The sequence below is a fragment of the Tachyglossus aculeatus genome, chromosome 6 (assembly GCF_015852505.1).
Source record: "Tachyglossus aculeatus isolate mTacAcu1 chromosome 6, mTacAcu1.pri, whole genome shotgun sequence".
Taxonomy (NCBI): domain Eukaryota; kingdom Metazoa; phylum Chordata; class Mammalia; order Monotremata; family Tachyglossidae; genus Tachyglossus; species Tachyglossus aculeatus.
Window position 1 is genome coordinate 24,186,191 of NC_052071.1, and position 288,358 is coordinate 24,474,548.

The following is a 288,358-nucleotide window of genomic DNA, read 5'->3' on the forward strand; positions in this document are numbered from 1 at the left end:
TAAAGTGAAGCCTATCCAAAAATCATTCAAATGATACCGGCTAATTAAAAAACTCAAATACATGCACAAATCAAATTTCCCAAGGTGTCAGTCTTAATAACTGCAGAGAACTGGGTCTTTTTCAACTGCCCTCATTCAATGATGAGATTAATTGTTAACAATGAAACATGAAATCTTACTATTTTAATTAATCCTCACTTGTTACAACTCTGCCCTTCTTCCACACAGTAACATGACTTCTCCTCCGTCATCAGCTAACATGCCCATTGCTCCCACGACTTATTTCAGATCATTAACTCCATTCAGACTGGTACTACGCTGATCCAGGCACTTATCCTATTCTGCCTTGACTATTGTATCTGCCTGTTCGCTGACCTTCCTGCCTCTTCTGTCTCCCCAGGTCATTTTCCTAAAAAAAAAAGGGTTCAGTCCACCTCTCCCCACTCAAGAACTTCCACTGGCTGCTCATTTGCCTCTGCATAGAAGAGAAATTCCTAAACATTGGCCTTAAAGAACTCAATCAGCTCACCACCTCCTACTTTACCTCACTAATCTACTACAGTCCAGCCCACACACTACGCTCCTCTAGGGCCGGCTTGTCGCTGTACCTCAGTCTCATCTATCATCATATGTTGCCAATTTGTACTTCCCAAGCACTTAGTACAGTGCTCTGCACACAGTAAGCGCTCAATAAATACGATTGATGATGATGCTCTGGCCTGGAACTCCCTCCCCATCCATATGTGCCAGATGACCAATCTCCTCACCTCCAAAGCCTTATTAAGGTCAAATGTCCTCCTAGAAGTCTTCCCCATTTAAGCCCTCTTTGCCCCAATTCTCTTTCCCTTCTGTATTGCCTATGACCTTGGATCTGCACCCTCTAAGCAACTGATAGTCACCCCACCCTCAGCCCCACAGCACATATACATTTTTGGCATTTCTTCATTTATTTTAATGTCTGTCTCCCTTTCTAGATTGTATGCTCCTTGTGGGCAGGAAATGTCCCCACCACTCTGTTGTACTGTACTACCCCAATCATTAAGTACACAGTAAGTGATCAATAATCAATAAGGGAAGCAGTGTGGCTTAGTGGAAAGAGCCCAGGCTTTGGAGTCAGAGGTCATGGGTTCTAATTCAAACTCTGCCACTTGTCAGCTGTGTGACTTCAGGCAAATCACTTAACTTCTCTGTGCCTCAGTTACCTCATCTGTAAAATGGGGACTAAGACTGTGAGCCCTACATTGGACCACCTGATAACCTTGTATCTACCCCAGGGCTTAGAACAGTGCTTTGCACATAGTAAGTGCTTAAGAAATACCATCATTATGATTATTAAATATCTCTGGTTGATTGATCCAGAAACTCTCAGAATCCCATCTCCACACTTCCTTGCTCCTAATGATCTGCCAACTTCTTTGTTGACAAAATTGAAACCATCAGGTATTAGTCTCCCACACCCCCAAAGTATCCCCATCCCCTCATCCATTCTTTCCAATGCTTACATCTACTTTTTCGTCTTTCTCCGCTGTCTCTAAAAAGATGTCCTGCCTGCTTTTTCACCTTCTAAAAATAATTGGCCTCACTCTTTTCTGACACCCCTCACTCTCTGATGACTCCTATGCCTTCAAAAATGCTCCCAATCTGTCCTACTCTAAAAAAAGTCTTCTCTAGATCTATTACCTCCTCCAGCTATCACCACTTCTCCCTTTTCTCTCTCTTGTCCAAACGTCTCCAACTGGATGTATAAACCTGCTGCCTCCACTCACTCTTCCCAATTCCTTTCTTGATCTCTTCACTCTGGTTTCTGCCCCTTTCCTTGGCTAAGACCACATCCTCTAAGATCACCAATGACCTTCTCCTTGACAAATCTCATGGCCTCTAATCTTTCCTAATCTTCCTTGATCTTATGGCTGCCTCTGACGTGGTGGACCACCCCGTTTATGTCCCCTGAGCTTGACCTTACCGACACAGTTCTCTCTCACCTCTCTACCATCCTTCCTTCTGGCTTTGTGGTAAGAGCACAGATCTAGGAATGAGGGATTTGGATTCTAATCCCCACTCAGCCACATGCCTGCTGTGTGACAACTTCTCTGTGCCTCATTTATCTCATCTGTAAAATGAGGATTCAAAATCTGTTCTCTCTTCTACTTAAACTGTGAGCCCTGTGTGGGACAGGGACTGTGTCTAACCTGATTAACTTCTATTTTCTCCAACGCTTAGAAGCAGTGTAGTTTAGCGGCAAGAAAATGGTCTAGGGAGTCAGGACATGGGTTCTAATCCCATCTCTGCCACTTGTCTGCTGTGTGAGCTTGGGCAAGCCACTTAACTACTCTGTGCCTCAGCTACCACATCTGTAAAATGGGGGTTAAGACTGTGTGCCCCACGCGGGACAATCTGAGTACCTTATATTTACCCCAGTGCTTAGAATAGTGCTTGCACCGAGTAAGCACTTAACAAATACCACAATTATTATTCTTTTACCAGCTTTCCTTCTGCCTCTCATTTCCAAATTACCCATAAAGACTATTTTCTCGGTCCCCTTCTCTTCTCAGTTTATACTCACTCGGGAAGCTCATCTGCTCCCAGCTTTAGCTACCAAGCCCTATGTGGAAGACTCCCAAATTTATCATGCTTGACCTGATCTTCCACTTCTTTATAATCTTGCATTTCCTCTTGCCTCTAGAGCACTTTCTATTGGAGGTCCTGCTGGAAACAATCGCAATATATCTAAACCTGAACTCCTCTTCTACCCTCCCAATCTCTGTCTTTGAAAATTCTCAGTCAGTCTGTTGATAATCTTCTTGTTTTGCTTTTGGGTTCCTCTCAATCCCAAAAGCCAACATCCTGGCCCAGGTACTTGTTATCGGCTGAACAGACTAGAGTGTCAGCTTCCTCGCTCATCTCCGGGCCTCCAGTCAATCCTGCCATCCGCTGTCCAGATCATTTTTCTAAAACATCATTATGTATACATCTCCTAGCTCTTCAAAAACATTCAGCGGTTTAACGTTCCTCTATGTGTCAAGCAGAAACTCCAGACTTTGAGGTAGTCCATCAGCTTTCTCCCTCTAACCTCTCCTCTAGGAGATCTTTCCCAGTTCATTTTTATCCTCTCCTGGTCATATCTTCCCCACTGCCATCCTGGAACATATTCATAGCCATCATGCACTTATGGACATACCGAACGATATACTCCACTCTTTAAGCACTTTCTCTTCCACAAAAGCCACAGTTATCTTCTCTTTTTCTTCCTATCTGTTAATTATTTTAGGTCTGTCTCAAGGGCTGCATTTTAAGCTCCTTGAAGTCAGGGATCTTGTCTTCTTTCTTGTACTCTCCCAGTGCTTAGTTAAATATTCTGCAAACAATAGATTCTCAAAAATTCTACTGATTGATATCAGTTCCCTAATTTATGCAATCTTCATTTCTACTTTCAGTCTTTTCACTTTTTCATTCAGTGACCTAGCTCTAATACACTTCGCATCTTCCTGATCATTTCAGCAAATCCAGATATTTTGACTTAACTAGTCTTTTGCCTCACTGTCATTTAGATTACAAAGCCCCCAGAAGGTCGACTCTCATCTTGATTTACCTGATATTTATAATAGTATTTGTTAAGCACTTACTTTAAGCCTGGCACTGTTCTAACCACCCTGTTAGACACAGAATCTGTCCCACATAGAGCTCACAGTCCTAATGTGTAAATACCTTATTATGATCTATTTTAACTCATAGTAGTCTATAAATTCTCTAGACTGCAAGCTCATTGTGGAAAAGGTACATTTCTACCAACTCTATTGCACTGAACTCTCCCAAGTTCTTAGTACAGTGCCCTGCAAACCATAAACGCTCAATAAATACTACTTATTGACTGTGTGACAGTTGGTTCAACTCTAAGTAGTAGAGGGGAGGTGTTTAGAAAATTTATGTTAATACAGGCCTTTGGGATTTTGTTCCTTATGCCTTCACCAGAGCAGAAAAGATTCAGATTATGAGATCAACATTCTTCAGTTCTAAATTATGTACTTTGATAAAAGCCCATGGAGACATGTTATTGGGCCTTTCAATGCAATAATGTTCTGTGAATAAGCAAGTCACCATATCTGTAACTTTACTACAATAAATGCTCAAAGCAAGCTATTTTGATTGAGTGTTGACAGTGCTATTTAATAAGGTTAAGTGCTTCAGGCAACAAAGTGAAAAAAATAAGAAATTATAAATTATTTATTTATATTGATACCTGTCTCCCCCTCTGGGCTGTAAACTCATTGAGGGCAGGGAATGTCTACCTACTCTGTTGTATTGTGCTCTCCCAGAGACATAGTACAGTGCCATAGTACGTATTTAATAAATGCCATTGATGATTATGATAAAATAAGGGGCATTCACTCCTTTAAAAAAGCATTTCAAACTGTTCTGGGGATTAATAAGTACTTATTGAACATCGATATGGATGACTGCACTGGACCCAGAACTAGTCGATTTAATGTGTGTGAAATTGAAGAAAGAAGTTTTTCAGAGTAGATAGATTTTTCCTGCCTTCTCTTGACCATAAACCAGGCTCCAGGCTCTCTTGGGTGGCACAATTCATTCTGCCCAAAATGTTCCTGCAGAAACATTGAGCAGCAGATAAGTAATGGAAAAATATCTTCAGGGTTCCCCAGTATAAATGGGTTAAATTGATTGCCATCATTCTTTCTAGTAAGAGTTTTCTAATGACTACAGAACTGAAAAATCAAAGGTAACACAGTGTATAATGACATACTGCACTGACTTCAAGGCATTTTAAAAATAGGTGCCTATGAATGAGAACATGATCAGGGACAATTAGGCAAGAACCAATGTGGGTATGCTTTATCTAACAAAGTCAATAAAAACAATGTTATACAAGGAAGTGAATGTCATTTAATCAGAATACATGAAATGCGAATTCGTTTAGGGAAATAGTTTGCAGTTGATGGATTATTACTATACAACTTAAGGATATTTTGTTTTAAAAATATTCAAGCTAAATATTTTCCTAGTTTGAATATTTAATAGCTTTTGATTAAAAGACAACTTTTGACTTGCACCCATCTTTCATAAATACTATCTAATGATAAAATGAACTTGCATCACATTTTGCCTAAATAATCATCAGATGTTACAAATGCTGGTAGGATGGGAAAGGCACATTACTAGATTATGCATCTGGTTAAAAATAATTCTTTAATCAATTCCTTCCTCTATTTTCATTTTTAATTTTCAGTCCCAGAATGTTCCCCCAGTGAGTGATAGGACCTGACTGCGATCGTTTTCAGACTTCATTAAGAGAAGCAGCATGGCTCAGTAGGAAAGAGCCCGGGCTTTGGAGTCAGAGGTCATGGGTTCAAATCCCGCCTCCGCTACTTGTCAGCTGTGTGACTTTGGGCAAGTCACTTAACTTCTCTGTGCCTCAGTTCCCTCATCCGTAAAACGGGGATTGAGACTGTGAGCCCCATGAGGGAGAACCTGATCACTTTGTAACCTCTTCAGTGCTTAGAACAGTGCTTTGCACATCGTAAGCACTTAATAAATGCCATTATTATTATTAAGAGGTGGCTTTGAACTAAAGGGGATGAAGGGAAGAAGAAAGCCTGATGAGAAACCACATTACCCAGAAGACAAAAGGTGGGTGGAGTTTTTTTAAACCTTTCTCTCTGATATCTCCTAGTGTGTGAGTCCCTGCTCTACATAACTGTGTTGGGCAATTCACTTAACCTCTCTGGCTTTCAGTTTCCTCCTCTGTAAAATGGAGATCAAATAGATTGTGAGTGTGATTTCAAAACACTGTTTCTACCCCAGCAGGTAGCAGGTAGTTAGTGCTTAATAAACGCAATAATTACTCTTTACTGCTGCCTAGTTATACATCTGTGCTGATTGGTTTGCTGGAGATCCTGACGTCTTGTTTCTGAATACACCTACTTACATTTTTATACTTTAAGTATATATCAATACTTAAATTATATGAATCTGTGTGACTAGATGTATCTTGGGCTTTGTCATAATTTGGATCCAGCCTAGCATTTCTTTCTTAAGTCCTCTATTTTGAAGTTGTTTCATTGTGTCTGAGCTGGCTATTTAATAATGGTGGTATTTGTTAAGCGCTTACTATGTGCAAGCACTGTTTAAGCGCTGGGGGGATACAAGGTGATCGGATTGTCCCACTTGGGGCTCACAGTCTTAATCCCCATTTTACAGATGAGGTAACTGAGGCACAGAGAAGTTAAGTGGCTTGCCCAAGGTCACACAGCTGACAGGTGGCGGAGCAGGATTTGAACCCATGACCTAGGACTCCCAAGCCCATGGTCTTTCCACTGATCCAATCTATTAGTACCCTGCATTTGTCTCAGATCCTGTCCCCGGGAACGATGACAGATCAGCTACCTCGGAATGCTTTTTGGACAATAACTGCAGTCCCAAAGTTAATTACAATTCTCCAAGACATCTTGAAGGGTTTGGAGTCATTTTTACTACATTTTTTTTTTTGTTACTAGTAACTGATGAGACCAAAGCATGACCAGGCAATCTCTTCCACATCATGTCGGTGACAGAACTTCCCCTTGCTGCATGATTGCATCTGTTACCCATTGTACCTGACTTGGTTGCTGGCTAGTTTTACTATCCAAATAATAAATGGATTGATGCCTTAGTACAGGGCTTTGCACACAGTAAGCGCTCAATAAATACGATTGAATGAATACCATGGTTTTTAAAGAATTTCTTCTAACAAACCTGTTTCTGGTTACCCCATTTCAAGTGATCACAGAACAGTTACCTAAGTAGCTTTCTTTCATATACACATCATCTGCTTTACCTGTGCGAGGAGAATTCCAGAACCTTGATGTTTGTGTGTTAAATACTGAACATTTTTGGCAATGGAGGAACTGCCCTTGTTGTCAATCTATTTCTCAAAATTCATAAAGGAGATTACACATTACCATTTTTCAGTGTACTCAGATTTGGTTTAAATCTTGATGCCACGGTGGCAGCCCTTTGTAGGCAGGGAAGTGTCTACCAACTCCTTTCTGCACACAGTAAGTGTTCAATAAACATGACTGATTGGCACCCAACTTCTGTGGTAAGCTCCTAAAGGCTAAGTGTGTTGCCCAAGTAATAGAATTTGATTCCAGCCCTTGGCTCTCTGTCACCATTAGAGAGCCTGACATGTGCTTTGGGCTTGCTAGGTTTAGACTGGTCCAAAATGTCAGTCATCTTCAGACTAATGGTCAATCTGGAGTGCTTTGCTGATTCTGAGTAGTGATTCATACTTCTATACATTTTGGCACTTCAGGGCACAGTCATCAATTACAGGAGCTCAGCAGAAGTGATTCAAGTGATTTGATGATGCTCATGGTCTGAGTGGCAAGAGCCCCATAGAATTTTAATCTGACATTCAATTTGAGTGCCTCATTATATTCTCATGTCTAGCTGAAAAAGACTAGACCAAATACGTATTGCCATTTTCCCGCCACTGATAATGGAAGTCTCTAATCTTGATGTGGCCAGGCATTGGGGAACCAGCGTGGCTCAGTGGAAAGAGCCCGGGCTCGGGAGTCAGAGGTCATGGGTTCTAATCCCAGCTCTGCCACTTGTCAGCTGTGTGACTTTGGGCAAGTCACAACTTCTCTGTGCCTCAGTTCCCTCGTATGTAAAATGGGGATTAAGACTGTGAGCCCCATGTAGGACAACCGGATCACCTTGTAGCCTCTCCAGCACTTAGAACAGTGCTTTGCACGTAGTAAACTCTTAATAAATGCCATTATTATCATCATTATTATTATTCAGTACCAACCAATAGTATTTATTAATAATAATAATTGTGGAATTTAAAACACTTACTATGTGCCAGGCACTGTACTAAATGCTGGGGTGGATACAAGCAAATTGGGTTGGATGCAGCCCCTGTCCCACTTTGGACTCACAGTCTTAATCCCCATTTTACAGATGAGGGAACTGAGGCATAGAGAAGTGAAGTGACTTGTCCAAGACCACACAGCAGACAAGTGGCAGAGCCTGGATTAGAACGCATGACCTTCTTATTCCCAGGCCTATGGACTATCCACTAAGCCATTCTGCTTCCCCCATTTTGAATTCCTACTGTGTGCATAACACTGTACTAAGCACTTGGGAGAGAATTATAAAAGTTATAGACAGAATTACTTCCTCAAAGATAAAAACTATGGTGATTAATTACATGCTATGCTTCAGGTACTCTGGTAGATAAACGCTAATTAATCCCTGTCCCTTATGAGGCTCACAGTCTAATTAGGAAGGAAAATGGGTACTGAATCCCCATTTTACATATGAGGAAACTGAGGCACAGATCAGTGACTTGTCCAAGGTCACGCAGTAGGTAAATGGCAGAGCTGGGATTAAAACCAGGTCCCCTGACTCCCAAGCCCAAGCTGTTCCACTATACCACACTGCTTTTCTGGAATCTTACAAAATAACAAGGGATCAAATATAAAATAACTTGCAAGTAGCTGAAAAGTATGAATAGATATGTGAAGTCAATCATTCAATCATATTTATTGAGCACTTACTGTGCTCCGAGCACTGTACTAAGCCAATACAACAATAATCAGACACATTCCCTTCCTACAACAAGCTTACAGTCTAGAAGTGTTCAAATAATAGAACCTGTGAATATTTGTGTCAAAAAGTGCTAAGGAAAGCTGTGAAGGCATAAGTGCTCAGGGGTAATTGGGAAGACGTGTCCTTGTGAGAAGCACGTCAATCTGAGAATGTCTTTAGGAGTAAGTGGACTTTCAAGGAGGCTTTGAGAAGAGGAAATTTGAGGTCTGGAAGATTGGAAGTGTTTCTTAAAAGGAGAAAGGATTTGAGCAAGGGGCAGAAAGTGAGACCGAGCCATAGCAGATGGAATGAAAAGCGCACACTGGGGTAGAGAGGGAGAAGAGAGATGATAGAGACAGGCACTGCAGAACTTTACATGCAATGGTAGAGAGTTTCTACTTGATTTGGGGAGAACAGATAACCTGTGGAAATTTCTCAATAGAGAAGCACATACAGAATGGTAATTCAGAAAAATAACCTGGACAGAAGGACAAAGTTTGTCCAAGAAATAATAATAAAATAATCATAATAATTGTGGTACTTGTTAAGCATTTACTATATGCCAGGCGCTGTTCTAAGCGCTGGGTTAGATACAAGGCAATCAGGTATGACACAGTCCTTATTCCACATGGGGCTCGCAGTCAATCCTGAATTTACAGATGAGGTAACAGGCACAGAGAAGTTAAGTGACTTTCCCAAGGTCACATAGCAGAAATGTGGCAGAACTGGAATTAGAACCCACATTCTCTGACTTCCAGAAAGAAGAAAGACTGGAGACAGGGAGACCAGTGAAGATGCTGACATATTAGTATTGCCAAAATTTGACAAGGTATGTGACAAGGGTGGTCACAATTTGGATGGAGAGACTGGGTTAATCTGGGAAATTTGGAGGAAAGTAAAAGTCAATCAATTGCATTTATTGAGCGCTTGCTGTGTGCAGAGCACTGTACTAAGCACTTAATGACAGGATTTAGTGCCAGAATGAATCAGTCAATGGTATTTATTGAGCACTTACTTTGGGCAGAACACTGTACTACATGCTTGGAAAAATACAAGAGTTGGTAGACATGGTCCCTGCCCACACTGAGCTTACATTCTATAGGACTCATTCATTCAATCGTATTTATTGTGCGCTTACTGTGTACAGAGCACTGTACTAAGCACTTGGGAAGTACAAGTTGGCAACATATAGAGACGGTCCCTACCCAACAACGGGCTCACAGTCTAGGGGGAAACAGACAACAAAACAAAACAGGTGGACAGGTGTGAAGTCACCAGAATAAATTAAAATAAAGCCAGATGCACATCATTAACAAAATAAATAGAATAGTAAATATGTACAAGTAAAATAAATAGAGTAATAGATCTGAATAAACATATATACAGGTGCTGTGGAGAGGGGAAGGAAGTAGGGCAGGGGGGATGGGGAGGAGGAGAGGAAAAAGGGGGACCAGTCTGGGAAGGCCCCCTGGAGAAGGTGAGCTCTCAGTAGGGCTTTGAAGGGATGAAGAGAGCTAGCTTGGCGGATGTGAGGAGAGAGGGCATTCCAGGCCAGGGGGAGGATGTGGGTCAGGGGTCGATGGCGGGACAGGCAAGAACAAGGTACAGTGAGGTTGCAAGCATGGAGAGAGAACCAGGATAATGCTAACTCTGTGGGCTTCAGAGAGACAGGAAGGGTGATAGTGTTTCAATTGTGGTGGGAAAATTCGGTTGAGGGAAATGAATTTTAGACATGTTGAACTTGAGATCTCAGCAGGACATCCATGTGGAGATGTCCTAGAGGAAGGAGGAGATGTAGGATCAATCAACGAACCAATCAATTGTATTTATTGAGCACATACTGTGTGCAGAGCACTGTACTAAGTGCTTGGGAAGTACAAGTTGGCAACATATAGAGACAGTCCCTACCCAACAGTGGGCTCACAGTCTAGAAGGGGGAGACAGAGAACAAAACCAAACATACTAACAAAATAAAATAGAATAGATATGTACAAGTAAAATAAATAGAGTAATAAATATGTACAAACATATATACATATATACAGGTGCTGTGGGGAAGGGAAGGAGGTAAGATGGGGGGATGGAGAGGGGGACGAAGGGGAGAGGAAGAAAGGGGCTCAGTCTGGGAAGGCCTCCTGGAGGAGGAGGATAGAAGAGAAGAAAGGTTAGGGTTAGTAAGGTAGATTCAAGAGATACCCAGCATTGGCTACTAGAAAAAGCATAGGTCTCAGAGTCAGAAGACCTGTATCCTACTCTCAGCTCCACTACTTGTCTGCTGTATGACAACTGGATAGGTCACTTAATTTCTCTTGGCCTCAATTGCCTCATCGGTAAAATGGGACATTGGACTGTGAGTCTCATGTGTGACAGGGACTGTTTCCAATTTGATTTACTTGTATCCACCCCAGTGACCAGTACAGTGTCTGCCCCAGGGTAAGTGCTTAACAAATACTGATAATCATACACACATAGGCACACACATAATCTTGAAAGGGAAAGCACAGTAAGGTGGTAAATAGCAGAAGAGGAATTGGTGTTCTTTAGAATATCAAAGTGGGCCCTTTGCTCAGTGAAACCATTATAAGAATCACAGTTAACTTCAGTGCTCAGCAATTAATAAATTACTCACACACAAATGGTGCTGCAACAGAGTTAAACAGTTAGCTAGAAGGTGGTTAATGAAGTACTGGGTAATAGAATATAGCTTTGGTTGGTCTTTTGTTTCTTTAATAAGCCAAGTGCATTTCCACAATGGGCCAAAATTAGGAGATCATTTTCATAGGGTCTAACAACTTGTTAGGGCAATTTTTAGTTTCAGTAAACTGACTCTCCATGTGAACTGTCTTGGTGAGCAGCTTTGCTAAGATATTTTCTAAGTCACTTTGAGTGAACACCCAACATAATCATCTTGGTAGGTTATTGACAAAGGAGTACTTCACCATCATTCCATCTTTGCAGTGTTCTACTGTTTTTAATCTATTTTGAGAGGTCTACCTTAATCAGGATAGAAGGGGATTCTCTTTAAAAACCTGTCAAATTGCAGACTGTGACCCAGTGAGGGGTTTGGATCATACATACTATTATAATCCCTGTTCACATTTTAATTTAATGGTTTCCTCATGTCAAAAAAAATCACATTAGATGTATTATTTAAGGAAAAATGGTATTATTTAAAGGCTTCTTCCCATGTCCAAGGTATACTTAAATTTTGTCCTACATCCACTCTATTATAATATTAAAAATTGTGGGGTATCTATTAAGCACTTACTACCTGCCAAGCACTGTACTATATTAAGTGCTAAAGTAGCAGATAATCAGGTCAGACAGTCTCTGTCACTGATGGGAGGGAAGCAGCGTGGCTCAGTGGAAAGAGCACGGGCTTGGAAGCCAGAGGTCACAGGTTCTAATCCCCACTCTGTCACTTGTCAGCTGTGTGACTTTGGGCAAGTCACTTAACTTCTCTGGGCCTCAGTTACCTCATCTGTAAAATGGGGATTAAGACTGTGAGCCCCATGTGGGACAACCTGATCACCTTGTATCCCCCCAGTGCTTAGAACAGTGCTTTTCACATAGTAAGTGCTTAACAAATGCCATTATTATTATTATTATTATTATTATGGGGCTCATTCATATCTTGATTATGGATTTTTTCCTTTTTTTTTTTTTTAAGTGGTGGAACAAATTTCCTTTTCTTGCCTGGCTTTGAGGATTGAAGAAGACACCAGCTTTAAATTTGGAAAGAATAATTTATACCTAATACCAAAGACCAGGTTTCTTAGACAAATTGATTGTTGTCTTCTTTCCAAAATGTAAGAACCTCTCCCACATAACTTTGTCTACCCCAGAGCTTAGTTCAATGCTTGGCACATAGCAAGCACTTAAATGAGAAATTATTATTATCTTTTCACTAAACTTCCCTCAATTGGCTCTCAATTATTTTCTTTTTCCTACTTCTCACAGGGAGTAGCAGATGTATGATGATTGGTTAGGAGCTCCTAATACAGGCACTAGGGGTCTGATTACTAAAATTTTAACTTTGAATTGATGGAGTAGAAATCCTACACTTTCACCATTTTTTATTACCCTGCTTGATTTTTCTTTTTTTTTTTTCTTTTGGTTGCTTTGAATTTCACAGAAAAAGAGAAACCCGAAGGTCAGACAGTAATTTATACCAGATTTAACGTATGTATAGTCTTGATCTGAGCCCTGTTCAAAGCTTTGTACCTTTGCATCAGTCTGTGTGAGGAAAATTACACAGTAAGTGCCAGATATAACTAGAGGTCGATTGAAACAATTAAAAAGAAGTATTTTTAAAAATAATAACTGTTTTAAGGAATTGCATCCCAGCATCGTGGGCTGTTTCTGCAAAGGACAGCTGTGTCTAGCACTTACATACTCAACTTTTTGGTACATATTTAAAAATGGGCACTGTTAACCTCAACTTTAAACAAGGAAATGCAGATTTGGGATTAGTTTAATTCATGAATAATGGAAATGCACATTTCATGGACCATTTCAAAACAGAATCAAAGTGATTTCCTTTTACTGTTTACCTAGTTGCAATTTAAAGAAAACGCCTAATATGTACAAAAGTTATGTATAAAAATAAGTGTTGAAATTTGTGTTAAAAATGAACTGGCATAACATGAGAAAAAAGGTAGTGTTTTTAATCTGTTGAGACATGGTTCCTATGTTTTATTTCCAATTCAAAAGTGTCTGACACACCCATTTAGCTCCTAGCAGTTATATATCCTTCTCACTGCATGTTTGATATGACTGACTGCGTAATAAGGGCTCATAGCTACAGCACAGAAACTGGAAGTCTAGTTGCCCTGTTGAAATTGATAATGTAATATCTGCTTAAAAGGTAGGATTTAAAAACCTGCTATATATAGCCCATAGAAGGGATAATCTGCTCCTGTAGAACTAAGTGTTCACCATCATTTAATCTCTTTAGGCCTCAGTCCCCACATATAGAAATGACACACATATCCTCTCAGTTTCCCCCAGACTTCCTCTGCAAAAAGTAACATCTAAATAGAAGAGGTCATCTAGTTTGACTTTTTGTCTTTGGGCAGAACTCCCTCCAAGCATGTCAAACAGATGAATAGCTATTTTATTTTTAAAAGATACAGACTTCAGGGGCCATCAACTTACAATTTCCTGAATTTCAATTTCATACCCCAAGAGTCAGCCACTCTGCAGTCCCTTGAGGGACCAGGTCCGTGTCTAATCGCCACCTGTGTACACTTCCCCAGTATAGTGATCTGTGCACTGTAAGCACTTAATAAATACTGTTATTACCACATACAGACCAGGGATAGAGCTATGACAGCTCGAGATTGTAAGCTCATGGTGGGCAGTGAATGTATCTGTTGTATTACGCTCTCCCAAGCATTTAGCATAGTGCTCTGCACACAGTAAGTGCTCAATAAGTGCCATTGATTGATTGAGAATTCAACCCAGTTTATAGCTATCCCATGGTACAACCACCTAGGGAAATAGCCACTATCATTTGATACTTGTTTGCTTTGTGACATTGGGTAAGTTACTTAACTTCTCCTTTCCTCAGTTACCTCATCTGTAAAATGGGGATTTAGGCTGTGAGCCCCACATGGGACAGGGGCTGTGTCCAGTGTGATTTGCCTGTATCCACCCCAGGGCTTAGAGTACCTGGCATATAGCACTTAGAAAATACCATAATTATTGTTATTATTATTATTACCGTACCACTATGATGTCCCCAACCCAGGGACATAGCCTTCAATGTTTGATGTTTTAATCATATGCAAAAGTTTCCTCACTCAAGCCACCCAGCTTGAAGTAAAATGTTCCTCACCTTCTCCCAACCTGAGATGAGATGAAACAATCAACAATTGGATGGGGAGAGATTTGTCACTGTGACAGATTATCAAGGCATAGTAGAGACCCCTGAAACCATGGTCTCTCCATCATATAAATGTTGGGGATTAAGAAGACTTGCATCAGTCTTCAAGGAAATGCATGAATTTACATACACATACATAAATCTATCTATCTATCTATATATTCATATAAATAATTGAATAAGACTCTGATTAAAGAAGAGTTCAATTGGGTGCAGAGGTGTTCAGCTAGAGATAGTCAACTCCCTGGTACTTTATGAAGACAGGAAGAAAGCTTTGCTCCCCCTAAATTGGGTAAATTCTTTACTAATGTGGAAATTGATTGTCAGCACTGCAAGTTTCTATTTCTTAAGCCTCCTATGAAAACTACTACTACTACTAATAATAATAATGGCATTTCTTAAACAGTTACTATGTGCAAAGCACTGTTCTAAGCACTGGGGAGGATACAAGGTGATCAGGTTGTCCCATGTGGGGCTCACAGTCTTAATCCCCATTTTACAGATGTAGTAGCTGAGGCACAGAGAAGTTAAGTGACTTGCCCAAGGTCACACAGCTGACAATTGGTGGAGCTGGGATTTGAACCTGTGACCTCTGACTCCCAAGCCTGTGCTCTTTCCACTAAGCCATGCTGCTTCTCAATAAAACTGCTCACCTAATCGATGATGTGTTGCAATGCTTTTAATGACTTTAACAGATTAAACAAGAGTTTATTGATATTTAACCTAAGTGCAAATAGCACCTCAGGGAATTTTTCATATTTATATCCCAGATGTTATATTTCTGTGTTTTACTGAAAAAAATATTGTTCCTTTCTTATTCACTGGGCCTTTTGATGGCTAGAATGTCATGTTAATCTTTTTGAAACTAAACTTCAAAATTCACTTGTGTAAGTATCCTTAAAGAATTCCAACTAGATATATTGGTATATACTTTGAGAATACAATATTTATGTTTCATCTCTGCATTACATTGCAGTTAATGAAAGTAATTCAAAGGAAACAAGGGATTCCAACATCCAATTATCAACCTGTCCTTATACATATTATTCCCCCTTACTTGCCCAAATTTAAATTTAATGTTGCAATAGATTAAAATGAAAAACCACTATTTGATTAAATTGGACAAAAGGAAATGAAGCAAGACAAAGTACTAGCATTAGTAGTGACTGTGCTCCTGATATTTCCACCAAAGTTAACTAGTATGTAATTAAATAGATTTGCTTTTAAACTTTACAAGGGAATCTTGAAGAAAACATGTCCAATGAGATAAATTTAAAAGGACAGTGGAGATGGCTGTTGTCTTTCCTACCCATATGAACTCAGAAAGAAGGGATGAAGTCACAAATGACTTTCAACTACCCTGGACAAGCCTTAGGCTAATGATGAATACTAACAGACAGTTTAATTTTTTTAGTCATTATAGGGAACAAGGATTCCAATCAGGTTGATCCCTGCAGCAGAACCACTCAAATTATGTTTGACATTTAAATCACTAATAATGGTAGTGATATTTGTTTCAGTGCTTACTATTCAACAAGCACTCTGCTAAACGCTAGGGTAGCAACAACATAGGTTCAACACAGTCCCTGCCCCACATAAGGCTCACAGCCTAATTACAAGAGAGAACAGGTATGGAATCTCCATTTTACAGGTGAGTAAACTGAAGCACAGAGAAGTGAAGTAACTTGCCCAAGATCACTCAGCAGGCATGTGGCAGACCAGCATTAGAACCCAGGTCTTCTGATTCCCAGGCCTGTGCTTTTTTCCACTAGGCCACCAGTCTTCCTTTATGAAGAACTTATCATTGTAGAGCCATTTGCTCTCATTAGAGAAGCAGCATCGCTCAGTGGAAAGAGTCAAAGGTCATGGGTTCATATTCCAACTCCGCCACTTGTCAGCTGCGTGACTTCGGCCAAGTCACTTCACTTCTCTGAGCCTCAGTTACCTCATCTGTAAAATGGGGATTAAGAGTGAGCCCCATGTGGGACAACCTGATCACCTTGTAACCTCCCCAGCGCTTAGAACAGTGCTTTGCACATAGTAAGCACTTAATAAATGCCATTATTACTATTATTACTATTATATTAAGGAAAATCAAACTGGGATTTGTTGTATGAGGGAAAAGTGGTTATAGTGTTTTTGCTTTTGTATTTTAGAAGTTGGTAATTGGAGTAGAATTGAATCTTCAATTCATTAGCGTAGAGTACTGTGTCCTGAGAAGTACAAATAGATACTTCTACAATTCTGCACCTCTGAATTTTTTTATTTTTACAGTTCTCAATATGGCCTTTGAGAAATGTGGCCTTTGCAAATGTTTAACAACAGACTGCAATGAGGGTTTCCTCTGGTGATGAGGGTGTACTCTCCACTTAGATCCCTGCATAGTTGTAAATAACATCTTGTATCACTGTGGCGGTCAATATTTCCAATGATAGCCCTAAAATGTAGGACCATTTTATGTTTAAGAGACTCCCATCTTTGTACTGTTTCATTTTCTTTTGCCACGTGTTCCCTTAGGCTCTAATGGGTGACTACAGCAGATACATTCATTTGAATAGAAAATCAATTAGGTTATAGTTGAGTTATCCATATTAAAAAAAATCTTCAAAATGAAATGATTCTCAAGTGTTTTAGGAAATACACTAGAGCCTGCAAAAGAGACTGAAGAGAATCCGAAGAGACAGAAGGAGAACCGGGAGAGGACACTGTCAGTGAAGCCAAAGTTAGATAAATAATGTTTCCAGAAGAAACCCTGAGAAATAGCATGGCATAGTGGAAGGAGCCCAGGCTTGGGAGTCAGAGGACCTGGGTTCTAACCCTGGCTCTGTCACATGTCTGCTATGTGACCTTGGCCAAGCCACTGAACTTCTCTGTGCCTCAGTTACTTCATCTATAAAATGGAGATTAAGACTGTGAGGCCTATGTGGGCTGTGTCTAAGCTGATTACCTTGCAGCTACTCCCGTCAATCATATTCATTGAGCACTTACTGTGTGCACAGCACTGTACTAAGCTCTTGGGAGAGTACAATATAACAATAAACAGACACATTCCCTGCCCACAAGCCCACAGTCTGAGGGAGATAGACATTATATAAATAAATTACAGAAATGTACACAGCTGCTAGAGGCTGAGGGTAGGGTTGAATAAAGGGAGCAGGTCTGGGCATGCAGAAGGGAGTTGAAGAACAAAAGAAGATTTAGTCAGGGAAGACCTCTTGGAGGAGTTGTGCCTTCACTTACCCTTTGAGTGGGGGAGAGTAATTTTCTGTCAGAAATGAGAAGGGAGGGTGTTCCAGGCCAGAAGCAGAACATGGGCTAGATTTCAGGGCTAGATGAGATTGAGGTACAATGAGAAGGTTAGCATTGGAGGAATAAAGAGTGTGGGCTAGGTGATAGTAGGGGAGTAGGCGAGGTGAGGAAGGAGGGGGCAAGGTGATTGAATGCTTTAAGGTCAATGGTGAGGAGCTTCTCTTTGATGTGGAAGTGGATGGGCAACCACTGGAGATTCTTGAGGAGTGTGGAAACATGGCCTGAGAGTTTTGTAGAAAAATGAACCGGGCAACAGAGTGAAATGTGAACTGGGGTGGAGAGAGACAGGAGGCTGGAAGGTCAGCAAGGAGGTTGATACAGTAATAAATGTGAGATAGGATAAACTATTGGATGAATGTGGTAGCAGTTTGGATGGTGAGGAGGAGGTAGATTTTAGTGATGTTGTGAAGATCAAACCAGTGGGATTTAGTGATGGATTGAGTAAGTGGGTTGAATGAGAGATAAGAGTCAAAGATAATGCTAAGATTACAGGCTTGTGAGACAGGAAGGATGGTGGCAATGAGAAAGTTAGGAGGAGGAGAGGGTTTAGGTGGGAAGATAAGGACTTCTGTTTTAGACCCATTAAATTTGAGGTGAAGGAGGACATCCAAGTAGAGATGTCTTAAAGGCAGGAGGACACGAGAGGAGAGATAAAGAAAAAGAGAAAGAAAGAAAGAAAGACAAAGAGAAAAGGAAAGAAAAGGAAAGAAAAAGGGAAGAAAGGAAGAGAAAGAAAAACAGACCAAGCCTGATGATGTAGATTTAGATGTCATCCATATAGAGGTGGTAGTTGAAGCCATGTGTGAACAGGGCCTGCCACAGAGTAAGTACTTAAATGCCATAAAAAAAATCATAAAGATGAAACCCAGATAGCAAAACAGAAGAAGAGGTTTTATTTAAACATTTCTGTCTTTGGTTTCAAGTTTGGTACTGAAAACTCTTGGTGCTTATATTTGCTCTCAGAATCCCTTTATATATTTTAATTGAACCAATGGAAAACATTACCTGAAGAAAAGGCATTTCTATTATTTTGCATCAATTCCAATTCCCTCTACTTTGATGTTTACTTTGCTTTAATTTTATGCTTAATTCTATGTTAAATGGAGAATCAGTTATCTGTTGGTTTCTAGAATGATTCACACTCCCCATTTGGGTAATATGGGAAAAAAGCAAATATTTCTGAAATTACCTAAAAAGTATGTAACTCTTTGGTTCATTTCAGTTTAGAAAAACTACCTATAATATTTTAAAATGAATAGATTTCCCAAAGTGGAAAACTTTGTTGACTCACTAATGTCTTCTGGTGACTATGTGTGACCCCTGGTTAACTAAATGGGAAATTCAGTTCTTAATTTTCAATTCCCACACCAAATGCTTTCCTGTTCTGTAAAGATAAACACATTTATGACTAACAGAATAAATTAAAAGAAAAAAATAAAATTATATCCTTGCCAGCATGAATAACCAAAAAACAATAAGCCATTTTCCCCTCAAATTACACATTTATCAGCACCTTATATATTATATTAACAATTGGAATGAATGTATCAGAAAAGGAGCTCCAATCCTTTACAAGAACTGTAAATAAACTTCATTCAATGATATAAATGTTAAATCTTCCTGGAGAGGTATTAACTTTTCCTGATCTGTCATAAAGGATTAAATAAACTGGCCAGAAATCATTTAGCATGAAGTATACAATTAAAAGGTCTTGCTTTACCTAAAAGTTACCTAAGAGTCTGAGCTAGAGGTCATGCTATCTCACAATAAGCCTTGATGAGAAGGAAAGTAGATGGATTTTCAATAAGACGACTGTGGCTTCCATACTTCTGTGAAGACCTTTAGAGTTGCCCTGTAGGTGAAATAAAAATGACAGAAGAAAGTAGTATGGCTCGGAAAGAATGTAAGGAGATGACTTCTAATAAATGAGGGTTACCTGCCCTCCTGCTTATCACCAGTGCCAGCTGGATCAATAGAATATAATCTCAGGTTTAAAATGGCAAAACTCAAGAGGCTGGTTATGAGATCACCGGCCATTCAGGAATTTGGAGTGTTTATGATTGACTAAGTAACGGAAACATTTGACTCAGGTTGCTACCTGCTTTTTTGAAGATGAACAAAAATAAAATTGAAAGGGATTTTATAAAATCAGGAGAATAATTTGTTTTATACTGTGGTGATCTGGCTAGTCACTTTGGAGTCTGAATCTCTGAGATAAGAAAGGAAATTATCAGAAACAAAGATGGACTTGAATGCATTATTTTGTCTTCTTTTCTGTTGTGTTGACCTGGCTTGATTTTTGGATGGACATGATTTTAGGGGCCTTTTAACATAACCTGTTGTGATTGATGTAAAATGAACAATTTTTTTTTAATGAAAAACATCCTGTCGGTCATAGAGGCAGTCAATCTTTCATTGATTTTAATAGGGGTGATGTGGGCATCTTCTACTGTGGATTAAGTTTGGACCAATACTTTGAGTTGTATTTTCTGCTTGATTTAAAACAGCTTGCATTACCTTCAAATTACAAGGAGTTTGATTTCAAGATGAGAATATCTTCCATTTTTATAGATCCCCATAAGGGGATGCTTGGGAATCAATTCCTTTCATTGGAGAAACCTACCACTTGGGAATGCTGGAGTTCAAGAACTGAGCTTGAATGTCAGTTTGAAATGTTTGTTTAGACACAGGAGGGAATATATTCAAAAGATATGTTTGGCTCCCAGAATACAAAAAAACCCCAACACAAATAATGAATATTGTTCTCCTGTTGGAACTACAAACAGCATGGAATAAAAGAATACTGATGGGCTGGAGTATTAATAAAGATATGATTGTACTTCAATACTTTTTAGGCTTTTTTACATGTTTAATGCAATTTTTAGGTTACATTGATAATTACCTACATCTTTAAAAATATGTATTAAGAAAAGTAGAGTCTGTTTTCTGGTCCCAAAGGTCTATTTTGAGAGATTTGTGAGTTTTCATCTTGAACTAATGCAAATGCAGTCAGAAGGTATTTGGGTTCTGGCTTTAAGATTATAGGATCTCATGCTCAAGTAGATGGAGATATTTTCTTTTTCAGAAATGAAAGGTGTACTTTTCATGCCTGAAAATATATTGTTATGGAGGGAGCAGAAAGCATTAAATAATAAAGTCAAGCATTGACCTTAAGTGAGTAATTTGAGAAAGCTAGCTCTCAACTGGGAATACCCATAGGTCCATAAGTCAAGTCATTATAATTACATTTGAGCTAAACTGTAGATTTTCACCTCGGGACTAAATGATCTAAGGATCAAAATACTACCATTGTCATTTTATGAACTAAGTAATGAAGAAAGTTTTTGAGGAATGATGCTAATGAATCAAATTTGGAATTTCAAATTATAGAATATTGTAGTTCTACTTCCAATTTCTTAAAAACCATTCAGAAGGCATAATTTTTATAACAGGAACATTGAACATATCAGAGTATTTCTTGAGCTGCTATTATTTGCAGAGCACCAAACTAAGCACTTGGGAGGGTATTAGTGAGGTAGTAGACAAAATTACTGCCCTCAAGGAGCTTACAACTTAACAGGGGAGACGCTAATATAATTTACAGATCGAAAAAGAGAAAAAAAATGAATATGCAGATAAAGTGCTTGAACAGTAGGATAAGTCAATATGTACAGAGTTGCTCTGGGTGGATGTGAGTGTCTAAATGAGTACTTGGCACAGAAATGCTAAGGTCAGAGTTACAGCGATATGACCTAAGGAGAAGCAAAATGAATCAGGATAGGCTTTCGGTTTTCAGAAAGGTTTGAAGACAGGGACGGTGAGGTCTGATAGATTTGAGTGGGTAGGGAGGTTCGGGCCGGAGAAAGGTCCTGAACAAGGGATCCAGATAGGAAAAATGAGACTGAGACAGAGAGTAGGTTAGTGTGAGAGGGGCAAAGGGGGTTAGATTAGGTGGCAGGGCAGTGGGAGAAGACAGTAGATAGGTAGTGGTGTGACTTTGGGCAAGTTACTTAGCTTCTCTGTGCCTCAGTTCCCTCATCTGTAAAATGAGGTTAAGACTGTAAGCCTCATGTGGGACAACCTGATCACCTTGTATCCCCTCAGACCTTAGAACAGTGCTTTGCACATAATAATAATAATAATAATAATAATGGCATTTATTAAACATTTACTATGTGCAAAGCACTGTTCTAAGCGCTGGGGAGGTTACAAGGTGATCAGGTTGTCCCTCAGGGGGCTCACAGTCTTAATCCCCATTTTACAGATGAGGTACTGAGGCACAGAGAAGTGAAGTGACTTGCCCAAAGTCACACAGCTGACAATTGGCAGAGCGGGGTTTGAACCCATGACCTCTGACTCCAAAGCCTGTGCTCTTTCCAGTGAGCCATGCTGCATCTAGTGGCTGCACATAGTAAGCACTTAAATGCCATCATCATCATCATCATCATAGGTAACAGGAAATTGATGGAAGGCCTTGAAGTCAATGATCAGGAGTTTCTACCTGATGCAGATGAGTAATCCACTCCAATGGTTAAAACAATGCTTGCCACATAGAAAGTGCTTAACAAATACCATAACAAAGGGCTGGGAGAATGTGCAATGTAAAGGCACTGGAAAGCTACAGTTTCTCAAACAGAGATCTGTAAGCCCCTTAGGGCTTTAAGTATCTACTGTACTGTACTCTTCCAAGAGCTTAGTATGGTGCCTAGCACTGTACTAAGCACTTGGGAGAGTATAATATTAAAATATAGAAGAGTTGGTAGACACCTTCGCTGCCTACCAACACAAGATGAAGTGGAATGGTACTGAGTGAGCAAAGATTCCAGGAAAAATAATAATACTGAATCTCCTTTATGTTGAGGTCAGATTTTCAGGGCTGCATTAGAGAAGATGGAATATACCAATTGCAGCTGTTTTTTGTTTATATCTTTATTATCCTTTTCAAAGTATGGAAGAAATGAACTCAATCAGATGCCAATCTTCAACACACCCTCAAAACACTCAAAATATACACTTTGCTTTTTTAGAGAAATTTCTTCTCAAATAATGCAGACTTGCACTCTTGAAAGAAAATTTAGGATTATGGTAAAACAAAGAAATGGCATTTTATATGCACTTCAGCAGTAAATCTTCAAACCATTCAACCTATGACACTCTATGTCACCAAATATTTTATCAGGGGTTATGCCTCATGTTTCCCGACTTGGCTTTTTCTTTCCTTCTGAAGAGTTTTAAAGGCTACTTACTTCACTGTTGGGTTAACTGTGCTTGAAGCACTTCTAGCTTTCAAGCTAAAAGCCCAGAACACATTTGTTGATTTATTAAAGTTTTCATTCTGATGTGATATACACAGGGGTATAAACTGAAAGTAGAACATGTGCAAGCAAAGCAACAACAAAAAAAATTAAACCTACTGCTTATGAAAAGAAATCAAGAAGAAACAAAGTTGGAACCCAGTGGCAGAAAAAGAAAAAAAAAAGGTGAAAATGTGTACGAGAACCCAATAACAAGAATTCCAATAATGGGAAAGAGAAAAATGACTATAAAGTGTACTTGCAGCATTCATGAAAGAGAGAACAGCTTTGTAGTTCCATTTAGACATAGAAGAATTATAAGGTGAGGAATTCTAAACTGGGGTAGACTGGGAGAAGAAAATAAGAAGAAACATGATGAAAAATCATCTTTCAAAGGGCTTCAATGAAAACAGCTTCTAAGGTATCAGTAACATAGAAACAGTAATAGTAACCAGTAGGTTAAATACACTGATGTGACATTTTCTCTGCCTTCCAGGAGCTCCAACTCTAGTTTGGGACATAAATGCACAATGCTTAAAGCTACAGCAGACAAAATAATTATATGTACAATAAAGCACAGTATAAAAGTGTTGGTGATAGGTATACTAATAACAATAGGAATATTGACAACTGTGGCATTTAAACCCTTACTTTGTGCCAGGCACTGTACTTACTAAGCACTTGGCTGAATACCAGGAAATCAGGTTGGATACAGTCCCAGTCCAACATGGGGTTCGTAGCCTTAATCCCCATTTTACAGATAAGGGAGCTGAGGAATAGAGAAGTGAAATGACTTGCTCAAGGTCACACTGCAGAGAAGTGACTGAATCCCAGGCCCGTGCTCTATATCCACTAGACGATCGTAAGAACTAGAGACAAGAAGGGTTAGTGGGTGATGCTACAGGGTGAAAATGAGCCAAGAAAGGTTGTTGGAGGGAGTGGGATTCCAGGAGAAAGAGTTAGTTCTGTCAGAGAGAGGGAATTTCATGCAGGGGAAACAGCTCAAGCAAGGGGATGGAAGCTGGAGAATTGAGTGTAAAGTTTAGTAAAAACTTTAGTTTGGGGAAAACAAAGAGCAAATAGGGGCGAAGGACATGAGGAGAGAGTAGGTAAGTAAGGTAGGATGAGTTGGCATGGAACCATGCAATTTACTGTAAGTTGCTTTTGTTGGATGCTGAGGAACATGAGAGACTGTAGAAGTTCAGTGGGCAGTAAGAGATGTGTGCTCAGTAATGCTTCAGGTAGGTGATCTGTACAGTGTCTTGTTGTAAAAATTGGATGAAAGAGAGGCGGGAGGCAGAGACACAAGCCAGGACCGATACAATAGCCCAATCAAAACATTACCAGAGCAGTGGATATTCTGTAGAATGGAAGAGGACGATCAGAGGGTCCTCGTGCAGGAAGAAACACTGTTGCCTAGGGAAAGAGCACTGGCCTGAGTCAGATAATCTGGATTCTAATCATGACTCTGCCAATTGCTTGCTGTGTCACCTTGGGCAAGTTACTTAACTACTTTGTGCCTCAGTTTCCTCAAATATAAAATGTGGATTCAATCATAGTCACGCCTAGAGTGTGAGCCCCATATGGGACAGGGCTGTGTCGAACCTGATAAAACTTGTATGTATCCCAGTAATTTCAACAGTGCTTGACACATAGTAAACACTTAACAAATAACATTAAAATAAGAAAGAGTGGAATTTGACCAGATACTGAGGAGCAGTGTGGCCTGGTGGAAAGAGCATGGGTTTGGGAGTCAGAGATCCTGGGTTCTAATCCTGGTTCTACCACATGGCTGCTGTTTGATCTTGGGCAAGTCACAACTTCTCTGTGCCTCAGTTTGCTCAGGATTCAATGCCTGTTCTCCTTCCTCAGACTGTAAGCCCCGTGTGGGACCTGATTATCTTTAACCTACCCCAATGCTTGGCACATCACATGTACTTAAATAGCACTATTCTTCTTAATATTAAATGGGAATTGAAAGACACTCAGAAGTCAAGGATAACAAGCACCTAGATTGTGGGCTTCTGGGATAGGGAGAATGATGATGTTATCAACTGAAAATGGAAAATATTGAATGCCAATTTAACATCTTTCACCTCTGACCTTGCATATTTACTAAATCACTTTCTGCGGCCATACTGTTAAGCACATATTTCCACTAACTCAGAAGTGCAACAAAGCATATACACTGAGGGTTTCTCCAGCATTTATTCAATACCTATTGTGTGCAGGTCCCTTCTACTATGATTTTGGGGAACAAAGAAACTCAAAGGCTGTGATTCTTGCCCTTGGGTACCCGACAGCCTAATGGAGAAAGTTGAAATCTAATTCAATATTCTCCATCTCACCACATATACCCTTACTGGACTAGGGTAGGAAAAATATTGGGTACATCTTTCCTCTGTTGTAAAAAATGGGCCCATTAGAGTTCATCTAGCTAAAATGGAGATATTTCAAAACTGTGACATGTTTCTCGTTACTGCAATAGACCAGAATCTTCCAATCACTCATTTGTTTTATCGACTGATGGGTGTTTGCAAACATCCTGAATAATTTCATGGAAATGTAGAATCTCTTGCTTTATGCAAAGAGCTTATCAATGCATGTATGGAATAATTGGTAATTTAGAATAAATACAAAATTATTAAACTAAAGTAATACAAAATTATTAAGATAAAATATAAATTACTGAAATTTTTACTTTAAAAGTAACAAAATGATAAATGAATAAAATGTTTAACAATTGTTGTACAATATTTTAGGGTATTAAACTTGTGGTGGGAACACATGGAGATTCGTCTCTTGGTTTATTTATGACCTTCTCTACAGCAATCTCATTAGTGCTGCAGGACAGTGTCTGCGAAAGATATGGATAGAAAATATGTAGGGTAAAAATAGCTTTGAGGCAGTTTTGCTTTAGTTTCAAGTTGACCTCATTAAAATGAGTCTAGTACAAGAATGAAAAGTGAATGATTTCTAATTAATGCAAAGAGACATATCATGATTTGATGCTCAGCTATAGCCAGTGCAGACTAACACTCTTATCTTGTATTTTATTATAATGATAATTATTATTAATTATAATAGTTAATGATAATTGAGGTATTTGTTAAGAGCTTTGTGTCAAGCACTATACTAAGCACTGGGTTCAATACAAGTTAAGAAAGTTGGCCACAGTCTTTTCCCCAAACAGGGCTCACAGCCTAAGGAAGAAGGGGAACACATTTGGGAGTCAGAAGGTAATGGGTTCTAATCCCAGGTCTGCCACTTGTGTGCTATGTGACCTTTGGGAAAGTCACTTCACTTCTCTGTGCCTCAGTTACCTCATCTGTAAAATGGGGATTAAGACTGTGAGCCCCACCTGGGACAACCTAATAACCTTGTATCTCCCGCAGCAATTTAGAACACTGCTTGGCACATAGTAAGCATTTAGCAAGTCCCATTTTTATAATTAACTGCAGGGAGTAGACTGCTGGAGTCAACTGGAATTACTAGAAGCCCCACTGAAATGGAGGAGAAAGGGACCTGTGACCTCATTCTGAAGAATGAATGGAATTTAGAAACCCACTCACTGACTGCTCTAAATGCAACTCTGCTCAGTAGACCAGAAGGAAATTTATAAATGGAAATCTTTTTTAAAGTAACTAAATTTGAATTAGCATAAGAAACTGCCAGAAATCTCTGCCATCTGCTCTAAACCAGTCACAAGAATCTCTTGACAAATGAATGGTATCAGGAGCAATGGACAGATCAAGAAGAAATGATGTAGGGCAAACTTCTGAATCAGCCTGCAGGAGAATGTCACTTCAAACCATCTAAGAGGACAAAATTGTGCCCCCATGACAGGTTAAAATGAAGTTTATAAATCGCATTAAGCCAGAAGGGGCTGCTGTCACACTATTCATAGAACACTTTACCATATGGAAGGATTTTTCATGCTTTTTTTTCTTTGAGGGATATTTTTCAATTGTCTTCTCTCCACTATGAAAAAGAAACTTTTGAGAAATGGTTTTATTTCATTCAAACTGTTCATCTTCAAAAAGACTATTTTGTGGACAAATAATGAAACATGTACACAAATTATTCTAAGAACGTTAGAATCGGTTATACACAAGCCTTTCTGTTCCCCAAACAGGGTTAGAAAAAAACATCCTGAATAGTAAGCTTCCATGAAATCTTCCTCCAGGCATAGCCTGTAAATATTTCTTTGAATGCACTTTTGAAGTGATTGATTAGAAAAAAAATTGCATTTTTGAACACATTAAAAGCACAAATATTAATGTGTGACTTCTAATTGTTGGAATATTCTCATTTACTTTCATTAGAGTGACTTCTATTTTCTCCTTCACTGGTAGACAAATGAAAACAGTAATTAAAATATGAAGAGCTGTGTTTTAACATATTGGAAAAAACTGGAAGAAATTTGTTCTTCTCCAAACTCCTGCCACCACCACCCCCCCAACACACACATACAACCCCCCACTCACAACCAACGCTCAAACTCAGGTTTAAAAATTCACGCAATATGTTCTAACTACAGTTATTACAACTGAGAAATGTTACATGGGCGCTGTAGACAACTTTCAAAAGATTTTAATTGTAGTAAGTTCACACATCCTAATTTAATTATAAAAAGCTTCTCTATACCTTGTTCATGGGCAGAACTGCCTGCTATCTTTCATTTCTGTCAAAGACTTGTCTGAATTTGTCAGGTGGAAAAACCAACAACAATATTCTAAGCCGATAACACAAATCCAACCCTTGAACCTTTTTCTTTTTACTGACAGGCTCATTGTTGTCTAAATAGAATACGTTTTATTAAAGCCATTTAGTTTACTACTTTATTTACTTTCTTGAATGAAGGCAGTAACAACGTTATTGCTTTGCTATTCAATTGTGAAGCTGGGTCCTTAGGAGATGAGTTTCTAGGATCTACAGCGGATATTTTCCCCTTTCAATTTGAACACTGTGCATTTAATTCTGCTATAACATGTCTTTGCAATTTGCCCTATGGCTAGAGAGAAGAGTCAGAAACAAACCCAAAGGCAAAAGGAATGATCTGATGCAGGCTGCATCAACACTGAAATTGCTTTCCAGTGGAGTCATGTAATACTGAAGCTCAATTATGATGCCAGCTGAGGTCATTAATACACCCCCTTGGTCAACTTCTGCTTTCATGTAATCAATTAGCAGTTTTCCCCCTATTTACCCACTCTCCTTACACTACACCCGACTCACACTCTTATTTCCACTCATGCTAAGCCCCTTATTGGGCCCCATTCTCATCTCTCCCGTCACCACCCTTCCTTTTGTCTGAAATCCCTTCTCCATATCCAATGGGTCACAGCTCTCCTCATCTTAAAAAGCCTTGCTGAAATCACAAATCAAGGTGGTCTTCCCTAATTAATCTCTAATCTCTCCATTTTATATCCCCACCTCTTTTGTAAATACTTTCACACCACCGTAGCATTTAAGCACTTGTACTATTTCTGCATATTATATTGTATGTTATATACCGTATCACTTTCTTCTATCTGTAAGTTAATGTACATTTTCCCCACTGGACTGTAAGCTCTTAAAGGATTCCTGTACCATATTGCACATTCTTGCAATCACTCAGTACAAGACAAACAGTAGGTGGTCAGTAAATACTAATGGAGTAATAAGAATTGGGGAATGCTGATCCAACATCATGAACTTTGTGAGCTCAGTCTGTCTTCTTGTTAGAAGAAACTTTTGTGCATATGTGACCATGCATGCAAAATTAGAATGACTGTGAACATCAACAGTTTTTTGCTTTTTTTACTTGAGTTTTTTGCAGAATAGAATCTTGTAATAGAGGAAAGTTGGCTATATTGAGCCTTGGCAAATATATCTCTTCTTGCTCTAGACTGTAAGCTCACTGTGGGCAGGGAATGAGTCTACCAACTTCAACGTACTGTACTCTCCCAAGCAGGGTAAGTGCTCAATAAATACCACTGATTGATTTACAAAATTAAATTAACTCGAGGACCCAGAGAGATCCTTGGAGGGGTGACAGAGAATAACATGCATGTGAGTCCTACAGAAGAATTTCCTTAACAGTATATATGTAACCATAAAGACCATCTTAATTTTTTAGGATTAGTGACTCCATATAGTGAATTAAGCCTTGTATAAATTACTTAGAAAATGAATTAGATCATGTTATCAATGAAAAAATAACTCTACTTTGTTACTTTAGCATAGCATTGGTTATTTTTCTCTTAACGTAATCATATTTTGAGGAAAAAAATTGTACTTCTTTACGAATTGGAAAATAACCCGATTTTCCCCCTCGTACTGCAGAGCAATTTCCTTAAGATACATTGTGTCATCTTCTGTTGATAAGTTCATAGTCTTTGTTGCCCTAGGGTGTTTTGTTGAAGAACACATAAATAAAAAGGCTGCATTTGAGGGATCTGTAATTCATTTTTGTAAATGCTGTGAAATTGCTAAGAAAAACTCAAGTCAAAGTGAGGCAGGGCTGGTTTGTTAACTAAGAAAAAAAGGAATATATCCTAATTTTCCAATTTTAAATGTTTAAAATTGTGTTTTCCTCACCTTTGTCAGGAAGGTTGTGAACGTTGGCCTGCATACATCTGGAAAGACAGCCATTATGGTTTTGTGGATTGGACGATGACTCCCATCCATGGGCGGAAAAGTGCTACGGTCTGAACTGAGGGACCTAATCCAATCCAACCCTTAATTCTGATTTATTTCTTGGAATCTCAGACACAAGGCTAATCCGAACTGTGCAGGGAGCAAAATGACACCTAATGGATAGGGTTCATCTCTACTCTAACAATAAATCAATCATATTTATTGAGCTCTTGCTGTGTGCAGAACACCGTGTCAAGTGCTTGGGAAGATTGTGTGCTCATTTTGGGAAGGGATTGTCACTCTTTATTATTGTATTGCACTTTCCCGAGTGCTTAGTACAGTGCTCTGCACACAGTAAGCATTTAATAAACACTGCTGAATGAAAGAATACAATCTGAGTTGGAAGACATACTCCCTGCCCATGAGGAGAAAGACTGTGAGCTCACTATGTGCAGCGAATGTGTCTTGTTGTTGTATTGTACTCTCTCAAGTGCTCAGTACAGTGCTTTGCACACAGTAAGTGCTCAATAATTTGATTGAATGAAAGAGTTTACAGTCTTGAAGGGATATTAAGGTCTAGAGCCACTGTGGTTTACTGCATCCCGTGGGCTCACAAGACGACACTGTGTTGGTTGAACAATGCCAAAAGATATTTGAGAGGGGGAAAACTGTGAGGCGAGATGAGAGTATGGAGACTCCAGTATATGTGAAAATTTTGAAGGCTTAAACTTTCGGTATTGGAAATAAATTCTTTAGTGAACAATAAATCTGGTCCCATTAGGTTTGGTTTTTTCTTTTTTTCGGTTTATTTTTTTGGGGGGGATTGATTTTTTCTTAATGGCAAGCTGGCATGTAGCTGGGTCACAAGTCACAAGTCTCTGGGTGAGATCAATGTCATTTAAATTGCTCCACTCAGAGGGCTGGTTGAAAGCTAGCAAGGAAATTGCAGGGAAGAAAAGGAGAAAATGATAAAAGCCAAGGGGCTGGTTGACTACATGACTATTTCCCAGCAACCAGTGGGGCTTTGTGGAAGGAGTGTGTTTTCATAGTCAAAGTAGAGGTCCACCCACCCTTGGAGCAGAGCTAAGCCTTTAGAAATTCCCCAAAGCTCTCTTTCTACCTGTGATTTATTACTCAGGCACAGAGGAGCAGGTGGCTCTGGGCATTGTGCTTCCAAAGAGCATGTGGTAAAATCACATCTCCTCCAAGAGGCCTTCCCTGATTAAGCCCTCATTTCTCCTACTCCCTCTCCCTTCTGTGTCACCACTGCATTTAGATTTGTATGGTATAAGCATTTTATATTCACCCTACTCTCCACCCCACAGTACTTACATACCAAGTGGTAATATATTTTCAAGCCTATCTTCCCTTCTACACTGGAAGCTCCTTGCATGTGGGCAAAGTGTCTACCAACTCTGTTATACTGTACTCTCCCACATGCTTAGTACAGTACTCTTCATACAGTAAGCACTCAATAAACACAACTGATTCATTAATTGAAGTAAATTCATTCATTCATTCAATCATAGTTATTGAGCGCTTACTGTGTTCAGATCACTATACTAAAACACTTGGAAAGTACAATTCAGCAAGAAATAGAGACAATCCCTGCCCACAACAGGCTCACATTACAAGGTCCCCCCCTCAAGGAGTTCGTAGTTTATGTTGTACTCTCCATATGATACTGCTTAGTAATTTGACAGAAACTATTTTTTCATTATTCAGATTCAGAGCCTGTTCTCATCTTTGTCATCCTTTTACCTGACTCTGCCCTCCTCTTCCTCCCTCTTCTGCTTTTCCTCACATCTGCTTCCTTCTCTCCTCCTTTTTCTTCTCTTCCCCTTGGCTCATCATTTCCTATTTTCTCAACCAAATCAGATGTCTCTGAATTGAGGCTGTAATTTTGAAGCATGCTTAGAGGCAATTCAGGGATATATATGGACATTTTAACCAACTGTCAATACACTAAATCCAGAATTCTCCTGTCTGATCTAGGATGCATGGTGAAGTTACTTGCCGTATAGAGTATTTCAAGCCAATTTATCTGAGAAGCTTGCCATAGGCTTTCTTCAATCTTTGAAGAAATTCAAAGATTCCTATAAGAACCATTAAGACCACCAACTGGGATTCGGGTAAACACTTGTTTTTAAACTGCCTGAATTACTGTGGCCCGAATAGCTTTGCTAAACAATTACATGATCTACCTCAGGTGATTCATTAACTAGATCACACACACACACACACACACACACGCTGTTAAAAGTTTCTTCTCTGGCTACATGAATTTAGCTGTGCTTTGGACAATACCACTCAGGCTGTCTATTATTCCAACTAAAATATGTACTCTTCCTTTTTCCATCATCTCATATTATCTCCTAGGTGGAAAAATGTTCACCAGTGTCATTAATTCTGAAATCATAAATAAGAAACGGCTAAAAGTACACAAGATGCTTATGTCTAATTTGTGGTAAGTGCATTATACTTTCAGGCCTATCGTGATGCTCTTCCAGAAAAATTATATTTCAGTCTCTTGCTCCTAAGGCAAGAAACTGTTGCTTGCCAGCAGGGAACTTAGCATGAAAATAGCCTTAGGGGTTCGAAATTCATAAAGCATGCTATGAACAAGAAGAGATGACAAATATCCAACCCCAGCTACCTCTATATAAATGAGAAGAGAGCAAAAAAACATGATTTTCACCTTTCTCCAGCTGACCTAAGTTACACAGCCTAGAGGCCGATTACAATTGTCCAGATAATTCAGTTGCCATCAACAGACTGCTGCCAAAGTAGATGAAACTCAATAGATAATTGCTCAATTCGCCATTTGCTCTGTTTCATCTGAACCCAGGATTAGAGCAAGTAGTTCAGTAAAAGTCAGAAAACAGCACTCACAACCTATCTCTCGCTTCAAGTTTCCTCTCCCTTCACTTCTGACAGGACACTGATCCCGATGACTTGAGATCAGAGAAGAAGGATGACCTAATGAGTATAGTACAGCCCGTGGACCTGGGTTCTAATCCCAAATCTGCCACTTGTAAACTCACTTTGAGCAGAGAACTTGCCTGCTAATTCTGTTGGACTCTCCCAAGTTCTTAGTTCAGTGCTCTGCACATAGTAAACACTCAACAAATACCATTTATTGGTTCTGCTATGTGACCTTGGGTAAGTCATTCAATCATTTATTGAGCACTTACTGTGTACAGAGCACTGTACTAAGCGCTTGGGAGAGTACAATCAATCAATCAATCATATTTATTGAGCGCTTACTGTGTGCAGAGCACTGTACTAAGCACTTGGGAAGTACAAGTTGGCAACATATAGAGACGGTCCCTACCCAACAGTGGGCTCACAGTCTAGAAGGGGGAGACAGAGAACAAAACAAAACATATTAACAAAATTAAATAGAATAGATATGTACAAGTAAAATAATAAATCAATAAACAGACACATTCCCTGCCCACAATTATCTTAAATCTCTGTTACCTCATCTGTAAAATGTGGCTTAAGACTGTGAGCTCCACTGTGGGATGTGGACTGTGTCCAACCTGATTATCTTTTATCTACCCCAGAGCTTAGTACAGTGCCTGACACATAGTAAGGACTTCAAGTGCAGTGTTCCGCACACAGTAAGTGCTCAATAAATATGATTGAATGAACTGAAATATTTTAATTAGTTTAATTGGGAATATTTGGAATCTTTCCATCCTCAAAGCCCTTCAGAGGACTTCCCAAAATATATAGCATAATGATAAGTCCTCAGTTCTGTTCCACCTAATCACCTGGGTACTCATACGTACCCCAAAAGCATTTATGTACATATTTTCAGCCACAATGAACCTTGAGAGGACAAGAGAAAGAAGCAGAGTGGCCTAGTGGATAGATCACAGGCGTGGGAGTCAGAAGGTCATCGGTTCTAATCTTGGTTTCACCACTTGTCTGCCATGTGTCTTCTAGACTGTGAGCCCGTAGTTGGGTATGGACCGTCTCGATATGTTGCTTACTTCTACTTCCCAAGCGCTTAGTACAGTGCTCTGCACACAGTAAGTGCTCAGTAAATACGATTGAATGAATGTGACCTTGGGTAAGTCACTTCACTTTTCTGGGCCAGAGTCACCTCATCTGGAAAATGGTGGGGGGATCCCATGCAGGATTAGGACTGTGTCTACCCTCATTTCCTTGTATCTAACCCAGCACTTAATACACTGCCTGATATACACCAAATGCTTAAAAAATGCCACAATTATGGAGAAGCAGCATGGCTTGGTGGATAGAACCCAGGCCTGGGAACCAGAAGGTAGGTCATTTATTCATTTATTCATTCATTCATTCCTTCAATAGTATTTATTGAGCACTTACTTTGTGCAGAGCACTGTTCTAAGCACTTGGAAAGTACTGTTTGGCAACGAATAGAGACAATCCCTACCCAACGGGCTCACAGTCTAGAGGCTACGTCACTTGTGTGCTGTGTGACTTTGGAGAAGTCACTTCACTTCTCTGGGCCTCAGTTGCCTCATCTGTAAAATGGGGGTTGAAACTGTGAACCCCATGCGGACAGGGACTGTCTCATCCCTAATTTGCTTGTATCCACTGCATCACCTAGGACAGTGCCTGGCACACAATAAACACTTAACAAATACCACGCTTATTATGAGAAGCAGCATGGCCTATTGGCAAGAGCCTGGGTTTGTGAGTCAGAGGTCATGAGTTCTAATCCCAACTCAGTCACTTGTCTACTGTGTGACCTCCGATAAGTCACTTGAATTCTCTGTGCCTCAGTGACCTCATCTGTAAAATGGGGATTAAGACTGTGAACTCCATGTGGGACAACCTAATTATCCTGGTATCTATTACAGCACTTAGAACAGTGCTTGGCACACAGTAAGTGCTTAATAAATAGTCATCATTATTATTATTATTAAGAGCATGCTGTGAGAAAGGTAGACCAGAGGGATCTCTAAATGTTCATACCTCTCTAATCATTCTGACTTGTCATAGCCTTAAAATAGAACAATTGAAAAACACTAGCCGTATGGTTTGTTTGTTTTTTTGTTTCAGGTTTTTTTTGTAGGGTGGAATTCTCTAAATATTTATTGCAACTTTATCTCCGGTGTATCAAAAGCATATGTTTATTTTCTTTGTCAATTAACTATAACTGGAGGCACCTGCAAAGTTGATTGAAATTTTACTGCTCTAGGAAAGGATAATTACAAAGACAAACATAGATAAAAGCTCTCTACTGTAAATATTTGACTCCAACATGTTTTGTCTCTGTCTTCAAGAAGAAATGCTGCTAAAAGGCCAGAGCTCCCAAAGCAATAACCTTAGCAAATCACCTTATTTAAAGTGTTTTGCTACTACAGATACATAGTGCAAAAATACTGTTCTAGACCTCACGTAAAAACCTGTATTAGGAACACGGATACTGTGATAGTTAAATACCCTGGGGCTATTATTATAAATTCTGGCTTCAGAAACAACTGGAATAAGGTCTAGAGAACAGTGGAAAAATTAAAAAAAAAACTGTATGAATTTATTTTTATGGTGTTTGTTAAGCAGTTCATTCATTCAATCATATTTACTGAGCATTTACTGTGTGCAGAACACTGTACTAAGCGCTTGGAAAGTACAATTCAGCAACAGAGACGATCCCTAACCAACAATGGGCTCACAATCTAGAACATGGGACAGAGTCTACATATATATATATATACATACATATATGTATATATGTACACATATATACATATATGTATGTGTGTGTATATATATACACTTATACATATATGTGTGTATATATGTATATATGTATATACACACGCACACACACACACATATACACATATATGCACACACATACACATATGTATGTGTGTGCATATATACACATATACATACATGTATACATGTATACATATATACCTATGTGCATGCATGTACATATGTATACACATACATATATGCATGTGTGTATATGTATATATACATATATATGTGTATGTGTGTATATATGTATACACTTGTACATATATGTATATGTGCATATATGTGTATATATATGTATACACACACATATATTTATACACACACACACACACACAGACGGACATGCACAGTCTAAGCAGTTACTATGTGCCACGCATTGTACTAAGCTCTCGGGCAGATACAAGATAATCAGACAATCGAGCATTTTTCCACAGTCTCTGCAGTATATAAGGCTCAGTCTTAATCCCCATTTTACAGATGAGGTAACAGGCACAGAGAAGTTAAGTGACTTGTCCAAGGTCACACAGCAGGCAAGTGGCAGAGCTGGGATTAGAACCCAGGTTCTCTGACTCTCAGGTCTTTATACTAGGACATGCTGCTTCCTTTGGCCTAGTGGAAAGAGCCTAGAATATGGAGTCAACAATCATAAAAGAGAGCGAAGCCTCGATTCATCTACAAAACCCTTAGGAGTGATAAACAGCACAGAGTAACTCTTACTGGTCCTAGAAGTCTATATGGTCTTGAGAAGTCTTGCGGCTCAGTGGAAAGAGCCCGGGCTTTGGAGTCAGAGGTCATGGATTCAAATCCCAGCTCTGCCAACTGTCAGCTGTGTGACTTTGGGCAAGTCACTTAACTTCTCTGTGCCTCAGTTACCTCATCTGTGAAATGGGGATTAAGACTATGAGCCCCATGTGGGACAACCTGATCACCTTGTATCCCTCTAGTGCTTAGAACAGTGCTTGGCACATAGTAAGCACTTAAATGCCATCATTATTATTATGGTCTTGTTTGCACATTCATCTTTGTCATACACCTTCCTCTGGGACAGAGGGGGCAACAAGGGAGCAGGTAACAAAGGATGGAGCACATTGGAACATTTAATGTTCCAATTTTATGAGAAGCAGCATGGCTCAGTGGAAAGAGCCTGGGCTTTAGAGTCAGAGGTCATGTGTTCAAATCTCAGCTCCGCCACTTGTCAGCTCTGTGAATTTGGGCAAGTCAGTTCACTTCTCTGTGCCTCAGTTACCTCATCTGTAAAACGGGGATCAATCAATCGTATTTATTGAGCACTTACTGTGTGCAGAGCACTGTACTAAGTGCTTGGGAAGTACAAGTTGGCAACATATAGAGACAGTCCTTACCCAACAGTGGGCTCACAGTCTAGAAGATTAAGACTGTGAGCTCCCCGTGGGACAACCTGATCATCAGCTTGTAACCATCCCAGCGCTTAGAACAGTGCTTTACAATAGCAAGTGCTTAATAAAAGCCATTATTATTATTATTATTATTATTATTTAATGTACAGAATGCATAGTGTCAAAGACCAGCAGATAGCTGCCAGGGTAGCCATCTTGGTCACTGCTATGGTTTTTCACTCATCATATTAGTCACCTATTTCTAAGACTCCCGCTGAACCTGCCAATCCTATGGAAGTCCCTAAGCGGTTCTTCAGTCATTGGTGACCTAGCCCCAGCAGGTATTGTCCTACCTCTAGCATTTTTTTTTAATTGCACTTGAGCACATATTACGGGCCAGTTTTGCACATAGTAAGCACTTAAATACCATTATTATTATTATTATCATTATACCAGATAAACAAGTCGGACACGGCGGCCTCACGGTCTGTCAGAAAGAGGAGAATTTAACCCCATACTCCTATCTTGTCTCATGCTGTCGAGTCCTTTCTGACCCTTAATGACTCCATGGACACATCTCTCTCAGGATGCCCCACCTCCATCTGTAATCATTCTGGTAGTGTTATTTGTAGAGTTTCCTTGGTAAAAACACCAAAGTGATTTACCATTGCCTTTTTCCACACATTAAACCTGTAACCCCACCCGCAACTCTCTTCCATACCACTGCTGCCCAGCACAGTTGGGTTTTTGACTTGTAGCGGATTGTCTTACACTCACTAGTCACTGCCCAAGGTAGGAATGTAATGGGTATGCCTCTGCTTGGCTCTCCCTCCATAGTCAAGACTGGTAGAGTACTAGACACTCTCCTGGTGCAATCCTGAGAGGGAGATTAATCTCCATATTAGCAATGTCGTAACAGGCACAGATAAATGAATTGGCCGAGATTACATAGCAGAGTCAGGATTAGAACCCATGTCCTCTGATTCCCAGGCCTTGCTCTTCCCAGTAAGCCATACTGCTGCTTCCCCATCATCACCCCCTCTTTTCCTCTCTTCAGTAAAGTGCAAAAGAGTTGTAAAAATAATCAACAATCAACTGTATTTGAGAGCTTACAGTGTGAACTGCACTGTATTAAGCACTTGAGAGAGTACGGTACAACAGAAAAGACCATCAGGAGTACCCCTATTTATGTGAAGTGATTCTACGGATGACATTCTTGCACCCCTGTGACCTAATTATAACTAAGAGATGTCTTCATTAAGGAAAAACACCATGGGAAGGTAGTGTAAGGGAAATTATTTGCAACTAGAATGAGATATAGAAGCATCATTAAGTATTTAATAAGTTGTGGACACAATATTCTGGATCTGAGGAGAGATGTTCTAATAAAGTCTCTAAGCAACTGACTTCTACCGTTTGCTCTCAATGGCTGTAATATAAGAAGGTTGACTAGAAGATGCTTCACTGGGGTATGCCTCCTTACCTCCTGGCCACAAGCAGACTTTCCGTCAATGTTAAAAAAATGCACCTTCATTCATCTAAGATATCAAAATTTGTTTAGTTGTATAATTTTGGCCTATTAAACAATTTACTAATATCTATTATAAATATGCAGTGATCCATGTTTGGTTAGTGAGACTAATCTGGGAATAGAGTTTAACATGTAGGATTTCAAATCCAACTCCTAAGGAAGGCAACTCTATGCCCCATTTCATTTGAAGTGCTGCAGATGGGCATTTCTTCAGACATGCGTGCATGTGTATACGTCTTTATGAGAACTGCTACTGATAAAGTAGCAGAATATAGGACTTAAATTGTATCCACTGCTTGGCTACAGTGATCTAATTCACTTTTGTAAAGCCCCCCAAGCTTCCATCCATATCCCCTCATATTTTTATTTTTATAATAGAAGGGCTAATACCGAATGACTGCTTCATATACTTCATGAGACTGAGTGGATAATTCTTTAAGCAGGTTTAAGCAACCACTTGCAATCCTTGCTAGTAAAAACGGGCATCCACTAGGGTCAACAAGGATGAGTATATGTGATTTGGGTATTTGCATGAACAATCATTACCATCATTGAAGAGCATCCAGTTCTCAGCAAGAGACTACCACTAAGCCAGGAAGAGTTGCCAGTTTATCCGAGAAAAGAGCATTCAACCTCCTCTCCCTCTGATTCTCACAGTTCCCACCCAATGTGGTTAATGGCTTGGCAAAGAAAAGGCAAAATCCTCCCAGAAAGCAGCTGTAGATTCTTCAGCTCACAACCTGGGTACTTTCTTTTGAAATTTCCTAGAGAGTAACATTTAATGAAAATCAGGTTTCCTGTTAAGAGCTGAAGGCAAGTCGGATAAATCAGACTAATAACAATTTGGAATAATTCTGATAAAGAATTCTCTACTACTTCCTGACACTGTGCCACATTACTCTTTTGCATTTGAATAAACCATAGTAGCCAGATTAGTGGAATCTTTATAGGGAACTTGATTAACCATTGAATAAGTCGTTCTTTTTCCACTGGCTTTTTACTGCAATTCTTTTAGGTTTTCCCCAATCTGTAATGAATCATGGGAACAACGAATGTATTATGGACCACCAACTCATGCATGCATTAGAATGCTTGAAGGCTTACCTCAGAACTCATTATGGCAGAGTGAGCAAATAAAAATGCAAATATAGTAAAAGAAAACACTTCAATCAGGTCACCTAAAATATGTATTTCTTAGATTACTGATAAATTTCAAGTGGTCCAAATTTTCCCAGAATATATAAAAATGTATCATTTGTAACAATAATTTCATGTTCATTAATAAGAAATTGTACATTTTCAATTATAGAGTTTACCTCCTTTATCCATAATGCCATATTTTAACTTTATGCAGTTTGCTTTCTTGAATAAAAATGCATTACTGCTAATTAGATTCTAAAATTCTGATTAATTTCATCATAATTCACAAATTTCTATTTTGTGGAGGCCTATTAATACTGCCTCGGTTGATGATTACTGATAGAACTTTTCGTTGTAAATCATTTTACTTGCTAAAAAGTTTGCCCACAGTGAAGTTCACTTTCTGGGAATTTCAGAGTTTTTTAGCGGGCAATTCCTATGAAATTCAATTTCCATTTTTAGAATAAGAGTCCTCAGTTTAGCCAGCTACGATCTGGGATGTTTTCCTCTCAACTTGTCTTCGAGGGAGAAAACTGAAAATAAATATGTAAGATTAAAAACAGCATGGCCTAGTGGATACAGCATGGGGCCTGGGAGCCAATAGGACCTGGGTTCTAATCCACCATTAGTCTGCCTTATGATCTTGGACAAGTCACTTCACTTCCCTGTGTCTCATTTACCTCCTCTGTAAAATAGGGATTAAGACTGAGCCCCTTATACAACACCATGTCCGACCTGATTAGCATGTATCTACTTCAGCACTTAGTACAGTGCTTGGCACATACTAAGCACTTAAATACCATTAAAAATCCCAAAAGATATGAACCAATTACCAAATTATTCCTGAGAAAAGTATACCTGCTTGTGTGTACATGTAACAATCATTCATATTAATCAACTGCTTACTGTGTGCACAGCACTATATTATGCACTTGGGAATACAAAATACAATATATCACATAATATGGGAATAGTGTGCATTGGAAAAAAAGCATAGGTGGGAATTAGACATGGTCACTGTCCCTCAGGGCATATGTATCTAATGTATCAAGAAGCAGCGTGGTTTAGTGGAAAGAGCACAGGCTTTGGAGTCAGAGGTCATGGGTTCAAATCCCAGCTCCTCCAATTGTCAGCTGTGTGACTTTGGGCAAGTCACTTAACTTCTCTGGGCCTCAGTTCCCTCATCTGTAAAATGGAGATGAAGACCATGAGCCCCCCATGGGACAACCGGATAACTTTGTAACCCCCCAAGTGCTTAGAACAGTGCTTTGCACATAGCAAGTGCTTAATATATGCCATTATTATTATTATTATTATTATTATTATTATTATTATTATTGTTAATGGGGAAGTGATTCAATTTTCATTCTGACACTTCCTGTTGGAGAATACTGTGAAACTGGGCTAGGACACCAGGAAATCAGTTATGATTTGGTGCTGAGATTTAACTACCCTCCACCCACCCTAGATATCTGTTGCCAAAATCTGAAATAGTGCTTCACAAGCACGCAGATTTAAGTCTTGATCATTAGTCAGTCAATGATACTAAGCATTACTGTATGCAGAACACTGTGCTAAGCATTTGGAAGGAAATGATGGAGTTGGTATAGATGAACCCTGCCCACAAGGAATTTATGATCTTTCACACCCATTCAAGAGGTAAGAAGGCTATGATAAAAGAAACTCCTCAAGTGCATATAAGGTTGTATTTGGGGAATGAATGAAGGGTCTGCGGTTAAATCTGAAACCAGATGATCAAGTAATCATATTTATTGAGCACTTCATGTGTTCTGAGCACTGCACTAGGTGCTTGGAAAGTACAAGAGTATATCCCAGCCCACAAGGAGAACCAGTGTCACCTCATGGAAAAACCACAGGCCTGAAAGTCAGAAGACTTGGATTTTAATCCTAGCCCCCTTACTTCTCTGGTGTGTGACCTTGGGCAAGTCACTTAATTTCTCCATGCCTTAGTTACCCTATTTGTAAAATGGGGATTACAACTATGAGCCCAGTGTGGGAGAGGGACTGTGGTCTATCCCAAATGTCCTCGTATCTCAGCATTTAGTACAGTGCCTGGTACATAAAGCTTGATGAATACTATTATAAAGGAGCTTGTCCGTTCTGAGTCCTGAAACAAGCAGTCCCCAGTCCCCATAGGAGGGAATTTGGAAAATTGAAAAGATGGAGTTTCTCCCTTCTGCAAAGCCTATTCCTTTTAAATTACTCCCATTGACCAGACCATCTTGAACTATGGAGTTAGAGTCTCAGCAGATTGACATGTGTGATGGGTTTTTTTTCCTTCTACCAGAAGAGAATGCTAGAAGGCAAGCACTAGCATGGACTCGGTGAAGCAAAAATCTGATAAAATTTTAACCAGGACACCTAAGCAATGTTACTGGTAACCAGGGAAAACTTGGGGCCAATTCATAAGGAATTAGAGGGGGAGGACATGGCATAGAAAGCATTTAACAGTGCTGAAAATTCCTTATTTTTCCCTTTCTAAATAAATGTCTTCCTAGTTTATTATGTTCTTGGTAAGGAGGCAAGTTTTAACAAATCTTTCTTTGTACGTATGATATTTTGCCTATCCCTGATTCAATAAGAGATATGACTGTTTTCCCAAATGCAAGTCTCGTGACCCTTCATCTAATTAAATGATGACTGGCCCCCTTAAGGAATTTTGATATTCCAGAATGCTTGTGCATTCTAGAGAAGCAGAGTGGCTCAGTGGAAAGAGCACGGGCTTGGGAGTCGGAGGTCATGGGTTCTAATCCCAGCTCTGCCACTTGTCAGCTGAATGACTTTGGGCAAGTCACTTAACTTCTCTGTGCCTCAGTTACCTCATCTGTCAAGTGGAGATTAAGACTGTGAACCCCACGTGGGACAACCTGATTACCTTGTATCTACCCCAGCGCTTAGAACAGTGCTTGGCACATAGCACTTAAATACCATCATTATTATTCTAGACATACACTAGGTCCATAAAGAATTCATTCATTTAAGAATGAGTGGTACACAAATATTGCTAAATATAGTAGTACATGGGTAAAAATTAACATTCTCTATGCTAAAAAATTATGTAATAAAGCCAAAACTTACTCTACTATATGTTAAGAGAAGAAGCATGGCTCAGTGGAAAGAGCACGGGCTTTGGAGTCAGAAGTCATGGGTTCAAATCCCAGCTCTGCCAACTGTCAGCTGTGTGATTTTGGGCATGTCACTTAACTTCTCTGGGCTTCAGTTCCCTCATCTGTATAGTGGGGATGAAGACCGTGAGCCCCCCTTGGGACAACTGGATCACTTTGTAACCTCCCCAGCACTTAGAACAGTGCTTTGTGCATAGTAAGCAGTTAATAAATACCATTATTATTATTGTTATTATTATTATTGCCACAGATGGGTAGTTTTACCATGTATACAAATGTCTGGCTAGCATAAAGTTAACTTTCTACTGAGTTGATTGGTGACTGAAGAAAATGTCAAATTACTAGTCATCAATTCAGTACAAGAGGAACTTTGAAGAATAATATGTCACCACTTGATTGATTTGGCACTGTAGCCCTTAATGCAGGGAATGAATGGCTGAATGCCAGAAATTGTCCACATTGGCCAACGTTTGTTTCAAGCTAATATTTCTTCTTTTGGTATAGACTGTGAAACTCCTGCTTAGTGAGATTAGAAGTGGGTGGCTTCTCCATGTAAAACTGCATTAGGACCAAAAGTGCCAATCACCCCATGTTCACGGTGAGCCAAAGAAGGAAAGTGATTGAGAAACACCAGGACCCAGCTGAAGTCTTCAACAGTCATGACTAAACAAAGTCATGCACAAACGTGGGATTTAATCAATACTACAACTGGAAAGGATAGAAACAAAATACCAAAACCACGAGATTCAATGCTACTGAGGCTGAAAGCGGGAAGAGGCAAAACTGATGATCTAAACTACCAGAACCGGGACACCAATTAAATCACCACACAGCTACTTGAAGGACTTCTATTTAGGCTCAGGCTAAAAGAAGCTCAAATTAATTCACCCTATCTGCTGTTTTACCCTGGATGTAGCACTGGCAGAGAGGGAGCTCACAGTCTAGAAGGTAAGATAGGTAGTAATGTAAATACATACTATATATGTCCATATCTCTAAATTATGTAAGGGATGTCAGGAGAATATTAAATGCTCAAAGGTCACAGATCCAAGTGCATAAATGACATAAAAAAGAGGAGGGATCCAGGCAAAAGAGGATTTAGTCAGGGAAGACCCCTTGGAGAAGATGGGACCGTGGAGCTTACAGAATATAAACCCTAAGGTGCCAAGGGACTGGTTTTCCCTACACTCCCAGATGCTGTTGGGACACTCTGGGAAGAAAAGTTCCCCTCTGCGAATGGGGGATGCCAAGTTCTCCTCAGAAGAGTAAGAAGTGGAAGTTTGATAATTGGAATTTCCTGTGGTGCTATGTTGAGTTCTTGAGGATCAGTTTCTGTTTGAGACCATAAAGAAAAAAGCTTCCATATGGTAAAGATCTACACATTCTTTAACGTATATTACGTATTTATATAATGTCTGTCTCCCACTCTAGACTATAAGCTCAAGGAGGACAGTGAAAGTGTCTACCAACCCTGTTGCACTGTACTCTCCCAAGTTAACAGTACAGACTATGAATACAATCAATCAATCGAAGTTATTGAGCGCTTACTGTGTGCAGAGCACTGTACTAAGTGCTTGGGAAGTACAAGTTGGCAACATATAGAGACAGTCCCTACCCAACAGTGGGCTAGTAAGCTCTCCATAAATACTATTGTTTTAGTAGGAGACATACATAAGTGCTAAGGAGAGCGTAAATGCATTCAGAAGTCCTAGAGCCAGATGAAGGAATAAGGTTCACATTGCTAGGAAATTCATCTGGGAGAGTATTTTGGAGCAGGTGGGATTTTAAAAGGGATTTACATGGGAGGAAACCAGTAGTCAGTGCTTAGAACAGTGCTTGGCACATAGTAAGTGCTTAACAAACACCACTATTATTATTAGTCTGTTCGACTTGGGGAGGGAGGGAGTTCCAAGCCAGGAGAGCACCATGAGCAAAGAAAGTAGGGAGGGTTTAGAGCCAAGGACAGATAGGTAGGGTGGGGTCAGATGGTGGCTTGCTCTGAAGGTCACCAGTATTTCACTTCTAACTTTCAAATGAGTATCACCAAACCATGGAATAGGGCTCCTGAAGAGAAGTGAAAATAGCACGTTTCCCTTGTAGCTGGCACACACTAAAGCTTGTATATGAAAATAACCAAACACAGGTTGGAAATGGAGATATAAAAAGCAGACAAACAGCAGCTTGATGAGTAAAGACTGCTTAATGGAGAGTTGCTGTGTGTTAGAATAGGGTTTGTACTTCCCTTTGATTTAACACTTTAACACTTGACCAAGTTTTCCTTCTTACCTAAAATATAATAGCTGTACCTGTGATTCATAACCCAACTGAAATTTACCAGTGTCTCATTTTGCTTACAGTACACCTTCTTTTTCTAAATCTTCTACCAACCGTCAGAAAAATTGATTATTTTTTAAATCAATTTCATGCTATTGTATCTTTCTCTGTTTTAATTTCAGTATTTAATATGGTAGAGCACAATACTGTTCTAAAATATGTATAAAAAAGAACCACTTGTGGAGAAAAGCAAATAAAAATTCCAATTACTTTAACTTAAGATAACTTTTTCTTATTATTTAGAACAATTACTTCCTATATTCTTAATCAGCACATAAAAGTACCATTAAACAATTTCCAATACGGGTTATTTTGGGTGCCATAAACTCTTTCTTTGACATTTCTAGTTACATAGTCATCCATAATTATCAATAGAGAACAAAACAAAAAATGCAATCTTCCCTCACTTATTAAACATATATATCAAATGGTTAATATATATTTAATTAGAATGCAATTAGAATCCCATTTAAATATTTAAGTATAACATCATTACAACCCCAAATCATTCATCCAACTGAAGAAATTGTAATTTTTTGTGGTTTCATCTCTATGAATTATAATGATTTCTAAAAGTAATATTGAGAATAGATATTTACAACCCTGTTCAATTTTCAGTGAAGCCTCCACTTAAAATTAATTCTTTAATGATAAAGAATAACTTTGCATAAAGCACCGCATGTGGCAGGCTAGTACGTTATGATGTTTAATTTGGCTTCAGCAACAATGGCAAAAAATCCCCACCTCATTTTAGGCTCTGCAGTTTTGTTTTCTTCATTAAACCATGTAGCTGTAAGGTAAGACGCAAAGCTGAGAATGTGATTTACTGAAGCGCATAGATTTAGCCTTCTTAATTATTCCAGGATTAGTTTATCTATCAAGCCAGTGAGTTAAGTAAAGGTTGGGAGAGACTGAACAAGGAGTGAAATAAGATCAGGGTTTTAATGGTAGGAAGCAATACTGGCAGAATGTCCTCTTTTCCCAAGGAAACTGGAAAATTCGGCCCCGTCACGGGGGGGGGGGGGGGGGGGGGGGGTGGTGTGTGTGTGTGTGTGTGTGTGTGTGTGTGTGTAACAAATACTGTGTGTTCCGCTGTCCCACCCCTTCCCCACCCCCTTCACTCACTGTCAGTTGTATTGGACTCTGAGAATTGACCAAATAGACGAGAGAATTGCAGTAAAGGAGAGGAGACAAGTGTCTCTAGGCCTTCCGGAACCCCATGGGAGATTCCAGGAATTGGATGTGAGACAGAGATCCATAGCCACAGTGTTAGTTGAAACTCTGCAGTGAGCAGACTCTGCTCTGCTTCCTGGGCCAGGGCCACCAGCTACTAGTCTGTCCTGACTGGCACCAGAGCAAAAACCACTTGGCTGGTGGTGGAAGCAGAAGGCAACACAATAATAATAGTAATTATTATTATTATGGTACTTGTTAGCTTACTATGTTCCAAGTGCTGGGGTAGATACAAGTTAATCAGGTTGGATGCAGTCCCTGTCCCACGTGGGACTCACCCTCTTAACCCCCATTATATAAATAAGGTAACTGAGGCCCAGAGAAGTCAATTGACTTGCCCAAGGCCACACAGTAGACAAGTGGTGGAGTCTGAATTAGAACCCAGACCCATGCTCTAGTCACTAAGCCATGCTGCTTCTCATCCACTTTAGAGGAGTTGTTCACCCCCAGGGCATTTAGCAAAACAGCTCCTCTCTGACTTTGAAGAGCCACTACAGAAACTCTGAACCGTTTAAACTCAGTAATTGTAGAAAAAAGGAGGCAGATATAACAAATGTATTAAAGGCCCAATCCCTCTCTAGACCGTGAGCAGGAAATGATTCTGTTATATTGTACTTTCCCGAGTGCTTAGTACTGCATTCTGCACACAGTAAGTGCTCAACAGATAGGATTGATTGACTGACTATCAAACAGAACCACACACAAAAAAGTGCCATAGCAGCTGACAACAGAAGGGAACAACAGCTGAACACAAGTCCTTTCTGACATGAAGAAACCAGCATTAGGATGGAGGTCTTGGAGCGGTATTTTTGGAAGAATTTTGAGACCAAGAAGGAGAAAAGGAAGCAGGGTGTTGTGGAGTGGATAACAAATTAAAGAGTTCAGCAGGGGGCAATTACTTGCACACACTCCACAGGGAGACAGCCGGTCATGAGTTGGTATTCACTGCCATTCACGCTGATGATAACCTGAAGGACAACTGCATTTGAGTTTCCACATCATAATCCACTTGAAGTTGCTCTTGTCTGAGTGTGCAGTAAGAAGAGGAAAGTAGTGAAATTAGCTCTTTCTATATGAAGCTTGTTTATATTTATAGAGGAGCCAGAAGTCAGCAGAGGTTGTTTATTGTACAAGGGGCATTTTAAACAGCCACCTACCAACATTAATCATTTTCTTAGCTTGAAGATTAAATGTAGAACCACTGACTCCTGCACTCTTAGATTCATTACTCCCTTCACAGAGGGACAGAAAAATGTTTTGTCTGGATATAATAATCATGGTATTTACCACAATCTATACACAAACCATCTTATGTAAAGTTATACTGTTTCCAATTAGTTTTCTTGTTTCAGAATTTGCATAAAAACTTAAAACCACTAGTTTTGAAGCAAAAGGTGAGGACTGGATATAAGAAGGATGATGTTTTTGTTCTTTATTTTGAGCAAGAACTCCTTAGCATGCCATCCTTCAAATGGGATCTTTGGTGAGTGATTCAAAGAGAAAGGGAATATAAGCAGAGGCAATAGCCATCAGCCACACAGTGTTCCCTTTTGGTGAGCTTTTTGTTTCTAACACAGAAGATGTCTGGAATATTTACTCAGTGAAAACTCAATTTAAGTCCTACATAACCTTCACAGAATGTGGATTGCTGAATTAGACGAATGTCTATAAATGCACCATCCCCATCTTTTCTTAAATGACATTTGTTAAGCACTTATTATGAGTCAAACACTGTGCTAAGCACTGTGGTAGATACAAGATAAGTTGGACACAGTCCCTGTCTCATGTGGGGTCCCCAGTCTTAATTCTTAAATCTTGAGAAGCAGCATGATTTACAGGAAAGAGCATGGGCTTGAGAGTCAAAGGACATGGGTTCTAAACCCAGCTCTGCCACTTGTCTGTTGTGTGACCTTGGGAAAGCCACTTCACTTCTCTGTGCCTCAGTTACCTCATCTGTAAAATGGGGATTCAGACTGTGAGCCCCACATGGGACAACCTGATTACTTTGTATCTATCCCAATGCTTAGAACAGTGCGTAGCACATTGAAAGCACTTAAATACCAAAATCATTATTATTAATTCCTATTTTACAGATGAGGTAACAGGCACAGAGAAGTTAAGTGACTTTCCTTAAACAGCGTGGCTCAGTGGAAAGAGCACGGGCTTTGGAGTCAGAGGTCATGGGTTAGAATCCCGACTCTGCCACATGTCTGCTGTGCGACCTTGGGCAAGTCACTTAATTTCTCTGAGCCTCAGTTACCTCATCTGTAAAATGGGGATTAAGACTGTGAACCCCACATGGGACAACCTGATCACGTTGTATCCCCCCCAGCGCTTAGAACAGTGCTTTGCACATGGTAAGCGCTTAACAAATGCCAACATTATTATTATTATTGCCCATGATCACATAGCAAAGTGGAAAAGGTGACATTAGAACCCAGGTCCTTTGTCTCCCCAGGCCCGTGCTCTAATCACTGGACAATTTGCTTCTTTTCTTCACTAAGTTCCAGAAAGGTTGAAGGATTAACACCTAAAGAATCAGGGACATGGAATTCCATGAAACAGGGAGGCATGCCCTTCCTGTCAAAGTAGCCGTTATGACTTCAATGATCTGTTAAATTTATTCATGGTATTTGACCTTCAGTACTAGCACATCCTTCATGGTACAGAAGGATAATGTTCCTCCAATAGACCATTTGGGATGCTCTCAGACTTATCTGATTTTCTTAAATTTTGATTATTACCTTGACTTGAGCCTTGATACATTGAGTTAACTCATTAGTTGCACATTGCTTCCTCAGATTCTAACCAGAGTTGAAGACGGATGACGCATTTTTTAAATGGTATTTGTTAAGTGCTTACTATGTGCCAGACACTGAACTAAGTGCTGGGGAAGATAGCACTAATCAGGTTGGACACATTCCCTGTCCCACATGGGGCTCATCATCTCAATCCCCACTTTACAGATGAGGTAACTGAGGCACAGAGAAGTTTAGTGACTTGCCCAAGATCACACAGCAGACAAGTGGTGGAGATGGGGTTAGAACCCCAGGTCCTCTGACTTCCAAGCATGTGCTTTATCAACTAGGACATGCCACTTCTCACTTAACTATTACAAAGGCTAACCTACTTTACTAAAACTGATCTATACATAGATCACCTAACTGCCCTTCACAGGAAGGGATGCTTTTTTCCATACGTAGCCATTATCTCAGGGCTAGACATGAAGATCATTTACTCTGGAAACCATGGCAATATTACTGATAAATCATTTGCATCTGGAAAATTATTTTTGTGTCTAATATTCCATTCTCCACCCCGGCTACCACATTTTTCTTAATTTAATCACATCAGCTTTTTATCGATAATCCTTTAAATGCAATTCATTGTACTAGAAGCTTCAAAATTAGAATGAATTTATTATTATTGAAATAAACCTAAAGTGATAGATCCAGCAATTGTATTTATTGAGTGCTTACTATGTGCAGAGCACTTTACTAAGCACTTGGGAGAATAAAACGGAGTTGGTAGATACGTTCCCTGCCCAAAAAGAACTTAGAGTCTAGAAGGAGAGATAGACATTAATGTAAATGAATGAATTATAGATATGTACTCAAGTGTTGTGGGGCTGAGGGTGGGGTGAATACCAATTGTCCAAAGGATACAGATCTAAATGCAAAGAGGGCTGAATTAGGGAAGAACTCAAGAGGTAGAGTGAAGTATGGATTACAGTAGTCAAGGCAGGATATAGTTGGTGCTCAGAACTGTGTGGTAGCAGTTTGGATGGAGAGGAAAAGGTGGATTCTAGAGATGTTTCCCTCGTAGAACCAACAGGATTTGGTAACAGACTGAATATTTGGGTTGAATGAAAGAGGTGAGTTGAAGATGATGACAAGGATACAGGTTTGTGAAACAGTAGAATGGTGGTGTTACTTACAGTGTTGGGAAGGCATGGATTTGTGAAATGATGACACTAGAGGGACTCAAAAAAACTGTAGACTCTCTGGGTGAACAGGATAGTTTTGTGGGAGTGGGTGCGTTAGAGAGAAAGCAGGTGAGGTGATCGTGGTCGAAGAGTAGAATATGAGGGTTGGTGAGGTTAGAGTGACTATGGTTGATGGGATTGAGTGTGCGTCAGTTGGTGAGTGGGTTAAGTGGGGTGGAGCAGGAGTTGAGACTGTAAACTCATTGTAGGCAGGGATTATGTCTGTTATGTTGTACTCTAAGTGCTTAGTATCCCTCTCAGGGTCACACCTGGAGAGTTTCCAGTACTCTACCAGTCCCGACTATAGAGGTAGAATCAAGCAGAGGAATATCCATTCCATTCCTAGCTTGGGCAGTGGCTAGTGAGCAGATGGCAATCTGCTACAAGTCAAAACTCACCTGTGCCGGGCAGCAGAGGCATGGGAGAGAGACTCGAGTTTGCTACGTGAAAAGAGGCAGTGGTAAACCACTTTCATATTTTTATCAAGAAAACGCTATGGATCCACTACGGGAATGACTGCAGAGGGAGGTGGGTGTTCTGGGAGAGACGTGTCCATGACGTCGCTATGGGTCGGACACGACTCGATAGCATAAGACAACAAGGGCTTAGTACAGTCCTCGCAGTAAGTACTCAAATCTGATTGCATAAATTAATGAAAGGACTGAAAGATAGCAGGCAACAGCCTGCTCATCAGGAACATCCATGTTGATCCTGAAGTCCCCATAGGTGCGGGTAGGGACAGAGAAAGAATGAAGGACTGTGGCACATAGATCAAAATAATAATTACGGTATTTGTTAAGCACTTACTGAGTGTCAAGCACTGTTCTAAGTGCTGGATAGTTCATATAACTGTAGATAGGGCTTGGGGGTATGTGGGAAGTGGTGGATGACAGCAACTAGTAATCCAGATGGAAGGCAGAGGACGATCAGAAGATGTTTGCTGTCATGGGAAGTAGCATGGACTAGTGGATAGAGTACTTGGAAGTCAGAAGGACCTGCGTCCTAAGCTCTTTTCTGCCACTTATCTGCTTGTGACCCTGGGCAAATCACTTAACTTCTCTGTGACTCAGTAACTTCATCTGCAAAAATGGGGATTAATACTGTAAAGCCCCATGTGGGACTTTGTGTCCAACCTGATTAGCCTGTATCTGCCCTAGTGCTCAGTACATTGTCTGGCACATAGAATGCGCTTAAATATTAAAAGGAAAAAATGTTCCCGTACTCAATCCTAGAATCCTTATTCCAGGAGCAAAGCGAAACTCACATTACAACCTGTGGTGGCCAATTGCACATTGGCAAGTCAGTCATTCCAGCAGCAGCAGATTGATAATTAAATAACCCCTGGAGTGGATATGCAAGGAAAAGAAGTAGATTGGATTCATGCAGCCACCTCTCTGACCTCAAAAGGATGCTTTCTGTCTCTACAGTTTATCACTGAGAATAGCTATTCTAGTTAAGTAGTTAACAATCCTGGATTGAGTCAGTTTTCTTTAAGGATTTTGTGGTGAGAGCAGTTGTAGATCAATCAATCAATCAATCGTATTTATTGAGCGCTTACTATGTCCAGAGCACTGTACTAAGAGCTTGGGAAGTACAAATTGGCAACACATAGAGACAGTCCCTACCCAACAGTGGGCTCACAGTCTAAAAGGGGGAGACAGAGAACAGAACCAAACATACTATAACAAAATAAAATAAATAGGATAGATATGTACAAGTAAAATAAATAAATAAATAAATAAATAAATAAATAGAGTAATAAATATGTACAAACATATATCCATATATACAGGTGCTGTGGGGAAGGGAAGGAGGTAAGATGGGGGGATGGAGAGGGGGACGAGGGGGAGAGGAAGGAAGGGGCTCAGTCTGGGAAGGCCTCCTGGAGGAGGTGAGCTCTCAGCAGGGCCTTGAAGGGAGGAAGAGAGCTAGCTTGGTGGATGGGCAGAGGGAGGGCATTCCAGGCCCGGGGGATGACGTGGGCCGGGGGTCGACGGCGGGACAGGCGAGAACGAGGTACAGTGAGGAGATTAGCGGTGGAGGAGCGGAGGTTGCGGGCTGGGCAGTAGAAGGAGAGAAGGGAGGTGAGGTAGGAGGGGGCGAGGTGATGGACAGCCTTGAAGCCCAGGGTGAGGAGTTTCTGCCTGATGCGCAGATTGATTGGTAGCCACTGGAGATTTTTGAGGAGGGGAGTAATATGTCCAGAGCGTTTCTGGACAAAGATAATCCGGGCAGCAGCAGTAGATGTTTAGTATATACATTTATAGAGGGAGGCATATGTTTGAGGAAAATGAGTGACATTTCAGGAGAGCTGTAAAGGGAGAAAAATTGCTACAGAGGGGATTTCATGGGTTAAATTTTTCAACTGATGCAAGGACAAAGGGAGGAGTATGTGGATCAACCCAAAAGTTCCGCTTTCTAATTCTAAGTCAAGCCAGCAGGAGGACTTAACCAAGTCCTAACTGAAAGGATAATTCCACATCACTGGAGCCACTTGATTGCAAGCTCCTCCACTAGACTGGTAGCTTTTTTAGGGAAGGATCATCTCTACAGGTGAAGAAGCGTGGCTCAGTGGAAAGAACACGGGCTTTGGAGTCAGAGGTCATGGGTTCAAATCCCAGCTCCGCCACTTAGCTGTGTGATGTTGGGCAAGTCACTTCACTTCTTTGGGCCTCAGTTCCCTCATCTGTAAAATGGGGATGAAGACTGTGAGCCCCTCGTGGGACAACCTGATTACCTTGTACCTACCCCAGCGCTTAGAACAGTGCTTTGCAGATAGTAAGTGCTTAACAAATACCAACATTATTATTATTATTATTATTTACAGTACATTTGGTGCTCTCCCAAGTGTTTAGTGTAGTGCCCTGCAAGCAGTAATCGCTCGATGAATACCTTGTGCTAAACGGGGGTGATGAGCCTGGCCAGGCCAATTTAGAACCTCCATGCCCTCTGGTCAAATTCTGAACAGACTGGGGAAGACCCTCAGTGGCAAGGCCTTAGAGCCCAGCTCCTGCATTTTTCCACTTTCACATAGACTGCATCCTCCCCAAGTCAGACCCATAATATTCGTTAAGTGCTTACTATGTGCCAAGGTGCCTGTATTAAGTACTGGGGTAGGTAGATCCCACATGGGACTCACAGTCTAAGTAAGAGAGAGAACAGGTATTGAATCCCCATTTTGCAGGCAAAGGAACTGAGGCACAGAGATGATAAATGATTTGCCCAAGGTCACACAGCAGAGGAGTGGCAGAGCTGGGATTAGAACTCAGGTCCTCTGATTCCCAGACCCATGCTCTTTTCACTGGACCACTTTTTTCAATGGGTATGCTATGCTATTTTGTATGGCATTTGTTAAGTGTCAAGCACTGCCCTAGGTGCTGGGGCTAGATACGAGTTTATCAGGACATCTTCATCTGGATGTCTGCCCGCCATCTAAAATTCAATATGTCCAAGGCTGAACTCCTTATCTTCCCTCCCAAACCCTGCCCTCTTCCTGACTTTCCCATCACTGCAGATGGCACTACCATCCTTCCTGTCTCACAAACCCACAACCTTGGTGTCATCCTCGACTCCGCTGTCTCGTTCACCCCTCATATCCAATCCATCACCAAAACCTGCCGGTCTCACCTCCACCATATTGCCAAGATCCGCCCTTTCCTCTCCATCCAAACTGCTACCTTGCTGGTTCAATCTCTCATCCTATCCTGACTGGATTACTGCATCAGCCTCCTCTCTGATCTTCCATCCTCCTGTCTTTCCCCACTTCAGTCTATACTTCACATTGCTGTCCAGATCATCTTTTTGCAGAAACGCTATGGGCATGTTACTCCCCTCCTCAAAAATCTCCAGAAGCTGCCAGTCAACCTATGCATCGAGCAAAAACTCCTCACTCTTGGCTTCAAGGCTGTCCATCACCTCTCCCCCTCCTACCTCATCTCCCTTCTCTCCTTCTACAGCCCAGCCCGCACCCTCCACTCCTCTGCTGCTAACCTCCTCACTGTGCCTCGTTCTCACCTGTCCCACCGTTGACCCCCAGCCCACATCCTCCCCGTGGCCTGGAATGCCCTCCCTCCAAACATCTGCCAAGCTAGCTCTCTTCCTCCCTTCAAAGTCCTACTGAGAGCTCACCTCCTCCAGGAAGTCTTCCCAGACTGAGCCCCCTTTTCCCTCTCCTCCTCATCCCCCCCGCCCTACCTCCTTCCCCTCCTCACAGTACCTATACATATGTTTGTACAGATTTATTACTCTATTTTACTTGTACATATTTACTATTCTATTTATTTTGTTAATGATGTGCATCTAGCTTTAATTCTCTTTGTTCTGTCGACTTGACACCTGTCCACATGTTTTGTTATGTTTTTTGTCTGTCTCCCCCTTCTAGACTGTGAGCCTGTTGTTGGGTAGGGACCATCTCTATATGTTGCCAACTTGTACTCCCCAAGCTCTTAGTACAGTGCTCTGCACACAATAAGCACTGAATAAATACAATTGAATGAATGGATGAACGAATCATGTTGGACACAGTCCGTCTCATATGGGTCTCACAATCTAAGTAGTAGGATTTAATCCCCACTTTCCAGATGAGGAAATGCAGAGAAATGAAGTGACTTACCCAAGGACACACAGCAAACAATTGACAGAGACAGAGTTAGAACCCAGATCCTCTGACTCCTAGGTAAGTGATTTTTCCACTAGGCCATGCTACTCCTCTTCCTCCATAAGTATGCATGGAGAGAAAAAGGAGACCCCAGAATCAAGGGCAATGTCCATCTGGTGAATGTGTAAAATCTGATGACATGTCCAGATAAATTAAGGTTAACTAATTTGAATCTCAGCATCAGCACCTGAAGCCATGCTCCATCAGCTCTGTGCCTCAATATCATATTTTAGGTCAGTTTTTCCATTTCTTTTCACTTAGCTTTTTTCTAGAGGTTCTGATTTTTAGAGTTTCAAGTTGTTAAGTAGCATTAAAAATGTTATCTTCAATAGTCAGTTACACTGTCTGCTCAGGTAATGGAATTTAATGATGAGTGGATTAGTCTTGCCAGGCATCTCCCTTGAGTTCATCATAACCTCTGAAATAATTGTGGAAGGATCAGAGACTATAAAGGGTATAAAAGAAAGTTAGAGAGAATGAAACTGTGGCTAAAACAATAGCAAGGTCACACAAACATGGTTCTGTGATTCAAATAATCCTTGCAAGACCCTGCAGTATTTTTAAATGAAATTACGATTTGGACTTAGATCCAATAGCCACAAAAGGATGACTTGGAAAACCAAAATGAATTATTGTTAGATGACCAGACAGCTGCCATATGGGGAACTGAAATTGGGAAACTGAAATTCAAGCCTCTGGAGAAAATGATTCAAGGATATGACAAAACAAAGCCTCACATAAAGGCTTTCCCAGTTGAAAGGTGAGGAGCCAATTTCTGTAGCTAAAACAGCGTAGTGCACTGTGATCAAGACAGAAAACAGCCGAAGTCCTGTAAGGATCATGAGGCAAGACGACAAAATTAAAAACACTACCAAATTCAAAAAACAAACACAATGCATAACCATGTTTCTGCTGTGAGACTTGGACAAGTCACTTAAATACGATTGAATGAATAAGTGCATGAATCAGCACTGTAGCAGTTTGGATGGAGAGGAAGGGGTGGATTTGATCAATTTTGCAAAGATAGAACTGACAGGTTTCTTCATTGATTAGTGATTCATGCTTGTATATATGTGCGCTTTCTTTTGTTGTTGTTTTTATGGTATTTAAATACTTACTATGTGCCAAGTACTGTTCTAAGTACTGTGGTAAATATAAACTAATCAAGTTGGACACTGCATGTCCCACATGGGACTCAGTCTTAATTAACATTTCATTATTATTATTATCATTTACACATACAATGGTATGTGTAAAGTGCTTAATATGTGCCAAGCATTGTTCTAAGTGCTGGGATAGATACAAGGTAATCAGGTTGTCCCAAGTGGGGCTGACAGTCTTAATTGCCATTTTACAGACAAGGTAACTGAAGCACAGAGAAGTGAAGTGACTTGCCCAAAATCACACAGCTGATAAGTGGCAGAGTTGGGATTAGAACCCACAACCTCTGACTCCCAAACCCATGCTCTTTCCACTAAGGCATGCTGCCTCTCAAAGGGAACCACATGAGGAATTGAGGGTCTGAAAAGTTGAGTCCAATGTCACACAGCAGACAAGTGGCAGAGTCAGGATTAGAACCTAGTACCTACTGACACCCCAGGCCCTTGCTCTATCCACTAAATAGTACTTTTCTACATGGGTGGAGAAGGATAATCCAGATGAAAGATGTCAGGATCTGGAGCACCTAGTACTTGTTAGGGAAATTGGATGAATGTGATATCATAATGGCTTACAGTGTTGGTGCTGGAGTGGGAGTAGAACTCTCAAAGATTTTGTGGACATATTTCTTGCTCAAGACAACCTTTGACATAATTATTAAGTTAATAATAATGGAAAACATTATGGGATAAGGAAGGTACTAAGCATTGGGGTAGATAGAAGATACGCACATGGGACTAGCAGTCTAAAGAAAGGGGGAACTTTCATTCAGTCATATTAATTGAGTGCTTACTGTGTGCAGAGCACTGTACTAAGCACTTGAGAGCTTAGTACAGACACATAAGCAGACATTCCCTGTCCACAATGAGCACTGTACTAAGCACTTGAGAGAGTACCACAATAAGCAAACACATTCCCTGTCCAAAATGAGTTTACAGTCCAAGGGGAAATTCCGATCCACGGTCTTTCCATTGGGATACCGTTTCAGCTGACACTGAAGGTTTGACTGCCCTGATTCAAATATTTATCAAAGATACCCCCCACCATAGTAAGCACTCAATAGGTACCACTGTGATTGATAATAAAAAAAAAGACACTCATGGTGTACCTCACCCTTGGGGAAGATTGTTTTTTGATTATACTTTGAGTCAAACTTCTTTTTCCCCCAGCAACTATAGGAACCCCGTAGGTAGCATTTCTTCAATCAAAGGCTAGTCTAAGTTGTTGCTCTGTAAAGATTCCATTTTTTTCTTGAGGGCACTCTGTTGGGAATTTTAATGTCGGCTGTCCTGAGAGGTCTCCTTGAGAGTCATTCTAACAAAGGAAGAACAATTTTCAATTCAAATGCAAATGAATATACTTTAAATTGGTTTGAAATTAAAGGAGTTTAGATTAGGTCCACTTTTATTATACTGATGGTTTCAAGATTGGTCTTTGTAAGAAAATACATAAAGGGAAAGGTGTTTGGTTTGAACAAGGTCATAATTCATACAATAAACAATGAAAGAATGTTAAATGATGACAAGGACAAGTTAATAATGTTCAAGCTCACTGGACCCAAAAAAGTGTCCAGATGGTGTGAAAGCCACTATGGACACCTGGATCTAGTAGGATTTAGGGTCAAGGTTTTATTAACTAAATTTAGTTTGTTTAATAACCAAAGACACTGGTAATAGCAACAAAATATAATGATGAAATGTCATATCTTTTCCTAATTGAAGATAGAAAAAAAATCAGTATATGCACAAGAGATTAATTTTCAAAACCCGTATAAAAAGCACATTACCTACAGTATATTATTTTCCATTTTTCTGTTTTTCAGTAGGAACCTGAATAGAAGGATCAGTTCTGGAAACTCAGATACAGAGGCTCTGGGCATCACAAACAGTGCTCAGCTACCATAAGAAACACTAGAACAGAAATACACATGCATTTATGGCAATTTATCAATAATGAATAATAATGATCTATAACCACCCAATTCAATATTTATGGAGAGCTGAGCTTTTAAATATAACACACGGATAATTATTATGAAAAACAATGTTTATGTTCAACAACAAATAGAAATAGAACATATTCATTAAAGTTTGAAAAAGAAAAATATCTACTTGTTATCTTTTTGATGAATCCTGACTATTAAGCTGTTTGCAAATTAATGGTTATTGCTGCTCATTTTCCTCTTTAGTTGTCTGACTCTTTTCACTGACAATGAATGGTCATTACTTTTTCCACCAAAAACTTGTATCCAATGATAAGAGACCAACTGGCTGCCGAGGGAGTCAGTCTCTTTTCCTGGCCTTTCTTCCTCCTCTCACCCTTGGGGTTTGGGTGTCCCTCAAGGTTTTGTTTTGGGTCCCCATCTTCTTACTTTGCCATTATTCACTTGGGAAGTTTATCTGCTCCAATGGCTTCAGTTACCACCTCAGTGAGGATAATTCCCAGTCCTACTTTACTAACCCTAATCTCCTTCATTTTCTCTTGCCACCAAGATATCTCCTTATGGATCTTATGCCCAGAAATCAAAAGTATTTTTGAGTATCTTTGTGTTTGGGCAAATACACTCTAATCAGTAGACTGGACTCATTCTCAAAAATCTATGTGTGTTTTTTCACAAGATTAAAAAGTATATTATAAATTATAGTTAAGAGGAAGCATAGAGTAGATAAATCATATTTATTGAGTGTTTACTGTCTGAAGAGTACTACATTAAGTGCTTAGGGGGAGTACAATATGCTAGAGTTGGCAGATAAAATCAAGTAGACAATCATCCAGTAGAGAGATGTTTACATAAATGTTACGGGGGAGCAGAATGTGAAGGGGTGTGTTTAACCAAATTATTATGTGATGCAGAAGTCCTGATGAGGCCATAGGAGGAATAAAAATTGGGGAGATTAGAAATCAACGAGGAAGGCTTCCTGAAGGAGATGTGATTTTAGAAGGGCTTTGAAGATGCAAAGGGGTCTGCTAGATGTGAAGGGAGAGGGAGATGCAGGAAAGAAGGGGAAATAAAAGAGGGTGAAGAGAAAAGAGAGGACAACAGTGAGTAGGTTAGCTTGAAAAGAATGAAGTGACAGAATTGAGAGTAGTGGGAGAAGAGAGAATAAGAGGGAGAGAGAACTGATTGTCATAAAGCTGTTGGTCAGGAGCTTCTGCTTGATGCTGCAAGTAACAGGAAGCAATTATAGATTTTTGAGGACTGGGAGACATGGAAAATTTTGTTTTAGAAAGAGAATCCTGGCAACTGAGTGAAATACAGAGCAGAGCTTGAAGAGGTAAGGGTGGAGGGGGAAAGGTGGGGGAAGGTGACTCATGGGTTAACTGGGACCAATGTGGTGACCCTTTGAGGGAGGGGTAGATCCTGGAAATCCTAGGTGACTAAGTGATTATGGATATTGAAAGAGGGCAGAGTCTTGGATAATTACTGGCTTAAGAGAAAGGGAGGGTGGAGGCTCTGTAACTCTGATGGGAAACAATTTGTGAAGGCAATGAGGTGCTCTCCAGAATTTGGGAAGAGCTAGAAAAGGTGCCTCCCTTGCCAAAAAAAAAAAAAAAATCACAACTAGCTGGTCAAAGAATCCTGCTGGTGAATTTCAATCAAGGTGCAGGATGAGGAAAAAACAGTATATAGACAGAAAATGATGATGATGACAACAGGGAATATCTCAACAACACCTCACAGGCTCTCATCACATTGAAACAAAGACCTTCAAACTGCTTAAGGCATAGAGGTGAAGCTGAGAACTGTGTGCCACCTGTGGGGCTGATTTACAAGCCTGTAATCTTGGCATCATCCTTGATACCACTCTGCCATTCAACCCACATATTCAATCTGTCACTAAATCCTGCCAGTCTCATCTTCACAACGTAACTAAAATCCACAGTTTCCTCTCCATCCAAACTGCTACCACGTGAGCCCATTGTTGGGTAGGGACCATCTCTATATGTTGCCGATTTATACTTCCCAAGCATTTAGTACAGTGCTCTGCACACAGTAAGTGCTCAATAAATATGATTGAACAAATGAATGAATACAATCACTCATCCCATCCTTCCTTGATTACTGCTTCAGCCTCTGTGCTGACCACCCAGTCTCATTTCTCTCCCTACTCCAGTCCATGCTTCACTCTGTTGCAGGATCATTTTTCTACAGAAATGTTCAAGACATGTCACCCAACTCCTCAAAAAACTCCAGTGGTTGCCCATCCACCTCAGCATCAAAACCTCCTCACCATTTGCTTTTAAAGCACTCTGCCACCTTGCCCCCTCCTACCTCACTTCTCTCCTTCTACAATGCAGTCTGCATGCTTTACTCCTCTAGTGCTAATGTTCTCACTGTGCCTCATTCTTGCCTATCTCACCACGGATCCCTAGTCCACATCCTGCCTCTGGCCTGCAACCTGTCTCCATGTTTTGTTTTGTTGTCTGTCTCCCCCTTCTAGACTGTGAGCCCATTGTTAGGTAGGGACTGTATATGTTTCTGGCTTGTTCTTCCCAAGCGCTTAGTACAGTGCTCTGCACACCGTGAGTGCTCAATAAATACGACTGAATGAATGCCCTCCCTCCTCAAATCCAACAATTACTCTTCCCCATTTCAAAGCGCCTTTATGAAAGCACATCTTCTCCAAGAGGCTTTCCCAGACTAAGCCCCTCCTTTCCTCATCTCCCACTCCCTTCTGCATCACCATGCCTTGTTTCCTTTGCTCTTCCCCCTCCAAGCCCCACAGCACTTATGCACATATCTGTAATTTTATGTATTTGTATTGATATCTGTCTCCCTCCCCCATAAACTACCTGTCTCCATGTTTTGTTTTGTTGTCCGTCTCCCCCTTCTAGACTGTGAGCCCACTGTTGGGTAGGGACCATCTCTATATGTTGCCAACTTGTACTTCCCATGCGCTTAGTACAATGCTCTACACACAGTAAGCACTCAATAAATACGATTGAATAAACTCGTTGTGGGCAGGGAATGTGTTTATCGTTGTACTGTACTCTTCCAAGCGCTGAGTACAGTATTATGCAAACACTAAACACTCAAAAAATGAAACTGAATGAATGAATGGTGGGATTCTATTACTGAAGAGAACCAATTATATGTTGGCATCCAAACTAGGAAATTATTTATCCCTGAAAAGGCTTTATCTGTACTGCTAGAGCACAGTTTAGGACTGCAGAAAGAACCCACCATCATAGATAAAATAGAGAACCTCAGAGGGATAACTTGGCTATTTGTTCCCTCATCTCCCACCTTTTCTTCCTCCCTTCTGCATCATCTCTGTACTTGGGTCTGTATACAATAAGCACTTTTATATTCTTTCATTCTTTAACCCACAGCACTTATGTATAAATCCTTATTGTGTCTTCTTCCCTACCTGTTATTTACTCCAAGTGTCTGCCTCCCCTCTAGACTATAAACTCCTTCGGGGCAGGGGTTGTTTCTACCGACTTTATTGCATTGTACTCTCCCAGGCATCTAGTAAAGTCCACTACAGGTCCACTGCACACAATAAGAACCTGAATACCATTGATTGATAGCTATTCACACACTCATGTTCTCATTCCCTTTTTCCTTTTATCTGTACACAATTTTGTGCATGTCTTCCCAATTGGATTATAAATTCTTTTGAAAGAAGGATTGTTGCTTTAACTTAACTTTATTCTCCTGAGCATAGACTCAGCATTTACTGCATGCAGTAAATGCTAAATATTAATTTACGTAATGGCTCAGTAGACAAAAATATTAATCAATAGTCAATTTCTTGTTCTGCCACTACACCTAAAAATTACTGGGAAGGGCTAAAGCTAAAAGAAAAGGTCATTTGGTCAATATTCACCCTTTAGATAAATTTTCAGCTGTCATTTGGAAAATCCAGAAATAACAACATGGGATATGAAAATGTTTCACCTTACAACAGGCCCATAGCCACAATGCAGGCTATTGAAGACTCCATCCACTATCTTTTTCTACATAGGGAAAGCATGCTCTGTGCCTCTAGACTGTAAGCTTATTGTGGGTAGGGAATGTGTGTTCATTTTTGTATTGTACTCCCCCAAGGGCTTAATACAGTGCTCTGCATACAGTACATAATAAATACAAATGAATGAATGAATGGATATCAGAGGTAAATAATAATAATGATGGCATTTGTTAAGCTCTTACTATGTGCCAAGCACTGTTCTAAGCACTAGGGGGAATACAAGGTGATCAGGTTGTCCCACGTGGGGCTCACAGTCTTAATCCCCATTTTACAGATGAGATAGGCTCAGAGAAGTGAAGTGACTTGCCCAAGATCACACAGCAGACATGTGGCAGAGCCGGGATTAGAACCCGTGACTTCCGACTCCCAAGCCTGGGCTCTTTCCACTGAACCATGCTGCTTCTACTTACTGCCTAAACAATTGCATCTTCCTGAAATCAGGCATAACTGACAAAGGCAAATACTTTTAGCCACCTAGAAGTGCAGGACTTGGCATTTCTCTAGAAGAGTAAATCATCAATCAATAATATAATCGTGGGGAGAGTACTAAGCGCTTGAGACAGTACATTGTTGATTGGTAGAGAGGATTCCTATCCACAAGGAGCTTACAATCTATGGGAGAAACAGACATTATAGATACGGGAAAGAAATTATAAGGATATTTGCATAAGTGCAGTGGGACTGGATATAGCCCACCCAGGGAAATCACTGCCTCTATGCAATTGCTTTAGTCACCCCAAATCTCCCCTTATTCTCTCCCAACTTCCCTCTTGACCTGCTACAATCTGTCTCCCATCCCCTTCACTGGACTGGAATTGCATTCTTTACAGTGAAAGTGGCTTCCTACTTGTCAAATGTGATCAATTCTGCCCTGCCCTAATCCTCCTTAGCATCTCAGCTGCCTTTCTTTCTGGGTTATTCTCATACTTTTTTGGCCACTATCTCAGCCTCTTTCATTGGCTTTTCTTACACCCTTTTCTCCCAATTGTGGGAGTTTCCCAAGATTCTGTGGTGGATCACCTGCCCATCCTGTTTTCTTCATGCTTCATGCTAATGGTGAATGACTTGTGGCCATTCATATGGAGATACTGAAAGTATTTGAATTGCATATGACTTCCTTCTACAAAGTGTTCTCACACATCACTTTTCCTCATTAAAAATAATAATAATAATGACTTTTGTTAAGTGCTTACTATGTACCAAGCACTGTTCTAAGCGCTGGGGTAGATACAAGGTAATCAGGTTGTCCCATGTGGGGCTCACAGTCTTAGTCCCCATTTTACAGATGAGGTAACAAGCACCGAAAAGTCAAGTGACTTGCCTAAAATCACACAGCTGGTCAGTGGCGGAAATGGGATTAGAACCCACGACCTCTGACTCCCAACCCCGTGCTCTTTCCACTAAGCCACGCTGTTTCTTAATATCAAATTTAAACCTACACAGGGAGATTATCAAAATGAAAGACATAAAATTCTAAACTATTTAACCCAAGATATTTGGTTCATGCACATATTTTCTGTAGGATTACTTTTGACATAAAATGAAATATCATTGAATTTTTAGCTGCTTTGGAATGTCCCCCTTAGTTGTAAGCCCCGGTCAATGACATTCTTGAAGTTGTAGTAGGCCTAGATAATAATAATAATAATGATTTATTTAGCATTCATTAGGCACTTACTATGTGCAAGGCACTGTTCTATGCACTGAGAAGGTTACAAGGTGATCAGGTTGTCCCATGGGGAGCTAACAGTCTTAATCCCTATTTTTTTTTAACAAATGAGGTAACTGACACACAGAGAAGTTAAGTGACTTGACCAAAGTCACACAGCTGACAATTGGCAGAGCCAGGATTTGAACCCATGACCTCTGACTCCAAAGCCCGTGCTCTTTCCACTGAGCCACACTGCTTCTCAAATAATGATGGCATTTGTTAAGCACTTACTACGTGCAAAGCACTATTCTAAGTGCTGGGAGGATACAAGGTGATCAGGTTGTCCCAAGTGGGGGCTCACAGTCTTAATATCCATTTTACAGATGAGGTAACTGAGGCCCAGTGAAGTTAAGTGACTTGCTGTCCAGGGAGATGGGTTCATTCAGTAATCAGTGGGGGGGGGGGGGGGGAAGAGAGAGAGAGAGAGAGAGAGAGAGAGAGAGAGGGGGGGGGGAAGGGGAGAGGGGAAGGGGAGAGGGGAAGGGGAGAGGGGAAGGGGAGAGAGGGAGAGAGGGATAGAGGGAGACCCCATCCGGAGGCAGAAAGCCTGAGTTTTATGTAAAATGTATTCCACAAGGCGAATTGAATTATGTAATTGTTTAGGCAAAATGGATTGAACTGCCCTTTTGGGAAAAATGTAGTCATTAATATTAGAGCTTTCCTAACGGGAGGAACACACGTATACATTACTCACACGTGGCAGAACCCCCAGGTCCCACCCAGGCATTTGCACTCATGTGCACTTCCCACTCGGGAGGAATCCACTTGAGTCACACACCCATGGGGGAAGCCCCTAGCTCCCACCCATGAGGATTTTCCATTAGGGAGGAATCCGTTCATTTGCTCCATACCTATGGTGAAGCGCCTGGCTTCCAGCCCCATGAGTGTCCAGTGGGATGGGACACTTCCCATCCCAGGGCTCCTCACTTGGTGCAGGCCGGGTGGGCTTCTCACGCTCTGGACAGAGGCACCCTGCAGCCATCTGCTGCATCTCCATCCTCTGCCGGGAAGGCCAGAGGCCACAGGTATTTATCACCTGTGCTCCTAGGCCATTCCAGCTTCCGGCCTCAGTTTACCCAATCTCTGCCCTCCCCCTCCTCTATACCTAATTTGATTGGCACGGGGGTGAGGGACACCTTCTGTATCCCCAGCTTGGGCTGTCAATCTAGCAGTTTTGGTTGTGGGGGTGGTATCCCACCCTCCCTTCCGAGTCTCACCTGCTGGCTCAGGTGGCCATGAGATAGCATTTGACCTTGAGATGGCTGGTACCCAAGGGTCACCTTGGGACACTTGCCCAACGTCACACAGCTGACAGGTGGCGGAGCTGGAATTAGAACCCATGACCTCTGAGTCCCATGCCAATGCTCTTTCAACTGAGCCACACTGCTTCCCATGCATGAATTCCCTATCATCACACAACTATTACAAGAGCATTCAATATTCATATATGTTCTCAAAGCAGCATTCAGTGATTTCTACTATTAAATAAATGGATGACCTCTTGCATTTATTGAAACGATCTCATATCCATGAAAGTACAGTCATTTTAAATTTAAATTACGAGGTATACACAGTGTGCCAATAAAAATTACAGATGGAAGAGTTGTTTCTTTTACATCCTTCTTACCCAGTAAAATAGTGCCAATTATGAAATTTAAGCATCATTTAGACATTTTGAATACTCATCATCAATACTTTAAGGACATTACTTTATGCCCTGCATAATCCTGCCTCCTGAGAAAGCAATGTAAAGCCCTGTTCCCTGTTCCCAAGGGGCTTTCAACAAGTTTGAAGATTCACACAATGTAAATTTTAATTCAGAGAAAAAGCATTGAAAGCAAAAAGCATTAAAAACATCAAGTAACAGATTTTAAAAAAAAATTAGAAATCCAAATCAGACTGCCTGAAAGTGATGAAGCAATCAAAATAGGCTTCACAGGGTCAAGAGAGCTGGTCCCTCTGTTTCATTCATATTTATTGAGCACTTAAGGTGTGCAGAGCACTGTACTAAGAGCTTGGAAAGTACAATTCAACAATAGAGACAATCCCTACCCACACCCGGTTTACAGTCTAGAATGAGACATCAGAACAAGGAAATCTGCATCAAAGCAAATGAACAGGCATTAATACAAATAAATAGAATTATAGATATGTACATATATAAACACAAGTGCTGTGGGGCAGAGAGGGAGGGTAGAGCAACGGGAGTGAGTTGTGGAGATGGGGACAGGAGGGGGAGCTAAGGAAAAGGGGGGGGCAGTCTGGGAAGGCCTCCTGGAGGAGGTGAGCCTTCAGTAATAATAATAATAATAATAATAGCATTTATTAAGTGTTTAGTGTGTGCAAAGCACTGTTCTAAGTGCTGAGGGTTTTGGAGGGAGGAAGTGTGACTGGAAGATTTGAGAAGGGAGGGAGTTTCAGGGCAGAGGTAGGATGTGGGCCAGGGGTCGACAGCGGGACAAGTGAAAACGAGGCACAGTGAGGAGGTTAGCACCAGAGGGGGGGGGTGTGCAGGTTGAGATGTAGAAAGAGAGAAGGGAGGTGAGGTAAGAAACAGCAAGGTGATGGAGAGTTTTGAAACCCCCCTTTTCCTCAACTACCCCTCCCATCTCCCCAACTCACTCCCTTTGCTCTAAAGTGTTGGACTTTACACTCATTAAACTTACTGTGTAAAAACTAAGTCACAAAATAAAATAGAGCCCATTATAATATCTTCCTTAAGTTTGCTAAGCTTGATCTGTGTCAAATAGATTTAGAATTTAACTCAATAGATTTAGGTTTCGACTCAAACACTCAATATGTTTCAAGAACAGTTCTAAAATTTCTTAATCACATTGGCACCATGATTGAGGACTCAATAATAATAATAATTTTGGTATTTGTTAAGCACTTACTATGTGCAATGAACTGTTCTAACTGCTGGGGAAGTTACAAGGCAATCAGGTTGTCCCATGTGGGGCTCACAGTCAATCCCCATTTTACAGATGAGGGAACTGAGGCACAGAGAAGTTAAGTGACTTGCCCAAAGTCACACAGCTGACAAGTGGCAGAGGCAGGATTTGAACCCATGACCTCTAACTCCCAAGCCCAGGCTCTTTCCCCTGAGTCATGCTGCTTCTCTAAGTTAGGGAGCTTATAAAATACCTTCAACCCTGGGATTTTATTTTTTCCTAAATTGCCAATGACTGCTCAAGATCCAAGTGTTCTGTCACAGACATGCATAAACAAGCATTGGACTAAAATGTGATTAGCATGTATGATATTTTGCAAATGTGTGATTGTATTCTCTCAACTCTAGTCCATGACATTCATTCATTCATATTTATTGAGCGCTTACTGTGTGCAGAGCACTGTACTAAGCATTTGGAAAGTACAAGTTTGCAACATATAGAGACGGTCCCTACCCAATAGCAGACTCACAGTCTACAAGGGGGAGACAGACAACAGAACAAAGCATATAAACCAAATAAAATAAATAGAATAGATATGTACAAGTAAAATAGAGTAATAAATATGTACAAACATATATACATAAATACAGGTGCTGTGGGGAGGGGAAGGAGGTAAGGTGGTGGGGATGGGGAGGGGGAGGAGAGGAAGGAGGGGGCTCAGTCTGGGAAGGCCTCCTGGAGGAGGTGAGCTCTCAGTAGGGCCTTGAAGGGAGGAAGAGAGCTAGCTTGGCAGATGGGCAGAGGGAGGGCATTCCAGGCCAGTGGGAGGATGTGGGCCGGGGGTCGATGGCGGGACAGGCAAGAATGAGGCACGGTGAGGAGATTAGCCGCAGAGGAGTGGAGGGTGCGGGCTGGGCTGTAGAATGAGAGAAGGGAGGTGAGGTAGGAGGGGGTGAGGTGATGGACAGCCTTGAAGCCCAGGGTGAGGAGTTTTTGCCTGATGCGTAGGTTGATTGGTAGCCACTGAAGATTTTTGAGGAGGGGAGTAATATGCCCAGAGCGTTTCTGCACAGAGATGATCCGGGCAGCAGAGTGAAGTATAGACTGAAGTGGGGAGAGACAGGAGGATGGGAGATTGGAGAGGAGGCTGATGCAGTAATCCAGTCGGGATAGGATGAGAGATTGAATGAGTAGGGTAGCAGTTTGGATGGAGAGGAAAGGGCGGATCTTGGTGATGTTGCGGAGGTGAGACCAGCAGGATTTGGTGACGAATTGGATGTGAAGGGTGAACGAGAGAGCGGAGTCAAGGATGACACCAAGGTTGCGGGCTTGTGAGACGGGAAGGATGGTAGTGCCGTCAACAGTGATGGGAAAGTCAGGGAGAGGGCAGGGTTTGGGAGGGAAGATAAGGAGTTCAGTCTTGGACATGTTGAGATTTAAATGGCGGGCAGACATCCAGATGGAGATGTCCTGAAAGCAGGAGGAGATACGAGCCTGGTGGAAGGGAGAGAGAGCAGGGGCAGAGATGTAGATTTGGGTGTCATCAACGTAGAGATGATAGTTGAAGCCGTGGGAGTGACGAAGGTTATGTCTGAATTAAACTAGCACAGTTTCTAAAACGTGACACTTTCACTGCTTTTCTTTTACAATGGAATTTTCTGGTTACTAGCCAAAAATGGACTTAATCTTTCAATTGGAAAAAATAAATCTTGGAGGAAGTGAGATATAGGTCAGAATGAAGATATACAATTAGAGACGTTACATCTATTGCTCTCATTAAATGGAACAAAGAAATAGGTGGAATCAAAATGTGTGTGAGTAGGAGGGTCGTTTAATAATCAACCATCACTGAATGGGCAAAGGGGAATCAACTCTAAGAACTGTGTAGGAAATTGTGGGTGGGAATGGCACAAAAGAACAGTGTAATCAAATGATGACTCAAACTTAACTGTCTATCCCCCCCTTTGGATATTTCTCAAAATACAAAACTAATAGGTTTTAAAAAACACACTAATCCATGTGTAGCTGGTCAGCATTAATGGTATCATATCAATTAATCAAGGATAAATAAACCAAATATTTTTCTGTGCAGTTTTTTCCTGATACTTTTGCCTAGAGAAGCAGCATGGCTCAGTGGAAAGAGCCCAGGCTTTGGAGTCGGAGGTCAGGGGTTCATAGCCTAGCTCCGCCAACTGTCAGCTGTGTGACTTTGAGCAAATCACTTAACCTCTCTGTGCCTCAGTTCCCTCATCTGTAAAATGGGGATTAAGACCATGAGCCCCACGTGGGACAACCTGATCACCTTGTATCCCCCCAGTGCTTAGAACAGTGTTTTGCAAATAAGTGCTTAACAAATACCATTATTATTATTACCACCTTCTTGGTAAGTATCAGAGACAGAAATAACTGCCTGGTGAATCTGTCTGCCCCTTGAAATGGTTACCCTCTCCTATATGTTTTGGTCATTTTCCAACTTTGGTTTGTCTAGCCTATAATAATTGTGGTATTTATTAAGTGCTTAGTATGTGCAAGCACTGTACTAAGTGTTAAGGTAGATATAAGATAATCAGGTCACACATGGGGCTTACAATCTAAGAAGGAGGGAGAACAGGTATTGAATCCCCATTGAGGCACAGAGAAGTTAAGCTACTTGCCCATGGTCACACAGCAGATGAGTGACAGAAATAGGATTAGAACTCAGGTCCTCTGCGTTCCAGGCCCCTGTTCTTTCCACTAGGCCAAGCAGCTTCCCATAGGTATATGCCTAGTTATATCTTTGCACATGGTACAAACACAGTAGTTGCTGTTGTTTCTCTGATTTCATTTTTCCCTGGTGTTTGTGAAAGTAGAAGAGAGTCCCACCTCCCCACCTCCTTAAGCGTCTTAAGTAACAGAATAACAGAAGGGAGTAGTAAATAACAGAAATGGTAGACACATTACCTGCCCACAATGAACTTAAAGTCTAGATGTGGAGACAGACCTTAATATAAATTATGGATAGGTACATAAGTGCTGTGGGGTGAATAAAGGGAGCAAATCAGGGTGAAGCAGAATGGAGTCAGAAAAGAGAAAATGGGGTCTTTGTCAAGGAAGTCCTCTTGGAAAAGATGTCCCTTTAATATGGTTTTGAAGGCAGGGAGAATAATTGTCTGTCATATGAAGAGGGAGGGCATTCCAGGCCAGAGGCAAGACATGGGAGAAAGGTCAGTGACGAGATAGACAAGATTGAAGTACAGTTGGCATTAAAAGAGCAAAGTATGAGGGCTGAATTATAGTAGGAGAGCAGGGGTGAGAAAGAGGGGGCAAGGTGCTTGAGAGCTTCAGAGCTGATAGATAATAAGGAGTTTTTGTTTGATGTCGAGTTGGAAGGCAACCAATGGAGGCTCTTGGAAGGTGAGGAAACATGGACGGACCAAACGTCTCTGTACAAAAATGATCCAAGCAACAGAGTAAATGTGGACTGGAGTGGGGAGACACAGTTGGCAAGGAAGTCAGCAATGAGGTTGATATAGTAATCAAAGCAGGATTGCATTTTTATGGGAATAACGGCTAACAACCTCAATTCCGCACTCTGACCCCAAGATACAATCTCGCAGTCAACACTATTACCTTTGAACTGAAGGTCAACTCTACAGATCAATCAGTAGTAATTATTGAGTGCTCACTGTGTGCAGAGCACTGTAAATATGATTGAATTAATACTAAGCCCTTGGAAGAGTACAACAGAGTTGGTAGACCTGATCTCATCCCAAGGCAAATATTTTATCATCAGATTACCAAGTAAATGACCCTCATCAAGACGTTTCAAGTTTCTTCAACTAGACAAAGTAATTACACGAACTGATGTTAACAGTCACTGAAAGAGGCAATTAAATGATCTAGGAAGCCTGGAAATAATGCCAATTTTAAATGAAGAATAACAATCACCCCTACTTCCTGTAATTTCAGAAGTATTAAAAGGATCTAATTGCATTGCCTTCTGAGGGGTTTTACATGAAAGGTAATTAAATCAAAACCTTCAATTGGCAATGATATATCTTTAACACTGTTTGGGAATCGGGAAATATTTTTTACCCCTTGTGCTTCAGATGAGATAAATTTGCGGTTAACCTTCTGGCTCTGAGCTGAAGTCACTCTAAACTATATCACTCCATTTTCTACATTTCCAAAGAAATTCTTAAAATGCATTGTTCTTGATGGCTTGTCAGCCTTTGAGTACAGAACCTTCAGTTCCAGAGACCCCGACTGGCTAGAAGGCAAAAAGAAAATAATAATAATAATAATAATGTTAGCCATGTACCCAGAGGCTGCAGTCCTGACCTAGAACTAAAGCACCGCCAGGGTTAAACATAAAATTGCTGGTTTCCCTGCTGAGAAAGTCAATGAGAAAGCTAATTAGTGAAACATAACTACATCTACTCAGAGCTGTGTTCTTGCCAGGCTTCTGTGGTGCATTTATATTAAGAAAACATGTTTCCTGAAAGTCTGAAAAAAACCAAAGACTAAGTACCATGAATATTAAAATAGAGGCTTGTGTTAAACCAGACATCCAAGAAAAATGGAATATTGAATGCAGATTTTTCTATAATGATCTCTGGTGATTATAAACTTACTCTAAATTTCAATTGATAATTCAGGGGCTGAAACCCTATCCACCCTTAACCGGGGAATTAAGATGAACACCTCACACCAGGGAATCCTCTCTGTCAGGCTGTCTTCAGGACAGCCTCTTTTCATAGGAAAATGTTTATATCATTCCCTAGTATGTGGGAGCATCATTTTGGATTATCTTCCAAGGGAATCCAGGAAAGGTTGAAATACAGTGGTGGCAATTTTTGCAAAGGTCATCTTAACAGCAGTATTTTTTTCCTAAAATTAAGTCTAATGTATATATCCATCCCTTTAACAGCATTAAAATGACTTACCACTGACCCATAACTAATCCAATTCCAATAGATATCTTACAAATTGTTAGCTCGGTTAATGTAGCGTAGGCCGTCATTAAAAATAAAATAGAGTGCACTATAGGTGTTGGAAGTTTTTTATTGCTTCCATTAGAATTAATTAACCATTCTGTTTAGGACATATGAAGATGGAAATGTTGCAGCAGTTTCAAAAGCAAAAATAATTGCCTACTTCCTGATGGGGAATCTTTTTACTTCATTAACTAGTAGTTATGTGAATTATCTGTTTAAGAGTTGACTATCTAGTTCCCTTCTATCCTCTTCTATCCTTTTTGTCCTTCCATCCTCCTTTCTATGCCCCCATTTTTTTCCCTTTGTAGAGTTCTCTGGCCACCTTACCATATTTACTGAGATACCTCAACTTTTTGATGGAGAGATCCAAGAAGGAAACAGAAAAGGAAATTATTCCATCAATTCTCCAAAATCTGGGAAAATCAGAAAGAGCCTTAAGATGAAAGAAAACAAGTAACACAAGCTCACACTTTCACTGAGACTTCAAAGAGTAAGACCACAAAAATATGGAAGTTGGTAGCATACTTGGTACACATGAGGAACAAATGGAGAAGTGAGAAATGAGAGATAACCTTGTAGAAGCACAAAGGGAAAGTCCACTCACTGGGAATGTAGCAACTATGGGTACTGTTAAGAAATAATTAGTATGTAAAAAAAAAAAATCAAAGCAACTTATTTTTACAGAACAGTAGCAGTATAAGTTTGCTGTTTTAGGCATAAAATCTCAAAAGGGAGAAAAGGAAGAGAAATATTAATTTTTGTTCCCTTGATCTAATTCAGAATTGGGAAATGCAGCTGGCTTCCCAAGGACCAACAGTGGCTAGATTTTAACTATAAAAGGTATTTGATCTATTGGTTTCTTGTGTTCCTGAAATTTGCATAATTTATTATTTTACTGTGGGATAGCAGTATCATAATATTTCAACCAAAAACAAATATTGCCTATTACCTGACAATAATAATAATAATAATAATAATAATAATAGTATTTTTTAAGTGCTTACTATGTGCCAAGCACTGTTCTAAGCACTGGGATAGATAAAAAGTAATCAGGATGTGCCATGTGGGGCTCACAATCTTAATCCCCATTTTACAGATGAGGTAACAGGTGCAGAGAAGTTAAGTGGTTTGCCCAAGGTCACACAGCAGGCAAGTGGCAGATCCGGGATTAGAACCCAGTTCTTTCCTGAGCCCATGCTCTGTCCACTAGGCCATGCTGCTTCCAAACAGGAAAAATGTGTATATTATTTCCTTTTACTTTTCTTACTCTTTTTGTCCAGTTCTTGACCACTGCCATGATGACATGCTTCTTGGGCTTTCAAGCCTACCTGAGTATTAATTTCTGTATGTATTTTTCCCTGAAATTGACTACTGTTCCACAACTCTCAAGTTCCCAATTGTCTTGGTGTCTTGATAAACTTACCAAGACACACAGTGCCGGGTAAGCTCTATCCTGAGTATTGGGCAGAGGCAGACTTACTCATCTCCTCCAAGAAGTTTGCCCTGACTCAACTCTCTCTTCCCACAATTGTCCTAAACCTTCTGCATCACTTCGATACCTTGACCTCTTAAGCAATTGATATTCTCCCTACTCATGTATATAGCTGTAATTTATTTACTGTAATTTCTCTCTCCCCTCCCTAGACTGTAACCTCCTTGTAGGCTGGAAACTTGCCTCTCAACTCTGTTATACTGTAATTAATATTTGTAAATACTTTTTGGCCTGCCTCCCCCTTTAGAATGAAATGCTTGTCCTTTAGATTGTAAGCTCCATGTTGTCTACTAACTCTGATGTATTCAATCACATTTACTGAGTCCGTGTGCAGAGCACTGTACTAAGTGTTTGGGAGAGTATGATATAACCTAATTGGTAGACATGTTCCCTTCCCACAATGAACGTACAGACTAGAGGGGAAGACAGCCATTAATATAAATGAATTACTGATATGTACATAGGTGTTGTGGGACAGAGAGGGGTAAATAAAGGGTGCAAATCTAAGTGCAAGGGTAATGCAGAAGGCAGTGGAGAAGAGGAAATGAGGGCTTAGAAAGGGAAGGCTTCTTGGAGGAGATGTGCTTTAAATAAGTTTTTCAAAGTGGGGAGATTGGTCATCTGTTAGGTATGAAGAGGGAGGGCATTCCAGGCTAGAGAGAGGCAAGTTGTGGATGAGAGGTCAGTGGTGAGATAGGTGAAATTGGTGAAATAGGTGAAGTGCAGTGAGTAGATTCACAGAGGAGTGAAGGAGTGTGATACAAGGTGATCAGGTTGTCCCACGTGGGACTCGCAGTCTAAATCCCCATTTTACAGATGAAGTAACTGAGGCTCAGAGAAGTTAAGGGATTTGCTCAATGTCACACAGCAGACATGTGGCAGAGTTGGGATTCGAACCCATGACCTCTGACTCCAAAGCCCATGTTCTTTCCACTGAGTCACGCTGCTCAGGAGGGGAGCAAGGTAACAGTGCCTTAAAACCATTGATAAGGAGATTCTGTTAGATTCAGAGGCAGATGAGCAACAACCGGAGGTTCTTGATGGGTGGAAAATCATGGACTGAACAGTTTTGTAGAAAAATATCCAGGAAGCAAACTGAAGTATGTACTGGAGGGGGAAAGACTAGAAGCTGGACAGTGGTGGTGGGGGGGTCGAGACGGCCGATACAATAATCAAGGGGGGGGATAGGAAAAGTGCTTGGACTAATACATTTAGTACCTTGCTCTCTACACAATGAGTGTTCAGTAAATATCATATTGATGATAGGCAAACAGTGTGCTTGCTTCTGGTTGATAGCTCCCAAATGCTTAGTCCTTAAATCATTCATTCCGGAGCCCCTATAAACTCAAGATTGTACGGTTGCACTTTTGAAGGGCAGGACATATGAAGGGAATCGTAGAAACTCTTTAAAAGCCAGATCAAGCCACAGATTCCTTCAGATCTGGAGGGTAGACACTGGAGAAGCAGTTTTGTTTAGTTTACTGTGCCCTCTAGTAGTATCTTCCAGAAAATGTTGACATATGCAAGGGAAGGAAGCTTAACTAGATTTGTTACGGGAAAAAGTCCTGTATTGGGGGCTTTGTGGCAGCAATAGGAGGGGTGAGGACTTGCCAAGGAGAAGCTGCACAGCTCCACCTCCAGACTTCACTGTTTCTCTGGTCCCCAGCCATAGTCCCTCTCAATCAATCAATAAATGACATTCACATGCCTCCCCTAAGCACTTGGGAGAGTGTAATAAAACAGAGCTAGTAGACAGGCTCCCTACTTACAACAAACACATGGGAGAGACAGACATTGAGGTAAATAATTTACAGATACGTACAGAAGTGCTCCCATTTTACTCTGCCCTGTATGCAGAATGTGCAGGCTGTGTGCCTGGTGTCTTGCGCAGTGACTGATCAACTGGACCAATCTGCAGAAAGATCACTCACTTGCCACCATAGCCACTTTTCCCTGCCAAAGGAAAGTTCCTGACCCCCAGAGCTGTGGAAGTGGCTTTTGGTTAGAAACTTCTTTTGGTTCCCGATCCCCTTTCCCTCCTGATTGACAGTCAGTTTGAATAAAGTTCAGGTTGACAGAGGCACAGTTCTAATAACAAAATCCAGGTTAATCTCAATGTGTTTTATTTGAAAAACATCTAGAGATCTACTGTTATTTTATTTTTTAACTAAATACTAATTTTACTACCCTCAAATATGGACTTCTCTTTGAACTAGATAGAATATGTTTAATTTAGAATATAGAAAAATACAGATTTTCCCCAACTTCTCAGAAGTAATGCCCTAAGTACTTATGTAAATTAACTGTAAAATGTGTATCTCTAAGTCTAACATACTTTTTTACTATTAAAAAACCGACAGTAGCGCATTGAAGCAAACAAAGCTTGCGTGATTTCTTTCAGATTTAATTTTCCTTTCTCAATATTTATCTTGTTCTATTCAATACTGCTACACTTCTTAAAATCAGAAAGAAACATTTGTCCAAAAGATTAAAGAAAATTACCCATTTTAAGTTATTTCAAGTGTCCTTCAACATGCGCTATGAAGATTAGTATGCTCCTGGAGATTTATTCAACACAAAGAATTTATGGGATTCCCAGTAGTAGAGTTAATTTTTATCATCTTTTAAAGTGCTCTGATGTAATTATTTGAAGTACCTTCTATCTGTGAATCAGTTTATTTGATTTTGAAGCCAATGGGAATAAGCCAGTTACAGGGTAGTAAAGATAACCGATATCTAGCCAATTTTATATTTAATGATCAAGCATACCGATTTTACTCTGTCTCCTGTGACTTGAATTTTGCTTTTGTACTTTATTTTAAAGCAAAATCTGTCTTAAGTAACTTGATAATTGTTGTGGGCAAGAAATCTACCAACTTTGTTACATTGTACCCTCCCAAGAGCTTGGTACAGTGTTCTGCATGCAGTAAGCAATTCTATAAATGATTGAAAATACTTCATTTTGGTGTTTCAATAATATAACTCCCTTACAAGCTTCAACTATAGTGCATATGGGCATTTTTTTCAATGCCATTTAACTACAGGACATTTTAATGTCGAGATCTCAGTTTCCTTTAGCACCTGCTATTGGAAGCTTTCATTAACTCTCAGAACTGTTTTTTCATCTTCCCTCTCCCAGTAATCTGACCTGAATCCACAGTGGAGAACACTTAAAAGGCATGGCTATCTGAAACCCTAACAGTAAAGACCAGTCTTTTTATACAACAGGTACCTTCCTTCACAGCAACCCAGACCTCTGTTTACTACTAAACATTCCCCTCTTCCTTCTTACATGCAAGAAGTAAACTCACAATTAAGTCTACATCCTAACTCCCATCTGTTGAGACTGGACCTAATGGTCTTCCACTATATTCTGGCTTCCTCAAGCCCAATTCAAGGACACACATCTACGGTTTGCACTATTACTCTGATTCCTGACTCTATGCCTTTTTCTTATATTGCTCCATGGGCTCAGAAAAAAACAACCCAAAAAACATTTGCTTTCCCTTACCCAACTAATTCAGTTTTTCTTTTGAAATCAACCCTTTGACTTGCAAGAAATAAATTCATGGTTATGTCTTAAGTCCATATTCATTCATTCATTCATAATTGAGCACTTACTGTGTGCAGAGCACTGTACTAAGCACTTGGAAAGTGCAAGTTGGCAACATATAGAGACGGTCCCTACCCAACTATATCCTGGCAGTAATTAGAATCAGTGTAATTTCCAACTCCCTGGTGTTGAATTTGGGTCTGCTTTGTCATGTACCCTTAAAATATGACTAACCTTAGGAACCACCCAACTCACCCACACCAGAATTTCCACCTGCAGCCAATGGATAAAGATACTTAAGGCTTCAGCAGCTAGGACTAAATTACACCTCCAAACAACCAAGATAAAACAGTCATAATTTAATTACTTGAAGCATCGTGGCTTAAAGGAAAAAACCCAGGCTTGGGAGTCAGAGGTAATGGGTTCTAATCCTGCCTCCACCACTTATCTGCTATATGACTTTGGGCAACTTAACTTCTCTGTGCCTCAATTACCTCATCTGTAAAAGGGGGATTAAGACTGTGAGCCCCATGTGGGACAACCTAATTCCCTTGTATCTACCCCAGTGCTTGGCACACAGTAAGTGCTTAACAAGTACCATAATTATCAGAGAAGCAGCATGGCTAAGTGGAAAGAGCACAGATTTGGGAGTCAGATCATGGGCTCTAATCCTGCTCCACCACTTATCAGCTGTGACACTTTGGGCAAGTCACTTAACTCCTCTGTGCCTCAGTTACCTCATCTGGAAAATGGAGATTAAGACTCAGAGCCCCATGTGGGACAACCTGATTACCTTGTATCTCCCCAAGGCTTAGAATAGTGCTTGACACATAGTAAATGCTTAACAAATACCAAAATTATTATTATTATTAGAAACATCAATAAAGAGATTGTAACAATGTACTGAAAGAGAAATAACTATTTACAGCTCTTGAAAGTTTAGAAGGTATCAGAACAAACTCAAAATTATGGTTATTTGGGAAAACCTAAGAGGTAGATTAGAATTAACCAATAGCAATGATCATGACCAAATGAACCCACACTAACCTTTAACAACAACAAAAACACATGGATGTAAGAAATAAAATAACTCACCCTATAGAAAATTTTCTAAGTCTCCAAGAGATAGGAATCAGATCCACTCCATCCATTCTCTTCCAGCTCCCAAAAGAACTAAACTCTCACCCCTCCCCAGAGCTCAATTCCACACCCAGAAGGTGGAGCTTTCCACCTCATTGGCCAAAAGTGTTCCAGAATATTCCAACCCTCCCTGAAGGAGTGGTGATAGAGGTCAGGGGTGTTTGCCCTTCATCAACTTGTGACAAGGCAAACAGCATATTTACTGAGTGCAGAACACTGTACTAAACGCATAGGAGAATACACTATAAAAGAGTTGGTAGGCCCATTCCCAGCCCTCAACAAACTTACAGCAGCCCATAGATTCAATGAATTCATTATGGTAAGGGACTAGTTCTCCAGCCAACTACAGTACTAGAAAGAAATGTTTTAATAGAAATAAAACATGCCAACATTAGCCAAAAATAAAAGCTTTACATGAAATGTGTAAGAATCACATCTAGCTTCTCATTTCTAATCATCCCTTTTGATTTACAATCTCCAAAACATATTTTCTGGGATTTTTCAGGTCTGAAACTACAGAAAAAGTGGATCCTAGAAGTGTGCTTTTGTTCCTAATGCTCTGGTCTTGAATAACCGGTCTGTCTCATTGATTGGTACTCACAGAATTTTCTTCAAGGATCCCCTGAGACACTAAAGGCAGAATGGAACCACCTGTGCAGGGAGTTTGAATGGGAACAGGTGTGGCCTGGCTATGTTTTTTCTATTATGCCCAAATCTGACTGACTGCCAGTGTGAACAATAGGATTGTTTGGTAAGTAGCTTAGAACAACTCTATTGCTGGCAACAGAAAATAATGGTAATTTTTGGCAACTGTGGCTTTCTCCTTCAAGAAGCAACATGGCCTTAATGGAAAGTGGATGGGCCTGAGTTCTAAGCCTATATGGGATCTGTTTATCTTGTAATTACCCCAGCAGTTAGTACAATGCTTGGCACATAGAAAGTACTTAACACATATCACAATTCTTGTTATTAAGATGGTAATGATGGGATCATCTTTAAATCTTGTGGCATTTCTTTGGTATTCCATAATACCTTCTAGAAGATATAGACTCCTTAAGGAAATACTTACACTATATCCTGCTCCTATTTCTCCCCAGTTCCTTAGTCCCACCTCCAAACAGGGCTTGAATATATTAGGTAACTAGATCCCCATTGTTTCTTATTTCTTATTGCCCCACAGTTGCTCTGAGAAAACTTGCAGGACCTAGCAGGAAAAAAAAATATTTTCAATTATTGGCTCTACACTCGAGGTGAGTGAAAAATTCACATTTTCTTTTTGTCAGCATCACTTTTTAGATGAGTGGAACTAATAAAATCTCACAAGTCCAAGCTAAGTCATGGCATATAAACTCTGGGAAACTACTACCAAGTAGCTAAGAGGTATAAATGCAAATGAATGTGGAGATGGGCATTAACAGAAACAGACCAGAAGAACAACTAAAAGCTGACTGGCTCTTTTTGGTTTTTGTTCCTTCATTTGTAAGATCTTAATTAGGTTTCTGTACTTATTTTCACACGTGAGGGAATCACAGGCAATACAAATAATTCATAATAGGGGATTATATTAGATTCTAACAGAATTTTTTATTGGGAAACAATGTGCTGTTGCTAATAAGTCATTTCCATCTTGCTGCTGGGATTTTTCATAAAGAATTATTCAATTCTACAGAGAAGAAAATGTGTATTGCTTACCTTTTCCATTCAATTCAGGATATAGTTCTGCTTAGTCCTTAGTGTTATGATATGCAGTAATAAAGGGCTACTACCATTAGATTCACCAGAGGTTGGCCAGATTGAATCAGTGTTTAATGCATACTAATTATTTGACTAATTTGGATTGCCAAGAATGATTAAGTTCCTATGGACTTGTATGACCCTGCAGGGACTTTTGTGTGAGGCTCTGACCTGTGAAGAGATGTAATGCATTCCTAACTTTGCCAAAGAGTCACTAGCGTAGAATAATTGTGTAAACCAATTATTCCCTTCATAGCTGTGCCTTTGCATTCACAGAATTTGAATACGGCGACCTAACTTGAGATCATCAGGTGTAACATTATGTCAAAGTGCTGCATATTACTACTGGGAGGACTCAGGGCTTGAAAATCGATTTTAGTAAGTTAAAATGTCGTTTGTTTTTTAGCAAGTTTTTTCCCATGGGAAAATGGGCATATTTTGAGACTGAGCTGAATGCATTTTTTCTTCAACTTTTTTACTGATCTCACAAAGGAATTACAGCAATTTAACATAGAAAGAATGTCACCTTCCAGATGTTTCATGAAGAAGCAGTCAGGTACATGTGTTTAAATTATTCAGTCCATCATATTTATTGAGCATTTATTGTATGCAGAGCTCTGTATTAAGTTCCTGGGGGAATACAACGATAAATTCCATTCCCACAACGAGCTTACAGTCTAGAAGGAGATATGTTGCCGGTTAGCCAGTCCTTTCCAGGCTGGAGTTGGGGTTGAAGGGAAAAGGTGTCCTCAGTGGGACTCAGTCTCTATGCCCCCAGAGAGAGCCCCAAAAATGAGGGGCCCCCAATAATCCTCTTTCTCCTTGACCCAGGCCCTATGATTACTAATTGTGTGTGTGTATAAATCATTAGTGGCTGTCTCCAAGCAGTCAAGTATTCATGTACACACACACACGCACACACACTATACACTGAGTAAATACCATTGCTTGCTTGATGTGATTTGTCTCTTTACCTCCCCACTTTTACACAGACATAGACCCACGTATATACTAGTAACCAAGTACCAGCATATCAATAATATTTATTGAAAGCTTATTATAGGCAGAGCACCGTATTATGTGCTTGGGAGAGTACAGTGCAATAGAGTTAACAGACATGCTCCCTGCCCATAAGGGCTTATAGTCTAGAGGATCCAATATATTCCCAAGTTTTGTCTGTATTTTCAGTTTTAATTAATCAGAATCTTTGATTCAATTCTGTGGAGCACAGTAAAAAAAAATGCATGTCGGTGGCCGGCTGCTTGCCCCCACTGGTGCCGGCCAGCGTGGCTCAGTGGAAAGAGCATGGGCTTTGGAGTCAGAGCTCGTGGGTTCAAATCCCAGCTCCGCCAATTGTCATCTGTGTGACCTTGGGCAAGTCACTTCTCTGGGCCTCAGTTCCCTCATCTGTAAAATGGGGATTAATGCGAGCCCCCCGTGGGACAACCTGATCACCTTGTAACCTCCCCAGCGCTTAGAACAGTGTTTGGCACATAATAAGAGCTTAGTAATAATAATAATGGCATTTGTTAAGTGCTTACTATGTGCCAAGCACTGTTCTGAGCGCTGGGGGTTACAAGGTGATGAGATTGTCCCATGGGGGGCTCACAGTTTTAATCCCCATTTTACAGATGAGGTAACTGCGGCACAGAGAAGTTTCTTGCCCAAAGCCACACAGCTGACAAGCGGCAAAACTGGGATTTGAACCCATGATCTCTGACTCCAAAGCCCATGCTCTTTCCACTGAGCCACGCTGCTTGACACCTGTCCACATGTTTTGTTTTGTTGTCTGTCTCCCCCTTCTAGACTGTGAGCCCGTTGTTGGGTAGGGACCGTCTCTATATGGTGGCAACTTGTACTTCCCAAGCGCTTAGTACAGTGGTCTGCACACATTAAGCGCTCAATAAATACGATTGAATGAATGAACCAAAGCTGGTATGGGCTCGGGAAGGTGCCCGGGTGGAGGGGGATTTTCCAGGAGGGACCAAGATGCCCCCCTCACCCTGATGGGGGATGCCGTGTCGGCATAAGAGAAGCAGCGTGGCATAGTGAGCACGGGCCTGGGAGTTGGAAGGATGTGGGTTCTAATCCTGACTCCACTACTTGTCTGCTGCATGACCCTGGACAAGTCACTTCACTTCTCTGTGCTCAGCTACCTCTCATGCAAAACGGGGATTGAAAGGTGAGCCCCACATGGGGCAGGGACTGTCCAACTTCAAACTGCTTGTATCCACCCCAGCGCTTAGTACAGTGCCTTTGGCCGGCCAGCTTTTACTGGCCCCTTCCCGAGTCGCCTCTGCTGGTTGCTGCCCTCAGTGGGATCGGCTGGTATCAAGAGAAGCAGCGTGGCTCAGTGGTGAGAGCCTGGGCTTTGGAGGCAGAGGTCATGGGTTCAAATCCCAACTCTGCCAATCGTCAGCTGTGTGACTTTGGGCAAGTCCCTCGACTTCTCTGGGCCTCAGTTCCCTCATCTGTAAAATGGGGAAAACTGTGAGCCCCCGGGGGACAACCTGATCACCTTATAATCTCCCCAGCGCTTAAAACAGTGCTTTGCACATAGTAAGCGCTTAATAAATGCCATTATCCAGTGCTTAGAACAGTGCTTTGCACACAGTAAGCACTTAAGAAATGCCATCATTATTATCATTATTACTGGTGAGCCCACCGAGGATTTTTCATCAGGGAGGCCACTCTGGCTCCCTTGCTGGCTGGCTGGGGAGGTCTCCTCTCTTCCTCCCTACAAAGCCCCACTGAGAGCTCACCTCCTCCAGGAGGTCTTCTCAGACTGAACCCCCTTTTTCTTCTCCTCCTCCCCATCCCCCCCGCCCTGCCCCCTTCCCCTCCCCACAGCCCTTGAATATGTTTCTACATATTTATTACCCTATTTAGTTTATTTGTACATATTTATTATGTTAATGATGTGTATATTGCTATAATTCTATTTATTCTGATAGCATTGACACCTGTCTACTTGTTTTGTTGTCTGTCTCCCCCTTCTAGACTGTGAGCCCGTTGTTGGGTAGAAACCGTCTCTATATGTTGCTGATTTGTACTTCCCAAGAGCTTAGTACAGTGCTTCGTACATAGTAAGTGCTCAATAAATACAATTGAATGAATGAATGAATTTAAGTACTTACTATGTGCGAAACACTATTTTAAGCACGGGGAGGGATACAAGGTGATCAGATTGTCCCACGTGGGTGTCACAGTCAATGCCCATTTTACAGATAAGGTAACTGAGGCTCAGAGAAGTTAAGTGACTTGCCCAAAGTCACACAACTGACAAGTGGCGGAGCCAGATTTAGAACCAATGACCTCTGACTCCCAAGCCCTTGCTCTTTCCACTGAGCCACGCTACTTCTCAGTATTCAGTACTCATTAATAATAATAATTATAATGATGGCATTTAATCACTTTGTGCAAAGCACTGTTCTAAGCGCTGGGGAGGTTACAAGGTGATCAGGTTGTCCCACCGGGGGTTCTCAATCTCTCATCCTATCCCGACTGGATTACCGCATCAGCCTCCTTTCTGATCTCCCATCCTCCTGGCTCTCACCACTTCAATCTATACTTCACGCTGCTGCCCGGATCATCTTTGTGCAGAAATGCTCTGGGCATGCTACTCCCCTCCTCAAAAATCTCCAGTGGCTACCAATCAACCTACACATCAGGCAAAAACTCCTCACTCTTGGCTTCAAGGCTGTCCATCACCTCGCCCCCTCCTACCTCACCTCCCTTCTCTCTTTCTACAGCCCAGCCTGCACCCTCTGCTCCTCTGCCACTGTTAATCTCCTCACTGGGCCTCGTTCTCGCCTGTCCCGCCATCAACCCCCAGCCCACGTCCTCCCCCTGGCCTGGAATGCCCTCCCTCCACACATCCACCAAGCTAGCTCTCTCCCTCCCTTCAAAGCCCTACTGAGAGCTCACCTCCTCCAGGAGGCCTTCCCACACTGAGCCCCCTCCTTCCTCTCCCCCTTCCCATCCCCTCCGCCCTACCTCCTTCCCCTCCCCACAGCACCTGTATATATGTCTGTACATATTTATTACTCTATTTTACTTGTACATATTTACTATTCTATTTATTTCATTTTGTTAATGTGTTTTGTTGTCTTTCTCCCCCTTCTAGACTGTGAGCCCGCTGTTGGGTAGGGACCGTCTCTATATGTTGCCGATTTGTACTTCCCGAGCACTTAGTACAGTGCTCTGCACACAGTAAGCACTCAATAAATACAATTGAATGAATGAAAGTTCCCTCATCTGTAAAATGGGGATTCAAAGGCATAGAGAAGTTAAGTGACTTGCCCAAAGTCACACAGCTGATAATTGGTGGTCAGGATTTAATCTCAATATTAAATGACTAAATGCATACCATTAGAAAATATAACTTCTGAATATATGTATACATATATATATATATATATATAAGCACAAGGTTAATAAAAAAAGCAATCAGAACACTGATAATAGTGCTTAATTGCAAGATTAGGTAGACACATTCATTAATACACTATGGACTGTTGTAATATCAAAAAATAAATGCTAGGAACCAGGGAAAACACACAATAGCTACTAAAGCAGTAACTTGGAGCTTCCTCAAGGCCCACTGCAGCCCTGTCCACTGCTCTGGCCTAGTAGGTGTTGCCTCTGATTACCAGGGCTCCATGGGAATGACCTGTGGTTGGGATGCAATAATAATAATAATGGCATTTGTTAAGTGCTTACTATTTGCAAAGCGCTGTTCTAAGTTCTGGGAGGGATACAAGGTGATTAGTTTGTCTCACGTGGGGCTCACAGTCTTAATCCCCATTTTACAGATGAGGGAACTGAGGCTCAGAGAAGTTAAGTGACTTGCCCCAGGTCACAGGGCAGTGGTGGAGTCAAGATTAGAACCCGTGACCTCTGACACCCAAGCCCATGCTCTTTCCACTGAGCCAGGAAGCAATGGAGTCACACCACTGAAAGCACCAGCAGGCACTTATCTTCTCTCCCTATTCAGCCCTTTCTACACCTGGCTCCTCTCTCCTTTTCAGCCTCACTTGACAGGCATGTTAACACTTCCTCTGCCTGCCTGTCTGCTAGCTTTAAAGGGACTGACAAATCCAGGAAAACTGAGCCATTTTCACCAGCTCTGAGAGAGGAGCCACTTCTCTGGTCATTTCTCTAAACTATACATTTTTTAGCACCCTTAATCTAACTTTATTCCCCCTCTCTAACTTGTCAGCTCGCTGTGGGCAGGGATTGTCACTCTTTATTGTTGTACTTTCCCAGGTGCTTAGTAAGCACCCAGTAAGTGCTTAATGAATATGATGGAATGAATGGATGAGTTCACAAAACCTACCTATTGGGTACTTAGTCTGCCCTGGGTGGGGTCTATACATTTTAACAACCTCAGAAAAGGTATAAAGCAAAATTCACAGGCATTCTCCAAACTGTAAGTTCCTTTTGGGCAGAGAATGTACCTACCAACTCTAGTATGTTGTATTCTCCCAAGTGCTCAGTAGAGTACACTGAACCCAGTGAATGCTCAATAAATATCATAAATTGAGTGATTCTCAGGTATAATAATCCACACTTTTGCTATGGTCGACCCGTAATGATAATTATGGTGATTATAATGGTATTTAAGCCAAACACTGTACTAAGCATTAGCATAGATTCAAAAGATCTCCTTGCCTATACATCAATTAGAGAAGCAGCATGGCTCAGTGTAAAGAGCCCGGGCTTTGGAGTCAGGGGTCATGGGTTCGAATCCCGCCTCCACCGCTTGGCAGCTGTGTGACTTTGGGCAAGTCGCTTCACTTCTCTGGGCCTCAGTTCCCTCATCTGTAAAATGGGGATGAAGGCTGTGAGCCCCCCTTGGGACAACCTGAACACCTTGTAACCTCCCCAGCACTTAGAACAGTGCTCTGCACATAGTAAGTGCTTAGCAAATGCTATTATTATTATCAATTCATTCACTTAATTATTTGAACTTCTATACAGATTATCATTACCAGCTCTTCCCCTTTCTTCCCACCTTCTTCTCTCCCATATCTCTTATCTCTCCTGCTGATTTTGATTATGTAATCCTTTCTGGTGGCTGAGTTGTCTGAGGGGGGAATTCCCTTTAGTTAAGAAACTTGAGCCAAGGTACCTGAGAAGATTTGAATTGAGCCCTCTAAAGTATTTTCAAATCACAACCCAACTCCCTGGAAACCACATCCAATCAAACTCACCCAAAACCTTCTTTTCTTGTAAAAAAAAAAATGTTTTTAATTGCATCTATCCTTTTAATTTTTTTTTTTTGTAAGTAGGGGTACATCACATCGTACAGCACACTACTGTTCTATATTTTTTTATGCTGTACTTTTAGGATTTTCCTGTCAATTTAATTTCCATTTACACTATCAATACATTAACGTAGCAACATTACTCACCTATAATTTATTGAGCAAATATGGGTAATTTCGGTAGAAATCAATAGATTGTATGCATTGAGTCCTTTCTGTGTGCAGAGAACTGTATCTAGCACTTGGGAGGCAATATAACAGAGTTGGTAGAATTGTTTCCTGACCATAACGCTCTAATAGTCTGAGATAGGATATTTGACTTCCATTCAGAAATCAACCCCTCATTTGTAATTGTTCCTATGGAAAAACTGGTCTGACAAGGTTTGTCACCATTTCAACTGTATTGTAAACCCAAGGACACCTTGCTTAGATGCAGTACAAGCCAGTTATTTAGTTTTCACTTGAATTCAGCTGCTTACATTACTAGTAGAACCAGAGGGAATACTACATTCAAAACTTTAGTCATAATTTTCAACTATGAATAATGGAAATAGAAAAGCTTCAGCTGAAATGTATCATCCTCCTTTGAATTTTTCAGGGGATATCAAATCTGGTTGATCTTATTGATCCTGGATTTTTGTTTAATTGACCCTACATTTACCGTTAAAATGAGGAGACATTAGTCAATGTGTGAATCACAGACTCTCCTCATTTACTGAAGGCTGCCATTGTCTCTTCTATGTGGTCATCTACATTTTGGGAATATGAGATCATGTTAGCAATGAACTCAGGCAAGATAATGCAACAGCATAACTGGGGACTCTTTATTGGGGTCGTAGGTTTTCTTCATTTAGGGAATGATTTCTCCAGGTAATTAAATCACTCTGAATTTCCCTTAGAACGTCCAGTGTTTATTAACCCTTTCAGTGCAGATCAGAGCAGGATGTGAATTCTTGCAGGTGATGAAGTAGAGCCTTGCTCTGGAAGAGAAGAGAATGTCAAGCCTCTCATTGTTATTGCTTTTTCTCTCCATGCATTTTTAGAATAAGTTTATTGAAAAGGATCTTAAGGTCCTTAAGGATAGAAACTGTGTCTTTCATTTCTAGTGTACATTCCCAAGTGCTTAAATTCAGTGTTCTTCACCCAGTAGCTACTCAATATAGAATCAGTAGCTATGATTGTAGCAAGCGAAGCAGCGTGGAAATAGCACGGGCTTTGGAGTCAGAGGTCATGGATTCAGATCCCTTCTCTGCCAATTGTTAGCTGTGTGACTTTGGGCAAGTCATTTAACTTATCTGTGCCTCAGTTACTTCATCTGTAAAATGGAAATTAAGACTGTGAGCCCCATGTGGGACAACCTGATCACCTTGTAACCTCTCCAGGACTTAGAACAGTACTTTGCACATAGTAAGTGCTTAATAAATGCCATTATTATTATTGTGAAACCTGATCACCTTGTAACCTCTCCAGCACTAAGAACAGTACTTTGCACATAGTAAGTGCTTAATAAATGCCATTATTATTATTGTGAAACCTCAAAGGACTTTTGATTCTAGGTTGCGTGCCTTCAGAGAAGACAAAGTTTAGAACATAGGCATGTGAGTGTCTGGATATATTTTCTAGGCCTGCATTCCTATTTTTGAAATAAGAGTAAATGGAAATTCTTTAGAAGGATTTTCATACGAGGGAGTATGATGGTCAGGAGCTAGACCTGAACATAGAAAGGAAGATAAGCCAAGAAATTACCAGAACTCACTTCTCAGAACTCATCTCAGGGGAAAATGTCTGTGTGGGCTATCAGTCACTCACCTGATGACATCAGCTAAAGCATAATCAATCACTGAGGAGGATTTGGTCAAGCTGGAGAAGGCTCTGGAAGTGAGAGGAAACCCCTATGTCATGAGAAGAAGGGAGTCCATTTTAGGCATCCAGAGGGAATGGATTGGGGGAACTAATGTTCCTGCCAGACTTCCAGTGGGGAAGCAAGCATATTCCTGTTTATCACCAGGAAGTGTCAATGAGGAGAACTGTCAGGGGAGAGCCCCAGGACGGCAAGGACACGGAGGAGCTGCTAAGGGAAGTAGAATAGTGGATTTAGTGTGAGACTCAATTGTCTAAAACCTTTTACAAAGTAAATGTTTATTGTAACTAAACATAACTTTAACTTATATATAACATATAACAACATTATATATAAACTAAACATAAAAAACTGTGTACTTATGACTAAATACATATTACCAAAGGGTTTCCAGAGTTATTTATCTGTGAGTGTGGACCAATTCAGAGACTCACAATCAAATGAGGAGTGAGGCATTTGACATTTCTCCAAACCTCAGCAGCTATATCTTGGAGTCCAGGATTGGAAGGATGGACTTCAAATCCCATGGCCTGTTGGGCTCCAAATCAAAGATCCACGGGATAAAGGCATTTAAATACTGGGACAATACTGGGTGCTAAATAACATGGCCTAATGGAAAGACCACAGGCCTAGGAGTCAGAGGACCTGGGTTCTAATCTCCACTCTGCCACTTCCCCGTAGTGTGACTTTGGGCAAGTCACTTAAATTAGTGCTTCAGTTTCCTCATCTGCAAAATGGGAATTCAATACCTGTTCTCCCTCCTACTTGGACTGTGAGCCCCAGTTAAACGATCATCTTCCTTCAATCCCAGTACTCAGTACAGTGCTTGGCACAGTGTAAGTGCTCAATGAAGACCACGATTATTATTATTAAGCACTTAGTATAGTGCTCTGCACATACTAAGTGCTCAATAAATAGCATTGATTGATTGGAGCCCCAAAAGAGCGAAAACCCAATGTTATTCTGTTTCATTTTCTTATGGTATAGTTCTCTGTGGTCAGAAAACATGTCTACCAACCTGGTGATTATATTGTACTCTCCCAAGTGCTTAGTACAGTGGTCTGCATACAGTACATACTCACTAAATAAGACTGTTTGATTGCTTGGTATTTGTTAGACACTTATTATGTTCCAGCAGGCACTGTACTAAGCACTGGGGTAGATTAGCACTTAGTACCGTGCAAGTGCTTTGTACAGTACTCTGCACTCAGTAAACGCTCAATAAATACGACTGAATGAATACAAGCTAATCAGGTTGAACACAGTTCATGTCCCACATGGGGCTTACTGTCTTAATCCCTATTTTGCATAAGGGGAAATTGAGGCACAGATCAGTTAAGTGCTTTGTCCAAGGTCATACAGCAGGCCAGTGGCAAATTTGGGATTAGAACCCAGATTCTCTGAATCCCAGTCCTATTCTCTTTCCACAGAACCCTGCTGCTAACTGTCAAAAGAGTGCTTATTCCAAATCAGATTATAGAAAAATTAATATCCATATTTTTTTCCTTTACATAGGAGTGGTGATCAATGTTGGAGCAAAAACATTTTAAAATGCAAATTTCTTGCAAATTAAATATAAATGTGGAGGATATATGACAGAATGATAAAATCCACTATTTTTTGAGATTTGAAAGTCTATTTTGCACAAGTAAAATCACAAAATAAATTTCCTGGCTTTCTGCATTCAGAAAATATTCTCTCCTGTAGGGTTCCCAATTCTTTTTGGTGGTATTCATCAAGTTTACAGGGACAGTTCACACAGCATTTACATAGGAAAAAAATGTTTATTGCAATTCCTACATGTCTGCAATCTTTCACCACTTCTGCTTTTATTCTCAAGAATAAAACTGTGGATTATGTTTTGGACAAGAATATATCACTTCAAAATAAGGAAAGAATGGAAACCAGAACATGCATAATTACTGAATAGAACAAAATTATGTTCCCTTTGATTGTCCTATAAATTTCTAGATTAGGGCTGTTCCACCAATAAGTGGAACAATTCTTTTTTTAATACAAACAATTCTATTTGGGGATTATTTAAATCCTTTATTTTGAAGAGGTCAAAGATCCTACATTACATCATTTATATCATGTCATTTCTCCTCATTTTTACGTAACTATTTTTACAACCCTCTTTTTCATTATAAAATGACAGTTTTAAAGAAAATCTGAAAAATTCACAGGCTCACACAGAAGATAATGGGTTCTTAGAAATTATTGGGCCATTGTTGAGGTTTTCTGTCTGTATTTTCTAATCATGAATATCTCTCTGGTGCCACTGGGGCCAGAAGACATAGTTCAGTGAAGGGTGAATGTTGCCCACAAAGGAAACTTTGTGTCCAGAGAGAAACTGTGGATTTTATTTAAGCGTATACACTTCTCCAAGCAAACTTCAATTGCAAATACAAATTTAGCAAGATGCAGTAACTCACCTGGAACTTGAAGTAAGGGACTGAACACTATTGTTTTTATCCCGAGCATGGTTATAAACTGGATCAACTTGTACAATTCTTCATTTAGCTTTCAAACATCAGCTAACACATACCATCAGTTCATCCATAACCAGTGTTTTTGCTGCAGAATGTGGAAAGAACGCAATGCAGAATTATGACACATTCTTCCAAGGACATCCTTCTGAATGGACACATCACGATGGAGTGTTGAAAGAAATGGATGTGGCATAGATATAAATGTGACATGAGTTTCCTTTAATGTGAAGTTCAAAACCTGTCATTTATAGAACTGGATGTAGTAATGAATAGGAGTTTGCCAAAATAAGGTCTTATCCCCATGAGTCTTTAGTTCCAAAAGAACTGGCATTTCTCTCGAGGAAGGAATAGAAACTACTGTGGTTGTTAGAGGGACTGGGAGATGAATTGGAGTCAAGAAATAAGAAAAAGGTGGTGATGGGAAGAGATTGTGGGCTGCTAATTATCTGGGAAGTTTGAAGTGGAAAGATAAATTACGAATTTAAAGATGACTTGCCATTAGGTGAATATAGAAATTAGAGAATAATTTTTTAAGCAGGTGTCTGAAATGTATTTAGTTTCCAAAAAATATCTCTTATGGGAAAAAATGATGAATAACTTGCAGATTATCATACTTCACACATAAAGAAAAACAATTTGGGGATAACCTTTTATTTCCTTCTTATCGAACCACTGTTTGTTATTAAAACATGCAAAACTTCAAGTGGGGAACACTAATAAATGTTAAAAGCTGTGTCGTATTGCCAACTTATGTAATAAGGGAAGTAGACAAGTGGATTTTATTAAGTCTGTGAAGATGGTCAGTAATGGAAAGTGTCATATTCTAGGCTTCTTCTGAAAAAGCTGTCTCAAAGGAAGTTAGGGTCATGGTGTTTCTCACTCTTTATTACCCTCAGAATGATATCTGTGATGCATTGAACCTGTTTTCCTGTGGAGTATGAAGCTATGAGATCAGTGATCAGGATATGAGCTGTTCAAATAGTTGAAAAAGACACTTAAATACAAACTCATTAAATGAAACTGACTTTCTGAGTCTCAGAGGACAGCTCCCAGTGGAATACTTTACGATATTTGGTATCTGGGTAAATTGAAACAAAGAGTCTGTGTGTTTGTAGAACTTGTTATATTACCCCCCCAAAAAGCTAATAACAAACTGGTATGATATAGAGAAAAAATTGGAATATATCTACAAGAAAAACTTCATATATTTGATCTGATAATCGTCACTTTGGACATAATTTACCTAAATACATTCATTAATTATATTTGCTAAGCATTTATTTTATGTCACACACTGTTCTAAGGGCTGGGTTAAATACAAATTAATCAGGTTGAAAACATTCCCTTTAGCACACGGGGCTTACAGTCTATTTAGGAGGGTGAACAGGTTTTTGAATCCCCATTTTACAGATCAGGAAACTCAGCCACAGGTAAGTGATTTGCCCAAGATCACAGCAGACAAATGGTAGTGTTAGAATTAGAACCCAAGTCCTCTGACTCCCAGCCTGCTTCCTGTTGGCAATCAAGCATGTGTATTAAAACGTACTGTGTCCAGAGTCCTATATTAACATGATGGCATTTGTTAAGCGCTTACTATGTGCAAAGCACTGTTCTAAGCGCTGGGGGGGGGAATACAGTGGGATCAAGTTGTCCCATGTGGGGCTCACAGTCTTCATCCCCATTTTTACAGATGAGGTAACTGAGGCTCAGAGTAGTTAAGTGACTCGCCCAAGGTCACACGGCAGAATTGTGGTGGAGCAGGGATTCAAACCCATGACCTCTGACTCCAAAGCCCGTGCTCTTTCCACTGAGCCATGGATTAATTATTATTATTAATAATAATATCCATAATAATAATAATAATAATAACGGCCTTTATTAAGCGCTTACCATGTGCAAATAGGGGAGTACAGTGCAAGAGAAGTAGCATACTGTAGCTTGGCACATAATCTACAAAAAGGAGCATTGCCAGAGGCAGGGCTGACTTGAGTGGGTTTCCCTAGCCTGTAAGCCCCAAGTGAGACAGGGATTCAGTCTGACTTGACTATCGTGTATCTAACCCAGCACTTAGAACAGTCCTAGTCAGGTAGTAAACACTTAATAAATTTAATTATTATCATTATAATAAGCAAAGTAACTGCACCACATCACAAGCCCAAGTCAGAGAGAGTTTGGGTACTAATTCTTTCATTCATTCAATCGTATTTATTACTAATCATCATCACTCGTATTTATTGAGTGCTTACTGTGTGCAGAGCACTGTACTAAGCGCTTGGGAAGTACAAGCTGGCAACATATAGAGACAGTTCCTACCCAACAGTGGGCTCACAGTCTAAAAGGAGGAGCCATTGATTTTCAAGCAGTGGGGATGGAGCAGGTGACCAGAGGAGAAATACTGTAGTTTTGGGGCTTCACTCATTCAGTCACTCATGCGATCATATTTATTGAGTGTTTACTATGTGCAGAGCACTCTATTAAGCACTTGGGGAAGTACAATGCAACAGTTAACAGATATATTCCCTGCCCTCAACAACCTTATAGTCTAGAGGGGTCATTGGAGCTTTTGTGTGATACACTGTGGTAAGTTGTAGCATAAACATGTTCCTGAATATCATATACACAGCACAACCTGTGAGAACTGTATATGATCATGCAGGTAATGGGATGATAGCCAACAGAATGGGAGGAACTGGCAAAGGTTTCCCTAGAGGTCCACAGTGTAGCTCAGTGGAAAGAGCACGGGCTTTGGAGTCAGAGCTCATGGGTTCGAATCCCGGCTCTGCCAGTTGTCGGCTGTGTGACCTTGGGCAAGTCACTTAACTTCTCTGGGCCTCAGTTACCTCATCTGGAAAATGGGGATGAAGACTGAGCCCCACGTGGAACAACCTGATCACCTCCCTAGTGCTTTTAACAGTGCTTTGCACATAGTAAGCGCTTAATAAATGCTATTATTATTATTATTATTATTATTACATCAGGGTGACTAGTGTTTGGAGCCATGCCTGCTCAGAAACGGTGAATGCAGAGTTTTGTCAGTCTCCGAAGCCTCTGTATTTTATTCACATACACAGTGAATGTGTATTTATATGCCTATATGTGAATATTTTTATCGTCATCATCATCATCATCAATCGTATTTATTGAGCGCTTACTATGTGCACAGCACTGTACTAAGCGCTTGGGAAGTACAAATTGGCAACACATAGAGACAGTTCCTACCCAACAGTGGGCTCACAGTCTAAAAGGGGGAGACAGAGAACAAAACCAAACATACCAACAAAATAAAATAAATAGGATAGATATGTACAAGTAAAATAAATAAATAAACAGAGTAATAACTATGTACAACCATATATACATATATACAGGTGCTGTGGGGAAGGGAAGGAGGTAAGATGGGGGGATGGAGAAGGGGACGAGGGGGAGAGGAAGGAAGGGGCTGAGTCTGGGAAGGCCTCCTGGAGGAGGTGAGCTCTCAGCAGGGCCTTGAAGGGAGGAAGAGAGCTAGCTTGGCGGATGGGCAGAGGGAGGGCATTCCAGGCCTGGGGGATGACGTGGGCCGGGGGTCGATGGCGGGACAGGCGAGAACGAGGTACGGTGAGGAGATTAGCGGCGGAGGAGCAGAGGGTGCGGGCTGGGCTGTAGATGGGGAGAAAGGAGGTGAGGTAGGAGAGGGCGAGGTGATGGAGAGCCTTGAAGCCCAGGGTGAGGAGTTTCTGCCTGATGCGCAGATTGATGGGTAGCCATTGGAGGTTTTTGAGGAGGGGAGTAATATGCCCAGAGCGTTTCTGGACAAAGATAATCTGGGCAGCAGCATGAAGTATGGATTGAAGTGGAGAGAGACACGAGGATGGGAGATCAGAGAGAAGGCTGGTGCAGTAGTCCAGACGGGATAGGATGAGAGCTTGAATGAGCAGGGTAGCAGTTTGGATGGAGAGGAAAGGGCGGATCTTGGCAATGTTGCGGAGCTGAGACCGGCAGGTTTTGGTGACGGCTTGGATGTGAGGGGTGAACGAGACAGCGGAGTCGAGGATGACACCAAGGTTGCGGGCTTGTGAGACGGGAAGGATGGTAGTGCCGTCAACAGAGATGGGAAAGTCAGGGAGAGGACAAGGTTTGGGAGGGAAGACAAGGAGTTCAGTCTTCGACATGTTGAGCTTTAGGTGGCGGGCAGACATCCAGATGGAGATGTCCTGAAGGCAGGAGGAGATTCAAGCCCAAGCCCAGTCCCTACCCAACAGTGGGCTCACAGTCTAAAAGGGGGAGACATGTGCATTTGATGTGCATTTACCTTTAATTCTATTTGTTCTGATGACTTGACACCTGTCCACATGTTTTGCTTTGTTGTCTTTCTCCCCCTTCTAGACTGTGAGCCCGTCGTTGGGTAGGGACCGTTTCTATAAATTGCCAACTTGTACTTCCCAAGTGCTTAGTACAGTGCTCTGCACACAGTAAGTGCTCAATAAATACGATTGAATGAATGAACTGAGAGGGGATGAGATGAGTCCCATGCTCTATCCACTAGACCACCCTGCTTCTCTTCCTTACTAAGCTAATTTTTAGCTTGGATTTATTAAACTTTGGGACATTCTTCAGTGGGAGACAAGTTCCAGTGAACTCATTCAGTTTCTGCTGTTGCCCTTTTGGAATATTTCACTGTAATTCATTATACCAGGGCATAAACTAACTAACCTCCCTACATAACCCCCCCCCCCCTGCACAATCCATAAATATATTTCTTTTCAAAATTAATCTTTTCTCAATTCTATAATAATAGTACTTAATGTAAAATGGACAGACCTGAAGGACTTTCTTAAATTTTATTACTGGGAGAGTCTAAAATTATGCTTCACATAATGAAGTATGAAATGAATGCGGAAAAAATTACTGTATAAGTTACCAGCCCACTGCCTGAAAATATTTTTGTTTGCAAATTGGAATTGTTGCCACCAGTTCTTCTTTCTTTAATAATAATCCTGGGTCCACCACTTGTCAGCTATGTGACTTTGGGCAAGTCACTTAACTTCTCTGTGCCTCAGTTCCCTCATCTGTAAAAAGGGGATTAAGACTGTGAGCCCCCCATAGGACAACCTGATCACCTTATAACCCCCCAGCACTTAGAACAGTGCTTTGCACATAGTAAGTGCTTAATAAATGCTATTATTATTATTATTAAGCAAGCACCTATTCAGGAAAAAAAAGACCCTGAAAATAATACAATGGAAAGCTAATAATTACTCACATTTGTTAGCCACTTAATATGTGCCAGACACTGTACTAAGCACTGGTATCATAATAATAATAATAATAATGGCATTTGTTAAGCAGTTACTATGTGCCAAGCACTGTTTTAAGTGCTGGGGGGTACACAAGGTAATCAGGTTGTCCCACCTGGGGCTCACAGTCTTAATCCCCTCTTTACAGATGAGGTAACTGAGGCCCAGAGAAGATAAGTGACTTGCCCAAAGTCATACAGCTGACAAGTGGGGGAGCTGGGATTAGAACCCATGACTTCTGGCTCCCAAGCCTGTGCTCTTTCCACTGAGCCACACTGCTTCACATGCATCCCGTGATGCTTCTCTTCATCATCATCATCATCAAACGCCATCGAGTCATTTCTGATTCTCAGTGACTTTATGGACTTTTATCCATAGAGTTTTCTTGGTAAAAAATATGGAAGTGGCCTACCATCGCCTTCTTCCATGCAGTAAAAACTGAAGTCTCTTCCTTGTCTTTGATCAGGATTTGATCAGTTAATCATCCAACTTTGTCTGATGCTTTGGCTTAGACCTTTCCATTATGAGTAAGCCTGGTGAAAGAACATCTCTCAATGGCACAGCTCTAGGTTTTATAGGCATATGCAAACTCTCCTGTCATGGCAAGGGGTTGATTTATAGGAGAGAAGCACTAGGGTAGATACAACATAAACAGGTTGGACAAATTCTCTGTCCCACATAGGGGTCATACTCTTAATCCTCATTTTACAATTTCACACTATTTTATTGTACTCTCCCAAGTGCTTATTTCGGTGCTCTGCACATAGTAAACAATAAATATGATTCACTGATGAGGTAACAGGCATGGAGAAGTCAAGTGACTCGCCCAAGGTTACACAGCAGACAAGTGGTGGAGCTGAAATTAGAACTCAGATCCTCCAACTCCCAAGCCCATGCTCTTTCCACTAAGCCATACTGCTTCTCATTAACCCATATTCTTTTGCAAAAACTGTATCAAAGTTAAAATGTTTTTTGCCCCCATGAAATAATTTTAAAAGTCACGTATCTATAACAAGGCATGGATTAGACAGAAATCTTAGTCCTCCTTTGAACTTTACAAATAGTAATGTCATATGTGCTGGATGATTTTCCGTGGTCATTTATTTTATGGTAGGTTGAATGATCATGGAGATTTAAAACTGATCTTCATCTAATATTTGATGGCTCTGTCAGTAGCCTAGGAAAGCAACTCAAAACGTTCCAGTTGATAATACACCCTTGAGCTGGTATTTACAACTTTTAGCATGTGTTAAAACCACATACTTCTTTCCCACAAAACAAAACGGTTTCAGAATTGTCAGTATCCAGTTTTCAGATTGGGTGTTTATAAAAGAGGAAGACTGAGCAGATTTTCACACAAACACACAAAATCACACCCTCAATTTGTCTCTTCTAGCCTAGTTTTTTTTTGCTCGTTGTGCCCCATTCCTTGTCTTTTCTGTTATGTGCTTAGAGCGTAGGTTTACGTGTACCAAGGGAAATTATTTACCAGAAAATCCTCTCGTGAGCTGAATCTCCACATGACAAATTTAATGCTCATTGCCAAACTTAACACCTAAGTAGACGAGTTCTGTGCCCAGAATAATATCTCTGAAGCCCCGTGCTGCCCGAGAACTCATTCTAATTGACACCCCCACACCCTCAAAGCCTTATTAAAATCACATCTTCTCCTAGAGGCCCTCTCCAACTAAACCCTTATTTCCCCAATTCCCTCTACCCTTACATTTAGATTTATACCCTGCTTTCACCCACCCTCAGCCCCACAGCATTTAAGTACAAATGGCATAATGGGTAGAACATGGGCCTGGGATTCAGAAGGACCTGGGTTCTAATCCCAGCTCTGCCACTTGTCTGCTGTGTCACTTGGGCAAGTCACTTCCTGGGTTCTAATCCCAACCCTGCCACTTGTCACTTTTGTGACTTTGGGCAAGTCACTTAACTTCTCTGTGCCTCAGTTACCTCATCTGTAAAATGGGGATGAAGTCTGTGAGCCCCACGTGGGACAACCTGATTACCTTGTGTCTACCCAGAGCTTAGAACGGTGCTTGACATATAGTAAGTGCTTAACAAATACTATTATTATTATTATTATTATTATTATTACTTCACTTCTCTGGGCCTCAGTTACCTCATCTGTAAAATGGGGGTTGAGACTGTGAGCCCCATGTGGGACAGGGATTGAGTTCAACCTGATTTGCTTGTATCCACCCCAGTGGTCAGTACAGTGTCTGATACATAGAAAATGCTTAACAAATACTATAATTATTATTATTATTATTATTATCTGTAATTTATTTATTTATATTAATGTCTGTCTCCTCCTCCAGATTGTAAGCTCATGGTGGGCAGGGGAGCAGGGGATGTGTCTACCAATTCTTTTATATTGTACCTTCCCAAGAGTTTAATACAGTGCACTGCACACAGTAAGCACTCAATAAATACAATTGACTGATTGGCACACTGGAGGATATTATCATATAATAATAATGATGGCATTTTTTTAAGTACTTACTATGTGCAAAGCACTGTTCTAAGTGCTGGAGCAGATACAATGTGATGAGCCTGTCCCACGTGAGGCTCACAGTCTTAATCCCCATTTTGCAGATGAGGTAACTGAGGCACAGAGAAGCTAAGTGACTTATTTGCCCAATGTCACACAGCTGACAGTTGGTGGAGCTGGGATTAGAACCCATGACCTCTGACTCGAAAGCCCGTGCTCTTTCCACTGAGCCACACTGCTTCTCTCCTATCTTTCACAGAATTTCAGACCAGTTCTGAAGTATAAAGCAGAGTTTACCCTTTTCCAGTCTTTGTTTTTGCTTTTAGTGAAAGGGAATTCAACCGAGTTACACAATTAACAGATAGGTACATAGTGTTGCCTTTGTTCTGGTTGCCGCAGTCAAATTATGTTCACCACCTTCTGCATCTCCTGGATCCTGAGCATTTCTGGAAAGAAAAAAAAAATCATGAAATCCAGGCGATACCTAGATAGTTCAAAGGACATAGAGATATTAAAATACATTATTAATGCTGCTAAATTAAGAACTAAAATACATCTGATCATGGAATTTAAAACAATTTAACAAACTCTCCTTCATTCATTTGTGTTTCTGCTGCCTTTAAAGGGATCAGTTTGGATTTATAGGGCTACATGGTTTATAGCTTCTTCTATACTTGCAATAGTCCTTAAAATTATACTTTAGTTTTAATGATTGAAATATTCCATGCCAATGAATTGTCGCGTCCAGACTGAGTTGAATTTTTCAAGCCCAAAGCTCATTTCTCAACTCCAGTTAGCACAATCTTCATTCATTCATTCAATCGTATTCATTGAGCGCTTACTGTGTGCAGAGCACTGTACAAAGCACTTGGGAAGTACAAGTTGGCAACATATAGAGACAGTCCCTATGTAACAGTGGGCTCACAGTCTAAAAGAGTGGGCTCACAGTGTAAAAGACTAAGCACTTGGAAAGTACAAATCGGCAGAATATAGAGACGGTCCCTACCCAACAACGTGTTACCAGTCTAGAAAAGGGAGACAGACAACAAAACAAAACAAGTTCCTCCCAAACACCCCATTTTCAAAGGGCCGGGGACCCAGGGTCCCATCCACTCTCCATGCCCAGAGCACATCTGAGCCTGGAAAAAAAAAGTCACCACCCTGCCAGGGGCTTTACCTCTCAACACTCTTGGAGAAAGTGGGCATCGGATGCCCTCCTGGACATTCATCTTGTGGTCAGAGACGGATCATCCCCACACCCTTGGCTCTCCCTTCTCCATCCCTGACTCTCCCCCAGTGACCCAGCATGGACCATCCCACACTCCTGACTCTTCCACAGGGACCCAATGCAGACTATTCCCTTACTCTGACTCTCGCTTCTTCATCCCTGACTCTCCCCCACTTACCCATCATGGGCTGTTCGACACCCCTGACACTCCTCTCTCTATCCCTGACTCTCCCCCGCCACCGCAGTGACCCAACATGGACCATCCAACATCCTTGACTCTCCTTTCTCCATCCCTGACTCTCTCCAGTGACCCAGTGCAGGCTCCTCATCCATGGATGTGATAATAATAATAATAATATTAATTGTATTTAAGTGCTTATTATGTGCCAGGCACAATTCTAAGTGCTGAGGTGGATACAAGCAAATAGGGTTGGACACAATCCCTGTCCCGCATGGGGGTCAAAATCTTAATTGCCATTTTACAGATGAGGTGCAGAGAAGTGAAACAACTTGCCCAAGGTAACACAGCAGATCTGGATTAGAACCCTGATCCTTCTATCTCCCAGGTCCGGGCTCTACCTACTAGACATACTTGCATCTCCAACTTCTTTCTCGGTCATGGAGAGAGGCTAGATTGGGGCTAGAGTGAAGGGCAGGAGCTTGTCTGGGGGCAGAGGCTTTGTTGGGGTAGGGGCTGGGCTAGTGGAAAGGCTGGATGGAGGCAGGGGCTGGGACAGGGGTCTTTGCCAATCGTTGTTGCTGCAAAGTGGATCAATCAAATCAATCAATCAATCAATCAATCAATCAATCTGCAGCGTGAAGCCACTGTGCCCTTTCCCTCAACCCAGCCTCGGGGGGCTCCCCGGCCCTCTCCCAGCTCTGCCTGGCATCTGCACCACCAGCTTCCTCCCTGCCACTCCTATTCCCACTCAGTGTGGGACAGGGACTGTGTCCAACCTGACCACCTTCTATCTATCCCAGCGCTTGGTACAGTGCTTGGCACATGTAAGCACTTAACAAATACCATTTGAAAAAACCAATGAAACCAAAAAAAAACCTTCCCTGCCCCACTCGGAGCCAATGTACTGTCTCGGGCCAAAGTTGTCATTGCCAAGATCCGCCCTTTCCTCTCCATCCAAACCGCTACCCTGCTCGTTCAAGCTCTCATCCTATCCCGTCTGGACTACTGTATCAGCCTCCTCTCTGATCTCCCATCCTCTTGTTTCTCCCCACTTCAATCCATACTTCACGCTGCTGCCCGGATTGTCATTGTCCAGAAATGCTCTGGGCAAGTTACTCCCCTCCTCAAAAATCTCCAGTGGCTACCAATCAACCTACGCATCAGGCAGAAACTCTTCACCCTCATCTTCAAGGCTGTTCGTCACCTCGCCCACTCGTACCACACCTCCCTTCTCTCCTTCTCCAGCCCAGCCCGCACCCTCCGCTCTTCTGCCGCTAATCTCCTCATCGTGCCTCGTTCTTGCCTGTCCCGCCGTCAACCCCTGGCCCACATCGTCCCCCTGACCTGGAATGCCCTCCCTCTGCCCATCTGCCAAGCTAGCTTTCTTCCTCCCTTCAAGGCCCTACTGAGAGCTCACCTCCTCCAGGAGGCCTTCCCAGACTGAGCCCACTCCTTCCTCTCCCCGTTCTCCCCCTCTCCATCCCCCCCGCCTTACCTCCTTCCCTTCCCCACAGCATCTGTATATATGTTTATATGTTTGTACATATTTATTACTCTATGTATTTTACATGTACATATCTATTCTATTTATTTTATTTTGTTAATATGTTTTGTTCTCTGCCTCCCCCTTCTAGACTGTGAGCCCACTGTTGGGTAGGGACTGTCTCTATATGTTGCCAACTTGTACCTTCCAAGCGCTTAGTACAGTGCTCTGCACACAGTAAGTGCTCAATAAATATGATTGATTGATTGATTGATTGATTGATTGTCTGCCTTGTGCCCCTGCCTGGTCTGCGCTCCACCCGCGCCTTGTGAGCCACCCAGGGGCACCGGAATAGCCACCTCCAGCTCATCCCCACCTGTCCCACTGTCCAAGAACATCAGAGTAGGCAACACCCATTGCTTGACTTGGGTGACACAAATGGGCAGTGGGTAAATCACAAGGCAAAGGCTACTCATTCCTGAGCTCCTGGGACTCCTACAGACTCCTTATAACAATAAATGGTATTTGTTAAGCACTGTACTAAGCGCTGGGGTGGATACAAGCAAATCAGGTTGGACACAGTCCCTGTCCCAAGTGGGGCTCAGTCTCAATCTCCATTTTACGGATGAGGTAACTGAGGCACGGAGAAGTGCAGTGACTTGCCCAAGGTCACACACCAGACATGACTTTCTGCCAGGCCTGGGATCTACCTACTAGGCCATGCTGCTTCTCATTCTGCTCCTGGGACTCAAAGGAGGAGGGGTCCTCATCTACAAAATGGGGCTTGAAACTGTGAGCACCAGGTGGGACAGGGACTGTGTCCAACCTGATTTGTCTGTATTCATTCATTCATTCATTCAATCGTATTTATTGAGCGCTTACTGTGTACAGAGCACTGTACTAAGCGCTTGGGAAGTACAAGTCGGCAACATATAGAGACGGTCCCTACCCAACAACGGGCTCACAGACAACAAAACAAAACATGGAGACAGGTGTCTACAGGGTGGACCTGACCCTCTCTATTATCGTGCCAGGAATAGTCTAACAGATTTTAAAAACTTAAAATTATTTTAGTGATCTCTCATACATTGATGCCTAAGTGTTGTGGGGCTTGGGGTGGGTGAATTCAAGTGCCACAAGGGTACAGATCGGTTTTGCATAGGCAATACAGAAGGGATAGGGAGTAGGGGAAATGAGTAATAAATTTCGGAAGGCCTCTTGGAGGAGATCAACCTCTCCATGAGTGGTATTTATTGAGGGATTATGATGTGCAAAGCACTGTACTAAGTGCTCAGGAGAGTACAATACCACAAAAATGTGATTTGAATCACATTTGGGAAAAGTGGTGAGCCCAAATTTTCCTTTCTAACCTGTTTCAATAAGGAATCAAATACATAAATTCAAATATCAAAACCAAATTAATGAGGCTCTTCCAAAAGAAATATGGACGATTCTAGTTCAGGTCCACAGGCTATGAAGATTAATCTGGGCCCGAGCAGAGTATTCTTGGCCAGCTCTTTCCAGGATTGCCAGCTCTGTGGAATGGCAGTATAGAGACTAAGGAAAAGGCCACATCCCCATAGCTGTCCATCCTACTCTCCAACCAAAGGCTAGTGATCTTGGATTGTCTTCCATAGAACCCCAAAGTATGACCAGAGAATGCTGTTGGTAAATCACCTATCAAACAAATTGGTTGCATCCATCAATTGATCTGTCAAATTTATTGAGCCCTTACTGTGTGCAGAGCACTGTAGTAAACCCTTGGGAAAGTACAAAGTATTTGGGAAAGTACAATATAATAAGGTTGGAAGATACACTCCCTGCCAACAAGGAGTTGGCAGTCCAAGGGGTTACATGGTCCTGAATACCCGTTATCTACAATAATAAGAACATCTAGAGGCATTTTAAGCATCTAAAACACCTTTGATGTTGAAGCTTTTGTAATTGGTTGGTAGCATATTAAATGCATAGTTCACTGCCATCCTGCAGAGAATAATGTAAACATTGCTTTCTGTATGTAAAGAAAGGGAAAAGAATCACACACTCCCACTGTGCTACTTAATGTGCCCTATGCTACGAACTACCACATTCACATTTATGAGCACAAAGTGTGATTATCAGGGGAAAAGTGCATGTTAGCAGTGAACTACACTGCCTTGATAATGTAAATGAGACTACTGCTTGTTCTGCAGTTATGGAATATTTTCTCTGTAGCTATGCCTCAGAAGCAGTGAAAAAGAGCATGCGCCTGAGAGTCAGAGAAGCTGAGTTCTAATCCCAGTAACACCACTTGTGGTGGTCACACAGCAGATATTTGATGAAGCCAGGATTTGAACCCATGACCTCTGACTCTAAAGCCCGTGCTCTTTTCCACTGAGCTGCTTAGCACTGACTCAATCATGTGATTTCAATAAATCTTATTCTCCCATGTGAAATAAGATGGCTGCCCTCATAGAAATTTGGAAAGGCTACTGGAGAGAGGAATGTCTCCTTCATTTTCCTCACTCCCCAACTTCTTACATGTTTTGCTGTACTGAGAGCCACAGCATTAATTATTTTTTTCCAGTTGCCAACGCAAAGGGTTCAGGGACTAGAAAGCATGCTTACACGGGATTCTGTAGAACTTATTCTTTGGCTACCTGCTTCACCAACTCCACGCCCCACCACAAATAAACCAATCCAAATATCAAATATTCCCCCATAGTTCTGAGTCATTGATACTAAGGAATTGGAAAATTCTGTAGAAATAGTCCCAGAATTAGCCTTCAAATGGCTCAGATTTTGTCTCCCTGACGTTACCTAAGTGCTTTTATCCCAGTAATGCCTAGAACTCCAATATCTTATAATAATGACTACGGTATTTGTTAAGAACTTACTATGTGTCAAAAACCGTAAAGAGTGCTGAAGTAGTAACAAGATAATCAGGTCAGAATGACTATCCCACTTGAATTTCCTGGTCTAAGAGGGAGGGAAAACAGTTATTTAATCACTTCTTTACAGAGGAGGAAATTGAGGCACTGCTAATTGGCTTGCCCAAGATCATACAGCAGGCATGTAGTAGAGACAGAATTAGAACCCAGGCCCCTGACGCCCAGAACCATGCTCTTTCATGTTTAATCATCCACGAAGTTTTGATAAAATGTCCTCATGCGCATCATTCTAGGATGAGTGTCTCAAACAAAGCTAGTCAAAGCATGTTCCTGTCTACTAAAAACATTCCCATTTAAATGTGAACCCATTATTTTTAAATTTTATTTTCCTGCACTAGTATTATTTTGTTATTCCTGAAGGCTTGGGGAAGAAAGCTGGGATTAGCAGAAACCGAGTTGCATTCTCAATTTTACCACTGACTTGTGTATAACCTTGGAAAAATCATATATTCCTATGCATGCCTCTCAGTCTCTCCATCTGTAAATCAGAGATCATAATAATAATGACATTTATTAAGCGCTTACTATGTGCAGAGCACTGTTCTAAGCACTGGGGAGATTACAAGGCAATCAGGTTGTCCCATAGAGGGCTCACAGTCTTCATCCCCATTTTACAGATGAGGGAACTGAGGCCCATGAGCTGGCAATCTGGATTCATTCAGTGGTATTTACTGAGCACTTACTTTGGGTAGGGACCGTCTCTATAGGTTGCCAACTTGTACTTTCCACCTCCTTCCCAGAAACTTTGTGAATATTAATGAGACAAATAATATTCATAAAACACCTTGACCTCTTTGGAAGAGAGATGCTTTATAAATATAGAGGATGGCCATTACATGTTCAAGTCAACATAAAGCAAAGTTTCCATTTGCCTCTGGTGGGGAAAACACATTTTCAAATTGCAAGTTGAGAGAAGTAATAGGTGGCCCAGTGACGCCTCCACCTCTACATACCAAAAGATGGCCAGATCGAAAATGAATAGAAAGAAGGAATTGTACATTCACACTTTTGAAAGTTTGTATTGGATGCTTACCCACACATTTCAAAAGCATTCTGTGTGCGTTTAGCCATACAAATCCTCTCCACAGCAAGGGGGGGTTACATTCATCTTAGAAAATTTCAGGGGTGGGGAGTTATTCAGCTTTAACAACCACTTTCATGAACAGTTGTCTGCTTCCCAACGCTAGTAAATCTTCTTGATGAATTATGCCGTTTTTATTTTCCATACAAGCGATAGCAAGGTCAAACACAGTTAAGGCTGTAGTGTTAGAAGCTTTTATAAACCACAAAAATGGGTACTTTATTTATATGGTTGTTTTTTCCAGATAGAAACTGTCAGTATTTTTAAGCATAACGTTATCAATATAAGAGAGTTTTTGGATTCAAGAATGTACACTCTTTAAAATGTTAATGCTGTTCCTCTTCCAGACAGAGCATTCTATTTAGAAATAAACTACTTCATCACCTGGAGCCTTTGCTACTCAATTCACTTTTTCCAAACAAGCAAAAGATTCACAAAAGAGCTTACATACAAAAGAGAAATGAGGGTTCAACCCAAGTTTAGTTTCTTAAGGATTCTATGTCAATCAATGGTATTGATCAAACACCTACTGTTCTAAATGCTTGGGAGAGTACAATACAACCAAGACGAAAGACGTATTCCTGGACTACAGTGAGTTTATAATAATAATAATAATAGCATTTATTAAGTGCTTACTACATGCAAAGCACTGTTCTAAGTGCTGGGGAAGTTACAAGGTGATCAGGTTGTCCCATTGGGGGGGCTCACAATCTTAATCCTCATTTTACAGATGAGGTAACTGAGGCACAGAGAAGTTAAGTGACTTGCCCAAAGTCACACAGCTGACAATTGGCAGAGCTGAGATTTTAACCCATGACCTCTGACTCCAAAGCCTGTGCTCTTTCCACTGAGCCACGCTGCCTCTCATTTATTCTAGCATTATTTCCCTTCCTTTTATAGTAGACTGTACTAACTCATCTTCACAATTATCAGTGAAAGCCGAGCTCTTCACTAAGTTCTTGGGAGAATACAGAAGGGGCAGGCACGTTCCCTGCCCAAAACAAGTTACTTACTATACTACGGTACCCTCCTATAGTATTATTCAATATATTACACCAAGGGGTTGCTTCTACTGACTCTATTGACTCTACTTTATCATACTTTCCCAGCATTTATTACAGTGCTCTGCATACAGTAAAAGCTCAATAAATATCATTGATTGATTGTGGTATATAATCTAACAGTACCCAACTTTATTTTTTTTTAAATTTTATATTCTCAGAGGTTCATCCAGTAGTATTTATTAAGTTCTTACTGGATGCAAAACACTATTACTTATTTAGAACTAGAGGTCTCAAAAGTCAGAACTCATAACTCCTACCCCATTCATATCTTTGCTCTTCATATATGCATACACATATGTGTGAATATCTATATATATATAAACTTCTCTGGAGGTTATCTTGGTGTATTCTTGTTACACAATTAGGAAAATAGTTATAATAATTTCTCTAACTATACACGCTTAAGAATTGAGGAAAGGTAAGGGAGGAGTTGGGTGTAGAACTTGGGTCACCTGATTCCCACTGCCTTTACAACTAGGTCTCCTTCCCCCCTAGGAGGAGTTTGTTCAGTGATAGACATATTCTGGGGGAGCCTTTTAAACACCTCCTCCAAGAGGTCTTCCCTAACTAACTCCTCATTTCCCAACCATTAGCCCTCCCTTCTTTATGCCTATGCACTTGGATCTGTTACTCCCTAAGCAGTTGGTTTTCCCAACCCCAGCCCAACATCACTCAATCAATCAATCAATCAGTAATTGATATTTACTGTGTGCAGATCACTGTACTAAGTACTTAGGAAAGCACAATACAGTAGAGTCGATAGTCGAGAGTCCAAACAGCACCAATGTACATAACTTTCATTTATTTTAATGTCTGTCATATGGTCCTTGGGAGCAGGAATCATGTCTACCAACTCCGTGCCAATGCAGCTCAAACCTTTGGCCAAACTTAAAATTTTCAGAGCCAAATGGAGCTGGACCACCTAATTCTGGGAATGGGCCACATGTCACATCCAGTGTTATAAGCATCACCTACATGCCCTATTCAATATCCAGACAAACGAAGCCCACCTTGCATGGGACACAGTCAATCTAATAGAACTGAAGTTATTTACACCTCAACACTGCTTGGCAGGGTGGAATGAGAGAGTTGAGTATATTGTAAGTTCCTGTAGATTATAAGATCCTTGTTGTATTTCCCCAAGAGTTTAGTACAGTGCTCTGCACACAGTATGCACTAAATAAAAATCACTGCTCTATTGGATGCCAAAATTTTAACAGTTGCAGTAGGGTGCACTGCAGTAGGGAAAAAGTATAAGAAGAAATTTTCAATGCAGGGCAATTCGGTGAGACAATGGGACCTCAGATTGAATTTGGGGGACACCTCTGCCAGAAGACTACTCAATCATGCTGCAATCAAAATCATATTGCAATCAAGAAACAACAGGCCCTTTTTCTGATAGAAGCTTCAAGAAGATTGGGATGTTGGAAACATTTCAGTAGGAAGGGAAATGATCTCTGTAGGAGCATTGAGCAGTCGGGTTCTCAGCATTACATTAGCTTCCCCAGATAATTTTATACCCACAGGTAAATTCTGCCAACCTGGCATTATCCTCTAAGATGAAAAATGATTATAAGCAGCTTGGGAGGGGATGAAAGAAGGAGAGCTGAGCAGTATAATAAGGTAAACTGTCTTCCCACTCAAGATCAGATATTGAATCGATTTTCCAAGGCTACAGGTGTCTTGTGCCCTGTCTGATACTGCTAGTAAAAGTAATGGTGCCAGGGATATTCAAATGAGTGAACAAGAGGGCCTAAGGAGGCATAATTATACTTCTCTTTGTGTCCCTATTTCCTTGGGCAAGGGGACTACCCTTTCTCAAAACTCAGTCTCCTGGAGTCAGGATGCCCAACTCCATCTTAACCCACCTCATCTGAGAAGCAGCATGGCCTAGTAGGTAAAGCACAGGCCTAGAACTCAGAAGGACCTGGGTTTTAATAGCGGCCCTGCCACGTGTCTGCTGTGTGACCTTGGGCAAGTCACTTCACTTCTCTGGACCTCAGTTACCTCATCCGTAAAATGGGATTAAGAGTGTGAGTCCCATGTGGGACAGGGACTGTGCCCACCCTGCTTAACTGCTTAACTGTAAGTCCCTAGACTTCTCTGTGCCTCAGTTAAGTCATCTGTAAAATGGAGATTAAGACTGTTAGCCCTCTGTGGTTCGGGGACTATTTCCAACCCAATTTACTTATATCCAGCTGCTTGGAGAAGCAGCTTGGCTCACTGGAAAGAGAACTCTGACTCCAAATCCCAGGCTCTTTCCACTGAGCCACGCTGCTTCTCTAAGTACAGCACATAGTTAAGTGCTTAACAAACACCATCATCATTATTATTATTATACAAGCTAATGAGGTTGGACACAGTTCCTGTCCCACATGGTCTTAGTCCCTATTTTACAGGTGAGGTAACTGAGGCACAGAGAAGTTAAGTGACTGGCCCAAGGTCATACAGCAGACAAATGGCAGAGCTGGGGTTAGAACCCAGGTCTTTCTTGTAAATTGATTTGAGCTTGGCTGTGGGCCTTTAAATAGTGAAAACTGACCCAGAACTGCATTGTCAGTCAAGTGGCAGAGACCTGGTAATCACATACCATTCCTTTAGGACGAGCTGTCAATCATGCAAGGCCAATCAATAGTCATGTGGAATACCCTTTCTCACAGCAAAAACAAAACAAAACAAACCCAAAATACCCCCTCTGCCTCTACACCCATATCCAGGCAATTTCAGCTGATCCACATAAAATGGGATGGAAACTACCATGACAAATGCCTCATTGGTTCTGTCCCAAAAGTCACCACAAATGTTTCCACCGTTGAGAAACAACCAGATTCTGAAGATTTTCCTCAAACAGATGTTCATGTTTTTCCAAGCAGACACAACCACTGAAGCAAGAACAGTGACAAAATTCTATAACTCACTGTCATATAGACATGGTTGATGCCTAATTATCAGCCATACACAACTGACAAAATCTCAACACATTAATAATAATAATAGTGGTATTTGTTAAGTGATTACTATGTGCAAAACACTGTTCTAGGCTCTGGGGGGATACAAGGTGATCAGGTTGTCCCACATGGGGCACACAGTTTTAATCCCCATTTTACAGACGAGGGAACTGCAGCACAGAGAAGTTAAGTGCCTTGCCCAAAGTCACACAGCTGACAATTGGCAGAGCCTGGATTTGAACCCATGACCTCTGACTCCAAAGCCCGGGCTCTTTCCACTGAGCCACGCTGCTTCTCAAATAATGGCATTTGTTAAGCGCTTACTATGTGCAAAGCACTGTTCTAAGAGCTGGGAAGGATACAAGGTGATCTGGTTGTCCCACGTGGGGCTCACACTCTTACTCTTAATCACAGAAAAGCAGCATGGCTCAATGGAAAGAGCATGGGCTTTGGAGTCAGAGGTCATGGGTTCAAATCCCGGCTCTGCCACTTGTCAGCTGTGTGACTTTGGGCAAGTCACTTAATTTTTCTTTGCCGCAGTTCCCTCATTTGTAAAATGGAGATTAAGACTGTGAGCCCAATGTGGGACAACCTGATCACCTTGTACCCCTCCCCCCCCACCACTTAGAACAGTGCTTTGCACATAGTAAATGCTTAATAAATGTCATCATTATTATTATTAATCCCCATTTTACAGATGAGGGAACTGAGGCTCACAGAAGTGACTTGACCAAAGTCACACAGCTGACAAGTGGCAGAGCTGGGATTTGAACCCATGACCTGTAACTCCCAAGCCTGTGGTCTTTCCACTGAGCCACGCTGCTTCTCTGCAATCTTCAAGTCCAAAGGAACAATGCATATCCTAAAAAATTTTGAAAAGGTTTTAACACGTCACTTTTATTACCTTATAATTGGATGGTTTTAGCTGAATACCTACTGAACAGCTTCCTCCTCTGAGAATTGGGATTATGTTTACATTAGATTTTCCCATGAACAGCAGAAAGATGTGATTTGATTGTCTTATATTATTCTTTTTACATATCAAATCATTTGTCAATATGTCAACATTAAAATGATTAATGTTGCTTATTGGAACATAAGGAGTATTAATAGTCCTATTAGAATGAAGTGGATTATAAAATTCTCTGAGCTGATCGATGTGGCACATCATTATGAAAAGGAACCCAGCTGACTGAAAAGGGAACAAATACGCTTTCAATGTGCTGAAATGCTGTGGCTAATGACAGTCAGAAAGTTGGAACACTTTATTTCAAATTCACAAAGTAAATGTGTTCATTAGAAAAAATTTCCATAGAGTGAAAAGCTAAAATATATCATATTCCATAGACCAGTGGCTTGAATTTCACCTTCTTATCAAATAGCATCACATCACAACATGGCCCTCTGGATTTACCAGAGTAATTCAAAAGGTGTCTGAAGACTAGGGATGATAAGATTAGCCCGAATGAAAAATCTGACTTCCACAATGAATTCTCCCTCTACTTTCTTTTTAGGGTATTTGTTAAGTACTTACTGTACCAAGAGCTGGGGTAGATACAAGCTAATCAGGTTGGACACAGTCCATGTTCCATGTGAGACTCACAGTCTTAATCCCCATTTTACAGATGATGCAAAAGGCACAGAGAAGTTAAGTGACTTGCCCAAGGTCACACAGCAGACAAATTATGCCACCTTAACTTGTCAGAAAAAGGCAGACATGAACAGAGCAGTGGATAAATGAGAAAGCCTGACTACCCTTGAAGTGACAGCAAATGATTAGCATTTGGGGTTAGTATAACCCCAACGTATTCAAATATTTTATTTTCCCCCAAGGTTAGTTTTATATAAAGTGAAAAATGTTTGGCCAAATTTACCCCAACACATATAAGTATAACCCCAACATATTCAAATATTTTATTTTTCCCCAAGGTTAGTTTTATATAAAGTGAAAAATGTTTGGCCGAATTTACCTGATCACCCCATAATTCAGAAAACAAAAAAAATCCATCTATTATCAATTATATGATAATTATATAATCTGTGAGCACTTATGTGCAGAGCACTGTAGCTAAGCACTTCGGAGAGTACAGCAGAATTAACAGACACGTTCCCTGCTAGGCACCATACTCTTCATACAGGTTAATCAGATTGTCTGTCTCCCCCTCCAGACTGTAAACTCATTGTGGATATTGTGGAAGAAAATTTCAAGGACTCTGTATTGATAAGCCGGTAAGGAATCTTGATTCGGCTTCATTCTGTCTCAAGACCTTAGCATACCAAATTTTCTGATGAGAACAACAAAATGAAACAATGGAGAAAGGAAGTTCTACGATGAGATAGCTTCAAGTAAATGGTGGCTTGGCCAGACGAAATGGAGTTCGGCCCATCATGTTTCTTCTCTTGGTATTCCACCACTCCTAGGGACTTTAGTCAATGTAGTTACTCTTGTTCACTTCAACAAGGTGGTTAGGACACAGTCAAACAGACCTAAAAACCAAATACCACAGAGGGGACAGTTGGATGAGGACGGACAAATGCAAAGCCTGGACCAATGTGCTTCCACAGCAGGGAACGTGTCTGCCTTCTTTGTTGAGTTGTACTCTCCCAACCGCTTAGTACAGGGCCATGCACACAGTAGGTGCTCAGCAATTGCCACTTATGATTGATGATGGTAACCCAACTTCATACTAAAGAGCAGCCCAGTTTCAAAGATTTATGCCTCAGAATAAAGATTCAAAGCTACAATATTATATAATAAATAATAATAATAATAATGGCATTTGTTAAGCCCTTACTATGAGCAAAACACTGTTCTAAATTCTTTTAAAGGGGGATGTTTTATTAAAGTGAAAAGTCAGGGGAAAAAATGAACTCTTAGAAACACAATCCAAATCTTTACCAGGGATAAAATCAGTATTCCAACTAATGAGACAAAATACCTACCGGATACTTTGCTATAAGATCAATGGAAGGTACTTCAATAAGAGCAATTCTGGAGGTAGAGATTGAGAATATTGATGTTTGTCTTTCTCTGTGGAAAGAAGATGATGAACTGTTCACATATCTTTAAGATATGGATATATTTCAAATCTCTTCTGAAATTTTCAGTATTGAGCATAATTTTTTTTGATGGAATGTGCTAATAATACGTGCCCTATTTCCACATGCTGATTAAAAACAAAACCTTGTTCAGAAACCTATTAAAATTTCTGATTTGCAAGAACAATGATATAGGTGGATTAGAAAATTTTCCAGCCAACTCTTATCCAGCTTTTCAGTGTTCTCTATCTTGCTTCAATTTCCCCCTTTATGACTAGGTTTGGTGCTAGTGATGTACTCTCGTCTGGTTACCCATGCAGATCAATAGCCACCCTACTCCCAATTACTTCAAAGTTATGCATTCTTATGAAGTGAGAAGCAGTGCTTTGTGAACTCCCTGACTTCACCCCTTCCTAATCCTTACCTTGAAGGGGTTACAGGACACAAGTCCAATAACCTGAAAAGACATCGTAAATAATAATAATAGTAATTGTGGTATTTGTTAAGTGATTTCTGTATGCCAGGTAGTGTACTAAGCACTGGTATAGATGAAAAACAATTGGGTTGGACAATGTCCCTGTCCCACAGAAGCCTCACAGCCTCAATTTCCATTTTACTGATGAGGTGACTGAGGCACAGAGAAGTAAAATGACTTGCCCAAGGTCACAGAGACTCTCAACAGAGAGTCCATAAAATCCTGAAATGCACTGGACAACAGGTTAGAAAGAAAAACAAAACTAACATGAACAAAACAGCTGATGAATAAGAAATCCCCATTATTCTTGACAGCAAATAATTAGCAGATTGTGTAAACCCAACGTTACAATAAAAGTGGGGAACCCCTGGGTCTTATTTCTGACTCAGCTTAGAAGTCCAATTTACTGAACCAGAGTCCTGCATCTTAAAATGGGTCCCAATGGTTCTTCCGACTCACCAGTACCTTCAGATTCAGAAAAAAAAAGGCAGAAAAATTGTCCACCCTCTTACCCCATTCTGTTAGGTCCAGAGACACTGATGATTTGGAAGATCCCTAGGTACCATTTCTAAATGAGTGCTTTGGTTGAGGGAATGCTTTGGTTGATCTTTCTAAAAGAAGATCAAGGTACGTCATGATTCACGTCCCAAATATTATTCAGAGTGTGGGGCCAGGTTAAAAATAACTTCTCTTTCCATCCTCTTTCCCCTCCTCTCACCCTCTCAACTCCTTCCCTTTTTGTTCCTGTTCTGAGTCTTATTGGAAGTTCAATGAGAATTTTCACCAACAGAATAGGCCACCAAGGAAGTCCCCCAAATCAGGAGTCCCCAATGGAATTGTGACATGCAAGTATTTAAATTACAAAAAGAATGTAAATCAAAATTACATTGTTTTAAGTAGAAATAAAGAATGTTTTCCAATATCTAGTGTGTTTTTTTGGCAGTAATATGTAAAATGATTACACCATTGGCATGTGCATAAGAATTATTTCTCAAACAGAAATAGTTTCTTGTGATTATGTTTCTTTTTGGATTTCTGGAACACATTTATATGCTCTATTGGCTGGTGAAATTTTGGCTTAGTCAATGAATGCCAGTTAAATACGTTTTTCTTATTCAATCAAGATAGGAAGCCACTAAATATTTTGGATACCAAAGTTGCATTCCGAGACCTTCTTTTTCTCATTTTCTGTTTAATTCAAATAGCAATTTTAGGAAATCATTGATAAAAATCTAATTACGATTGTTACAGCAACAATTTGGAACAATGATTCTCATACTTGTTACAGTGGTGTTTCTCAGGCTGTAATTCAAACATTTTTGTATAAACTGTATTCTAGTTACTTTGAAGAAACATCCTATACTCTTATTTAGTTAAAATTACAACATTGATAATAATGATCATGGTATTTGCTAAACTCTTACCGTGTGTCAAGGACTGAAAGCAGCATGACCTATTGGGTAGAGCATGGAGCTGGGAGTCAGAAGGACCTGGGTTTTAATCATGGTTTTCTTCCTTGTCTTCTGTGTGACCTTAGGCAAGTCACTTCTCTGTACTTCAGTTAACTCATCTCTAAAATGGAGATTAAGACTGTGAGCTCCATGTGGGACATGGACTGTGTCCAACTGGATTATCTTGTATCTACCCCAGTGCTTAGTACAGTACCTGGCACATAGTAAGTCTATTCATTCATTCATCCAATCGTATTTATTGAGTGCTTACTGTGTGCAGAAGCACTGTACCAAGCTCTTGGAAAGTAAAATTCAGCAACAAAAGGTTCTCAACAAAAACCATAAAATGCGATCTGACACAGTCCTGTCCCATAAAGGGCTCACAGTCTAAAGGGGAGAATTTCCTCAATTCGTGAATCATGTGAATTCCCTTAGTTGATCTTTATTCATACCATTAAAATAATTAGTGGGTGACAAGTTCAGGTTTTATTTTATTTACCATGTGCTCCAGTACTGCAGTTCTGTACCAGTTTATAAATAGGAAACGAAAATTGAATTTGAAATGAGAAAATTTTTCTCATTTTCTGCTTAATTCAAATGGCAGTTTTAGAAATCAGTGATCAAAGTCTAATTACAATTGTCACTGCAACAATTTGCAACGATGATTCTGGGTACAGAGAACTGAAAATATACCTGTTTTCGAGCCAGAGGTCCAGTGTTTTACCAGAAAGACGGTTTTCGGCTAGCTAGTTCCTTTACAGTACTGGATGCTTTAATTGCTGTATCATTCAATAGTATTCATTGAGCCTCAACAGTGCACAGCACTGTAATAAGCACTTCAAAATGTTCAAGAATATAATAGAGTTAGTAGACATGGTCCCTATCCTCAAGGAGCTTACATTTCATGTTTTGATGTGTTGTTTTGTGACTAATTTCCCTCTGCCGAGTTCCATGAATATGACCTGGGATGTCGTAAGTTTTTGAGGGTCTAGTTTTGGGGAGTTCTGGTGCTGGCCATCTTAATTGAAAACCAGAGAGATGGGGAGGAAGAGGATCAGTGATATCATAAACAGTTGTAGGCTCCCTCTTTTGACATGTTGGTGTTCTCTGCCACCAAATTGCTAGAGAGCAGTGCTAATGGTGATAAAAATTGACAAACTCTAGGACCTACTGAATCTATCAATGGTTCTTCTTGAGCACTCACTATTTACTACATACTTGTACTATGTACTTGCTTACTGTGTTAGAGTACAATACAACAGAGTTGGTGGACACATTCCTTGCCCAGGACGAGTTTACAGTCCAGAGGGTAACTGAGCACTTTTTGCACTTGAAAAAAATATGCCAGGACGTCTGGGCTCAGTGAAACACAATAAAAACAAATTGAGAAACTGACCCTGGGAAAGGCCTTCAAGGGATTTCCTTTATAAGAAAATTGCTTTGCAAAGTCTATAAGTACAGTTTTCCCAACTTCTTCTACATTAAGAGCAGCCCAGAGACTTCCCTGTGCTGAGACCTCCTACCCTGCTAGCCAAGATTTTCCAATCTTCGGGCAGTAAGGACTTTGGCTACATACAGCATCCAAGATCACCTGTGACCTCCGCCACACCATATAATCCTCTATCCTAGTCCTCCATCTCTGCTCTCTTCTCCTGGAAATGCGATCCAACTTTGATTAACTATACAATATTTCTCTGACCTCTCCTTTTCAGGCTACTGAATTCAGTTTACTCTCCCTGAAGGCTCTGTCTTGGCGCCTTTCTTTTTTATTTTTTTAATAGTATTTGTTAAGTGCTTACTGTGCCTTAGAACTGTACTTAGCAATGGTATAGATACAAGCTAGTCAGGTTGGACACAGTCCATGTCCATATAAGGCTCACAGTCTTAATCCCCATTTTGCAGATGAGGGAACTGAGGCACAGAGAAGTTAAGTGGCTTTCCCAAGGTCTCACAGCAAATAGCAGAGCTGAATTAGAATTCATGTCCTCCTGAATCCCAGGGCTATGCTGTTTCTCCTCTCATCCTTCAAACCCACCTTACTCTTGCATTTTCTCTTGCCTCCAGGACTTCTCCAAATGGATGTCTTGCCAACACCTTGAATTCGAAATGTCAAAACTGAACTTTCCAAATGCTCTCTCCACTTATCTTTCCAATAATAATAATTAACAACAATAATAACTGTAGCATTTTTTAAGTGCTTATTGTGTGCCAAGCACTGCACTGAGTACTAGGGTAGATACAAGATAATCAGCTCCCAAATGGGCTCATAGTTTAAGTAGGAGGGAGAACAGGTATTGAGTCCTCATTTTCCAAATGAAGAAACTGAGGCACAGAGCAGTTATTTGACTTGCCCAAGGACACACGAGGTATGTGGAGAAGCCAGGATTAGAACACGGATCCTCTAGCTCACAGGTCCATGCTTTTCCACTAGGACACACTGCTTCCCATCACACTAAACACCACCTCCACCACCTTCTCTGACTCTAAAGCCTACAACTTTTGTATTTTCCTTTATTCCCCTCTGTTTTTTAATCTGACCACAACAGCATACCTGGATAGAATACCACTCTGAGAAACATCGTCCTTGACACTGAAGAGTAGGCATGCATATATTTGGGATATGTTAATATTGAACAGAAAATATATGATTAGATGGAAAAATCCAATACATATTCACAGAGTGGTTAAGTTACTTGGTGGAAGTTTTAAAGGGAGACCTGAAGTGTTCTGTTAGTCAAACAGTGGGTTATCTGGTTTTGTACAATCATCTTAGAAGCAGGGTTTGTTGAGGTATGAACCAAAAATACTGATGTTGCTTGACTGGCCAAATCCCTGCTATTAGCTGGATCTTCCAAAATCAAATATTTCTACAAAAAAAAAAAGAATGTTAAAAAGAACCACACTTGTTTGATGCCTAGTCCTTAAATATTTTGTACATTTCAAGGATTCCAGTATCTGATGGAAAATAACAAGATTGGATAAATATGAATATATTTGGAAAAATAATACTGCACTGAAATAAATATATATAATAATCAATGGTATTCCCTGAGTGCTTACTGTGAGCAGAGTACTGTATTAAGATCCTGATAATAATGAAGCCCCAGTGCAATCATGCAGTTTCACATCTAGAATTAAGGATTATTACAGTCAGTTATTGCATTATTAATTTGTATTGCATGCCAAGTTAAATCTCATAAGAAAAAAATTAGACTGCTAAGAAACTAGATCAGTTAACTTGCAACCCATCTCAAGTCCACTGAGGAAAAAATGAGCCTAAGATCAGCTAAATTATGTTCATCCCTTCGCTTCAATTTTCTATACTCAATGCCCCCTCAATAATGTAATAGATTGTGACAATCATTTAAGAAGTAATAATTTGCTGATATACATTAAAAGATAGGGTCTTCGTTCCATTTGCCTATCCTTGCTCAATACATATTTCTCTGCCAATGTATCACTATGCAAATGATATTCTGTAGATTTTAAGAGGTAAAGTTAGCTTTATCAGTCCACCATACGTTTTCCAAAAATAACTCTGTATTCTTACTGGTTTGTATCAAACTATGAGAAAAATATGCAAATCAAGTTGGACTAGCAAGCACTTCTACTACAGTTTCCTTCTGTCCTAATAACTGAATTATGAATATTTAAAAATAACTCTGAAATATGTGAATAATTTCATATCCAGTTCTTTGAATTCCATAGTGTGGGCTTATGAAGAAAAAGGGCTGGGCCTGTATATTTCTATATTGAACCTAATAACAAAATCATAAAATGATTAGGCCTAGGATTATGATTATTTGGTTGGTATAATTCAACCCATTTCTCAACAAAATAGTAGTTTGCATAATAGAGCACTTGACAACACTTCATGGTGCTAAATAGGCTAATGAATTTTTAGGGCAAAATATTATTATAGAACAAATTTTCTACTTCAGTCAAGCATTTATTTAAAATTTTCATTCCTCAGAAGCCTAGTTTAGTTGTTTTAATGTAAGCACTTGTGGGTTCTTTCTTCTTTTCTTTGCCTCTTCCTTTATTTTTAGCCCCTTCAAAACTGCTGATATTAGATATCATGTGGTCCATGCTATAAATAAAAAAGATATCATTCAAATGAATACTAAGATAACTTTTTGTGATTAGTTTTCATTATCACAACAGGATTTATGGCATTAGCTGCTGCTTTAAGTGGTTATAATAATTAAGAGAACTAATGATAGTACTTGGTAAGCACTTTGTGTCTAGCATTATTGTAAGGGCTGGGGTAGATACAAATCCCACAGTTACTAGACTCATAGATAGTGACTCACCACTAGTATGATCCTGAATATATTCTTGTTTCTGAGAATCATGGGTTAAATTATCTTTCTATCTTTCAAATGTCAATGGAAATGCAGAGAGAAGGATTATTATTGAAATAAAGATAATGTTATGAAATACTAAGGCTAAGTGTGAAGCAGCATGGCCTAGTGAAAAGCACACAGGCCTGAGAGTCAGAGGATCTGGGTTCTAATCTCAGCTCTGCCACTTGCCTGCTGTGTGACCTTGGCAAAGTCAGTTAATAATAATGATGGCGTTTGTTAAGTGCTTACTATATGCGAAACACTGTTATAAGCCCTGGGGGGATACAAGGTGATCAGGTTGTCCCAGGTGGGGCTCACAGTCTTAATCCCCATTTTACAGATGAGGTAACTGAGGCTCAGAGAAGTTAAGTGACTTGCCCAAGGTCACATAGCAGACAAGTGGCGGAGCTGGGATTAGAACCCATGACCTCTGACTCCTAAGCCCGGGCTCTTTCCACTGAGCCACACTGCTTCTCTAAGTTATGTTTTCTGTGCCTCAGTTACCTCATTTGTGAAGTGGGGGGTAAGACTGTGAGCACCATGTTGGACACAGATTGTGTCCAGCCTGATCATCATGTAATGACCTGAGTGCTTAGTACAGAGTCTGGCACATAGAAACATGTAATAAATAGCATTAACATGACTACACAATGTGTCTCCCAACTCTGATATATTATATTCTCCCAAGTACTTAGTACAGCACTCTGCAAACTGTGTGCATGCAATAACATAACTGATTAATCATTTAAAAAATGAGCATAACATATAAATGGAAAAGTTTCATCACTTTATCTTCAGTTAAACGCTTTTCTTCATTCTTGTCATAATTAATAATGTTTACATGCATACCTACTGACACAGATTGCATTAGAAAAGTGTTTTGCACATAGTAAGCACTTAATAAATGCCATTAAAAAAATACAAGCATTGGTATCTACATAATATTTGGGAAACTGGCTGAAAGCCGGCCATGAAAGACTGAAGTAATGCTAGTTGACATAGCAACCAGATGGAGGAATGACCTTAGTCATTAGGGTCAAAATATTTTTACCAACTGCGTTTTCAAAATTCCACTGCGCTATTCCTACATTCTAAGGAAGATTCTGAGTGGTCCTAGAAGCTATGATCTCTTTTGGCATTTCCGGAAGAGAAGACTTCAGTGATCCCAGCGTGGTTACGTGGATTGACGTCTTGCATAGCAGTTAGTGTAGAATCTTGTGACCTGTCCCTTAACTCTGATAGAACTGGGTAATCTCAAATCCCCGGGATTCAGCTTTATTCTTGATTAGGCAATTGTTAGAAAAATTTAAAATGATTCCTAACTACTGGATGTCAATTCATAAAATACTAAAAAGAAGTAGTGGTAGTAGTAATAGTAGTCATTGACTCCTCACTGTGTTGAACGGTTGGGTGGTACAGATCAGGTACATTCCTCTAGACTGTAAGCTCCTTGTGGGCAGAGAAAGTGTCTACCAACTCTGTTGTATTGTACTCCCTTTAGCACCTAGTACAGTGCTCTGTCCCCTCTCAGGGTTGCACCTGGAGAGTTTTCAGTACTCTACCTATCTCGGCTACAGGAGGGAGAGTTGAGCCAAAGCCTAAATATTCCATTCCTAGCTTGGGCAGAGACTAGAGAGTGGAAGACAATCTGTTAAAAGTCAAAACTCACCCATGCTGGGCAGCAGTGGCACGGGAGAGAGTCGAGGACGGAGACTCGATTTTACCTTATTTTTTAAGTTTACTTCCATATTTTTACCAAGAAAACTCTGTGGATACAGTACCAGAACTATTGCAGATGGAGAACGGTGTGTTCTGGGAGAGATATGTCCGTAGTGTCACTGTGGCCGGAAATCAATCAATCAGTCAATCAATCAATCAATCATATTTATTGAGTGCTTACTGTGTGCAGAGCACTGTACTAAGCTCTCGGGAAGTACAAGTTGGCAACATATAGAGACAGTCCCTACCCAACAGTGGGCTCACAGTCTAAAAGGGGGAGACAGAGAACAAAACCAAACATACTAACAAAATAAAATAAATAGAATAGATATGTACAAGTAAAATAAATAAATAGAGTAATAAATATGTACAAACATATATACTTATATACAGGTGCTGTGGGGAAGGGAAGGAGGTAAGATGGGGGGGATGGCTAGGGGGACGAGGGGGAGAGGAAGGAAGGGGCTCAGTCTGGGAAGGCCTCCTGGAGGAGGAAATGACTTGAAGGCCTAAGACAAGACAAGACTGTGCTCTGCCCACAGTAAGGGCTCAGTAAATATGACTGATTTTATAATATAGTGTAGTATGGGGGCTCTGAGGCTGGGAGGCCAGGGAGAAGGCTAATGCAAACTTCTAATGATGGCAAATCCAGAGCTGTGCCAGAGAAGCATCATGGCCTGGTGGAAAGACCATGGGCTTGGAAGTCAGAGGACCTGGGTTCTGATCCCAGCCCTGCTACTGTCTGCTGCGTGACTTTGCAAAAGTCACTGCACTTTTCTGTGCCTCAGTTTCTCACCTGTAAAATGGAAATTGAATCCTACTCCCTCCTACTTATACAGTGAACCTCATGTGGAACATGGACTGGGTCCAATCTGATTAACTAGTATCTACTCCAGCAGTTAGTACAGTGCTTGGCATATACTAAGCACTTAACAAGACCTGCAATTATTGTCGTCATTGTTATTATTATTATGAAAGTGGTAGCAGTTTGGGTGGAGGGATTAAGGTAGATTCAGGAGATCCTGTAATATCAAAACAGTCAGGATTTGGCAGTAGATGGGATGTGAGAGTTGAAAGATAAAGACAGCCCCTCTCCTACCTCACCGCTTTTCTCTCCTTCTACAACCCAGTCCTCACACTTTGTTCCTCTGGTGCTAACCGTCTCACTGTACCACGATCTCTCCTGTCTCGCCACGGATCTCTGGCCCTCATCTGACCTCTGGCTTGGAATGCCCTCCCTCCTCAAATCCGCCAGACAATTACTCCCCCTCCACCCTTGAAAGCCTTATTGAAGGCACATCTCCTCCAAGAGGCCTTCCCAGACTGAGCCCACTTTTCCTCATCTCCCTTCCCTTCTGCATCTCCTCTTTGCTCTTCCCCCTTCTCCCCGCTCTACAGCACTTATGTAATCTGTATGTAATGTAATACATTACATTATGTACTTATGTAATGTATCTGTAATTTCATTTATTTATATTGATGTCTGTTAATTTGTATTGATGTCCATCTCCCCTCAGCCTCCTAGACTGTGAGCTCATTGTGGGAAGGGATTGTCACTCTTTATGGCTACATTATACTTTCCCAAGCACTTACTACAGTGTTCTGCACACAGTAAGCGCTCAATAAATACGAATGATTGAATGAATGAAAGGAAGAATTTGATGATCACACAGAGACCAGGCAATTTGAGGGTAGGGAGGATGATGTGGCGTCAACCTCAGGGAAAGTTAAGGTGGAAGAGAAGATGTGGGAGGGAAAATGAGGGATTCATTTCTGAACATGTTGAAATTAAGGTGCTAGTGGGACAACCTAAGTGGAGATGTTTTGGAGGCATGAGGCAACAAACAGAGCAAACAGACTTTAATCATCGATTTTGCACTTCAATTTTAATTTTGATTTCTGTGTTTCTGCTTAAGATTTTTCCTAGATAGGTGGGAAAAGTAACCATTAAGTTTCAAGCAAGAGAGACTTTTCTTCCTACTATTTTTCATAGGTAAATATTTCCAAATTATATATGTTTTATTCTTTGGAATATAGACTTGGTAAAATGACAAAAAGGACATTACCTGCATCATTTTACCCTTTGTTAAAAGATCTATTTTATGGCTGTAAAAAAGTGGGGATAAAAGACTTTACACCCCATACATTTTTCCTACAACAGCAGTTGGAGTTGAAGGTCACCGAGAAGGTATGTAGCACCTTTATCATACAGAAATAGACTGGATCTATTACAGCTAAAATGTCGGGCATGTTCACCAAAGATTCTGCTCAGTTAGGAGTTATTAGGGCTTGTGACACAGATAGCTACCCGGGGTACTTTTAACTGAGAGGTCGGTGTCTCGAGTCACAACTCCAGGAGGAATAATGTTCTTTAAGAAACCTTCTAGATATTTTGAAGCATAGGTGAAGACACCTTCAAAGCCTTATTAAAATCACAACTCCTCCAAGAAGTCTTCCCTGACAAAGGAAGAGTTTGTCATTTCCTCATTTCCTCTTTTTCTGTGGTATTTGTTAAACCCTTACTATGTGCCAGGCACTGTACTAAGCACTGGAGTAGTTACAAACTAATCACGTTGGACAGTCAATGTCCCATATGGGGCTCACAGTCTTAATCTCACTGTTTTAGGAAGCAGCATGGCCTAGTGGCAAGACCACGGGTTTAGGATTCAGAGGACATGATGATGATGGTGGTATTTGCTAAGCACTTACCTTGTGTCAAGCACTGTTCTAAGCACTGGGGTAGATACAAACTAATCAGGTTTTCCCACGTGGTGCTCGCAGTCTTAATCCCCATTTTACAGGCAAAGTAACTGAAGTGAAGTGACTTGCCCAAAGTCACACAGCTGACAAGTGACAGAGCTGGGATTAAATAATAATAATAATAATAATAACAATGGTATTTGTAAAGCCTTACTATGTGTGAAGCACTGTTCTAAGCGCTGGGGGGATACAAGGTGACCAGGTTGTCCCAAGTGGGGCACACAGTCTTAATCCCTATTTTACAGATGAGGTAACTGAGGCACAGAGAGGTTAAATGACTTGCCCAAAGTCACACAGCTGACAGGTGGCAGTCAGGATTAGAACCCATGACCTCTGACTCCCAAGCCCGGACTCTTTCCACTGAACCATGCTGTTTCTCTAAACTATTAAAACCTATGACCTCTCTCAGGCTCAGGTACTCCCAGGCCTGGGCTCTTGCCACTGGGCCATGTTGTTTAGGACATGAGTTTTAATCCTGGCTCTTCCACTTGTCTGCTGAATGACCTTGGGCAAGTCACTTCACTCATCTGTGCCTCAGTTACCTCAACTATAAAATGGGGACTAAGACTGTAAGCCCCATGTGGGACATGGACTGTGTCCAACTTGATTTCCTTCTATCTACCCCAGAGCTTAGAAAAGTGCTTGGCACATAGTAAGTGCTTAACAAATACGATAATAATGATAATAATTAATCACCATTTTACATATGAGATAAATGACGCACAGAGAAGTTAAGTGCCTTGCTGGAGGTCACACAGGAGACAAGTGGTGGATCCAGGATTAGAACCCAGAACAGGTCTAGTAAGTGTTTATCAGATACCATTAAAAAAGGACATCAGCACTGAGAGATGACAGGTCTCATTCATACTCCCTCCCCAGTCACACATCCTTCTGGAACTCTCTTCCATTCCACTAAATCAAGGGGGTTTTTTGAGCACGTAATTTTTTTGATGGTATTTGTAAAGTGCTTACTATGTTCCAGGCACTGTTCTAAATGCTGATGTAGATACAAGCAAGTCAGACTGAAAACTGGAGTGCACAGTCTTAATCCCCATTTACAGTTGAGGATGTGTGCAGAGCACTGTACTAAGCATTTAGGAGAATACAATACAATAGAGCTCCCTGCCCACACTCCCCACCAATCAATTAGATAACTCTTTCAGTGGATGAAAGAAGCTTTCATCTAAAGGATATTAAAGAGGAAAATATTTTTAAGTAAATAATAGGAAAAACCCAAATTAGACCACATGGTTCCCCTCTTCACAAGACTTACTTCCCTAGACAATCCACTTGCATCTTGCAGATCCTACAAAGTAGCTTCTTTGCTCTGTCTTTCAATCAGTCAGTCAATCACTTGTATTTACTGAGCATTTAAAGTGTGCAGAGCTCTGTACTAAGTATTTGGAATAGTACAATGTAACGGAGTTGGTGGACACATTTTCTGCCCACAATGAGTTTACAGTCTAGGGAGGGAGACAGATATTAGTGTAAATAAATGAATTATGGATATTTACATACGTGTTGTAGGGCTGAGGGAGAGGTGAATAAATAGAATAAATCCAAGTGTAACTAGGGTAAGAGGACCTTTAGTCATCTATCCACAGCCCACTGGAAGATTTCTGTCTTAACTTTTGTAGCTCCCTCAATACACACACACTTTTTTTCCTCTGATTCTCGTGCTTCCTAATTACCTAGGCGGGGTTCAATGAAGAAATAATTAGCCTACACTGATAAAAGGAGGTCTGAGGCCCTTAGATAAATGATTTCTTCTAAATAAACTTTCCCCAACCCAAGTACACTATCCCTGAGATGGGGACTTCCTTAAACCAAAACAAACCAACTCTTCCTTCTCTATATTATTACATGAATTAGTGTGTTATGGGAAGGTAGTAGTGAAGGTAACTCCTCCCTTTCCCTTTATCCAGTTGGAATGGAGCTTCCTGAATAAGTAACTGCACCAGGCTCTTAAATCTCAAGCACTTTTAAGACTTTCATTCTTCTCCCATCTCCTCCTCTGAATGTATCAGGACATTTTAGTAAAGACAACAATATTACAGCATAATGCAAATTCTTATTTTAAATTCCATGTCCTGGAAACTTCTATCCTAGGTAAACATTCTTCTCTCATTACTTCCCATTAGAATAAATAGACAGAATTTATCTTTTTTTAGAGTAGAGAAAATAAAACAAGTTATTCTAATGGTTAGAAGAAGCCTATTTCTTTGAAGCTTCAGAGTGCTCTAAATTTACCTAAAAATGCCAAGTACCTCTATGTCAAGTACATTCATATCTAGTGGCTTCTCTTCATTATGTAGCATATAAAGTTCCCTAAATGAAAGAAGTTATAGCTGAGGCCACCTTACACCCCCCACCCTTATCTATTTTCCAGTGCAGGCACACCTTGTGCTGAAGATTTGCTGTCCCCTGGGATCCAAAATCAGGAAAAGTGCCCAATCATAATGATTTGTAGTGGCAGATGGTTTTGCTTTAACAGACCTATAGCAGAATCTTAATGATATTTTGAAAGGGGAAGAGTGATACTTTGAAAATGGGTTTCCTTGTCTCCTTTTATATAGGGACTTTTTCCCCCTTTTTTTTTTCCTTCGCTGGAGAGATCATTAAGAGCCGCAACAATGCAATCATTACAACTTCCTTGATTTCTTCTATTAAAAGATATTCTCCTATTTAGTTTTGATTTGTTGTTTCTAGGATTTGGGATTGCGAAGCTGTCTCAGATTCTCTTAACACTGCTATTGCAGTCAGTCTTTAGGTAAGAGTTGTGAGATTTCAAAGCATCTGAAACTTGGCAAGGGAATTGTAGGGACAGAAAAGAGAAAACATTTCCAGCGGAGCCAAAGGGGTGGTACTTCTAAGTCCTAACAGTCACTGGAGCTAGGAAGAAAAAAGAAAGCTGCAGAGGAAGGGCAAAAAAGGAACACAATGTCTTCATGACTATATTCAGGAACATCAAGAGACCAAAACATAAAATTGGAAAACTGAAACTAAATGAGAATCAGGCCATTTCACTAAAGAGTAGTGTAAAGAAATAGAATCAAAGAACTGGGGTTCTGGAAGCAGCATAGCTTAGTGGAAAGCTAAGCTGACTGAGCCCCCTCCTTCCTCTCCCCTTCCCCATCCCTCCCACCCTACCTCCTTCTCCTCCCCACAGCAACTGTATATATATGTTTGTGCATATTTATTACTCTATTTTACTCGTACATATTTACTATTCAATTTATTTTATTTTGTTAATATGTTTTGTTGTCTGTCTCCCCGTTCTAGACTGTGAGCCCACTGTTGGGTAGGGACCGTCTCTATATGTTGCCAACTTGTACTTCCCAAGTGCTTAGTACAGTGCTCTGCACACAGTAAGCACTCAATAAATACGATTGAATGAATGAATGAATGAAAGATCATGCGTCCGGGAGTCAGGGGACCTGGGTTCTAACACTGGCACTGCCACTTGCTCACTGTGTGACCTTGGGCAGGTCGCTTAACTTCTCTGTGCTTCAGTTTCTCTATCTGTAAAATGGGGATTAAATAGCTGTTCTCCCTGCCTCAAATGATGGTATTTGTTAATAATAACGATAATAATGATGGCATTTGTTAAGCGCTTACTATGTGCCAGGCACTGTTCTAAGCACTGGGGTAGATTGAAGCAAATCAGGTTGGATACCGTCCCTGTGACCCATGGGGCTCTCAGTCTGAATCCCCATTTTACAGATGAGGGAACTGAAGCACAGAGAAGTGAAGTAGCTTGCCCAAGGTCACACAGCATACAAGTGGCAGAGCCAGGATGAGAACCCAGGTTCTTCTTACTCCAGACCCGTGCTCTATCCATTAGAACAGTCCTTGGCACATAGTAAGTGCTTTACAAGTAGCATGATTATTATTATTAGGCCACACTGCCCCCTTTGAATCCCAGATACTGTAATTATTATCAGTGCTATTGAAAGCTGTCTCCTGTTGAGTGGAGCTGTGAATCAGTAGAAGATCCTTTCTACTACTGATGCATCGCGACCTTACTAGAAGTGTTTTATCAATTTCTTCCTTATGTACAACTAAAATCTCCAAGCAACATGGCTCAGTGGGAAGAGCCCGGGCTTGGGAGTCAGAGGTCATGGGTTCTAATCCTGCCTCCACCACTTGTCTGCTGTGTGACCTTGGGCAAACCACTTAACTTCTCTGTGCCTCTTTTCCCTCATCTGTCAAATGGGGATGAAGACTGTGAGCCCCACGTGGGACAACCCGATTACCTTGTATCACCCCCAGCACTTAGAACAGTGCTTGGCACATAGTAAGCACTTAACAAATACAAACATTACCGATATTATTATTTTCATATTTTCTTGTTCAGTCTTCAGCGAGTCAGCATCTTTACAATAAGAATCCTTCATAGATTCTAAAGTCATCCCTTCATAGGTGACAGACCACCCATCTCCCCACTGTCAAAACCCAGTCAAAACACTGTCAAAAACGAGAAGCAGCATGGCTCAGTGGATAGAGCACAGGCTTTGAAGTTAGAAGTCATGGGTTCAAATCCTGGCTCCGCTGTCAGCTGTGTCACTTAACTTCTCTGTGCCTCAGTGACCTCATCTGTAAAATGGGAATTAAGACTGTGAGCCCCCTATGGGACAACCTGATCACCTTGTAACCTCCCAAGCACTTAGAACAGTGCTTTGCACATAGTAAGTGCTTAATAAATGCCATTAAAAAACCCTCAATAAACTCACATCTCCTGCAAGAAGCCTTACCTGATTAAACCCTCATTTCCCCTGCTTTCCCTCCTTCCTGTGATACCTATGCACTTGGGTCTATACCCCTTAATTAAATCAAGCATATTTATTGAGCACTTACTATGTGCAGAACATTGTTCTAAGTGCTTGGGAGAGTACAATATAACAGAGTTATATGCCCACAAGGAGCTTACAGTCTAAATGAATTTGATATTCACTCTACCCTCAGCCTCACAGCACTTATGTGCATATACTTATTCTTTGTAATTTCCCATAGCTTTGTAATTCTTTGTAATTTCCCATTTTAACATCCAAATTCCACTGAAAACTAAAGTCCTTGTGGGCAGGGGATGTGTCGACCAGCTCTATTATATTGTTCTCTCCCAAGCACTTAGTACAGGCTCTGAACACTGTAAGAGCTCAATAAATACCACTGAGTGATTTTCAGGTAATGAAAGCAAAGAATGGCAGAGGTTAAAGAAGTAAGCTGCCATAGAATCACCCCTAGAATGCGAAGAGTGATTGTGAAAGATACTTAAAAGATATGGAAATGGGGGCCTCAATAAAATCAGGTGTCATTTAAACAAGGATCAGTTTGGTTGGGCATGAGGTATGATGATGATGATGATGGTATTTGTTAAGCGCTTACTATGCGCCAAGCACTGTTCTAACACCTTGATGATCTGGACTCAATATCACTGGAACAGGTCACAGAATAGAGGAAAAGTAATTGTCATTTCTAGAAGATCACTCGTGATGATGGGGCATAACACACTTGTTTGTTTGTGCTCTGGAAACTATTTTAAGAGCATACACGTGGGGAGTGGAAATTATTTATCATTTCTGCCTTCTTCCCCACTTACTCATCCTATCGTGTTCATGTTAACACACACTAAAGTAGCATTATTTTATGTCTATGACTCATGTAATCCAAAACTGTCAAAAAATGTGAGTAAACAAGACAAGCTCTTCTATTCCAAATGGATTCTTAGAACGAAATAGTAGCCCATGAGATTCTTTGAATAGCTTCTGTTTCCTACCAAAGATAGGGTAAAAGGAAAGATGAAAATATTGTGGGTATTGAGCTGTATTCTAGTTGGGAAATCACAACATGCCCAAGGAGCGGCTAGGTCATTTTATATCAGTAGACCACTAAGGTTATTTCTGGGGACCAATGAACAGTTAAAGTTCTAAAATATTTGGTCCTATGTATCTCCCAAGGATTAAAAATAGTTCTGCCAGTGGCCATAATTCCAAGCATTGCATTTCACATTCCTTATCTTTGTACCCAACTTTCACTGAGTTCCATGGTTATAAACAGCCCCAAAATAAAAAATGTAAAATAGCTAACAATCATTGTCTCAAACTCTTATAAGACTATAAATAAGCAAATAATTAGTGCTTAATATGTTCCATCATTATTAAATAATAATAAATAATTTAAAAATAATGGAACTTACTAAGCACTTATTTGCTAAGCCCTGAGGTTAATATAGGATAATCAGAGAAGACACTGTCACTAATTCACATGGAGCTCACAATGAGAGAGGAAGAGTATGCATCTTATACTAATTTTATATATGAAGAAACTGAGGCACAGAGACATTTGATGAGTTACCCAAGGTCACCCAGCAGGCCAGTGAATGAGTTGGTTTAAGGTCATGTGCCTCCTGTCTCCCAGATGTGTCCACTTTCCACTAGGAAATTCCATTTGTTGTGCATTTAGTGTCTTTTCCTGTCCTCTTATCTTTCTCTTTCTTCTCCCCTTTCCATGAACCCCAGCCCCACCTGATTTCTTCCTTACCTACCCTTCAGGTATCTCTGCTTATCTTCATTCATTTTGGATATACATTTTCTCTTCTACCTCTTTTCTCATTCATTTATTTGCTTATTCAACTATATTGGGTGTTCATATACTGTGTGCAAGTACTGTACTATAGACTGTGACTTTTATAGACTTTTGAAAAGCTTTGAAAAGCTTTTTTATAGACTTTTAGACTGTGAGTCCACTGTTGGGTAGGGACTGTCTCTATATGTTGCCAATTTGTACTTCCCAAGTGCTTAGTACAGTTTTCTGCACATAGTAAGCGCTCAATAAATACGATTGATGATGATGATGTACTACAGACTGTAAACTCCTTCAGTGATCAGATGGAATCTTGTGGGCAGGGATTGTGTCTACCAACTCTGTTGTACTATACTCTCCCAAGTGCTTTGTACAGTGCTCTGCACACCGTAAATTCTCATTAAATCCCATTGATTGATTGCTTGAACTCTGGGGAAAGATATTAAGCTGATGATCATTCAGATATGGTTCCTAATCCACAGGGGTCTCACAGTCAGGCTTCTTGCTGTTTAGATAGGGTCATCCAGAGTCCAGCCTACACAACAGATAGTCTTCCCAATGTATAAACCTCAAACACAGTATTTCCACAACTGATCTTGTCATCGTCCTTCCTAATCCTTCCCCTCTACGACTATCTCAAGTCGATACATAGCTGCACTTAGGCTTTGAACCGCACATGGGGCAGGGACTTTGTCAACCAATCAATTAATCAATCATATGTACTGAGTGCTTACTGTGTTCAAAGCACTGTACTAAGAGCTTGGGAAAGTACACAACAACAGAATTGGTAGACACATTGCCTGCCTGCAATGAATTCATTCTGAAATTCAATCATATTAATCACATATTGTGTGCACAGCATTCATTCATTCATTCAATCGTATTTTTTGAGTGCTTACTGTGTGCAGAGCACTGTACTAAGCGCTTGGGAAGTACAAGTTGGCAACATATAGAGACGGTCCCTACCCAACAGCGGGCTCACAGTCTAGAAGGGGGAGATAGACAACAAAACAAAACTTATTAACAAAATAAAATAAATAGAATAAATACGTATAAAGTAAATAAATAGAGTAATAAATACATACAAACATGTATACATATTTACAGGTGATGTGGGGAGGAGAAGGTGGTAAGGCGGGGTAAGCACTTGGGAAAGTACAACACAATGAAAAAGAGTGATAATCCCTGCCCACAATGAGCTCACAGTCTATAATAAGTGCTAAACAATGATAATAATGACAGGGATGATGATGATAACAACAACAATAATAATAATATTGATTAAGCTGGTAACTCTGGTATTAGTTAAGCACTTATTATGTGTCAAGCACCATACTAAGCACTTGGTTAGATACAAGATAATTGGGTTCACATGGAGCTCACAGTCTAAGTAGGAGGTAGGACAGATATTAAACCCCCATTATGCAGGTGAGGGAAGTGATGGACAGAGAAGTTAAGTTACTTGCCCAAGGTCACACAGCAAACAAGCATCAGAGCTGGGATTAGAACCCAGGTCCTCTGACTCTCAGGTCACTCAGCTTATCACTATTACTAATTAATACAATTATTACCATTATTATAACAATTACTATAATTATGGTAGTCATCTTCTTGACAATTCACTCGGACATGTCTCTGGTCTTTGCAAATCCTCCACTGTTTGCCCACCCCCTACTTTGTATTAAGTAAGGCTCCTTACTGTTGGTTTATTAAGGTTACCCACACACCTTTTTCCCCTGCTTTCACTCTTTGTTCCTCCCACGCTCTGTACCTGCATCTCATCACCAACAATGTTGCTCAAATCATTCATTCATTCATTCAATCGTATTTATTAAGTGCTTACTGAGTGCAGAGCACTGTATTAAATGCTCAGAAAGGACAATAGAGCAATAGAGACAGTCCCTGCTCCAAAAGGGCTTACAGTCTAAAGCGGGGGAGACAGACATCAAAACAAGTAAACAGGCATCAATATAAATAAGTAGAATTATAGCGGGGGTGTGGGGAAGCAGAGGGAGCGATGTGAGGTGACACGGGAATGAGGGGCACATCGTGTCCCGGGACCTAGAATTCCCTTCTCCCACATATCCACTAGACATCAGTCTTCTGCAAGTCCTCCTAAAATCCCGAGTCTTGCAGGACAGTCGGCACCTCGATTTTTAACAATCATCCAGCAACCTTTTACTTTTAGGTCTTGGGTATTCTTGTGTATAGTCACAGTCAATACTGCTATGTCAGTTTCTTCAGAGAGTAAGGGTTGTTTTTTTATTTTGGCAGGGAGAGTGTTTTGTGCGTTCTGTCGAGTTTCCCAAAAACTGTCAGTAGGTGTTCCGTAAGAGGTCTTATTTATCATTAGTGATCTCTATTGAGCCCTTACTGTGTGCAGCACAATTAAGCTTTTGGGAGAGTACAAACAACTGAGTTGGTAGAAATGTTCCCTGCCTACAGTAAGCTTACAATAGAGGGGGAGACACACAAAACAAATAATTTATCATATATAATTTATACAGCATAGGCAGCACAGAGGAAGAGGGAGACAGGGAAAACAGGGCTTAATCAGGGGAGGCATTTGGGGAAGAGATGTGACTTTAATAAGGTTATGAAGATGGGGAGAATGGTGGTCTGGCATACATACTACATTTATACCTGGTTAAATGCTTAACAAATACTATCACTATTATATGGAAGGGGAATTATTATTACCACTACTTCTAAAACCTTGTGTGCTGCACCTCCTCCTTTTTGTTCTGCTACAGTGAGACAGGATAACATATTTTTAATGGTATTTGGTAATTGTTTACTATTTGCCAGGCACTGTACAAAGCACTGGGGTAGATATAAACTAGTCAGACTGGATACAGTCCATGTCCTACATGGAGCTCACAGTCTTAATCCTCTTTTACAGATGAGATACCTGAGGCACAGGGAAGTGAAGTCACTTACCCAATGTCACCCAGAAGACAAATGGCAGAGCCTGGATTAGAACCAAGTCCTTCTGACTCCTGGGCCCGTGCTCTTTCCACTATGCCAAGCTGCTTCTCTTTCACTTATTTAATGTTCATCCCTCTCTTCAACCTGCCTCCAAACCCTGTCACTTCAATCTTCACAACACCTCTAAAATATGACCTTTTCTCTCCATCTCAACTACTAGAATGCTGATTTAAGCACTTTTCTTGTCCTGCCTTACTTATTGCACCAGTCTTTTGCTGATGTCCCTGCTTCCTGTTTCTCCCCACTCCAATCCATTTTTCACTCTGCTGCCCAGATGATTTTCCTACAGAACCATTCAGTCCATGCTTCCCTACTTTTCAAGAACCTCCAGTGGTTATCCATTCACCTCCACATCAAACAGAAACTGCTTGTCTTGTTTTATGCTGTAGAGCTTTCTCTGCCCCATAGTGACTCCATGGATCCATCTCTCCAAGAATGCCTCACCTCCCTCTGCATTCATTCTGGTAGGGTATCCATAGAGTTTTCCTGGTAAAAATATGGAAAAGGTTTACCATTGCCTTCTTCCACATAGTAAACCTGAGTCTCTGCCCTTGACTCTCTCCCAAGTCGCTTCTGCCCAGAATAGGTTAATTTTGACCTGTAGTAGGTTGCCTTCCATTTCCTAGCCACTGCCCAAGCTAGGAATGGAATGGTAATGCCCCTGCTTAACTCTCCCTCCCATAGCAGAGACTGGTAGAGTACTAGAAACTCTCCAGGTGTGATCCTGAGAGGGGGAGAGACGCCTTACCTCCAAATCAGTGATGCCATCGTCTTGCCTCCCTTGATCTTACCTTGCCGATTTCCAACTACAACCCAGCCTGCATACTTCACCCCTCTAATGCCACACTGCTCACTGTACCTTGATCTCGTCTATCTCCCTGCAGACCTCTCGCCAGAGAAACAGCGTGGCTCAGTGGAAAGGGCACGGGCTTTGGAGTCAGAGGTCATGGGTTCGAATCCCGGCTCCACCAATTGTCAGCTGTGTGACTTTGGGCAAGTCACTTAACTTCTCTGTGCCTCAGTTACCTCATCTGTAAAATGGGGATTAAGACTGTGAGCCCCACGTAGGACACCTGATCACCTTGTAACCTCCTCAGTGCTTAGAACAGTGCTTTGCACATAGTAAGTACTTAATAAATGCCATAATTATTATTATTATTATCCTGACTCTGCCCTGGAACTTCCTTCCCCTTCATATCTGATCTGATGATCACTCTCCCCACCTTCAAAGCCTTATTAAAATCACATCTCCTCCAAGAGGCCTCCCTTTACTAAGTCCTTATTTCCTCTACTCCCTCTCATGTCTGTGTCACCCTTGCACTTAGATTTTCACTCTTTGTCATCTCACCCTCACAACACTGTGTACATATGTGTAATTTATCTATTTATATTCATGTCTGTCTCCCTCCCAAGACTGAAGACTCCTTGTGAGCAGGGAACGTATCTATCAACTCTGATACTGTACTCACCGAAATGCTTTGTACAGTGCTCTACACAGAGTAAGCATTCAATAAAGAGTATAACGGCCAACTGATTTGTTGGAAAAATTGCAACCTTCAGGCTTATCCTCCTCCTGCCCCTCATCTACTTTCTCATCCTTCTTGGCCAGCTATTATAAAAGAGATCTCCCTCGTGTCTTCAAAATCTACTTGTCCCATCTGTCACCATCTTAGTTTCCAAGAGGATGGAAAATCTGAATTCCGTTTCTAGTCTGGGAAGCATCCAGCTGTAAGGTTGGAAATGGAAAAGCATGTCTCTGGAGCTACAGTCTCTGGGAGGGAGAGGATTTATTTTTAGGCCACTTAATCTCGGATCCTGTGGCTTTCAAGACACTCAGGGGTGCAGTCTTGGGGAGAAATAGAAAGGACACAAGGACTCTACATATAGAAAATTTCTTGTATAAACCACTTCCTCCAATCCATGTGTTCTGTCTATCCAAGTGGACCCATGGAAGGGGCAGAGAAGCAGTGCAGCCTAAGGGAAAGAGTATGGGTTTGGGAGTTAAAGGACTGGGGTTCTACTCCCAGCTCCTCCACTTGTCTGTCATGTGACTTTGTGCAAGTCATTTGATTTCTCTGTACCTCAGTTACCTCACATTTAAAATGGGGATTCAGGCTGTGAGCCATATTCATTCGTTCATTCAATCACATTTATTGAGCGCCTACTGTGTGCAGAGCACTGTACTAAGCGCTTGGGAAGTACAAATTGGCAACATCTAGAGACGGTCCCTACCCAACAGCAGGCTCACAGTCTAGAAGGGGGAGACAGAGAACAAAACAAAACATATTAACAAAATAAAATAAATAGAATATGTACAAGTAAAATAGAGTAATAAATGTGTACAAACATATATACAGGTGCTGTGGGGAGGGGAAGGACGTAAGGCGGGGGGGATGGGGAGGGGGAGAGGAAGGAGAGGGCTCAGTCTGGGAAGGCCTCCTGGAGGAGGTGAGCTCTCAGTAGGGCTTTGAAGGGAGGAAGAGAGCTAGCTTGGCGGATGTGCGGATAGAGACTGTTCTCAACAAAATTATCTGTTATCTATCCCAGTGCTTAGCATATAGTAAAGCCTTAACAAATACCATTAAAAAATAAAATAAAAAGCCACACTTCACACTCATCCACACATAAGTATCAAGACGGTACTATAACATTCTGAGGGGACACGGGGATACCAAGATTATTTAAGTGCTTAGTACAGTGCTCGGCACACTGTAAGAGCTCAATAAATATGATTGAATGAATTTCACTTAAGTCCCAGAATGAGGAATACCAGAGCCCTCGATATGTGGAAATAATTAAATTTTAGTGATTGCTTTAAAGTGTGTGAGTTCTGAGATATCTTGATGGCAAAATAACACTGGAAACTCCAATCTTCAAAGTCAAATAAGATTTCTGATGGTGTCCAAAGCATGTGAACTATTCATTCATGGACCTCACTGATGTTAACCCTAAAAGAAATTATGCGTGTCCTCTATTTTTATATCCAACCGAACTGAAATGCATTGCATCACATGATGACTCAACAGTCAACTCAAGACATGAGCCATTTCCCTAATAAGGGGACAAGACTATATTTAAATAAAATTTAGTTTTGTTCTTGTCAAACCAAATCAAAGCTGAACCGTCACGACTATTTGATTAAAATTTAGATCTTCTGGCTATTCAGCGAAGTATTTCTTATCCTCAGATAAAAGTTTTGCAATTAAAAAAACCCTTGGGTAGAAGAAATTGATGAAATACATCAGAAGGGGCAATTTTAAACAGGCCATTTCAGTACTATTTATAGGCTTAGATTCTGTCCTATTACTCCTTAAATTCTGTTTAAGAATTTAAATCTGACTTTATTTGTGTTGCACTTGCGGTTGAATTTCTGCTATTTACTGTGAAAACAGAGAGTTAAGTACAGTTAGAAGGTGAGTTTAAGAGAAATGAAGCAGGCATGCAGAGAATCAGCATGGGCTGGTGGAAACAGCACAGTTCCAGGAGTCAGAGGACCTTTGTTCTCATCCCAGCTCTGCCACATACCTGCTGTGTGACCTTGGGCAAGTCACCTCTTTTCTCTATGCCTCAACTTCCTCATCTGTAAAATGGTGATTAAGTCCTACTGTGAATCCTAAGTGGGACAGGGGCTGGATCCAACCTATCTGGTATTTAACCCAGCACTTAGTACACTGAGCCACGCTGCTTCTCTATGAATGAATGATCATTATTAATAAGATAAATAGAATAATAAGAAGCATCGTGGCTCATTAGGAAGAGCACGGGCTTTGGAGTCAGAGGTCACGGGTTCAAATCCCGGCTCCGCTAATTGTCAGCTGTGTGACTTTGGGCAAGTCACTTCACTTCTTTGGGCCTCAGTTCCCTAGTCTGTAAAATGGGGATGAAGACTGTGAGCCCCATGTAGGACAACCTGATCACCTTGTAACCTCCCCAGCGCTTAGAACAGTGCTTTGCACATAGTAAGCACTTAATAAATGTCATTATTATTATTATTATTATTAAATTTGTACAAATATGCACAAGTGCCATCGGGAGGGGAAGTGGGGGAGAGCAGAGGGAAGGAGTAGGGGCTACGGGGGGGAGGAGCAGAGGAAAAGGGGGGGCTCAGTCCAGGAAGGCCTCCTGGAGGAGGTGAGCTCTCAGTAGCGCTTTGAAGGGGAAAGAGAGCTAGCTTGGTGGATAATAATAATAATAATAGCAATAATGGTATTTGTTAAGTGTTTACTATGTGCAAAGCACTGTTCTAAGCACTGGGGGGATACAGGTTGTCCCACGTGGGACTCACAGTTTTAATCCCCATTTTACAGATGAGGGAACTGAGTTCCAGAGAAGTCAAGTGACTTGCCCAAAGTCACACAGCTTACAATTGGCGGAGCCGGGATTTGATCCCATGACTCCAAAGCCCGTGCTCTTTCCACTGAACCATGCTGGGAGGGCATTCAAGGCTATATTATAAATTAGTAAGACTATCATTAAAGCATTTTACTTCGTGTAGAAATTTTGCAATCTAACATGTTAACCCTGACCTAATCTTTAAAATTACTGCACAGCAACACAGGTCTGAACTGGCCATGGTGAATTGATGGGATAAAATACTAAGCAACATTTTCATGGAATTAGATGTCTAATGGAGAAGCAGCATGGCTCACTGGAAAGAGCACGGGCTTTGGAGTCAGGGTTCAAGGGTTCAAATCCCGGCTCTGCCAATTGTCAGCTACGTGACTGCCCAGCTAGCTCTCTTCCTCCCTTCAAGGTCCTACTGAGAGCTCACCTCCTCCAGGAGGCTTTCCCAGACTGAGCCCCCTCCTTCCTCTCCCCCTCGTCCCCCTCTCCACCCCCCCACCTTACCTCCTTCCCTTCCCCACAGCACCTGTATATACGTATATATGTTTGTACATATTTATTATTCTATTTATTTTACTTGTACATATCTATTCTATTTATTTTATTTTGTTAATATGTTTTGTTTTGTTCTCTGTCTCCCCCTTCTAGACTGTGAGCCCACTGTTGGGTAGGGACCGTCTCTAGATGTTGCCAACTTGTACTTCCCAAGCGCTTAGTACAGTGCTCTGCACACAGTAAGCGCTCAATAAATACGATTGATTGATCGATTGATTGACTTTGGGTAAGTCACAACTTCTCTGTGCCTCAGTGACCTCATCTGTAAAATGGGGATGAAGACTGTGAGCCCTCCTGTGGGACAACCTGATCACCATGTAACCTCCCCAGCGCTTAGAATAGTGCTTTGCACATAGTAAGTGCTTAACAAATGCCATTATTATTATTATTAGAGGTAGGATGGGGGCCGGGGGTCAATCAATCAATCAATCAATCGTATTTATTGAGCGCTTACTGTGTGCAGAGCACTGTACTAAGCGCTTGCACTGTACTAAGTGCTTAGGACGGCAGGACAGTAGAGAATGAGGCCCAGTGAGGAGGTGAGGGGTGGCAGAGGAGTGGACTATGCGGGCTGGGCTGGGCTCTCACCCCCAGATTGACCTTGAGGAAATCAACGGGGAGTTTAAAGAGCAGAACGAGCTGAGCCTGCGGGATGTCACGGAAGATGGAATCGATTGCCATGGCGATGGCCCCGCATCGCCAGCAGCCATCACCGAGCTCGCCGGGTACCAACCTGCCCGGCCAGCGCTCCTGGAGGAGACGCTAACCGGAGCAGCATGGCTTAGTGGAAAAAACCCGGGCTTGGGTATCAGAAGGTCATCGGTTCCAATCCCGACTCCACCACTTGTCCGCTGCGTGACCCTGGGCAAGTCAATCCACTTCTCTGGGCCTCAGTTCCCTCATCTGCAAAATGGGGACTGAGACCGGGAGCCCCACGTGGGACGGTGACTGGGTCCTACCCAATTTGCTTGTACCCACCCCAGCACTCAGTACAGTGCCCGGCCCATAGCAAGCACTTAAATGCCATCGTCATTATTATTATTATTACCACTGTGTACAGCGGCCGGCACATAGCAAGCACTTAACAAATGCCATCATTATTAGTATTATCACCACCGTATACAGCAGAACACTTTATCCCATGCTTAGCCTAATTAAAAGGAGGGGTAGATGCGTGTATACACACACACACACACACACACACACACACACACAATTACGATCCAAAATAGCTTCCAATCCGACTGGCTACCCCAAGTTTCCTGAAGATAGTCCCATGTCACACGAGTTTCAAGGAGTTTGGACCCCGCAGCATGCCATCCTGGTTCAGGTCTTAGATGCTTTGGACTATGATATGATATGATATATAATAATAATAATAATAATGATGGCATTTGTTAAGCGTTTACTATGTGCAAAGCACTGTTCTAAGCGCTGGACACTGTTCTAAGTGCTGGGACTGTATATGATATACGATATGATAAGATGATATGATAGTTGTTTGGTAAAGGGAAGCAGCGTGGCTCAGTGGAAAGAGCCTGGGCTTTTGAATCAGAGGTCATGGGTTCAAATTCCGGCTCCGCAATTGTCAGCTGTGTGACTTTGGGCAAGTCACAACTTCTCTGTGCCTCAGTTCCCTCATCTGTAAAATGGGGATTAAGACTGTGAGCCCCCTGTGGGACAACCTGATCACCTTGTTACCTCCCCAGTGCTTAGAACAGTGCTTTGCACATAGTAAGTGCTTAATAAAGAGCGTCATTATTATTATTATTATTATTATTATTAGAGAGGAAGGCGTGGCTATAGGAAAAATTATGGACGAACCACCAAGATTTAACGGTTGACTGTGTGAGAGATAAAAGACAGTGAGGAGTCAAGGATGAAACTATAATTTTGGGCTTTTGGGACAGAAAAGATGTGGTGAGCCCATTATTGGATAGGTATTGTCTCTATCCATTCCTGAATTGTACTTTCCAAGTGCTTAGTACAGTGCTCTGCACACAGTAAGCGCTCAATAAATACGACAATGAATGTGGTGTCACTGATCTAGGTCAAAAATCTAAGAGGAGAAGGGGTTCAGGACGAAAGATAAAATGTTCAGTTCCAGGAACTGTGTCCTGGAGGGAAGAATAAATGTAGGATTATAGATTAAGTGAGGGGTCAGGATCAGTGAGATGATATCCCAAGCATTTAGTACAGTGCTGTGCACACAGTAAGCACTCAATAAATAGGATAGGATACGGTAATTTCATTCAATCATATTTATTGAGTGCTTACTATGTGCAGAGCACTGTACTAAGCACTTGAGATGATCCCAGCTAAAATCTGAAATCAAATGCCCCAAGTAGATCAGCATGTCCCACAGCTATCAGGAAAGGAACAACTATCAAGCTACCAAGAAAGGAGAGAAGCAGTGCTCTGCACATAGTAAGCGCTCAATAAATACGATTGATGATGATAAATCCCAGGCCTGGGACTCAAGAGAACCTGGATTCTAATTCCAGCTCCTCCACATGTCTGCCACATAACCTTGAGAAAATCACGTTACTTCTCGGTGCCTTAGTTGCCTCATCTAATATATAGGGATTAATACTGTGACCCCCATTTGGGTCAGGGACTGTGTTCTACCTGATCATTTCATATCTACTACAGCATTTAGTCCAGTGTCTGGCACAGATTAAGCACTTAATAATTACCGTAAAAAGGAGTAGCTTTGTTCATGTTGAAGCACTGTAACAAGGGTGAGATGAGGCAGAAAGGAAAGAAAAACATTTGTGGTATTTATTGAGTAATTACTGTGTGCAGAGCACTGTACTAAGTGCTTGGGAAAGTACAATATAATAGAGTTGGTAACCTGGTACTACAGACCTGGGTTGGTTGCTGTGATACCATCACTGACTGAGAAGTCTGAAATTCCGCCCCTTTAGCCACAGTGCCCTAGAGAGCCTCATTTTTGCTTTTAAATAGTCTTAGTATTTTGTTTTAGCTCTCCTTATGTGTCCGTTCCCAAGATTCCTCTCCCGCTTTTTATTATCAAGAACAGAGATTCTAATTCCCAGAGCGCAGCAAGTGGGCAATAGCCTGAGATAGGATGTTTGAGTCCAGATGTTTGAGTGAGGGATGAGAAACAGATATGCAGGAGGAGGAATTCTGGTGACATAGGAGGTCAGAAGTTAGGGTGAGAGAGTGGTTAACAAGCCATTCACCAGTAGTTGAAGGAGAACAGCAGGAGTTGATAAGGAGATAAGTGTAAGTAAATGCAAGATGCAAAGAGAGAGGCAGGGTGGCCTGACAGATAGAGCAAAGGCTTGGGAATCAATAGGATCTGTTTTCTAATCCCAACTCTGACACTTTTACACTGTGTGATCCTGGCCAAGTCACTTAGTTCTGAGCTGTGACCTCATCTGTAAAATGGGGATTTAAGACTGTGAGTGTCATGTGGGGCGTGGACTGTGTCCAACCTGATTAGCGTGTATCTACTCCAATGCTTAGTACAGTACCTGGCAAATAGTAAGCTCCTAACAGATGCCATAAAAGATGCAGATGTGCTAGTGCAGGAGAGTAAATAATGCAACCTGGGATGGGGGAGTTCACTCTGAAAATGTCTTCTGGATGAGGTGAGGTTTCAGCAGGTCTATGATCCTATGTATAAAGGTAAAGGGAATTCTGGGCAGGAAGGCCAGGAGGAGCAAATGTTTAGAGGCAGGAGACCTGACAATGAGGCAAAGCAAGAAGGTTAGCTTGGCAGAATAAGAGGATTTGATGCAAGAAGAATGCTAATAAGGGGGAATGAGCTATTAAAGTGTCTTAAAGCCAATAGTAAACGGGAGTTTCTTCACTTTGCAGAGAAAAACAGGTAACAATTGGACGGTTTAGATGAGTGGAAACTTGCAGGCAGAATAGTGTTTTAGAAAAATGACAGAATTACAGTGGACAGAATGACAGTGGACAGAATTATGGACTGATGATAGAGAGACTGGAGCCAGGGAGAGCCCTGGGGAGGTTAAATAATAATGATAATAATTGTAATATTTGTAAAGCCCTAACTATAGTCAAGTCAGGAGATAATAAGCTCCTGGAGCAATGTGATGGTCATGTAGATGGAAAGGCAAATATCTGAAGAAAGAACTGGTAAGATTTCCACATTAAATGTGAGAAATGAAAGGCATTAATATCAGGGGTGTAGACTGCTTGGGTGAGTAGTATTCTGCTTTTGCCAACTGTGAAGGGAAATCTAAGAGGAGCGGGTTTGGGAAAGAAGATGAGGAATTCAATTTCAGATATAATTGAACCACGAGGTGCCAGAGAACATCAATTTGGAGATGTCCTGGAGGAAGGAGGACACTGACATAGCAACGGAGGTGAGAAATTGGCAAGGGCAAGATGGCTTTGGAATACAATTTCAGAGTGGTGAAAAGCAGCATGACCTAGTGGAAAAGAATGTGGGCTTGGGAGTCAGACCTAGGTTCTAATCCCTGCTCTGCCAATTGTCTGCTGTGTGAACTTGGACAAGTCACTTTACTTCTCTGAGCCTAAGTTTCCTCAAATGTAAAATGGGGAATTAAATACCTGTTCTCCCTCCTATTTTGACTCAGCCACAATCAGAACAAGAACTGTGTTCAACCTAATTAACTAGTACCTACCTTAATGCCTTAGAACAGTGTTTGACACTTAATAAGAGCTTAACAAACACCACTGAAAAAATAAGTGAAGCCATGTAAGGAGGTAATGTCCTTGAGCAAGTGACTGCTAAATGACAAGAGGATAGGATAGAGCCTTAAAGATACCTAGAGTTAGGAGATGGGAAGTGGAAGAGGAGCTAAGGAATTAAGGGGAGAAAAAGGCATTGGCAAGGTGGGAAGAGACGTTGGTGTGCATCATTTGCTTGCAGAAGAACAGGGGACTAAAGGAACAATATTCCCGCATGCCGTCCTTGTTACGGATAATAAGTGAATAATCTGAAAGAATAATATTGCTAAAATTGATGCTAGATCAGAATGCCATTGAAAGTCTCTTATCTCAGAAATTTATTCAGAGAGCTGTGAGATGAGTACGCCTCCACTGCATAGACAGGAGCACTTGAGAAACAAAGCTTCAAGCGACTCTTTTCAGATCACCCACATCTGCGGTAAGGTTACAAATATCGTCAAAGGCACTAAGTCTGGTGAACTGCGTTATTCCCCATTTTACCCTGACAATTGAACATTTCTAATCTATTTCTAAGCAATTCATGTTTCTTTTAGCTCAATGATTGCAGTTTTGAGTTTATTTTAATTGGACCCAACTTTCAATTTTCATTTGAATTTCTCAGTTAACCTTGGCATTGCTTTCTCCAATGAGCACTGTCTTGTGCTAATCAGGAGGAGGCACAGAGGCAGGAGGTGTGGGAAGGGCTTCCTTTATCTTATGATTCCTTGTACCCGGGGCCTTGTTATACGGTCGATATTCCCTCCCAGTGTGCTGCTCCGTAATTACCATCTCTAAACACAGTTGCTACTAGACTCTAGTATCTCTTCAGAATATAAATGTACTTCACTCAATTGCACTTCAAGTTCTCAGAATTGCTTTGGACAGTTAGAGTTCTAAATGTATTCTGAATTTCTGGAATATTATGAAATCGGCTCTCTATTCAGGTCTGATTGAATTGACTGGACAAAGTCTTGAGGCCGGGTGTTAAGCTCTTTCACTACTTTCACTTTAAACTGAGTTCATTCTAAAGAAAAGTGGAAGTGCATATTCCATATCTATGTTAGTGTTTAGAGGTGTCAATCAGAACATTCGTTAGTTTAAGGAAATTCACAAAGCTTTTGGAAATTTTACTACTGTGCCAGGATAAGAGAAGCAGTGTGGCTCAGTGGAAAGAGCACGGGCTTTGGAGTCTGAGGTCAGGGGTTCAAATCTCTTCTCTGCTAATTCCCAGCTGTGTGACTTGGGGCAAGTCACTTCACTTCTCTGGGCCTCAGGTCCCTCATCTGTAAAATGGAGATGAAGACTGTGAGCCCCCGGTGGGACAACCTGATCACCTTGTAACCTCCCCAGTGCTTGGAACGATGCTTTGCACACAGTAAGCACTTAATAAATACTATTATTATTATTATTATTATAAGTTCTGTGTTGTTTGTGAGAGGCAGCATAGCTTAGTGGAAAATGCCCAGACCTGTAAATCTGCCACTTGCCTGCTGTGCGACCTTGGGCAAGTCTCTAAACTTCTCTGTGCTGCAGTTTCCTCATCTGTAAAATGGAAATTAAATACCTGGCCTCCTTTCCCCTTTAGACTGTGAGCCCTTTGTGGAACGAAGACTCTGTCTGATCTGATTGCTTTTATCTACGCCAGTGCTTAGCACAGTTCTTGGCACATACAGCGCTTAAATTATTATTTGGGGTCAATCAATCAATGGCACTTATTAAGAGCTTACTGCATGCAGAGCACTGTCCTAAGCACTTGTACTAAGGTTATTGAGTGCTTTAAAGCCAATGGTAAGGAGTTTCTGTTTGATGCTGAGGTAGATTGGCAAATTAACTGGTAATTCCAAACGTATTTACTTTTGACCTAGTGCTGGACCCAAAAAGTAGCCTTCAGGAACCCCGAGGCATATAACTCTGTTATATTGTACCCACCCAAGCATGTGGCACAGTGGTCTCCATAGAGTAAATACTCAAATCCACTGACTGATTAACTTATGATTTTGTCATATGGCCCTATGATCCTAGCATAATAGGGATGTGTGCCTTCACTCCCTCCTAGACCAACTGGCTTGCTCCTTTCAATGGATAGTGTTTTCTCAATGGGAGTTTCTGAATGAAGGTGAAAATGGTCTTGGAGAAACTTCAATGGAAAACAGTTTTAGATGAATCCCGTAGAGAAAAGAAATTCTAGATACCTAATTAGCAGAATTGTTGAAAATATCCCAAGTAATGAGTCAGGTTAGGCCAGCCTTTTATTCATTGTGTTGCAACAAAAGGTCAGTGGCTGTTTGATAGCCAAAGACAAGGAACTAAGGATGAGCCCATCCGTATATTTCATTCATTCAATCGTGTTTATTGAGGGCTGTGTGCTGAGCACTGTACTGAAAGCTTGGGAAGTACAAATCAGCAACGCTTCCTTGGGTGACACAACACCAAGTCCCTCAAGTCCTATTTGTTCATGCACTGGATTAGCACATCACGTGCCACTCTGCCCTTGTTCGTTGTTGTCTTCATTAGCCTCTCATTATACACCAAGCTCCTTCATTATCAGCTTTAGCTGAAGAAGTCTTCAGTGAGAAGTCTTCAGCAAGCTCAGGCATTGGGTTTCAAGGCTAAGGGCTGAGGCCAGTCATTTATTGCTGTTAGGGTTTGCTGACAACCTGGGGTCTCAGGGCTGAGGGCTACAGCCAGCAATTTATTGCTGTTAGGGTTTGCTGATAATTTTGGGCCCCAGGACCATCGGTGGCAGTCAATGATTGGTTGTTGCTAAGGTAGATCATGGCCTTGCCAGTCAGTTTTCCTGGGTGGAACTCAAGCCCGTTGTTGGGTAGGGACCATCTCGATATGTTGCCGACTTGTACTTCCCAAGTGCTTAGTATAGTGCTCTGCACACAGGAAGTGCTCAATAAATACGATTGAATACAATTGAATGAACTAATCAGTATGCATATTCAGTGACAGTACTACTACTACTACCAATAATAATGATGATATTTGCTAAGCACTTATGTACACGATCAGGGTTAAGACTTGACCACAGAATCATAAACCCTACCAAGGCCTTTCAAGACAGAATGAAGCAATAAAGAGATATTAAGTATTTTAAGAGAGATATTAAGAGATATTAAGTATCTCAATAAGTTAATTAATCTCTTAATAAGTCTTAATTATCTTATTAAGAGACATTAAGAGATATTAAGGGACCAAGTAAAGAGTCCACAAGACTTTAGTGGAGTCTGAATTTCTATGACTGTGAGACCAGACCCTTCTAAAGATACATCAAGCTCTGGGAAAAGTTTCATCACCTTCACCTCAACCCTGAGCCCTTCTGAACATCAAATGATGTATTAGGATTAACAGCAGTAAAATTCTGGAACAAATCAGCTCCCAACAGCAAAGCCGTGCTTAGAGCAGCACGCTAGGTGGAATGTATGAGAAGAATGGATGACAAAAGATTGCCTTAACAATTGCTATAGGGGGAATGTAAGCTCAGAGGGCAGAAAAAATGGCAAGGCTATGAGCAGTCTCAAAAAATATTATATGGCAGTGAGCTGGTGGGAAACCACTGCAGCAGGCAAATCACAGAAACCAGAAAGGGAATTGCTCTCCTTGAACAAAGTTTTTGTGGATGTGTGGTGGACTGTTGGGAAAACACTGAAGGAAAGACACCAGCCTAGTAGATAGGAGAAAGAAGGGTTGCTCTCACTGTGCCCCGTGGCTGGCTTAAAAGTCATCAGTACATCATGGATTTGTTTCTATCTAGACAGTTTGCCTACTGTACGTGGCATATTTTCAGCTTACACATATAACAAAATTTTCATTCATTCATTCATTCAATCGTATTTATTGAGCACTTACTGTGTGCAGAGCACTGTACTAAGTGCTTGGGAAGTACAAGTTGGCAACATATAGAGATGGTCCCTACCCAACAGCGGGCTCACAGTCTAGAAGGGGGAGACAGACAACAAAACAAAACATATTAACAAAATAAAATAGAATAAATATGTACAAGTAAAATAAATAGAGTAATAAATATGTACAAACATATATACATATATACAGGTGCTGTGGGGAGGGGAAGGAGGTAAGGCGGGGGAGGAGGGGGAGAGGAAGGAGAGGGCTCAGTCTGGGAAGGCCTCCTGGAGGAGGTGAGCTCTCAGTAGGGCTTTGAAGGGCAGAAGAGAGCTAGCTTGGCAGATGTGCGGAGGGAGGGCATTCCAGGCCAGGGGGATGACGTGGGCCGGGGGTCGATGGTGGGACAGGTGAGAGCAAGGCACAGTGAGGAGATTAGCGGCAGAGGAGTGGAGGGTGCGGGCTGGGCTCTTTAGCTAGCCAAATTGAAATGGAAATCAGCACAGACTAGAGAATAGAGCATCATCCAGAAGACCTGAGTTGCAAACACTGTTCTGCCACTTACCTGCTGTGTGACCTTGGGCAAGTCACTTAACTTCTCTGTGCCTGTTTCCTCATCTGTAAAATAAGGATTCAATACCTATTCTACCACCTGCCCCATTGTGGGACAGAGACTGTCTCCCACCTGATGAACTTCTATCTACCTCGGTGCTTAGAACACATAGTAAATGCTTAACAAATACCATTTGAAAAATGTGTATGATTGCAATCCTGCTATAGAGAAAGAAGAATTAGCAATCATTAGATTTTAAACTTCCAGAGGATAAGGACCATGATTTTCATGCTTTGGGTACACTCTCCCAAGGCATTAGTGCTGTGTTATCATGGCATGGTGGGTGATTTATAAATGCCATCGATTGAATAACTCAGTCTGTCAACTGATCCTGTTTGCTAAGGCAAATGAAATGCTCAATGCACCAAATGAGTTAATATAAATTTCAAAAAGACTTACTTATTACCCAAGTAGATTGGGCATATAGTGAATTATTAAATGCATGAAGCTCTCACATTTAAAAATTATGTTCAATCTATACCCATGAGTTTGGTTCACTTTGAAAATAAATGAATGTGAAAGTTAAATACCTTGTCACTCTCAGGTGCAATTGTAGAATTTATGATCTTATCTTCCTGTGTTCTGGAGAACAATATTCTCTCGATTATTAAGTTTGTGTAAAATTATTTTATAACCAATGAGAAAGTAAGAGTGAGAAGGGTTTGGAGTAAATGTAGCCCAGCAGTTGTATCAATTAAATGCCAAGTTTTGAATCTTTATTATTGTAAACTTTTATACATTATCAAAGTAGTGAGATGAAATACAGAAGAGCACAGTTGTTCATGGAAATTCAATCAATGATATTTAGTGAGCTCTTATTCTTTGCAGTGTATTGTACTAAGCACTTGAGAGTACAATTCAACAGAGCTGGTAGACACATTTCCTGATCACAAGGAGTTTACAGTCTAAAAGGGGAAAAACACATCAATATAAATACACTGTCGACACGTATGTAAGTGCTGTGGGGCTGAGGGTAGGGTGGATTCCAGGTGCTCAAAGGGTACAGAACCAAATGCTGTTCTTAACTGAGGACTTTACAAGTTTTGACAAATGACACTTTGGTTGTTTCTAAAGTAACACTGTTTTGTCTTTGTGATATTGGGCCCAACTTTATATCACTCATTTTAATGAAACTGTCATTATTATTATTATTATTATTATTATTATAAATCAATGGTATTTATTGAGCACTTACTATGTGCAGAGCACTGTACTAAAATTAGTACTAAGAATGTAGCAGAATTAGCAGACAGTTTCCCTGCCTGTGAGCCCACTGTTGGGTAGGGACCATCTGTACATGTTGCCAACTTGTACTTCCCAAGCGCTTAGTACAGTGCTGTGAACACAGTAAGCGCTCAATAAATACGATTGAATGAATGAATGCATTTTACAGTCTAGATGCAAGCTTAGCCATAAACAGTCTTATGATGCTTGTTTTGCGCTTACTAAGCACTGGGGTGGATACAAGATAATCTGGTTGAACACAGTTCCACATGGAGCTCACAGTCTAAGTAGAACTGAGTAGGATTTCACTCCCATTTTACTAGATGAGGAAACTGAGGCTCAGAGAAGTTTTGTGACTCGTTCAAGGTCACACAACAGACAAGCAGCAGAGAATCCAAATTCTCCTACCTACAGACCTGTGCTCTTTCCACCAGAGCACACTGCTTCCGTAGTGCATTGCTTCATTGAGGTCCTTGTGGGTCAGGGACTGCGTTCACCTGATTAGCTTGTATCTACCCCAGTGCTTAGAACAGTGCTTAACAAATATCAGTATTATCGGTACTATAAGATAGATGTGTCAAACTTTCCTTGGAAACTCCTCGGAAAAATACAAGTCATTCCCTCCCTCTGGTCTTCCTTCGTCTACTCTGCCCCATCTTCCCACCCTTCTCACCTTTAAACTTTTCCCCCAAAATGCCTGTCTAAATCTCAGAGTTCCCATGTGCCCCATCTCTATTTCTCATTCCCCTAAATCCCAAACCCTCTTACTATGATTATTCTTTTTTTAAAAAAATAATGACAAGCCAGGTCCTATCTCGGCAGATCCTTCTCCCTAGAGCACAGGCCTGGGAGTCGGAAGTCATGGGTTCTAATCATGACTCTACCACTTGTCTGCTGTGTGACCTTGGGCAACTCACTTAACTTCTCTGGGCCCAGTTACTTCATTTGTAAAACGGTGATCGAGACTGTGAACCCTATGTGAGACATGGACCGGGTCCAACCTGATTTGCTTGCATCCACCCCAGCGCTAAGTACAGTACCTGGCACTAGTAAGTGCTTAACAAAAGCCATGATTATTATCATTTTTATCATTATTGTTAGCCCCATCAGAACGAGGGGGACTGGGCTTGACCCTCTGGGGGAGGCAAGAAAGCCAGAGTTTTCCACTAATATTATCTCCTGATCCGTCTAGGCCCAGAGAGCAATGCTGGTCCTGAAGGAAGGGTAATGTTGGTCACTTTTTCAGACCTCCTTTCTTCCCTGGCTGGTCCAACCAGGCCCACTCAGCAAAAGTAATCTTGGCATTGATAGCTAGGGAATTGGTTGACTGGATCATGAAGGCAACTGAATCTCAAGCTTTTGTTTGGAAAAAAAAATCTTAAAGAACAAGGAAAGCTGAACAAGTAAACTTCCTATTAGGTCCCTGACTTCATGCAATACCACAGTAAATTACTCCCAGCTCTGTGTTAGGTTCATAAAATGCATTAGCTCTTGGTGACATTTTGACTTTTTTTCAATTATTACATTAGCACATTACAGGGGTTAATTAGTTCCTGCTGTTGCTGGAAGTCAGCAGGACTTGTTAGAGTTCCAGCACCTTAAAACAATATCCTCCTTATTACTTGCTACTTAACACATTTTATTCACAACAACCTATAGAGGTAGAGAAGGAGAGGTGTGTGATTATCACTACTTTGCAAATCAGCACCCTGAGGCATGCACAGATTGAGAATACAGACCTCATCCAAAACTGTGGGGTTGGGTTCAGGGATGAAAATATTAACTAAGAGTAAGAAAAATTATTTACAAACCAGTAAGGATCCATGTAAATTCTGGTTAGAAATAGAGGATTTTCTGTCGCTCTCCACCATACAGGGTGGGAGAAGATTGACAAATGATTGACAGTGTCAGTTTTCACTTCCATGGCACCTCTCTTGGCACCAATTCAGCCCAAGCTCCCTCTTGTTCTCTCTGAGAGGCAGTGGAAATGATGGTGACCACCAAATCAACAAACAGGACATCCTGGACCAACCAAAATGTACTCTGATTCCATTCATTTTATCCTATCCGCTCATCCTATCCCATCTGGACTACTGCACCAGCCTTCTCTCTGATCTCCCATCCTCGTGTCTCTCTCCACTTCAATCCATACTTCATGCTGCTGCCCGGATTATCTTTGTCCAGAAACGCTCTGGGCATATTACTCCCCTCCTCAAAAATCTCCAGTGGCTACCAATCAATCTGCGCATCAGGCAGAAACTCCTCACCCTGGGCTTCAAGGCTGTCCATCCCCTCGCCCCATCCTACCTCACCTCCCTTCTCTCCTTCTACTGCCCAGCCCGCAACCTCCGCTCCTCCACCGCTAATCTCCTCACCGTACCTCGTTCTCGCCTGTCCCGCCATCAACCCCTGGCCCACATCATCCCCCGGGCCTGGAATGCCCTCCCTCTGCCCCTCCGCCAAGCTAGCTCTCTTCCTCCCTTCAAGGCCCTGCTGAGAGCTCACCTCCTCCAGGAGGCCTTCCCAGACTGAGCCCCTTCCTTCCTCTCCCCCTCGTCCCCCTCTCCATCCCCCCATCTTACCTCCTTCCCTTCCCCACAGCACCTGTATATATGTATATATGGTTGTACATATTTATTACTCTATTTATTTATTTATTTTACTTATACATTTCTATCCTATTTATTTTATTTTGTTGGTATGTTTGGTTCTGTTCTCTGTCTCCCCCTTTTAGACTGTGAGCCCACTGTTGGGTAGGGACTGTCTCTATGTGTTGCCAATTTGTACTTCCCAAGCACTTAGTACAGTGCTCTGCACATAGTAAGCACTCAATAAATACGATTGATTGATTGATTGATTGATTTTACTAACCACGTCCCTGCCTAAAAGAGAGCAGGTTGTAAAGAGAATTGTATTAATTGGATATTTTTCATACTTCGAGGCTGCATTGATCCTTTCAGGCTACAAGACCGACATGTCATTGTACCAAGATAGAATTCCTCTTTACAGCCAAGAGATTCCTATTAATCTAAATAAATGTAACAAGCTCTCAATTCTTTATTTTGGATAAAAGAAACAGATGAAAACATAGGATCAGCCTCTGTTTCCAAATCATTTCTGGATTCTTTGAAGACTGGAGTCAATATGACATGATTTATCTGTCTAGACATATGGTCTCAGACCCAGTGATTAAAAAGAATAAAGTATTTATTCCCAGTAATAACATTAGCAGTAATGATAACATTCTTGTTTGTCGAACACTTACTATATGACAAGTGGTGGAGTAGAAACAATATAAGCGGATCAAACTCAGTCCCTGTCCCACATGGGGCTGGCAATCTAAATAGGAGAGGGAAAAGGTAGCTTAACTTAAGTTCAAACATGAGGAAACTGAGGCACAGAGAAGTTAAGTAACTTGCCCAAGGTCACACTGCAGGCAAGCGGCAGAACTGGGAGTAGAATTTAAGTTTCCTGGCTTTCAGGCCTGTGCTATATCCACTAGACTATACTGTTTCATTGCTCTCAATCCATTCCACCCTATGTTTCACCAATCTAGCTGGATCATCTTTAGTTTGAGAATCAACTGTTTAATCTCTTCAAAGAAATCAATAACCAAAATATTCATATATGAATAAAACCCATCTACCTTCATTGTTTAAATACAATTTTAGCAAAAAGCATTGAGATTTTTTTAATGTCCTGTGATCAATTAATCCATTAATGGAATTCATAGAGCACTTACAGAGTGCAGAGCACTGGTGCTTGGGAGAGAATAATATCAGAGATTGGGTAGACATGATCCCTGCCCTCAAGGAGTTTACAGTCAAGTGGGTAAATCAGAGATTAAAATAAATATTATAAATCCTAAACCCACACTTCCCTTTCTTTCATCCTCTCCTCTCTCTTCAATACCACCCCCTTCTCCTTTCCTCATCCTGTTCCTAACAAGCACCTGTCTCCCAAGGAACCTTTGTGACAGTAAAATGCTATTTGCAAATTATCAGTAATAATGCAAGTTGCTCTTTTTCAATATTGCATACCTGTTTTATGTTACCTCAGGTATTTTATTTCGTTGACAAGATCAGATTGTAACATTTTGAATCATTTTTTTTAATTCAATATCACTACTAGGGATATCTAAAAGGCGTTGTAATAGTCGTTCAAATGTGATGCTGTGAGAATAAACTACATTGTCAAAGATGCTGATCTTTGTGAATTCTGATTTGTCAGTAACTAATTACATTTAATACCCCAGTGTTTTGATTTCAACAGAGATTTCTAAACTTTGAAAGTAGGAAAAATAAAAGGAGATGAAACAGAGCAATTTCACATCTTGCTGTAGTGAAGGCTTTGGAAAGAGGTTGCATCTATTGATTCAAATGAGGTTCTGGAATTATCTGTGGACTTCAATTATCCAAGCCTATCTCTGTTCCTCATTAGCACAGATAATTGCAAGTTGGCAGAACAGAACTATTAAACAAAAAAAAAGCGAAAAAGGAAAGCACAATTCTTTCCTAAAAACCAACATAATTTGTTTCTTCCCCTTAGTAAATGGCTATTTGTAAGACTTATCTAAATGCAGTAAGCTCCAGCTTTAATGTGACACTTGAAATATTCAGAAACAGTAGATGGGAAAGTGAGGTCCCGCAATACAGCCATCTTATTGTTAAAAGGTTAATTATTTAACAGCTACAAAATGTAAGCTCTGGGGTTTATCTCCAAGTCTAGATTTGATTCCATAAAGCAAAAATCTCAACCAGTATGCAATGTAAATAGCCTCATTACAAATACAACATTAAGGAGGCATACATTGTTGGAATGTAAGTAAGTGAGAGGTGGAATTTTTCAATGCTTTTCATATTTCCAGGCCATACACAGACATCTACATGGGGCTAGTTAAATAGTTAGCACCCATTAAGGGGAACGAAAGAGTTTTGGTAGAAAGTCTGGATGCTATTCTTGCAAGAAATTGATTGACACTGACAATGTCAGTGTTGCTGAGGCCAACAGTCTGACAAATGAAGATGAGAGAAAACAATCAGCCCTCTATCCCTTCTTTTATTTATTCATTGCTACCAAATCCTAATTAAAATGCCCAGTGGAATGCAGGCCTATGGTTCATTCCTCCCATGAAAACAATGGAACAAGAATTAGGCTCCCAAACAAGTGGAAAGCTTTTAGCAGGATAGTTGACTGGAAAAAAAAAAAAATGGTTACAGGAAAAGAAGAGAATTTAAAGAATTTAGAAGAAACCACATGATCGAAAGGAGAGAACCCAAGCTTGGGATTCAGAGAACCTGAGTTCTAATCCTGGCTATGCCATTTGCCTGCTGCTGTGTGAGAAACCTTGGTTAAGTCATTTAACTTCTCTGGGCCTCAGTTTCCTTATCTGTAAAATGGGGATTTAATGCCCATTCTTCCTCCTACTTAGACTGTGAGCCACATGTGAGTCAGGGACCACGTCGGGTCAGTATATACAGTAACTACCACAGTCCTCGGTACAATGACAGACGCATAGTAAGCGTCTATCAGATGTCATAATTATTCACTTAAGATTTGACTGGAGAGACCATGGCTAGTTCATTCTCGTGGATGAGACACAAATGCAGATTCAATATTTCAATGGGGATGACACCTTTTAAGAGATGTAAAAAACCCAATGCATGCTTCGAACATTGTTAGAAACCTAATGCGTTGTTAGCAGATAGATCAAAAAATTAAATTACTGGACTATGCTTAATAATTTCTTACTGTAGTGTTGGTGTGAAAGGCTTCCACTGGGATAAGAACAGTGGTCCAAAGCTATCAAGCAGAAATAACAGCAGGAAATCAAGAGAAAATGAGAAGTGCTTAAAGAGACAAACAGAATGCTAGACAGACAGAGGCACATTGAGGAAGTAGAGACAAAAGTGTGAAGTGAAAAAGACTCAAAATGTGAGAGTAGTTCTCATGTTGGCAAACATTCATTCATTCAATTGTATTTATTGAGGGCTTGCTGTGTGCAGAGCACTGTACTAAGCACTTGGGAAGTACAAGTTGGCAACATATAGAGACGGTCCTTACCCAACAACGGGCTCACATGGAGTATGCCTGATTCATTCATTCAATCATATTTATTGAGTGCTTACTGTGTACAGAGCACTGTACTAAGCTCTTGGGAAGTACAAGTTGGCAACATATAGAGACAATCCCTACCCAACAACGGGCTTACAGTCTAGAAGGGGGAGACAGACAAAAAAACAAAATATATTAACAAAATAAAATAAATAGAATAGTAAATATGTACAAGAATAGTAAATATGTACAAGATCTGTTCCAGATCTTATTTTCTTACATCCGAAGTGTTTCTCTACTGCAAGAGTATTGATACTTGCCTGGAATGTTTCTGGCAACTCCGTTGTATTGTACTCACCCAAGTGCTTAGTACAGTGCTCTGCGTACAGTAAGCACTCAATAGATACCATTGATGATAGCATTTTGCCAAAATACCAATTTGCTGTTTGCTATAATACTCATATTTGTGATTCTTTGGACCCAGAAAAGTTCTGAAATTGTTTCAGAGCAGCTTGCTGATGTCTTCATTATCCTTGGATGATTTTAATGATCCTTTTGCTTCTCTGGTTCTATTGTTGTGGTGTTTATTAAGTGCCTACTATGAGTCAGGCACTGATAATCAGGTCGGACGCAGTCCCTGTCCCACATTGGGTTCACAGTCTTAATCCTCGTTTTACAGATGAGGTAACTGAGGCACAGAGAAGTTAAGTGACCTGCCCAAGTTTACCCAATAGGCAAGTGGAAGGGCCAGAATTAGAACTCAGGTCCTTCCTTTTTTCGTGTTTCACTTAGATAACATTGCAATTAGAAATCATGGAATAAAACACTAAAATTTAAAATGTGATATTCCCATAAAGCTACTGCACCATCACTCAGAATCTGGTGGTATGTGTGACAACTTTACAGGGCAAATTAACTTTATTTTTAAATTATATTCAATGCTTATCAGTTCTCGAATTGAAATATAATGAATTTTGTAGGGAAAAACAATTTTACTTACAGTATATTAGAACAGCCGTTTCTCCTAGTTTTGATGCATTCATTATTTTTGTTTTGCAATCTTGCTTATTGGCTTCTGACTGCATATTTAAATATTTGGAAGTTAAACAAAAATGATTAGGCCATAGTTCCTAGGAAAACTGAATTTTCATAGGACAAAGAAATTGATTCGGTAAAACACTGTAGATGGACAATAACTAACTCATTTCAGAAAATTGTTTTGAATAAGAATCCCTTAAGCACTATTGCACTTAAAAGTCAATTGTCTCATAGATAGTTGCATCGTTAATTTAAAAGCATAAATCTATGGGAATGTAAAATGTAAATGAAATGTACAATATTCCTCACTCTGACATTATTTTGAAATGTTGTTTTTAAAGAGAGCTTTTTATTCCATAGTGCTGGGTCTAAAAGCTCAAAAAACTGAGCACAGAAACTAGGTCAAATTTGGAAAGTAAATTGCAAGAGTTTGATTGTAGAATTGGAGGAAAAATATATAAAAAATTGTTAACTGAGTGGACTTGTTCTTACCAATAAATGCAATACTTAAAGAGAAAGACTACGTACTATATGAATTACTTACTGTGGTGAGGTAAAGAAACCCAGAGTACCTGGATGATTAGTTCATCAATTGCATGAAAGCCATTTTTTAAAATTTCCAAATATTCACAAATTTTCTGTCATCCAATCGCTAAACCCCATATATTTTGTGGGTGAGCCTTTCACATATAAACAACATTGTTCTAGTTCAATTATCATGCTGAAAAGTCAGTATTCCCTTTAGAGATATGAACCAGATAAAAATAGAGATAAAGAGAATATAGAAAAGGAGAGTGGTCTAGTAGAAAGAGTACAGGCTTGGTGGGACTCAGGGGATCTGGATTCAAATCCCAACTCCTCCATATACCTGCTGCATGATCTTTGGCAAGTTACTTAACTTCTTACTTAGACTGGGAGCCCCATCTTGTATCTACCCCATCACAGCAGCAGAAACAGCATGACTCAGTGGAAAGAGCTCAGGCTTTGAAGTCAGAGGTCATGGGTTCAAATCCCTGCTCCACCGATTGTCAGCTGTGTGACTTAGGGCAAATCACTTCACCTCTCTGTGCCTCAGTTCCCTTGTCTGTAAAATGGGGATTAAGACTGTGAGCCCCTCGTGGGACAACCTGATCACCTTGTAACCTCCCCAGCACTTAGAACAGTGCTTTGCACATAGTAAGCGCTTAATAAATGCCATTAAAATAAAAAAATCACACAAAAAGTGCTTAGCAAATACCCCATTCATTATTACTTTGAGTCATATTAGACTATCCAGTGTTTTGATATAAATTTCTTGTCAAAATATTGTCAAAATAAATTTTGATTCTCTCTACTAACCTAACTATAAACCCAAAATGAAAGGACTCACAACCCAACAAGAAGTTTTCCACATTACTTTTGAAGTTAATTGCATACAAAGTTAGTTATTTTTTTTCTGTATGCTACAATCTAAAATATTGCTGAATCAACAGCACTAACTAGGAAGTCCAACACAAACATATCACTTACTGCCCAAGAGAATGAATAGCTTTATTAGCATTGTCTCATTAGTCATTAGTCAAATTTGGGAGTGCTGCATAACCTCAGAAATATCTGTAGCTATTAATAACTTTTCAAAAGAAAACATGGAAATTTGCCTGTATAGATAAAGTACTATGAATAAAAGAAATAAAAAAAGAAATTTTCAGTCTGTATAGCGCATTCGGTTGTTAATATATAACTATTTCAGAGTGATGCCAAGATAAACTGTTTGGGAGGAAGAAGAAAGGGAAAGCTAAAATCAAACAATGCTTATTTTAGTCAGGAAGTTGCTCTTAATTTCAGTATTACACATAAACTCCCCACCTTGTGCCATGCCCCAGGCCTAGAAGAATAATTGTTATGAACATCACCTCTGGACCAGTAGAAAAAACCCAGAACTAAAAGTTAATAAACTCAGGTTCTAGTCTCAGCTCTATCACTTTCTCACTTTCCTGTTGTGTGAACTTGATCAAATCACCTAACCACTCTGCCTTTGGTTTCCTCACCTTTAAACTGGGGACAAAATTCCAGTTCTTCCATCCTGCTCTTAGGAAATAAATCCTAAATATGATAGGGACTGTGTTTAATTTGATGATCTCGTAGCTGCCCTAGTACTTAGCACTCAATAATACCATCATTTTATCATCGGCAATCAAAATATAATAATATATTCAGTGAGGAGGCTGATGCAGTAGTCAAGCTTGACCATTAAGGTGGCTTTTTGGACGGTGAGGAATGGGCTCTTTGGATAGAGGGAAAATTGGATAGGAAGAAAAAGTGACAATTTGGTGACAGAATGAATGTGAGACTTGAAAGAGTGTAATGAGTCCAAATAATGATAATAATAATAATAATAATGTGCATATTTGTTAAGCGCTTACTATGTGCCAAGCACTGTTCTAAGCACTCAGGGGGATGCAAGGTAATCAAGGTTGTCCCACATGGGGCTCACAGTCTTAATCTCCATTTTATAGATGAGGGAACTGAGGCACAGAGAAGTTATGTGACTTGGGCAAATGGCTGACAAGTGGTGGAGCCGGGATTAGAACCCATGACCTCTTACTCCCAAATCTGACCTCTTTCCACTGAGCCATGGTGCAAATGCCAAGGCTGCAGGCTTCAGAGGCAGGGAGGATGATGGTGTTGTCACCTCGGAGGGGAAACCGAACTGGAGGAGAGGATTTGGGAAGAAGGAGGAGATCAGTTTAATACAAATTAAGTTTAAGGTGCCATAGGACCATCCATGAGCAGATATCCCAGAGAAAAGAGGATACGTGAGATGATAGAGGTGAGAGATTCAGACTAACCATGTAGATTCAGGAGTCACCACTTAGAGGAGGTAGGTGAAGCAAAAGGAGCAGTTTAAATCCCTGAATGAGTGTCAAGTGAGAAGAGCAAGGGACTCATAAAACAGTGCTGAGGGACACTCATCATTAGGGGATGAGAGGCAGACAAAGGGCTAGCACAAGGGACTGAGGAGGAGAAAAACCAACAGAGAACTGGAGGAGTAAAACTGAGATTGGCTAGCATTTCCAGGAAGTACTGATCCATAATAATAATAATAATGATGATGATGATATTTGTTAAGTGCTTACTATGTGCAAAGCACAGTTCTAAGCACTGGGGAGGTTACAAGGTGATCAAGTTGTCCCACTGGGGGCTCACAGTTTTGATTTCCATTTTACAGATGAGGTAACTGGGGCACAGAGAAGTTAAGTGACTTGCCCAAACTCACACAGCTGACAGTTGGCTGAGCCGGGATTTGAATCCATGACCTCTTACTCAATTGTATTTATTGAGCGCTTACTGTGTGCAGAGCACTGTACGAAGCGCTTGAGCCCGTGCTCTTTCCACTGAGCCACGCTTCTTCCATAGTGCTCAAGGTAGCCAAGACGTGGCGGGGGATTAAAATGGAGTGAATTTCATGAGGTTTGGGGAAGAGGTCACTGATGATCTTGGAGTCTTAGTGGAGTGAAGGGGGCAGAAATCAGATTGTAGAGGAATGAGACAGGGAATGGAAGAAAGAGAGTGGATTTTGTGTGTGTGTACGCGCATCAAGATTATTCAGCATGATCAAAATGATATCAGATGTTTTGTAAAATTTCTCAAGGACACAAAGGACAGGGAAAATCTCAGTATATAGGCCAGTATTCCCTAATATAACCCTGACATGACTATCAACTAGGACCCCCAAAAGTTTCCCCTTTGGAAAAGTGCTTCTAACATTATGGCGTCTGCCATGAAGGAAATAGTTCTTCTCTGTAGTTCAGCTCAGTAGTGAGCTGGCCCATAGAACCCACTTCATTCTCAGTTGAACAGGACACTAACTCTCACATATCTTTGAATTTGAGGGGTCAGAGATCTAGTCAGTATCTTGAAATAAGTTGACATTATTAATAAAGTATCAGAGGTGATAGAGCTCAAGATTGGGAATCAGGATACTGGAGTTTCCTGGCACCAAAATAAATGATCTAGTAGCAAGTCCCCACACTTCTGTGAGTCTGTTTCCTAATCCACAAAGTGATCAGAAATAGCTAAAAGAGGATGCAAGGGGATGTTAAGAGGATAACAACTGCTAATGAGCATCACCTAAGGAACAACATGGCCTAGTGAAAACAGCACGGCCTGGAAGTCAGAAGATCTGCGTTCTAATCCAGGCTCTGCCGGTTGCCTGCTTTGTGACCTTGCTAAATCACTCCTACATGACCCAGTTTCCTCTTGGTATTTGTTAAGCACTTACTAAGTGTCAAGCACTGTTCTAAGCACTGGGTAGATATAAGTTTATCAGCATGTGCAGTGCCTATTCTCTCTACTACTTAGACTGTGAGCTCCATTTGGGACAGGGATTGTGTCCAACCTGATATATTTGCATCTATCCCACTGTTTAGAACAGTGCTAGACACATAGTAAGTGCTTAACAAATATAATGCTCCTTTATTATTAATAATAATAATGCCACCACTTTGGGGATAGTCTACTTGCATTCACCAAATTCCAGTCATAAAGACTTAGGCGAAACTGAAAAGCAACTAGAAAAATACCTGCTCCAGTGCCAGTACTGTGGAGTTGCTATCCTAAATGATTTTTAAGAAAAAAAAGACTGTAACCTACGGGAAAAATGTAAGAACATTAATATATAAAGTGGAATGAACAATTTGGAAATTTAAACAGTACATGTGAGTATTAAAAATGGTTTAAGACAGGAGAGATTTGACAATTGAAGAAGGCTAAGAAATGAAGAAAAAAATTAAAAATTTATCAGCAGTGACCTCAGCCTAGAGAACAATCAATTCATCAATGGTACATACAGATATGTACATAAGTGCTGTGGGGCTGAGGGAGGGGTGAATTAGAGGAGCAAACCTGAGTGCAAGAGTGACACAGAATAATAATAATAATAATGGTGGTATTAAGCACTTACTATGTGTCAAGCACTGTTCTAAGTGCTGGGATAGATACAAGGTCATCAGGTTGTCCTTTGTGGGGCTCACAGTCTTAATCCTCATTTTACAGAAGAGGGAACTGAGGCCCAGAGAAGTGAAGTGACTTGCCCAAGGTCACCCAGCAGACAAGTGGCTGAGTCAGGATTAGAACCCACAACCTCTGACTCGCAAGCCTGGGCTCTTGCCACTGAGCCATGCTAGAAGGGAGTGGAAGAAGAGGAAATGAGGATTTAGGAAGACCTCTTAGAGGAGATGGGCCTTCAATAAGGCTTATGGGAATAAGTCCTGCTCATAACAGTCTCCTCCCTCCTATCTGACTTTGGATATTGATATTGGAGAGGTTAGAGCAGAGTGGAATCCAGGTTAGCCAGGAATAGGTTGGGCTACCCCCAAGGACTGCCTGGATTCCAATCTTTTCCCTTAAACTTTTCCCAAAATTTTCCCAGCCCTAACTTTTACTAATCCACTCGAGTATTAGACACAACGATAACTTACCAAATGAGTGAAGTTTCAGTGATATCAGCTGCTATGTTGAGGTCTCTGAAACCGTCGGTTTATGACCGGAAACTAATAATAATGGCATTTGGTAAGTGCTTACTATGTGCCAGACACTATACTAAGTGCTGGGTGACTACAAACAAATCCAGTTAGACACAGTCCCCTGTCCCACATGGGGCTCACAATCCCAATCCCCATTTTACATTCATTCAATCATATTTATTGAGTGCTTACTGTGTGCAGAGCACTGTACTAAGCACTTGGGAAGTACAAGTTGGCAACATATAGAGACAGTCCCTACCCAACAGTGGGCTCACAGTCTAAAAGGGGGAGACAGAGAACAAAACATATTAACAAAATGGAATATGTACAAATAAAATAGAGTAATAAATACATACGGACATATATACAGGTGCTGTGGGGAGGGGAAGGAGGTAAGGCAGGGAGGATGGAGAAGGGGGTAAGGGGGAGAGGAAGGAGGGGGTTCAGTCTGGGAAGGCCTCCTGGAGGAGGTGAGTGCTCAGTAGGACCTTGAAGGGAGGAAGAGAGCTAGCTTGGCGAATGTGCAGAGGGAGGGCATTCCAGGCCAGGAGGACGACGTGGGCGGGGGGTTGATGGTGGGACAGGCGAGAATGAGGCAGAGATGAGTGAAGGGTACCAGCTGGGCTGTGGAAGGAGAGAAGGGAGGTAAGGTAGGAGGGGGCGAGGTGATGGACAGCCTTGAAGCCGAGGGTGAGGAGCACTCACTGAGCCACAGAAAAGTCACACAGTGGACAAATGGCAGAGCCTGGTCAGAACCTATGACCTTCTAAGTCCTAGGCCCATGCTTTATCTATTACACCATGCTGCTTCCCACTACTTGCTGACTACTACTTACTTCAGTGCTTAGAACAGTGCTTTGCACATAGTAAGTGCTTAATAAATGCCATTATTATTATTGTTATTAGCCACGTTGCAATGTGTGCTGCTTGTCAAAAGGAGATCAGGTGGGAGAGTATGGCTGGCTCAGCACAATCTATCACCACTATGGCAAAAACAAGCCAACGACTCTTACTGGAAGAAGGATTTATGTTTCTTTACATTGCTCACCCAAATAGCAAGTGGTCAGAAGAGGTTCACTGCAGGATTTTTATGGACAAAGTCTGTAAGAAATTCTCAAAACCAAACTGATGGATGCAATTTCATCAACAGCAGCATCTTCAAGCTGGACAGCACTACTTTGCCCTTAATTTTGATTCTTAGTGTGTTTTAAATGTTCCCAATGTGAGTAATTAGTATCATCTTATTCTGGGAATGTTTCTAAAATTAGTTAGCCAGGTTTCTCTCTGGGGTTGGAGTGCAGTTCTTTCTAAAGGCAAGGGAATGGATTTGATGACTCCTATATGTTCTGCCCAGTCATATTATTCTAAAAATAAGATTATCGCTAAAAAGATCAATATTGAACCAGTTATCCTTTTCACTTTGAAGAGAGACAATTGCTGCCATCAGGACCTGAAAATATTTCTGGCTCTCTTGTTTGTTTCACGATCACCCTGACAGCTAAACTTAAATCTAATTTCCATCTTCCTGACACCTTATAGTTATTGCTTCCAGTCAAATTTTAGTAAATCTTGGGAAAAATGTCTGTTGTCTTTACTTTTCTCACTTCAGCTCTCTAAGCAGTAGTACCCCTGGAGCTCTTTAGTAATTCACTGCTCATTTCCAGTCCTGTGAATCAGAGGCCCCAGGTCTTTAGTAACTGTGATTTAATCTCAATAACAATAATAATAGTAATAATAATGGGTGGTATCTATTAAGCACCTACTATAGGCTAAATACTGTACTCAGAACTGGGGTAGATGCAGATCAGGGAACAGTCTAAGAAGGGAGGATGAGAGTTATTTATTGAAGCTCCATTTTACTGGTGAGGAAATGGAACAATCAGTCAATCATATTTATTGAGCACTTACTCTGTGCAGAGCACTGTACTAAGCTATTGGGAGAGTACAACACAACAGTATGATAGATGCATTCCCTGCCCACAGTGAACTTACTAGTCTAGAGGGAGAGACAACATTAATATGAATTACAGATATGTTCATAAGTGCTGTGGGGCTTGGGGCAGTGGTGAGAGTAATTGACTGCAGAATATGAAAAGGAAGAGTGTTTCAGACCAGAGGCAGGATATGGCCTCTCGATCAGTGGCGAGATAGCTAAGATTGAGGTATAGTGAGCAGGCTGGCATTGGAGGAGCAAAGTGTGCAGGCTGGGTTACAGTAATAATAATAATAATGGCATTTATTAAGTGCTTACTATGTGCAAAGCACTGTTCTAAGGGCTGAGGAGGTTACAAGGTGATAAGGTTGTCCCATGGGAGGCTCACGTGCCTCAGTGGAAAGAACCTGGGCTTTGGAGTCAGAATTCATCAGTTCAAATCCCGGCTCCACCACTTGTCAGCTATGTGACTTTGGGTAAGTCACTTCACTTCTCTGGGCCTCAGTTACCTCAACTGTAAAATGGAGATTAAGACTGTGAGCCCCACGTGGGACAACCTAATCACCTTGTAAACTCCCCAGTGCTTAGAACAGTGCTTTGCACATAGTAAGTGCTTAATAAATGCCATCATTATTAATTAATCCCCATTTTACAGATGAGGTAACTGAGGCACAGAGAAGTTAAGTGACTTGCCCAAAGTTACACAGCTGACAAATGGCGGAGCAGGGATTTGAACCCATGACCTCTGACTCCAAAGCCCATGCTCTTTCCACTGAGCCATGCTGCTTCTCTAAGTAGGAGAGTAGCAAGGGTAGGTAGGAGAGGGCAAGGTAATTGAGTGCTTTGAAGCCAAAACTAAGGAATTTCTCTTTGATGCAGAGGTGTATAGGCAACCACTGGAGGTCCTTGAGGAGTGGGGAAACATGTACTGAGCAGTTTTGTAGAAAAATGATTCAAGCATTCATTCATTCAATTGTATTTATTGAGCGCTTACTGTGTGCAGAGCACTGTAGTAAGCATTTGGGAAGTATAAGTCGGCAACATATAAAGACGGTCCCTACCCAACAACGTGCTCACAGTCTAGAAGGGAGAGACAGACAAAACAGAACATGTAGATATGTGTCAATACCATCAGAATAAATAGAATTATAGCCATACGCATATCATTAATGAAATAAATAGTGTAGTAAATATGTACAAGTAAAATAAATAAAGTAATAAATCTGTACAAATATATACCAGTGCTGTGGAGAGGAGAAGGAGGTAGGGGGGGAGGGCGATGGGGAGGAGGAGAGGAAAAAGGGGGCTCAGTCTGAGAAGGCCTCCTGGAGGAGGTGAGCTCTCAGTAGGGCTTTGAAGGGAGGAAGAGAGCTAATTTGGTGGATGTGGGGAGGGAGGGAATTCCAGGACAGGGAAGGACGTGGGCCCAGGGTCGACGGCGGGACAGGTGGAGAATGAGGCACAGTGAGGAGGTTAGCGGCAGAGGAGCAGAGGATGTGGGCTGGGCTGTAGAAGGAGAGAAGGGACATGAGGTAGAAGAGAGTGAGGTGATGGAGAGCCTTGAAGCCAAGTTACAAGCAAGCAGTAGAGTGACAGAAGAAGGGAGAGAGAGGAGGCAGGGAGGTCAGCAAGGAAGCTGATACAGTAATCAAGGTGGGATAACAAGTGTCTGGATTAACATGGTAACAATTTAGATAGTGGGAAGCAGCATGGCATAGTGGATAGAGCACAGGCCTTGGAGTCAGAAGATCAAGGGTTCTAATTCCAACTCTGTCACATGTCTATTGTGTGGCAAGTCACTTCACTTCTGTTACCTCATTTAATAATAATAATGATGGCATTTATTAAGCACTTACTATGTGCAAAGCACTGTTCTAAGCGCTGGGGAGGTAACAAGGTGATCAGGTTGTCCCACGGCAGGCTTACAGTCTTAATCCCCATTTTACAGATGAGGTAACTGAGGCACAGAGAAGTTAAGCGACTTGCCCAAAGTCACACAGCTGACAATTGGTGGAGCTGGGATTTGAACTCATGACCTCTGACTACAAAGCCTGTGCTCCTTCCACTGAGCCACGCTGCCTCTCATTTGTAAAATGGGGATTGAGAATGTGAGCTCCATGTGGGACAGGGACTGCGTCCAACACAATTTGCTTGTACCTCACCCCCCCGCCCCCCCCCCCCCCCCCCCCCCCCAGCATTTAGTGCAGTGCCTGGCACATAGTAAGTGCTTAAATGCTATTATTATTATTATTATTATTATTATTAAAGAGAGGATAGTACAGATTTTAATGGTGTTGTGAAGGTTGAATCAAAAGTATTTAGTGATAGTTTTAATGTGTGGTTGAATGAGAGAGAGGACTCAAGGATAACACCAAGGTTATGAGCTTGTGAGACAGGAAGGATGGCAATGCTGTCTACAGTGGTGGGAAAGTCAGGGGAAGATAAGTTTTGGGTGGGAAGATAAGGAGTTTTATTTTGGACATGTTAAGCTTGAGGTGATGACAGGATATCCAAATAGAGATATCTTGAAGGCAGAAGGAAATACGAGACTGCCGTGATGGAAAGAGATCTGTTTTGGAGATACAGGTTTGGGAATCATCTGCGTAGAAGTGGTTGTTGAAGCCTTGGAACCAAATGAGTTCTCCAAGGGAGTGGGTGTAGATGGAGAATAGAAGGGGATCCAGAGCTAAATCTTGAGGCCCTCCACAGTTAGGGTATGGAAGGCAGAGGAGGAGCCCATGGAAGAGACTGAGAATGAGGAGCAAAGAGCTAGGAGGAGGACCAGAAGACGACAATATCACTGAAGCCTTATTCGGATCGTTTTCCAGGAGAGGAGGTGGTCAACAGTGTCAAAGGCACCTGAGAGGTTGAGGAGAATTAGGAAGGAACAGAGGCCACTGGATTCAGTAAGAAGGAAAGAGATATAGAGAAGTTAAGTGATTTTCAAGTTTATATATTGATCCTGACAATTAAAAAGGTCTAAAGTTGAATGTGGAATGGATTGCATGCCATTTCATCATGGACTTTTACTTCTGTTTAGTATATAATGCAAAATATGCAATTCAATGTGGCCCAAGGGCCCGGTGAGGAATAGGGAGCTTATTATGTTGGCAACCAACACTGACACTAACTTCACCAAGTGTTTGCTTATCTTCATCTCTTAAATTCACTCTATTCCCGTTCTGTTTTACTCTTCGATACGTAGCACTCATGTCATTTGATAGATAATTTTTGCACTATCACTAGGAAGCACCACTACCTTAGGTACACAGGTGAAGCATTGATTCTATTAATTCAGACGAACGAAACGTGGAAAATCTTAAAATGGCTAAGCCCCTATTGCTTATAGAGTTTCTTCCACCATTTGACATACTAGGCTTTGCAAACACTTTCTCCTTATTAATACTACTACTATCAGTATTTCAACAATGAAGACTGAAGTCTTAAACTATACACAAGATGAGCAGACCTTGAACAACTGAAGTGAACTATTCTTTTATCTTTATGACACTGTTCAGGAAAGCAAGGACCTTGGCTGTAGTTAAAGCTCCTGCCATGCCCTAGTTTCTTGGGAAAATGTCTCTAGAGTTTCTCCACGTTTCAAATCTGTAGAATTCTTGGTCTCCAAAACTCTATACTGGAAGCTCTTTGTGGGCAGGGGAACATGTCTATCAACTCTGTTATGTTATTCTACCCCAAGGAAGTACTGTGTTGTACATATAGTAAGGGCACAATAAAAAATAGTTGATTGATGGCAAGGCTATTATGAAGGCATTCCCAGCACCTTCACATATGCAGGATAGGAAGGATCATTTACAGCTGTTGTGTCATTTCACCAGAAAATGAAGTAACATTTGAGCTCATTTCTATCAAAACCACATCTCCTTGAAAAAGTCTTGCTATCTGAAATGAAGAATATGTTCTTGTAAGTCACTATGGAGCTAGCTATTCATCCTTCTTACCTAGAAACATTTCTGGAGAAAGAAAGAAGATGGCCTTTATGATATTACATTTAAGAGTAATTCTTGGATATTATATTTCACATTGAGTAGAAGGAACATGTTGAATGATTCCTTTTGTAGTTCTGAATGAAAAAAGTCAGCTAAAGACATTTATAAAATTATATTTTAGTTCAAAGCAGCAAAGCCTTATCTCTGTTTTCTTTCATTATTTCCTGGGAGTTTGAGTTTTTGTTCGATATCTACTGAATCACATTTCTCCAATCAGCCTGTTGATAGAATGACAGTTGACAGAATGAACAAACTTTATCTGTTGAGTACAAAATAGACACATAAAGGCCCTTGTTAACCTGTTGGTATTTTGGATGACTTGACATTAGAAAACTAACCAAATAAACCCCAAAACCCCAGGAAACAAACACCTTATTGTCTCAGATGCAGTGAAATGTAACTTAAAAGGATCCACAGTTTTATAGCATCTTATCTGGACATAACTCTCATCTGCGCTGAACATATTTTTAATACAGCTAACTTATTGCATATGAAATGTTCCCCCCTAAAATGTAGATTATTTTAAAAGCCACTGGAGATATATCCTGTTTCAGTTTAACTTAAATCAAAAGGTTGCCGTTCAATTTTTTTCAGTCTCTCTCAGCCCCTTGCTCATTCTGTGATATAAGCTAGGTTCTTCAAATGTCGAGGCTTGTAGAAGAACTCTAGAAGAAGAATTCTGTCGGCAGTGAGTTACTGGAGCCAAGGGTGAAGTGGAGGTATGTGCTCTGGGAGAATTACTTGGGAGGTGCTATCTCCAGGATCACCCTTGATGTATGGAGCATTGCCTGTGGGCTAGTCACTTGGGGCACGCAAAAAAGTAGCATAATATTCTTGCCCTTGAAGAGTATCCATTAGTCAAGCCATAATGATGTGTGTTTTAATGGGTAAAGTATTAAGTATTGAGTGCAGTGAAGAATACATGAAATAGAATTAGCCTCTGCCCCTGGCCCAGGTGGGAAGCACAATTTAAAAGGAGAATGGGCAGACAAATAGGATAAGATAGCAGTCAAAATCAAATGGAAACAAAAATTTGGGAAGGCAGACTTGTTTCCTACAATGATGAGCAGGAGCAGAATGTACAATCTAATGTATTTTTTTTCTTAAATAAAAGGGAGGTGAAGAAAAGCCATGAAAGGCTTTTTAAGAAAAAACAAGAACGTCTATAAGTTATCCTTGTATTGTTTTTAAAAATGAGCCATTTTACCATTCCCTGTCTCTTTACGAGCACAAATAGCATTTAAGTATAAAGACAGTTCAGTGCTAAAGACAGTTTTGTCCTCCTCCACTAAAGAAATAGCAAATAACCAAATGAAGTGTCAGTTCTTTGCGTCATTCAATATATGAGGCTTTATTACATTACTCATTTGTTCCCTCTCCGTGCTGAAACAAATCAAGCTAAATCATTTCCCCTCTATCATTTTTAATTACAGTAATTGCAAAAATTCATCCCATTCCAAGCTCGTTTTGTACATGCAGTTTATGAATGTGACTGTTGTAACAAAAAAAGGACCTTATTAAAAGAGATTCTATGCTATGATTAAAATATTCATTAGAATTTTTTCCAAAGTTGCACTCAAAGTTTAAGGCTATTCATTGAAATTTGGGAGATATATTTAATATTCTCAGTGTCATTAAATTATGAAATATTTTCCTGAGAGTCTGATTGTCAGCAAAGGTGTTCAAGAATGGGTTTTGGAGGAGACATCTTTAAGGGATGGGACAAGTGGAGCTATAGCTGTGGCAGGAAGGACAGCAAGAAAGGAGCTGTATTGTACTCTATTAAGTGTTTAGTACAGAGCTCTTCACACAGTAAGCAGTGGACAGAACAGAAAGGAGCATTGTCTAGTGGGTAGAGCACAGGCCTGGGAGTTAGAAGACCTGGGTTCTTACCACAGCTCCACTGCCACTTGTCTGCTGTGTGACATTGGGCAAGTCACTTGATTTTTCAGGGCCTTATCGCAAAATGGGGATTTAATAACCATTCTCCCTCCTACATAGAAAATGAGCCCCATGTGGGACCTGATTATCTTGTACTACCCCAGCGCTTAGAACACTACTTGACACATAGGAAGTGCTAAAATACCATGATTATTAGTAAGCGCTCAATAAATACAACTGATTGAGTCCCTGGGGGAGGTGTGAGGAAAAGAGGATGGTGAGAGATCCAATAGGGTATGTCTTGTATTCCGGCTGACATGGCCCACAGAGTCCTCCACAGAAATGTCTGGAAAAACCTGGAAGTGACACTGAACAAAGCTGTTCAACAGGGGAAAAACCATTGGCAACCCACTTGGAAAATACATGTACGCGCATACACACACACACACACTGATGTGTATTTATTACTCTATTTATTTCTTTATTTTACTTGTACATATCTATTCTATTTATTTTATTTTGTTAGTATGTTTGGTTTTGTTCTCTGTCTCCCCTTTTAGACTGTGAGCCCACTGTTGGGTAGGGACTATCTCTATACATTGCCAATTTGTACTTCCCAAGGGCTTAGTACAGTGCTCTGCACATAGTAAGCGCTCAAAAAATACGATTGATGATGATGATGATGTGATGATAAACCACTTAGCTCAAAACAACTTAAGTCAACTGGCTGCAAAGTAGTCACAGCTTATCAAAGTCATTTATGGAACAATCAAAATAGGAAGTTGGGAACAGCTGCTGTTGCATTGATTCAGTATTTTGAACGGCTTTATGCCAGCATCTTGAATTTAAAAATTGTTTTTGGGTGCAATTGTCTGCAACTACTTTAATAATGTTTTTAGTAAGCGCTTTCTGTGTGCCAGACACTATGCGAAGTGCTGGGGTACACAATCAGATAGACAATCAGGATAAACGCATCAGATAGAGTGCCCATCCAACCCAGGGCTCAAAATCTAAGAGAGGCAGGGAAGGCATTTTTATCCCCATTTTAAAGATGAGAGAGTTGAAGCACAGGTAGGTTAAGTGACTAGCCCAAAGTAGCAAAGTGTAGACCTGGATCTGGTTCCAACTTTCAGACATCAGACTCTTTTCCTGAGGCCATTCTGCTGTTGAGTTGCTTCTTCACATGTTGGGGAAATTTGTACTGAGTGCCCAGCGACAGCATCACTGGCTGAGGCATGATATCAAGACTGTAATCTCCTTTTCTTTCCTTACTGCTTGTGTCACTCCTTTCTTCCCTATTCTGGCTTCCAGTTACATAAACACCCCACCCAAACCCCCTCTTTCTCACTCCAGATTCACACCAAATTCAACCCTATTGACTGTGAACACCTAATCATCTTTATTCCTTCTTAGTTATGCCCTCTTTTCTGATTTATTCCTCTTGGTTTCCCGCTTTTTTCCCTTAGGCATTCCTTGTTGCTAAGAGTTATGAGGGGTTGGGAAGAGATGTGCTAATTGAGCTGTGTGTGAACAATACTGTCAAAAAACAGTTTCAAAGTTATTTTAACTTGCAGATGTAGTGCTGATGCAAGAGTTGGAGGAAAAATTTCCAAATTCCACTAAAACTTCTCCAGCTGAGGAACTACAAAGAACTGTAACTATTATTCAGAAGGTCCCATTCTTTTTTTTTTTTTTTGGTTAACCTTTCTAAATGCTTTTTATTTGTTAGGCTCTGTCATTGCGTATTTCTTGCACAATAGGGAAAAACATTGAACTAATGAATGCTTTAACTCATTTGTCACAATTTGACTCACTAGTATGAAATACTTTAAATCTACAATGTAATTTTGGAAATTCACCCATACCTTCCTATTTGAGGATCCAAACGCTGTTCCTTCCATCCCATTTTAATATGCTGAACATCACACATATTTTGAATATATGCATTTCTGTATAATTTATCATTCATTTTGAAGATTTGTAGTTACAAGCATAGCTATGGTTCCCAACAACTATAATTCATATAGAAGCAGCGTGGCTCAGTGGAAAGAGCGCAGACTTTGGATCAGAGGCCATGGGTGCAAATTCCTGCTCTGCCAATTGTTGGCTATGTGACTTTGGGCAAGTCACTTTACTTCTCTGTGCCTCAGTTTCCTCATCTGTAAAATGAGGATTAAGACTGTGAGCGCCCCGTGGGACAACCTGATTACCTTGTAACCTCCCCAGTGCTTAGAATAGTGCTTTGCACATAGTAAGCGCTTAATAAATGCCATTATTATTATATGATATGGAGACTTGTCAAACTCTCAACACTGATTGCTGATGAAGGTCCTCACCTGTAAAAGCAGAGCTCTGCATTCATTGCTAGAAAAAAACTGATTCCCACCTTGCCTCTTACTCCCCTTACTCTTTTTTTTTTTTTTTTGCTCTTCCCTATCCTGAGGAGTTTGTTCTCTAGTCTCCAAAAGGCCTCCCTTACCCAGCACTGTACATTTGGTTTTTTGTTTTGTTTTTTTTTTAAAGTACAAGCAACAACGCTTCTTACACCATGCCAGTAACATTTCACATTTTCAAGGAATATATTACGTGCACATCTTGGAGTACGCCTAATCAGTCAGTGGTTTTCAGTGTTTTACTATGAGCAGAAAACAGTACTAACCTCTGGGAGCATATAATCCCCAGCCCCAAAGCATTTATGTACTAATGCTTTAGCTGCCTATTTTCCCCTCTATAATTCATTTTAATGTCAGTCTCCCATTCTAGATTGTAAATTGCTTGTGGTCAAATCTATGGACTTTGCTGAACACACCAGTTTTTTTTTTTTGTTTAAGTATTCAGGCTTACAGCTGCAATTTTCATTTTTTCAAATGTTAAAAGGGTGGTTTTCTTGGCAGAGGTGACTCCAAACAGGCTAGATGGGTAGGGTTCACTGGTGTCACTGCTAGCTTTGGTTTTAGCATCCCTGGCACTGCAGCCTCACTCAGGTGGTTTGACAGCAAGCAGAATCTGGGGAGCCAGGTGTTGCCTGGGGAAGATCGGGTGCTGTACCCCACCCATTTTTTTGTTTTGTTTCTAAGGTATTTGTAAAGCTCTTTCTATGTGCTGGACATCGTTCTAAGTCCTAGGATAGAGCAAGTGCTTAAATACCAACAATATTACTAACAAATACTAACAAATATTATACAAGATAATTAGGTTGGACATACTCTATATTCCATATGGGCTCACAGCTTTTATCCCCATTTTACAGATGAGAAGGACAGAGAAATCAAGTGACTTGCCCAAGGTCACCCAGGAGACAAGTGGTGCAGTCAGAATTAGAACACAGGTCCTCTGACTCCCTAGTGATTTTTCCACTATCATCATCATCATCAATCGTATTTATTGAGCGCTTACTGTGTGCAGAGCACTGTACTAAGCACTTGGGAAGTACAAGTTGGTAACATATAGAGACAGTCCCTACCCAACAGTGGGCTCACAGTCTAAAAGGGGGAGACAGAGAACAAAACCAAACATACTAACAAAAAAAAAATGAATAGAATAGATGTGTACAAGTAAAATAAAATAAATAAATAGCACACTAGCACACTGTGCTCCTGCCATGCCTCCAAAATGTTCATCAAATGGGTCCCCCTTTTGGGGGATGAATTATTAAGGAGGTATAAGTGCAAAATGGACTTATTCTCTTCTCCCCCATCAAGTCTCCCTAGGTCTATCTATATACAGGTGGTTGAATATATTACAATTTACATACGGCATAGAAATTTACCCCTTCCCCCCCAAAGAATGAAGGGAAATTAAACCTGAACCTTTTACAAAATTTGTCTGTCTTCATATATTTCTTTCTTAAATGAATAAATCACATACTTTGGAAGGCAATAACAAGGGCACACTAAAAATACAACGCAGTTGCTGCCCTAACAACAGGTCTACAACATTTTCTTTCTTAGTAGCTGTGTTGGTGTTGCAATATTTTCCTCCTGCATTTTTCTGGAACAACAATGACAGCCAGTGGCCAGTTCGGTTAATCACAGCTGTCTATTCCCTATTCTCATCTTATTAGTTTACTGGGCATATCACAACTCAGAAAGCCCTCACCGTCAGGATTGCACTATTTGGACAGTCAAGTCAGGTTGCACAATTCAACCTCCTCAACATCATGATCCTGACCTTAGCTTTGAAAGGAGTGAGAATTAATGCTGGTGGAGAGGGTAAAACTGGATACAACTTTTTTTTTGAAGTTACATAAAGAGTTTCTTTTATTACTAATTAGTTCTTTGAATGAGGTTATTCTTTCTCCTATTTGTCTTACTGTATTATGATAATTTATATTTAGTCTGAACTGACTAGGAAAAAAGCAGCATTAGTCCTATTTCTAAAGACTACATCATTAAAAATGATTTTGGTATCCTCCAACTGTATTTCACAAAAATCACTGTTGACATGGAATGTAATATTGTTTTTTATGGAATGGAATAGATGGATTGTATTCCAATTGTATAAATGATTTGATAACCAAATGCTCATACTGTCAAAGCTTCATTTTTCTATTTCCTTATTCTTTTTTTGTATTTCTTAATCCCTTACTATGTGCCAGGCACTTTCTAAACGCTGGGATAGTTACAAGCTAATTGGGTTGACACAGTCCATCTCCTACATGGGGCTCACAGGCTTAATCCCCATTTTATAGATGAGGTAACAGGCACAGAGAAGTTAAGAGACTTGCTCAAGATCACACAGCAGACAAGTGCTGGGACTGGGATTAGAACCCAGGTCCTTAATGTTCCCAGGCCCACGCTCTTATCAGTAGGCTACCCTGCTTGTCATGCATCAAGCACAAGAGAAGCATCATGGCTCAGTGGAAAGAGCCTGGGTTTGGGAGTTAGAGGTCATGGGTCCTCCACAATTTGTCAGCTGTATGACTTTGGGCAAGTCACTTAACTTCTCTGTGCCTCAGTTACCTCATCTGTAAAATGGGGATTAAGGCTGTGAGCTCCAAGTGGGGCAACCTGATTACCCTGTAACCCCCCCAGCACTTAGAATAGTGCTTGGCACACAGTAAGCGCTTAACAAATGCCATCATTAAATTAAGCCCAAATATTGCTGTCCCTATCTGTAATTATGTTACATGGACAAGATGAAAGGAACAGTGATGGCAGAAGTCTGGATAATTCAGTACAAAATTTACTTTTGAAGAAAAGGGTGGTTTGGAGATTGACTATCCAGAATGGTTATTAATACTGATTGAATCTTTTGGTAAATTGCTCAATTTTCCACATAATTTTATCAATGAAGATACAATTTAAAAAATAGGATTCTTTGTAAAGTATCAATTAAATTAATTCTAATGGTTGAACATGGCTTGGCCTTTATAGAGGTTGAGACTAAGACTTCTTAAATAGGTGATAGGAGTCTTATAAGAATTCATAAGTGAGTGTGAATGTGTGTGTGCTAATGCACGTGTTGTGTTGAAGGACAATGGGAATATTACAGCACAAACACAAAAGGGACCATTTAATTTAGCCAGAATTAGGTCACTGGCAATCTAGTTGAAAACCGTTCCTGTAGAGTGATGGGGAAAAACCCAAGAGCACAAAACTGGGAGCCCAAAGAGCTGTGTTTAAATCCCAGATACTGCACCATTTGCTTCCAGTGTGACCTTGGACCAGTCACATAACTTCTCTGTGCCTCAGATTTTTCATCTGTAAAATGGGACTATGATCTCTGCACTTGTACATATACACACACACACACACACACACACACACTCACTCACTCTCTCTCTCCCCACTTAGAATGTGAGCACCATGTGGGACAGTGACTGTTCTGATACCATTTATCCTGTATCTGCCCTAGTGCTTAGGCACATTGTATGTGCTGAGCAAATACCCTGACTAATTAGAAATAGATTGTAGGACAACAAGAAAGAAGGTAGCAGAGAGAAAAGAAGACCAAGAATATAGATAGCACTTAAAAAGAGTTTAGGCATGAAAAGGACAAGGGAAGGCAATAGAAGAATTGTGATTCACTTTGGATCAGGGAGCCTGGGAAGGCCTTTTCAGAATTACCTGCATCCAAGAGGAAGGTCATTCCTGTTTTGGGGAACCTCCCAATTTACATCTCCTCCTATCTGCCAGTTTGATACTTTAAGTTTACTCAATCCCCATGGACACTTGTGTACATTTTATATACTCTTATTATCTAAGCTGTAACTCACATACATATCTCCTTTCCCTCTTTTTTTTAATCATTTGCTAGATTATGCCTTGCTAGATTGTAAACTCCTTAAGGCCTGGTATCTCTATTTCTCTAGTATTCTCCCACTTTCTTAGTACAGAGCTCTACTGAGAATAGTCACTCAGTAAGTGCCATCTCTAGACTGTAAGCTTCATGTGGGGCAGGGAATGTGTCTGTTTATTGCTATACTGTACTCTCCCAAAAGCTTAGTACAGTGCTTTGCACACAAATGCACAATACAACTGAATGAATAATTGAATGTTTGATTGAGGGGTCCACAAGTTCAAACATGTGTGGGTTCCAGAAGTGGCCCTTCCTAGCCCTTGGAAAAAAATCAATTCAATCAGTCCTGCATGTTTGAAGACTTATTCTGTGCAGACTCCTGGAGTTAAATACTTGGGAGAGTTCAATACAGTTGGCTGGCCTCAAGGAACATAAAATTTAGTGGGGAAGATAGATGTTAAAATCAATTTCAGACAGGGGGAAAGAATAGAGTTTGAAGATATGTAACTAAATGCTACCAGGCTCGGTTGTCATGGGGGAGGTTGAGTTGGAAGGGATATATGAGGGGGTAGTAAGTACTCCAGTGCTTGGGTGACAGAACTGCTAAAAACAGCACAGAGAAATAAAGTGAGGAGATGAGGGATTAATCATTGAAAGCCTCTGGAGGAGATTTGATTGTAAAAAGCCTTTGAAGATGGAGAGAGTAAGTCTGCAGCATTTGAAGAGGGAGGGAGAGGAGGAAATGAGCAAGAAATTGGCAGTGAAAGACATGAGAATGAGACTCAGTGAGCAGGTTGACTTGAGGGGAGTGAAGCCAGCAAGCAGGGGTGTAGTGAAGATAAGAAGGGCAGAGAGAGCTGATAGAGTGGCTTTAAACTAAAGTCTAGGAGTTTCTGCTTGATATGGGAAGGAACAGGCAACCATGGGGAAGTTTTTGAGGACCAGGGAGATGTCTACCTGGGAAGCAAAGTAAAGCCAAGAAAGACCAAGTCCAGGGCTTTTAAGTGACTAAGCCCACAAAGCCATAAAGGGAGAGAGACAGAAGGGAGAGGGGACAAAACCTGAAGAAAGTTCAATAGATCCACAAATGTTAAACATAAATGCACACACACACACACACACGCACACACACTACTCACGAAGATAATAATGCCGGAAGTGGCAAGTGGCAGATACTGTTCTGGCTGGGATAATAATAATAATGATAGTCTCTGTTAAGTGCTTACTATGTGCAAAGCACTGTTCTAAGCACTGGGGAGGTTACAAGGTGATCAGGTTGTCTCACAGGGGGCTCACAGTTTTAATCCTCATTTTACAGATAAGGTAACTGAGGCCCAGAGAAGTTAAGTGACTTGCCCAAAGTCACACAGCTGACAAGTGGCAGAGCTGGGATTTGAACCCATGATGTCTTACACCAAAGCCCATGCTCTTTCCACTGAGCCACGCTGCTTCTCAATCTGCTTCTCCACGCTGCTTCTCCCATCCCTTTGCTCGGATCCTGCCCTGAGCTGGCTCTTGGCTGCCAGAGGGCAGAGCAGCAGCTGCAGCACAGACCAGCACAAAACCTGCTGGGTGGGAAACCACAGTCACTAGGATGAAGTCCATCAGTCAATCGTAGAAGCAACGTGGCTCAGTGGAAAGAGCCCGGGCTTCGGAGTCAGAGGTCATGGGTTCAAATCCCAACTTCGCCACACGTTTGCTGTGTGACCTTGGGCAAGTCACTTAACTTCTCTGAGCCTCAGTTACCTCATCTGTAAAATGGGGACTAAGACTGTGAGCCCCACGTGGGACAACTTGATCACCTTGTATCCCCCCCCCCAGCGCTTAGAACAGTGCTCTGCACATAGTAAGCACTTAACAAATGCCATCATTATTATTATTAGTAGTAGTAGTAGAAAGAGTACAGCCCTGGGAGTCAGAGGTCCTGGGTTCTAATCCCTGCTGTGTGACCTTGGACAAGTCACCTAACTTCTCAGTGCCCCAGTTACCTCACCTGTAAAATGGGAATTAAGACTAGGAGCCCCCTGTGGGACAGGGACTGTGTCCAGCCTGATTACTTTGTATCTACCCCAGCGCTTAGAACAGTGCTTGCCACATAGAAAGTGCTCAACAAGTCCCATAATTATTATCATTATTATTATTGAGCACTTAACTATGTGCAGAGCACTGTATTAAGAACTGGGGAGAGGACAATATAACACTATAACAGAAACATTCCCTGACCACAATGACTTTACAGTCTAGAGTTTAGAGAAGCAACGTGACTCAGTGGAAAGAGCACGGGCTTTGGAGTCAGAGGTCATGGGTTCGAATCCCAGCTCCACCACAGGTCTGCTGTGTGACCTTGAGCAAGTCACAACTTCTCTGAGCCTCAGTTACCTCATCTGTAAAAATGGGGATTAAGACTGTGAGCCCCACGTGGGACAACTTGATCACATAGTATCCCCCCAGCGCTTAGAACAGTGCTTTGCACATAGTAAGTGCTTAACAAATGCCATTATTATTATTATTATTATTATTATTATTATTATGGAGGGGAGGTATGAGGTATATTGTCCAGGTTTGGGGGCTGGGTTGGCTCTCAAAAATTGTACCTGACCTAAACTGTGGGACACCTGGTGATTTTAATTTGAGGAAACCCATCCATCAGGTTTTCCATTCGTATTTATTGAGCGCTTACTATGTGCAGAGCACTGTACTAAGGGCTTGGGAAGTACAAATTGGCATCACATAGAGACAGTCCCTACCCAACAGTGGGCTCACAGTCTAAAAGGGGGAGACAGAGAACAGAACCAAACATACCAACAAAATAAAATAAGTAGGATAGAAATGTACAAGTAAAATAAATAAATAAATAAATAGAGTAATAAATATGTACAACCATATATACACATATACAGGTGCTGTGAGGAAGGGAAGGAGGTAAGACGGGGGGATGGAGAGGGGGACGAGGGGGAGAGGAATATTAATATTATTAATTAATATTAATAATATTAATATTAGTGCACATCATTTAGGTAACACCCCCTTTTCTTCTACAAGACCTATTGCTTCCTTATTGCTTAATTATTACTATTGCTTACTTATTTCAATATTGTTTCAATATTGAAAAGCAGCATGACTCAGTGGAAAAAGCACAGGCTTTGAGTCAGGGGTCATGGGTTCAAATCCCGGCTCTACCGATTGTCAGCTGTGTGACTTTGGGCAAGGCATTTCACTTCTCTAGGCCTCAGCTACCTCATCTGTAAAATGTGGTTTGAGACTGTGAGCCCCACCGTGGGACAACCTGATCACTTTGTAACCTCCGCAGCACTTAGAACAGTGCTTTGCACATACTAAGCACTTAATAAATGCCAGTATTATTATTATTATTATCTTACTGTATTACAAGCATAATACAGGGATAAGTCCTGGATTAGTCCCATTGCCACATAGGGCTTAGGGTTTAAGAAAGGAGAAGAGTATCAAATCCCACTTTTGTAAATGAGGTACAGAGAAGTTGAACAGCTTGGCCTAGTGGAAAGAGCACAGGCCTGTGAGTCAGAGGACCTGGGTTCTAATCCCAGCTCCACTGCTGGTCTGTGTCACTTTGGCAAATCACTTCACTTCTCTGTGCTTCAATTACCTCATCTGTAAAATGAAGATTAAGACTGAGCACCACGTAGCACAGGGACTATGTCCAACTTGATTACCTTGAATCTACCCCACTGCTTGACAAATAGTAAGTGCTTAAAAAATACCATTATCATTATTATTATCAGTCTCATTAAGTGACTTATCCAAGGTCACACAGCAAGCAAGAGAAGCAGCATGGCTCAGTGGAAAGAGCACGGCTTTGGAGTCAGTGGTCGTGGGTTCAAATCCCGGCTCTGCCAATTGTCAGCTGTGTGACCTTGGGCAAGTCACTTAACTTCTCTGGACCTCAGTTCCCTCATCTGTAAAATGGGGGTTGACTGTGAGCCCCCCGTGGGACAACCTGATCACCTTGTAACCCCCCAGCGCTTAGAACAGTGCTTTGCACATAGTAAGCGCTTAATAAATGCCATAAAAAAAAGCAACTGGCAAATCTGGAATTAGAATCCAGGCCTTCTGACTCCAGGACCCATGCTCTTTCCACTAGGCTATACTCTTTCTTGCATAATATTTTTAAGAATTAAATCACATTCAAAAAATGGGGCGAAATTCTGGGTAGATATCGGTATGCAGCCTTTCCACTGAAAGATTAGATTCCAGGAAAAACTGAAAAGCTGTCTTTTAACTGTTCTTAAAGGACACGTAGCCATTGCTTACTGATTTCTTGGGGTTTAAGCCTTAATTATGATAAATTTGAGCCTGTTGTTGGGTGGGGACCATCTCTATATGTTGTCGATTTGTACTTCCTAAGTGCTTAGTACAGTGCTCGGCACACAGTAAGCGCTCAATAAATACAACTGAATGAATGAATTTGCCAGTGAAGCATATTTGTTTTCCTTCTTGCCGATTTGTACTTCCTAAGTGCTTGGTACAGCGCTCGGCACACAGTAAGCACTCAATAAATACAGTTGAATGAATGAATTTGCCAGTGAAGCATATTTGTTTTCCTTCTTGGTATGCATATACCAAGTGGTAAGTTGTCAGTTTTCCTTTACATTATAGTTAGTCAAACTGGGGTTCCGTTTTCTTAATTACAATTGAAGAGGTATAAAACGGCACCCAAACCTGGAAGTATTCTAGTGGTTCTGTGTCAAAGAAGCCAAGAGAACAAATACATTTAAAGGGTATGAGGGAAAGGAGGAGGGGGCAAGTCACAAGCTTCCCCAGGACTGATTTTGACACACACAAGTGCATCATGCATCTTATGGGAGCCTCATATGAAGTAGGTTATGAGGCAGAAAAGCAGTGTTGTCTAGTGGATAGAGCACGGACCTGAAAGTCAGAAGGACCTAGGTTCCTCTAGTATGCTGTGTGACCGTGGGAAAGTCACTCAACTTCTCTGTGCCTTAATTCTCTCGTCTGTAAAATGGTGATTAAGACCCTGAAGCCCATGCGGGACATTGGGCTGTATCCAACCTGATTACCTTGTATTTATCCCAGCGTTTAGAACAGTGCTCAACTCTAAGTGCTTAACAAACACCACCATGATTATTATTATTATGAGCTAGCTAGAAAATAATGGAAGCAAGGGAAAAGAGAGTTTTGTCTTCTCTCAAAAGTTCTGAACTACAGTAAACAAACTGGAGAGGTGAAATGATTGAAGAAAACAGAGAAACATGATGCCAGTAAAATAAATGATAATATATTCTTAGATTTAGATGCAATTTAAATGGGCCTGATCTTTTAAATGAACACAAATGTCAACTGCTCATGAGTTTCTTACCAAAAGACAATTTCTTGTTCTTAGGAAAAAATCAGCTTTTTTCACCCCCATCATAAAATAGGCCAAACATCCCCTTGATTATGAAACAGCTCTTCCAAAACAACATTTTAATGAATTAAGTATAAAAGAATTAGAGATGTAAAAACCTGCCTCTCATCCTCTACAATTTTATGCACCGCGTTTCCTTTGAAGTCAATGAGAATGCTAAATGAAAAGAGATAGGAGAGCTTTCTGAGTGGGTGAGAGTTGGACTGAAATGAATTAATTCTGTCCTGAAATGAACACAGGATGAAAAAGCAAATGCTAAAGTAAAGGCATTTTGGAGAATAGTACAATAGATGAAAATGGACTAGAGTACTGTCATGCTGGAAACGACGTTGAGTTTACCACTCTTCATTCTAAAATTACTTTAAAAAAAAAAAAAAATCAAAGCAATGCTCAATGTTCCCTTGGAAAGAGCACAAGAGTAGAGAAGCAGTGTGGCTCAGTGGAAAGATCCCGGGCTTGGGAGTCAGAGGTCATGGGTTCAAATCCTGGCTCTGCCACTTATCAGCTGTGTGACTTTGGGCAAGCACTTAACTTCTCTGTGCCTCAGTTACCTCATCTGTAAAATGGGGATTGAGATTGTGAGCCCCACGTGGGACAACCTGGTTACCTTGTAATAATAATAATGGTATTTATTAAGCGCTTACTATGTGCGAAGCACTGTTCTAAGCCCTGAATCCCCCAGTGCTTAGAACAGTGCTTTGCACATAGTAAGCACTTAAATACCATTAAAATACAATGTAAACCAAGTGGTAATATCTTTCCCATATTAATATAGCCACATTAGATGGGTCTTATTCCACATGTTGAGCAACTATTTCTACCTGAACTCAGTGGCATTTGTGTGCTTAATTTGTGCAGAGCACTATACGAAGCACTCGTGAGAGTACATTAGAGTTGGTAGTTACAATCCCTGCCTACAAGGAATTTTCAATCTAGCCAGATTATCTGTACACACTGTTTAAGGTACTGTATGATAATGTGACTCTCCATTGGGATTTAACTGTGAAGGCATGTTTATAACATAATGAAAAAGTAAGAGTAAAAGGTTTTGAGCTGGAAGAATAGAGGTAGGTATTGTACACGCTCTAGATAGTGTAAACTTGTCCTCTAGACCTTAAACTCACCCTCTACACTGTAAACTCACTGTGGGCCGGGATTATGTCTGGTCATTGTTATTTTGTATTCTTCCAAGTGCTTAGTACAGTACTCTGCACACAGTAAGCGCTCAATAAATACAATCAACTGGCTGACTCAGAGTGGGGGGTCCTGGGAGAAATGGATAGGGTGGAGGGGAATAAAGGAAAGAGTACAAGAAATTTAAGGTGAAATGGAAAGTTGTTTCTGAGGGCTTGTGAGACAGTGCAGGTGACATATACTGGTATTGCGTTGGAGACTGGGGTGCGAATGCACAAGGCAAAAAGTTATTCTAGGTAAAAAAAATATGATTTATGGACCATACCTCCTCAATGCTATCTTAATTTAAGCAATGACAGGAGGATTTACCATTAAGGCTTTCATCTGAAAATTCAGCTAGAAACTCATAGACATTTTGTGGGTATTTTGGAATGGTATTTGTTAAGTACTTGCTGTATGCTGGGTATTTTAGAGAAGCAGCGTGGCTCAGTGGAAAGAGCACGGGCTTTGGAGTTAGAGATCATGGGTTCAAATCCCAGCTCCACCACTTGTCAGCTGTGTGACTTTGGGCAAGTCACTTCACTTCCTCTCCTCCTCTTCCCCCCTCCATCCCCCCCGTCTTACCTCCTTCCCTTCCCCACAGCACCTGTATATATGTATATATGTTTGTACATATTTATTACTGTATTTATTTATTTTACTTGTACATATCTATTCATTTTATTTTGTTGATATGTTTGGTTTTGTTCTCTGTCTCTGTTGGGTAGGGACTGTCTCTATATGTTGCCAACTTGTACTTCCCAAGGGCTTAGTACAGTGCTCTGCACACAGTAAGCACTCAATAAATACGATTGATTGATTGATTCTCTGGGCCTCAGTTCCCACATCTGTAAAATGGGGAATAAGACTGTAAACCCCCTGTGGGACAACCTCATCGCCTTGTAACCTCCTCAGCACTTAGAACAGTGCTTTGCACATAGTAAGTGCTTAATAAATGCTATCATTTTTATTATTTTACTAATCACTGGGGGTAGGTAAAACCTAATCTGACTGGACATAGGCCATTTCCCACATGGAGTTCACAGTCTTCATCCCCTTTTAACAATGAAGTAACAGACACAGATTAGTGACTTGCCGAAAGTCACACAGTAGATAAGTGGCAGGACTGGAATTACAACTGAGGTCCTCTGGCTCTCCGGTCCAGACTCTTTCATGGTCCAGTGGATAGAGCACGGGTGTAGGAGTCAGAAGGTCCTGGGTTCTAATCCCAGCTCTGCCGTTTGTCTGCTGTGTGACCTTGGGCAAGTTGCTTAAATTCTCTGTGCCTCAGTTGCTTCCTCTGTAAAATAGGGATTAAGACTCTGAGCCCCGTGTGGGACAGGAGTTGTGTCCAGTTTGATGAGCTTGTATCTACCCCAACCCTTAGAACGGTGCTTGACACATAGTAAGCCCTCCTCCCCCTCTCCATCCCCCCCGCCTTACCTCCTTCCCTTCCCCACAGCACCTGTATGCATGTATATATGTTTGTACTTATTTATTACTCTATTTATTTTACTTGTACATATTTATTCTATTTTATTCTGTTAATATGTTTTGTTCTCTGTATCCCCCTTCTAGACTGAGAGCCCACTGTTGGGTAGGGACCATCTCTATATGTTGCCAAACTGTACTTTCCAAGCGTTTAGTACAGTGCTCTGCACACAGTAAGCGCTCAATAAATATGATTGAATGAATGAAAATGTTTTGTTTTACTGTCTGTCTCCCCCTTCTAGACTGTGAGCCCGTTGTTGGGTAGGGACTGTTTCTAAATGTTGCCAACTTGTACTTCCCAAGCACACAGAGTAAGTGCTCAATAAATACGATTGAATGAATGAACATGTACCACCATTATTATAATTCCCCTGTACATTTTACAGAGTGGTACCTTCATGATAGGGATGGTCCTTGAACATTCCTTTTGACTGGCCCAAGATTCAGTCCAGTTCACAATTATTATCTATGGATAGCTTAGCATACTTCCCCTCCCCCTTTAAGAGCCCCCTTGTTTTCTGAACTACCTAGAGGTTCCTTGGAGTGACAATGGGATGGGTGGACCAGGATAGAGAGGTTGGTGGAGAAAGGTGAACAAAATGTTGTCTGTCAGTCAGACCCTCATGCTGTTGCTGGGCTTTCTGACCTCAGGCTCAGTTTGTGCAGTGGTCATGAAGTGAGAGCTTCTGGAACTAAGCCTAGTTATGAATACATCCATCAATTGTATTTGTTGAGCACTTACTATTTGCAGAGCACTGAACTAAGTGCTTGGAAGAGTATAATATAATAGAGTTGTTAGATATGCTTCCTGTCCACAGCGAGCTTATTGTCTGGGGGAGACAGACATTAACGTAAATAAATTATGGATATGTACCTAAGTGTTGGGGGGATGTTATAAATAACAGTAGGGGTAGGCTAAGATTTCTTCATGTTTACCATGAAGATGATGGGCTCTGATCTATTTTTCTTTAAAAACTTTCTCCTTCTGCTTAATCTCTCTGTGGCCTAGATATCTAGTTATAGCTAGTAGTAGGATTTGACATCTGTCTACCTGTTTTGTTCTGTTGTCTGTCTCCCCCTTCTAGACTGTGAGCCCATTGTTGGGTAGGGACCGTCTCTATATGTTGCCAACTTGTACTTTCTGAGCACTTAGTACAGTGCTCTGTACACAGTAAGCACTCAATAAATATGAGTGAATGAATGAATCTACTCTCCTGAATCTTTTGCTTTGTTTTTGTCTTTTAACCTTTCATATGAGCTTTCCTAGGTATTTCTGCTAAAAAGCAGAAGCACTGTGGCCTAACAACAAGAGCACAGGCTGACGAGTCAGAGGGCCCTTGGTTCTAATCCCATTTCTCTCACTTATCTGCTGTGCGACCTTGAACTAGTCACTAAACTCGTCCGTGCCTCAGTTACCTCATCTATAAAATATGGACTAAGACTGAGTCTGTCAATCAATCAGTGGTATTTATTGGGCTCTTACTACATACTTGGGAGAGTACAGTACAAGAGAAATTAGCAGACATGTGGGTCAGTAACTGTGTCCAACCTGATTATCTTTTATCTTCTCCAACCCTGAGAATAGTGCCCGGCACATAGTAAGCACTTAATTCCATTTAGAAAAAGACCCAGGACTTAATGGGTGGGTCTAGGTTTGCATACACACTTATGAATGGGATGTATGGGTCTATTTGTCCATGTGCACTTGTCAAACTATGTCAATTTCCATCATAATCTCAATTATTAAAAGGATCCCCTGTGCCTACCGACTCTATTGTATTGTACTTCTGCAAACACTTAATGCAATGTTCTGCAGACAGTAACCACTCAATACCATGATTGAAGTCTGCAAAGTCATACTCTCATATCAACACAAATACACATTCACAGAGACCCTCAACAAATGCACAAACGAACATACACAGATATGTGACTTTCCAAAGGGCTGTGAAGTCTTTGGAAACAATAGGGTATCTGGAGAGTTAGAGCGATGTGAGTGAAGGTCAATGATAGATGGCATCAGCAATTTCACTCTGCAGCACTAAAATGAAGAGATAAATAGTAACAATCTCTAAGTACCGGGAGTCACTGAAAACAGTTCAGCAAAGTATTCATGATGTCTCCCAAACTATAAGTAACCATTATTTTTTCATTAAAATGCATGAAATTTTCCGAATCCGAAGTTTAGACCAACATATCTCTTCCCAATTAACCTAACCAAACAAAAGTGAGAATCCGTGATGCATGAGGTAATATCAGATGCTAATTTATATTTATTTTTATTCATTTGTGCAACATAGTGAGCAAAAACTGTAATTGCAAAGAGATTAGTTGCCAATTTAGATGTTAATAAGCAATTAATTAAAATTCAACTGGTCCTTGAATGGAATGTACAATTAAGCCAAATCGTGAGTTTTATTTTACATAGAGAAAATATTTGGAAAATCAGATCAAGGGAAGCAGCTCGGACAGATGGAAAGAGCACAGGCCTGGGTATCGGAGGACCTGGGTTCTAATCTCAGCTCTCCCACTTGGGCAAATCACTTATCTTCTCTGTGCCTCAGTTTCCTCATCTGTAAAATGGGGATTAAATCCTTTACCTTCCTACATAGACTGTGAGTCTCATGTGGGACAGGGACTGCCCAAGTTAATTTTCTTGTATCTACCTCACTGTTTAGTACAGTGTTTGGCACAAAGTAAGCACTTGAGTACAATTTTAAAAAAATCCAGTAGTCTTAACACTACCAATATCCTCCCCCACCACCAACAGCCACTTGAAATATGGGATTTATCACATTAATAATAATAATGGTGTTTGTTAAGTGCTTACTGTGTGTGAAGCACTGTTCTAAGCGCTGGGGGATAAAAGGTGATCAGGTTGTCCTATGTGGGGCTCACGGTCTTAATCCCCATTTTACAGATGAAGTAACTGAGGCACAGAGAGGTTAAGTGACTTGCCCAGTGTCACACAGCTGACAAGTGGTGGAGCTGGGATTAGAACCCATGACCTCTGACTCCCAAACCCATGATCTTTCCACTGCATTAGTTATAAGAAGATTTATGTAAAAAAATACTGAGGCTTGACTTTCCTAAGAGCATTCATCATTTAGTACCTTTTAATAACCACTAATTTAGATATTTTAAATTAGTCTTTAAGCATACAATAAGAAAAATTACAGTGTTAAAAAAAACTAAGCAAAGCATCAAATTATTTTGGGTGAGAATACGGCGTTCAAAGATTAGCAAATATGGTCCCAGTTTTCTATAGTGTAGCACAGAACTTCCTTTGGTAAACCCAAAACCTGGTGTTGAAAAAGGTTAGGAGCAGGGAGAGGACAAGTCCTACGCTAAAGGTTGTGTTACACAACCAGTTAGATTTCCAAATATTTTATGTTAGGTCAGCCACAACTTGTGTTATTCAAGTTTTATGGACACTAGAAAATTTATGCACCTCACATTTATTAAAACAAAAAAAAAGAACTTTCTGTAATACTCATTAATAGTTCCTTTTAATAGAGTCATGAAGTAGCTGATTTGTATAATCATTGACTAATTTTAGTTTTAAGGAATTTTTAAATAATCTGTGACAATAGATCTTTAGAGAACAGGAGAAAGACATTGCTTGTACATCAGTGATGGAACTCTGATATAGATTGGCTAATTCACATAGACAGGAAACAAAATTAATCACTTATGGATCTGAAACTGAATCCAGATTTACTAAATGCTGACGCACTTTTATCATTAGGGCACAGATATCCTCAATACTAAGCTTTGGTTTGTTTGTTTTTCTACTCTGAAACTGCTTCAACATTTGAATGGCTTTCATCATTTGAAACAGATGTCCATTAGAAAAAAAAGTAGCCTATTAAAATAAACCTATACCCACTCAATGAATATGAATTTGTTTGAGCTCAAGAAGAGTAAATAATCTTTCCCTTGACTTTTTTTTTAGTGTTTTAAGTGTGGTTCTCAGGCTATTGGGGTAAATGCAATCAACCCTTTTTAGGAAGAAATTCAGATCCAAACCAAAACTTTCAAATAATGAATTTTTGTTTGGCTACTGTTCAGATACCCTAGAGTGAACCATATATCTTAATCATGAGAATGTAGTTGTAAACAATGCCTCAGCTCTTCAAGGGTGATGATGACAAATCTCTAGAATAAAGCTGATCACTTCTTTGAACACTAAATGAAACCTGTTAGACTAATTCCAATATAGCCAGTAGCAAGGGGGAAAAAAAAGTGAAAGAGTAGAAATTTCAATCCATTACATAAAATCAAAAAAGGAAAATCGGAAACCTCAATTACCTGTGAGAACAGCTTTCCCCTTCTCATTTCTCTATATTGTATTGACTAGCAAACGCTTGGGTAGCTATATAAATCATAAGCATTTGGACCGTCATTTTCTTTTGGAAACAAATTATGCTGAAGATAAAGTATTTCTCCTAACCAGTTTAATCAATCAATCATATTTATTGAGCACTTACTGTGTGCAGAGCACTGTACTAAGCGCTTAGGAAGTACAAGTTGGCAACATATAGAGACAATCCCTACCCAACAGTGGGCTCACAGTCTAGAAGATAATAATAATAATAATGATAACAGTATTTGTTGAGTGCTTACTATGTGCAAAGCACTGTTCTAAGCACTTGGGAGGTTACAAGGTGATCAGGTTGTCCCACGGGGGCTCATAATTTTAATCCTCATTTTACAGATGAGGTAACAGTCACAGAGAAGTTAAGTGACTTGCCCAAAGTCACACAGCTGACAATTGGCAGAGCTGGGATTTGAACCCATGATGTCTTACTCCAAAGCCTGTGCTCTTTCCACTGAGCCATGCTGCTTCTCAAAAAAAGATAGTATAGGGCAAAACATAAGGTGGAGTAGTTTTAAGGTGAAGGTATGATGTCAGGGCAATAGCTTTACTTTTGAAGTCAGGATAAAAAGAATCAGATGCAAGTACCTGAAACTTTCATCCCCATCACAAACTGAGTGACTAATTTTCTGGGCAACAATGGAAATTCGCATTGATTCTAGATACAAGTTAAATAAATAAGAGAAACTTAATAAACTAATCAACTTGATTTAATGGAGCTATGTGGAGCAAAGGTGCTGACAATTGAAGTGTAGTGATGATTTCCATAAGTTTCTATCACCTTTGCAACATAACTGTATTTTCAAGCTGTTACTATGTGCCAAGCACTGAACTAAGTGCTGTGGTGAACACAAGCAAATTGGGTTGGACACCCATTTTACTTGTGAGGTAAATGAGGCACAGAGAAGTCAAGTGACTTGCCCAAGGTAACACTGCAGACAAGTGGCAGATCTGAGATTAGAAGCCAGATCCTTCTGACTCACAGACCAATGCTCTATTCTGGTCAGAGAAGCAGCGTGGCTAAATGGAAAGAGCTCGGGCTTGGGAGTCAGAGGCCATGGGTTCAAATCCCCACTCTGCCAATTGTCAGCTGTGTGACTTTGGGCAAGTCACTTGACTTCTCTGTGCCTCAGTTACCTCATCTGAAAAACGGGGATTAAGACAGTGAGCCTCACTTGGGACAACCTGATCACCTTGTATCCTCCCCAGCACCTAGAACAGTGCTTTGCACTTAGTAAGCACTTAACAAATGCCATTATTATTATTATGAATGAATAGCATTTATTAAGCGCTTACTATGTGCAAAGCACTGTTCTAAGCTCTGTGCAACATGTTAAATGTTACGCTCAGTGTTTCAAAATGGTAGACTTGTTAGAGTTTTTAAAGGAAGATGGTTTAGGAAATTATGCCAATGATTACTGGGTATAGATATTACTATAAAATATTGATACAAGGGCAATTCAGGAGGATTACTGCTGATTTAAACTATTGTTGTTACCCAGAAGTGCATTTGGGTCCTGGGGTTATCCTGTTTAAGAGCTGTGCTGGACCTGAGACTTTGAAAAGGAATTCTGCAGGAATTTCTAGACTGTGAGCCCATTGTTGGGTAGGGACCATCTCTATATGTTGCCAACTTGTACTTCCCAAGCACTTAGTACAGTGCTCTGCACACAGTAAGTGCTCAATAAATATTATTGATTGATTGCAGCTGTGATGACCAGCAGACTGCCATGTTTAGGGATTAAGGGATTAAGCAATAGGAATAAACCAGATGATTGGGAAGCCCTGATGCTACTAATGTTCAAGTTTCCATTGGAAGTGATGTTAAGGTCAAGGCACTGAGGGGAAGTAGGAAACCTACTTGGGAATCACATTTCCCAGAAGGCAAAGAGCTTCAATTTCCAGAATTATCTGGGAATCCATTAATTGTACAAATCAATTGTATTTATTGAGTGCTTAAGAAGCAGCATGGCTCAATGGAAAGAGCCCAGGCTGGAGAGTCAGAGGTCATGGGTTCAAATCCTGGCTCCTCCAATTGTCAGCTGTGTGACTTTGTGCAAGTCACTTCACTTATCTGGGCCTCAGTTACCTCATCTGTAAAAATGGGGATGAAGACTGTGGGACAATCTGATCACCTTATATCCTCCCTAGCACTTAGAATAGTGCTTTGTACATAGTAAGCACTTATCAAATGCCATCATTATTATTGTTATTATTAATGTCTGCAGAGCACTATACTAAGTGCTTGAGAGAGTACAATATAACAGAGTTGATAGAAATATTTCGTGCCCACAGTAAACTTAGAGTCTAGAGGGGGAAATCAGAAATATTAGAGCTGAACACAGTTATTTTAAGTGAGCAAGGGAAGACTTTTTTCTTTGCCTGCTCTTGATGGGGAAGTGGGTTAATCATTTTATGGAAGATTCTTCTGTGCGTTGTTGGTGAGTATATCTAATTTAGAATTTTGTTTAAGGAATACTATGTGTTTAGGAGCTTGCTTATCACAGGTTATATCGTGATCTGGCTTATGTCTTATGTTTTCATTGGTTCTTGTGTGTTAAATTAAACTTTGGTGTTTACTTGAGACATTTCAGAATATCCAGAAATGTATTACCTTTCTCTTAAGCCTTTTTCTTACTAATCCTGTTTGACTAGCTCATACTGAAGCAGTATGTCTCAGTGGTCAGAGCACAGGCTTTGGAGTCAGAGGTCAAGTGTTCAAATCCCAGCTTTGCCAATTGTCAGCTGTGTGACTTTGGGCAAGTTACTTAACTTGCGTGTCTCAGTTACCTCATCTGTAAAATGGGGATTAAAACTGTGAGCTCTGCGTGGGACAAGCTGATCACCTTGTAACCTCCCCAGCGCTTAGAACAGTACTTTGCACATAGTAAGTACTTAATAAATACTATTATAATAAATGGCATTATAATTCAACTGGAACTAGTGCACCCATACCGTAACTGAGGCAGGTGGGTCATCCTGTCCTCTCCGCCCAAACCCAAGACAGCCCTCTGCCCACAAAGACACTACACCTGCAACCATCTGCCCATGCCCTGACTCAGGCTCAACAACACAAACTCCCACAGAGCCAAAGCCCCTACCCACAGAGAGCAGTGAAAAAGTCAAAATAAACCCCCAACCCTCACTCACCATGACCCATGAACACAAAGAGGAGAGCAAGCACTGGGAAAGTACTGAAGAGGCAGCAGCTAAAAAAAGGCCCACCCTCCTGGAGCCTTATATAAAGTAAGGAGGGGTGGGGCTCAACCATCCGGCAATCCCTTGATTGGGAGCAGCTGAGCAGTGGAGAACCATTAGAGTGGACTATGCCCAGGAGCTGCTCATCTTTTGCAGAAGAAACACCTTGCCTGCTTGGCAGAGTGCAGGGGAGCACATAGTAAGTGCTTAATAAATGTCATCATTATTATACTGAAGGCCTGTAAAGATAATCACTGCAGTTCTATGGGTCATTCATTCTCAGTCTCTTTTGCAGGCTCCTCTTCCCCTTCCCATCCCCTTACTGTGAGGGTTCCTCAAGGTTCAGTTCTTGGTCCCCTTCTGTTCTTGATCTACACTCACTCCCTTGGTGACCTCATTCGCTCCCACGGTTTCAACTATCATCTCTATGCTGATGACACCCAAATCTACACCTCTGCCCCTGCTCTCTCCCCCTCCCTCCAGGCTCGCATCTTCTCCTGCCTTCAGGACATCTCCATCTGGATGTCTGCCCGCCACCTAAAACTCAACATGTCCAAGACTGAACTCCTTGTCTTCCCTCCCAAACCCTGCCCTTCCCTGATTTTCCCATCACTGTTGACGACCCTACCATCCTTTCCATCTCACAAGCCCGCAACCGAGAAGCAGCATGGCTCAGTAGAAAGAGCACGGACTTTGGAGTCAGAGGTCATGGGTTCGAATCCTGGCTCCGCCACATGTCTGCTGTGTGACCTTGGGCAAGTCACTTAACTTCTCTGAGCCTCCGTTACCTCATCTGTAAAATGGGGATTAAGACTGTGAGCCCCACGTGGGACAACCTGATCACTTTGTATCCCCCCAAGCGCATAGAACAGTGCTTTGCACATAGTAAGCACTTAACAAATGCCAACATTATTATTATTATTATTATCCTCGACTCTGATCTCTCGTTCACCCCTCACATCCAAGCCGTCACCAAAACCTGCAGGTCTCAGCTCCGCAACATTGCCAAGATCCGCCCTTTCCTCTCCATCCAAACCGCTACCCTGCTTGTTCAAGCTCTCATCCTATCCCATCTGGACTACTGTATCAGCCTCCTCTCCGATCTCCCATCCTCTTGTCTTTCCCCACTTCAATCCATACTTCATGCCGCTGCCTGAATTGTCTTTGTTCAGAAACGCTCTGGGCATGTTACTCCCCTCCTCAAAAATCTCCAGTGGCTACCAATCAACCTGTGCATCAGGCAGAAACTCCTCACCCTGGGCTTCAAGGCTGTCCATCACCTCGCCCCCTCCTACCTCACCTCCCTTCTCTCCTTCTCCAGCCCAGCCCGCACCCTCCGCTCCTCTGCCCCTAATCTCCTCACTGTGCCTCGTTCTCGCCTGTCCCGGTGTCGACCCCCGGCCCACGTCGTCCCCCGGGCCTGGAATGCCCTCCCTCTGCACATCCGCCAAGCTAGCTCCCTTCCTCCCTTCAAGGCCCAACTGAGAGCTCACCTCCTCCAGGAGGCCTTCCCAGACTGAGCCCCCTCATTCCTCTCCCTCTCCTCCCCCTCTCCACCCCCCCGCCTTACCTCCTTCCCTTCCCCACAGCACCTGTATATATGTATATATGTTTGTACGTATTTATTACTCTGTTTATTTTACTTGTACATATCTATTCTATTGATTTTATTTTGTTAATATGTTTTGTTTTGTTCTCTGTCTCCCCCATCTAGACTGTGAGCCCACTGTTGGGTAGGAACCATCTCTACATGTTGCCAACTTGTACTTCCCAAGCGCTTAGTACAGTGCTCTGCACACAGTAAGCACTCAATAAATACGATTGATTGCTTGATTGATAGTAATTCATTCAATTTTATTTATTGAGTATTTACTGTGCACAGAGCACTGTACTAAGCGCTTGTTATCTTACTCTGAAGTGTTATAAAGGGTGTGGAGTCACAGTGAGCAATAACTTCTGTGATTGAGACCAGTTGAGAGGCGTACCAATGAGGGTGAGGGTCAGAGGAGTATGGGAACAGAGGAGGAAAAGTGGATGAAATAACATAACCAAGCTAGTGAGCCAATAAGTGCCAGGCAAAAGTTCATAACTCTTTGGTAGGCTATATTCACTTTCTATCAGTCCCCCTCACCTTAACCATGTGATGACTCTTTCACCCAGCCTGACTTCTTCAATAAAAAATAATAATTTTTGAGCATTTACTATGTTCCAAGCACTGTATTAAGCACTGAGGTAGATACAAGATAATCAGGCCCCACGTGGAGCCCATTGTCAAAGTAGGAGGTATTGCAATCCCATTTTGCAGATGAGGGAACTGAGGCACAGATAAATTAAGTGACTTGCCCAAAGTCACACAGCAGACAAGTGGTGGATCTGGGATTAGAACTGAGGTCCTCTGATTCTCAGGCCCGTGCTCTTTTCATTAACCCATGGTGCTCCCAAATTCTGAACCTGTAATCTCAAGGTTTAACGTGGCATGGTAGGCTTGTGTATCATTGTATCATTGTATCCCCACTTCAATCCATACTTCATGCTGCTGCCCGGATTGTCTTTGTCCAGAAACGCTCTGGGCATGTTACTCCCCTCCTCAACAATCTCCAGTGGCTACCAATCAATCTGCGCATCAGGCAGAAACTCCTCACCCTGGGCTTCAAGGCTGTCCATCACCTCGCCCCCTCCTACCTCAATTCCCTTCTCTCCTTCTACAGCCCAGCCCGCACCCTCCGCTCCTCTGCCGCTAACCTCCTCACTGGGCCTCGTTCTCAGCTGTCCCGCCGTCGACCCCCGGCCCATGTCCTTCCCCTGGCCTGGAATGCCCTCCATCCGCACGTCTGCCAAGCTAGCTCTCTTCCTTCCTTCAAGGCCCTACTGAGAGCTCACCTCCTCCAGGAAGCCTTCCCAGACTGAGCCCCCTCCTTCCTCTTCCCCTCACCCCACCCTCCATCCCCCTGTCTTACCTCCTTGCCTTCCCCACAGCACCTGTATATATATTTGTACAAATTTATTACTCTATTTTACTTGTATATATCTATTCTATTTATTTTATTTTGTCAATATGTTTGGTTTTGTTCTCTGTCTCCCACTTCTAGACTGTGAGCCCACTGTTGGGTAGGGACTGTCTCTATATGTTGCCAACTTGTACTTCCCAAGCGCTTAGTACAGTGCTCTGCACACAGTAAGTACTCAATAAATACGATTGATTGATTGATTGTGAAAGAACATCTAAACTTCTCTCTAACTTCAAAATAACCACTGGTTTGATTTCATGGCATTGGAAAAATAATCTCATTTGACATAACCTTGTAAAACTGATTTTAGATCACCTATACCTACAATCCCCTTCTCAGGGTCACCCCGGAGAGTTTCCAGCATTCTACCAGTCTCAACAATGGGAGGGAGAGTCAAGCAGAGGCATATCATCATCATCAATCGTATTTATTGAGTGCTTATCCGTTCCATTCCTAGCTTGGGCAGTAGCTAGTGAGTGGAAGGTAATCTGCTACAAGTCAGAACTCTCCTGTGCTGGGCAGCAGCAGCCCTGGAGAGAATTGAGGGCAGAGACAAATGTTGACTGCGTGGAAGGAGGCAATGGTAAACCACTGCTGTATTTTTACCAAGAAAACTCTCTGGATACACTACCAGAACGATTGAAGATGGAGAGTGGAGCGTTCTGGGAGAGATGTGTCACTGGCATCGCTATGGGTAGGAGACGACTTGACGTCATGAGACAAGACATACCTACAATAATCAATGAGTGGTATTTGAGAGCTATGTGCAGAGCACTGTGCTAAGCGCTTGGGAGAGTACACTACAACAGAGTTGGCAGGCATATTCCCTGTCCACAGTGAGCTTACAGGAGTGAACCAGTCTTAGTAAAAAGAATATGGGACTTCTAGTCTAGAAATACAGGTTCTGGGCTGAGCTCTTCCATGAACTCGCTGCATGACTTGGAGAGAGTCATTTAGTTTCCTGTGCCTCAATCACTACATCTGTAAAAATTGAGATAAAGTACTGTTCTTCCTCAATCCCTCTGTGAGCCTGGGAGTTGGAATTTGACTCTCAAATCTATCCCAATGCTTGCCCTTACAGCGTGGCTCAGTGGAAGGAGCCCAGGCTTGGGAGTCAGAGATCGCGGGTTCAAATCCCGACTCTGTCAATTGTCAGCTGTGTGACTTCGGGCAAATCACTTCACTTCTCTGTGCCTCAGTTCCCTCATCTGTAAAATCGGGGTGAAGACTGCGAGCGCCATGTGGGACAACCTGATTACCTTGTATCCTCCCCAGTGCTTAAAACTGTGCTTTGCACATAGTAAGCACTTAACAAATGCCACCATTATTATTAGTAGTAAATACTATCATTATTATAATAATTATTAAAACTTTAATGAAGAACAATTCTATACTTGCACAGAGTACTAGACTCCAGACTGTAAGCTCTCTGTGGGAAGAGAATGTGTCAGTTTATTATCTTGTACTCTACCAAGTGCTTAGTACAGTGTGGCTCAGTGGAAAGAGCACGGGCTTTGGAGTCAGAGGTCAGGGGTTCAAATCCCGGCTCAGCCAATTGTCAGCTGTGTGACTTTGGGCAAGTCACAACTTCTTGGTGCCTCAGTTACCTCATCTGTAAAATGAGGATAAAGACTGTGAGCCCCCCGTGGGATAACCTGATCACCTTGTAACCTCCCCAGTGCTTAGAACAGTGCTTTGCACATAGTAAGAGCTTAATAAATGCCATTATTATTATTATTATTACAGTGCTCTGCACGCAGGAAGTGTTCAATAAATGCAATTGATTGATAGTACAGGCCAACTTCTAAGTCATGTCTAAGTACGGTTGAACTGTAGCTCACAAAAACTATCAAGCTGATTGGGAAGATTTAAGTGAATAACAGTCTAGGATTTGCCAAAGTGAATCTAGAGGCAGCCAAGATCTAATGTAGATATGAGCAACAGAATGCGTGACTGAATTCAGGAACTGGGAAGTTGTGAGTGGGCTAACAGTAAGAGCTGCAGAGGGTGTTCCAGGAATATAGAGGCTGATATAAGGCAGAGGAAAGAGGAAGCCTGAGGGTACTTTTAATATTTAAACATTTGTTATGGGGATAAACAGGCATTAAAGAATGAAGCAGGAGGGTGTTATTGTCAGATGCTGAGTCCTTAAGAGAGCAATGGTTGCAAATCAAGAGTTATCTTTTCTCTCAACCACAAGTCAAATGAGTGTAAATGACTTATGGTCACCTGCTGTGTCAAGCCAGGGGGTAGTAAGGGCAAATTTGTGACTATATACAAAGGCTATCATGAAGTTCCTAGAGCTTTCAGTTATAGTTTTCCTTTTTGACCGAAGGGCCTTGGATATCTGTTACAGGTTTTTTTTTTTTTTTTCCTGATTCCTTGGAGTTGAGGACTGTGAATTAAGGAAAAATAACAGAGCTTGGATTTGCTCTTATTGAATAATTAGATTACCTACAAGAGGAAAACTAATTCCAATCCGCCTTTCACTGTATCTTTTCATTCTCCTATCCACTGTGCCACAGGGAACCCATTTTCAGAGCCAATCCCTGGCCTTCCTCTTCACACCCAGAAACTAAAAAGGGTAATTATCCCCCAGGAGCGTCTTAATTCTTCCAATTAACCTGACCATTTTTTGCAATCAAATCTAAGTAGAAGAAGAGATTTAAAATGATCAGATACCATTCCAATGGCCGCACTGTTGTTTATTTGCATATTCAATGAAATTAGAGCTGCTGGATTGGCATATGATGTAAAATGAACATTGAGACCTTCCCACTGCAGTGACTTCCAAATCAAACGGCATTTTAGCAAGTTTTCATTATAGCCAACTTCAAATAATACACTGTATTAAACCTCTCTTTTATTGAACTTATAAACTTGTGGTGTTACCCCTCCAACCCCAAAATAAAGCAGAGGATTGAGGAAAGGCATTGGGGGATTTGTTAAGCACTTACTATGACCCAGGCACTGTTTAAACTGGGGTAGATAAAAGATAATAGTGTTGGTCATAGTCCCTGTCCTACATAGGACCCCCAGTCTTAATCTCCATTTTCCCGATGAGGGACCTGAGACACAGAGAAGTGAGTCATTTGCCCAAGGTCACACAGCAGATGTTGCAGAGTTGGCATTAGAACCTAGGTCCTTCCGATTCCCAGGCCCATGCTCTAACCAATGACCACACTGCTTCTCAGTCGTTTTAAAGGTGTTTTAAGCTTAAGCAAATCACCCTTAATTGGAGGCAGACAAGCTTGCCTTTCATGTGGACATATCCCTGAACATAAATGTGGAAAAACTTAACCTCATTGCACACTTCGATCTTTGTGGCCTAGTGAAAAAGCACAGGAGACATGGGTCCTAATCCCAGCCCTATCATGTGTCTGCTGTGAGACCTTGGGCAGGTCATCTAAATTATGTGCCTCAGTCTCCTCATCTGTAAATGATGGAGTGATGTTGTTCTCCACCCTCTTTGGCTTAGAGCAGAGATTGGTCTCCATCCAATCAGCTACAACTGTGATCCAAGCAATTAACAAAACCCACTTTGAGTACTGCATCATCTTTTTCACTGACTTTCCTGCCTCTGGTCTCTCCCACTCTAGTCCACACTTCATTCTGCTGCCTGTGTTAGTTTTTGGAAAAATACTTCAGTCCCTATCTTCCACACACCTCAAAAATATCCCATGGCTGCCCATCCATCTCCAAATCCATCTCAAAATTGGGTAGTCAACTCTACCCAACTCCTAAAAAGTCAGGGTGAGGCATGTATGACGGGCTGGGGTGCAGTGTAAAAATGCTTATTACCGTTCTTGAATCAGAAGTAGGTTGCCATGATATTTGGAACCCAAAACAATGACTGGTCAGAACTGAATCTGTGCCAGAATTGAGTTCCCACAATTATTGACAAAACCATTAATAATAATAATGGCATTTGTTAAGCACTTACTATGTGCAAAGCACTGTTCTAAGCGCTGGGGGGATACAAGGTGTACAAGGGATACAGGTTGTCCCACATGGGGCTCACAGTCATCATCCCCATTTTACAGATGAGGTAACTGAGACTCCGAGAAGTTAAGTGACTTGCCCAAGGTCACACAGCAGACATGTGGCGGAGCACCTCTCTGGAGCACCATTGCACCTCTATTTCATTCCTGAACCAGTGAGATTGTAATAATAATTGTGGTGTTTGTTAAGCACTTACTACATGCCAAACACTTACTAAGTGCTAGGTAGATATGAGATTATCTGGTCCCATATGGGCTCACGGTCTAAGTAGAAAGGAGGACAGATCTTGAATCCCCATTTTGCAGATGAGAGAACTGAGGCACAGAGAAGTTAAATGACTTGCCCTAGGGCATACAGCAAAGAAGTGACAGAGCTAGGATTAGAACCCAGGTTCTCTGACTCACAGGACCATGCTCTTTCCACTAGGCCACGCTGCTTCTCTGAAGAATAAATGCCAAGGTTCATATTTTCCAGTGCCTTCTGGTCTCAAATTCCACCCTATATCCACCCGTTCAGGACAATAGTAATGATACTGGGACTTAGAACTCTGGCTCCTCTCCTGAACCAAATGAGGCACTGGATCTTGGAGTGTCATTGCCCCCTGGGAATTTTTTGCAGACATACACAAGCGCACATCTTCTGGTAAGAATAAAGTCTCTGAAAAATGCTGCCTCAGTCCTTGCTGTCGGCGATTCAATAGCTAGGACCAAAAAGAAAACTCTTGTTACCAGATTATAGAAACAAGCAGAACAAATAGATGTAAGACTTTTTTTATTCTGCATTTCCACATCTGAAAGATGAACCTTTGCCTGTCACATAACATATTACTATAGATGTTATAAGATTATATTCCTTTTCTAGCAATTTGAGTGATAACAGATGGTTGATTTGTTTTTCCAAATGAGGAATGGAGTGAGGAAAGAGAGAACAACACATAAGCCTTAATTTCTTCAGAAGCCTTTCAGCAAAGCACACAGGATGTCTCTTCTCTCAAAGACCTGCATCAATCCACTTGACATGTATTCATTATGCTAAAAGAAACATTAGAGATCTTGCTAATATTTAAATTCATTATTTAGAGGAAAGTTTGTTTCTGAAATTAAACTGTCTTTGGATAGGGGATCGTTCATTTTTATAAGCTGTTCCTCCCTTTGCGTTTGACTTGTTTTTCAGTTCTTTTTGTCCTCAAAATACAGAATGCATGTTACTGTGGAGAAGCAGCATGGTGTAGTGGATAGAACACGGGCCTGGGAATCAGAAGATCATGGATTCTAATCCCGGCTCTATTATCTGTCTGTTGTGTGACCTTGGGAAATCACTTCACTTCTCTGTGCCTCAATTACCTCATCTGTAAAATGGGGCTTAGACTGTGAGCCCCACATGGATTATTTACTGTGGCCAACTCTATTTGCTTGTATCCACCCCAGCTCCTAGCCCAGTGCCTGGCACATAGTAAAAGCTTAAATACTATTATTATTATCATTATTAATGTTGTATTTTAAACTTATAGTCCGCGACTGACTCAGCGAGGAGAAAAAAACCCAGGAGTCTCTTCCAATCTGGATGTGTAAAGCAGCCAAGTTGCAACAAATTGAGGAATCATTCAACAACTTTGGCAAGCAAAGGGCCCCCTCACCTACTGCCCACTAAATAGAGGCCTTCTGAGCAATCAATCATATTTATTGAGCAACTACCATGTGAAAAGGTCTAAAGAAAGCAGGTAGTGAACAGACTAATCTATGTGTTCCAGGAGTTGTCAGTTAGACTGTAGTTGGAATAAATCACTATAAAATAATAATAATAATAATAATAATGGCATTTATTAAGCACTTACTATGTGCAAAGCACTGCTCTAAGTGCTGGGGTGGTTACAAGGTGATCTGGTTGTCCCTGGGGGGGGCTCACAGTCTTAATTCCCATTTTACAGATGAGGTAACTGAGGCCCAGAGAAGTTAAGTGACTTGCCCAAAGTCACACAGCTGACAGTTGGTAGAGCTGGGACTTGAACTCATGACCTCTGACTCCAAAGCCCGTGCTCTTCCACTGAGCCACGGTTTTGCTGGCAGTGGAGTTATGGGGAAATTTAAAAGGTTTGCAGTCTTTGTTCAGTAAACAAAATTACCCATATAAATTAACAGTAAATTATATTTTGCAGTTGTCTCTTGCTAGTTGACAGAGTTGGTGATTTTTTTTTCTTAAAAAGGATCTCAGGAAAGGATCTTATTTTCCACTCAACTGAAAAATCTAAGTGTGAGAACAAGGTAGTTCAACTGCATATGTCCATTGTTCAGATAGTCATAAATGAAGTTGGAGAAGGAATATTGCTTCTTAAAAGTCAATGAACCACAAACATCACATGTGGAATTGTGAAGAGTCGAAACTTCAGCAAAAAGGATGCAAACAGCTGACTTTTTGAGGAGAATTCAGTCAAATCCTGAAGAGAGCATACATTAATTTACACACTGTGCTTTGAGTGCTTGGGAAATTGCTTTGCTATTGTCCTTTCCTCTTTTTGACCAATTCATTTCCATATGCGGCTGCAGAATCTCGCCAAAAGCAAATAGACTTGGGGGTGGGGAATGCGTATGTCTTAGAAAACTAGAACAAAATAAAAACCAACTAGAAGTTAATCAGTGTTACCATAATTAATAAAAGCCAAAGAAGTTCAGAATTGCTTTCTGGGTTTTTTGCCTTTTGACCGAGAGGCCAGTTTCCTCCATGAGTATTTTAAATGACTTGGTGGTACTGGAGAGCCCAATGAGCTTGTTTTGTAACATTCATTCACTCAGTCAGTCATTTATTAAGCACTTACTTTGTGCAGAGCACTATACTAAGCGCTTGGGAAAATACAATGCAACAATAAAGAGTGACAATTGCTGCCCACAACTAGCTCACATTTCAGAGCTGGGGAGACAGGCATCAATACAAATAAGCACTATCTTCATAGACACTTGTGAAACATCAGGTAGCCCTGGAGAAAGGAAAATAAGCATTTAGATTTATAGAGAAAACACAAAATAGGCTGGGTTTTTAAGGGGTCTTGGCAAGTTTCCAGCCATTCTGAAATGGAGTAAACTACTTTAGGTATCAGTCATGGCAGGTACATTTTAAGAGCATGTTTCTTTTATGACCCATATTTTGCTCCGCCCTGTATTTTTTATCTTCACTCTTAGGATAGCAGTGCCCATAAATGCTGTGATCTTCAAACTCTCTAGAATCAAACTGGTATTTGAGTGCTTACTGTGTGCAGAGCATTGTATTAAGCACTTCATTAAATCTACAAGGATAATTTAAAATAGAGGGAAAATTTCAGCCCTTTGGCTATTTTACATAAAATACATTTTTTAAAAGTTATAGTTAGGCACTTACTTTATCCCAGGCACTGTAGTAAGTGTTGGGGTAGAAACAAACTAATTAGGCTGGACACATTCCATGTCCCAAATAATAATAATAATAATAATAATAATGGCATTTATTAAGAGCTTACTATGTGCCAAGCACTGTTCTAAGCACTGGGGTAGATACAAGGTAATCAGGTTGTCCCACATGGGACTCACAGACTTAATCCCCACTTTCCAGATAAGGTAACTGAGGCACAGAGAAGTGAAATGACTTTCCCAGAGTCACACAGCAGACAAGTGATGGAACCGGGATTTGAACCCATGACCTCTGACTCCAAAGTCTATGCTCTTTCCACTGAGCCATGCTGTTTCAATCTTAATTCCCACTTTACAGGTGAGGTAACTGAATCACATAGAAATGAAGTGACTTACCCATGGTTACACAGCAGACAAGAGGCAGAGCCTGGATTAGAACCCAGGCCCACGCTCTATCCACTAGGCCATGCTGCTTCTCGGTTAAGTCTTCAGATTTCATCTGAAGAGAATGAGAATTAATGACTACCAACTTACTTTATTGTAATGCTACTGTATATTTTTTCCTCTAAAACCATGTCTACCATTTTGTAGTGTAGACTTTAGTGTATTTTGGTTCCTTAGGTGTGTTCTGATCTCATGCTTTTTCATACCCTCAGTTTTAAGATATGTGTCTACTTTGGGGGCTGTGAAATATTTACACAGTGCTCATTTTAATAAAATGATCTCACAGGAACTTTTTCCCTCTTTTGTCAGAGAGTCACTTTCAATTTAAGGCTTCTGAATATTAAATCAAAAGTTTGAGCTGTCTAAATTCAAGTCACTAATTAAAATATTAATGAACAGTAAATACAGGTAGGTTTCTGAAAGCTATCTGAAATTTTATGGGATCGATTACAGATATTGTTTCAGATTGAATGTTTCCCTTTTAACAAAGGTGATGATGTTGTCTAGGAAACTCACTTGGTGAAAACTCATAACTTTAGGCTAAAAGAACAATTTAATCATTTTGTTACTACTCATTGGTCATTGGAGAAGCAGCGTGGCTCAGTGGAAAGAGCATGGGCTTTGGAGTCAGAGATCATGGGTTCAAATACCGGCTCTGCCTACTGTCAGCTGTGTGACTTTGGGCAAGTCACTTCACTTCTCTGTGCCTCAGTTACCTCATCTGTGAAATGGGGATTAAAACTGTGAGCCACCTGTGGGACAACTTGATCACCTTGTAACCTCCCCCAGCGCTTAGAACAGTGCTTTCCACATAGTAAGCGCTTAACAAATGCCATCATCATCATTTATATAGAGTCCTTAAGAACTAGTACAGCAATCCTACTGTGTGATTTAATTTTATAATGTATCAATCAACTGTTAGGCTATTATTACTCTTAAACAACTTTTATCTGCAAACACTGGAGCTTCTAGTATCAGAAGATCAGTGTTCAGCAGAAGAGAGCTTTCTTTGTTAAGAATTTCAAGGAACGCTTAATTGATGCTTCATAAATTTCTCATTCATTTGGGTTACGAAATCAATGGAATCAGACTATAAACACTAGGAAACGGGGTCAGGATTATTAGTGGAAGAATAGATAGAAAGATGAAACTGTCCATTGTTAAATACGAAACTGACAATGTAGATCATATCATGCTTCTCTTAATTATGTGCCTACAGTTGGATTTTTTTTGTTTTTGTTTTTGCTGTAGTGTTGTTTCTCCCCTCTTCTTTATCAGTTCGATCTATGAACTTATGGCTCACTTCACTTCACTGTTGCCTTTTTTCCCCACTTCCGATTATGTCAAATTTGAAATGAAATAAAGAGTAAGACTCGTCACATAGCATGTAAAAACCCAAATTACATTCATTAAAGCATAGTTCAATTATAGAATGTAATGCCCTGATGATTTAAAACCAAAATTCTGTTTACAATTAAGTAGGTGGAATATCCAATAAACATTCTAGCAAAGGAAATTGAGATGTAGAATGTCAAAGGTTAATTACACTTCTGTGAAAAGAAACTGAATTCACATTGTTCTGGATCAGGTCAGTGATTATTCACTAATATACAGCGGAATGATCCTTTTGGCTTAAGATTAAAGTTTTATCAGTGTTTCAATACAGTTTAGAAATAGGTTAAATCTGCTGCACAGTGTAATGTATTTCCAAACACATGGTGTACCATTTAAAATCCCACAGTAGATAATAACGTGGTGTCTTTAAATATTCACCTTTTTGTTTTAGTTGTCATGATTGATTTCTTTATGTCCTTTTTCTGAATCCAATTTACATTCCTGATCTTCTCAAATTTTTTTGCTATCTGAAAAATCTGGAACTGTATCTAAGTATGCAGCTGGCAAAGTACCTACTTAATCACTCAAAGGTATTTACTGAACACTTACTGTGTGCAGAGTACTTTGCTCAGCATAAATCTCTCCCCAAGATTTTTCCAGACCCACCATAGTTGAACTCTGACAAGTTAAAATAAAAGAGATCATTAATTCCGCATTCTAGAGTTGAACTCGATTTAACCTTTCGGGAAATTACATAATGATCCACCATCGTAATACAGAACATACAAATTTTTAAATCATTTTGAAATAATCTAGAATTAATTTACTTTGTTCCAAAACCCTTATTATTATTGCTACTACTCCTACTCCTACTAATAAAAATAATAATTAATCACTTATACGTCAACCATAGTTCAAAGCACTAGGCTAGCTAAATGATAATCAGGTTGGATATAGTCCCTGTCCCACAAGGGCTCTCGGTGTAAGTATGAGGTAATAGGATTTAATCAAATTTTACAGATGAGGAAACTGAGGCACAGAGAAGTAAAGTGACTTTCATTCATTCAATTGTATTTATTGAGAGCTTACTGTGTGCAGAGCACTGTACTAAGCACTTGGGAAGTACAAATTGGCAACATATGGAGACGGTCCCTACCCAACAATGGGCTCACAGTCTAGAAGGGGGAGACAGACAACAACACAAAACAAGATTTGCCCAAGTTCATACCGCAGACAAGGGGTGGAGGCAACAGTAGGTCTGCTGACTCCCGAGCCTATGCACTTCCCGTTAAGCCACACTACTTCACTAGATTTCATGAGATACGTAGGATCTCTTGCTTCATTTTACAGAAGGAGATACAAAATTAATTGAATAATTCTTATAATATATTCTTATTATATTCTTATAATAATAATGAATAATTCTTATTAACTTATCACTGGAACTGTATAGCCTTACATTTTCTTTCACAGTAACACCACTTTTGCATTGAGTGAAATCATGTAGCAGTGCTGGATTCTTACTGGTGGTCCTATTGTTTTAGTGCTTGGATCACTTGATCATTTTGGATATTGCCATAACCATGGATTACTAATATCCTGACTAGTTGGTTCTTCGGTACCGTTAAGATTTATTTACTAAAGTCTAATTTCTTTTCCCCCTTTAAATACTGAAGCTTTCTCAAACTCTCCTGTGTTCTGATCACACTTAACCAGATTCACAGGGCCACAACTGAATGAAAAGCAGTGTGGTACAATGGAAGCAGCACAGGCCTGGGGTTCTAATCCTGCCTCCGCTATTTGTTTGTCATGTGACCTTGGGCAAGTCACTTCACTTTTTGGTGCTTGTTTCCTCATCTGTATAAATGAGGATGAAGACTGTGAGCCTCATGTGGGACATGGACTGTGTCCAGTCTAATAGCTTGTATCTACCCCAATGCTCAGTATAGTGCCTAGAACGTAGTAAGTGCTTAACAAATACCATTTTTTAAAGCTGCTTTGAAGTGAACTCCACCGACATTATACAAGAAAATACTCCCTTTTGTGAATTGATGGAACTCTAAATATCTTAAATCTGTCACTTTAAATTCAAGTACTCAGGTATTAGAATCAATCATATTTGAGTGTTTACTGTGTAAACAGTACTACATGATTGGGAAAGTACAATATAATGTTGCCTGTTATTTGGGAAAATCCTCTTTCTTTTTTTTTTTCCTCTGTGAGGACTTTGTTTCCTGATCATTGAACCTCATGAAAAACCATCACAGTTGTGGTGCCACTAATAATAATAATAATAATAGTGATGGCATTTATTGAGTGCTTACTATGTGGAAAGCACTGTTCTAAGCACTGGGGAGGTTACAAGGTGATCAGGTTGTCCCACGTGGGGCTCACAGTCTTAATCCCCATTTTACAGATGAGGTAACTGAGGCACAAAGAAATGATGTGACTCGCCCAAAGTCACACAACTGACAAGTGGTAGAGCTGGGATTTGAACCCATGACCTCTGACTCCAACGCCTGGGCTCTTTCCATTGAGCCACGCTGCTTCTCATAATAATAATAATAATAATAATAATAATAATAATAATAGCATTTATTACGCACTTACTATGTGCAAAGCACTGTTCTAAGCACTGGGGAGGTTACAAGGCCATCAGGTCACCCTACAGGGGGCTCACAGTCTTAATCCCCATTTTACAGATGAGGTAACAGAAGCGCAGAGAAGTTAAATGACTTGTCCAAAGTCACACAGCTGACAATTGGCAGAGCTGGGATTTTAACCCATGACCTCTGACTCCAAAGCCCGTACTCCTTCCACTGAGCCATGCTTCTTCAATCAGCCTCAGTTTTTCTTACTGTATTGGGTAACTTTATGGATTTTATGCATATTCTTAGATAAATTAATGACAAAAAACCACCATGGTGCCACGCTTTACACCAAAAGGAGTTTTTCCTGAAATTGAGCTTGCTCTAAAGCATAATGCTTGTATTGTGCGTAGAATTTTGGAACTGCAGTTTTTAGTAAAAGGTAATTTCTGGGGTAAATCTTGTAGGTTTTTTGTTGTTTTTTTTAAAGAAACTTCTACTAGACCAGATAATTGAAGTATCCTTAACATTCAGATGAGTATTTTCTGAAAAAGTTTAGAACTTGTCATGACACTGCATCTATGAAGTTAACATAATCTTACTGCATTTATTACTCCAAACATTAGTTTGGAGAATTTGCCTAATGCTGTCTCTTAAGGATTACTAGTGCATCAATATTTCAATTAGTTCAAACTTTTCAGAATCAGCATTTCTAGTTGTGATAAGAAAAGTAAACTGCAGGTTCCATGGGAAGCAAAGAGACAGTAAAATGATTTAGTTGTTGTGCATGACAAAAAAGTATTTAAATTTGTCTTAATCTTTAGGTCAAGAACCAAAGTGAGTTTGACAGAATTCATTTGATTATTTCAGTTAAAGGAGTTGAGGTGACGAATCTGTCTGTCTGGGGTGACATGATACATTCAAATAAAGGAGGGTGAATTTGCTGGTCTTCATGCTCAACTTGAATAGCTTTATGCAGTCGATAAGGATTCCCTAGGACTAAAGGCTCATTCAAAGCTTTCAGGTCATCTCTGAATATAGCAGGGAAGAGATTTCAGTGCAAAACAGGTATGACCTTCTTCAATTTCTGTAGTTCTACTTTCAACGCCCAACTCTTGTCTAGGTGATTTGTAATCTGCTCACTAGACTAACTGAAACCTTAGTGAATACCAAATTCAGGGCAGAGAAAGAAAAATTGTTGCTGGAATATTTTTCATCAGTGAGACACCTTTCGCTACTTGCTTATCCAGTGTCTCCACATGTGTCTAAAGAGATCCTTAAAGGAAAGATAATTATAAGGTATCATAAATAAATGTTAGACATTTTTAAAGGCAATTGATAGCTCCATGTGTACTTTTAAAACCGCTTTTCCAATAGCACTTTTTCTAATGCATAACCCAGTGATTTACAAACTTTGGCCCCAGTTCTTTCAGGAAAGAGGATAATATGCATTTCTGGAGTAAAATAATTATTTTAATATACTACATGACCTGAAAGAACTATTGTTTATCCAAAAGGTGAGGGTTTTTTTCTGTTTTATTAGCATAAATTCAGCTGTTAATCATCAGAAGTATTTATTTAGCATCCTTATGCAGTGATCTGATATTCTTTCTGGGATTTTCTCAAACATCTCTGGTTAGAAAGTGGGAAGGATAATAAGTTTTTAGTTAGGAAATTGATCAATACACTTTAATACAAAAAGTTAATAGTATCAGACATGTCATTCTTGATTGAGTATAATAGTAGTATACTGTGTTCAACATGCTTATTGTGCATTTACTTCAGTGCTCGCCACACTGTTTTGTACTTAATAAATTCCATTATTACATTATCATTATTCTGATAGTTCACTCCCTGGAATTCTATACTCTCACTATCACTCAATAGAAATTACTAGCTTTTTTAAGCATTACTTTTATTCATGTTTTTTATTTTGTCAAGGCTAGAAGTGAAGAAAAATGTGTCTGTGTGTGTACTTCCAACTTATTCCCTTAAACGATTTGCTTCTTTCTCCAAAGGCACAAATTCAATCTGTAAAAAGTTCTGCCTCATATTAAGCTGTGACTGTTCTAATAAAAAGACACTGAATGAGACTATGTTCATAAGACTAAACATTTGACAGCTAAGAAATAAGGATGTGAATGGAAATATAGGTTTGTTTGGGCTTAGGTTTGAATTTAGAATTTAGTACATAATTCTCTTTTTTGAAAGCTGGGCCTTCTAGCAAAATAATCAACAGTGCATATGCTAAAATGAAGGCAAAGGGTTCACTAGCATGGAGTGAAGCTGGAAGGTTGGGGTGAGGTTTTTAGTAGCTGCTGCTGATCGCACACTATTGGGGGTTCAAAATTCCTATCAATTGTTATCAGATCTTTAGTTTAAAAATCCCTTCAGGTCATTTAGACAACACTGTCTGAGAGCAAGGGCTTTAAGAAGACCATGACACCAAGAGGAAGAAGTGAAAATAATCAGGCATAATGGATAGCCAAAGCACAGTGCCTCAGAGGATGAGCTTTACATGCCCACAGCATGGGAGGAATTGCTAATCTCACATGTTGGTTTTATCAACCATATTGAACAATAAAAATCTCACTGTGAGTTGCATCATCTTTGCTCCAAAGAACAGCTTTCTACATACTTTTAAAGAGCACTGTTGGGCTCAAGTTGCTGCTGAATGAATGAGGGACATTGCACGAGTGAAATATAACACATTCAAAAAAACTCCAAACAAAAACAGGAGAAGAATATTTTATTTCTTTTAGGGAAGATTTGAGATTTGGTACTCATACTTTCTCCCTCTTTGCTTGTATTTCCTGATAAGTGGGCAGTTGCAAATGAAAGTAATTCTGAGTTTCTAGAAAATAAAACTTGAAAGCAAATGATATGCTAAGAGTTAGAAATTGTCATTAAACGAGTCTGATCGCACCTAAACTTGGGAAAAATTCCTTTCTTTGGTCCAACAAATATAAATTATTTACATTGGATGATATTTTCTTGAGGTTGTCACTACGCATTCAAAAAAGGTAGGGATAATTAACAGTCGTTCACGTACAGTGAGTACTCCTTGTACTCCAGGGTTTGAAAAGAAAAACACTTTGAATCCCTCACCTTAATTTTAAATGCTTCAATGAATCTCTGTTGATGTAAACCATAGGCTTAAATTGTAAACAAAACAAGAACCTAAAACTCTGGCACATTCTTTGAAGACCTTCCTTGCTGTTTGTGAGTAACTGGGTTTCTTTCAGGATAAGCAATTCTGTGTGCTCTGGATTAAACAGAACCCGCCTGCACCTTGGCAGATAGGGCATGTAAAGAGTAAAAGCTGTCTCAATAGTCCAATGTTATGCTTTAAGCAAGCTTTTGAAAACAAGTCTCTTGTTTTATTACTTTCCCTGCTAATGATCGCCGCAGATTTCTTTCAGTTGGTCTCGTATCTCTTTTGAGCAGACTAAAGAAAAGAGGGATTCACCATATTCAAGTTGAAATCCTTCTGCTTAACAAATGAAAATAATTTGCTTTCATGGTTTTGTGTAGTTACATGTACCATTTCATCTCACATTCAGTTGTAAGTTTTATTATTTCCCCCTTAAACGAACACAAGATTGAAAAAAGTACAACTGAACGGTGAGGGCAATATATCCTATCTATTTCCCTGAGTATGTTAAGCATTTTGTAACAAATGCAATAGAAAGGCAATCAACTTTAATTCAGTATTTCTATTTGCATAAGCTATATATCCTCTTTTGCTACATTGCTTTGTTACACATGTTCTTTTGAAATTCAAAAGCAATAATGTAAAGGTAGTAAAAGTTACAAATGGTTAGTGAATTATATAAATCCTGTGTGCTTATTTTCATTAATACAGTAAAAACAAGAAAATATTGGTGCATTCCTAACTCTGCATAGCATGAATAAACATGCCAGTGAGGGAGGGAGGAAGAGGAGAGGGTGGAGAAAATGGTCCTTGAAAGCCCAGGTAACAAATGAGAAGTGGTAAACCAACAGTGGTGGTATTCCTAAAAGCACTAATCGATTCAGCCTCCAGTAGATTTCTATATTGACAGGTAAGAACAGATTATTTGTGTTGTTGAGAGTATGTCCTTCCCAGGGCCTGTCTTTTTTTCCAACTCTGTCGCCTTGTGTTCTGATATTCATGATATTCAATCAATCTTCTTTATTGAACACTTACTATGTGCACACTACTGTACTAAGCTCTTTGATGAGTGCAATGTAACCACTAGTATACGTGTTTCCTGCCTACAGAGAGCTTACAGTCTAGACATTAATATCAAAACAAAAATTACTGATATGAATGTAAGTGCTGTGGAGATAAGGGTGGGGTGAATTAGTAACAAATCTAAGTGCAAGGGTGACACAGATGGTGTTGGGTAGGGATCGTTTCTATAGGTTGCTGATTTGTACTTCCCAAGTGCTCGGTACAGTGCTCTGCAAACAGTAAGCACTAAATAAATATGATTGAATGCATGAACAAATATAATAATAATTATTCCTACTATTAAATGCCATTAAATGGATCTTGGCAGCAGGGACCATCTGACATCTTTATATCTTCTCTAATGTATAGCACAGAGCTTGATACATTAATACTGTCCTAAAAATTATGTTGCTGTTGATGTAATCATGCAATACTATATCCCTGGTAAAGGTAATAGAGTTTTTTTTTTTAACTTTTGCTCCTATGGCTTTCTGTCAACAATAACATGGTAAACATGGTGTTTATTCCCATATCTCAGTAGGAATTAGGTTGGGATGGATTGAAAGTAGCAGTCAAGGAAGAGAGGTAAAGGAAAGCAGAGCAATGATATATAACAATAATAATAACAGTATTTGTTAAGCACTTACTATGTGCCAAGCACTGTTCTAAGAGCTGGGGTTGTTACAAGGTAATTAGAGGTTGTCCTATGTGGGGCTCACCGTCTTAACCCCCATTTTACAGATGAGGTAACTGAGGAACAGAGAAGTTAAGTGACTTGCCCAAAGTCACACAGTTGATAAGTGACAGAGCCAGGATTAGAACCCACAACCTCTGACTCCCAAGCCCATGCTTTTTCCACTAATCCACACTGCTTCTCTACTTACATAAAACATGACTGAATATCAAAGGAAAGACTTTGTATTTTCCCTTTTTTTTTCAAATTCACTTTTTTACTATTAGCAGATGGCCTAGGAAAATTTCAGGTTTAGAAATGGGAAAGTTAACTTTTAGAGAGTGGGAGAAAATAATTGATAATTATGGTATTAAATGTTTACTGTGTGCCAGCAAGGTGAAGAACAAAGAATCACATGAGGGTAGAAAAGTGTTTTTTTATTATTGTTTTTGTTTTTCATTTTTTTTATCTGACCACTGCTCCATCTACTTTGAGATTTTTGGTTTTATTACGTTCAGATTCTGTATTGATCCTTTGGGATATGCAGGTTGGTCGTAATCCTTTCTTTATAAATGGGATTTTGTGCATATTGATTAATTACAAAGATATTTCACTGCCTTAAGGATCTGAAAGTGTATAAAATCATGCACTCACCTCAAACTTTGAACTCCAATATATTTGTCTCTTTTACATTCACTACTGAGTTTCCTAAATACCAACAGAGAGGAGCACAACTGCTGATTTTCCCGAACACTTTTTCAAAGAGGAGAAAAATTTGAACAACTTTGCCGTTTGTTACAAGCAATCTATTCCAAGTTTCTTTTGAATAATAAATAATGTGTTTCATTAAGCAGGTACTGATCTGGAAATCAATATTGAATTTTTCTGTGGTGTTGCTGATTTGAATGTTTTTGTGTGTTTTCATTCAGCCAAATAAAAGATGTCTATTGGAATTGAGCAGTTTTACCCAGAAATGGCAAAAGAAGTGAAATTAGGATTGGCATAGTAGTGGAATTCAAAAAGGTTTTAATTATTTTGGTTTTAGAAGAGTAGTTAAATCTTATTTTTGAGTAGCTAAATCTTTTTTTTTCCATATTGCCTTAGAAAATAACTGTATCCACTTGATCTAGGTGGCTTACTGAGTTTTTATTCCAAGTCTCATGCATCTCATTTAAAACATTTGGTGGTGTTGTGTATCATAACTTTGTGAGCTGAAAGCACTTTCCTTATTTTCAAGTGAGGCTTTAGATTAGTTCCACATTTAGAATGGACAAACGCTAACTTACTGAAATGCCTTCTAACTTCTCATCAGCGAAACCCTTTGTAGAAATAAGAAACAGTAAAACTAAGTTATTCCTAGGTAGTTTCAGAGCTCTATAGGCTACCATTCATTCATTCAATCGCATTTATTGAGCACTTACTGTGTGCAGAGCACTGTACTAAGCGCTTGGGAAGTACTAGTTGGCAGCATATACAGACGGTCCCTACCCAACAATGGGCTCACAGTCTAGAAGACTGTCCAGTTAACAGTACACCTTCCCTAGAGTCTATCAACAAGTACCCTAGAATCAGCATGTTTCCTAGAGGAGCAGCATTGCCTAGTGAAAAGAGCCTGGGCCTGGGAATCGGAGGACCTGTGTTCTAATCCCTGCTCTGCTTTATACTTGCTGTGTGACTCTGGGCAAATCTCTTAACTTCTCTGTGCCTCAATTCCCTCATCTGCAAGATGAAGGTTCAATACCTGTGAACCCCAAGTGGGACCTGATTATCTCGTAAGTACTCCAGTGCTTAGTACACTGCTTGGTACAAAGGAAGCACTTAACAAATACAACTATTATCACCCCAGCACTCAATATAGTGCTTGGTGTATAATAAGCACTTAACGAATACCACTACCATTATTATTATTTTTACTCATGATTAAAGCTAATGCTCACTTGGTTCTCGCAAACACCTCTCAGGATGCATAGTAGTTGTGTTATTTGGAGGTGGAGGAGAGGTCTGGAAGAGATTGTGGAGGTGGACAGAGCCTCTCCAGCAGAGACCCGGGGGCTGAGTGCACCAGTAGGTGGATGCCAGGCTGTGTTAGACTGTCCTGTGTCTGGAAGATGCCAATCATAGGAGTCACTGCCCCATGTTTGGTTGTACTTCAAGCCCTTCTACTAGGGATTGGGTGTTGTGATGATGCCCAGAGACACTTTCATTCAATCGTATTTACTGAGTGCTTACTGTGTGCAGAGCACTGTACTAAGCACCTGTGAAGTACAAGTTGGCACTTGTCATCCAATTAACACCTCTTTTTCAGATTACACCCCTGTCTTGTTGTGGCAGAGCCAGAATAGAACCAAAGACCTTCTAACTCCCAGGCCTGGGCTCTATCCACTTCACCATGCTGCTTCTATGTGTCAATTCCTGCGCTAATTTCTAGTGAAGATGCAAGGTAACCTGATTGGAAAGGGACTATCTCCAAGCAGGCTTTGCCATCAAGAAAGTAGGAGGGTGGGCAGGTATTTTTATCCTCATATAACTGTCACAGAAACACTGAAGGACTTGGTCAAATGGCAGGTGAGTGGCAAAGTCAGGAGTGGGACTCCTGTCTCCTGATTCCCAGCTCTGTGACCTTTGCAGTATGACTTTCCCACTGAAATTAATTATCCTCCCATTTATTAACTGAGCAATATTGATCTACCCTCTCCAATTTCTCAAGGGTCACCCAGCCACCTACCATATTTTCTGGTGAGAGGTCATTCCCTGGGAAGAGATGGGCCAGGCCTCCAGTCTTAATACCCCTCACTCTGCTTCATGTTATTTTTCCCAGCACTTTAAGAAAACATCTTAAAAGTATTTAAGCAAGTCAGCATAGACATCCACTTATGAAAATATATCCACCTGTGTGGTCCCACTGTACGTTCTGCCTGTAAAATCCTTGTAGCCTTGTTTTACTCTGTCATAAGGGCCCTCTCTCAATTGTTTTTGAGATTGTTTACTTTTTTAAAATTTTATGGTATTTTTAAGCACTTACTATGTGCCAGACAATATACTAGGTGGTACTACAGATACAAGTTATTCAGGTTGGACTCGATCTCTCTTCCACATAATGATCACAGTCTAAACCCCCATTTTACAGATGAGATAACTGAGGCACATTGAAGTGAACTGACTTGCCCAGGGTCACATAGCAGACAAGTGACTGAGCTGGGTTTAGAACCGTGGTCCTCCTGATTCCCAGGCCTGTGCTCTATCCAGTGGCCAAACTGAAGCATGTCCTATGTGCCAGGCACTGTAGTAAGCACTGGGATAAATAGAGAATAGAGATAAATAGAGATAGAGAAGCAGCATGGCTCAATGGAAAGAGCACAGGCTTGGGAGTCAGAGATCATGGGTTCAAATCCCTGCTCCACCAACTGTCAGCTGTGTGACCTTGAGCATGTCATTTCACTTCTCTGTGTCTTAGTTACCTCATCTGTAAAATGGGGATTAAGACTGTAAGCCCCCCCGTGGGACAACCTGATGACCTTGTATCCTCCCCAGTGCTTAGAACAGTGCTTTGCACATAGTAAGCACTTAACAAATGCCATCATTATTATTATTATAAATACAAGTTAATCAGGTTGGAGACAGTCCATGTCCTGTCCCACATGGGGCTCAAAGTCTTAATCTCCACTTTACAGCTGAGGTAACTGAGGCACAGAGAAGTACCCCAGGTCAAACAGCAACTGGTGGTGGAGCCAGCAACTCAGTCTTTCGTACGTGTCAGGCACTGTACTAATCACGGGGGTGGATATGAGTTAATTGGGATGGATGCAGTGCCTGTCTCATGTAGGGCTCACAATCTAAGTAATAATAACTGTGGTATTTATTAAGCATTTACTATGTGTGGAGCACCGTATTAAGTGCTGGAGTGGATGCAAATTAATCAGGTCAGACGCAGTCCCTGTCCCACATGGGGCTCACAGTCTACATAGAAAGGAAAGGAGGTATTGAACCCCCATCTTACAGTTGAAGAAAGTGAGACACAGAGATGTGAAGTGATTTGCTGAGGTTCACACAGCAGGCAAGTGGTGGAATTTGGATTAGAACCTGGGATATCTGCCTTCCAGGATCATGTTCTATTGCAGCAAAGGAAGGGAAAGATTCCCCCAGTCCCTCGAAAGAGGCATGGAGAACTGTCTCCATGGTAATAATAATAATAATAATGTTGGTATTTGTTAAGCGCTTACTATGTGCCAAGCACTGTTCCAAGTGCTGGGGGAGGTACAAGGTAATCAGGTTGTCCCACGTAGGGCTCACAGTCTTCATCCCCATTTTATAGATGAGGGAACTGAGACTCAGAGAAATTAAGTGACTTGCCCAAGGTCACACAGCTGACAGGTGGTGGAGCCGGGATTAGAACTCATGACCTCTGACTCCCAAAGCCGGCATCTTTCCACTGAGCCACACTGCACTCTGTACTCATGGTGTAGTATTGATTTGTTACACTGGGAAATGAAAAACTGGAGGCTAACTCCTTTAATATTCATTATGAAGAATTTCTAGATGGCATGTGATGCTTTATCTGAAGTTAGAGAATCGATGCATACATTTTTTTTTCCAATTATTTGGAAATTCATTTCTCCCTTTCTGGAACACTCTGTTCTGTCATAATGTATGTTTTCACTGCACACTGTCTAGAATGTTGTTAGAGAATGTGGTAACATCTGCCGGATAAGTTTAAACCTTGTTTAGACATGGCTTGCTGTGGTGTTGGAAGAAATTATCTGTGCACATGCTTTTACTGTGCAGGTGTACAGTGTGGGAAGGGGTGAGGGCTATAGCCAGAGTTTTCCTTAATGAAGGGTTTCACTCCAATACAACCAATTCAACACAATCAATTCAAGTTTAATGACAGCTGGGTGAAATCTTAATTGTTTTTTAATACTGAAGTTTCCCTTTTCACAATACCAACATCTGAGTTATTCAGAACACATTGGGAAGGTCTAAAGTGGGTTCTTGTGTTGCACAGCTTATGGAGCTGGTAAATTAACCAAATTAGGATTCGTTTTGGTCAAAAAGAGTCACATTTTGAAAATTGACACAAAATTGCAGTCCACTGGGTAATGGTCAGATTGGAGAAAGGTAAACAGGAAATCCAGGCATCTCTTTTGTATTAGAAGTATGATGGTCTCAAATTCTACTTCCTTTTCATCTTGAGTGAAATTGAATATATTTTTGGTCTGGCACAGAGCTTGTGGCCTAACATAAAAGCACAAAATGTCCCTGGGGCATTGAGGGCTCAACTTCAATCAGTCAGTGGTATTTCTTGAAATATTACTCTGTGCAGAATATTTTACTAAGCACTTGGGAGAGTACAATATAGTAGAGTTGGTAGACACTCTATTATAGAAGCAGCATGACCTAGTGGATAAGAGCACAGGCACGGGAGTCAGAAGGATGTGGGTTCTAATCCTGGCTCTGCCACTTGTCTGCTGCATGACCTTTGTCAAGTTACTTAATTTTTCTGTGCCTCAGTTACTTCCTCTGTAAAATGGGCATTAAGACTGTGAACCCCATGTAGAAGAGGGGCTTTGTCCAACTTGATGATCTTGTATCTTTCCCAGTGCTTAGAACAGTGCTTGACACGTAGTAAGTGCTTAACAAATACCATCATCAACATTATTATTATTAGACCGGACCCCTACCCACGGGGAGCTTACAGACTAGAAGAGGAAGAAGACATTAAGTTAAATTATGAATAGGGGAAATGATGGACTATAAAGACATGTAAATAAGTGCTTTGGGGCTGGAATAAAAATCAAAGTTCCCAAGGGATACACAGCCAAGTACATAGGTGATACAGGTGGGACGGCAGAAAGAAGAAAATGGACTTTGTCAGGAAAGTCTTCTTGCAAGAGATGTGATTTTTTTTTAAAGAAGGGTTTTAAAATGGTGGACTCTTGGCTATTATAGGGGAATGAGTTCCAGACCAGAGGAAGATCGTGGGCAATGCGTTGTCGGTGAGATAGGTGATATAGAAGTTCAATGAGTCAGTTGGCATTAGAGGAGCTGAGTGTGTGGGTTGGGTAGTAATAGGACTCCCTGACGACCAGCCCAGCTATTTCTGTGACTCTCCCAATCACTACCTATTCATCCCACCTCCCTCCTTTCCCTCCAACTTTTTGTTCAATTTTCTACTTTTCATTCTGTCCAATTTAGTATTTCATGCATGCCTTGTAACATGATCTGCCATGGAAAATATGGATCATTTTCAATAAAGATAGATATGGGCATAAACCTGAAGTACTCTCATTACGGTGCACTTGGCATTGTAGTATATCATTCCCTAGAACCAAGATTATTTCGAAAGGCCTTTTTTGTATAATAGAATATGTTTTGAGGGTGTTCTGCCTGTGTCTTGTACAGCAACAGTAGCATCTGTTTAAGTTGGCTTTGTGACTCCATGTATAACATCTTTTCCTAATATTCCTATGGTGATATAAAATAAACTGGCAACAAATTTGCTTGACTGTACAGGATACAGAAGCAGTGAGAAATGTAAGAAATGCTGTATTAGGCCAGATTGATGATCCACCCCTCCCAGTATTTCACCTCTGATCATTGCAGCAAAAGATTTGGGAAGAAGAGTGAGATGATTGATTGCCTCCCTTATCATCTATTCTTGTAGTTGTAGATATTCCATCTCACATCTCAAACTTTCCCTCTGATAAACCAATAGTGGCCTTTCCTTCATGAATTTATCCAAAGCTTTTTCTGAAACTTTTGCTATTTCTGTCTATTCAGCTTCCCTTGAAAACAGATTCCATATGCTTATCACCTGCTAAGTGAAAATCATTTTCCTTCTGCTTGGTTTGATAGTCTATGCGTTGTATTCTGGTTCTAATATAATTATGTTCCATAGAGAATAATTGAAATTATTTTGACTGTTTCTCTTGCGTATGTTGAAATACATTTACTCCAGAGTCAGTTGCTGCCAATAGCCTGGCAGGGTACATTGCAATTTGGAAAGGAGTGGCTCTCTTCAAGTAGAAGCTCTAAAATGGCCTGGAAACAAGAAAGCAAATTCGTAAAGAGCTCTAAGTACTATGAGCAACAAATATAACAGTACAATAAGGTCAGTCTTTGTGTGCACGGAATACGGCTTTGTCTGTGGAATCCGCAAGGATCTTTCCAGGCTCACACATGGCTTCTTGGGTGAATTTGACTCTGTGTGTGTGTGTGTGTGTGTGTGTGTGTGTGTGTGTGAGAGTGTGTACCTGTACATACATGTGGGCACCCGCTCCTCCTTCCCCACCCCTAAGAAGCAGGATGGCCTACTGGATAGAGCACCGGGCTTGGAGTCAGAAGGACCTGGGTTCTAATCCCAGCTCCACCACTTGTCCGCTGTGTGATCTTGGGCAAGTCACTTCACTTCTCTGCACCTTAGTTATCTCACCCGTAAAATGGGGATTAAGACTGTGGACCCAATCTGGGACAAGGACTGTGTTCAACCTGATCAGCTTGTATCTAACCCAGCACTTAGGACAGTGCTTGACATATGGTAAGCACTCTAACAACTACCATTATTATTATTATTACATATCTCTTTATATATCCATAGAGATAATTTCATGTATCAGGCCTTCGTATTTAAATATGGGAGCAGAAGGAAGCGTTCTGCTTTTAGCACCATTGACTTGCTCAGAAACTGACATTTACCTTTGGATATATGCAATTAAACCTGGAATTCATGATTTTTGGCTTATAATGATGCATCACGGGAAAGTTGTCCCTGGCAGAGAAAAAGAATAAATATGTGGAAGAATGACATTAAATAGAATCAACAACCAAGTCATTTTCAGTCTGGCATTCTTTATTTGTCAAATGGCACCATTAATAGTGTTAGAATATTTTCCAAATGCCAGGATTCTGACTCAGATGTTGGATATCAGCATCATGATCAAATACTTCTAGTTGTGTATTGTTTGCTACTTTGAAGTCCACAGAAAATGTTACTCTCTGAAATTCCCTTGGGTGTTTCTGGAAGTGGTGGGCTCCGAGCAGTACTGAAATAAAAGATTTCTTAGGTGTATTATCTCCCTCTGGCACAACTGTCTTTCTTGCACCACTGACTATTTCCATTGGGAATGGAAAAAATCAGAAGTAGAAAACTTTCTAGGCAGATTGGTATGGAGGCTGAATGAGAGTTTCTCTCAGCTATGTTTATTTGGGAGAATTGGAGAATATTCCACTGGGCAGCAAGCTTCAAGTTCCATTAACCTTTCCTTTGTTCCTAACTGGTTACCCTATCCTGCATATAATAATAATGGTATTTGTTAAGCACTTACTATGTGCCAAGCACACTGTTCTTAGCGCTGGGGTAGATATAAGGCCATAAGGTTGACCCACATGGGGTTCACACAGTCTTAATCCCCAGTTTATACATGAGGTAGCTGAGGCACAGAGAAGTTAACTGACTTGCCCAGAGTCACACAGCTGATAAGTGGCAGAGCTGGGATTAGAACTCATAACCTCTGACTCCCAAGCCTGCACTCTTTCCAGTAAGCCATGCTGTTTCTCTTTTCAGGCCAGAAGCTCTGCTCCAGCAATTAGTTTCTTGGCCCAGTTGCTCTGAGCCAAAAATATCTTTTCAGGTTCAAGGAGAGGGACTAAATCTAGAACATATGGGGCATGTGTATGTCCAGATAGGTAATGAACTTTGACTGGAAGCTGCTCTGGATTTTTACTGGTCCACACTACTTATACACAATTTTAGAATCAAGAACTGCAAAAACAGAAGCTGAATGAATTTCACTGATAGTGATGCTTTCATGGTTGTTACCCTCTACATTTCTGAAAGTATTTACTTCTAGATTGTGAAGCAGGTGCTCCTTTAAAACAAACAAAAAAAAGGTGGCAAGATCAATCGTAGAAAATACTCTTTTCTGACTTTAGAAAGGTTTGTATTATCAACTTTCGAAGACTGATTCCTTACATACAGTATAGATTTGGAAACGTTATTTACCAATTATTCTAGACTGTGATCCTGTTGTTTCATAGGAACCGTCTCTATATGTTTCCGATTTGTACTTCCCAAGCGCTTAGTACAGTGCTCTGCACACAGTAAGCGCTCAATAAATACGATTGAATGAATGAATGAATTATGCATTAGTACTGCACTGGAGCTGAAAAGGGCTATGAGGGAGCTTTCAGTAGGACTTTGAAGACGTAGAGAACTCTGGTCCAACCAAGTGAAATAGGGAAGAAGTGAATTTCTGAGTCCTTATGAATTGCCCAGTTCTTATAGAAATGAGGTTTGTGTTTCCCTTCTTTTAAAGTAGTTATTTCAATTGAGTGTCAGTTAAAGGCACTACTCAAAGGTCAGGCAACAACCAAGTAGACATTTAAAAAGCAGAATCAATGCACATCTGTCAATCAATCAGATTTATTGAGCACTTTCTGTGTGCAGAGCACTGTATCAAATGCTTGGGGAGAGTACAATATAACAGACGATAGACATAATTCTGTTTGGCCTTCATTGCTTGAGTAGATTTATTACGCTATTTTACTTGTACATGCTTACTATTCTGTTTATTTTGTTAATGATGTGCAAATAGCTTTAATTCTATTTGTTCTGATGATTTTGACACGTGTCTACATGTTTTGTTGTCTGTATCCCCCTTCTAGACTGTGATCCCTAGGTAGGGTATAGACCGACTCTATATGTTACCGACTTGTACTTCCCAAGCGCTTAGTACAGTTCTCTGCACAGAATAAGCACTCAAGAAATACGATTGAATGAATGAATGAGAGGCTATTATGTGGACTGCATGACCTCGGTCAGCTGACCTCTTGGATCTGAGAAAGATCTTTCTAGAGAGACCAAGTGTTTTCTAACCACTTTCCTCTTAGGTATTGAGGCTTGAAAAGACAAAACCACACATTAAAGCAAGGAGAGTCTAGGTTGGAAATGTTGATGACCTTTCAAGCTTCCAGACTGTTGAAAACCTGGAATGAACTATCAAGTTGGATTGCGGTATTGCCATCTCTGGAGATTTTTAAGACGGGAATAGACATGTACTTACCTTGACTGGTTTGGTTATTTACATGCCTGAAAGCAGGGAACAGGTTTAGATTATCCGCTATGTAAATGAACTTCCAAATCTATTTTTTAAAATTATATTTAAGGTCTGTCAGACAATGTGTCAGACACTGTACTAAGCACTGGGGGTAGATCAACCAATCATATTTACTGGGTGCAGAACACTGCACTTAACGCTTGGGCAAATACAATATAACAGAGTTGGTAAACACATTCCCTGCTCATGATAATCAGGTTGGACTGTCCCACATGGGGCTCACAGTCTTAACTCCCATTTAACAGATGAAGCAACTGAGATGCAGAGAAGGGAAGTGACTTGACCAAGGTCACCCAGCAGAGAAGTGATGGAATTGGGATTAGAACCCATGTCCTTCTCACTCCCAGGCCCGTGCTCTATCCACTAGACCATGGTGCTAATGATACTTGCTAAACATTCTACTATGGGCTTCTAAGACTCGAAATCTCATATGGAACAAAATTTCCTATTTATATGCAAGTGGTGATTTTTAGTTCATAAAAAAGGGACTATATTTAGGCAAGGGATCTAGGTTATTGATTTTCCATTTGTGTTCACATATACAAGGTATCTGGAAAATTAAAACCGAGAAATATACAATTATCTGTTTCAGGTCAGAGTATGTTGGAGTCTAAAATTCCCAGCTAATCTACACCAATATGCATTTTTTAGGCTTTAATTGTCCAAATTATTTTTAGGTATTGACAGTCTAAGAGTCTAAATGTATTTCCCCATGCTTGGTTAATTCAGCAGCACACTAGATGCTCAGTTAGCTAATTGTGTTTTTAATTTCTTCACAGAGATTAGGAGCTCTTTAAGGTGGCTAATGGTCACTGGTAGAAATGAGGATGAATTAAAATATGCCTAGGATTTGGCAGTTGTGCATGTTGGTGATAACAGGGCACATGTTGTCAACCAGTAGAAAGCAAAATAATATTGTGTGGGAGATGCTTTTCTTATTTTTAAAAGCAACAGTAGCTAAAAATAAAAACAAAAACTCAGAAAACAAAACTAAGAAGGGATTTAAATATACAGTATTTTCTATGAATTGTATCTGAGTACATAGTGGATGTTTTTACACTCACTATGATATCATCATGTAAACTATTATTATAAGACATATTTGGATAACTTGAGAATGCACAAAGAAACATATTAACTTCGACCACAAAAACCCAGAACATTCCAAGCTGATAGCTTGTCCCTAATACTTTCTACTATGCCTAAGTACTGAAGGACATGTGTTCCTTCTGAATCATGCTGAATTTCATGATGTTTTTCTCCTTGAAATACCAGAGCTAACTTTTTGCAGATTTTTTCCTTCTCAGGAAACATACTAGTACTTATCAGTACCATTTCAGTACCCGTACTTAACATCACTAGAGTCTGCCCTTTCCTCTCCATCCAAAGTGCTACCATGTTAATACAATCACTCATCCTATTCCACCTAGATTACTGCATTAGCCTCCTTTATGACTTTCCAACCTCCTGCCTCTTCCCACTCCAGGCCATACTTCACTCTGCTGCCCGGATCATCTTTCTATAGAAATGCTCAGGACACGCCACCCCTCTCCTCAAAAATCTCTAGTGGTTGCCTATCCACCTCTTTATCAAACAAAAACTCTTCACTGTTGGCTCTAAAGTACCCCATGACCCCTTGCCCCCTCCTACCTCACCTTGCCTCTCTCCTTCTATGACCCAGCCTGCACATTTAGCTCTTCTGGTGCTAACGTTCTCACTGTGCCTCAGTCTCTCCTGTCTCACTACTGACCCTTGGCCCACATCCTACCTCTGGCCTGGAAAGCCCTCCCTCTTCAAATCCTCTGGACAATTACTCTCCCAGCTTCAAAGCCTCTCTGAGGGCACATCTCCTCCAAGAAGACTTCCCAGACTAAGCCTCACATTTCTTCATCTCCCATTCCCTTCTGAGTGGTCCTGACCTGCTCCTTTGCTCTTCCCATCTCTCCCTGACACACAGCACTTATGTATTTATCAGTAATTTTATTTATTTATTTTGATGTCTATTTATGTGTATTGATGTTTGCCTCACCCTCTCTAGACTGTGAGCTCAATGTGGGCAGGGATTGTCACTTTTTATTGCTGTATTATCCTTCCCAAGTGCTTAGTACGGTGATCTTTACACAGTAAGCGCTTAATAAACAGGATTGAATGAATGAATTATCACAAAATGCGTGGTATTTATTTCAATTCTTGCATTTCTGAATTTTTCAAGTTTTTTAGAATGATCCCAGAAGATGCAATAAAATAATATTTTTTGTGAACTTAGTTTCATTCAGTCATTCCACAATATATAATTATGATGAAAATAAAGGCTAAGAAATTACCAAAATTGTTTCTACTATTTTTCTAGTGTAGATTAGAACATTAAATACCTTCCCTAAAGTCCTTGATAGAATGATAAACTTCCAATATATCTTGATTCTGAGGCGCTTCAAAGGACAAATGATGCTTCTTGTTAATTTGCAGCAAATATAGTAATATAGTATATATATGTATGTATATATATACATATATATATATATAATTCTTATATATTTATTCTTGGTGATGCCACTTATCTTGATAGCTACAAGATGGGCAGGTTTTGAGAGAGATATCAATGATACTTGTTCCTAGGATTCCTTGTTGAGGTGAGTGTGCGCAAGAATTATGTTGTCACAGAATTCCTCTCAATCAAAAATATTTATTGAGCACCCACTGTGTGAAGAGCACTACACTAAGTGCTTTCAGAGTACAAAAGAATTAGAAGACTTGATTCGTGACCTCAGAGATCTTAGAATGTAATGAAGTCAAATGAGAATAAATTACGGAAGGGAGGAAGAAAGATAAAAAAAAATAAGTGCCTAAACTGGTGCTCAAGTAATATGATACATTCTCCAGGACTATGGGAGGTTGTGGATTCTTGGTGCGAAGATGGTTGAGTGCTCAGTGGCAGTTGGTGGACCTGAGCTGTGAGTAGAAATTCATACGGAAAGACCTGAGGAAGATTTGGTTTCATTAGGGCTTTGAAGATGTAGAGAACTCTGGTCCAACCAAGTGGAATAGGGAAGAAGTTCCAGGTAGGGAGAGGGTGTGAACAAAAGTTTGGAGGTAGGAGAGAAGAGCGTTGATGATAATGGTATCTGTTAAGCACTTACCATGTGTCAAGATAAACAAGTTACAGATACTGTCCCACAAGGAGCTTACAGTGTAAGTGAGAGGGAGAACAGGTATTGAACCCCCATTTTGCAGATGAGGAAATTGAGGGCCAGAGAAGTTAGTTAAGTGACTTTCCCAAGATCACACAGCAGAGAAGTGGCAGAGCTGGGATTAGAACTCAGCTCCTCTGTCTCCCAGACCCGGACTCTTTCTGCTAGGCCATGCAGCTAGTCTGAGGGATGAACTGTAATGGTTGCCTGCTGGGAAAGGTGAGTTGGGCCCAGTTCAAACTAACTAGAGATTAAACCCAGGAAGTCATCAGATCCAGGAGATCCTTGACACACACACACAGCATCATATGGATGTGTGTAGCTTGCTTCCTTCCGAACAAGAATGAGGTTCCACAAATAGGATAGTTGAAGAGGAATAATGAGTGTGAGCTGGAGTACAGTGGGGCAAGAGAGTGGGCTGATAGAAGGGAGGGAGCCGATTGAGTTGTCTTCTTCAGTCTTCAGGGTCTTGAGCTCCCTTTTTGTTTGGATGCTTCTCTTTGGGTGCATTGGTTGTATTGCTAACACACACACAGGGAGAATCTGAAGATAGTCTCACATTATCTTCATTCTCACATTAGGAAGCTTGCCTCGCTGCAGGGATGTTTCCAACTTTCACATCTTCCTCTCAGAGCATACCGGTCTGAAGCTAAACTGTCACTCTGTTTTGCTGGCAATGATGAACTCAAGAAAAGAATGTAAAAGGAAGTGGAGAGGATTTTTTGCTTCCTCTGATCTCAAACAGTAAAGCTGGTTTATGGTTGAACATGATTATTTAACTAGATGAAATGTAATAGTGAAAAAGTTTTCAAAAATGATTTCTTGGAAATGAGAGAACTGAGAGAGAAGCAACCTGGATTCATGATCTTTATCTATTTATAGTTACTGAGTATGCACCACTCATTTATTAGGAAAGGAGCATGACATAGAGGAAAGAGCATTGGCCTGGGAGACAGAGAACCCGAGTCCTAATCTAGGCCTTGCCACTTGCCCTGTTGTGTGACCTTGGGTAAGTCACTTAACTTCTTTGGGCTTCAGTCTCTTCAGAGAAATTGTAAAATGGGGAGTAGTTCCTACTTCCCCCTGATTAAATGGTAAGACCCATGTGGGAGAGGTACTGTGTCCAACCTGATTATCTTATATCTACCACAGGGCTTAGTACAGTGCTTGGCACACAGGACTTAACAAGTATCCTACTCATTATTCCCTTCCTGCTTGGCAGCATCAACCTTAGTTTCAATCCTGGCTCTCATTATGCCTCCCGAAGGAGTTCCTGGTCTGGTGGGTAACTTTTTCATCTCAATGATCTGGAACCTCTCAGGAATGGCTTGATCAGAAGAACACAGTTGCCAATCAACCAATCAGTGGTAGCTGAGTGCTTACTATAATAATAATAATGATTGTATTTGTTAAGCGCTTACTATGTGCAAAGTACTCTTCTAAGCACGTGGGGGAGGGGGAATACAAAGTGATCAAGTTGTCCCATGTGGGGCTCACAGTCTTAATCCCCACTTTACATATGAGGGAACTGAGGCACAGAGAAGTGAAGTGACTTGCCCAAAGTCACACAGCTAAGTGGTGGAGCGGAATTAGAACCCATGACCTCTGACTCCCAAGCCCATGCTCTTTCCATTGAGCCACGCTGCTTCTAGCATATACAGACTACTTTTCTAAGCGCTTGGGAAAGTACAATACAACTAAATTTGCAGACCCGTTCCCTGGTCCTTAATGAGCTTACAGTATAGAGGCACCAATATTTTTTCTCCTCCTGCCTGAAGGGAGTGGTAACAGTCACCAATTTCTCCAACTCCAGCTCAACTGGCTCTTTCTGGCTAATACTTAACATTTTATTGGTGGAAGAACTAGCTTTTTAGAGATCTATGCCATTGCTGGTGGCAGTGGAGGACGGAGTAAGTGGCTGAGGGAAAAGCTCAGGATGGTAGCGGTGGCAGTAGACTAGAAAAGTAGATAATAATAATGATGGTGATGGTATTTTTAAGCACTTACTATGTGCCAAGCACTGTTCTAAGCTCTGGAGGAGATATGAGGTAATCAGGTTGTTCCACGTGGAGCTCACAGTCTTCATCCCCATTTTACAGATGAGGTAACTGAGGCACCGGGAAGTTAAGTGACTGGCCCACAGTCACACAGCTGACAAGTGGCAGAGCCAGGATTAGAACCCATGACCTCTGACTCCAAAGCCTGTGCTCTTTCCACGAAGCCACGCTGCTTCTCCGTTTAGTACTCCGATTAGGTCAGTGGGCGTACTTTAACTCGATATTTCCTTCCTGACCTTTAGGCTTCTTTGCCTTTCTGTTTCTGGCCCTCTCTATCTGAATTAATCTATCAATGGAATTTATTGGTAGGTGCAGAGCACTGTACTAAGCACCTAGGAGAGTATGATACAACAGAATTAGCAGATATATTCACTGCCTATAATCAGCTTATCTCTGCTTAATCTATCTACTCCCCTGTCCTCCTTAACTCCTCCAGTTCTCCCAACTTATTTCATCTCGTCTCTGTGCTTTGTGGTTTTTGATCTGTCTCCAAGAATCTGGTTATTTTAGTTCAATGGCTCCATATCCAATGAGATATCTATAACCGTCTGCTGGATCAGAACCTACTGCCTGCTTGAGACTTCTCCTTGCTTTCACTTCTCTGTGGTCTGTTGCGGAAGCTGGGAAAAAAAGCTGTGCTGGGAAAAGCAGAGGGAGTTGGGCCAGTGTAGCTAGGGAATCAATCAGTCGTATTTACTGAGTGCTTACTATGTTCAGAGCACTGTACAAAGAGCTTGTGAGAGTACAGTACAACAGAATTATCAGACATGTGCCCTGCCTATAACGAGCTTGCAGTCTAGAGAAGGAATTGTACTCCTGGAGAATGGGAAGAGCAGTTATTCTTGGGGCCTCAGCTGCTCCAGGAGAGGGGGTTAGACTGGAACAAAGGACAAGAAGAAAAGATTCTCCAGCAGCAATGAGATTTAAGAAACTGATTAAAACTCTGTCCTTAGCGCTCAATAAATATCATTGATCAGTGGCCGCTGGCCTGGTTTATTACTGGCTCAGCTGTCCTAGCTCTCACTCAATCTTCCTTGGGACTGTGGTTATCATAACCAACCCCCTCCTACCAGCCCACTTCCCCACTTCTGTCACTGACAGGGCTGTTCTGAGGCAAAAAAAAAAAAAAATGGAAGTCCTCCAGTACACTATGATTGGTTCTAAATATTGTCACTTTTTTCCCTATCCTCTTGCTCCCATATAGATCTTGCTGTTCATTTCTCCAGTGCTCACTGTATTTCAAGGTCTTACCAGTAGTTTGAATTTATCAAGAGTAGATTAGCTGTCAGAAAATTTTTTCTACTCATATAGTAGGTGTCAACAATGCAATTGTAACACCACTTGGGCAGGCTTGGATCATTAAGTCAAAAGAAGAAATGCCTTATAAAACTATTTGGTTCTTGACCTGAACCAAGTCTGATTCATGAGAATAGTGATGTGTCAGTGGCTTCTAGTCTGGTAGTTCTTTGTTCAGGAGCAGGTGATCTTTCAGAGGAAAGGTTTAAAGTTTCTGCTACCTATCTCTAGCTTTGATAGAACCAGGTTGCTCCTTCCACCAGTGAGTTCTAGGTACAGAGGGCTTAGGTAACACCGTATCTTCTCCATCTCCCTTGAAAAGTGTATTGCCATTTACAACAACCCCTTAGATTCCTCCTGCCAATGCCTGCCCACTCCTCTTGTTTCTCCCACACTAAACCGTGACTTACTTGGTTTCTTTCAAGCCAACTTTAAAAAACATATATATTAAGTGCTTACTATGTCCAGGCACAATACTAAGCTCTGGGGTAGATACAAGCTAATCAGTTGTGCACGGTCCATTTCTCACAAAGAGCTCACAATCTCAATCCCCATTTTACAGCTGAGGTAATTGAGATGAGGAGAAGTTAAGTGACTTGCCCAAGGTCACACAGCAGACAGGTAACAGGCCCAGGATTAGAACCCAGGGCCTTCTGACACCCAGGCCCATGCTCTTTGCCCCATGCTGCTTCTCAATAATGATGGTATTAAAGTGCAAACTTCTGCCAAGCACTGTACTAAGCATTGGGGTAGATAGAAGATAGTCAGGTGGGACCCAGTCCCTCTTCACATGGGGCTCAGGGTCTAAATAGGATTTATTTCCCATTTTACAGATGAAGAAACTGAGTCACAGAGATGTTAAGTTAATTGTCCAAGGTCACACAGCAGACAAATGGTGGATTTGGGATTGGAACCCAGGTCCTCCGACCCCCAGGTCTGTACTCTTTCCACTAGGCCACATTCCTCCTCAACTTATTCACTGTGCCTCGTCCTTGCGACTCTTGCCCCCAAACAGTTGCAACTTCCCTCCTATCTGGAAATTCCTCCCCCTTCACATCTGGAGCACCACGCTGTCTCATATTCACAGTTTTTCTGAAATCCCATCTTTCCCTTCTGTTTGCTCCCCTAAAACCAATTCAACACTTCTATATTACCAAACTCTCCCACCAACCCCAGTAGCACTTTTAAACTCTGTGGCTTCTCCCTACCTATAATGTAGTTTAATGTCTGTCTTCCCCACTAGATGATCAGCTCCTTGAGAGTGGGGATCAAGTCTACTAGCTCTACTGTACCATCCTAGGTGCTCAATAAAGTCCTTGGCACAGAAGAAGCACTCGTTAAATACTTTTGATTGACTGACAGCTTATGAAGTGAATCTACACCCTTGAACTATTGTCAGTAGTTCATATTCTATGGAGCAGTGTGGAGATTCTGTTGAAGATCCAGGCTGGTATCCTGCTGCCACCGTCTTTTTCTCACAAACTTCCCATTAAACCAGAGTTTGCATGCAAGATGGTTTAGGGAGGGAAGGCTACTGAATAAGTAATAACAATAATAATAATAATGATGGCATTTATTGAATGCTTACTATGTGCAAAGGACTGTTCAAAGTGCTGGAAGCAGCATCTAGGAACCTCCTCTGCAATGTGCTGGTACCCCTGGCATTTGCTCTCCGCTTCACCTCTCCTTTTCTTTGTCCCACTTCAAGGCATCCTAGAAAAGAATATTTAAAAAAAAAAAATTCCACACAACTAGAAATTTCCTCATATGACACCGATTGCATATTGCCCACTTCACAGCAATTTCATTGCATGCAATTTGACTTTAAATGGAATTGTTAGAGATGAGCCACCTTAAAACATCAATTGCATGTGCTGCAGTGAATCGATTTCCTATTACTTTGTATTCTGTACAGCTCTTTTGACATACCGGATTAATAAAGATAAGTGGAATGAGAGAACTTATTTGACATTTAATAATGACATGACAATACTATATTTCAAATGCTTCTAAATGGCACCTCTAATGGAAGGCTTTATATACTTGAAATTGCACTGCCTCTAGTGGACTTGCAATTTGAAAAAAGCAATTAGGAATTGGAGAAGAGAAACAAGAGAGATGTGGATTACCCAACAGTGTTCCAAATTTGAGGTCCTGATTTGGGGTTTTATGGGTTTTTATAATTGTAGCAAATGGGGCCAATTATTCATTTTTGATTTGGGAATAAATGAGGGGAGAGTGGGTAGGCTTTCCAAATAGGAAGAACTCCAGAAGGGAGGCAAAAATACAGTAGGAGAGAGCCCAAAAGAGGGTGAAGTGGGAGAGAAAGACAGTAGAACATAAGGAAAGAGAAGGGAGTGTCTAACAAATATTTGTAATCAGATTAATTGTGATAATAATCATAATCATGATGATGATCAGATCCCCCTCCTACCTCACCTCCCTTCTCTCCTTCTACAGCCCAGCCCGTACACTCCGCTCCTCTGCCGCTAACCTCCTCACTGTACCTCGTTCTCACCTGTCCTGCTGTCGACCCCTGGCCCACATCCAACCTCTGGCCCGGAATGCCCTCCCTCTACACATCGACCAAGCTAGCTCTCTTCCTCCCTTCAAAGCCCTACTGAGAGCTCACCTCCTCCAGGAGGCCTTCCCAGACTGAACCCCCTTTTTCCTCTCCTCCTCCCCATCCCCATCACCCCCACTCCCTCCCTCTGCCCTACCCTCTTCTCCTCCCCACAGTACTTGTGTATATTTGTACATAAATATTACTTTATTTATTTTATTAATGATGTGTATGTAACTGTAATTCTGTTTATTCTGATGGTATTGACATCTGTCTACTTGTTCTGCTTTACTGTCTGTCTTCCCCTTCTAGACTGGGAGCCCATTGTTGGGTAGGGACTGTCTCTATATGTTCCCGAATTGTACTTTCCAAGCCCTTAGTACAGTGCTCTGCACACAGTAAGCTCTCAATAAATATGATTGAATGAATGAATGAATGAATGAATGAATGAAAAGGAAGATCAGTGATGCAAATACTAACTTTCTTTTTAATGGTATTTGTTAAGCACTTGCTTCCTTCCAGGCACTGTAGTAAGCACAGTGATAGAGATAAGAAAACTGGATCAGGCACAATCCATGTTCCGTATCAGGCACACAATCTTAATCCCCATTTTACAGAGGAGATAACTGAGGCACAGAGAAGTGAAGTTATTTCCCCAAGGTCACACAGCAGACATGAAGAAGAGTGGAGATTAGAACCCAGGTCCTTTAACGCCCAGGCTTTTTCCATGAGGCCATGCTGCTTCCCGTTGAGGCTTTTATCCTTAATCTCTGACTTCTCTCCTCTTTCCACCTCAACAGTCAGTCGCAAGTCAGGTTGGGTCTTTGTCTATATCATTAATCATCATCTTTCACCCCTTCCTCTCCATCCAAACTGCCACCATGCTGTGCCAAATGCCTGCCATAGCCCGGTTGGTTAAACATCAGCTTCCTTTCATACTCCTCTGACACCTGTCTCTTCTCTCGTTCAGTCCATACTTCATTCTCCCACCCAAAACATTTTTCTAAAAAAGTACTTGGTAAACATCTCCCTATGCCTCCAAAATCTTCCAATTACTGCCCATTCCTCCATACATTAAGCAGATGCTTCCGACTGATTTAAGGCAGTCGATCAACCCTTCTCCTTCCTACTTACTTTGGCTCCTCTCCCACTACAACCCAGCTCACATGCTTCAGCTCTTTCCAAACCAGCTTACTCATGGAACCTTGCTCTCATCTCTCTAGCCAGTGGTCTCATGCTAAGCACTCCCTTCTGGCTGGAACAGCCTCCCCCTTCACAACTGACAGGACACTGTTCTCCTCATTTTTTAGGCCCTTCTGAAATCACTTTTCCAGTAAGTCTTCCCTGATGAACAGTTCATTTTCCCACCAGATTTCTCCCCCATGACCATTTCAGTGATACCTAAGCACCTAGGCACTCATTCTGCTACTTCAGAAGGACTTAGGTATATATCTTTAACTTTGTCGTATTCCCCTACCTATAAGGTATTACAGTGTCTCTCTCCAACTAGATTATATGCTTCTTGAAGTTAGGGATCATGTCTTCTAACTGTTATACTCTTCCAAGCACTAAGTTTGGTACTATGCTGAGAGGAAACTCTCAGTACATATTTTTCATTGACAACCTTTACTGCAGTCATGGAAGATTTGCCACTCCTTTTCATAGTCTATGAGTTAATCCTAGGAGTGTGAAATCCACCCATCAGTGTCTTTGCTTATAGCCAGTTATCTTTATGACTAGAATTTACTAGGAAGGAGGAATTTCAAGGAGATAAAAAGATTATAAAGAAAGAGAAACATTTTTGTTGTAATCACTTTGGAGATCTAAACTGTACCAAGGATGAGCTATAAGGACAGATAAGTAAAACATTTTAACTGTTGATGGAAATGTGTATGTATTTGAAAAATACGTTGACTGGCCTAAAATCAGCAACTCAACAAATCACCTAAGGCTGTTCGCATTCTATTAATATTTTCCTTCTATTAGATCTTGCTTGGATGTGATGGGATGCCTTGTGACAGTTTCACTTTGGTGTGATATTCACTTCCACGATCCTTTGATATTTGAGGCTACTTTTGGTGAAGAATGTAAAAGCTGTAGCTGTGATGAACAATAGATGAAAAGCGTGAATTATGGCTACTTCTCCCATCTGTTGTCACATTTGGACACTTGTGATTAATTTAAGAAGTTATGTTCTGAAAGCAAACCTTAAAGGGCTACTACTTGACTGAGCAAGCATGTGAAATGCTGGACCTAAGGATTTATCTAATTACTTGCGTATGTTTGGTTCATACAATTGCATATTTAGTTTGCAAAGCTGTTTGATCTCCAAAAACTTTTTCTATAATTATTACTGGAAAAAAAGTATTGAACAGTCCTCTTGTTGTTTTGTTATGTTTTTTATTCGTGAAATTTTTGGAAAAGTTCCCAGTAGAAAAATAGCACTTTTAGTTGTGTGGGTCATACTGCAGTTTTCCTTATTGCCGACCTTTAAGTGTTTTCAAGATAGGAGATTGGACAAAGCACTGTAGAAACAATCATTTTGGAGGACTGTAAATTGTATGAGAAGACATTTGGAGTCTTAACTTTTTGTATTTCAGGTTTGTAGAGTGAATTTGAAATTAAATCTACTATAAGGTTTTTAAAAATTTATTTTAGAGTATTTTTCCTCTTGTATTACAAGTTTTGTAATACTGCGCAATAGAAGGCTTTATGTCCTGTGCTGTGAACGGATTTTGTTGACCTTCATTTTCCTGAGCTTTTAGTCTTGAGTTTCTTCTACCTTTAAGATATAGCAGAGTTGTTGATTAGCCAGAGAAGCTGCCAAAGGTAGGGCATGTATTATTAAAGTAGTTCAGTTTCTGATCAACAGTTTTCATCCTGTTAGGATAATGAGTTGGCCTTGTAAGGAATTATTTATGGAACTTCTGGCATTTTGCTGCTTGTGCTGCAGGAGGTTAAATCATTGGGTGCATATAAACTGACCTACACTTGCCTTACAGAATCACAGGATTGAATTGTTTGAAGTGTACACGTGTCTCTACTCTTAACTCCTTCACACAGTGTTCTCTTAAATGACTGTAAGCTGCTATCAAATCTCCTGTGTAATGTCATTAGACTCTCATCACTATTTAGATCCTGTGCACTGACATTCTGAGTACAGTTTGGTTCTTTTCTCCGAGTCACTCGAACAGCCCTCTCCTCTCTACCCAGTGATTAGAACAGTGCTCCAGTGCTTAGAACAGAGCTTGGCACAGAGTAAGCACCTAACAAATGCCATTATTATTACTTATCTACTCTCTCTTCTCCTCTGCCTCTCTGCCCTTAACTGTGGAAATTCCTTAGGCTGAGTTCTGGTTCCCTTCTATTTTCCACCTATACCCACTCCCTTGGAGAACTCATTCACTACCATCTCTACACAGGTGATTCCCAATCTGTTTCTCTACCTTGAGCCCTCTCATTCTCTGCCGTTTTGCGTTTCCTCCTGCCTTCAGGACATTTCTACTTGGATGTTCTGCCAGCTCCTCAAACTTAACATGTCCAGAACAGAACTCCTCATCTTCTCACTCAAACCCTGTCTTCTCCCTCAGTTTCTCTTCAATAGAAACAGCACCACCATCTTCCCAGTCTCACAAACCTATAATTTTGGACTCTTCCTTGATTCATCGCTCTCATTTGAGCCACACATTTAATCTGTTACCAAATCTTGTTGGTTTGACTTTGATCACCTCTGTAGAATTGGCACTTCCCTTTCCATCCAGACTGCCACCACACTGATCCGGGCACTTATCTTCCCTCAGTTATTGCATCGACCTACTTGCTCAACTTCCTGCCTTCTCTCCCTCCCCTCTCCAGTCCATGCTTCACGCTGCTGCCAGATTCATTTTTACTAAAAGTCTGTTCAGTCCACATCTCCCGCTCTTCAAAAATATCCATCATTTCCTACCTTGAACTTTCTGATATCCTACTACAACTCAGCCCAAACACTTGGCTGCTTGAGTTTAGGGTTTGGAAGCACAGATTGGGGTACATGGATGAGATAGCTGTTAAACAGATTTCAAAGAGCCTTGAGAATTGTCAGGCAGTTGTGGGTGGGGAATGAAGAGGGATTAAAGACCGTATGTTCCTTAAATCAATCAGTCAGTTGTATTTATTGAACACTTAGTGTACACTGTACTATACTAAACACTTGGGAGAGTACAATATAACAGCTGGAAGACAAGAACAGGAATTATCTACTCTATTGTAATTTCCCAAGCACTCTGTACAGTGTCAGTATAGAGGAGGTACTCAATAAAATATTGATCAGCTGATGATCCAAGGAGGGTTGAGTAGGACTTGACAGATGTGTGGGAGTTGGAAGAGATAATAGAATAGGCTAAAATGTGGAAAAAAATTGCATATACTTCATCAGAAAAAGAAATACACCTTGCTTATGTGTAACTTCATTTTGTGTACATTCTTCAAACTGCTTGGATATCTTTAGTGGATATCTTGGATAGGCTTGGTTGCCTTCAGTGACAATCACTCAAGACATTTTTGTCTCAAAACCCTCCCTCATTAAGGCACAACAGAGACAAAAACAAGTTAAATAAATGGTCGAGCCAGTTCTCCAGTAGCCCATGACTCTAATGCTGTTTACAGATGGATTTCCTTTCACTCTGTGGGTTGTTTAGCAGATGCAGCAGAATCTTGGTTTGGGATAAGTAGAAATCATCAGTGGTAGGGAATGTATGCTATTTCTTTTCTTCTGAATGTTTTTTTTTATGCCATTGAAGTTATCCTTTGTTTTATGATATAAACCACAACATTTACTGTAGACATGCTTTTGTCTACACGGTTGAAGTGGGATTGAAGCATTGAACAATATTCTGTTTCTTGTGAATTCTTGAGAGGTGAGTGAAAAATACCTCAGTGGCCAGTCAAGTAATAATAATAATAATAATAATAATAATAATAATAATGGCATTTGTTAAGTACTTACTATGTGCGAAGCACTTTTCTAAGCACTGGAGGGATATAAGGTGATCAGGTTGTCCTACGTGGGATTCACAGTCTTAATCCCTATTTTACAGATGAGGTAACTGAGGCCCAGAAGAGTTGTGACTTGCCCAAAGTCACACAGCTGACAAGCAGCGGAGCAGGAATTAGAACCCATGACCTCTGGCTCCCAAGCCCATGCTCTTTCCACTGAGCCATGCTGCTTCATGATGTTGGGTATGCTCATGAGTTAAAATATGGGTATTAATAAGACTGGTTGCTTCATGAGTTAAAAATGCACCATTTAGTTTCTGTCCAGAGGAATCTGCTTCTGTCACTGAAAAAACAAATATGTAGGTGCCTTTTGTCTTGGAATTGCATTTTGAGAGTCTGCCCTTGAAATGCCTGAACTGAAAATCTCTGGAACACATTATGAATCAGAGAGGTTGTGTGCATCTAAGGAAAAAAATGTTTTTCTGAAAACCTCTCCATCTTGACAAGAGGCCCATTAATCTCATTCCTTTGATTCTTATCCTGATCGCACTTTTCTGCTCTGACAGAATATTCACTCCATCCCATGATTACTCATTTTTAAAGTCTTTGCTGTGAAACCTTGGCAATGGCCTCTATTGGTTCCCGTCTCCCTCTTGCTTTAGACTCTTCAGCGACTCAGGCAAATGAGTAAGATGTGATTGCTCCTTAAAAAACCCACCCTGTCTGCACACAGATTTAGCTCACTGATTATAAACTTGAAGAGACTGTAGTCATTTTCCAGTTGGAAGGGAGAATCATCAACCTTGAGGTTTTCAGAATCCCTTTGGGATCCCTTATGGACAGGAGTTACATTGGTGATCCATGAGTTTATTCTAACAATGGACATCTGCTTTGATGGGTTAGACATTTTTTTTTTTTCTGTGGTGGGGGTGGCCCAAATTCCTTAATTTGCCTTTGGCTTTCCTTAATAAGTGTCAAATGGTTGCTGTCTGATCATTTATTTTATTAATCTGTTCATCAAGCATTCCTGTTCAGAGCACTATACCAAGATCTTGGGAGCATACAAGAGATGCCTGACCTCAAGGAATTTACAATCTAGCAGGGAGGGCAGACATGTAGAATTTCAGGTAGGGAAAGCAACAGAATATAAGGATATGTACATAAATGTGGTAGGGGTGGGATCAAAGTGCTTAAGGGGTAAAAAATTTGAGTGTATAGGTGATGCAGAGGGGAGAGAGTTGGGAGGGTGATGCTGAGTGGTTCTCATATAACTTATCCAGAGGTAAAAAGAAAACAGAAATAATCTGGGATGCAGGTCTAGTAAAATAGTAAGTACAGAGACAACTGCCCTGGTAGGAATTATTTCAGAGTGGACAAGTGTTTTGTTTCCTTTGACACCATAGCTCAGGTGTCTGTTCCAAGAGATTCTGTATGAAGGACTCTGTAGCAGCACAGGGGTGAGACCTTGGGATAAGGAAGCCCCTCCTGCCCCCCCCGCCACCCCCCAAAAAAAAACATAGGAGAGGGGAGGCAGCTTCTTTTGGCAAGTAGAAGATGAGGTGGGATGGGGTTGGGCCCTGTTGTCCCTTCCCAGCCCAGGCCCAAGGGGCTTGGGGGGAGGACAGGGACAATCAATCAATCATATTTATTGAGTGCTTACTGTGTGCAGAGCACTGTACTAAGCGCTTGGGAAGTCCAAGTTGGCAACATATAGAGACGGTCCCTACCCAACAGTGGGCTCACAGTCTAGAAGGGGGAGACAGAGAACAAAACAAAACATATTAACAAAATAAAATAAATAGACTAGATATGTAAAGGTAAAATAAATAAATAAATAAATAGAGTAATAAATATGTACAAACATATATACATATATACAGGTGCTGTGGGGAAGGGAAGGAGGTAAGGTGGGGGGGATGAAGGGGGCAGAGGGGGAGGGACAATGCTCCTCACTTATAGTGGAAGAGCAATGTCTTACGGACCAAGGGCCGGTTTTCACCCCACATCTACCCTGGCTTCTCCCTTGCTCCATCCGGAGCCAAACGCTAGATTGATCTGAGGGACAGACAGTACTGCTGCAGGCTAACTGCCTGGCAAACATCAGCCACCATATCCTATACCCTGGCCAGGGGGAATCCAAATGGGGACTCCACACTTGGCTCTCTGCTGGCAGGATGTGACCCTCAGACTGGGAACTTGTGAAGTTTCCATGATCCTTAGCAGATTGGATGGCAAGCTGGAGCAAACCTCACACTTCCTCCCCCCAACCCAATGCAGGCCCCTGTGACTTAAGTCAGTGATATATTACCCTCACTCTTTGGTGGCCTAGCCGATGGAGCATTGGCCTGGGCGTCAGAGGACCTGAGTTCTAGTTCTGGCTCCACCACTTGTCGGCTGCGGGCAAGTCACTTAACTTCTCTGTGCCTCAGTTACCTCATCTGTAAAGTGGAGATTATGACTTCTCATACGTTGCATAGCTAGCTTCCTGCTAATTTTTTAAAATAACTTCCAAAAATTATTGATACCCTTGCACGGTTCTTGCTAAATATCTCTTTGACCATCCTTATTTCCTGTTGGCACCAAAATGTTTTATCATTATGCTTCTTAGGTGGATGAGTCTTCTGTTTTGTAAAGGATGACTTTGTTCTCCTAACGATGTTTTAGCTTGTTAGTGACAGTGCAATTCTGTTTCATCAATCAATCAATCGTATTTATTGAGCACTTACTGTGTGCAGAGCACTGTACTAAGCGCTTGGGAAGTACAAGATGGCAACATATAGAGACAGTCCCTACCCAACAGTGGGCTCACAGTCTAGAAGGGGGAGAGATCCTCCCCCGCTTCATGATCTGGTTTTTGTTTGTTTTTGTTTGGTTTTGCTTTTTGGTTCTGCGGTACACATTTTTGCGGGTACTTTAGTGTTTTTATCAGCCTTCAGGTTTCTAGTAAAACACTGAGGGGTTTTTTTTGTTGTTAGTTGCTCCTTTAAAGCTTTCTCTTAACTAAGATCCAAACGTTTTTGTAGCTTCCTTTCCAAGAAGCAGCATGGCTCAGTGGAAGGAGCCTGGGCTTGGGAGTCAGAGGTCATGGGTTCAAATCCCAGCTCTGTCAGTTGTCTACTGTGTGACCTTGGGCAAGTCACTTAACTTCTCTGGGCCTCAGTTACCTCATCTGTAAAGTGGGGATGAAGACCGAGCCCCACGTGGGACAGTCTGATCACCTTGTATCCTCCCAGCATTTAGAACAGTGCTTTGCACATAGTAAGCACTTAACAAATATTATTGTTATTTTATTATTATTATTATTATTCTGTTGGTTTATCTTGAGCTCCGCAGGACCAGTCTCTCCTTGGAAGCCAGAACTTAAAATTGTCTATTGTATTATACTCTCCTAAACGCTTAGCACAGTGCCCCACCCATAGTAAACACCCAACAAATGCCATTGCTTTGGAATTTATTGCAGAATGGCTCTATAAAACTTCTTTCATCTTTCCTTTTGGTCTGTATATCATCTTTCCTTTTGATCTGTAAGACCAACTATTTTAGGCAACAGTTATTTATTCTTTTCAAAAGCTTCACTTGTCTTCCTGATGTACCGAGATCGAAATTTCCTAGTATTACTAACTCCTCTAGTTTTAGCAGTTTCTCCAGTAGCATCTGGTATTGCCTGATTGGCTTTTTCATCCTTCATAGTATATAGAACATTACATTTAGAATGTTTTGGTTAAATTTGGAATTTCTAGCCCAAAAGAATGCTAAGGTTCTTCTTTGATAATAATATCACTGATCACTGATTTTTTTTGCTTCCCCTCCACTAAGTCTGAGAGGCCAGTTTTGTTACAGTGCTAACTGGACATCAAGTGTTTCTTCTTGTTTTGAAATGTCGTCTAGTAGTTTCTGATTCATATTGACTCTTATGGTGCTTTTCCCATAGAGTTTTCTTGGTAAAAAATACAGAAGTGGTTTACCATTTTCTTCTGTGCAGTAGAAACTCTGCTGTTGTCTTTGCTCAATATTTTGATCACTTGATCATCCACCTTGGACTCTTTCCCCTTGCTGTTGCTGCCCAGCACAGGTGAATCAACTTTGTCTGATGCTTCGGCTTTGTCCTTTCCATTATGAGTAACCCTGATGAGAGAATATCTCTAAATGACACAGCTCTAAGCTTCATTAGTGTATACCAACTGTCCCGTCATGTTAAGGTGTTGATTCACGGGAGAGTGTTTACATTAATCCATTTGAGAAGCAACGTGGCGTACTGGAAAAACCATGGGCCTGGGATTCGGAAGACCCGAATTCAAATCCCAGCTCTGACACTTGCCTGCTGTAGATCCTTGGGAAAGTAATTGACTTCTTTATGTCTTAGTCATCTCATCTATAAAATGGGGATTCAAAACCTGCTCACCCTCCTACTTAGACTGTGAGCCTTATGTGGGACCAAATGGTTTGGTATTTACCCCAATGCTTAGAACAATGCTTGACACATAGTAACTACTTAATAAATGTCATTATTATTAGGATTATTTTAGGGTTCTAGCTTTGAAGGAGACAGGGATTGTGTGTCTCAACTCTTGTTCTCTGCATACAGGACAAATACCATTGACTGTTAGCTCATCGCTAGACTTGTAAGCTTGTCTCGTTCAGGAAACGTACCTGCTAATTCTGTAATGTTGTACTCTCCCGAGTGCTTAGTACAGTGCTCAGCACAAAGTGAGCACTGAAATGCATACTGTTAATTGACTGACTGAGAAACTTAAACTCTCCTAGTTCGTTCCTATTCAAACTTGTTCTCCACTTGCTATCAGATCTGAACTTCTCTTGGTCCTGAAATTCAGCTCCAATGTTGTACTCAGAACCAAGATGCCTAACTATCCGGGTTAAGAAAAGAAAAAAAAAATGTATATAATGTGCAGTTACAGCTGATTGCTTCTGCAATAATATGGGGCTAGGTAATTTGTGATGGAAGGTAAAAAACAACATGTAAATACAGAGAAATGTGAATGTTTTGTCTTAATTAATGATGTTTTTACTAAGAAAATAGAGAACAATATGGTAATGTCCGTTCATAGCCATTGCACTCAATAGCAGGACATAACTAAATTTACTCCTGAGTTGGAATGTTATTAAATTGCAAACTTTCCCTTCTAGATAGATGATCTGATTCTACATTATAAAGGATTTAAGTTGCTCAAATATATACTAGTTTAAGTCCATTTTTTAGCGCTTTTACTTTGATTTAAAAAATTAAGAAGTCTGAAAGCTTCAGTGGTTTGTGCAGGGTCTTGGCACTCACTGATCCCTGCACAAACCACTGAAGTTTTCAGACTTCTTAATTTTTTTAATCAAAGTAAAAGCTAAAAAATGAACTTAAACTAGTTTATATTTGAGCAACTTAAATCCTTTATTTATCCTGTGTTTTGGGTCACAGAATGCAGCAAGCAAGGAGGCAGACAAGGGTGCAGGACATCATGAGGGGTATGTGAACGCTTTCATGCGCATATCCCATTTGCAACTGAAGTGACCCCAGCATAGTCTGATGCTGTGCCATGGGACTGGCAGTGACTGCATTTTTGCCACCTATATTAGCCCACTGTTTCTGAATTTCTACCAGATCTGTCCCTCTTGTGAGATACCCTAGGCATCAAAAACCCTCTTGGGTCAAAAACCTTTACATCATGGAATAATCTGAGAATTTAGAACCAGACTGTATCCTGCTCCCTAGACCAGTGAGTGCTTTCCAATTGGACCAACAGCAGGACTGGAAATTAAATACTAACTGGAAGCAGCATGGCTCGGTGGAAAGGAACACGGGCTTTGGAGTCAGAGGCCATGGGTTCAAAACCCGGCACTGCCAATTGTCAGCTGTGTGACTTTGGGCAAGTCACTTAACTTCTCTGTGCCTCAGTTCCCTCATCTGTAAAATGGGGATTAAAACTGTGAGGCCCCCGTGGGACAACCTGATCACCCTGTACCCTCCCCAGCACTTAGAACAGTGCTTTGCACATAGTAAGTGCTTAATAAATGCCATTATTATTATTATTATTATTATTTCAGAGTAACTAGCATGATACACAAATACATGATATATAACCTCATTGATTCACCCCAGCCTATGCATGTTCATATAATCATATTGCAGAAAGGAAATTCTGTATTAACAGGAATGTTATATAATGTTATCCAAACCAAATTCAAGGGAAGACTCTGGAGATGAAGTCCCTTTTCAGGATCAGTAGAGTTGATTTTGCCGTTCTCAATGATGTCTGTTGAAGTACAGAGAAGTAGTGTGGCCTACTGGAAAGTGTGTGGGCCTGGGAGTGGAAGGATCTGAGTTTTAATCCCTTCTCCACTGTGTATATGCTGTGTGACCTTGGACAAGTCACTTAACTTCCTTATATCTCAGTCTCCTCAACTGTAAAATGGGGATTCAATAATTGGTCTCCCTTCTACTCAGAATGTGAGCCCCATGTGAGACTTGATTACTTGTACTTACCCCAGCACTTAGTAAGTACTGACATTTAATAAGCACTTCACAAACACTACAATTTTTTGAGAAAAGACCTCATATTTTATCAGCTTTCAAATCTAAATGTCCTGTGTAATCAGGCTGGCATCTTAAGTTTGCAAAATGAGTGAGTTTTAGAGAAGGAATGTGGTCTAGTGGAGACAACGTGGGCCTGGTAGTAAAAAGGACCTGGGTTCTAATCCTGCCTTTGCAAATTGCTTGCTGTGTGACCTTGGGTGAGTCACTTCATTTCTCTTTGCTTCAGTTTCCTCAGCTATAAAATGGGAATTAAAACTGTGAGTCCCATGGGTAATGAACTATGTCCAGCTTAATTAGTTTGTATCTACCCTAGCACTTAGAACAATGTTTGTTGTGTAGTAAGTGCTTAACAAATACTATTTAGAAAAAACAACAAAAAAATTTCTTAAGCCACAAATGGTGGTGTACAACTGCCATTTCTGAAGACAAAGAAAAGATGAATATTGACATTTAATGACATTTGGTGTTTCCAAGTCTTGGGAAATACGTTCAGGAAAATTGAATAAGAAATATACAGCATAGTTCATAACTTTATTGCTGAGAATAAAGTTTGATGAGCTGGAGTATGGGCTGTTAAAAATCCCGGCTCCGCCAATTGTCAGCTGTGTGACTTTGGGCAAGTCACTTAAGTTCTCTGTGCCTCAGTTACCTCATCTGTAAAATGGGGATTAAGACTGTGAGCCCCCAGTGGGACAACCTGACCCAGTAACCTCCCCAGTGCTTAGAGCGGTGCTTTGCACATAGTAAGCGCTTAATAAATGCCATTATTATTATTATTATTATTATTAAAAGAACCCATGAATGGGGTCAATGATGTCATGCTACTGAAGCCAATTACTTTAGGTAGAATTATATGCTATTCAAATAGCTGTAAGTCTGGATTTCACAAAAGCTTCTTTCAAAAATTACTAAGTGGGAGGTGGGTGATGACAAATACAGAAAATGTCAATGATTGTGAAACGGGAGGCAGAGAACACACCTGCAGCTGTTGCATGTTGATATGGCATCTATTGCAGAGGAAGATGGCCATGATCATAAAGTGTTCTTTTTGAGCATGAGAAAAAGAAGGAAAGATTTCACCATCACAAGAAAACTTAGTCATTATTTAGCTCCTATATCTGAAATGTGTGAACAGTGTTCTAGAATTTTTAAAAAATCCATTTGCTGGAAGAATGCTTTATTTATCTCCAGAGAGCAGGGAACATTTCTACAAATCTGTTATATTGTAATAATAATAATGATGATGGCATTTAGTAAGTGCTTACTATGTGCAAAGCACTGTTCTAAGCGCTGGGGAGGTTACAAGGTGATCAGGTTGTCCTACGGGAGGCTCACAGTCTTCATCCCCATTTTACAGATGAGGTAACTGAGGCACAGAGAAGTCACGTGACTTGCCCAAAGTCACACAGCCAACAATTGGCGGAGCCGGGATTTGAACCCATGACCTCTGACTCCAAAGCCCGTGCTCTTTCCATTGAGAGACGCTGCTTCTCCCAAGCATTTAGTAGAGTGCTTTGCACATACTGTGTTCAATAAATACAAATGATTAATATTCACTGCGTCCACCAATGACTATTGTAGCATCTTTTCTTTTTTAAACTTTTCTGTAATACTTTGCTATACTGTGCAAGCTCAACATCAGGAATCCAATAGGTCTAAATTCAGGAAGTACAGGATGTGCAATTTGGAAAAATCAGTCGATCAGTCGTAATTATTCATGTATTTTTAGGGTACTAAGTGCTTACTATGGAACAGATGCTGAACTGAGCACCGGAGTACAGACAGTCTGGACATAGTCCAAGTCCCACATAGTAATGATTACAATGGTATTTAATTGCTTACTATCTGCCAGACACTGTACTAAGCACTGGAGCTCATAGACCTAATCCCCATTTTACAGATGAGGCAACTGAACTGGAAATCAGGTCCTTCTGACCATTCACTTAGACCACACTTCTTCTCTGAGCACTCACTGTATGCAGAACATTGTAGTAACCATTTAGGAGAGCACAATATAATAGTTGGTAGACAAATTCCCTGTGCACGATGAGCCTTTGAGAGTTTGGAAAATATAAAGAACTTTAGTAAGGATTTCTTAATCCTGATCATATCAAAGTGTTTTAAAGAAGTAGTAGTAGCAATAAAGCAGTGATATTTATTGACTGTTCATGGGGTGCAACACTCTGTACTAAACATTTAGGAAATACCAAAGTGGCTAAGTCCTTGCTCACAAAGCCCTTAAAATGGGGGAGAGGAACACAAAAATATTTTTATGTACATTTATATTGCTGTGTTTTGCAACTTGAAATTATTTTTCATTTCCAAGTCACTAGCATCTGTACTGTTCAACAATTACATCTATCCCTTGCTAACTACTTGAAAAGATTTTCAAAGACCAGACTGTTTTACCTTCTTCTTTGTTTAAACTAGCTGCTTCATTTTCATTACTATTTAACCCAAATCTTGTCTTTGAACATAGAGTAGCATTAAAGAACAGAGAAATAATGTCATTTATTCACCAATTATGAGCTTTTTTTGGACTCTTGTAAATATAGAGATTTTCAAAAGAATTCTATATACATATCAACCTCTTCTATTTAGTTTTTCAATATATTCACTCATAGTCTATAAAATACTTAACTTATTCATGCGTTTGATGACCTTTTAATTTAGAAGCGAAGGTTTTCCTGATCCTTGGCAGATCAGAAGAAGGATTATTTAGTTTTCTGCATCAGACCCTAGAGTTTTATATTTAAATTAGTTCAGGTATCGGAAACCATTAGGGATTAGGGATATCCAGTGATTGCCCATCCACCTCTGCATCAAACAGAAAATCCTTACCATCGGCTTAAAATCATTCAATCACCGTGCCCCCTCATACCTAACCTTGCTGCTCTCCTGTTAAAACCCAGCCCGAACATTTGGTTTTTCGAATACCAACCTACTCATTCTACCTTGATCTCATCTGTCTCACCAATGACCTCTTGTCCATGTCCTGCCTCTGGACTGGAATACCCTCCCTCTTCATATCCAGACAATTACTCTCCCCATCTTCAAAGCCTTACTAATGGCACATCTCCTCAAAGAAGCCTTCCCTGACTAGGCCGTCCTTTCCTCTTTTCCCTTCTGCGTCACCCTGATTTGCTCCCTTTATTCACTCCCCCGCAGCCCCACAGCACTTGTGTCGATATGTGTAATTTATTTATTTATATTATTGTCTGTCTTCCCCTCTAGACTGTGAGCTCACTGTGGGCAGGGAATGTAATATTGTACTCTCCCAAGTGCTTAGTACAAAGCTCTGCACACAGTAAGCACTCAATAAATACGATTGATTAACATCTCTGTTTGGAAAAATCAGGGGAGAAAGAAATTTGAGTGGTCATCTGGCCTTTGGCAAGCGAAATGTCCCTTTGAAATAGATGGAGAATTAGCTTATTTTAAAAATAATTATTTTAAAATAGGGAGACTCATTATCTACTGTTAACAAATTCTTGCAAAGAAAGTATTTTGAAAATGATTTGTTGATCGAACATTTCTTACTAGACTGCCCCTAAAATCCCCAAGAATCTAAGCTATATATAAAAAAAAAAATAATGGAAGAGGTTGGTATTGGAATGGGTTAGGCTATCACCTGGACCATGAGAATGGCTAGAATATATAAGCATTCTCTGAACAGCCATAAAATTAAGGATTTTTGGGCTGTCAATCAGTGGTATTTGAGGAATTACTGTGTTCAGAGCACTGTACTAAGTGCTTGGGAAAGTACAGTGGAAAGAGCATGGGCTTTGGAGTCAGAGGTCATGGGTTCTAATCCCGCCTCCACCGCTCATCAGCTGTGTGACTTTGGGCCAGTCACTTCACTTCTCTGATCCTCAGTTCCCTCATCTGTAAAATGGGATGAAGACTGTGAGCCCCACTTGGGACAAGCTGATCACCTTGTAACCTCCCCAGTGCTTAGAACAATGCTTTGCACATAGTAAGTGCTTAATAAATGCCATTATTATTATTATTATCATTATTATCTGGATGGAGGTATGAAGAGAAGCATCATGGCTCAGTGAGAAGAGCATGGGCCTGGGACTCAGAGATCATGGGTTCTAATCCCGGCTCCGCCACTTGCCTGCTGTGTGACTTTGGGCAAGTCACTTAGCTTCTCTGTGCCTCAATTACCTCATCTGTAAAATGGGGATTAAAACTGTGAGCCCCACATGGGACAACTTGACTACCTTGTACCCCCATAGCACTTAGAACAGTGCTGGGCACATAGTAAGCACTTAATAAATTCTATTATTATTATTATTATTATTATTATTAAAAACAAATGATCCTGTTTTTTAAATCTTTGTTTAAAATAAGCTAAGGTGTATCATAAAATGTAATGTCTGAGTGCCAATAGATGAAACGCTTTTGTGATTCTGCATTTTATTTGGCAATAGCCTACCAGATTTTAAATGCCCTATTTGCCTTTGAATGACACTGCCTATAGTTCACAAATAATTTTAAAACTCAAGCTGTGTTCACACGGGAAAGTGAAGAATTGAAGTAATTATCTGGGTGTTTCAGGCCAAAAAACTCTGCTCTGGAGGAAATAGTTGCATAGCTTTGGTCCAAGTAATAATTTTTTATTTTCATCAGACAATATTTAGTCTGTGCCACTGCGTATAGAATATTACTGTTCATCAAACTTGTTCTCCATCTGTTGGAAGGCTATTGAAATTCACCAGCTAATTCCCCAACCCCACTTCAATTTGCCTTTTTATAGAAAGTCTTAGTTGCTACTTATCCACACTTTAAGCTTTACAAAAATATATAATGATTAAGGATATATTTCCATATGTTTAATGTGAGCATCCTCAATTCAGTGTGCAAATTAGAAGTAACGAAGTGAAGTTCAAAAAGATTTAATTGCTTGGCTTTACACTAAAACATGGAAAACTGTTTACTACATTAAGTCTCAACTGAAGGAAATTTATATTTCAAAAAAAATGAAAACATTTGAAACCAGATTAATTGTAGAATAATTCCAGACTTCAAGACAGAGATCTGGATTTCATTTTAATTTTTTAAAACCTGCTTAAATTAAAGTTAGAGCTTTGAACAGATCTTTTCAGGAGGCAGAACCATAGCCTTTCCTCTTGTCAATAGCAAGAAAAGTTCAGAGGTTTAAGCCGATTTTGTATTCCCATTCATCTAGATGCAACTCTTCAATTAAATCTTGTTTCTTTTATTTTAGGGAACTTTATTGATAATTCCCAGTTAGTTGTTCAAGCCCATTAAATCAGTAAGGTAGTTAGGGAAAAAAGAATGGATTCCAAAGTCCTTGGAAAGAAAGTAGAAGAAGTTTTACATCCTAGTTTAAAAAATTGATTACTGATAAAACACTACACCCAGAAAAGTATACCATGGCCCTGGGGGAAGGAAATTTTATTAGCACTTCAGTTAAAGTTAAGGGCTTAAAATACCATAATAAAATAAAAATAAAATACCATTTTATTTCCTTACTCTTTGCTTTCTGTAAAAGGATAGACCAAAGCCACGATATGACTTTCTCAAACTTCATACCTAAATATTTTTACTTAGTAGAATGAAGGCCACTCTATTTTATGTGGGAGAGGTATTGAATGTGTCCCTAAATATACTTGAAAATAAAATTTCAAGCCAGGTTTCAAGGCAGCTTCTATTGTGAAAAAAACAAATTCACCAAAAAGAAGTTCTGAGGACTAAGGCAGCTGGGAAGAGTATTTATTTTTTCCAGAGCTCCACAGTGGGGAAGACTGTTCACCTGGGAGGATCTTTAATGTTTCCTTCTGTTCTCTTTTGACCTTTTCCATAGGCCATGGAGGGAGATAGGTGAGACAGAACCAAGATGAAACTCTAGGAAGGTATGTTACATTGGGATAAATAGGACAACCTGGGCTATGTTCTTCATAGAGACTAGGAATAATAATAACTGTGGTATTTGTTGGACACTGCCTTTGTCCCATATGAAGCTCACAGTTGAAGGGGGAGAGAGAGCAGGTATTTTCCATTTTAGGGAAGCATCATGGTGTAGTCTATTGAACCCAGGCCTGGGAGTTAGGAGGACCTGGGTTCTGCCACTTGTATGCTTTGTGATCTTGGGCAAGTCACTTCTCTGTGCCTCAGTTGCCTCTTCTGGAAAATGGGGATTGAGGCTGTTAGTCCCATATGGAATATGGATCATGTCCAACCTGATTAGCTTGTAACTACCCCAGCACGTAGAACAGTGCTTGATACATAGTAAGCGCTTAACAAATACCATCATTATTATTAGAGATGATGAAACTGAGGCCCAGAGTCATGAATTGAATTGCCCAAGGTCATACAGGAGGAAAATGGTGGAGCCAGAATGAGAATTCAAATCTCTAATCTTTTATTATGGTATTAAGAGTTTGCTTTGCAACAAGTATTGAATTAATAATAATGATTGTGATAATAATTGTGATATTAAAAGCTACGGAAGATAAAAGATGATCTTTTAGACTGTGAGCCCACTGTTGGGTAGGGACTGTCTCTATATGTTGCCAATTTGTACTTCCCAAGCGCTTAGTACAGTGCTCTGCACACAGTAAGCGCTCAATAAATACTACTGATGATGATCAAGCTGGAAATGGGGCCCATGGTCTTTCCACCCTGCAATGCTGCTTCTCCACAGACTATGGACCAAATCCAAGCACCCAAATGCGTTGGGTTCAGCAGGGTGACACTCCTACCTCCCATAGCGGCTGGAAGCTTGGTCACAATATTCTCATTCCTGCTGCTACAAGATATTAAATGGAAAGGGTGAGATGAGGTGGTGGATTCAGAAATCTACATAATAGAAAACAGTCTGTGGGAAGAGCAAGTTGACAGGGTTGGGAATTGTGCTTGAAAACAGAAACGACCTGGTCCCAGTCTATGTGTTATTTGGAAACAGACTGGCATTTTTTGTCTTGAGTGATGACTTATCCATGTCTGCCCACAAGGACGTGGATGAATAGTGATGCACATAGAAATTAAGGTAAAGAGAGAGAGAAATGGGGGGCTTTGTGTGGACAAAGACCAATGTCTGTTCTAGTTGATATCCATTAGTCAGTGCACAATTTAAGTGTATAATCAATGTTATTGATTACTGACTGTAGCTGAGTAAAAGTCACTCAGTTTTGCGTCTCAATAATTTGTTTTGGAAGGTTTGCCTAACTAGGAATGTTTCTACCCACAAATGGCTACCTCTAATCAACCAGAAGTACCTGGTTTCTAGTTAGTCATCAATGTCTTTTGCAGCCAGATTGGAATCACCTAGAAAGCCTGACCACTTTCACACAGTATCACAGAATGTGGAAGTTTGGTTTTTTTTCTGTAGGATAAACCATGACAGAAAGTGGCTTTCAATAACATACTCAGAGTCTCCTACTGTCCATGAGGTAAGCAACAAACCTTAAGAGGACGGCAGTTCTTGTACCACATTATAATTGTGGTATTTGTTACTAATTATTATATTTGTTAAGCACCTAACACGTGCCTGACACTAAACTAAGTGCTGGGGTGGATATAAACAATCCATAAATTACAAAATGAAGCATTTTCTCCCTTTAGCAGGTTAGCTATAAAATGCCATCAGGCAGTCAGTAAAAAAGAGACCATAGAAAGGCATGAATTGGTGTGCTTTTTTATACTGTAGAGTGTGCGCTGCTTGAACACTATTTTAATTTCCTAGAATAGCTCTCCCGGCTCCTGCTAAAGTTAATCAAGCCTGATCCTCGTCAGAATTTTTTTTTTCCATTTCTCTCTTTCAGGAAAACATAAGAAGAAAGATGCTTATAGCCTCAGGCAGTTCTCTCTTCAAAGTAAGAGCTGCCTTAAAAGAACCACTGAGGTCACAAAACCAAAATCCAAAATGGGCTAGGAGATTGATTTCTATAGTTAGAATAAGCACTCTCTTAGGCCTAGGGAAGATGAATAAGTTTTTTGTTTTCTTTCATTAATGGCATTTTTTAAGCTTTTTACTATGTGTCAAGCAGTGTTCTAAGTGCTGCGGCGGATAAAGGTTTTGGGGTTTTCTTTTTTCTTTTTTTAAAGTATTCGTTAAGAACTTACTATGCACCAGGCACTGTACTAACTGCTGGGTAGATACAAGATAATCATTCATTCATTCAATCAATCGTATTTACTGAGCACTTACTGTGTGCAGAGCACTGTACTAAGTGCTTGGGAAGTCCAAGTTGGCAACATATAGAGACGGTCCCCACGCAACAACGAGCTCACAGTCTAGAAGGGGGAGACAAACAAAACAAAACATGTAGACAGGTGTCAAAATCATCAGAACTTTGAACACAGTCCATCACCCAAACAGGGCTCATAGTATTAATCCCATCTTCACAGATGAGTTAACTGAGGCAAAGAGAAGTTATCTGACTTGTCAAGTTCACACAGCAGATAAGTGCTAGAATCTGGATTAGAATGAAAGTCCTTTTGACTCTTAGGCTCACGCTTTATACACTAGGCCACACTGCTTCTCACAGAGTTTATCATGGTGGACAAGTTTTTCAAGTTGGACATAGTCCCTGTCCCACAAGGAGCTGACAGTCTGAATTGGAGGGAGGAAGATTTAATCCTCATTATCCAGATGAGGTAACTGAGGTACAGAGAAGTTAAGTGATGCGCCCAAGCTCACATAGCAAGAATTTGGCAGAGCTGGGACTAGAACCCAGGTCCTCTGACTTCCAGGTATGTTCTCTTTCCATTAAGCCATGCTGCTTCTCTAACTTCTATGGGGTGCTTAAATCCATAGCTTCAGTAGTGTTCTTCCTAAATTCCTGAAGAATAAGCAGTATACAGTAAGAACGGAAAAAAAATCTAAACAGATGCTAATGACCAGAACAACGTGAAGTAACCTCTAGACTGTAAGCTCCCCTTCTAGAAGCTAAGCTCCTTGTGGACAGGGAGCGTGTCTACCAATTCTGTTATAACGTACTCTTCCAAGTGATTAGAACAGTGTTCTGAGCACAGTAAGCCCTCAATAAATTCAGTTGCTAATTCGACTACATAATAATAATAATAATAATGATGGCATTTTTAAGCGCTTACTATGTGCCAAGCACTGTTCTAAGCGCTGGGGAGGGTAGAAGGTGATCAGGTTGTCCCTCGGGGGGCTCACAGACTTCATCCCCATTTTACAGATGAGGGAACTAAGGCACAGAGAAGTGAAGTGACTGGCCCAAAGTCACACAGCTGACAAGTGGCAGAGCCGGAATTTGAACCCATGACCTATGACTCCCAAGCCTGTGATCTTTCCATAAAATCTTTACATAAATTCGACTCAGCATCTACTGAACAGAGATACATTACAGAGAACCAATACTAAGTGAGAATTGGGAAAAATCAATGGAGTTCATTTTTGAAAGCTACTTGATCCACCGAAAATGCAGAAACATGAAACGGTGGCTCGAAGCCGTTTTGGAGTACAGTCAGTTGAATGAGAGTGTGCCTTTCTTCAGTTGTGGCTCTTGAACAGTACTGTCTGGTTGTTTTGCATTTTTTAAATAGTCATGGTATGTACTAAACATTTAGTAAATCACTCTTCCAAGAGTCCATGTTTCACAAAGTTAAGGTATAACTGTATAAGGTTTGGGAACTACAAACTCATTCTATACCGGAGTAGAAGTAATGCCTTAGTAATAATAGTAGGTTTAACATGACTTTATGTTTCTGTGATTTACAAGGGAAAACGTGCTGCTGCTTTACAAACTGCGTCCTCTGGTCATCGGAACCTGAATCACTTGGCAACAATTAAAGTGTTCATCCAGCAGCACAAGCATGCTCCTTTTTGCCCAAAGATTTGAAGCTGAAAAGAAATTATAGTTGGGGGACAAAATGAATCATAATAAGGAGTAAATCCTTCTTCATTCTCCAGATATTTTGACCTCAGCAAAGCTTCAAAACTGACCTTTATAACAATAACCTTAGGTCTGAATGGCACTCTGCTTCCCTGAGTATATTAAAATGCGGAGCCTGTTAAATTCCTAGAATTGTATGCCCATTTTTAGTGAAAGAGTAACTTGTTTACCTTTTACTTTTATGTTCTCCTTTGAGGTTACTCTGGGAAAAAATGCAGTATATAGCTTTTCATGTATAAATACTAGTCTGAATAAATAAAACCTAATCCCTTCAAGGAAATGTTCGAGTTACTTTATTAAGTTTATTCTGAAATATTCCCATTAAAATACTTCATTTGTATTTTCACAAATTAACCTGATAGTTTATTTCTACCCAGGATATTCAAACAGAAGTTGATCAATTATTTAATGCGTTTTAGAAGACCAATCAGAATATTATGTGTGTGTCCCTAAATTTTGAGCCTGGTTTGTCTGGGTGAACTCTCTACACACCCCTGATGCACTGGAAAATACCTTTAGTACCCTTCAACTGGGTATTAGAATTCCTGTCTATAAACAAGGGTCAGGGAGTAGGGCAGGAATTTCTGGGGAAGGAGGAATTGGTGTCCAGAGCAGGGGTGATAGTTTCCAAATGATAATAATTTAAAAAAAATGGCTAACTTTCTCCCTAGTTAATATTTGCTTTAAACAAAACTGATCTGTATACTAATTGGGAGTTTCCAGCTGAAATATTTTTTTAGTGGTTCCTCAAACCACCAAAAGGATGGTTCAAACTTTGACTCAACTCTAGAACTCCCCACACCTTGAGCCCAAAACTCAGCATCCTCAGCCAAGCACCATTTAATACAAAGCAGCACTTAATTGAGTAGTGTTGTGGCCTAGAGAAAAAAACACAGGTCTGGGCGTCAGAGGACTTGGGTTCTAATTTTAGCTCTGCCACTTTTCATTCATTCATTCCATCGTATTTATGGAGCGCTTACTGTGTCCAGAGCACTGTACTAAGCGCTTGGAAGTTCAAGTCGGCAACATATAGAGACGGCCCCTACCCAACAACGGGCTCACAGTCTAGAAGGGGAGACAGACAACAAAACAAAACATGGAGACAGGTGTCAGTACCATCAGAATAAATAGAATTATAGCTATGTGCACATCATTAATAAAATAAATAGAGTAATAAATATGTACAAATAGACACAAGTGCTGGGGGGGAGGGGATGGGGGTAGGGTAGAGGGAGGGAGGGGGGATGATGGGGAGGGGATGAGAATATTATTACTGACACATAGTAAGTACTGAACGAATACCATAATTTACCATAATTATTACCATCGTGTTGGTTTTGAAACCAGTACCAGGTATCGCAGTTGGGAAGAGAAGTGAATTGTGGCTTGGGCCTGGGAGTCAAGAGACTTGGGTTCGAAACCCAGCACTACCACTAGTTTGCTGTGTGAATTTGAGCAAGGTTGCTTATCCTCTGTTTGCTTTGTTTCCCCATCTGTAAAATGGAGATAGTGTCCCGGCTCTCCCGCCATCTTAGGTAATAATAATAATGATGATAATAATAATAATAATAAACACTTGTTTGCTGTGTACCCTTGGGCAAGTCACTTAACTTCTCTGTGCCTCAGTTACCTCATCAACAGGTAACCAAATTTCCATCAGCAGCCTCTCCCCAGTCCTACTCTTCCATGGGAAAATGAAGCTCGTTAACATGGACTACAGTTTCACATTTCCTCCTGCCATCAAGACAGCTCTATTTGATGTCCCGCCATCACCTCAGAAGTAACATGTCCAAAACAAAACTCCTTATCTTCCCTCCCAAACTCTGTCCTCCCCTTGACTTTCCCATCAAAGTAGACAGCACCAGCAGCCTTCCCATCTCACAAGCCCATAACCTTGGCATTATCTTTAACTCATCTATCTCATTCAACCCATAAATTCAATCAATCACTAAATCCTGGCAGTTCAACCATCATTCATTCTTTCATTCATTCAATCATACTTACTGAGGGCTTACTGTATGCTAAGCACTGTACATAGCACTTTGGGGAGTACAATATAACAACGCAACAATAAACAGACATGTTCCCTGCCCACAACAAGCTTACAGTCTAGAGGAGGGGGAAACAGAAAATACTCAAATACACCCTTTTCTCTCCATACAAAGTGCTTCCATGTTAATACAAGAACTTAACCTATCCCACCTTAATTCCTGTATCAGCCTCCTTGCGGACCTTCCTGCAGCCTGATTCTTCCCACTCCAGTCCATACTTTATTCTGGTCTCCAGATCGTTTTTCTACAAAACAGTTCAGGCCATGTTTCTCCACTTTTCATGAAACTCCAGTGGTTACTCATTCACCTCTGAATCAAAGAGAAACTCTTTACCAACGGTTTTAAAGTACTCAATCACCTTGCCCCCTCTACCTCACCTCGCTACTTTCCTTCTACAACCCAGCCCACACACTTTGCTTCCTCCAATGCCAACTTACTCACTGTCTTTTAGACTGTGAGCCCACTGTTGGGTAGAGACTGTCTCTATATGCTGCCAACTTGTACTTCCCAAGTGCTTAGTACAGTGCTCTGCACACAGTAAGTGCTCAATAAATACGATTGATTGATTGATTGATTGTACCTCAGTTTCATCTATCTTTTATTCAATCATTCATTCAATTGTATTTATTGAGCTCTTACTGTGTGCAGAGCACTACTATGTGCTTGGGAGATTAAAATACAACAGTAAACATACACATTCCCTTTCCACAACAAGCTTACAGTCTGAACAAGGGGAGAAAGATATTAATATAAATAAAGAAATTACAGATATGTACAAAAGCGCTTTAGGGCTGGGAAATAGGATGTTTAAAGGGAGTAAGTCAGGGTAATGCAGAAGGAAGTGTGAGAAGAGGAAAGAAGGGGTTAGTCAGGAAAACGTTATCCAGAAATGCTCTAGGCATGCCACTCCCCTCCTCTAATATCTCCAGTGGTTGCTGTCACTATATGAATCAAGCAAAGACACCTCACTCTCAACTTCAAGGCTGTCCATCACCTCACCCGCTCCTATCTCACCTCCCTTGTCTCCTTCTACAGCCCATCCCGCACCCTCCGCTCCTCTGCCGCTAACCTCCTCACTGTACATATGATGTTTGTACAGATTTATTACTCTATTTTACTTGTACATATTTACTATTCTATTTATTTTATTTTGTTAATATATTTTGTTTTGTTGTCTGTCTCCCCCTTCTAGACTGTGAGCCCGTTTTTGGGTAGGGACCGTCTCTATATGTTGCCAACTTGTACTTCCCAAGTGCTTAGTACAGTGCTCTGCACACAGTAAGCGCTCAATAAATACGATTGAATGAATGAATGAATGAATGTGCCTCGTTCTCGCCTGTTCCACTGTCGACCCCTGGCCCATGTCCTTCCCCTGGCCTGGAATGCCCTCCCTCCACACATTTGCCAAACTATCTCTCCTCTTCCTTTCAAAGCCCTACTAAGAGCTCACCTCCTCCAGGAGGCCTTCCCAGACTGAGCCTCCTTTTTTCTCTCCTCCTCCTCATCCCCCTGCCCTACCTCCTTCCCCTCCCCACAGTACTTGTATATATATTTGTACAGATTTAGTACTCTATTTATTTTACTTGTTCATATTTACTATTCTATTTATTTGGTTAATTATGTGCATATAGCTTTAATTCTATTTGTTCTGATTATTTTGACACCTGTCTACATGTTTTGTTTTGTTGTCTGTCTCCCCCTTCTAAACTGTGAGACGTTTGTTGGACAGTGACCATCTCTATATGTTGCCGACTTGTACTTCCCAAGTGCTTAGTACAGTGCTCTGCACACAGTAAGTGCTCAATAAATATGATTGAATGAATGAATGAATGAAAAGCCTCTTATAGGAGATGTGCCTTCAATAAGGCTTTGAAGGAGGAAAGGGTAATTGTTTGATTTGAGAAGGGAAGGCATTCCAGGCTGGAGGCAGGATATGGGCAAGAGGTCCATGGTGAGATAGATGAAATTGAAGTTCAATAAGAAAGTGAGCATTATCTCACCACCTCATGTCCTGTCTCTAGCCTGGAATGCTGTCCCTGTCCATACCCAAGACAATTGCTGTCCCCACCTTCGAAGCCTAATTGAAGGCACATAAATAATAATAATAATAATGGTTTTTGTTAAGTGCTTACTATGTGCAAAGTGCTGAGGGGATACAAGGTGATCAGGTTGTCACACGTGGGGCTCACAGTCTTACTTCCCATTTTACAGATGAGGTAACTGAGGCACAGAGAAGTTAAGTGACTTGCCCAAAATCACACAGCCGATAAGTGGTGAAGCCAGGATTAGAACCCATGACCTCTGACTCCCAAGCCCGTGCTTTTTCCACTGAGCCACACTGCTTCTCTCCACATCTCCTCCAATAGGCCTTCTCTGCCTAAGCCCATATTTCCTCTTCTCCCACTCTCTTCTATATCACCCTGATTTGCTCTCTTTATTCACCCCAATTCTCAATCTCACAACACTTATGCACATATTCATAACATTGATATTAATGTCTGTCTCCCCCTCTAGACTTAAAGTGCATTGTGGGCAGGAAATGTGTCTAACAGCTCTGGTGCATTTTACAATGTACTCTCCAAAGCACTTAGTACAGTGCTCTGCACACAATACATATGACTGATTAATTCAAAGAATACTCCATTTTTCTCCATAATTGTTTTTCAAATAGCTGGAACAGTTACTTTTTCTGTTGATTGTTTTTTGTGCATTAGAAAGTCAATAATCTCTCCTGATAGGTAATCAACTAAATCTTCTTCTGTGTGATTTGGAGCTAGAATAAACGTCATTCCCCTATAAAGTTTATGGTTTTTGGGATATTCAAGTAGTCAGTAGAGAAGTCGTTCTGTACCTATTTTTCTATCGAAAACCATAGCAACAGCTCTTTCTTTGGAACTAAAATAAGTTTGATATGAGATTCTCAATGTTAGTTTTGACAGGTAAGTAAGAAAATCAAATTGATGAGTACATTACACCCACTGTCCTACAAAATAATCTTTTTTTATAAAATCATTCCATTTTTACTTACTCAAATCAGTATTTAAGAAATGTTTGCATTGTATACTCTGCCTTAGTCAACTAAATGAAAAAAATCTGTAATGAGCAATGCAACTTAATGATTGTAAGTGGCCTTCACACATGAAGTGACATGCAAATGCAGAGTAATACAAATCAATCAATCAATCAATCAATCGTATTTATTGAGCGCTTACTATGTGCAGAGCACAGAAACAGAGCACAGAAACAGACAGGAACCCTTTGTATATAAAATATGACACTGCTCACTCATTCATTTAGTTCCAACTAGATGAGGAATAACTAGGCAAATCCAGGAAAGATAACCAGGAGCCACAAACTGGATAAAAATGTTTTCAGTTAAAGGAATACTGTGACTACCTGACAGGAAACATCCTGACAGAATTATGAATCTGTGGAAGAGAACTTGTGCTAAAGTATAGTTCTTTGATGAATTTAAAAGACATCCATTGTAGCGAAAATGGAGTGAGAAGGCCGATTTCCATTTCTAATTCAGATTTCTAATTTAATAGGAGTAAGTTATAAATTTAACATGTTCATTACTAATATCTTTGCTCCTCAATAAGATCACTAATTTTCATCCATGTCAATTGCTATTCCTATCTGCTTTCAACAACTGTTTCATTTTTTATTCAAAATATGTGAGTTTGTGTTTTTTCAGTTCAGAATTCAGTAAGCACATATCTCTATTATGAAATCTATTACTCCAGCTGGTTTAAATGGATGGTGCTCTCCATAGAGAAGACAGATAATGAATCTGTAATTTATTTTATTATCTGCCTCCCCCACTAAATTGTAAACTCCTCCAGGACAGGAATAGAGACTAACACTATTATAATCTCCCAAGGATTCATACAGTGTTCTGCACACAGTAGAAGCTCGATAAGATACCATTGATTGGTTGAATGAGACAGAATCTAAATTTTTTCTTACCCCTTAGAAATGATCTCTTCTCACCTTAGACCTAATGTGGTAACACGTGGGTATGTCTGAATTACTCTTGTTCAGAATTGAGGATCCTTGTTTTCAAGTTATTACTTTCTATAAACACGAACTTGAAATTGTGTTTCAGAGAAAAGGACCTTTAATCACAGGCACTGGACATCACATTTAGGAAAGAACTTAAGCTATTACAAAGAGTAATAATATTTGTTAAGAACTTACTATGTGCCGAGCCACAGAACTAAGCACTGGGGTAGAGCCAAGATAATAGGTTCCTGTCCCACATGAGGTGAACAGTCTATGATAGAGGGAGAACAGGCATTTAACCCCCATTTTACTGATAAAGAAACTGAGTCACAGAAAAACTAAATGATTTGATCAAGATCACAACAGGAAAGTGGCAGAGTCAGGATTAGAACCCAGGTCCTCTGGCTCCCGGACCTGTGTTCTTTCCACTAGGCCATGCTGTTGTACTACTGCAGCTACATCCTTAAGCAAATAAATGGATCCCATTCTGTCTTATGCTTATTGCAGCCATCAGAAACTGTTGATTTTGTTAAGGAAGACTGAGAAAGTGGGACAAAAACAAAAATTGTCCCAGACAATGTAGCTAGCAAAGCAATAGTGCAACAAGGGAAAATGTTTGCACATTCACAGAGTGGAAAGGATTGTGGTTACACTTCAGCCTTATTAGTCACTGTTGTACATATTGATAAAATCCAATTGCTTGTAATAGCTCCTGTGAGTCTGAAAGATAGTGCTATCTCTCTTCTCTATTCTTCTGGCCCAGCCTCTCCTTAAATATCAAGAAACCACTTTTAGAGTGATTCTTTTTAAATACAAATCAAAATGAAATCTCTGCCTTTCTTGTCCCCGTGATCATGTCTGCGGGTTTGGGGCTGGAAAGTAAGGGCTGCTAATTACTGCAGCTTCAAACAACGCAACTTTGTTCAGAATTCTCACTGAAATCCTGTCAGTGTAGCTGGATAAACTACATGGCAGCTAAATGTAGCTTTCTTCTCTCCCGCACTCAACCAACACCATAAGAAGATCAAAGGATCAAAGCCAATTCACGATAAGACTGGGTGCTTTTTCTCTAGAAAATTAGTTGTCAAAAAAATTAGCAAGGGAGCTTCACTTTCACTGGATGTTAACATAAAGCAAAATACACAGTTGTTCTGCATTCTAGCTTTTGACTGAATTCATTTGGTGGTATAATTTCAAAATGCATAACGTAAAGGGCAATGGATGCTGGAAAATCATTATTTTTGACGTGGATGATTTCAGATGGGCTTCGAAGCATCATCATCATCATCAATCGTATTTATTGAGCTCTTACTATGTGCAGAGCACTGTACTAAGCACTTGGGAAGTACAAATTGGCAACATATAGAGACAGTCCCTACCCAACAGTGGGCTCACAGTCTAGAAGCACTCAATCACCTTGTCCCCTCCTAACTTACCTCTCTATTTTCTTACTACAACTAGCCTACACACCTCTGTTCCTCTAATGTCAATCTACTCATTCATTCATTCATTCAATCGTATTTATTGAGCGCTTACTATGTGCAGAGCACTGTACTAAGCACTTGGGAGGTACAAGGTGGCAACATATGGAGACGGTCCCTACCCAAAAATGGGCTCACAGTCTTCCAGGAGAAGTGGGGGGTCCACAATGTTGAATGCAGCTGAGGGACTGAGTAGGATTAGGTTGGAGTAAAGGCCATTGGATGTGGTGAGAAGGAAATCATTGATGATCTTTGAGAGGGTGGTTTTTGTGGAGTGAAGGGGATTCACACAGTAAGCGCTCAATAAATATGATTGATGATGCTCAATGTACCTCAGTCTCATCTGGCTCTTCATCGACCACTACCCATGTCCTGTTCCTGGTCTTTAGCTTCATATACAACAGACAACCACTTTCCCCACCTTCAAAGCCTTATTAAAATTACATCATCTCCAAGAGGCCTTCCGTGACTAAGTCCTCACTTCCCCTACTACCTCTCCCTTCTGCTTCGCCCTTGCCCTTGGGTCTGTAGCCCTTAAGCGCTTAATATTCACCCCACCCAGATATGTACTTGTGTACTTATCTGTAATTATTTTGTATTGCATCTGTTACTATATCTGTAATTTATTTTGTCTGTCTCCCCATCTAGACTGTAAACCTCCGGTAGACGGGGAATATGTCTTCCAACTCTGCTGTATTGTACACTCACAAACACTCAATACAGTGTTCTGCACATGGTAAATGCTCAATATATACCATTGATTGATTGACTGCATCCTAACTCTTATGATGGATCTTGAAACCATTAGAAGGCATATGTTGATGAGTATCAAATATTACAAAATAGTGATGACAATTATTGTAAAACATCCTGAACATGATTAAATTTGACTTAGAAAATATTTTAGAAATGACTTTCCTGAAAGCTGTGAAATGAAATGTTATGAAGCTATCAAAAAATTGAATATTTTAGTAGGCAAAGAATGTGTAAATAATATGAAGAATGTTGTGGGGTTTTTTTTCTTTTCTCTATGCCTTTCATTTTAGGGCTTATTTCAGGAGGTAAAGTTTGAGAAATAGCTCAAACTTGAAGTTTAATACTTTTTATCATCAATGTTTTCAGATTTCAAGCTGGTTTTTTTTATTTTGAACTGAGGTACAAATTGGTTTTTAGTTCTTGTGGTTCCCTAGGCCATGCCAATACAACAATTGAAATTGAAGTAGAGACGAAAGAGGTGAGAGGATAACTGGAATATCTCAAATGTATCTCCTGTTTTTGCCAGAGCCAGAAATGAGTACCACATGCCACTGAAATCTGAACTTTACTATTCTATATAATCCCTGGATATCTCCCATAAGGTTAACATTAAAAGCTCCCTTCAAAAATGTAAGGCAATGCCTCTTTTGGAACTCGTTTTGAAGTAATTTCACAGTTCCACTTAGAATAATGATATTTCAGATACTAAGTACTCCACTTATTGTAAAAAGCTAAGCATCCGCTAATGAGTTTTTTTAAATAAAGTTAAAAATTTTCAATTGAATTTTTATCAACATCTTTGTTTTTCCTAAACACAAACAACTCAGTACTGTGCAATGGTAAGCTCTAATCCTAAAAATAAACTTTACCAAGGTTATTATCAAAGCATACCTGCTGTAATTTTAACACATAGGTGCTATTTCTCTGAATCCACTTCAGCATTCGGTCATAGTAGACTGATGAATTCTGCTTTGCAGAAACTTACACGTCATTTTTCTAAGCAATACCTGCAAGACTGGGGAGTTTATCAGAGTTTGTACATCAATATGATTGCTGTCAAAATGAATTTCTTGATTCCAGAAATTATTAGGAAACCATTTCAATCAATGGATTCATGGGGACCCATCAGTATAAGAGGATTAAAAAGTCACAGTGGGCAAACCTAGAAAGTTGAAACAGAGAGGTCACAGTTATTTAGCACTAACAATCAATGGATTAAAACTGAGTTACTGTAGAAGAAAATAAAATCAGAATGTTGGATGTTTTATCAAATGACAGTCATTGATTTGGGTTACTTTTATGATTCTTTTAGAAATAAAGAGAGAGTTGGCGTATTTACAGCTGGTTTACCCTTAATTGTTTCAAGGAGGCAGTTACATTTAGCAATTGTGTGTCCTCCCTTGACCACCCGCTGCTCCACTGTTTCATGCTGGGTTCGTTGCTGAACATCGTGTCTGACAGGGAGGCTTTTGCAGATTCCTCAGGCTTTCATTTGGTAGGTGAGATCAAGTGGCCAAAGTTACAGAAGGAGCGTGCCCCAGTGGAAAGACCAATGCCCTGGGAATTAGAGGGCCTGGGTTCTAATTCCAATGTTGCCCCTTGCCTGCTAAGTGACCTTGGGGAAATCACTTAGCTTTTCTCTCCCTCAGTTCCTTTATCTATAAAAAAAGAATTTAAGGCCTGCTCCCCTTCCAGCTTAGACTGCAAGTCCCATCTGGGACTGAGACTATATGATGATGATGATGATGGCATTTGTTAAGCGCTTACTATGTGCAAAGACTATATCGGATCTGATTACCTTGTGTCCACCCCAGCACTTAATGCAGGGTTTGGCACATGGTAAGTGCTTTACAAATACCACCATTATTATGACTTCCCCACCCACTAGAGACTTAGATTAATTTAAAAGCTATTCTACTGTGGACACAGAAGGAAAGACCAAAAACTAATTAAATCCTTACAAAATATGTGGATTGATAAAGCCAACAAATGACTTGCAGGGCAAATTCTCTTGTGAATATCATGTCACAAATGATTCATTGCTCATTCTTTGGGAAAGGAAAGTGTGTAGAGGTTAGTTATAAATTTATATTTGATATGCATGTAAAAGGTCAGAATAAATGATTGGAGAAAAGACTTTTGGTTTTTAAACATAGAAATGTCTTCCAACATTGTCATCATCAGTGGTATTTACTGAGCACTTACTGTTTGCTTACACTGTACTTAGCGCTTGGGAGAGTACAATACAGCAGAGTTGGTAGAAACGCTCCACGTCCACAACAAGCATAACGTCTTGAGGGTGATACAGTCATTAATATAAATATTTTATAGTTTAAAGCTAAAAGATATGATTCATCTCAGGAATATAGAAATAATTGTGTTTTAAAATTTATTTATTAGGCAGAACATTTCACTTTAGGTCATAGAGAAGCAGCGTTGCTTAGTGGAAAAAGCCTGGGCTTGGAAGTCAGGGGATGTGGGTTCTAACCCCAGCTCCACCACTTAACTGCTGTGTGACCTCAGGCAAGCCACTTATCTTCTCTGTGCCTCAGTCACCTTATCTGTAAAATGGGGATTGAGACTGTGAGCCCCATGAGGGACAAACTGATTACCTTGTATCTACCCCAGCGCTTAGAACACTTGGCACATAGTAGGCACATAACAAATACCATCATCAATATTATTATTATTATTTTGTGTCAAGTAATTGACATTTTAAAGGCTAATTACTCAATTTCACATTTTTAAATCTATTTTTTTAGTTAAGGTGATTTAAAATCCTTTAAATCAGCAACATCTAATCTACAAAGCACTGTAGCTCAGTGGAAAGAGCCCAGGCTTGGGAGTCAGAGGTCAGAGGTTCTAATCCCAGCTTCGCCACTTGTCTGCTGTGTGACCTTGGGCAAGTCATTTAACCTCCCTGAGCCTCAGTTACCTCATCTGTAAAATGGGGATTAAGACTGAGCCCCACGTGGGACAACGTGATCTCCTTGTATCCCCCCAGCACTTAGAACAGTGCTTTACACATAGTAAGAATTTAACAAATGCCATCATTATTATCATTATTATTCTAAATGTCTTTTTCATCAATTTCAACCAGTAAATCGGTAGTGTTTATTGAGCACCTACCATGTGCACAGCACTTCATGAAGTGCTTGGAGAGTACACCCAAAGCCAAAGGCTGTCCTCACAGAGAATATAGTCCAGTGACACTGCATCAGCAGTATTTTGTTTTTCTTTCTGGCTTTCATGGGGCTTAGTTCTTGCCAGTCATTTTTCAGAAATGAAAAGTCAACACATAATGAGGGAGGAGATTGCAGCTCCAGGGGGTAAAATTAGATGGAGACTCCTAGAGGAAAGGAGACAAAGAGAAAGAGGCAGAGATTAGCTAATATCTTTTATCTGCCCCAGCACTTAGTATTGTGCTTAATACATGGTCAGCGCTTTAATTCTACAATTATTATCATTGTAATTAAAGACACATTCATATAAAGAGAAGGAAAGCAATGGAGACAGAGAAAGACAAACGGGCAGAGTGAGAAATAGAGGGGAGGAAGAGTGATAGATACATCAAAACAGAAGCACACAGTGCTCACCAAGCTGCTTATGCTTTATCTGTCATCTCTCCTGTCAACAGGGAATGGCTGCAGCTGCCATTAACACATGTGATGTGGCTGCTTATGCCAAAACTCCAGCTCTCAAAGTCTATTTTGGTTTTTCTCTGCCTAAACAAAGTTCCACTCCAACTAGAAACCTCCGGGAAATCATAATAATAACGATGATGGTATTTGTTAAGCACTTACTATGTGCAAAGCACTGTTCTCAGCGCTGGGGGGGATACAAGGTGATCACGTTGTCCCACGTGGGGCTCAGTCTTAATCCCCATTTTACAGATGAGGTAACTGAGGCTCAGGGAGGTTAAATGACTTGCCCAAGGTCACACAGCAGACAAGTGGCGAAGCTGGGATTAGAAACTTTGACCTCTGACTCCCAAGCCCGTGCTCTTTCCACTGAGCTACACTGCTATGTAGATTAGATGTTGCTGATTTAAAGGATTTTAAATCACCTTAACTAAAAAAATAGATTTAAAAATATGAAATCGAGTAATTAGCCTTTAAAATGTCAATTACTTGACACAAAATAATAACAATAATATTGACGATGGTATTTGTTATGTGCCTAAAATGGGGCATCTCCATTTTACAGATGAGGTAACCGAGTGACAGAGAAGTTAAATGACTTGCCCAAAGTCACATAGCTGACAAGTGAAGGAGCTGGGATTTGAACCCATGACCTTGGACTCCAAAGCCCGGGCTCTTTCCACTGAGCCACGCTGCTTCTCTTGGAAGCAGGAAATGGTACAAGAAGCAGTCAAGAAATAAATCACAGTGGCAGCACCTGAAGTGGCAGGTGAGAGAGTCTCAGCTCATGGTTTCTTCTGTAATTTAGATTGAAAGCAGGATTCTAGCCAGTCCCCTGGACGTTGTGTGAGGGCAGATTTGGACTCCAATAATTGATGACTATCCTGATAATGAAAAACAAGCACAGATCCTCCAATATTCATTGTTTTTTTTTTGTTGTTTCTCCGTAAAAATATGCTTAATAAAGTTTATGATTATAATAATGATAGTGACTGATGGTGATGATGTGCTGGCTCTCATTCTCATTCAAAATATTTTATGTACTTTAAAATCATTATTCTCTTGAGTGAGTCTTTTTTAGGTAATTAATCCCAGCCCTTACATGTTTTTTCAACATATAATCTTTGGTTCTGGAGGAGAGATTATTCTGTTCATGGTTACTGAATGAAAAATATTTTAAAAAATGGTAGTCCGAATCCATCAAGATTTTAAAGTATTTACACATTAACTACATTTAATATTGAACTACAAAAACGGAATGTGATTTGTGGAGCTAATCCTATGAATTTGACAACATAAGATATCCAAAGGGAAATGCAGTTGCAAATGCAAATTGAGCTATTTCATTCCAGAAACCTTTTCATTTTGAGGACACCAAACTCTTCTCAGTTTTCAGTTCTCTGTTTCAATGTCTTCTTCAGTACCTTCAGTAAATGATTTCATTCCGAGTTTATTTGTGATTCCCAAGACCCAGCATGAAACCAAGAGATGTAGTTCAGAAGTAAAGGTGTTGGCTTTTTTTAGGGGGAATTGGAACATTCAACAATTATAATGAATCAGAGTTTATTTCATTTTTATCCAATCACCATAGTAACCCTACTACAGCTACATTTAGCTTAGAAAATACATAGAAAAGTTATTCATTAGAAGGGGCGTTTAATACATTGTTGATTTATTAATATTTCTTTATAAAATATGTATTGGGCACTATTTCACTATATTTATCACAGACTTTATCTCTACAGAGAAGTAGCGTGGCTTAGTGGAAAGAGCCCTGTCTTTGGGGTCAGAGGTCATGGGTTCAAATTCCAGCTCTGCCAATTGTCAGCTGTGTGACTTTGGGCAAGTCACTTAACTTCTCTGGGCCTCAGTTACCTCATCTGTAAAATGGGGATTAAGACTGTGAGCCCCACGTGGGACAACCTGATCACCTTGCAACCTGAACAGTGCTTTGCACATAGTAAGCGCTTAATAAATGCCATTATTATTATTATTATTATTATTTGGAGTCAGAGGTCATGGGTTCAAATCCAAGCTCCGCCAGCTGTCAGCTGTGTGACTTTGGGCAAGTCACTTAATTTATCTGAGCCTCAGTTACCTCATCTGGAAAATGGGGATTAAAACTGTGAGCCCCCCATGGGACAACCTGATCACCTTGTAACCTCCCCAGTGCTTAGAACAGTGCTTTGCACATAATAAGCACTTAACAAATACCATTACTGCTATTATTATTGTCACTTATTGACTCGATTTGGTAAAAAATAATTACAGGCAAAGAAGTTAAATTCAGATTACTTTGGGGATTTTTGCTACTTTTCAATGTTTAATAGAATGAAATATCTGTTGACATTTTTTCTTCTTAGTGAGATTTAAAGCACCTTTAGAGACAATATACATATGCACATGAATATCACGTATTTACCAATCTGAAAATTTCAGGGGCTTTATAAAATCTCCTTTTTTTACATTTAACATCAATTTAGGGAAGAAGAACTTATAGTCCATTGTGAAAATAAAATAATGTATTATTAGATCTTTGAGAAACTGTATGACAAACATAGGTGATATATCCCTGTGTTTCCCTATAAAATGTAAAATCTTAAATGACACAGTATAGTAGAAAATGGCACAGTTCCAGTTGGTAGAATTGATTCTGATTAACTGATTTATTCTGTGTGGTAAAACCGATTTTGATTAACTGATTTATTGCTTCTTGATGATTTTCGAGGGGCAAATACAATTAGGTGGAAAGCCATTTTTCTGATGGGCACAATATCAATTTTGCTATCCCTGAATCTTTCCTCTCCAAATAAAAGTGAACTTGAGCAAGCGCCATGACCCTTATTTGTTCCCTTTTTTTAGTTGAGAGAAAAATAGCAATCCAAAAAAGTAGAATGGATTTTAATCCTTGAATTCTTCCCTAGGTTTTACACAAATTATACTATAGGGTTAAGGTAAAAAGATTTAACTCAGTACTTGACATTCCACCTAGAAAACTTTCCAACAGCAGGAATAAATGATGAGACAATTGAATTTTACTATGGGGCACTGAAATATAAATGCACTTTATATGCACATCTCAATGGATGTGTGTGTGTGTGTGTGTGTGTAAATATATCACACAAATATATTTACATATGTTCGTCATATATGATATATATTATAAGAATGCTTTTGATAGCTCAGTTTGCAATTACAATTGCATTCCAATTAGTCACCTTATATTGCTGAAAAGCATTTAGGTTTATGTGTGTACATATATATGTACATGAGCCCATTGTTGGGAAGGGACCGTCTTTATATGTTGCCGACTTTTACTTCCCAAGTGGTTAGTACAGTGTTCTGCACACAGTAAGCACTCAATAAATACGATTGAATGAATATATATGTATTCGATGAGAAGCAGCATAGCTCAGTGGAAAGAGCATGGGCTTGGGAGTCAGAGGTCCTGGGTTCTAATCCCGGCTCCGCCACTTGTCAGCTGTGTGACTTTCAGCAAGTCACTTCACTTCTCTGTGCCTCAGTTACCTCATCTGTAAAATGGGGATTAAGACTGTGAGCCTAATGTCAGACAACCTGATTACCTTGTATCTCCCCCAGCGCTTAGAATAGTGGTTGGCACATTGTAAGTGCTTAACAAATGCCATTATTATTATTATCATTATTATCATTGTGTTTATATATGAGTATACGTATGAGTTTGTAAATAAATACACACAATCACTCACACACACTTTTTCTTAGATGATGATACTGACAGAGCCTATCCTTCAGTGTGAATATGGCTTAAAAATCCAATATAGGATTAAGCATCCCCCACTTCCTGCTCTTATTACAAGTAAGAATAAATAGCATTATTATTATTATTATTATTATTATTATTATTATTGTTGCACTAATGGCTTCAGTCTACATCACGCCACTCTCAATATTTGACCCTAAATGACACTAGGAGATTTTGATGCCCAACTTTACAACAAGTGCTTCACTGTTTTTACTCAGAGTATATATTATAATGACATGTTAATATTCTAGAAGTACTAAATAATAATAATAAGAAGAAGAAGAATGGCATTTATTAAGTGCTTTCTATGTGCAAATCACTGTTCTAGGCACTGGGAAAGTTACAAGGTGATCAGGTTGTCCTAAGGGGGGCTCACAGTCTTAATACCCATTTTACAGATGAGGTAACTGAGGCACAGAGAAGTTAAGTGACTTGCCCAAAGTCACACAGCGGAGAATTGGCGGAGCCGGGATTTAAACCCGTGACCTCTGACTCCAAAGCTTGGGCTCTTTCCACTGAGCCACACTGCTTCTCTAGTCAATTACAAGCTAGTTCTTCAATAGCGGATTTGAGTTGCACTATAGGAGGTAATCATTACCCATCAAAACTTCACATTAAGGAAAACTTGTGCTGTAGCACTCACTCATCCTTATCGACCCCGAGAATATGCACCCTACCAGTTTATTTTAATCATGTACTTCCCTGGAGCCCAAACATGCTAATTTCCTACTAGACCTCTAGCACAAATGCCTAGTGAAAACATCTAATATGACAGTACTGACTATATATACACCATTATCATTATCATTATCATCATTATTATTATCACCAGATTTGTCAAGCACTTACTGTGTGCCAAGCCCTTAAGTGTGGGGTGACTATATATATATTTTATACTATATTATATGTATATATATAATGGCATATATATACCATTATCATTATTATTATCATCATTATTATTGTCATTAGATTTGTTAAGCACTTACTATGTGCCAAGGGGTGGAGGTAAGATAAGCAGTTCAGACACAGTCCCTGTCCCACATGGAGCTCACAGTCTAAGTAGAAGGGACAAGAAGTATTGAATTCTCATTTTGCAGATGAAGAAATTTAGGCAGAGAGAAGTTCATTCAATCATTCAGTAGTATTTACTGAGTGCTTCCTGTGTGCAGAGCACTGTACTAAGCACTTGGGAGAGTACAATACAACAACCAACAGACACATTCCCTGCCCACAATGAACTTACAGTGTAGAGAATGAGCTTACTGCCCAAGGTCACACAGTAGGCAAGTAGCAGAGTGAGGATTAGAACCCAGATCCTCTAATTCCCAGGTATTCATTCATTCATCCAATCCTATTTATTGAGCGCTTACTGTGCACAGAGCACTATATTAAGCACTTGGTAGGTACAAGTCGGCAACATATAGAGACAGTCCCTACCCAACAACGGGCTCACGGTCTAGAAGGGGGAGACAGGCAATAAAACAAAACATGTAGACAGGTGTCAAAATCGTCAGAACAAACAGAATTACATTCATATGCACATCATTAACAAAATAGAATAGTAAATATGTACTAGTAAAATAAATAGAGTAATAAACCTGTACAAATATATACAAGTGCTGTGGGGAGGGAAAGGATGTAGGACAGAGGGGGGATGGAGAGGAGGAGAGGATAAAGGTGGCTCAGTCTGGAAAGGCCTCCTGGAGGAGGTGAGCTCTCAGTAGGGCTTTCAAGGGAGGAAAAGAGCTAGTAGGTGCTTTTTTTACTAGGCCACACTGCTACTTAAAATGAGATCTAATAAACTATGAGAAGTGAACACTTAGTCCATCAATCCACGGTATTTATTATTTACTGTATACAGAGGACTGTACCAAGAGCTTAGGGGAGTCGATACAATAGAGTTGGTAAACACATTCCCTGCTCACAAGGAGCTTACTTTTTAGAGGGGGAAATGGAAATTAAAATCAATTATGGAAATGTACATAATTGCTGCGGCACTGAAGGAAGGGTGAATATCAAGTGCTTAAAAGGTACAGATCCAATTGCATATGGGATGCAGAAGGGAGAAGAAATAGGGAAAAATTCTAAGCTAAAATAGTGGTGATAATGCAGACGGAACATAACAACCTGTTCATCGACTACATATAAAAAACCTCTACCATACTTTCCACTTTTCCAGCTGCTCTTTGAAATACTGTAAAATGATTAAAAGAAACAATGTATATTTAATCTATGCTGGGTCTATCTCTAATAATACTTTCTAATCTACCTTGCCCTTTACTTTGAGATTCTCAAGTAGCTTTAAACCCAACATCATTATTTCCATTCACAGGTGAAATGTGAAATCGAGGGAGGCTGGGTGATATTATCCAAGATACAAAATGATGAAAAATAATAAAAATACATCATCAAAATTATAATACAATTTCTGGAAACAGGAACAGAAATTAAATGCATGATGGAAATTATCTACGGTCTTCATAATCCTCTTCTAGGAAGGATACCTTAATCCATTTTGTGTTATGATTTGTTTATGAAGGGGCAGATGTGATCTGCATGGAACATGAAGCACAAATTGCAAATTATAAGCTAATTAATAGTTCATTAAAGCAACACAGTATGCTATTTCTGCTGTGCATAACACTGTGACCAAATTTTGCAGAACTGTACAAACTCTTAATTGTCCCCAGTAACAGTCAAGGTGGAGGCAAGTTTTAATTTGTACCTGATTTATTTATTGACGCTTCCACTCTGGCTTTCCTATGATCATTCTCCTAAGAGTTGCTACTTGGAGGTAGTTTTAGAACACCTCGATGTGCTAGTATGTACTGTGAAGTTATTAAAAGCAAATGTATTCTTCCTGAAGTAGATAGATTCATTCATTCATTCATTCAATCACATTTATTGAGCACTTACTGTGTGCAGAGCACTGTACTAAGCGCTTGGGAAGTACAAGTTGGCAACATATAGAGACATTCCCTACCCAACAACGGGCTCACAGTCTAGAAGGAGGAGACAGACAACCAAACAAAACATGTGGACAGGTGTCAAGTCATCAGAATAAATAGAAATAAAGCTAGATGCACATCATAAACAAAATAAATAGAATAGTAAATATGTACAAGTAAAATAGAGTAATGAATCTGTACAAACATATATACAGGTGCTGTGGGGAGGGGAAGGAGGTAGGGCAGGGGAGATGGGAGGAGGAGAGGAAAAAGGGGGCTCAGTGTGGGAAGACCTCTTGGAGGAGGTGAGCTCTCAGTAGGGCTTTGAAGGGAGGAAGAGAGCTAGCTTGATGGATGTGCAGAGGGAGGGCATTCCAGGCCCGGGGGAGGACATGGGCCAGGGCTCGACAGAGGGACAGGCGAGAACGAGGTACAGTGAGGAGGTTAGTGGCAGAGGAGTGGAGGTTGCAGGCTGGGCTGTAGAAGGAGAGAAGGGAGGTGAGGTAGGAGGGGACGAGGTGTTGGAGAGCCTTGAAGCTGAATGTTCATGAATGTTCACCAAACAGGTTTTATAAATGAACATAAGTAAGAGAGACAGCAGAACCAGAGATGATTTGTGCTACATAAATACACTCCACATTTCCCTACTTGGTGGCAGGTTAGGCTATTTTATATCGAAGATTATTACTACATCAAAAGAAGAATTAGAATATCTTCTAGACAGTAAGCTCTTTGTGGAAAGGGAATGTGTCTACCAACTCTGCTATTATTGTAGTCTCCCAAGGGCTAAGTACAGTGCTCTGCACACAGTAAGCACCCTCCGCCCCTCCGCTCCTCCGCCGCTAATCTCCTCACCGTACCTCGCTCTTGCCTGTCCCACCATCGACCCCCGGCCCACGTCATCCCCCGGGCCTGGAATGCCCTCCCTCTGCCCATCCGCCAAGCTAGCTCTCTTCCTCCCTTCAAGGCCCTGCTGAGAGCTCACCTCTTCCAGGAGGCCTTCCCAGACTGAGCCCCTTCCTTCCTCTCCCCCTCATCCCTCTCTCCATCCCCCCCATCTTACCTCCTTCCCTTCCCCACAGCACCTGTATATATGTATATATGTTTGTACATATTTATTACTCTATTTATTTATTTATTTATTTATTTATTTATTTTATTTGTACATATCTATTCTATTTATTTTATTTTGTTAGTATGTTTGGTTTTGTTCTCTGTCTCCCCCTTTTAGACTGTGAGCCCACTGCTGGGTAGGGACTGTCTCTATATGTTGCCAATTTGTACTTCCCAAGTGCTTAGTACAGTGCTCTGCACATAGTAAGCGCTCAATAAATACGATTGATGATGATGATGAGTAAGCCCTCCACGAATACCACTGATATCAATTCATAGACATTTTGAAACAACCACTAGTAATTATTCACTGCTTACCATGTGTGTAAAGCTCTGTAGTAAGCACTTGTGGGGGTAGACTTGAGGTAATATTTTTTTTTAGTGGTATCTGTTAAGTGCTTACTTTGCATCAGGTACTGTACAAAGCTCTGTGTAGATACAAGCAAATCAAGCTGGACATGGTCCATGTCCCATATGGGACTCACAGTCATAATCCCCATTTTACAGATGAGGCAACTGAGGCCCGGAGAAGTGAATTGATTTTCCCAAGCTCACACAGCAGAGAAGTGGCGGAGCCAGGTTTTGGAACCCAGCTCCTTCTGACTCCAAGTCCTGTGCTCTCTCCACTAGGCCATGCTGCTTCCTGCCTAAGTTAATTTAACTTTGAACAATTTCATAAATAATCCAATTACCCACAACTATACTTGCTGGAATTTTTCTGAATAATTCCTGGCTAAGCAACTGTGATTAAATATCTCTATAGGAAAGAAGGAGTTAAAAAGCTAACATGAGCTATAATCCCCCCAAACAGCAGTGACAAACTGATCAATGGCTCTTTTCAGTATCCTCCAACAGGGCAGTAAACAGACCTTGGCTTGGCTCCCAGATCACAGACTTCTAACCTTTCGAGCAATAAACATCCAAAGTCCCATGACCTTTCCCATGAAAGTAATGTACTTCAACTTGCAGAAAACGCTTCACTGTCGTACAGGTCAAATTGGTAATTTTTTTTGTGTGGTTTCCTTTTCTTTCACTTTCTTACAAGATCAGTTTGCGTTCTTGACATAGGCTGTAGATGAAGTCGCAGTAAGGAAAGCTAATTTTCCACAATGCTTGGCGGAATGCAGGCAGTGAGGATTCAGGGATCACTACTTCAAGGGCATTGGGGCATAGAAATGACATTACATCATACAAACGACCCACTTTCGAACAAGCAGCCCATTTTACAGACACCTTTCATTCTTTCCTGGGTGAATGCTATGAGTTTAAAAGACTACTGCTCCCTTGTCTGCCACCACACCATTTCCCATGCTCCTTCCCCTAAAACTGATTAGCCAGTTCAGTCGGCTAAACGAAAGACACTACACTACAATAGCATGCTGTGATTTTTGAATGGCCTATATCTGTGTTTAATACAATGAACTTGTTCTCTAGAGTTTAAAGAGTCTTTCTGTGTTCCATCCAATTTTGTAGAGTCCTGTTTTCTGATGAATTCAAGGCAGGTTCATAAGAAGATTGGTGGAAGGGAGGAGAGAAGCTCGGAGACATTTCGCTCTGATTCTTTGACATCTTAAAAGAATCCAGAACACTGTGTTTTCAATTATTCTTGTTAAATAATTAACAAACGAGCCTTTGATTGGGCCTGGCCAGCATACATTTACGCGGATTATACATTGATGCGGCTTATTTTGCAATTGGCCCAGACGATGCAAGCTAAATGAAAATATTTTGAAATAGTAGTTAACAGCCATTAATGAGTTTCTTGCTTGTTACTAAACAAGGCAAATGTGTGAGCTGATAACAGAAGGTGGAAAAGTATATAATACTGTCTCCAGGGAGATTTTGATTGGTTTATGTTTAATTCTGAGAATTAAAATTCCATGTTAGGAAGTTTATTTAGTAGATAATAGAATAAAGCACATATTCTGGCTACAAAAACAGTAAAATACTGCCTCCAGTGCTTTGGATCAACAAGAAAAAATTAGGCTTTAAATTAAACAGTTGTGAGTTCTTTATGAACAAGCAATGGGGTCTCGCAGTGGTGGCTGCCAAGGAGGTATTAGCAAATTGAAATAAACCTGTCATGCCAGAGATTGCCACACCCAGAATCCCTTCACTTCCTATTCTGTCCCAAGCTTTCCTCCCATCAAGATAACTGAAATTCTGGTTGGAAAACAGGGTAACTACGTAATCAATCAATCAATCAATGCCATTTGTTGAATGCTTATTTTTTTAGAGCACTGAACGAACAGCTTGAGAGAGTACAATACAACGGAGTTGATATACTCCCTGCCCACAAGGAACTTAAACTCGAAAGGAAGAGTATAATGTCTATTTTAGAAATCAAAATAGTCCCTTGTAGTAGTCAAAATAGTTGTCAAAATCATTGGTGGCCTGGACTACATTTTGCAATGTAGAGATGTGCAAGGGAGGTGTTTTAAGGAACCCCATCCCCATCGGGTTTATGGTATGTGTGTATGCAGTATTACAGGACCCCATCCAACAGAGGAGACTGTCAAGGTTCCACATGTTAAATAAAGTTTGTAAAACCATTGGAACAGGCCACCACCTCCCAGTTTTTAGGCATCAGCAGGTAAACCACCAGATCCAGGAAGTTTTGCCATTCTTTAAGGCTCAGGAAAATGGTTTGAACTCAGGCACAGAAATGTTGCCTACCAGTTTGGTTTACGGGATAGAACATGGGCCTAAGAGTCAGAAGGATGCGGGTTCTAATCCCACCTCTACCACAACTCTGCTGCATGACCTTGGTCAAGTCACTTCACTTCTCTGGGCCTCTGTTACCTCATCTGTAAAATGGGGATTAAGACTGTGAGCCTCGTGTGGCACAGAGACCTGATTAACTTGTATCTATCCCAGTACTTAGTACAGTGCTTGGACTTAGTATGTGCTTAACAAGTACCATTATTACTATTAATATTATTATTATGCACTCTGAATAGTAGAGAAAATACAGGAGCACACAGAAGAACGGGCTGACATCTGCCCCATGAGCCCATTACAGTAAAGCTTTAGCAGAATATGTGACCAGGCTCAGTGATTTCCTGTCTGGTGTCTTTTCAAGCATGCATTTGCACTTATGCCTGGCGGTCAATACGTAATAGCTCATAAATGGGAATTTGGGGGAAAAAACATTTTTTGGCCTCATGCAACCTTCTTAATAAGGTGAACTTCTGGAGGGCATCGACTCTATCCTTTTAGTTTGAATTGTGCTGTCCTGTTTGAAGCAGCATCTATTTGAAGGAGCTTGATAAATACAATAAAACGTTATTTGATGTAGAATAAGAAGAACAATTATCATTACCTTATTTTACAGGCAGAGAATCTGATGTACAAATGTGTTAAATAACTTGCCCTGTCACATTTTCCGTTACTGGTAAAAGCATGAATGAACCAAGAGTTGTTGATTCCCTGCAATCGCTTTATATTAAGCCTTGTTTCCTCTAATCATTGACAATATCGGGCAATCTCTGACATTTTATAAATTACTAAATTGAGTCGGTCATTAAAACAATCAAGTACTCTAAAAATGCTCAATGGGAATTCATGAACAATGGATTTAATGACACTCAGTGATTCGTTTTTATTTAATCCCAGCCTACTTTTTCCCTTTGCTAGTCTCATTCCATTTGCCTCTTTTACAAAATCATTTAGCTACAACAGAGGAAAGGAAGCAGGCTTTTAGAAGGGACAGTCAGTGGAAATTAATTTCACTATACTACTTGTCAGACCCTACTGCAGCTATTCATTTAATACATTAGTAGATATCATGTAGAACATTGCCAAATTAAGGACTGCACAGTTGTTTATACCTACAATACTCCAGACATTAAATTAAGAATGTGAGTTACGATGTAACTCAAATATCAATGATTCTGAGGGAACATTTCTAGACTGTGAGCCCACTATTGGGTAGGGACTGTCTCTATATGTTGCCAACTTGTACTTCCCAAGCGCTTAGTACAGTGCTCTGCACACAGTAAGCGCTCAATAAATACGATTGAATGAATGAATGAATGAACATTTACCATAGGTTATCAGTTCAGTTATTGAATTAACTCTATCCTTTTTTAATGGTATTTGTTAAGTGCTTACTGTGTGCCAGGCATTGTACTAAGCACTGGGTGATGGGGGGTAGATGCAAGATAAGAGGGTTGGACACTGTATCTGTCCCAGATAGGACTACAACAATCTCAATCCCCATTTTACAGATGAAGTAAGTGAGACATAGAGAAGTTAAGTGATTTGCCCAAGGTCATGGAGTGGCAAAGAAGTGGAGCTGGGATTAAAACCATGGTCCTTCTGACTCCCAAGCTGTGCTCTGTCCACTAGACCATGCTGCTATCTTGGTTGGTCATTCAAGGAAAGCACAACTTTTCATGCATGAAACTATTTAGATATGTGAATTTGGGAATGGTACTAAAACCTTTTAATAGATTTTGGGGCATTTGGAATGAAACAGCTGCAGGAATACAAATTATAACTTTAACCAAAAGGGAGGATAGAACAGATCATGACTCAGGGAGCAGGAGACTCTCTTTTGTTATTCACTTTAGGTCAAAAACTGTAGTGGCCAAAGCTTGGCTTTTTGTTGGTATTTTTCCATGATTCAAAGTTTTTCCTCAAGGCTCAACTCCAAGTACAAAGCTGTCTAGAACTAAATTCACTCCCCTTTCAGGGAATCAATCCCTGGTATTTATTGAGCACTTACTGTACTAAGTGCTTGGGAGGGTACAATAACACAGAGTTTGAAAACATATTCCCTGCCCACAGGGAGTTAACAGTTTAGAGGTTGAGACAGACAATAAAATAAATTACAAGTATGAACACAAATTCTGTGGGGCTGAGGGTGGAGTGAATAAGGGGTACAAATCCAAATGCTAGGGCAGTGTAGAAGGGAGAGGGAATAGGGGAAATGAGAGCTCAGTAGGGCAAGGTCTCTTGAAGGAAATATGATTTTAATAAGGTGTCAAAGATGGGGAGAGTGGTGGTCATTAGGATATGAAAGGGAAGGGAGTTACAAGCAGAGGTATGACATGTGCAAGGGGTTGGCAGCAAGATGAACGAGATTGAAGTACATTGATTAGGTAGGTATTAGAGAAGCGAAGTAAATGTCCTGAGTTGTAGTTAGAAATCAGTAAAATAGTAGGAAATCAGCGAGGAAAGACAGAGTGTTAGTGTACTTCTTGGACAAGAAAATGTTAGGAATTGCCTGCCATCTTGAAGGCTCCCAGTGTATCTTGTAGTTTGTATGGGATTTTATGTCTAGCCAGAAGGCATATGGAAAGATCGCTGCCAGCAGTAGTTGCAGCTTTCTCCAAATCACTCCAGAATGGTATTTGAACATGCCCAGGGCAGCGCATATTCACAGATGCGTATTTGCTATAGATCCTGAAAACTAGGATTTGGGGTTTTTTTGTGTGATTCACTCCACTGTGAATTTGTCTGTGGTAATTGAACCATTGGGCCTGCATGAAAATTCACCAGTTGAAAGTTAAACAAAATTGTTTAAATAGAGATTTAATTGACAAGATAATGTAAATAATGGAAACTACCTATATAAAAGCCAATGCTGTATTCATATATTTGAATTCACACTAGGCATCCTGGCCTGGCCAGGTTCTATGTGCTAAGCAGGCAGCAGGCAGAGGAGGGAGGAAAAGTGAGCCTGAAGATTATTTAAGTTTGGAGGGGAGATGACCACTGATGGGAGGGGGTTAAGGGGGAACAAGGGAATAGCAGCTTCCCAGACTGATCTGGAACCCCTTGGGTTCTGCCGCCTTCTGCAGTCCTACTGGCACCACCTTTCCTGTAGCATTTTTGCACTGCAGAGACCAGTAAAGGGGGCTTTACATGGCTGGCATGGAGGAGGAAGAGGCATGGCTGGCATGGAGGAGGAAGAGGAGGGCAATTGTATTTGGAAGAAAAGCTGTTAGGTGAAACATGGAAACGGAGAAGGAAGGGACGACCCAATTGGGTCATAAACTTTGTTAGAAACTCAGTATGCCCAAGACTGAACTCCTTGTCTTCCCTCCCAAACCCTGCCCTCTCCCTGACTTTCCCATCAGTGTTGATGGCACTACCATCCTCCCCATCTCACAAGCCCGCAACCTTGGTGTCATCCTTGACTCTGTTCTCTTGCTCACCCCTCACATCCAATCCGTCACCAAAACCTGCCGGTCTCACCTCTACCACAATGCCAAGATCCGCCCTTTCCTCTCCATCCAAGCTGCTACCCTGCTGGTTCAATCTCTCATCCTATCCTGACTGGATTACTGCACCAGCCTCCTCTCTGCTCTCCCATCTTCCTGTCTCTCCCCACTTCAATCTATACTTCACGCTACTCTCCAAATCATCTCTGTGCAGAAACGTTCTGGGCATATTACTGCCCTCCTCAAAAATCTCCAGTGGCTACCAATCAACCTACGCATCAGGCAAAAACTCCTCATTCTCAGCTTCAAGGCTCTCCATCACCTCACCCCCCTCCTACCTCACCTCCCTTCTTTCCTTCTACAACCCAGCCTGCACCCTCCACTCCTCTGCTACTAATCTCCTCACTGTGCCTCGTTCTCGCCTGTCCCGCCGTCGACCCCCGGCCCACGTCCTCCCCCTGGCCTGTAATGCCCTCCCTCCGCACATCCGCCAAGCTGGCTCTCTTCCTCCCTTCAAGGCCCTACTGAGAGCTCACCTCTTCCAGGAGGCCTTCCCAGTCTGAGCCCCCTCCTTCCTCTCCCCGTCCTCTCCCTCTCCATCCCCACATCCTTCCCCTTCACACAGCACCTGTATATATGGTTGTGCATATTTATTGCTCTATTTATTTTACTTGTACATATTTACTATTCTATTCATTTTATTCTGTTAATATGTTTTGTTTTGTTGTTGTCTCCCCCTTTTAGACTGTGAGTCCGCTGTTCGGTAGGGACCATCTCTATATGTTGCTGACTTGTACTTCCCAAGCACTTAGTACAGTGCTCTGCACACAGTAAGTGCTCAATCAATATGATTGAATGAGTGAATATGCTACTGACATCATGTGAAGCACTGTGTTTGTGTGTGTGTGTGTGTGTGTGTGTGTGTGTGTATGACAGGAAGTGATGATGGCATATGAAACACTGTGGGACTGACTTTTTGCCTTCCATATCAGGGCAACTAGATGAGTTCTGGAAGCTCTGGGGAAACTGGTCAGATGTGGTTTGAGAGTAAAATTCAAATGATACTTCTTCAGAAACACCTACATAATCAACCTTTAATGAACTGCAGAATTCTAAACTCCTCTCATTTCCACCAGGTATTTTAATCTCATACAGCCATGCTATTTTAAGAAACAGGGAGAAAAAAAATACAAACTCCTTCATACCAATTATAAAGAGAATAGCTCAGTGCTATTTTACTACAGTAAGTTTTTCTTTCCTGACACTCTAAATGCCTATAATTTTAGTCACCAAGATCATGTGCAAAGTTTTATCAACAGAGAGCCGAAAAACCTTATTTCCTTTGCCATTTATAGGCTCTAGTTTTGGGGCTTTAAGTTTTTTTGTTGTTTTTTAAAGCAAACTCATTGGCTACAAAGTGAAAAGACTTCATTTAAACTGGAGCTGAACTGACAGCCCTGAGTCAACAAGAGCCGTATAAAATATCTGGGATGAAAGACTATTGGCAAGAGAAAAGAAATAATAAAAGCAAAAACAAAATTTTTATGGAAAGCCAAGAAGAGTGGTTGAGGTCAGTTGCCTTTCTGGTTCTTGGGTATTGTATTAGAGAGCTAATGACTGGTTAACATGTTTCACCATCTTATGAGATATAGGATATTGTTTATTGGAAAGTCAGAAATAATATATCTAATGTTAAGGTCTGAGTGGAACAATGATTCAATTTCAGGGAGGCAGTTTGGCTGGTGGAAAGAGCCTGGGAATGAGGGTTAGGAAACCCAATCAATCAATCAATCAATCATATTTATTGAGCGCTTACTGTGTGCAGAGCGCTTACTGTACTAAGTGCTTGGGAAGTACAGGTTGACAACATATAGAGACGGTCCCTACCCAACAATGGGCTCACAGTCTAGAAGAAACCCAAGTGCTCTGGACTGTGTCCACCCCACTGTTTAGTACAATTCTTGGTATGTAGGAAGAGCTTAATAAAGTACTACAATTAACAATTAGATTATAATTTAGTTGAGGCTCATATCTTATATCCACCAAGGTATTGGAAGTTGGTTGGTCAACTGTGAGCTTGGCAAGGAATATGACTCAAGCCAAAACTGTTAATCAAGTGTAGTCATATCTTTGATTATTTTGAAGTGTGCCGTGGGCCTGTTATAAAAAATATCTTGTCATTTTGTATCACAACCCCCAGTACTCAATTTAAAAAACTCCAGGAATCGTTTTCCTTCTATGGAGTGCCCAAACAATGACAGTGGGCTTGTTTTAATTTATTAAATAAGCTATCTTCTTCATTTGCTTGACTCCAGGTCAGAAGCAGATTGAAGACTTCATGGACAGAATAAGGTCAGGCAACAGCAAAGCTGCCTAGTGCTAAAAGTTAAAATGGTCCTAAGTGATGATAGAGGAACAGAGACAAACAAATAATAATAATGATGGTATTTGTTAAGCGCTTACTATGTGCAAAGCACTGTTCTAAGCACTGGGGTGGATACAAGGTGATGAGGTTGTCCCATGTGGGACTCACAGTCTTAATCCCCATTTTACAGATGAGGTAACTGAGGCTCAGAGAAGTTAAGTGACTTGCCCAAGGTCACACAGCAGACATGTGGTGGACCCGGGATTCGAACCCATGACCTCTGACTCCAAAGCCCGGGCTCTTTCCACTGAGCCACGCTGCTTCCCTGATGTATTTTAAAAAAAAATTGAGGTGAGGTTGGGAAAAAAAAGCTTTGTGGAAAAGATCTGTATGTTTAAAAATCATATTTTTCCTCCTAAGTGTACTTTTTTTCAGTATTCAGTGGTCCCATTTGGCCAGATGGTTTGGAAACTTCTTATACCTCCTGCTACTTGGTAAGTGGTAACTGATCTTTCAGAGGCAACATATCCCGTCTATAACTTCTGGCAGCTTGTTTCCATTTCTTTCTTTTACCCAACGCTATAATTTTCTCCAAGTTTTCAGGCTTGCAGAGTTGTTCGCCTCTTCTTCCCCCCTCCCAACATTTTCTCAAGTTTCCCTATTTTAGCTTTCTTTTGGTATTCCAGTCTTTCCTTTCCATTTTGAGGTGGCCCATGTAAAACATGGCAATATGCGGTGCATTTATCTCCAGCTGCTTCATCATCTAAGAAATATAAAAGGAAAAAAGGCATGCTATAATAGCCTGATCTTTCAGTAAACCAGATATTTTCCAGAAGAGTAATCCAGTAGAATTGCCATGTTAGAGTAATCCTCTTTTTCAATGTCTTAACTTCTGAATTAACCTGAATTTAGTAAATCATCAAGTATTTATATTGAGCCCTGACAGGATACCAAACGCTTTCTCTACTCAGATACTATAGAAATATTCAATTATGGGTAGAGGACTACTGGTTAGGAAGGAGAAGGCAATCCCACTCGCTAATTTTTTCAGGGCTCCATTTCTGACTTGGGGTGTGCAGGAAGGGCAAGGGAGGATTTAGGAGCAGAACTAATCTTAAACGTCCCTAGCTCGGACTTCTTACATTTAAAACTCACACCCAGGATTTTCTCAGGATCAACTGCTCAGCTGGTCAAAGTGGAACCACGCTACACCATGGTGAAATTGAAATATCTGTCCCCTGCTGCACTAGCCCTGTACGGACAAGAAATTAAGGTGGGAGATAGCACAGTCAAGGAAGTCATATTCAACAATTGATATTTTAGTCTGTATTTTACAGTGTCTCTACACAAATGCATATATTGTTCATGATTTAATGTATGTATAATTAATGAAACATATCCCCTCAGTTTAAACCATTACCTGTAAGATATTTAATTGCTTTTTCAAATCTTTCTGGATAAAGAGCCATATATTTATTATAGCTTTAGAATGGTGTCCTTGTGGCCTGAAATAAATTCAGGCTCTAAGGAATGCCTTATTAACTTCTACATCTCTCTTAGCAAGTGCCTGAAAAACCTTTTAACTTTTCTCTTTCTTGGCATTGTATTCATCTGACCAGTGACAGAGAACGTAATGATTCATAGTTCGTGATTTTAATGTCACCACTAATTGAATGTCATACAAACAGAAGTAGTTCAGTGCATTGTGCTCCACAAAAGATAATGGATCATGTCACCACCAAAACCTGCAGTATCATCATCAGATCAATGATCAATGTTTTTAGATAGAAGGATCAGAGGACAGGATGGTTATGCAGTCACAAATTTCAAAAGTTATTCTGTGTAAAGTGTTTGGGAAGCTTGTCAAATAAGAATAATTAACTGACAACATCTCAGCCTAATAGAAAAGGCAGGTACAAGAAACAAATTTGATACAGACCAAAAAGCCTCTACCACCACACCTCTACACTTATGGACTTAAAAAACCCCACCCATAATACCCTGTTATTTAAGCACTTTATCATCTTTATAGTCATTCATTCATTCATTCAATCCTATTTATTGAGCACTTATTGTGTGCAGAGCGCTGTACTAAATGCTTGGGAAGTACAAGTTGGCAATATATAGAGATGGTCCCTACCCAACAATGGGCTCACAGTCTAGAAGGGGGAGACAGACAACAAAACAAAACATGTGGACAGGTGTCAAGTCATCAGAACAAATAGAATTAAAGCTAAATGCACATCATTAACATAATAAATAGAATAATAAATATGTACAAGTAAAAGAGTAATAAATCTGTACAAACATATATACAGGTGCTGTGGAGAGGGGATAGAGGTAGGGAGGGGGGATGGGGAGGAGGAGAGGAAAAAGGGGGCTCAGTCTGGGAAGGCCTCTTGAAGGAGGGGAGCTCTCAGTAGGGCTTTGAAGGGAGGAAGAGAGCCAGCTTGGCGGATGTGTGGAGGGAGGGCATTCCAGGTCAGGGGGAGGATGTGGGCCGGAGGTAGATGGTAGGAAAGGTGAGAACAAGGTACAGTGAGGAGGTTAGTGGCAGAGGAGTGGAGGGTGTGGGCTGGGCTGTAGAAGGAGAGAAAAGAAGTGAGGTAGGAGGGGGCGAGGTGATGGAGAACCTTGAAGCCGAGAGTGAGGAGTTTTTGCTTGATGCATGGGCTGACAGGCAGCCACTGGAGATTTTTGAGGAGGGGAGTAACATGCCCAGAGCGTTTCTGCATAAAGATGATACAGGCAGCAGCGTGAAGTATGGACTGAAGTGGGGAGAGTCAGGAGGATGGGAGATCAGAGAGGAGGCTGATGCAGTAATCCAGTCGGGATAGGATGAAAGGTTGCACCAGCAAGGTAGTGGTTTGGATGGAGAGGAAAGGGCAGATCTTGGCGATGCTGTGGAGGTGAGACCAGCAGGTTTTGGCGACAGATTGGTTGTGAGGGGTGAACGAGAGAGCGGAGTCATCTCTCCATTCTTTTTCTTCCTCTCTGTAAATTATTTTGTGTCAGTCTTCCCTGTTAGACTGTAAGCTCTTTGAGGGCAAAGATCATGTCTTCTAATTCTATGACACCCTCTGAGGATTTAGTAAAGTTATGTAGCGATAATAGTAATGTTGGTAAGAAGTGTTTACTGTATGCTGAGCCTTATGCCTTGTGCTGAGGCAGATGCAGCATAATGAGGTCGGACACAATCCCTTTCCCGCACGGACTCAGTGTCTAAGAGAGAAAGATAAAAAGTGTGTTACCCCCACTTTACAAATGATGAAACTGAGGCCCGGAGAAGTTAATGAAAGACTTGCCCATTGTCACGCTAAAGGTGAGTGGGACTACAGCTCAGGTCTCCGGATACCCCAGCTCACCATACAGCAGAAATGTTCAATGAAGTCCACTGACTCATATACCGACTGATGGGTTTTACATGGATTTTCTTTCAGGATTTCTACTGTTCTCAGTCCTACATTCAGCTCTCCGGTTTAAGATTGTTTGCCTCACAGAACTTAGTAAATACCAAGTTAGTGTTAGGGAAATTTGTCTCCATGGTAGCATGATTGGTATCATAAAATGTACTTTAAACTCTCTCCTCCTTATGGCTATATCATTTTCAAGCATTCACTTTAATATTTTATATATGAACAAATAATACTGTCATGTGAAAAGTACTTTCAGTGAATTTAAGAGAGGAACCCACACAGTCAAAGGATTTCCGAGAACCACAGGGGACTCTTGGAGTTTGATGCAAACGGCACTTACCTTAAATAATTTCATATCCTATATGATGAAATCCCAGACCCAGAGCCATTAATACCAACATTCTCTTTCTTTCCCCTTTCCTTCCTCTCCCTTCCTTCTTCCCAACATCTCTCTTCCAACTGTCCTTTGACCTCTTTCCATAATTCAGAATCATAAGTTACTTTAATATCTGTATCCTCTGACTGCAAGCACCTTGTGAGCAGGGAATATGCCCACCAAGTCTGTTGTGTTATACTTTCTAAATGCTTGGTGCAGTGCTCTGCACACAGTAAGCACAAAAATACAAGGTGAATAGATTGATTTCCGATAGGTGATCCTGACTTGTACTCTTACTGTGCCTGGTCATTGATAGGGCCACTAATAATGATAATGTTGGTATTTGTTAAGCGCTTACTATGCGCCAAGCACTGTTCTAAGCACTAATGTAAGGAGCAGCAGCATAAGCATTAATAATAATAATGGCATTTGTTAAGTGATTACTAAAGTGATTACTATTTGCAAAGCACTGTTCTAAGCACTGGGGAGGATACAAGGTGATCAGTTTGTCCCACGTGGGGCTCACAGTCTTCATCCCCATTTTACAGATGAGGTAACTGAGGCACAGAGAACTCAAGTGACTTGCCCGAAGTCACACAGCTGACAATTGGCAGAGCCAGGATTTGAACCCATGACCTCTGACTCCCAAGCCCGTGCTCTTTCCATTGACCCACGCTGCTTCTCTAGGAAGTAGCATGGTATAGTGGAAAGAGTCAGAGGACCTGGGTTCTAACCTTGGCTGTGCTACTTATTTGCTGTGTGACCTTGGGCAAGTCACCTAACTTCTCTGTGCCTCAGTTCCCACATCTGCAAAATGGGAATTCAATACCTGTTCTCCTTCCTACTTCTGTAAAATGTAAAATGGGGACTGGGACTGTATCCAACCTAATTAGCTTGTAGCTAACCCAAGGCTTAATACAGTGCCTGACACATAATAAGGGCTTAACAAATACCATAAAAAATACAAGGGTGGGAATTAAACAAGTCCTGTTCCTCATTGGGCTCAATGATAGATCTTTTCTATACTTGATCCAGCTGCCCTCTCTGGATGGGCTTTCCTGTTTTCCCAGCCCTGCCTTGGTTGCACAGTCAGGAGACAATGGACTGTGTTTTCAGTCATTTGACTAAAACCTGAAAATCCAGAGGCAATGGTGGAAGAGCTTAGGGATAGAGAACCAAAGAAAGAGCTAGGGTACATGGGGGAAATCAAAAAAAGCAAATTTTATACATAATTAATTTATCTCTGGTCCCGTTGAATGTGTGGTGGAAGGAATTACAGCTCTCAAACTCTTAAACACTGAGGACTTGCTCCCGTGTCACCATAATTCTCTTATTAGACTCTTCTAGACTGTGAGCCCACTGTTGGGTAGGGACTGTCTCTATATGTTGCCAACTTGTACTTCCCAAGAGCTTAGTACAGTGCTCTGCACACAGTAAGCACTCAATAAATACGATTGATTGATTGATTATTATGCTACCACTCTCACACCCACAGACATTTTTAGTGTGCTTCCCTATCACTCTGGAAATGCTGAAATATTAAGACACCGAGATGAACAGAGTGTTGTAAGAACATTTCAAGCACTTTGAAAAATAGAATTGCGATATGACGACCTAGATGATTGACTTCATTCCAAATTGAAACCAGAGATGGTGAAACGCTGCAATTTTTAAAATTCCTTAGTTTCGCTTGATAAAAATACATATTTTTAAAAATAAACACGTGCATATGCTTTTACCATTAAATAGCCTTACGTTCCAAAACATGTGTCATACAGCTGAGCAATATTGGTTAAACATATTTCTAACACTTGACTTCAATTTCTATTGATTGCTAACATAAGTTTCCTTGCCTCTGTTTTCCTGAATCAGTTAACTTGAAAAAGCTAACATTTGGAACCTCAGTGGCAAGAAGTCTATAACAGGTTAGGAGAGGGAAAAGTCAGGGATGTAGTGGGAAAAGTCACTGGGGATGTGAGTTAAATCCTAACATTTAGGATGCATATCAAAGAGTACAGTCATCCCACTCATCCTCTCAGAATCCCACTGCCACTGTTGGAGACAGAGCACTGGCCTGGACTGTCTGACCTATTTCTTGTGCCCTTAATTGAATTGGTATTTCAGGAAGAAATCCTGTCTTTATAATAGCAAGGTTCCATTTAAAGCCCTGAATTATCATAAAGGCTGACTCTCCTAATTACTTGAACACTGCAGAGGACATCAGATGTCCTCTATAATTTAAGCTCATCCCTGCTAGACATTAAGCTAGTTGTGGGCAGGTCTGTTATACTCTAATCTCCCAAGTCCTCAGTACAATGCTCTGCATGCAATAAGCACTCAATAAATACAGTTGATTGTCAGTGGTGGATTTCTCAATCGGGTCCTACAGGTCTTCACCTAGTAGTAAATTTGGGGGCATGAGGGGAGAGAAGCAATTTCCTCACCCCCTACCAAAAAAGTGCAAAGTAGGTGGAGAAAGCAAAAGCTAAGTCTGTGGCCATCCAGCCAGAGGTCCCCTGCTGACTAGGGCTCTGAGATTTAATAATGATAGTAATAATAATAGTAATATTCATTCAATCATATTTATTGAGCACCTACTGTGTGCAGAGCACTGCACTAAGCACTTGGGAGAGTAAAATACAACAATAAACAGAAACTTTCCCTCTTCCCAATGAGCTTACAGTCTAGATATGATCATGGTACTTGTTAAGATCATGATACTTGTTAAATGCTTACAGTGTGCCAAGCACTGTACTAAGGGCTAGGTTAGAAAACAGAATAATCAGCTAACGGTCTAAGTAGGTATTGATGAGTAAACTGAGGCACGGAGATGTTAATTGATATACCCAAGGTCACACACAGTAGGTATGTGGCAGTACCAGGATTAGAACCCAGGCCCTCTGACTCCCAGCTCTAGGAGTTACCCAGCTCTACCCAGTTACCCAGCTAAGAGGACCCACAATTTGGAAGACAGTTGCAAGTTTTTTGTTCATTCGCGTGACTTTATTTGCATTTGCATTCGCATACATTTTATATGATTTTGTTTTGGTCACTTGCGATTTATTTATTATATCTTCAATTTATTATATCTGTCATTTTATTTATTATACCCTTCATTTATTTATGTATTTATTCATTCATACTAATGTCTTTCTCCCCCTCTGGACTGTAAGCTCCTTGTGGGCAGGGAATGTGTCTGTTTACTGATATGTTGTACTCTTCCAAGTGCTTAGAACAGTGCTTTGTACACAGTAAGTGTTCCATAAAGTCAACTGAATGAACGAATGAACTTGGCCTTCATTTTTGGTTTGCGTATTTTTATTGATTCTCTCTCCGTCTGTTAGATTTTAATGCCCTGGCTGAGGGGGACATAGCTTTTGACTCCTTTCTAACATTTTGCAGCACCTAATTCATTGTTCTGCCTCAGTAAACACAGCTGCCTAACTGATTGCCTTCCTCTTTCAGTTCCATGGCTCTAAAAGAAGCCAAGGTTAACTGACGAGGTGGAATTTGATTGAGGCAGAGATCCTGTTATTTGAGGAAACTCAAGTAGTCAATAATTTGACTGGAAAGATTATTGTGCCATCTCACATGGGACACGTGTCCTGTGTGTTTGTTGATGGCAGCTTAATGTGAACTATTTGAAAGGAGAAAGGCATTGGTTCCTTTCTGATCAACTTCTGGTCACTGGGAGAGATTTCCCATAAATATTTGATCCACAAGCTGTTGCTAGTTGACAGCAGTTTTCCTCAGCAGTGATCTGTTTCTCTTTATGAAATGCATTTGGTACCCCATACCAGCCCCATTTGGTTCTGGAGGGAAGAAATTCTTGGAATACGGAGAGCAGTGTAATTGTTAAAACTGCCCTTGGCTTTTCTGTCGTCTCTCCTCCTATTTTGTCAGGTCTGATGATCTTTCAGATATAAGCTCAGTCTAAATGTGGTGCAAATGGTTGAAATTGTTCTTACAGCCTGTGATTCTATGTGTTGATTCTAGACCCTATGACCACAAGGTACAATCCATTTTTTGGCCAGAGAAGCAGTGTGGCCTAGTGGATAGAACAACATTAAGGAGATTCCTGGATGGATATAACTATTGGAGGCGGAGAATGTTTAATAGAGCTTTGAATGGGGCAGAGTATATGGCTTTGGCATTCAGAAAGAGGCAAAGAAATCTGGAAGGAGAGTGCAGCACATGTAAAGGCAAGGGACAGACCTTATTATCTTATATTTATCCCACTACTTAGTACAGTGCTTGGTACATAGTAAGTGCTTAACAATAGCACAATTATTATTATGGAGACAGTAGCATTCAATTTGGGACTGTGGTTTGGCTGGAGAATTGGGCATATGGTGTACAGAGGGCGAGAACAATGGGTGATACAGGTTGTAAAACTCAAGGTCAGGATTTTTTTTTAATTTAATTGGAAGCTGCTTTAGGATTCATGAAAAGGAAGCAAAGCGATCCCAATAGTGCTAGAGAAAGCGTTTGACTTGTCGAGACCTAATGGTTAGTTTTTATTAATCCAGACATATTTGAAAGTTTATTTACTGCCGGGTTGAACCTGGTTCTTTCCTCATGTGGGAAGGTAAACTCAATTCTGAATGCGTAAGGATTCCTCTGCTGAAATAATTGCTATTTATCAAATTGAATGCATTTGTAATGCCAGCCAGAAAACTATAAAAATTCAATGTATTACTAATGAGCATGAAATGCATGGTGTGAAGATTCAGTGATAATTATCTCACATCAACAGAGCTCAGCTTTTTTCAAATTCTAAATAGGGCCAAGAAAGGTGCGAGAATCTTAAAAGGAATTGGAAAAAGGCTAGGTTGCACACTGAGCAGCTACAATATCATTTCCCAATAATATTCACCTTTCTTTAATATCCATTACTAATGCAATAAATTGGCTTTAACAACATTTCCTAGTCAGAAATTAACATTAGGCACTGTTTATTTTAGAACTTGTGTAATAAAACTGGGTAAAAGCCTTTAATTTTAAGTTAACATTTTAAAAAAGATAAAAAATACATTTTTTTTTACTGCATCCTACTTTGTTTTTCTATCTTGGTACATAATAGTCAAAATGAATTGCAACTGATGCTGTGGACTTGGAACACCATTGAGAATCAACATGTCCCAGTAGAAAGAGCCAAGTCTTAGGAGTCAGATGACCTTCATTCATTCATTCAGTTGTATTTATTGAGTGCTTACTGTGGGCAGAGCACTGTACTAAGTGCTCGGGAGAGCACATTACAACAATAAACAGTCCTATTCCCTGACCACAGTGAGCTTACTGTCTAATGGGAAGGGATGACATCAATACAAATAAATAAAATAAAATTACGGATATAATATATATATGTAAGAGCTGTCGGGCTGGGAGACGGGATGAATAAAGGGAGCAAGTCAGGGCAATGCGGAATGGAATGGGAGAAGAGGAAAAGTGGGGCTTAGTTTGGGAAGTCCTCTTGGGGGAAATGTTCCTTCAATAAGGCTTTGAGGGAGGGAGAGTAATTATCTGTTGGATTTGAGGAGGCCAGAGGTAGGACATGGCCTAGGGGTTGGCTGCCAGAGGTACAGTGACAAAGTTAGCACTAGAGGAGTGAAGTGTGCGGGCTGGGTTGTAGAAGAAGAAAATCAATCAATCAATCAATCAATCAATCGTATTTATTGAGCACTTACTGTGTGCAGAGCACTTCTCAAAAGAGAAGGGAGGTGAGTTAAGAAGGGGCAAGGTGGTGGAGTGCTTTAAAGCCAATGGTGAGGAGGGTTGGGTTTTTTTTGATGTGGAGGTAGATGGGCAACCAGTGGAGTTTTTTGAGGATCGGGGTGACATATCCTGAATATTTTTGTAGAAAAATGACCTGAGCAGCAGAGTGAAGTACGGACTGGAGTTGGGAGAAACAGGAGGCTTGATTATCAATCAATCAATCAATCAATCAATCGTATTTATTGAGCGCTTACTGTGTGCAGAGCACTGTCCTAAGCGCTTGGGAAGTACAAGTTGGCAACATATAGAGACAGGCCCTACCCAACAGTGGGCTCGCAGTCTAGAAGGGGGAGACAGAGAACAAAACCAAACGTATTAACAAAATAAAATAAATAGAATAGATATGTACAAGTACAATAAATAAATAAATGGAGTAATAAATATGTACAAACATATATACATATATGTTTCAGTTATGTTTCCATTAGAATTCCTAGAGCCTCAGGCAGTGTAAAGACACAATTATTGTTATATTGT

General features: G+C 40.6%; 1 non-coding gene across 1 annotated transcript; it reads right to left on the bottom strand.

Annotated features, from left to right (window-relative positions):
• Positions 1-132,749: 132,749 nt before the first annotated feature.
• LOC119930214 lies at positions 132,750-132,887 on the bottom strand. The gene has a single exon (XR_005451702.1). It is a non-coding gene; the product is annotated as a small nucleolar RNA SNORA7 (small nucleolar RNA).
• Between the last annotated feature and the right edge of the window lie 155,471 nt (positions 132,888-288,358).